The sequence below is a fragment of the Molossus molossus genome, unplaced genomic scaffold, assembly GCF_014108415.1.
Source record: "Molossus molossus isolate mMolMol1 unplaced genomic scaffold, mMolMol1.p scaffold_m16_p_13, whole genome shotgun sequence".
In the NCBI taxonomy this organism is placed as follows: domain Eukaryota; kingdom Metazoa; phylum Chordata; class Mammalia; order Chiroptera; family Molossidae; genus Molossus; species Molossus molossus.
In genome coordinates, this window is record NW_023425348.1 from 64531418 (window position 1) to 64819775 (window position 288358).

The following is a 288358-nucleotide window of genomic DNA, read 5'->3' on the forward strand; positions in this document are numbered from 1 at the left end:
TGACCAATGTTAATAGAAGTATGAAAAGCATGTATGCCAGGGATTCTTAATTCCTTTTTGGGCCATGGACCTTTGGAAAACATGATGGGCTATATTGGTTACCTGATACTATATAACAAATATTTTCCTGAATGCTTAGCAGCTTAAAACAGCATTTATTATCTCATACTATTATTAAAGACTAAGAATCTAAAACTAGCTTAGCTTCATGATTTTAGCTTAGGTTCTCTCATGAGATTGCAACATAGCAACCTGTCATTGGGACTGCTGTCAGCTGAAAACTTGACCTGGGTGGAGGATATGCTACCGATATGGCTGACTCCACATGGCTGTTGGAGGGAGACCTCCAGGAGTTCTCTATAGGCTGTGTCAGAACAACTCAGCTCCCTGCCATATGGGCCTCTTCATAAAACTGATCATAACATGGCATTGGGCTCTCATCAATGCAAGTGATTCAGGAAAGAGACAGAAGAGAAAACCATGATACTTTCCATGGCCAGCATCTGAAGTGACGTACCACAAGGGCATGAGCACCTGGAGGCAGGGATCCTTGGGGGCCATCTTTAGGGTTGACTACCATGGTCTTCATGGGCCTCTTCCCAGAAAAAGGCACCATAGACCCTGGGATAACAAACGCTGCACTAATAGAGAGCAGAATATATAACTGTGCCTAGAAAAACCAGAAAGATTTTGCAAAAGAGGTAAGTTTAATCATGGCCTTGCAGAATGAGTGATAATTTCATCAGTGGGTGTGGTAGACAGGTAGGTGGACATTCCAGGCAGGTTAAATAAGAAAAGCACACCTATGTGAAAAGAAAAAAGTCACCCTGTATTTGCGAAGTAACAAGAGGCCTCATAGGGCTAAAGGAGGAGGGAGAGATCACAGAGGATCATGAAAGCCATGCCAAGGAGGCTGACGTTCATTGTTCACCGTGGAGAACCTATGAAGTCACGCCAGAACCTGATTTACAAAACCCAATTTATATCTTAGAAAGATTGTTACGGCCATTACGTGGAGATGGAAAGCAGAGAGATCGGCCGGGAAGCTATTATACTGGAACAGAGACAAGATACAGTAATGACATGAGCTGGGACATGAACAAGGAGAATGGAAAGGAGAGATCATTTCAGAGGGTTTGTTTGCGAGGTGAAATGTCTAGAAATGGGCCATCCATTGATGTGGGGGAGGAAAGAAAATAAGACATGAAACATTTCATGAGATCTTTCTCTGGACAACAAGGGTAGTGAGAGAGGCAGCACTAACTGGGTAGGTGATACGGCATAAACATGAGTTGGATCTCCCTGATCAGTATTTCACGATGCATGTTCCCTGGAAAACAACTCGTGAAAACTTCCAAGACTAAGTTACTGTGAACAGGTGGGTTTAGCAAATACTGTGAATCTTAACCCTTTGGAGATTTACAATGCACATCAATATATTAACGATCAAAGGTTTTCTGTCTTGTTTTCAAAAAAGACCCATATGTTTGCAAGGTAATGTTTCCCAAACACACTTGACAATGGAATCTTCCTTTTGTTCAACATACAGCAAATCTAGCATCCTGAGTGATAATTTACATTTTATAACAATTTACAGTTTTTCCAACTCACCACGAAATGACAAAAAAATGCCAAAGGACACTGAACAAGGTAGTTAACAATGTTTTTAGGTTCGCATTAATCATAGTGAAGTCTTCAGGAACGAATAGCAAAGACAATTAAATTGATTTTCATTCTTTTAGCTCTTTCGGTATTTACAGTTAACTCTATCAGGACTAATACACAATAAGGCTTTTAAGACCACACCTGCGCGTGCATGTGTGCACACACACACCACACACACACACACACACACACACACACACACGTTTTCTTAAGCTAAAAAATTTACCAAGCGTTTAGGCTGATACAATAGTTATCCATTGCTATATGACAAATGTTTGTCCCCAGAGCAGTGCCCCATGTTGAGGTTTTGAAATAAAAAAGACATCACGGCCCTGGTGATAAGTGGTGTTTCAGCCAGTGTTTTCCCGGTGACTGCTGCAGGTGAGAGGCTCACAACAGGCTGACACACCAGGTCTTCACTGGGTTCTGAGTCCCTTTCTGCAGCCGAAGAGAGTGTTTAGCAACGCTTACTGCAAAGCTGGAACTCCACAATGCTCCTGAAGCTAAACAGAGGCGTTTCTTCAATCGCAAATAAATGCAGACTCTGAAAATTACCCAAGGGAAAATAATTTGCTTCCACCATATAATGATTTGTAAGCTGCACTTTTCAGATTATAACGCCGAAGAGCCCCGCATGTTACCTGGAGAAGCAATAGCATAGAGGTCAAAAGTACAGCTCTGAGGAAGGTTGAACTGGATAAATCCTAATTCTGCTCTTTATTGCTATGGAACTGAGCAAGCTCTATAAACGTTTTCTCATCTATAAAGTGCCTAGCTCTAGGGTTTTGTGAAAAAAAAAAAATTAAAGGGATAAGTCATAAAAGCCTTCAATTAATTTAAACTATTAGCCAAAAAGGCAGTTTCCACATATAAGCTATATCACCCTAACACAAAAGATAAATTATACAGGTTTCGCAGTGGTAATAAAATAATGACACTACCTTAGATTCGAACAGTGTTTTAGTGAGAGCATGTGCGTGCTCCCGCATCTCTAAGCTCATTTGATAGCAAAGCGTATTTCTCAGTAGAATTGTGTTAGCGAAGCTGTGTCCAGCCGCTGGTGGGAAATGGATAAGCACAGTGAGCCAGACAAGCTCAGGACCGACAGCCATTAGTGAGAAATAACAGATGGTGTCTCATTTTTTGCTATAGGCAAAGAGCCAAATGACATGACTAAATAGAAAGACAGCCCCATAGGACTGCATTTGGGCTCCTACCGAGCATGGAGCCTGAAAGGCAGGGACATTTTTAATAACCTTTCTTTGACAAGCTTAAAGCCATTTAATGTCTAAACCTGTCATACACATCCAGCCAGGAGAATAGACCTCCAGAGAAAACCCTACAGTAGATGGTCTCACCTCCCAGTGAAAAAATAAAAATTGCACACACACACACACATAAAAAAAATTATACAGCAAGGTCACCAAATACGAACTTTGCATTTAAATAAAAACAGTCATTGCCCCTCTCAAAGGCAACCTTCTAGACCTGCTCCCCATTTTGCATTGGATGAAAAGTTGGGTTTCTGTCCAGACATTATTTAAATAAAACAATAGAGGACTCAGGCAGGCTGCTTTAGCGGAAATTTTAGTTCAGTCTAATTAGAAGGAAATGCATTCTAAATTATTATGTGTTGAAAGACTATGCCAAAAAGAAAAAGAAAAGAAAATGAACTCATAATTCTTTATATATTGGGTTTCACTTTTTCATCAATCCGGGTGAAACAGCAAGTAATTGCTTCTTTCGTTTAACAACTTTGGAAGTAATTGGGGATAGAAAGAAAAAAAAAACTAGCAATCAACATGATTAAAACTCTTTATTATTTTGTCTATTGTTATAATATTCAGCAGCAGTGTGCCAGTGATTCTGCAAAAAACATTCACTACAGCAAATTTATCTAATAAATTGTATTTGTTTTCCAACAAGTCAGCTAGTACAAGCATTAGTGTGGACATGATTTGCTTTTCCCCGGAGTCCATGGCTTCATCTTGCCCCAGCTGTTTCATTTTCTTCTCATCACCAAATCATTTTATTACAATAACTCTCCATGCCTTGCTTTCCTAGAGCCTTATATGAATACAAGCACATCAAAAGTACCTCCACGCTGAGTAGAAAGTGTAAGGTTTACGTTTAAATTCCACCTGAAATGTATATTTCTCAGGAAGAGGAAGGCCAATAGAAAAAAATAGTTTGAAAAATATCATTTAACATTACTTTATTATATGAAAACTAATTTACAAGGGCTGCAGTGGGTGGAAATATGTTAGTAAAAAGTCTGTTTAGCTGTACAAATGAATGGAATTAATCTCAAATAAAATAATTGTACTCATTGATGTTTCTAGAAAGACCCCGCATGACATATTTTTTCCTTTTAAATCTCTCATGCTAGAAACATTATTTCAAATGTTAAATATATGCTATTTGCATATTCAGTAACACTCTAAATTCTATGAAAGTGGCACTTTTTCTTGTTTACCAGTGTTTTCTCTATGCCCATGTATGGTAGATGTTCACTGACTATTTGTTTAATATGTTATGTATTTAGCAACACAAGTTAACAGCAAAAGGAACATAAGTAGAGTAAAACTATTGGAGCTAGTAGGAAAACACATTATCTTGGCCATCAGAATAAGTTTGTAGTTGAAAAATGTGGGCCCCAATGATAGAAAAGAAAAATATTCAAGTTCATTCCCTCATCAGCAATAGTCAGCCTTCTTTCCTCCTATTCCTCTCTTACGAACGAGGCCAAGGTGTCTCCTCCACACTCCTGCATAAGCCGGCACATCCACGCTTGTCCTGATACCCCGCCTCATTATGTCCTCTTACCTCATTTTGATAAACCAGATACTCATTCTGTTTAGGTCCCTCCTTTCTGCTGTAGGCACACCTGAAGTCGTGTTCACGTTGTTGCTTCTGGTGGAGGCAACATAGCAAATCCTCAGAATACGAGTAATAACCAAATGCATGTACAGAGTTTGGAGTCAGAAATACAAATACAAATGTTATTTAAAAAAAAAAAAAAACAACAACTTTCATTCAGCTTGGGAATCTTGAAAAGGCAATTGGTAAAAGGTTTGCAACCAAATTGGGATACATATACCTGACTAATTTTTCTGCACACAAAAATAAATATTGCAACATTAGCTTAACACAAGCTGTTCCAGTAAGATACAGTGACACCTCCTATTCCAGGGGTTTGGAGACCTACATGGCTTCTCAATGCCGAAAGCCTGGAAGGCTGTCCTCTCAGTATCAGCTTACTAAGTAAACTTCAGCACTGAGTAAGGATTGCTTTATTTAAAATAACATACCAAACTATAAACATATAAATAAATGCTCCTTCCCTGTCCCTTTTCTAACATTCAAAATCCTAGTTATTTTCTAGGCTTCCTTTATGTCAAAACACGCCTTTCCTCATGGGCCCCCTAGTGTTTAAATATATTGCTTATCGTGGGCTAACATGAATTACAGTAATGCTTTCTCTCCCACTAAGTTTAGAGCCCCCCCCCCAGGGCAGGCAGGACCTACAAGTATTCATCTTTGTATCTCTGGGTTTAGCACAATGCCCAATCATACTGCTTAATAAAGATGGTCTAACTAAGAGTCAAATAATCATCAAAATGGAAAGGCAACCCACTGTATGGGACAACATAATTGCCAATGATATATCAGATAAAGGGTTAATTTCCAAAATATATAGAGTGCTCATACAACTCAACAAAAGGAAAACAAAGAACCCAATTAAAAAATGGGCAGAGGAACTAAACAGACACCTCTCCGAACAGGACATACAAATGGCTAAGAGACATATGAAGAAATGCTCAACATCACTAATCATCAGAGAGATGCATATTAAAACAACAATGAGGTATCACCTCACACCTGTCAGAATGGTCACCATCAACAAATCATCAAACAAGTGTTGGCGAGGGTGTGGAGAAAAGGGGACTCTAGTACACTGCTGGTGGGAATGCAGACTGGTGCAGCCACTATGGAAAACAATATGGTGTTACCTCAGAAAATTAAAAATTGAACTGCCATTTGACCCAGTGATCCCACTTCTAGGAATATACCCTAAGAAGCCTGAAACACCAATCAGAAAGAATATATGTACCCCCCATGTTCGTAGCAGCACTGTTTACAATAGCTAAGATCTGGAAACAGCCCAAATATCCATCAGTAGACAAATGGATAAAAAAGCAGTGGTACATATACACAATGGAGTACTATGCAGCTGTAAGAAAGAAAGATCTCTTATCCTTTGAGACGACATGGAGGGAACTGGAAAGTATTATCCTAAGTGAAACAAGCCAAACAGAGAAACACAAGTATCATATGGTCTCACTTATTTGTGGAATATAATGAACATAACAGTCTGAGGAACAGGGTAGTCCCAGAGACATGGAAGTGGGGTACAGACTGACAATCCCCAGAAGAGGGGGTTGGGGGGGAGAGATAAACCACAGAACTTATATGCATGTGTGCATGAACAATGGACATGGACAACAAAGCTGGGTACAAGGCAGGAAGGGAGGGGGAGGGGGGAATCAGTGGGGGAAAAGGGAGAAACATCTGTAACAAAAATTAATTAATTAATTAATTTTAAAAAGAGTCAAATAAGAACCTGTCCATTGTTTTTTCTAGCCTACGGAGGAACTCAATGACTAGGATATGTACAGCATGCTCCTCCAGTTTCTGCTTAAAATATATCAGGCTTATAGATCAATTTTCTGCACCGATCATATTGATGACAATTTCTCCACTGATCATGATATTGCTGTAATTGATAATTAACTTATATACATTAATCAAATCATCAGAATGTACACTTTAAATATATTATAATTGTATTTGTCAATTATATCTCAATAAATCTGGAAAAATTTAAAAGTAAAAATAATGCTAGTTATCAAAATAAAAAATATTTTACTTTTTTGTGAGAATAGTATTTATCTTCTGACTCTTGCCTAATGTTCCTCTGGAGAAGGAACCTTATAAGCCTAGATTAAAGCTAAAGTGATATGTGAATAATAATGCAAAATAATAATTATAATAAAAATTCAGGTATAGGTGTGTTGTTTTACAATTTCAAACATAATTCATCTCTGTTCTCAGCATAACCCTTTAAACCTCTTTTATTTAAATAATAAGTACTTGAGGCCTCATTCTGCTAGATGCTGTACCAAGTGTTGGATATAACAAGAATGAAGCAGAAAGAAAAATGTCGAGCTTCTCAGTTGAGGGGATAGAAGGGATGCAGAGTGATTGACAAATATTCATGAAACAGCAAATTAAGTGCTAGCATTTTGGAATTACAAAATACAAAAGAAATGCATTTAAGAGTCTTAAACCCCAAAAGAATATTTTTACTCATTTTATGGAGAAGAGTTATTCTCTATGAACATTTATCTATTTATTTAAATTTCTAAGTTTTATTCTTTTTTCATTTCCAAATTTTTTATTTTTACCAATTTTAGTTTTTAAAAATTTATCTATATTGCTGAAAGTAGAACGTATTTTAAATGTCCCTCCTTTATTCCTTTATTGACTCCCTCCTGCCCAACCCCCCAGCCCCCCACCCACTTCACAGCACTATTGTCTGTGTCCATTGGTTATGCATATATTCATGTAAGGTCTTTGGTCTATTGCCATTTAGATGAATTAAGTTCAGTTTTAAATTGTTCTGGCATAATAGGCACCTATCCTTATATTCCTCAGGATCTTATGTTATAAAGTGGAGAATCCAAGCTTGTATTAGTGATAAAATAATGTGTATGAAGCATTTAGCATAAATTCTGTTCTTCTCTTCTATATTCCAAGCATTCTCTTAGTTGCATTGATAATGGCATTTTCCTTCATCCAGACAACTACCAATAAGGTGGATATGATCCTCTTTCCTATTTTAAAGATTAGAGCACTAAGACCTAAAACGTTCAATCAACCTGTGTAAGATCAGCAAGAGCCTAGAACCTTGGTCAGCCTAAATCCCAAGTACATGCCTGCTTTTCCTACTACATCCTGCTACCGTCACTATATCCAGCCCAGACACTTTTTTTCTGTCTGGATGATCATCACACTTATGCTTTTCTTTTCAACATATCTCCCTTGTTGATACCCTCCAACCTTGCTGTACTCTCTAGCTCCATTTCGTTTCTTCCAATCCTCCTTGTATACTTCAGTCTCTCTTTTTATTGCTTATGACTAGTGACTATCCCTCTTCTGATGTTAACTATGTAACCCCTTTCCTATGGCCAATGTTAGAACACAAAGTTTAGAGCCAGAGTACTATAGGAACCTAGAAGAATAGCATGGAGGTTAATACGATAATTTTTTGATTCAGATCAATCTAAGTTGAAATCTCAGCTCCAGTGCCTTGTATGTTTTTGTTAATTCTCTTGCCTCAGTCTCTTTACCTGAAAAATGAGGATGATATAGTTATTGTGAGAAATAAATTAGATAATGCTTACTAGTGCTTGGCATATGACTGGTACATAGTTAAGGGCTCAACAAATTGTACTTCTGGTAAATATCATTGTTCAGATATTTTTAATGAAATAGCATGATGAGCTCCTTAATAATGAAAAAGTATTAGATAAAATAACATTATAGTCACAATGTGGATACAATAAAGACAATATTTGCTGCGTATTTAAATAAGACATATGCACCCAATTTCAGATCTCATGCCACATTGTTACAATTGAACTTGGCTTAGACCTCCAAACTCTTCTCACATTGGTAGTCAGAATGGTCCTCAAGACATTTTTTCAAGGCTGTAGGGAAAAGGTTGGAAAATACAGTAGCTAGTCTCCTATGGCCTCTCATGGTCTTCACTTCCTTATATTTACATCCAAGCTGGTATGTGTGATCAACAGCAGACAACAGATATCATGGCAAGTAACTTTCAAGGCTAGGTCATAAACTATGCCTTGGTCTCTTGGAATTCTCACTCTGCAGCTATGCTATGAGGACACTTGGCCAGTCCTGTGGAGATGCCAGCAAAGATAGAAAGAGAGGCCTCCTGCCAACAGCCAGCACTAATTTCCCGAGTATTGAATAATTCACGTTGGGAGCTGATTTTCCTGAATCACACCCTCAGATGGACCCTGCAGCCCCAGCAGATATCTGACTGTAATCTCATGACACACCCTTAGTCAGAACTGAGCAACAGAGTTGCTCCTGAATACACCACCCACAGAAACTGCAAGATAAATAATTGTTATTTTTGCTTTAAGACACTCACTGTGATGAGGTGTTACTCCATCGTAGATAACCAGCACAGCCACAGGGGACTTATTCTAGCCATAGTCTCTTTGTGTTTCTTAAAGCTTTCTACTGGAAGAACCTCCATTTCTTGAAGGATCTTTGACCCCCTTAGTCAAAAATATTCAGATATTTTAGCATCTTTCTCTGAAAGTAGAATATTTCCAATTAATATTATCACCAGGAATTGTTGGATCTTGCCTACTTCTAAGTCACTTTGATTCTTAGCTCTGTTCTTTTTTTGTATAATGATTTAGGTGGATTAAGCTTTTAACATTATACCTTACCTAAATCCTTTTCACTCCTTAGCCTGTCCTGGGCCTTTTTTTTTTTTTTTTGCAGGGAATATACAGGGGTGGGCAAAAGTAGGTTTACATTTGTTTGTATGGAAAAAGACATGCAGGTTATGATTATTACAATATCTTTATTAATTCAACAGAATGTCACAATGAAATTGTAGACTTACCTTTGCCAACCCCCCACCAGCCATCATTTTGGTCACAGTGGCCCTATGAGCATAATAAAGTAGATGAAGGAAGGGAATGTAGCACTCCAGTACTTTCGTGTGTCTGATTTGTGGTTATTCTTCCATTCCTTAGGGTCCCGAGTTCTCCAACATGGGTCAGGAAGGCTCTGTGCTTATTTATTGGTGTCAATTGTATCCTGTTCGTTTGTTTGTTTGTTTGTTTTGGATCATATCAATAATTCTCTTAGGATAGAATATGTAGCAATTTTCCCCATATTCCTGGCTAGGATATTCAAAGGCTGAAGTTTTCTGACAAGACCAATTCAGATGCCCTAGGAGTTCTTGAATCTCTAAATGTTACCTGATTGATTATAAGTAGTCAGGGTGGTACAAAGTAAAACAAAAACTACAGGAAGCAAATTATCAGAGTCCTATGTGACTCTTTGCAAGTTGTCTAGCCTCTCTCAGCTTCAATTCCTCATCAGTAAAATACTACCTGCCATGCAAGTTTGTCATGAGGACAGGATTTAAAGTTAGTCCCAGATACGTGACTAATGGCAGCAATTTTTAAAGGGTGCTCTTTTGGTGACTCAAAATAGTGTACATTTGCCCCTTAACTGCCCCTCCACATGCAAGGGTTTTACCTTCTATACTTTTTAGAGTGCTCAAAGTCTTTTAGAAAATATGAATGTGATTTTTTTCAGTTAAAAGTTTAGGAATCCCAGGTAAGGTACATGGAGTGGTTCTAATTTGAACTCTACATATATATCTAAAGATTATTTACAGGTTATTAGATACCTCAAAGAGTCCACAAAACTATATAATATATCATTCAGCTAAATGCTCTACATTTGTTAAAATCATTACAGTTTCTGATTAAGAGAATGTGTTATGGAGTTTGACTTCTTGGTTTCAAATCTCAGCTTGGCCACTCGCAAGCTTTATGATAAATTGCTCAGCCTCTCTGAGCCTCAACTGCATGTGTGTGTAATGAAGATAATAATAGTACCTGATTCACAGTGTTTTAAGGGGATTAAACATGATAATACATATTGAATACCCAGTACATTTCTTGACAAAAGAAAACTCAATAAATCTTAACTGTTAAAGTCCCAAGAGACACATTGCTGTGAGAGCAATGAGAACTTGTATCACCTTAACAAGTTCTGGCTCACTTTTCCATTAGTAAAAAGCCTGAGTGTCCCTTTATCCCTTCTCATTAGATGGAACCTCCCAAATAGATTCCTGTGTAGCCTAGGGGTTTGAAATATATTTAAGGTACAGTTTAAGAAATTGAGTCTATTTATAGCCCATATTAAAGTGTACCTCAAACCAAAGAAATCTATTACGCCATCAGACTATTCTCTTAAAAAATGCTAAAGCCAGATAACTCATTAGATATAATTCAAGTTTCTTCCATTTTTTCCCCCCTATCACAAATCTGTTCTTGTCAAATGTCTTAAAATGATATGTGTCTTCACCTTTGATGACACTGCTCTCTGGAAATTTGTTCCAGATGGTCTCTGGAGTTGATTTATTATAATTTATAGATTTGCAAATCTATTTCAAAGCATTTCCATTCATAGCTCCTGTGTTAGGTAAGTGAGAACTGGGTCACATCTCTAGATATTTTCTTAAGGGTCAGCCACCATTACCCAGCCAAATCCCATCAAAGAAACCCTGGCACAATCAATCAGTGCAGCACATAGCTTCCAAGGTTAAGTATGTGTCTTATGTGGAATGCTGTTTGTAACACTCAGAAAACCTCTCTTGTGCAAAACTGTAACTAAACTGATATCCTCAAATCCATGGCAAATGAACAATTCTCTATGGCTATCATGAGCAAACATGCGACTATATCGTTAGCATTGCTTATCTCCAATTTCATAAGCAGTACTTTGTTAAATCGCTGGAAGAGTTGAGATAATATAAAACAAACGATTTCATACTTTTCATTCCATAATTTGTGACTAGGCTTTATATTTGGTATCAGAAAAAGGAAAAAGAAGAAATAGGAAGACAGGCAAGACTTTAATCAAATAAGTCTCTAAAACGTTTCTATTTGTAAACTTCTTTTATTATCTTAGAAAATTTAAAACAACACAAGAGTCACATAACTCATTGACATTTAAAAAAATAAAAATAACACATACATACATATATATAAAAATGTATATATATAACTTAGATTTTCTGAATATACTCTTATGTATATGAGTATATATGTATGTATATATACATATTTTTAATTGATATGTAGTTATTCTAGAAACATATATTATTGTGCTCTTAATTTAATGTATTATATGTTATTTTGTATACCTGAGATCAAAGCTTACGTGCCTATAAAGGACTGGAAGGTAACACAGTGAGTGACTCAGGATCAGTATAAGATAAAATAAATTTGTGGGGACATGGAACTTAGAGGTTACTAATCTGTACCAACTGATACAGCTTAAACTGCTAAAGTTAGCCCAAGGTTCAAATATTTAGTGCTTCATCCAAATATCTTACAATGTATCACAAGAGATTTTTATTATTGAACTTTTATAAGGGAGAATAGTTTAGGAACTACTTTTCCTGGTTACAAGGAATTATAAAACCAACAGCAATAATAGCTAATATTAGAGATAATTTACTGTTTCAGATACTGTGTTAATAGTTTCTTGCATAATCTTTACATCTACATTATGGATTAGATATTATAGTTTTTCTCATTGTATAAAATGAGAAAACTCAGAGATAAACAATGTGCCCAAAATCTGATTAGCAGGACTGGGTTTGAAGCCAGGTTGATCCAACTAAAAAATTTAAGCTGTTAAAAATATTGTTATAATAGCTGAACTCTTAAGGCCTAGCAGATACCTCTCTCACTTTTTTATTCTGAGCCTGCACGGGCAATATGTACTTTTAGATAGAGTAATGAAATAGACACTTCATGATTCTCATATGTTTCAGAATATGAGGGGAATGATGGTCTGACGTATAAATGAATTTTAAAGATATTGATGGATTATATAATATGAATGTTTTTGAATAAGTGTTAATACAATTTTCCTTCAAAATTTAATCCAGATCTTTAAGATAATTTGGTTTTATAAAAAGCATCAATAGTTTAGATTACAAAGTCACAGCACTTTTACTGGTAAGATTTTTTTCTACTCTCTATTTTTCTAAGAAATTAACTATTCAACCTATCAGTTGCTCTTTTTCTGAGGTATGATAAAAAATTGCTTTTATGGAAGTCTACAAATCATTTCCTTCTGCATCTCAGGTACTTTACACAGGAGTCAATATTCAGATTGATAACTTTCAGCACTATAAAATTGCCATTACCAAAGATTCAACGATACCCTCACACTTACGAAGGCAACCCTCAATCAAAAAGGAAATCTACCCAATAAAAACACCTCATAACCTGAAAAGTGTAACTGTTCTATTGGAAATTTAATAAAGGATGAGTAATAATAAGGACAAACTGTGGAGATGGATGGGCAGAGAAAGTCATGGATGTGGAACCCAAACTCAACAGTAGAGAATCATTACCGGGTAAGATGGAATGTTCATGGCCTGGGCCAGAAACATTGTGCAGGAAAAATAATCATTGTTATGAGAAAAGTATAGCCCTGGGAGGGAATTTTCCAGGGGCCTATGCCAAGGTCTATAATGTTACTGTTATTTTCTATATAAATATATGTTCTATAAAATGGACCTAGTGTGATTTGATACGAAGACCTGATTCATTAGCAATATGCAATAAATAACAGCTGTGACACAGTCCGTCACAGAACATCTAATCACGAGGCACATTTCACTTGCAACGTTGGCTCTAACCAGAAGTGTCAAGTTATTAGGTTTGAGATTTTATAGACTGGCTTTAGTAGATTCAATATAGCCAAGGGATATCAGTTGGTATTAGAACACCCTTATGGAATTTTCCACTGAAGCCTAACTGAGGATAATCCCGGAAACTACATATTATAATTCACGTGTATGAGGGCGTATGCATAAAGCTTTCACAGAGAAAATGAGAGTACCTGGCTAAGGATGTGTTTATTCATTCATTCAAGGAATGTGTATTGAGCGACATGTGCCAGACCTCGTTCTAAGCCCCAGAAAGACGAATGGTGAACAAGAGAGACAATGCATCTGTGACTGTAGAGATAATATTTTACCGGAAGGCCTTGGGTAATATACAACCAAAGCGATGTATGAATAAGATCATTTTTGCCAGTGGTAAAATATATGAAAAAATAAATAAAACAGAATGATGCAATAGAAAGTAACTGGTCAGTATACAGTTAACTAAATTCTGGAAGAGCCAACTGAAGCGCTGAGATCTAAGTGTCAACAACCAGATATGCAAAAAGTTGGGTGCGTAAGTTATGCTTACTTCCTTTTCACCCACCTCTGGTTTTGTGTTGACCTTTTACCATTTATAAAAATTTTTTTTTTCCTTTATTGACTTTAGAGAGAGCAGAAGGGAGAGGGAGAGAGAGATGGAAACATCGATGAGAGACAACATGAATTGGCCGCCTCCTGCATGTCCCCTACTGGGGATCTGGCCCACAACCTGGGTATGTACCCTGATCAGGAATTGAACCGGTGACCTTTTGGTGCATGGATCAATGCTCAACCACTGAGCCGCACCAGCCGGGCAACCTTTTACCATTTTTTTTTTTTTTTCATGTAACCAAGTATGATTCTCGACCTGCATCTTAAAACCGCACAATGCTTGGATATGGTCATTCTTTCTAATTCTCCCTCTTAATACTTAGATATACCTCAGTAGCAAAGTTCCATATCTCGTGAGCCACCTCAAAGAATTGAGGGCTGCTAGAATCTTCTGGGCAGTATATGGCTCAGAGTGTGCATACTTGATTCTGTGAGTTGATACTGTTTAAATTATATCCTTTTGGGAGTATGATGTGTTTGCCTTAGCACTACACTAAGCTTATGGTGAATATAAAATTGTAATTGTAGAAAATATGGCACAGGTTTTCAATGGAATGGCAGATTGACTTGTATAGCTAGGAGAGACTTTAATTTTTCAAATAGTGGAACATTAATGCCATTTTCCCCAAGGGGAACTAAATGGATAGTAAATCCATTGTTTTACTTCCTTAGTCTGCATGGTCTGCAGATGGTACAAAGAGTTTTTAATCAAAGGCAAACTCAAAACTTAATGGAAAAAATTAGGACAATAGGAGAACACTGATTGGCTGCCTCCTGCATGCCCCCCCACTGGGGATCAGACCCACAACCTGGGCATGTGTCCTGACCGGGAATCGAACCGGCAACCTCTTGGTGCATGGGTTGACACTCAACCACTGAATCACCCCGGCCAGACAGGACATAAATACTTTTATTATTGGATTCGGTTTAGGTATTCACAGCTACACCAAATATTTCAGAATTGTGGAGTAGTGTTGTTAGCTAAACAATCTAATATTGTGTCTTCTTATGTGAGAAAACATTCATGGCTCAGACTTGCATTTTAAAATATTACTCTGATTTATCCAATTGTGCCCGCCATTAACAGAGTTGAAATTCCTGCTCAAATAGTTATTAGAGAAATCATTAAATCATGAAAAATTAAAAGATGTTCCCAAATGCCCAGAACTCATCATAAAAAGTATAATGAATACAAGATATTTTCATCAATCATTCATACGCTTTTCTAAAATGATGGAAGAAGTATACTTAGAAATTGAAACATATTTCCTATTTCTGGTTTCCTCACTGGCATTTCTTGTAGTTTTCATTTTGGTAAGTTTCCTATGTTACATATTTTTGCCAGGTATCTGAACTTAAACTTAATGATTTGACATCTTAATTTCCCTTACAGTAAATGAATTAAGGAAACAATATATGTGTAAATACCATTTTTAAATCATCGAAGCATTTTTGGTTTTGTGTCAGGGTTCTCTAAGATGAGAATGGACCATGTCCTATTCTCTAGATTGACTGAACATTTTTCCTAGACTTCTCTTACAGTCCTTTCCTGTGCACAGAATCTGTAAAGGTGAAAATGAAATTTCCCAGACTTGAAGCTGCAGCTCCAGGCATGATATCGGTCCTGTCGAGGAGGCGAATTCTGAGGAAAGAATAAAGACCTGAGGCATATATTTTATAGGTGCACATCAGCAGGTAGGGCATGGAGCTAAAGCTACCCTTCCCTGTCGGTTCCTTCTGACCTCCGTCTCTCTGCTAAGACCTGATTTCTTGGATTGGATTTGGATGAGGTGGTGGCACCAGAGCCAGTAGTTGGAATAGTGATTTTCTGATTCCCCAGCTTCCTTACTGTGGAAGAGATGAAGTTCCCACAGTAAGCTAGACTTGCAGTTTCTTCTGGGAGTCTTCCCCAGGGGGTCAAGGCTAGAGCTCACTTCTACAGCCATTCTAGTGATTTTATGAACATGTATCAACTGTCTTTCTACTCAGAGACAAGACAGAGGTAAGATTTTTATTTGGACTGAGATAAAAGATGAAGGCTCTCTTTAGATCACATATCTAAGCTGATTCGCCAACAGTTATCAGAATGCTACACTGAATAGCTTGACAAGCTCATGAAAAAGCAATACTTATTCTGTTATTGTTTGAAGGTGGATCTTTCTGTAGGACTTCTTGGGTCATGGACATACCATGGTCAATTATTCATGAGTTCTTGGTGATCATATCATCAAAAACATCACATTGCATCCTAGACTGAAGAGTTTTTTTTCATGACTCTTCTGTTAATCCAGTAGCTTTTTGGACACAGGGCAACCCAAGCCTTAAATTATAAAATGGAAAGAAATTGTCTACCTGTGTCCGAATTAAATATTCACACTTAATATACCTTGCATGAAATCTTGACCTACTTAGGTAAAAATAGTTTTAGAGCTGTCAGATATCCTACTTAAACTACAAGGGAGTTAGTAAAAGCAAGTATAGAAATAACTACAACTCCATCATTTTTTGAAAAAAGTAATGTTTTATTGAGTTATTATTTTTAATGTGATTGTCTCTCTAAAAGTGATATTAGCCCTGGCCGGTTTGGCTCAGCGGTTAAAGCGTTGGCCTGTGGTCCAGAGAGACTGGGGTTCGGTTCCCGCTAAGGGCACGTAACTCGGTTTGTCCCCGGCCCCTGGTTGGGTGGTGCAGGTGGCAACCACTCAATGTGTCCCTTTCACATCGATGTTTCTCTCTCTCTCTCCCTCTCCCTCCCACTCTATCTGAACAGAAAAATGGAAAAATGCCCTCGGGTGAGGATAAAAAAATTTTAAAAAAACAACAACATAAAAGTGATATTAAATTTCCATTTTAAATGGATATATCAGGTCAAGACAACATCCTCCCTGTTTAACTTTGGTACATGTGATCAATCAAGTACATTTTATCAATCGTAAACAAATGCTAAAATGCTAAAGTCCTTTATAAAATGAGTAATTTTGGTCTAAGAACCAAGGTCATATTTATCACTCATTAGCTGTTTTAAAATATTTTATAGACAAGTAGATAGGTGGGTGTGTAGGTAAATAGATAGACGAACAAACAGAGGCTAAGTGAAGTTAAACCTCAAGCTTAATGTTGGCAAGTTAGATTCATTCAAACCCCTGCAGAAAATTTTATTTATTTATTTCTATCCTCACCCAAGGACATTTTTCCATTGTTGTTCAGATAGAGTGGGAGGGAGGGAGAGAGAAAAACATCAACGTGAAAGGGACACATCGAGTGGCTGCCAGACAGCTGAGAATATTTGATCTCTTTCATTGGTTGACTCATTTGAATCCCAACTCAGCTATAAACACCTTAAAGGCAGGGATCAATTTTACCACTTACCAAATATACAGCTTGCCCACAGTAACATTTCTATGCAAGTTTGTGGAATAAATGAACTAGATGTCAGTTTGATTTCCATCTGGGTTGATGACATCGAGAGTTCTAGCAAAGAGCTTCTCAAACAAATGAGAATGTGACTGCCTGAGGATTTTTAAAAAAATCAGATTCTGATTAAAGAGATCTGGGGGTGGGGGGGAGGGGCGGGCAAGACTTTGCACTTCAAATAAACTCACAGGTGATTAAGATGCTGTTGCTCCTAAGATCATCCTTTCAGAAACAAGGGTTTGGCTCACTCCTAAGAGTCTTATTTCTCTGAGGCAATGCTGTATAGTGGTTGAAACTATGAATTGGACTCAGCCATGAGCTCAAATTCTACTGCGGTACTTACAAATTGAGTAAATGCAGGACAATTATATTAATATCTCTTTGCCTGAATTTCCTCATATGCAAAAATTTGATCACAGTATCAATACTGTATGCGGGCAGCATGACATGTAAGTGAAATAATGTATGAAAATATTTAGCAAAGTACCTGACTGATGGCAAGCACTCAATAAACAGTAGCTCCGCATTCTCATGATTTCCTCCCAGCCTATGCCTGATTCTATGTTCCAAAAACAACTCTTTGTCGGCTAAGTGAGGTTAAACTGAAGCCCAATCTTGCCAAGTTTGATTTCCCCAACCCCCTGCAGGAATTAATAGCAAATGCAAGAGGCCCAAGGTTGTGAGGTAGGTCTGAGTAAGAAGGCAAGACTGATGAAAAAGAGACTTAGAGGCACCTGGTAGTAATATGGGGTTAATTACCGAAAAAGGCAGAGTTTTTATAGCAAAATAAAGAAGAAAGAGGCTAAGTAAGAACAGCTAGAGAGTCCATCTGTTTTATGGGGAAAATGAAAAGTGTACACAAAATACAAAAACGGCATTGAAAATGCTTCTATTTGTCATATCTTAGGTCATGTTACCCACAGGAAGGATTCTGAGACAAGGATTCATGGTAAGTGGTTTGGGAAGGAGGTGTTCTAGGAAAACCAGAAAAACCGGTGCTGGGAAGCTAAGAATAAGGAGAAAGACCAACAAAGGTAGGCTGCTTCCCAAGCAACATCTCACAGAGGGAAACTCAGCCTGACCTCCAGGGACTTCCTGGGGTGTAAATTTGCCTTGGAGATGTCCTGATTTTAGGAGAGAGAGCTGGAGTTTTATTCATTGCTTTCAGGCTCCCCCAGAGAATGGGAGAGACATAAATTTAAATCCCTGCACGGTTCTAATTCCCCACAGCGCAGACGAAGCAGGTCTCTGTGCCTGAGAGCAATCTTCCTCTTAGGAGCCCCAGGTCTTAGAGGTCCGAAACCAAACCATGCAGAAAGAAGGGAGGGACACGAAAATGCGAGATGCCAGACTACTAAATAGTAAATTACAAGGGTAACATTGTTGCATCTTCCCAGGACAACTGCTAACAATGAATGTAGTTATTTATCTATGGGATTTTTTTTTTCAATGCCTACGGCTTCTTCTTGTGTGACATCAAAGAGAAACAGCAATGATTCTGAAAATCATGGTGACTTTGCAACATGAGTTTTTGTTTTATGTTTTAAAAAAATTCCTCTTCAGCCCGGCTGGTGTTGCTCAGTGGGTGAGCATTGACCCATGCACCAAGAGGTCGCTGGTTTGATTCCCAGTCAGGGCACATGTCCAGGTTGTGGGCCCGATCCCCAGTGGGGGGCATGCAGGAGTCGGCCAATCGATGTTCTCTCTCATTGATGTTTCTATCTCTCTTTCCCTCTCCCTTCCTCTCTCTCTAAAATCAATAAAGAAAAAAAATTTTTTTAATAAAAATTAAAAATTCCCCTTCAATAGTAGAACCAGTGAAAATAAGCTGAGGGAAGTGGTAAAAAGTACTAACGTATATAGAAATTAAAATGAAAAATATATACAGGGGTAGGCAAAAGTAGGTTTACAGGTGTTTGTATGGCAAATAATATAACAATTAATAACTAATAATGCAAGAATAACCTCTATTTTTTGCATACTCTCAACTGTAAACCTACCTTTGCCAAAAACTGTCTATCACGTATAGAAATTAGGATAAAAATTAGTTATAGCTAAGTTGCTTAAAAACTATGGGTGTAGTCCTGAGAGAAGAATGTCTGAAAATGACACGCTGCAATGAAACAAAGTATTGTACCAAAAATATGATCAGTCTATGACTTTAACAATTGTTTGCCAGTTTGCATTACCACTTTCTGAACTGCATATACTATCAGGAAGAATATAGAGGTGAATCAGTGTTATAATAAATGCTGTCCAAAATAGCTATGTGAATTTGAATTTCATGACTTGACTGGCGGAAACTTAGAGGCTGAACATAGAAGTGTCGAGGGATAAAAATAAACTTAAATGTTCTATTAATTCAAGTTCTCAAATTTAGTCCCATATTTTACACTGCACACAAACTGAATCTGAGGTGAAAAACTAAAAATACTTGAATATATATTTTTGTACTTAAAAAAAAATGAAATTGGAAGAAATGAGGGAATTGCCTTTTCCCAAGGACGAGAAATATAGAACATTTTGCCCTGAAATTGTATGAGTTCAGTTAGATAAGCAAGATTTAGATTAACCCTCAAATAGCTGAAGCTTAAACTAGCAAACACAGTATGTGTGTAATGTGTGTGCATTTATATAATATATATGTGGTACACATACACTTATATAATCATATTTCTCAAATAAAATATTTTATATAAAGATTAAAATATTGATTATAAGAAATGAGTGGCAGAAGTAATTGCCACTTATTTAGGGTACTTTCAAATACTTTAGAAACAAGAAGTATTTCAAAAGAGCAACAAAAGCTCTAAAATACTGAGGAAAAAAATCTTAAATAGAAATGTTCAAGACCTATGAAGAATAAATTAAATAACAAAATATATGTGACAAAAAACAAAACAAAACACAAAAGGCATAAAAATTCCTGAATAAAAGGAGAGGCACATTTTTCCCAGATAGAGATATCATCCCCAAATTAAGTTAATGAAATATAAATTCAATAGCCCTGGCCAGTTTGGCTCAGCGGTTAGAGCATCAGCCTGCAGACCAGAGAGTCCCGGGTTCGGTTCCCACTAAGGGCACGTACCTTGGTTGCAGTTTGTCCTCGGCCCCTGTTGGGGTCATGAGGGTGGCAGCCACTCGATGTGTCTCTCTCACATCGATGTTTCTCTCTCTCTCTTCCTGCTTCTGTTCTTCTTGGTCTATCTGAAGATGAATGCAAAAATGTCCTCGGGTGAGGATAAAAAAAATGATAGATAGATAGATAGATAGATAGATGATAGCTAGCTATGAATTCAATGGACTCCAACAAGAAAGCCTTTATATTTTTGGATGGAATTCGGTGTGGTGATTCTAAAGTTCACCTGAAGTTGAAAATATAATAGAATAACTAAGAAATTCTTGGGAAAAAATAATACAAAAAAAAACTTACCTTACAAAAATTAAAACAGAATGGTTTTAGTGAAAAAATAGATTATTCAAGCAGAATAGAGAGTCTAGAAAGAAGCATTTGTATGAAAATTTTAGTATTTAAAAGTTAACATTGCAGCCCTGGCCAGTTTGGCTCAGCGGTTAGAGCGTCGGCCTGCGGTCCTGAGAGACCCGGGTTCGGTTCCCGCTAAGGGCACGTACCTCGGTTGCAGTTTGTCCCCAGCCGTGGTCGGTCGTGCGGGTGGCAGCCACTCGATGTGTTCCTTTCACATCGATGTTTCTCTCTCTTTCTCTGTTCCTCTCTCTCCCTCCCACTCTACCTGAACAAAAAATGGAAAAATGTCCTCGGGTGAGGATGATAAAAAAAAATAAAAAATAAATAAAATAAAATAAAAGTTAACATTGCAAATCAGTGGGGAAAATATAAACTGTTTAATAAGTGGTATTGATATCATGGAATCTCCATTTGTATTCACTAAAGGCAAAAATAAATTTCAGATGGAATAAAGGTCAACTTTAAATTAATTAAAGATGAATATATATATATCAAAAACTATAAAATTTTAAAAGAAAATAGAGAGGGATAATTTTGATAATATTAAGGTAGGGGAAACGTTTCTAAGTAAGCAAAATTAGAAACTAAAGAAAAAGCAGAATTGGCTTTTAAATACATAAAACATCATTGTGATTAAAGTTGCTGTTAAAACAGTTAAAATATAAGGATCAATTTAGAGGGAAAGTATTTGGAATATTTTTAATACATGTAATATTAACATCTCAAATAAATAAGGAGGCTAGAAACCTGTAAGATTAAAAAAAAAAATAGGGGTAAAAGTTGAAACTTTTCACTAAAGAAGAAAATAGCCAATTACCATATAAAATTTCTCAATGGCACTGATAATCAGGAAAATATATTTTAAAACGAGAAGTTAGCATGTAAGATAAGAGCATATTTATATATAATTTGGTAGGGCAAATTGTATATTTTTACTTAATATTTGAATAGGCAATATATTCACATGGGTCAAAACACACAGGTACAAAATGCTATATAATAAAGTCTTCCCACCCGGTTCCCTGCCAATGGTTTACCTCTTACAGGCAATTGATTTTATTTATATTCTATGTAGTTTTGCAAAATTATTTTATGCATTTACAGCCAAATGCACAACGATTTACACTTTAATTTTTACACAAATACACAGACAGCCTTCTCATTCTCTTTTATAGCTTTATAATGTTCTATGGTATAGACATGACATAATTGATGGACATACAGTTTGATGACAATGCTGTAATCAAAAACACTATATATAGGTTGCATCACGTAGATGTGAACATACACACAGGATAAATTCCTGGAGTAGAATTGCTGAGTAAGATTATATTTGTTCTTTTACAAATGAGTATAGTCTTTTGAAGAGGAAATATGGAGATAGCCTTAAAATTTTAAATTGTTGTGCCTTGGAACAAAGAACCTCTCCTGCAAAGTACTTTCAACATTGAAAAATGATGTCTTTGAAAGGATACATATTGTAGTGTTTTAATAGCAATAAACTGGAACTCTAAATGTCTTTTCTTTTGGAATGATATTATATATATATATATATATATATATATATATATATATATCCATATTACCAGATATTATACAGCTATTAGAAGGGATGAGTTAGGTCCATATAAATAAAAATCTCCAAGATATATATAATTAAGTGAAAACAGCAAGTGACTGAACATTATGCATTATACGATTTCTAAAAAAATCTCTCTCCAGTCTCAAAGGATAAACACCAAATTGTTAAAAGTGATTATCTGTGAGAAATGGAGAGATGGCTGTAAGTGATAGGGGCATTGTGAAGGAAGATTTCACTATTTTTGCTGTATGTCTGGATTAATATTATTTTTAAAATTAAAAAAAAAAGAAAATATTAAGAATACCATGTGAGTTGGGAGAGACAGGGATATAGGTGAACTCACTATGCAAGTCAGCCTCTAAAACCCCTTGCATGGACGCACTCTAAGATTCAAAGGTGGAGACCGCAGATTGCAACAGATAAAAATGTGTGTCAACAGCGATGACAACCAAGGACAGCACAAGCAGAAATGTGAAGTACCTTTGTTGGTACATATGGTATTCCCATTTAAAACGTGCCTTTTCAGCTAAAAGCAATAAATCTCATTTTAAACCAAAAAACAAAGAAAGTGTAGCCACAATCTTTGCAAGATTTAAGTGATAAAATGTGATAACTTTGGCGAATATGTATAAAATGCATTTTATTCAAAAAGGAAAATGTGGAACTAATATAAATAAATCATGTTTTATAAGTTATTTGCAACTGACTGCTTTATATGGATCTACCATATGAGCCTATAATTACACCTTATAAACATGAAAAATAACTAAACCAGCAGGAGGGATTTCCTTCCCTCAATAAAAGAACCATATGTCAGGTAGAAGGAAAATGATCACATCCACTAATGTTGCTTTTGAACCTCTGTTCCTGCTTAGTAACAGTTCATAGCTGAACCATACCATCCGTTTTGCATAATGATTTAGAGTCATCTTTACTTATGTGAATCAGTAGGACAGCTAAGTAGAGAGACATTCCATTACTGATTCAATAGTATGACCATCTACATACAGAAATATTCTTAGTGAAAAGTTAGATGTAGCCCATGATAAATAAATAACTGGTGCACATGTCCCTACTTCCTCATCCCAGTTAATCAGCGAATACTGAACCCCAAGTTGGTCTCAGAATCCTCAATTTTGCCCTTCAGGCATCAGTCATTATAAAGCTAACAGAATTATCACCAATCTAGTTAAAAATCAAACAATTCAGTTTTCCATTTGAATCTTTCTATTAAGATACTTGTTGTAGGTAAAGATATTTGGTCCTGCTATTGATTTTGAAAGTCTAGTACTTTTGATCATTTTGATATTTTATGAGAATAGGAGAATCAGAGTCAATAGAGAAATACTTTCATTGTAATTCTCACATGATTTTGTTGTCCTTACATCTACTGTACTACACGATTAATAGAATGGTAAGAATTTAATGAACGACCCAGTAATTTTTAGTATGTGGCAATGAAAAAACAAACAAACAAACAACTTGTTAATTTTTTTCTTTTAAAAATATTTTTGACTTATACTTTCAAAGCCAGGAAGATGTCTTTTTCTCATTATATTGAATGAAACTAGTCATTAGCAAATAGTTCTCATGTAAGATCATCTGCTTTCCAAGGCTTTTAACAGTGAAACATCACTTGCAAATACCTCACTACAAAAAGCAAAGTTTAATATGAGGTTTCAGATTCTTCTGGCTTTTATTTCAGAGCCAGCCCAAAAGTCCCTTTTTTTCTTTTTCTTTTTCCATTTGCTCTTATCATAGTATTTGTGCTAGCTTTTTCTTTGTTATCAATAGTTCTACATAGAAAAAAGTTGATAAATATTTTAATGCATTCAATTTATTCTTTACTTATACAATAACAAATATGTTAATAAGTAGAACTTTAAGAAAAGGAATAAATTTAAAAAGTAAAACCTTACTTGATATAAAACTAAACACTTAGATGACACTATGTAACCTAGGGTCTTCATTACATTTCCACTATTATAACTAATTATTTATGAAATTCTGTTAACCATCTTAGTTTTAAGCTTCATAGTTGTGAGTGAATAAAATTGTTTTATATAACTTTTTGTAACAGGCAACCCTAAATTTCATAACTTTCTATTCCATTGTTGGAATTTAGGGTAAATTAATATAGCTTTTCTGAGTGAACAAGTTTCAAACTATCCAATAAAAGTGTTTATCTTATACATTGGCTGATTTCTTATTATGACCAGAGCTTACCTAGTAGGAGTTATTTTAAGGTGCTAACTGAATGAATGAAGAACTAAATGCATGAATAACAAAATAATAAGGAAGACTTGGTCCTTTAAATAGATGTCATGTGTTGCATAGACACGCACCATCAATTAATTTAAAGGTTGATTAAGTATATTATATTATGCCCTGGTTTGTGATATGTATTGTGTGTACTTAATATCTGTATTTATAATGAAGTCATACCTCTCATTCTGTGTTGCCAATACAGAAACTCAGCATTTTAGAAAATCTTAACTGTTTTATTAGTGAAATAATTACTACTTGTAAAGTTCACTATAAATAATTGTAGGAAGTGCTAACTGTATATCCTTGATTTGGATTCACACATTTGCCATGTTTAACAAGGTGGTGAACCTTTAAATAAATGGCTTTATGTAGTTCAGGAAATAGAGAAGTAGAACCTGCCTCTCACCTACATACTTCACATGCACTTCTTCCGCTACCTCTTTATTCTTGGGGCATAGAGAAGTAGCCAGAACTATGTGTATACAACCCTCATACCCAACATTGAATCAGAGTGATGGACGGTCTGCATGGCTCCACCAAAGAGCTGTTTCAGCGGTTAAAATCTGAAGAGAATTGACAAGCGGCATACATCACTGGAAATTTGGTACCAAAACGTTTTCTCAAATTGTACACTCTGTATTATCAATATAGACTCAGTAGAAATAACTCTCTCACATTGTTGTTCTTTCCTAGGGACCAAACAAACAAACAAAAACATCAACCAGAAATATGACTCAAAAGCAAAATAAGTGTAGAATAAAAAAAAGAAGTGCTAGTAATTGTACCCTTAAAAATTGGAACATGTAGTCCAAATAGTGTGTTAAATATATTTTAATATCACTCGTTTCATTTTGTGTTATGTATATTGCTAAAATGGCTTGGTAATCTTTTCCATATTGATAGCTACATTAGGAGCACAATTAAACCAATGCAGTAGAAATTTACTGCCATTGGTTTAAATAAAAATGTTATGAAAGGTAAAATTTAAAAGAATATATCGGTCTACAAAAATGTATTTCAGATGTAATCTAGGATATTTACCATGTTAAAATAAAATCATAGCAACTTAATTTTAATTATTAAATTTATATATTCACGAAGGGACTAGAGAATCAGTCATTATGTCTCCTGCGAATGGCTGAGGGAAATATGATTTGAGTAAATTATTATTGAGTTAATACATATATTACACTATATATGTGTTAAAATTACCTTTGTCATTGTAAAACCTCTCATTATCACAAAAGTTCTGCTCAGCTCTGGTCTAGAAAATTGAGATAAAATCAGCTGTAAGAACTAGAAGATATTTTTTCTAAAGTTATAGTCTTGCATGTAAATAATTCAAGATTTTCCTTTTATTCTCCTCAATATTTCACTGACAGAGGCAGCAAGTAAATAATGTCTCCTGTAACCTTCTGACATGTAGATGGATGTGATTATTTTTGTTTCTTTAGGGCACGTCATGCTTTCTGTTCACTTGGTACTATGTCACTGATTCCCAAGATTTAATCACTCTTTTACACTCAAATATTTTACTCTGACTGAATATCTAATTTTTCAACTGTATTGAAGTAAAGTAATTACTTTTCATCATTACATGCTGACAGGAACCTGCGTTAGATAAGTCTTACTGATATTGGATGGTTCTACCATGAGAAAAAAAAATATATATATATAATATGTATATGATTTTATTTATATATATGTATATATATAGTTTTATATATAGTCAGTGCTCATTCCCCAGTAATTAATATAAAGTTTCCCTGCCGAGGTTTTATGAGTCCTTGTCTTTCCAAATGACTCCTCCATATGGTTATTTGATGCCTTTTTTCTTCTAAAAGTCCTACTTTCTTCCTTCCATCCTCACTTCCATCCTCAATGAATCACTGTGCAATGTTCTTCTTTACATCTACCTGTGCTGCCACATACAAGTTCTCTAACACCGTGTGTCCTCACATCCTTGTCCGTGACTGTTCCCTCCCCTCCCTGACACTGCCATCCTAGATGGAAGAGAGCTTCCTCCTGCTCCTAAGTAACTTTTCCATCCAGTGTCTTTAAATCCTATCCACTCTTACTCTTTCCCTAATGTCTTAAATCTCTAAGTCCTTCCCAGTACCTCTTTATATCAGATAGGATTATGATTGTCCCTGGCCAAGTAAAATTTATTGGAAGCATCTGGATTTCTCACATTAAAGAACTAGTTGGGGGATGGGGGGAGCGCCACCGGGAAGGGGCTGAAACCTGGGAAGCTGAAAAGATCCACCCAAAGAGCTCGGGTCTGTCAGGACACTGTGATTAGGGTGAACTGCCTCCAATCATTTTTGCCACTTTGGCCTAGCGGAGAGCAGAGCACTTTAGCAAAAGCCCCACTGAAAGTGTAGTTTTCCTAAAGCAAAAGCAGGCACTTGAAGAGGCACTGCAAGCTAGAAGCATAAACTACAAATCTCCTTTATGCTCCTCCCCATTTAAAGGGGTATTGTATTTATACACAATACCAGTTTAAACATGCACAAACGCACACCCTAAAATACGATCAATACTTGCCTCTTACAACTATCATTCCATACATCATTCTTTGAGCATTAGCACCATATTATTTATCCTCACAAGTTCTGTCTCAGTAGGTACTGCTACAATCCTCATATTTTTCAGAGGAAGAAACCAAGTCTGTTGCTCAGAAGGGCTCCAACCTGCGTCTGCCTGGTTCCAAATCCTGGCCTCTGCGCAAAGACACTGTAATATTTCTACTGGCAGTGAGTTTTTCAAGTCAGGCAGCGTTTTCTTCCCCGCTAGGCTGTTTTCTTCTATGTTTTTGTCGCATTAATACCTTCTCTTCATTCTCTTTAGTCTTCTGAAAACTGTCTTCTGTTCCTCACAAGCCCTAAGAAACTGATTCTCAGTTTATCAAATCCTTCTTTCAGTCAAATATAAGGCAGTTTCTGTTTCTCTCAAACTTCTGTTTCCAAATGACACCATGGACCATGTTCTTCTTGAAATACTCTTTTCAGTATTTGTGACGTCATGCATGCCCTTTTTGTCATCCACCCATCTTCCTGTATGTCCACTCCTGAGATTGTTCTTCCTCCTTTGGCATCATAACTCTAAGTGACTCTCAGCAAAAGAGATACAGACAACGAGCCCAAAGCCAAGGACAGAAATGGTATGCCAACTTTCTTAGAGAGCTAATCAAGTCTCATGGCTGTCATTTCTCAGTGCTATGTATGTCAAATGCTATATACTTATTTCTAACTCGTTAAATTCCAATTTCATATTTACAGCTGTCTGCAGAACATTAATCTTTCAAACTTCTGTGTAAAAGTTATCTTAATTGGCTGTCTTTTGGAATACTCTGTTTTGTATTAGCACCATTAGGTTGCTAAATCCTATCAGCCATATAACTTGTTTCAGGAATTTTGCCTAGATTGTTGAAATCGCCTTATAAATAATGAAATAATGATTGCTTAATTAATATTAGCCCTAGATTTTTTATAGTCACTCCGACCTCTAATACTGAATAAATCAAACAGCATACTCCACTCTGCTCACTTGCCCAGCAAGTCTTTCCCATGGAGTGAGGCAGAGACTGTAGCAGTCATCAACCTAGTATCTGGTATGCCTCTCTGAGTCACGAACATGCACTCCTGTGTCCATAAACTCTCATCATCTTCAGTCCCCGCTAAGGAAGGTGGTACCATATGGTAGTCATAGATGTATAACTTTGACTAAGTTATTTAACTTTCTATTCCTGTTTCTTTATCTGTAAAATGAGGAGGGTAATGGTACCTTTCTTACAATGCTGTGTAGAAATACATTAAATGAATGATCAAATAAGTGAACAAGTAATCCCAAATAGTGATGTGATATGAAGAAAATAAGACAAACTAATGTAATAGAGTCTATCTAATATGTAGAGGGTGAGTGGAGAGAGAGAGAGACCTATTTCATATAATCAATGGATCCATCCAGCAATCACCCAGCTCACATTCCCCCAGCTGGCATACAAAGATACCAGGAAACAGTTTGTCAAGTATTGTCCCCAAATCATAAGTTTGTCAATAGCATAACCATGAATATTAGCCTAGTAAACTTTACGTGAATGAAATGATTTTGTTTTCCAGGCTTTTTCTTATTGACTCTTTGCTGGCTGCCTCTGGTTACTTTGTGCTTTTGCAAGTGCACACCAAAATCACCTGCTCAGTGATTGGTTATGAACTTCAAAGTAGAAAGCATAATACTGGTTTCCACGTTCTCCTACCTAATGCTCAGATTATATGGAAAACTACTTCTTTAAGTTTTACTTACCTTGCTATTGTGACTCTGTTACTTGTTTAAATGGTAAGGAATATTTTACTCATGACTTTTGTAATAGGGGTATTGCAATAGAGGAGAGAGATTGGGCTCAACTCTGAGTACAACAAAGACCACGGGGGATTTATAGCCAAGTAGCAGTGAGGGAGTAGATGAAAAATTACCTAGAGGAGACATCTAAAACAGGGGCATTCTTGCTAAACTGGCCTTACAAGATTCTTGCTAAAGGCAGACCAAGGATTTAGGCATCAAAACTAGGGGATGAAGAACCTGATCAAATATCATGGGTGATCAAATATCAAGGGTGGGAAGATGACTCAGCAAGACTATTTGCTAAAACTGGGCTAAGCAGTCCAAGGACAAGACAGGACAGGGGCTGAGACTGTGGTTTGGTTGAAAAGAGGTTTCAGAGGTGGTTAACTAAAGTTTAGCTGAGGAGAGTCTTTGTCAACTTGACATCACCCATTTTAGTTAAGTTCTCTCTGATATGATATGGGTTCAAAATCACAAACAAGAAGAAACCAAAAAGAATGATGACTTGCAACAAACTGAATGAATGACAGTGTTATAGTTATTTTTTTTTTTTTAATTTCCCTTAGCAATTTCTGGACTTGGTTAAAACTTAGCAATATTCCTCTCTCCTTTGGAATAGGTGGAAGAAATGGTTATGGGACAAACACTCAAGTAATATTCTGTCTTCAGAATGTTATGAGCCCTGGCCAGGTTGGAGCATTGTCCTGTATACCAAAAGGTGGTGGGTTTGATTCCTAGTCAGGGTAGATTTCTAGGGCTGGGTTCTATCCCTGGTCAGAGTGTGTAGAGGAGGGAGGCAACCAATCGAGGTTTCTCTCTTACATTGATGTTTCTCTCTTTCTCTCAAAATCAATAAAAACATATCCTTGGGTGAGGATTAAAAAATGTTATGTATGCCCACTTTTTGAAAGTTATTCTATGACTGTTATTGTTTAAATTATTCACAATGCATAATTATATCACCAAGAAGCCATTCTAAAGCAGATATTTTTCCTCACACCAGAGTTTCAGAATAGAATATATAAAGTATAACAAATTTCTATTTATTCAATTTAATGTAAAACAAAACATTTAAGTATTTATTACACTCTTATTTCTTCTAACCTTAGCAGTGTGTAACTTTATGCATTTATTCCTAATTAGGACATCAAAAATGGTAGAGATCTATTTGATAACTAATGGATAATGTTAACCAATATATTATCTTCTAAGACATGTGAAAGTTTGTAACTTCCAGGTAGAGAAAGGACACAAGTATTTCTACCATTTTATCAATCTTGACTCAAAAGAATGTTTGAAATAGGCCTGGCCGGTTTGGCTCAGTGGTTAGAGCGTCGGCCTGCGGTCCGGAGAGACCCGGGTTCGGTTCCCGCTAAGGGCACGTACTTCGGTCGCAGTGTGTCCCTGGCCCTGGTTGGTCGTGTGGTGGCAGCCACTCGATGTGTCCCTTTCACATCGATGTTTCTCTCTCTATATCTCTTCCTCTCTCTCCCTCCCACTCTATCTGTACAAAAAATGGAAAAATGTCCTCGGGTGAGGATAAAAAAAAAAAAAAGAATGTTTGAAATAAACTTGTTTTGGTAGCTCCACCTCAGAGTTACAAACTATTTCAATGAACAGATCTAATTATAAACAAAGTATGTCATTCTTTTTAACCTTTTAAAAAAGAAAACAACTTCTAACAAAATAAATAATGAATAAACAAATGGTAAAAATGTTTGGTTGTCAATTGTATATAATTGTTTTAAGAAACATACATACACACGTTTTATCATTTAACCAATTATCTCTTTCTCTGGATTCTCTCACCTTTGTTACCTCTCCCGTTATGATATATATTAGTAACCTAGCGAGAAGATGCTTCTGATTGTTCTCAAAGTTCCACAGGGTCTCTAGATCCACATTTAGAAGTCATCAAATCAATGTCCTGCTAACGAGCGTAGAATTAATGTGTCATCACCTTGGCAGTGGTTACCAAATTAGTTAGATGGTGGTTATATGGACATATTTCCTCAGCTGCATTTATAAAGATTATATATTTTTTAAAATGTTTGCCACTTTTATTGTATACAAAAAGTTGTACATGCTTACTTCTTTAATTCAAGAAAAGTACAAATAAGAAAATGAAAATAAGACCTTATCTTAGTGTTTAGAAATAATGATCATTAAATTTAGAAAAACTGCTAGATACTTTTCTATGCATAGGTCCATGTTTATATTTATGTCTATGTTGATAACTTGATCCATATCCACATCTATATAAATAGATAGGTAGATAGAAAGTAAGCAAATAAATAGACAAAAATAACATGACAAAAGTTGAATTTAACAGAAAAAGTCTTCAAAGTATAACAATAAATTGTGAATTAATCTCTCTTTAAGATATCTTAATGACTTAAAGATGCCTCTATAGAAAATATTTAACTGTCAAGGTCTAATCAAGAAAACAGAGCCCATTAGGTGCTCCATCAGAAAGTCTATTAGAGAAAATTTACTTCGAAGAATTAGTTAAAATATTTACAAAGAATGAGGCGATCATTACTATAGAGAGCAAGAAGCCACCACCATCCAGGAACAAGGAAGGAAGTGGTTTATCAGAGTGCAGGAGCCTGGGCTGCTTGGAGGGAGGTGAGACTCTAGCCCTACAGTCGTCCCTCCTTCATCACAGTTAATCTGCTCCAGACTCTAGCGGTTGCACCTCGCATTGAAGGATTCCTCGGGTTCTCGGATACATAGGCCTACAGTACAGTGGTTTTAATTTTAATTGTAATACAGGGGTGTATAATTGACTCAGACAACCGAGCACGCGCTGTATCATTTTCACTGTCTCGATCAACTTTTTAATGAATATATTTGAAAAAACCGCGATAGAGTGAAGCTGCAGAAGTCGAAGCGTGAAGTGGCGAGGGATGGCTGTAGTTCTTTAGGAGCTAGAATCACATAGTTACTGCTAGAGATGTTACACAAAGCAGAGAGACAGGAAGACATAAATTGGCTTCTACTCATCCATCAATCTCCTGCCAGATATTCTCATTGACTTAAACCTAAATGGAACTCTATGGGTCAAAAGGCCTAGGAATAAAACAATGTGTTTAACATCATGTCACTGGACTCTAGGAAAGAGAGGAGAAAGTAGCTGAAAAATACTCTAAGAAATAATGGCTGAAATTTTTCCAAATTTGGCCAAAGACATAAGCCTATAAATTCAAGAAGCTGGTCAAATCCAAAACCGGATAAACCTAAAGAAATCTACACCAAGATACATAATAATCAAACTTTTGAAAACTGTAGACAAAGGGGAAAAAAACTTAAAGCAAAGAGAAAAATTACATTTTACTTAACTACTCAAATCACAGATTTGTCATTATAAACCATGGATGCCAGAAGGAAATGGCACATTTTTAAATGCTGAATAAACAGACCTATCAGCCCTAAATTCTTGTTATTTTTATTTTTATTTTGTTTTTGTAACAGATGTTTCTCCTTTTTTTCCCCATTGACACCCTCCTCCCCATCCCCCCCCCCACCCCATCCCTGGCTTTGTTGTCTATGTCCATCAGTTATGCGTACATGCATATAAATTCTGTGGTTTATCTCTTCCCTCCCCCCAACATCGCCTCTTCTGAGGGTCGTCAGCCCTAAATTCTTTATCTAGCTATATTAATCTTCAGGAATGAAGGGAAAATCAAGGCATTCTCTGTTGAAGGAAAATTAGGAGAATGTGACACCAGTAGATTATCCTAAAGAATGACTAAAAGTTCTTGAATATTCCTGATCTTAATCGTTTTACTAAAGGGATATAGTTGTTATTCTTATCCCAATTGTCTAACATAGAAGCTTAGAACAATGACATAATTTATCAAAGGTTGTCCAGAGATGTATTATAGGATAAAAATCAGTCTTAAAAGATAGCCGTTTAACAAGGTTTTTAATTTATTCCCCCTCTTTGTCTCCTCAGTTACACTTTAGTAACCCCACCATAAAAACTAAAAATTAAAAAAATCAGTTTAAACCTTAACTCTTAAATAGAATTATAAATGCCTTTTTACTGTAATAGTGTAAGTGTAATATTCCATTCACAGAACTAGACTATAAAAATGGGTATAATGCCTTTAACAAATTGCAGAAACCCTATTCTTCAAATATCCTGCCTTTGCTAATGTCTATAATGACAAACAGTGAAATCATTTTGAATCTACTGGGGCCAATTTACTGGTGCAATGGGCAAGGTCCAGTGCTCCCAGCTGTAATTAGAAAATGGCGCCTGTTCTCCGTTCGTTTTGGTTAAGATAGTCATTCCATATGCAACCCGTACCTGCTGACTAGTGAACTAGATCATGTATCTTCTGTAATTGCTCTTGTTAGTCACTTGTAATTTATTTTATGTTTCCAACAACAATTTCAACCCAGCAGTGTCAGGAACACATGTTTTTACACTTATTGAAAAAACAGACCAGAGAATGTGTGCCTCAACCTCATCCTCACTCTTACCTATTAAAGTTTATGTAAAAATAATGAATATTTTTAAAAATTATCAAAGATTATGAAAGCGACTTTTAAAAAAAAACACAAGATAGAAAACATGCTCCCTTTCTGCCAAGAATATTTATTACAAAATTATGAGATCTCTTCTCTAGAAAACACTATAAAATAATTTATCATCTGCATTGTTTTTCCTATTATGCATTTTCATAGTCAATTTATTAGTGATATATTATTTGAAATTGGATATTAACACTCATTGTGAATTTAAATTCAGTTAATATTTTTAAGGTATATAGTATGTCTTAGATTAGCAAAGAACTTTTAGCCATTTTGTCCATGGGTGGTGCATCTATATTCAGTGAAAGCTAACAATGTGCTAATTTCTTATTCTATTTTGGCATATTATCAATGCTCATAAATATATGCATAGCCTCAAACTGAGTATCTTACCAAATGAGTATTGATAATGTGTCAGATGCATGGTATAACAATGAATATTTCAACAGCTATCCCATAGAGCTTTGAACAATTATGGAGGGTAAAATATCCAATATTGAGCTACACATATATCTGTGCCTCACATATCGCTTTCCAGACATAGTTTAAGAAATGAGAAATCTGGTTCCTAACGTAAAAATATATAAGCTAAATAAATTGGTTTGTAAACTTTTTAGAGCATTAAATTAGTCTGACATATAAGTAGGTGATCAATGCTTATTAAATAAATGAGTAAAAATTTGCCACAGAAATGTAAAACTAAAAGGTTGCATATAAAATGAGGAGGCTTTGTTTGTAGAGATAATAATTTTTTTTAGGATTTTTAGAATAAATGTATTTTAAATAGTACTGCATGAAACCCAAATTTGAAATATATCCCTAATATTGAGATTATTATAGACTTCATTCAGTGATAATACCATTTGTATAATATGTATAAATATAAACTATAAACTGAGTATTCACATTTTATATCCCTATGCTTATACTTCTAACTGCATATAAAAATTTTTAAGATTTAAATCCTGATCATTTGAGATAAAAGGATAACACAATAAACTATAAAACACTGAAGCTCTTTTGAACTCAAACCTTTATCCCAATATTAAGAGTAATGAAGTTTCAAGAGACAGTTGTATACACATTAATTACTGTAATTATTCAAGCTGTTTTCCCTTAGGGTCATCTTATTTCTAAGCCAAAAGGGCATTCTTAGCCCACTGTTACAATTAGTATCTGATGAATGATGCTACTGCCACACTTTTAATATAGTGATTGATCATTTCCAATTAATTCCCAAGAGAAATCAATGATTTCTTCCTGAAGCATTTACATTAACTAATTTATGTTAATATAAATCCACAATTTGCTAGAGAAGATGGCCCATTCTATTTATAATTGATTACTACTTTAGAGCTTCGGTATACTGTTTCAGAGCTCAAAAAATGTATAAAAGCTATAAAGATCAAGTAAAACTGGGCAATTGAAACACAGCAACTAAGTCTTGACATTGGTAAATGTAGATCAAACTCAAATTCAAGAAAGAAGAGTTGGAGGATTTTTTTTCAGATTGGTTATAGCTGAGAAATGTTGCCATATATTGGGGACCCCACTATTGGTTTGGATTTATACTTCTTTTATCTACTACTAAAATGACTTAAATTTCTTAAAGATATGACCCAAAGGGTGATGTTCCAATCAAATGTTTCCTCCATTCCTATTCCTTTTGTTTACTCCATTACTATACATTCATAATAATCACTACTTAAGGTATGTCCGTATAGTTTGATGATTAAGCAACAGAGGTAGTCTTGTCCTCACTGAGTTTATACAGTCTAGTAGAAAAGACACACACACATCAACAACAAGATGCAATTCATAGGAAAATGGGTGGTCTGAAAGAAAATACAGGGTGAGATGTATTTAGATGGAGCATTATGGTGGGAAAATGAAATTAAAGTGAGAAGTGAAGGTCCTGGGTGATAACATTCGTGGCTGAAGGAATAAAGTAAAGGATCTAAGACAGCAAAAAGCTCAGCCTATTCCAAGAACTGAAGGAAGTCCTGTATTTTGCAGTCTATAGAATTGGCTTAGTATGGAATAACTTATCACTGAAAGCACACAGATGAATTATGTGTGTATAGATGTTAGTGTACATAGATGTGGTAAACATCTGCATAAGTTCTCTTCCAATTACTTCAAATTTCTCAGTATGAGTCCATTACTTGAGCCCTTAGGTGAAGTATGGATTGTAGAAATGCAATCAAGAAAGAGAAACCAACTCATGGGAGTGATCTTGCAGAGATATTATGGACGGGTGACCATATAAATTATCAGCCAAACCAGGAAACATTAGAGCATAGAAAGGGATATTGGTCCTGAAGCTCAGATGAGAGTTCCAGGTGGCAGATATAAATTGTGCATATAGGTAGTATTTAAATGGATGAGATCATGAGATGAGTGTACACAAAAGAGGAACCAGACTATTAAACTCTGAGAAATCCCAAGAAAGGTTTAGGAGAGAAGTTAGCCAGAAAATCAGACTGAGAAAAAGTATGTAGAAATATAAGAGATAACCAGGATAAAGCAATGTCACGTAAGTTATGAGAACAAGCCTTGTTTCAAAAAGAGGGGTCAAAACATCTAAAGTTGCAGAAAAGTCAAATAGTTTGGTACCAGAAAAGTGTCCTTTGAATTTGGCATCATGAAGATAATTGATGACTTTGACAGGACTTATTTCAGAGGAGTACTGGGGGTAGAAATTAGATAGACGATTGACGGAAGTTTGTTTTTCAAATGATTTCTGACAACACATGTTGTTGGTTAATGAAAACTCTTCACCACTGGGGAGTTAAGAAAAATAAACTACCAAAGTAAACCATACTGATAGAAAATGGTGTTTTTGTCACCTTAAAACTTTTTTGTTTGAAAAGTTTTTTATTGGATTTTTTTTTTTTTTTTTAAGAGGAAGGGGGAAAGTGAGAAACATCATTGGCTGCTTTCCACACACTTGGACCGGGATTGAACCTGCAACCTAGGTATGTGCCCTGACCAAAATCAAACCCACAACCTTTTGGTGTATGGGACTACGGTCCAACCAACTGAGCCACTTGGCCAGGGCAAAAAGTACATTTCCTTTCAGCATTAGAAATGGTCCTTCTAAAAAGCAAACTATTTTTAATTACATGGCTTTAAGTAGGATACTTCCAATGTCATCTCTATCCAGAAAAATCAATGGCGCCACAAGCCAATTACTTTACATATTATAATTACACCTGTTATAAATCAGGGCCTAAAATGATACTTTGGACACATGAAGTACAGATTTGGTGGGAACACTGAAATTTCAATTTTGTAAGCCATATATTCAAGTAATCAATAGCAGAGCGTTGCCCATAGAGAACTGGGGCCTGGGCTGAGACCTAAAACTTGTCTTTTCCCAAATGCAACATCATGCACCGCTCTCAATAGCTAACAACAGGTCTGTCCAGATGCTGACACCAGGGACTTCAAAATCTCCATCCTGTGCCTTGCAGGCCTCCAGGGCACTTAGAACTTCATCTTTCAGAGGTGAAGGGGCCTGACAGAGGCTTCGAAACCTGCCGCACAATTCCTCCCAGGGCACACCTCCGGCCTCAGCTCCAACCCAAATGCCCTTCTGAAGATCGTAGTGCAGATGTCGACCCCAGTCTGTTAGCAGACCCAGATAGACCTGGAAAAGCTCTGGATGGCGGCCCGCCACGGAAGTTAAGAGCCCGGCTGGGAGGCTGCGGCAAAAAGTTGCCATGATGTCCGACTTCCCCAGAAGCCAGTGAACCAGTTCATCACGCCCCTCTCCCGGTGTTCTGGGGCTGCCCAGTTCCAACTCCTCTCTGGGGGGGCGGGGAGTTGACGACGGCAGCAACAGCGCAGCCGCTATCACCTCCAGGAAGCTGTTCTGAGGCCAGCGCTCCCCCAGGCTGCCGAGCAACCTGCCGGGGCCCTCTGCGTCGGCCTCGCCCGCCTCCTGCAGACGCTCCAGCAGCAGCGCCGCCTGGGTCTTCACCAGGGAGTCGTCCCGGAGGGCCGAGTTCTCTCCAAACCCGTGGACGTGCAGCAGGTGGACGGCGGCCCGGCGGCGGGAGAGGAGGGCCAGGCTGTCTTGCAGCCTCAGGCTGTCTCGGAGCGTCTCCTCTTCGGCGTCCCGGACGCCAGGGCCGGGAAAGAGTTGCTGCAGCAGGCAGCGAAAGGCGGCGTCCCCGAGGGCCCGGTTCTCCAGCAGGCGCTGAGACAGCAGGAGGTCGCAGTGCCCCAAGTCCCGGAAGTTCGTCAGCCCGGGGATTGCGGCAGGCCCAGCGCCGTCCTCCTGCTGCCACTGGTTTTGCAGCCGCCTCTCCAGTGCCGTGCGAATGCGGACATGGCGGCCAAAGCGCCTGTGGACGTGGCGCATGTAGCGAGCCCACTGCAAGGCCCTGCGCACGGTCGCGGGGTCCCAGCTGCTGACGTGCGTGGTGCGGGAGACCGCCAGAACCTCAGAGAAGCGCTGCAGCTGCTCCAAGAGCGACTCCATGGCGGCGCGCAGGGCCCTTACTTCCGCCTTCACCCTGGAGACGGAGACTCCGAGCGCACCGATTGGAGTGTCCGTGAAATGATACGCCTCCCTTCAACGCTATTGGGCGAAGTCGCCGTCGATCTGACAACTCCGCGTTAATCCGGGTACTTGTACTCCTGAGCGCTTAAAAGTGGGGAAACTGCGGGGCTGTTTTTGGCCTTTGCTGTTAGCGGAGGGAGAGCAAGTGCCGCGCGTCCTAGAGAAAATTCCCAGAGCCACGTGAGAGGTGCCTCAGTCACGGAGGCCTCCAGGCTTCCTTCTGCGTTGGCAACAATCCCTAGTAGAAATTTCTTGAATTTTGCCTGAGAGGATCTGTGTTCAGGTTTATCATAGTCGGGTAACCAGAGACATGCTGTTACAGATAAAAATATTATTAAATGAAAATCTTAGTTCAATTCAGCTTAGTAAATAAATATACCAATTTAATTTAATGAATGCCGGGCACTATGAAAAGTCTGGACCTTGACATTGTTCTTACATTATTAGAACTGAAGCCCAGGTTACTTGAAACAAAAAGTAAACTTAAAGATTAATACTTTTTAGAATTTTTACTTAAAATTTTTTTAAACTTAAAGATTAATACTTTATTTAAAATGTAAAGGAAATTAAAATTTAATTGCAAAATTGCACTATTTTTTGTTTTGTTTGGTTTTCAGGATTTCCAAGGCAGAATAACTCAGTGTGTGACTCTCATTTCACACACACACACACACACACACACACGAATTGAGAGAAATAGCGTTTAAAAGCAAGTAACAAAAACAAATGCATGGCTAATGTTTGTGGGAAGAGAGGAGAGAGGAGGAAGGACCCATTTCTGGACTGTCATCTGGATTATTCACTTATTGAAGTATTCAACAAATATTTGCCAATGCCAAGGAATTTCATTGTCCAAAAGCCCACGACAGTTTCTTTCTGTCTGACAGCAGAGTTCTAGGAAGGCTTTACAAAGGACCCATACTTTGTTTAGGCCTTAAACTGAACAATCAAGGAATAAAGGAAAATTCAAGTGAGAGAAATAACGTAAGGTAAAACATAGAGTAGTTCCCACTGTTTTTGTGGTCTTGCCTTCCTTGATTTCAGTTACTTGCAGTGAAATGCGGTCTGAAAATAAAAGTGGGAAATTTCATAAATAAACATTTCACATACTTTAAATTGAATGCCATTCTGAGTAGTATGATGAAATCTCATGCATCCTGTCTGACATGGCTGGGATGTGAACCCTCTCCTTGTCTTTGCTGTATATACTGCCCCCCCCCCCCCCACACACACACACCCATGAGTCACTTAGTAGCCTTGATTATCAGAGCCACTGTCCAGGTATTACAGTGCTTGTGCTCAAATCACCCTATTTTGCTTACAAATGGTTCCAAAACACCAGAGTAGTGATGCTGGCAATTCAGATATGCCAAAGAGAAGCTGTAAAGTACTTCCTGTAAGTGAAAGGGTCCAAGTTTTCAATAAGGAAATTTAAAAAGTCATATGCTACATCATTCACCTCACTTCATCTTATTGTATAGGCATTGCATCATCTCACATCATCACAAGAAGGTGACTGCAGTAAAATAAGATATTTTGAGAGACCACATTCACATAACTTTTAGTATAGTATATCGTTATAATTGTTCTATTATTGGTTATTGTTAATCTCTTACTGTGCCTAATTTATAAATTAAACTTTATTATAGGTTTGTATGTATAGGAAAAATAGATATATACATTGTACAATTTGTGTTTTCAGGCATCCACTGGGGGTCTTGGACGCATCCCAGTCAGATAAGGGGACTACTATACAAGGAAGTGAATGTGTATACTGTGTGCTATGAATACCAGTACCAACTTCCCACTTCTTGGCTATGATTTCTAAATTCCTTGGATACAATAAATTAGGAGAGAAAATGGAAAAGCAAATTTCAGAAGATTTTGTTAAAACATGACATCAATTCAACCATGGGAGTTACACATCATGCATAACTAAGGATCAGAAAAAGGGGCATTTCACAAAGTGCCAACCTCACAGAGTTCTGGTGAAGATTAAATGAGATAATAAATGTAAACTGTCACTTTTTTTTAAATGTCATTCTTGATATTATGATTTTTCTTTTCATGTCCGTTCTACCATCCCCCCCAACTCTTTGCATAATAACAATAAAATGCGGAATATTGACTCTAGCTCAGTTTAAGGAGTAAGGCCTGATCATTTTGAGCCAAACATTTTAATCCATTCTTCTCTTAGTTCAATAATTAATTTAGGAACCCAGTCTTAAGCCTATCTAATGTAGCATTTTTCCATAACAGAAATTTCTTCAGACATGGCCAGGTGAATAAGTTCCAGTCAATTAGCCCTAGGTGATTCAGAGAACACTTTACCTCCTCTTCAAAGTTTGTAGAGCATGGACACTGACCAGTATGAAGAGAGAGTTGTAATAGACTGTGTGGGTGTATGTAAGAGACAATTCCTTCCTCTTGATATTGTTATATATTTATATGAAGCCCAAACCTGCTACAACTATTTCTTTTCCAGAGCCAACAGAAGCTCAGAATCACAAAGAACACATTAGATTAAAACAACACTCAAATTACCCCCGTTTATGATGATAACCTTATATGTTCTCAACTATCAGAGCTTTTTTGAGTTGGGGGTATTTTTTATTTTTTGGCCAATTTCAGTTTTATTTTCTGTTGCTTTCAGCTAAATGCACCCAACTAATACAGGTCCTTTAGAAACCTGTGTGGTACATATAAACACTGATAAACATTGGCTATCATTGCTGCTAATATATATAAGTCTCTGAAGTACACATTTTCTCATGTCTTCTCCATATTCCACTGCTCCCAAATATAAAAAAGCAACCACTGACATCATTATGGACAGCGGTGGAGAAAATTTGATCAATGAAAGATGCAGTTTGCTGCTCAATATTAACTCTTGGTGCTGAGAGGTTTCTAATACAACCCTATTCAGTGGACTATTAGAACTTTAAAAATAAGTGGATTCCACACTGTAAGTTAGATCTAAATGGTTGGTTATTTTAAGATATGCAGTGAGCTGGAAATTATAGGGTGCTACAGCCGAGAGCCCAATGAAAACAAAGTGCTCTGGTGTCCTTTGGTTATACTCTGAACAATATTGTAGTCACATTAATTTCAGCCCTCTGCTTAATGAAATAGTATTTTCCTATATAAACAAGCAGGCCTGGACTCCACGTCTTCAGACAAGGCAGACAGAGGGTTTTCCCCTCATTCCATAATCTCCATGAGAGGACCTTTTAAGAATTATTCTGAGGGCAAACATTATAGGCAATGATTATACGTGATCCAGATTCCATTACCTCATTCAAGACAGGGGTTAGGGTAGGTCTTTCTATGTTCTTTAGTAGCAACAATAAATAGCAAGTTAGCATAACTTTTGAAGCTCTCTTTTCTCACAGAAACTTTGCAAACAAACATATTTCCCTTTTATTTATTTACTTTTACAACAATGCAACCAATATTTTTGAGGAAGGGGAATATAATCGTAGTGATATTTACTTCAGTTAAATCAACATTTCTTCATTTTACTTTGTTTTCCCTTCCAAAAGGAAGAAAATCATCAAATGAATGATAATAAACACAGGACTTTAGGCATGTTTCGGGAAATCTGACAATTAAGTTTCCAGGAACAAATGGTCTTATCTTGCATCTTAGGTATTTTAACTAGTTCCCGATGAGACTGTAGAACGCCATACTAAATTTGCAAAAACATTAAGTTTATATACAGATAGGAAAAAGACACAATGTTTACCTCTCCTACCTTTAGAATTATTTTAAGAAAGCTAACTGACTGTAACTAAGCAAATATCTCCCTGGGTCCTGAGCTGCCCAAGCAGCGTGCCCCAGAGGGGTTACAGTTGTATGGTTGTACGCCTGAGATCTTCATTGCCTTTGGCCTTTGGGCACTGAGTGAGGCCTGGGAGGCTGCAGGCATCACAGAGATGAGAGGTCCGACAGCACGTCCCTCGCTCCTTCTTTGGACATGCTGTACAACCTGGACATCTATTCAGTGTCGAGAGTGAGTGTATGTCACAATTTATCATGGACAGGAAGCCCAAGAAGCTAATGGAAGAGTTCCAGATGTCCAAGACTGACAGGCCGTAACCCTAGGGTATTGGGAGGAAGGCACTGGAGGAGAGATTCAAGCATGGGATCCTCTTGTGGGAGCGGGTCTAGTGATGGCTCCAAACGTCTGTTTTCACAAGTCTGAGATACTCTTTTTTACTTGCGGTGGATGTGACTGTGGCAGAAAGACTGCTCTAACAATGCATGTACATTCTGAAAATTAGAACTTCACGAAACCTTTTTAATACTTGATATAAAGATTTTCTTTGAATTTGAAATTCATTGACATCATTATAGTCATGTTTAACATTATATTGCTTTTGTAAGGAAAGAAAAGAACTTTGTTTTAAATATGATCTTACATTTTATTCATTTTCAATGACGATAAAAATGGTTTTAAATATGTCGTCAACAACATTTCCAGTCAATGGTGATTCCCAAGAGAACTTTGTTAAAAACTTACTGAGAAATTGTGACTGAACATTTCAAACATTCAAAAAAAACAAACAGTATTTTTAAAAATTCATGGAAATAAGCTTTTCTCTCTGAAAAACTTCACAGTTTCATATGTTTTGAAGTTTCATATAAATTTAATATATAGAATGATCTCTATTCATATTATCATACATAGAGAGTAAAAACATTTTTTCACCAAGTCTTTCTATTCTATTTAAACTTTATTTTTTAATTACACTTTACACTCAATATTATTTTGTTTTAGTTTCAGGTGTACAGCATAGTGATTAGATAATCATATACCTTAAAAAGTTTTCCTCCCAATATCTCCAGCACCAACCTGGCATCATACGTAATTATTATAATATTATTAGATGAGTGATAAAGTTGTGGTACATATGTACGATGGAATATTACTTGGCTATAAAAAATAAAATAAAATCTGACCATTTGTGACAGCATGGATAGACCTAGAGAGTATTATGCTAAGTGAAATAAGTCAGTCAGAGGAAGACAAATACCACATGATTTCACTTATATGTGAAATCTAAAGACCAAAATAAACTAACAAACAAAAGAGAAACAGACTCATGAATGCAGAGAACAGACTGTTGGTTGAAAGAGAGGAGAGGGGTTGGGGGACTGGGTGAAAAAGGTGAAGGGATTAAGAAGTAAATACAAATTAGCAGTCACCAAGTCTTTTATACATACCTCTCAACTCCTCTTTGTTTGACTGGCATGTGTCTTCATGTGAAAAAGGTTGGAAAGCACTGCTCTAATGTAGACATTCTAACACAATTAACTAAGAAAAAGAGGCAAAAGAAAGGGCAATGCAATTCAAGGGATTAGCCAGAGAACATATATGCACAACACATGACACAGTCAACAGTGTGGCAAGGGCCAGAGGGAAGGAGGTGCTGGGGGCTGGGTGGAGGTGGGCAAAGGTGGGGGAGGGAAGGTGGGATGGGGACATCTGTTAATAGTGTAAACAATAAAAATCAAGTTATAAAAAGTAGGACAGGGAGAAAGTTAGTTGGCTAATTATTCTCCATTTGTCCTTTCCATATCACCCCATCCATTTGGTTCCTTCTTTTCCCTGGCCTATGCAGAGGACTGGGCTGATTCTCGTTGAGTATGTCAGCCTTTCCTCCTTGCTCTTTTGCTTATTGCTGAATTGACCAGTGAGAGGCATCTGTAAGCATTCAAAAGGAGAAGAGAGCGCTGACTGGTTTGGCTCAGTGGTTAAAGTGTCAGCCCACAGACCAGTGAGTCCCAAGTTCAATTCTGGTCAAGGGCATGTACCTTGGTTGCAGTTTGTCCTCAGTTGTGTGAACAACCAGTCGATGTGTCTCTCACATCGATGTTTCGCTCTCTCACTGTCTCTCCCCACCCCTGCCCTCCCACTCTATCTGAAGATAAATAGAAAAATATCCTTGGGTGAGAATTTAAAAAAGAAAAAGAAGAGAGATTTAGGGTTTTTCTTTCTATGCTCTCTGCTAAGACATTGTTACTCCAGTTTCTTCCTCTAAAAGTTTTAAGAGGCCTTCCTTGGCTTCTGATAGCACATACTACTCCCTGCAGCCCTAGAGAGGTCTTGCTGCTAATCCCTGGATGCCCTGACATACTTTGTAGATTCCCTTAACTCTGGCCACACTCATGAACATTGCTCTGTTAAATTTTTTAAATCCCTGCTGACTGGGCCGGTTTCCTGCCATGGCCTTGACTGAAACAGTTAGTTGTCTGAGTTTTCAGCCATCTTATAATTAATATAAGACTGTGAGTCATAGTATTATCAATCACCATGTGCTTAGGGAATGTTGAGTAATCGAGGGCAGCGATTACCCAATACTATCATTGTCATACACTCCTGCCAATCGGAGACAAAGTCATCACTGTTACTGATACATAAAAAACAATATGACAGAACAATGTGAAATGTTTTCATAAATGTAATTAAGTAAAGGGGAAAATATTTGTAAAGTATTGCTGATAGTAAGTGGTCATTTTGTGTTTTCTTAAATTGAAAAAATTAAAAAGTTTGCAAGTATTTTAGACACCTACTTTAGAATATGTATGTGTGTAGAAATCTGTATGTATATATCTATAGATAGATAATAAGTCAGTGAAATTCGTAATTTTGAAAATCTCCTGCTCAGTGTGGAAACGGTAGAAGTGTCTGTAGATGGACCCAGATTGTGAAGACGTTGGAATACCACACTAAGGAACAGGGTCTGCATTGACTTGGCACTCAGATGCTAATGACGATTATGGAGCACAAGATTGACATGATCATATCTGCTTTGAGCAATGTAGAGAATTGGTTGTGGCCAGCTGGGAAAAATAGGTAGAGATGGAGGTCCACCAAAAAAATATTGCGATGGTCCTAGTGCACAAAATGACAGTTGCATTAAGGAAGTGGCAGAGGAAATATTAAGGAAGGGTGGGTGAGAATGGTGCTCAGATTTGAAAATTCCTTCCAAAGAAGAATCTATAGATCTTAATGGAGAGGAGGCTCAAAATAACTACAAATTCTCATTTCACTGACTGGGAAAAGTCTCTTTCCTTTTGGAATGGAGCAGGAGATTGGTATTCATTTGTACTGATGCCAGTAATTGGGAAAGAGAACAAAACACTCATAGTAAAACATGGCTCTGCAGAAATTCTTATAAATTAGATTTTTTTAAGTCCCAGACTATTGTCATTCCTCATGCTCTTTAAGATCCCCTGCATTAGCATATTACATAATAGAACACATAATTAGTGAATACTGTGATAACTACAGAAGACATATTGATTGTATGAGAGTTGAGTTATTAAAAACATGGATTGACTTCTGTAAAAGGAATAATTTAAACAAGAGTTTCTCCCCTTCTTTAAATAATATCAAATTCAGTTCTCAGAACATGAGTATATAATTGGCTATCTCTTAAATTGCTGATATTCAGAAACTACTTAAATGCTTGAATTTATCCTACTGGAAGAAGTTCCTCTAAGTTTTATGATTTATATATTTTCCATTGCTTGGACACCTGTTTTGAAAAAAAGAAATCTCTATATAAGGGATAATGAGGAAATTCATACTCATACAAGCTGAATAAGTAATATACAATTTTGAGACTACATGTCAATATACAGATTATACACCCTCCTCTATGTATATGTGTATATTTTCCTAGAAGTTAATGGGATGACATTCATAAGAAGATACTTGAACTAAATAATTGAACTATATTCATGTTTAAGATTTCATTTTTCTTTTGCAATGGTGGGTTGTTGTTGTTGTTGTTTTTACCTAATGTTTAAACCAGAAAGAAAAAAATATGAATCGCAGTCTTTCTTTTTCTTTTGAATTAGAAGGTTGATTTCACGGAGAAGGAAAGCTCGGAGCTCTGTAATGTCTGGATGCCTTTATTTTTATCCCACAGTTATCAGTATATTGCTATATAAATACCTGCCAGCTAAGGCTTTTATTTTCTGGTTCAATAATGTTTTAAGTGTCTGTTGTTCCCATTTTCAAGTCTCCAAAACTTTTATGTGAATTCTTTCAGCACATTTTTTTCATTATTTCCTGACCTTTTTTTCTGGATGGCTGAAGTTTCCAGACATATAACCAGAAATGTCCTAAGAGAATTAATATATAAAAAACTAAAGCTAAGGAAATGGAAAGCAAAGAAAAATATCCTGTAAAATACATATATAGAGACATGTAAATTCATTTTAAGTTGTTCTTAAAAATGTAATACACAAATCTAATTTTCCTTATTAATATTTTCTTACTGAGTAGCAGATATGGTGGAAAAGTTGTCAGGAAGCTTGTTTTTAATAACTTCCAGACCTAATCTTAGTTCTTAGATTGGGCTAGTCTGTTAATATCATTAATGTCAAGGACTGTTATTCCCAAAGATTCCTAGCATTTCAAAACAAGCTGGCTGAAATAAGCCAAATAAGTGATTAAAACAAAATTCACAATATCACAGAGACATTTTATTTGAATGTAAAGATTATCCCTGGCAATGTTTTTTTTAAATTATCATTTAGTTACCAAATTTAAGTATAAAGAAAGGCTTTAAAGGGAATATTGCATCAAATTTGAGGGAAACATGTAATCAATCAAAGGGGAGAGAGATATTAGAAGCAAAAGTGCCATAATCTAATATTTTTTTTCACTTTATTGTTTTGAGTGTATGAATGACTTTTTTTTCTAACAGTTTGCATAATCTTACTTCGATAGATCCAAGTGGAGAAAACCCCTACTTGTTATTTTAGAATGTGTCTTGATCTTTTCCTTAGTTTGTATAATTTTGGTATTCATCTGTTTTATTGATTCTGTACATGGAAGAGGAGCTGTATATGAGCAACATCTGTTACCAGGATGTTGGTGGCACCTGGATCCATTTGAAGACTTTTCAGTAGCCCGTGGCCATGTCAGCATGTTAGACAATGCCAAGAGTTCAGAATAAGACAAAATTACTGAGGGAACTGTAGTGTAGAAGGAGGGAAATAGTGGTAAAAATAAAGGCAAGAATTTAAAAATATATATGTAGCCCAGCCAGTGTGGCTCAGTGGATTGAGCACCGTCCCATGGACTGAGAGGTCCAGGTTCAATTCCCAGTCAGGGCACATGCCCAGGTTGTGGGCTCGGTCCCCAGAAGGGGTGTGCAGAAGGCAGCCAATTGATGTTGCTCTCTCACATCTATGTTTCTATCTCTCTCTCCCTCTCTCTCTAAAAAACAAATAAATAAATGTAGCACATTAAATTTGACTGTATAGTGGAAAAATATTGAAAAAATTTTCAGAGAAATATTTTTCTGAATAATAATGTTATTGAAATATTACAAAATGAATTGAAATCAACAATATAATTTTAAGCAAATAATGTCAAATTTCATAGTAAGTATTTTTGTTTGTAAAAATTATAATTTTTAAAATGTAACATCCTTAACTTTTTCTTGTGCAAACAAAATTTCTGTTCTGGTGTTCTTGGTTGTAAAAAACAACATCCATTTGATTATATTCATTTAGTAGGGGAAAAAAATTGGTGTTCTTATCCTCTGCCCAACCATGAGAATATTGGTTAATAACTACAGTTCTGTGAAACAAGAAATGATTAAGGCAAACGCTGTGATTATTTTAATTAGTTTGTTTACAGATTTTAGTAAAAAGAAAAAAATGGCTTAATTTTAATAGGATGACTAATTATCTCTACAGTGTAGTTTAAGATCAATTTACCTTTTATTGTCTATACCAGCAGCAACATTTTCTCTTATTCTTCTCTGCTTTGAGAGCCTAGGGTACACCAAATATAGTTCTCATGTCCTAGCAGTCTAAGTATTTTCAACTTTAAGTCTATCTATGTGTTTTTGAGTTTTGTAGTCTCACTATATATATGGTTGAGGAACATAAACTATGAATATTAATCTGATACGCCGATGATAAGAAATTGGAAGGACTTCCAGCATAGCATTAAAGGAAACAGGCAATTGAAACCGCCAGAAGAAAAATCTACTTTGAGAAAGAGGGTGGCATTTTGGAAACAGTCATAAGACATTTGACTAACTATTTTAAATTGTATGTATATGATATCTCTTTTAGAAGGTAATCCAGAAATCAAACACCTACTTCATACACCATCCATGGTAGGTGGCTTAGTTAGGTAGTTATTTGCATACTGCCAAGTTTGCTTTCTAATTCTAAAATTTCTTTCCTTCTTCCCTTTCTCCCTTTCTCCCTCCCTCCCTTGCTCCGTCCCATCCCTCCCCTCCTTCCCCTCCCTCCCCTCCCTCCCTCCCTCCCTCCTTCCCTCCCTTTCTTTCTTTCCTTCCTTCCTTCCTTCCTTCCTTCCTTCCTTCCTTCCTTCCTTCCTTCCTTCCTTCCTTCCTTCCTTCTTCGTGTGTTTTTATTTTCTTTCTGTTCACTCACTTGTTTCTATATATGGTCAGAATCCCAAATCCAATCCTACCTCTTTTATGAGTCCTGGGAACTCAGCAGAAGGTAATCTGTTTCACTTCCAGATTGCTATGACACTTGTGGTTGCATTGTTAATTTGTCATTTACTATATACTACCCTTATGACAAGCTAGGTTCTTTTATGACCCAAATGTCTAATGACATGAACTTACTGAATTCATCCCCACACCAGGCATATTGCTACCACAAGAATTCAGTATATCAGGTTCACTGTGCAGGGTCTGTTCCCCACAAAGAGGGCAGGCACACACAGCTCAATTACATATTCAAGTGGATATGTTGATCTTAGCTCCAACTTAACGTTTTTGAATGGGATGACTGTGTCTTAATGGTATTTCTTAATGTCGACAATATTTTCTACAGTACCTGACAAGATGTAGGAATGCAAGATGACGGAGTGGAAAGAATATGTTCTTTCGTAGATGGTGAGACTTCTCTTCATGAAACCTTGAGCTTCTAAAGGAGAGGGGCTAAGTCTTCATATCCGGTTCCTAGCATAATCCCTGATACATGATTGGTATTCACCAAATATTGAGCTCAACAAAATTTTGGAATCAATCAGACCTGGGATTAATACCTGTGTTACTTTTCATTTTACCTCAGGCAAGTTACTTAAATTTTTGAATCTCTTCATCCACAAAGCAGAGATAATATTTGTCATAAAGATGTGTCCCTTTCACGTCGATGTTTCTCTCTCTCTCTCCCTTCCTCTCTTTCCCTTTCACTCTACCTGAACAAAAAATGGAAAAATGACCGCAGGTGAGGATTAAAAAACAAACAAACACTTATTTGATTATATTCATTTAGTAGGGAAAAAAATTGGTGGACTCGATGAAATGATGTTTGCATGGCACTTGGCACAGTTACTAGTACATTTATATACAGTTGACATAAGAGGGTTATTTTCCTCTTTATCATTAAAGTGTATGTGTGTGTGCCTGTATGTGCTTGTGTGTGAACTGGTAGGTCGAAGAATGGAAAGGATATTCTAGCTTTGAGGACTGGAAAGATGGAAAAAATGAAGTGAGCAAGATGCATTTGGAAAAATAGTTTATTTACTTTTCCAACTAATACTTTTTGAGCCCATATTATGTTCTAGGGATATAGTAAGGAATAAAATTTGAGTCTGTATCAGCAAGACACAGTCTAAGAGAGAAGAAAACTCCAAATAGTCCATAGGTATAGGACAATACTGGGTATGGCCATTTAAACATGGCCTTTGAAATGCTTGACACTCCGCCCACTGAAAAGATGGATTTGTGTCAGACTTCATCAATAATGCACACCAGCCCTGGTCGGTTTTGCTCAGCGGTTAGAGCGTCGGCCTGCGGTCCGGAGAGACCTGGGTTCGGTTCCCGCTAAGGGCATGTACCTTGGTTGCAGTTTGTCCCCAGCCCTGGTTGGTCGTGCGGGTGGCAGCCACCCTCTCTCTCTCTTCCTCTCTCTTCCTCCCACTCTGTCTGTACAAAGAATGGAAAAATGTCCTCGGGTGAGAATTAAAAAAAAAAAAAAGCACACTAGAAGGGATGCTGTTGCCTCCTGAGGCTAGATCCTAAATGGCCTTCCGCCCAGTGCTTTCGGACAGCTCGCTGTTGGAACATTACTCTAGCAACACCTCCTCTAGGAATCTGGTCACCATGCTGTGAGGAGGCCAGTTCACATGGAGAAGCCTTCAGTCATCCAAGCCCAGGCACCAGATACGTGAGCAACAAAGCCTGCAGATCATCACAATCTCTAACTGTTTTAGTTCCTGTCCCCACCTCCCGCCCCCAGAGACCCCAGGCATTGTGGGACAGAGATAAGCCATTCCTCCAGTACTCTGTCAGATATTTTCCATAGAGCTCATTAGCAAAATTATATGGTAGTCGTTTCCCATCACTGAATCTGGGGTGGTTGGTTATATTGCAGTAGTGACTGGAGCATTAGGTGATACCTGGGTGAAGGTGCTTAGTTCAAAACAGGGCTAAAGACTATGGGGTCATTATCACCTAATGGTCCAATAATATTTTTAAACCTCTCTTGTTGAAGTTATTTAAATAATTTTCTTTCAGAGAAAGTATAAAATAACTTATAAGAACTAGTAGGTCCAAGTGATGATAAATAATTAATAAATAAAATAAAAGTTACCTACTTCTTCTGATAAAGGTGACATTTCTTTCCAATATGAAGTCTCCCCAAATCTTTATTATGATACTAAAATACAGAGCATACAGAGTTACAGTTAACATAGAGCAGTCTAACTATTCCTCATGGTTAGAAAATGAAAATTTTCATCACAGGAAATAATATATAATTATGTAATGCTTATACCTAAATTAAAACCAAATGTGTTGAAAATTAATTAAATTGAATCTTGAGTTATACTCTTCAGAGTCCAAACTTTTAAATATGGTACCTGAGGCCATCTAAAATCCCCACTAGGACGCTCTGTCATCTGAACCCCAGTCTCCAGACTGCCTCTCATTCCCTGAAGGCTGAGCACCTCCAGGCCTGCATTCAACTCCCCTACCTTATCTTGTAAGGGTCACCGCACCATGCCACCTACCCTGCTTCCCAGAGACATGCTGGTTTTGAACGTCTCTGTGGTTTGTATCTGTATTTAGCACTTATTTCATTCTGTGTTAGAATTCCATTTCTTCACCAATGGACAATTCTTCAAGGGAAGTAGTGTGTCTAATTTATCTTTGTATTCCCACATTACCCATCTTAGGTACTTAATAAAAACTTTCTAAATGTAAAAAAAAAAAATTTTTTTTTGAGGTAAATTTGTGATATAGCAAGAAGCATACTAAAAGCACTATCAGAGTCTCCATCCACTCTTTAATTCCAAAATTAAAACAAAAAAAAAAATACTGCTGGAATCATAAATTCTAAATTGTGAAAATCACAAATTTGGTTTGGGAAAAAATTAGCATCTCTGTTCACGAAGACATCTATATGATCCCCATACACAATTTGTTTCCATTTATAAACTCTGCCTCAGTGAAAAAAATTAATGTATGATTTGGCAGGCCTAATAAATGCTTTCTCTGCTCGCTCAGCAAAGAAATGAAACCAAACCATAAGATGTAAATCATATACTTTCTTGGTACAGAGCCTAGCTTTACTTCCTTACCTTCTGTGTGTCTAGCACACACATTTAAGGCTATATGTTAAAATTTAATGAGCAAAATTAGTGCAATCTTTAAGGCTGACTATATGAGATTTTATAAATTATTTAATAATTCTGAGGAAGAGTGTCAAGTAAACATTCTATTTGATAGTATATTTTTGTACTTGCTTTGCCTCTTGGATCGTACTTTCATCATTTATTAAACAATAAAAAGATCTCTATGTGATGTTATATTGTCTGGATAAAACTTCAGACCAAATGTAGTTATGAACAAAAAGCTAAACATGTTTTAAAATACAGTGGGAACTTCTTTCAGTCATATCTATGATTTCTACAAACGGTAAAATAATAGCATACACTAGTATTGAAGTGTCTTCTCATTCTTCTCTTACATTTTGGGGTCTGAAACTTGGCTCTATTTTCTGAAACTTGAAGCTTTCATAGTCTCTTTATGAGTTGCAGCAACATATGTCATTAATGGAGGGAGCTGGGTAACCTCCTCGCTCATCCCAGCCCAGCACATGGCAGACGCCAGCGCCAATTAGGGAGATCTGCCTAAGGCAGAGGACGTTGAAAATAGATATCTGTTGAAGCAAAGAGGATCAAGTGAGAAAAGGAAAAAACAGAACAGAATTCTGTAAAGGAGCAATGGAATGAATGTTAAGAGAATGTTCACATGTTAGGGGAAAAAGGACAATGTATAATCCAGGCAACTTATAAAGAATTACTGGAATAGCAAACCACTTAAAAGGCATCTAGAAGTAAACCTTATGCTTTGAAAAATCCACAAGCCAGTGGTAAAGCAATACTAACGATTGAAAATCATCATCAGGTGTATGAGTTAGAGAAAACTGGCTGATGGTGGAAATTGTCAAAGGCAGTTCAAGTTACATGGATAGCACACAGAGGTTTGCTCATCACTCTCCCGTTAGAAGTATGGGTCATGATGTATGTGGGTGTGTGTGTTAGTTAGCACCCATGTACTTTTATAGGTATGCTGGACATTTTCATTATTACTCTATTCTATTAAAGTTTTAATATTTTTTACTCATATCTTTTCTTTAGTGCTTACTTTTACTAAGTTATCTTGAGATTACTTACTAGAACTCCATTGTCGTCACTCTCATCTCAGTCACTATCACCTCTCAGCTGGAGTATTATAATAGGCACCAATCTGTTCTTCTTGCGCTCACCCATGCCCTCCTACAGGCCATTCTCTACCCAGGAGTCAGAGGGACAACTTTCAACTATAAATCTGGACCTGTCACCCCTCTGTTCAAACTCTTAAAGCAAAGTCCTTGCAAAGACTTACCAGGTCCTATGGGATATGAACCCCTTCTTCTGGAGCCCCAATCTCCCTGACATTATCTCCTACTCCCCCTTTACTTATCTCTGCCATAGGAGCCTCCTTGGTTTCCTGGCACATTTGATTTGGAGAATTCCCCTGGGACTTTGCACTAGCTATTTCTTTGTCTGAAATGGTCTTGAGGAATCTTTGCAGTACTCTTACTTCCTTTGGATCTCTGCTCAGATGTCACGTTGTTGGTAAGGTCTTCCATGACCTTGTATAACCTCTCAGCACTTCCTAACACCTTTACCTTTATGTTAACTTTCTGTGATAACACACATTATCACCTGGCATATTATGCATCAATGTTTATTGATTTATTTGCTTAATTTCTGTTTCACTTCAGTGAAATATAAGTTCTATTAAGTTGAGGACTGTCTCCCTTGGAAAGAACAAAGTATGACTCATTTTAATATTTATTGTTAGCAGGATAAGTGGTACTTTTAGTAAATAAAGTAATAGAATAAATAATACTTTAAAGGGAAAGATGGGTTTAGGGAAAATATTCTAATTGGTTTTCTATTCAAATATATGTAGAGATTTAGGAACAGAAACAGTTACTGGCTACATTTGTTTTATAAGATTAGTTGGACAGATATATTTGTGTATTTATAGGTTAAGCAGTTTTTGATCCAGAAATGTTACTGGCTGGTACTGAAGACGAATGTCAGAACCTCAGTTATTATGTTTTATTTCAAATAGAATACATGCAAACCATTTCTATTTTTGTTTTCTTCTTCTTCTTTTCAAGCTATGCATGCTTATTTTCATGCTAACATATTTATTTGCATAGAAAACAAGGGCATTTAGATTGCTCAGAGTCATAAGGATTATGAGTGTTTAACTCAGCAGCAGAGATTCCTGTTACCTATTTCTCCAGTAATGGTTAATTTTATGTCACTTTGCCCGGGCCCCGATAATTCGTCAAACATTATTTTGAATGTTTCTATGAGGATGCTTTTGGATGATACAGTAAATTGGTAACCAAATAAGTCAGATTGATCTCCCTAATGTGGGTGGACCTTGTTCAATCAGTTGAAATCAAATAAGAGAGAATTCCTCCTGCCTGATTGCCTTTGAATTGGAATATCACCTTTTCCCTACCTTTAGACTCAAACTGAAATACTGGTCCTTCCTGGGTCTTGAGCCTTCTAGCTTTTAGACTAGAAGTACAGCATTGGTTCCTTTGAGTCTGCAGCCTGCCAATTCACCTGCAGATTTTGAATCTTATCAGTGTTTATAAATCTGAGGCAATTCCTGACTCCTACCTATCTTCTGCAGCTAAAGTCAAAAGAAAAGAGATTATTTTTGTGTAAGATTTGAAATCTGCTCTTGACTTTTCCTGGTCCGAAGCTTTCTCTCAATGTCTTCTCCTGTGTTCTTCTTGCGAGTTCTTTCTTGTACTGCTCTAAGGCAATGACTTAATTCTAGTGGAGGTGGAACTCTCGGCACCAAAGGCAGCTTTGTTATATTGTCACATGTAAACATGTGAATATAAATTCATTTTACTTTTACCTCAGAGATATAGGCTCAGTTGGTTAGAGCATCGTCCCGATACCCCAAGGTTGTGGGTTTGATCCCAGTTGGGGCACATACAGTAAATACAACAATCAACCAGTGAATCCATAAATAAGTGTGACAACAAATCGATGTTTCTCTCTCTCTCTCTCTGTCTCTCTCTCTCTCCCCCCCCCCCACCTTTCTCCCTCTGTAAGGTCAGTCAATGAAAACTTATTTTAAAAATAAATCAACAATGGAAAGGAGGGAGGAGGAAGGAAGGAAGATAGGAAGGGAAGACGGGAAAGAAGCAGGCAGGGAGGGAAATCAGCATAGCCTTTCTAGTCACCTAGAATCAGGCATGAGTCTGACTCCCTGTGCTGTTTAAGACCATTTTTTTCTGTTAACCTGTGAGTTCCTGGAGAATCAGGCCTGCAACTTCATCTTCATACAGCAGGTGCACAGAGGAGATTGAAGAATGAATGAATGAATGAATGAATGAATGAATGAATGAATGAGCCAGGAAGCCACTGGATGTCTAAAAGGGCATAGTGTGGGATGCCATAAACTGGAGAGGAAAGAAAGATTCAAAGAAAGGATGCATAACATTCTCTGATCTATATTTTTAATGATGTCCTTATCCAAGGGGATTGTTATAATGAGTCAATAAGATGATTTAGGTGCTTAATTCATAATAAAATACCTAATATATATTTCATACTTGCTATGCATCTGACAGTAAACTGAATATTTTACATGTATTATATGATGCTCAAGACAGGCCTATGAGAGAGGGGTTATTTATTAACCCACTTTACAGATGTGGAAATGGATAGCCAGGGTAACTAATTTGCCCATAATTTTTAGCACATAAGTGAAGAAGTTAGAACTTGATCCTAATTTTGTCTGTTTCCAAATCTGCACTCTTAATTATTATTTGAACTACAGTGACTATTATTATCCCAAGTTAAGGTGTCTATTCCTTGACAGCTTTGGTGGGAATAATGGCTGGTGAAATATTTTGGCAAAAGACACTGGAGTCCAAGTGGCGACTGTGACAGCAGCATGATGGCATTTCCTTCTGCTGAGAGAAGCCCACCAACCCTGACCCCACCCCTGCAGCCCTGTCACCTGGGCGAGGTGTGCTGCTCTCGGAGTTGCCTGATTAGGTACCAGAAAACCCTTCCACATATCATTGTCAGGGCCATTTCTCCAAATGCTTTGTGTAAATCAGCAGTTGTCAAAGATTCCACGTTTGTAAAATATGTGATAGTTTCAATTATGGAAATCTCAGCAAGATTTTTCATCCTTCAGCAAAGTAATCCAAAATTTGTCATTATCAGTGTTCCTAAAAATAAATGGATAGTTGAAACAAGGTCTGCCTGCAAGAGAGTCCCAAGAAGGGCAACAGCAAAATTTCACTTAAGTGCAAATTGTTCTATCAACAAAGATGCAAAATCAACGATGGGTGCCATCTTCACAGAGGGGTTTCCATTCAGTTCCCCTGTGATGGGTACAGTCCTTCCTTCCTGTGTCTGTGCCATAATCCAATGACATGACACCTGCTTTTTCTCCTCCAGATAGTCAGTGGTTTTATGGTTCATTTATTCATTCAAGCATTCAGTGGCCTGAGGTTTGGTACTGTCCGGAGGACTTGCTATGCAAAGATGGATAACCTGGACCCTCCTCACTAGGAACTCAGAGTTTTAGTAGGAAGATGCATGTGTAAGAAAATAACTGTGATGCTACATTATAAATACTATATAAAAGAAGTGAAAACATTCTCAGAGCAAGACAGACACAGCAATATTTCTGCCAAGTAGATGAAGAGAGCCACAGAGAAGATAACTATTAAGCTAGTCCTGGAAGAATGAATCTGCTTTATTCAGAGAGAGAAAGTAAAAAGTAAAAAGTCATTCTGGTCAGCGTGAGCAAAGACTTGGAGGTGTGAAGGTGTGCAATGTTTGGGATAGGGTGATATTACATCATGTCAGGTCTACTGCCGACAATATATATATACACATCTGTTTTGTACTTTATAATGAAACCATCTGTTCATTGATACCCTACCTCAATGTTGATTGATTTTCTCCTTGGTTTAGTTTTGAAGTCAGATTTTTTTTTTTTCAAACTGTGTGTTTAAAATAGATTTAGTAGTTCTCCAACAGCATTTCTTCTCAGCTGAATGGCATAGGAAAGACTAGAATAAAGCCAACTAGAAAAATATTAGTGTGCATTAACTTCGGTAGATAAATACTAGTTTCTGAAACATGCTTTGGTTGTGTGTATCTGAATGTGTTTCTATGTGTCTGTTCCATAAGGTATTTCATATTGTGAGTCACAATAAAAAAAAGTTTGAAAGCCACTGAAGTAGTAATATTTTCTATTGCTTTTCATTGCACTCTTATTATATTGGTTATGATTAAACCTTCAGTCCACATCAACCTTGGTTTTTAATGAAGTGACAAGTGACACAGACTGACCTCATTTATAAGCCTGGTACACAGGCAAGCATCTGTTTCACTGAACTCCAGTTACATTTTACCAGATGAAATGATTCGAGCCTGGAAATTAAACCATTATTTATAATGTTATTTTAACATTATTTTCCTATTCTGAGTTCCAAACTACTAAATTAAAAACAATATATAAATATATAACCAATTAGTAGTAAGCTTCACAAGAGACTGGATTCTTCTGTAATATTCATTCATTCAACAATTATTTATTGAGTGCCCCTAGATGGCCAGTGGTATTCTAGATGCTGGAGAAAACAGTGGTTCAAAAGAAAGACGGGGTTATTGAAATAAAAATATTTTATATTAAACATTCATATTAAATTTGACCTTCTTCCAATTATAATGCATAGATATTTATAAGGACTTTAGAAACAAACCACAAAAGTATTTAATGAAAACCCAGCTTCACTTAGACAAGGAAAAGCACACAACAGTGTATATTACATAGGATATTTGAACTAGATGAGATAAATGGCATATTTTGTGAAATGCTTTTAATCTATCCTCTGTGTAAAAATTACAAAACATGTGCTCATATATAACACACATTTTGCACAAAAATATGCGTCTCGCACAATAGGGAATGGATATCTGTACTAGTGTTATGTTGTACTAATAAACTTTAAAGTTTCCCTTTGAGAGTAAAAATAAAGTTTTTAAGTTGCATATCAAAATGAGAGTAAATCTTGAACTTTCACATGAAATTTCTCTCATTTAATTTATTCTTTGTAGTGTTATAGATGAACGGTGATGAAAAGTACTAACATTTACTTTTTGCCCTTAACATTATTTGTAACTACCATACTAGGACTTATAAAATCTTTTTTGTTTGACATTAAAAACATATTTCAATATATGTCAATTCAAGGCCTATACTATGGTCCAAGATGGTAGGTAGGAAAAGATAATCATACTTTTCATTACTGATAAAATATTTCAATAAAAGGGAAATACGTGTTTTCACTTATTACATTGCTTCATATATTTCTCCAGCATCAGTGCAGGTTTTTATACTGCTTTCCATAACATTATTCTCACTTGATCTAAGGCCATCACGTGCCATAGTTAACAGCCCTTTTGATGCTACTTAGGAACATGAGAATGCCTCAGTCACCTTTGGAAATTTATTTGACTTTAACCCAGTGTATATTTCCATGTTTTTAAACTTATTGCAAAGTGCCTTCTAATCTTTATCACCTATTGAGGTTTTGCCCAACTTTCCAGAACAAGTAAGTATGTATATATTATTGCATGAAGGAGGGAGAGAAGAGAGAAGGAGAAGAAGAGGGAGAGAGGGGAGACTAACCTATAGATGAGGGGGAAAAAATAAAGAATTTTATTTTCCATTGTAAACCTATATAAAGATACATGTATTTTTGAGAGAAAAGACAAAGTTCATATTTGAGACAAGATGTAGAATGCCCAAAAGAGGAACCGAGAAACTTTCAATATTAAGTCCTCTAAACTCTAATACTTAAGTGATAAAAAGAAAAACTAAACTATGTTTTCTTTAAGTCTGGCCTGGCTTTTGTTTTTTTGTGCTGCAAATTTCAAAAATGTATTTAGACATTTTTCACCCCAATAGGCGAGGCATTTGCTCCCATTACCTTCACGTCAATTCAGGAAATCCAAGCTGGACCTTGGTTTCCTGAGATGAATATGGTTAGGTTGAGAGAGACCAAAGCAAGGACATTCTTGGGCGAAAAGATTATCTGACAAATGTATCAGTGGATGATTGGAATACTTAAACAGAAATTTGCTTCTGAAAAGTGCAAAATCAAAACCAAATGGGATTTGTTACAAATTCTGACAAAAATTAAATGGAAACACTATTTTGATGCCTCTTCAGAAATCTTTTGTATTACTTTTCTTTTGCCACCAAAAGATACTCAGCACAACTCTCAGATGCTGAGGGAGAAAATGCACACTTCTGCTGGCATTTTCCTCCTGCTAGGAGGGCACAGGGTCTGACAGGAGGCGCAATTCAAAACTAAAAATTCCTGAAAGGAAGGGGCATTGTAGGGAGTGATGTGAATGATGACTCTTTCCCAGTGCTTCTGAAAGCCTCCTCATTTTCCCAAAATGGGTTTAGCATTGTTCCTGAATCAATAAAAACATGGATTTACACTTTGCTTCTTATAGCATTAATATTGAACAATGTGACAAGAATATTTACATCTGGAGAGGTATAGGATACAAGATTTTCAAAATCCAAGGTGTTAGATTTTTTAAAATTCTTATTCTGTACCCTGAGGATACTTAAAGTTTATTGGTGATGTTTGATCATGAAAAATTATCAAGGATGTTAGATTTTTTTTACTTAAATTGTACATGTTCAGCAATTCAAAATACGTTGTTAGGGCTCTAGGAAAACTCAGATTTGGTTACTTTTGAAACATTTTATTACTTCGAATCATTTCCTCAAATCCATCTGTAACCCATTGTGTATGATTCGCTGATGTTTATGTATATGCAAGCAGGATTATAGGCCTTTTTATAATGCTGTTCTCCTTAAAAAGAGGTGGCTCGTCCCCCTTTTTGTCCTTCTGAGAAGCCAAGGAGGAATGTGGAAACTGACAACAGCAACACCAAAATGAATTAAGGCAAAAAGCTGGGGGGGTCAGTGCCGCCAAACTTCTCAGTCTGTTTCGTCCCCCTTCTTCATCATTTGTAATGCTACAAGCAAATAACCCATGCAGTATCTAGATGTTTCAGAGCAAATAACCACTTCCAGATGAAAGCAACAATAATTGCAACATGCATGCTTTAATTATACCTAAAATTACCTAGGTCATTTCTCCCATTGTGTATCTATAGGTAGTTTCTATTTGGGGGTATGGGGTGGGCACGTTAATCACTACTTAGAAAATGGTATCCCTGCGAGGATCAGAATACCTGTGCCCCTGCCATCACATAGAGGGAATGGAGTTGCACGTGAAACGGATGGACATGAGAACCACCACCACCAGTGAAATGCTGTTCATCTACACTCCACAGAAGGGGGTAACCCGAGGCGATTAGGACACTCAGCAAAGGTCACCTAGATATTAGTGGCACAGCAGACACTTGAACATCTGTCCAGTTCGTGGCAAGGCAGGACTTTCCATCTCAGACTACATGTACTAATAAACAGCAGTTGCCGAAAATTGTCTGTGACATTCAACATAATGCTGAGCTGAGGCTGAGGGAAGGGAGGGTGGAATTGTATTTCCTTTTGCAAAGCGAAAACAGCCCTCGGTGCAGCCTCTTCTAAAATCTGATATTTAAAGAGAAGTGTAAGAAATCACATTGCTCAGTTTGGAACGAAGCATGGCCGGAGTTATTGGAAAGCTCGTGCTTCTGAGTCTGCAAAATCACTGGCCAGGAAAGCAAAACTTTTCCAACACCCCATTTTAATATTGTGCTAAAGCCATTGACTCTGTTAAAACCCTGGAGTTAAATATGATCCCCTCCCCACCCCCGGTCCTTTCTCTTAGGTTAGTGTTTGGGGGTCAAGGAGGGGGCTGGAGCCTGGCCCCAACCTCCGAATTGCTGCCAAGGGCTTGTAATACAATCTCTCCCCGTTTGAAGGGTAAATCAGTGTCAATTGCGTTTGCTGTCCACCAGAAAAAGTAAGCATTTTACTTCCGCTCGGTCTATGTGGACTGATGAAATGTAGGAAATCTGTTTCTGGCAGGGGGAAAATCGTTTTCCCAAACTGCACCAAGAGGAGCCATCAGAGAAGTATGAAGAGGGGCAGCGCGGCTGGAGCTGCTGCCTCTGCCGCCGGGCTGGTGGGGCGCGGAGAGCGGCTGCTGCAGGACGTGCTCCGGGCGGGGCGCGGGCCCGAGACGCTGCGGGAGCCCTGCCGGGAGCCCCGGCGCCGCTGAGAGCCGCAGCCGCCAGCTCGGGACGCGGGGTGAGCGGGGCGGGCGTGCGCGCTCTGCAGCGCGGGGTCGCGGGAGGCCCTGTCTGCGGGGGGACCGGGGGCGGCGGGGCCGCGGGAGGTCTCTGCAGACGACCGCGGGGACCTGGCTGGGCCGGGCGAAGCGGCCGGCGGCTGCGCGGGCTTTTGGCGCTGGGTGGGTGGTCACTGCAGTGGGTGCCTCTCTGAGTCCCTGGACACAACCATGTGTCCTCATCTCTATTGTGGAACAGCCCAAGTGACCGCGCGCGAAAAGCCCGCTGGGGCGGCTCAGCCAACCAGGGACAGAAGTGAGGATTTCGAATTAGCACATCGATTATAAATGCACACCCGCAGTCTTGCAGGAGGGTCGCTGTCATGCACGCAGCTATTGAGCGGGGAGCGGACTGGGGATGGCTGAATGGATTGATCCTGAATGTTTTCCTGGAGGCAGAAGGCCAGGATGGGAGGAAGGAGGGTGACACGTGTGGTTTGGGGTGATACTCTTGTTTTCGTTGATGAGTTTGACAGAACTGAGCTTTTTCAAGTGAATAAACAAACGCTCGCCTGTGACTCAACCCCCCTTTGGGAATAATTTGCGTGGTATTGTTCTTTTTTTAGTCCAAAGAGCAGGGGTTGGGAGTCTGAAATTGTTTGGAGAGCAGAGGAGAAAACTTTGTCTTGAAGGCATTTATTATTTTGGCAAAAGTCAATGTTATCAGCCCAGTAAGGTAAATTGCCATTAACCTAGCCCAGCCACCCGAAATTTTTACTGTCTTTAGGGGGAGGGAGCAAACCCAGGCTTAACAATTGTTTTCAACACTCCAGTACAGTTGGGGGTGGGGGTGGGGGTGGGTTACTCAGTACTTTCCTCCAGTTAACCTTTTTGGAAATCAGACCCTTTACCCTCCCCACCTTCTTCATCTTCCTCCTCTCACCACCTTCATCTTCATCCTCTTATAGTCAAGATTTGCAAAACTTTTCCCGTCCCTCTTGTAAACTCCGCCCTCTCCCCAAGAACCCTCTCCAACAAGGCCAGATCAATTGTGTATGGGAGATCTTATGCAGAGGAAATAAGATCTGGTTGTGCACAGGAACACCCATTTGGCCTCCCAGTGTTAAAATAAAGGCTCAGGCAGGTCGGATGTGCCAGCCAGGCAGGGGAAGTCCACCTTTCCTCCCCACCTATCCCCTGAGATTCACAGAGGCAAGGCTGAGAACAAGCCCTGTGCTCATTGCTTCTTTCCTCCAACCTCTTAGCAGTGTGGACACTGATTAACTACAGCTGGGATCTAGTGTGCCCAGCCTGTCTTTGAAATCGATCAATGCGTTCCTTCTCAAGGAATGCTCCCCCCTAACTGCGGAGGGGGAGGTGGTGGCTGTGGTGGTCCTCTCCAACATGGGCGTCCTGGTTCTGACTGCCTAAGAGAAGGTAAGGGACCGAGGTCTGAGGCATGGGACATTGTCACCTTCACACATGGTTCTCTGAGTGGGCTCTGAAACGGAAAAGTAGCTTGGATTTCAGCCTGGATGCTACTAAACTTTGAGCTTCTTTCTTTACTTTGTGGCTAAACACCAAACTTTTGTGATGTGGACTATGCTTCATTGGGAAAGAAGTTCACAAGGCTAAATTTATTTCACTTGGTGCAAAAGGTCCATGGGGTTGCTACTGAGTTTCCTAGTATATTGCTGAGGAATCTTTGTTAAAGCTTAAATTTGCGGGGATGGTGAAATGGCAGGTCTTCTACTAATCCTAAGTATGTGAGGCGTGATTTTAGAATTTTGCTTCAAGGGTGCAAGTCTGCCCTGTAGGCTGTTGGAGCCTTTGGAAGGCCAGAGTTACCTTAGTTGAAACCAGATTAGGAGGCTCTAACAATTTGTGTGCAGAGGGAGTTTGTTAAAACTGCAGGGGATGTGAAAGCTATTTTGGTATCTTTGTGGCTTTGATATGGAGGCACAAATAGGATCCCACTGTGTCTTTCCATTTCTCCTGAGCGATCAAGGTTTTCTGCTCAATGTTTTCTGACTAGAGAAAATAACTGGGGTGAAGGTACAACCTCTCTCTTGTCCAAATGAGTAAGATGCTGTGCAGTTTTTGCCTTAAACGTTTTCAGTGTCAGTTCAGTTGAGTTTTTGCTAATGCTCCCTCTTACATGAGACATGATAGATAGATAGATAGATAGATAGATAGATAGATAGAAGAAATCTGATAGCTCTCAACTACATTACAGTTAAGTAAAACAGAAATCTTTGCATTACAAAAAAACATATAAAACAAGCAAAATCTCTTGAGGTAAGGTTTACCTAATCAACTTACATGAAATTTCGATGGCAGTCTTTAAATATTCTAATTGACTTATGAATTTCAGGTGGTTTTCTATTCAAATTGTTTCAAGTTAATTTGGTATGGGTCCAAAAACCTGTACTAAATTGTTTGGAAGAGTGGTCTAGGAGAACTTTTTTTTTTTTTTTTTTTAAAGAAGAAAAAGAAAAAAATCGCTAATGCCATAAAAATATAAGAAATCAGTTCCTCTCAGTCTTAATATTTTGGTCATGATTTAAGGAGGAATTATTATTGCAGGTATATCATTATTTATTCATGACAAAGCATCATGGGGCTCCAGGATCAGAAAGATTCTTGCAAGAGAGTTAGCTTTACTTGAGATTGGGCACCAGGAAGGCTGGGTAGGATACTCTGTGGCTACACAGCCTTGGGCAAAACATTTTAGGCCTCCAATCATTTATTAAGAACTAGGATTTTGGCTAAGTAGATCTCCTAATGCCCAGTTGAGTTTAAAGATGTTATTGCATGACTAGGAAAACTAGCAATGAGTGTAGTTTTGACTTTGGGTCTGGTGCTTCGTTCACTTGAGGACAGGCTGTTTCCCTCAGCCAGAGGTGGAAGTCGTTACAGGATCTGGAATTACTTTTATGATTAAAATCTGAACTTTAATTTTCTGATCAGACCCTTATGTTAAGATTCTGCATCCATGACGTTGGTCAAGAATACATAGCACTGCAGAGATATTGGCCAGTCGCATAAGAGGAAAGAACTCAGAAAAAGCCATCCTTGGTTGGTAATTCTTCAAGTCTAGCTTGAAAGATACCGTTTTCTCCTTCCAGATTTTGGGAGGATGTTTGGCTAGGGGTATTTTTTGTTTATTTGTTTTAAGTGTTAAAAGTTAATGTTATTGGCCTATCAACTGTGTTCCTCCACTGTTTCACACTCAAAACTGACTAGACAGAGGTGAGGTCAATGCTACAGATGAGAACAAGAGTGACCTTGATAGGGTGGAGACCCTTCACTGTGAGTTCATTAGCACTCTTTGTTTTAAATGGATGAAGTTAAGGAGTCTATGTGTGTATGGTTGGGGGGGGGGGGTGTGGGCAGGGGTGTAGTGACATGTTCTCATTTTATTTTGGGAGGTGTAGCATTCCCCTATCTTAATAGCGTATGATCTTCAACTGGTGTCAAAAATGAAGTATGATTTGTTAACAAACTTTGTTTTGAAAACCACATGTAAACTCTTCACTTTAGAGCTAGCTCCACAATCATTATCTTAAGGGCTTCATCTCATTATGAAGAAAACTTAGAGTTTTGAAATATTTATGATATTTATCAGTACTTTGTTTTCATTTCTTTTCTTTACCTTTTGTCTTCTCTTAGTGATTTAGAGGTCTACAAAATAGTCCTACTTTGTTACAGAAGTGTTTTCTTTTTAAAACAAATCAATGAAGTTTTATTTGGGTATATTTCCTCTGGTGATAATTTAGATTTAGCTAGTATTTATTAAATATAAAATATATGCCAACACTGGCGCATATATTTAATTTTCAAGATTATATTTGAAGTATTTGCCTGTATTGTACATATTGATGAACTCAGGTACAAAAATAAAAGTCATATAACTAGAATAGTACAGCTATTAACTGGGTAGGTAGTAGAGCTAGTATTTGACCCCAGGACTTCTTACTTCAATTCTGAAATTCCAATTAATAGTCATTAATCAGGCTTTTTAGTGGAATCTCATAGCAGACAGTAGTGATATAATGTTTATTATTTCATTTTTCTTTCTTTGCAATTTACTTCCTATGCAATATTGCACTGCGAATTTTTTTTTTTTTTTAATAACATGTCAACAAAGTCTAGAGAGAGACCAGAAACCACCTTGGTCATAATCAAAGCACACCTCTAGGTGGTGTGAAAGAATGTTTTATCTTCAGAGTCAAACTCTGAGTTCTTCAACTGGGATTCTGGAGCAACAGACTAAACAGAGTCTTTAAACATATGATATTTTACTTGCATAGTCATTAATTTTTTCTTCTTCCCCTGGGCTAGTTCACGTCTCATCACATTCATAATAGTTATTCCAGAATCACTTCTATGGAAAGAAAGAAAAAAAAAATACACACATTCTTTGAAGAATTCTGTATTAAGTTTCTGCATGTTTTTTGCTTTAAGTTTTATTTTTCTGAATTCCAAACCCTGAGGGTTGGGTTATCCATTTTTAGAAAGACCCATAGCCCTTACAGAAGCCATAGTTTAGAGGACTCAAAGCAGCATTTGAGTCCCCACTCTTCTCAAAGTGATTGTCTTTAGTCCTTACCAAAGTTACTTATCAAGCTTTGTAAATATTTACATTATATGAATTGTAACAGTAACATCTTTCAGTGTCTTGATACAGTATACAAAAAAAGTTTTTTATTCTCCCACACTTTTAAGTTTTTTCTTCAACTCCAGAGAATCATTAATCATTTCCCTTCCCATCTTTAAAAGCTACCCCTTGGCACCTCTTGTGGTTTTTGAAAACTTTTGAATGAATTCAAAAGATCAGAAATGATCTTTTTGTTACAGTTTGTTCTTTGGGATTTAATTCAATGCATCCACACTGATTAAACATTTTTAAAAACTTATAAAAAGGTTACGATCCTGTAATGATCTTTTTATCTTGGTAATGTAAATGTGTTAGACTTTTGCTCACCCCAGTTTAACCATTTCATTGGGAAACGACTTCACCATGGAATAATTCTTCCACACTCCTGATCGTTGGGTTCACTCCCATGTTTCTTATTCATGTCTCTGCCATAACTACATCCAAGGCCTCCATGTAGTGACTGACTTTCAGCTAAACCACAGATGGCGATTTAAGATATTAAAAAAAGGATCCATTTGGGTTGAGATCCTAATTTTTTTTTTTTCACGAGGGACTTAAACAGAGTTCCTATCCATGAGAGCGACGTGGGGAGCCTCCGCAGTTGGTATATGTTTAACTGCTGATCCTTCTATCGCATGTTCATTACACACTAAGTCTTCTTTCTCCCACTTTTACCTTCTGGTAAAATATAACTCTCCTTGATTGTGTTTTGTTTCTGCTTTGTATGTAAGTTTCATTATACACAAAGCAGCATCGCAAAAATGGCTTAATTACTCTTACTGTTTTTACTTAATGATCATCTATCAATCTCAGAAGATCGTTTGAATTACATTTCTGGCAAAATACAGGATAGACTACATGAGAAATAAATGTGCCACTGTCAAGGAAATAAAACCTTCACTGTTTAGAAGTATTGAGGGGAAGGATTGTGTCCCTCTGACTCATTGAAACTGTTACATGCCATTAGGCTTACTGTAAACTATCCCTTGATGAATTCTGTGCTGGACAATGAGCTTAAGAATCTGAGGTGTCTTCTTGCTTTGAAAGAGCAGAATAGGACTCTGATGCTTCAATGGACATTGCAGAGCACATAATGGGAAGTAGCTAAAGTTACTGACCTACCGCATCTCACTTTCAGGAAAGTAGTGGGAGAGATTGTGTCTTGAGAAGAAAGGCATTTTAGAGGTAACCCTTTTAAGATTTCAATTAGTTATTTAAATGTATGAATCATGTGCTTAAATGTAATATTACTTAAATGTTTTTTTTCTGAGGCTGGCTAGCCTATGAGAATCCTAACCAGCTGCAGGGAGATGTTTTGTTTCCCTGGGACTAGACCTGGTTTTTAAATAACTAGGGCAAAAATGTTTTAGATTTCTAATATTGAATGACTGGATGTGGAGGAAAGTTTAGGAGCTTCGTATGAATAATGTGATGCTCAACTACCAAAGAATAGGCTATGGCACTGCGCTGCTTCCTATAATGATGTTCGTACCCTATGTTTCACAGTTGCACTGGTTTACTATGGATAATTAGATAATAGAGAGATTTATGAAAAATGTTTTCAAAGGAAATTGATGGTATTTTTTTTTTTTTTGCAAAAATTACTCGAAAGCATAATTGTTTAGAGATGCAGTTGTTGGTGCTTTTAAATTACATAGTTATGGTGCCTTTTCGGTGTTCACGCTCCAGCTGTCTTTTTAATACTACAGCACAATGTTTGGGAGATGGTCATCGTTTGCATTTTTCTAAACACCAATATCTTATTATGTTTTCAAAAGCAGTCTTTAAGAGGCAAATATTATCCTATGCTAAGACAATTAGACTTTGAGATTAGCTAGAAAGGAATACTATGTAAAGTTTCAAAGAATAGAACTGACAAGAGTATATATATACTTATATTGGTAACTTAAAAATACCATCATTATGGTAATATAGCTGAAAACCCCATGATATCATACAGCTCACCTCTTTCCAGCTGTAGTTTCATTGTTGTTCAGCTGTAATGCATTTAATTATTTCATGTGCACATTTGTGGACATGATAGAGCCCTATACATTGTGAAAGTTATGAGTTTTTTACCTTAGCTGCTTAAATTTTACCTCTAAAGTTTTAGGTCCTATAAATAATGCACATGAAAGTGCAATGTTAAAGCCAAGTATATATTCAAACAACTTTTCCACAACCCACCTAGGGGATTATGATACGCATAAGGTTGACCGGGTTCATGAAATCAACTTATATTTTGGAGATGTGAGGTATTTAATCACTTCTACTTAAAAGATGATTGCAAACAAAACCTAGGATGCAACACACAGAAAGTGAGAAGATGCAAAGTAAGACAAAAGAAAAACTTGCAGCAGTATTTGTTGGAATGGTGGTGTTATTCTTGGGTTATAATACGGTTTCTTGATGAATCTGCTTTGTAAGATGTGTCATTCTGGAAAGAGTATCAAGACCCAGGGGTAAGCCTGACTGTGCCATAATCTAGCTATACAATCTTGGTTAAATCACTGATCCTCCTTGGGTTTTGTTTTCATTAACTGTAAAATGAGAAAATATACTAGGGATGCTTTGAAAGCACATCTTACCCTGTCTCCCACCCAGTTCTCTGAATCGTGAATCTATTATTGCTCAACCATCTGCAAAAAACCAAGTACTGGGCTTAATCCTATAGGTAACAGTTTTAAGGGTAGTGAGCATATGGCATACCATAAATTGTGCAAACACTGTCACCACTAGCACTCATTCCTAAAGTCCTATAGAAATTTACACTTTCAAAAATTAACCCAAAGAACGGGGTTTCACCATTTGGAGACTCCAATTTTAACCAACAACTTTGATGGGGATTTCTAGTATTAGAAACCGACTCTTTCTAAATATGATGCTTTACACAAGCTTAGCACTGCCTGTTTGATATATCTATTTGACCTTTGATTGCTGCTATTTTCTACCAAGTGGCTGGTCAACAGTGATAGCACCAGTCAAGAAAAAGCAAACAGTGTTTCCTGGGGTTTAATAATTAATAACCTGACCTTTCATCAACATTTCCATGGATCTAGTTCCTTACTTTGTCATTGGCGCCAAGATTTTAACAAGAGAAGTCTGTATAAAAAGCCATTGCTCTTTTGTTTCCAAAACAGGTATTACAAGTGGATAAATAATGTGCACTGCTCTGAGCCCAAAGGTACGCAGCGGACCTGGCCTCTCTGATATGCATCAGTATAGCCAATGGCTGGCCAGCAGACATGAAGCTAATTTGCTACCGATGAAAGAAGATCTGGCCTTGTGGTTAACCAATCTATTAGGTAAGGTTATAAGATCTCATTTTGTGAGCAAAGATAACAGTTTTTGTTTTTGTTTTTTCCCCTCATATAGTGTCCTTCCCCTAAGCATGTGACAGCACCTTGGAAAGAAAGATTTCATTATTTGGGTTTTACATCTGGGAAATCTGAAGCATGTGGAAAATTTAAATGCATTTCCCAGGGTCTCTCACATGAACTGTGCTTAGTAATTCCAATATCATGCATTGAAATGTGAAAATACGTGGTCAGATTGCTTATTTCATCTATATGCTGATCTGATTTATTCCTTAACGTTTCTTTTGTGCAGCTGACCAATCTGACCTATTCTTTGGACATTGCACACAGGCCACGGTCTGTGAAATCTGACTTCTAAAGCTAGATTGCTTTGCCCTACTTTATAGCACACCTTCTGAAACTGCTGAATACCCAAACTCCGGAACAAACACATCCATCCTTTGTCCAAAGGAGCTGACTAGAGTCACCCAACCTTGAGCTAAAATTTTTCCTTTCATTTCCCTTTTGTTTTTAGGTGCTCTTCCAAAAGTACTGTCTCTGGGAAAAACGCTACCTCATGCTAAGGCTGTCTCTTTTTAAATTCCTATTGTGCAGGCAGAGTCCCGGGATAAAATACCAACCTTGTGCATTTTTCCAAACCATGTGCATTTAAAGGGTCATTATATATAGAAACACTATTTTCACCAATAGTTCTTCACAGAGAATAAAATTGATTTATGCCCCAAGGGAAGGACCCTTATATACATATAAGATATTAGATGTGCATATCGAGTAAACGTATCATCTGTATGGTACTTTATCATTTGCAGAAGGGATTTCACCAACATTATTTTATCACTTAAAGAGAAATGAGAGAGCTTAGTGAGAAGCACCCTGTAAGCCTGAAATCTTAGTGAGGTTTGGAAAGATTTCAGCACATTTTAACAAGATTTTCTTTTTGCTCACCATGGTTCTGGCTTTTTGACTTTTTTTTTTTTTTTTTGCCTTTATCTTAGGGTTAAGATGTTTTCTTTTTCCCACTGTGTACACACTAATTTGACAATTTTATGTAGTCTAACCAGGACTACTGCATATGAGAATGCACGTTGTACCATTCACAAAGGCACCAGCCAAAGGGTAAGGGCAGAGAGGCGGAAGGCATTCCAGGAAGACCCTGCACCATGCTGTGTCCCCTAGAAGGAAGAGGCAACCCCCTTTTGTAACTCATCCATGCAAAAGAGGAACTTTCCTCTTGATCACTTAGAGGGAGTCAAGTTAACCTAAGCAGTTGGATTTCCTTTCTTTATTTTCGTCCTTCCAAGGTTGGCTAATGACTGTTGCACTAGTACTTTATTATTAACTCTGAACTGTCTTCAGCTATGGGCTATCACCCGTATGGCAGTATAGAACAGAAGAGAGCAGGCTCCTGTGGCCTGCCTGTGTTTGAACCCCAGTGCTGCCCCAGTATGATATTGGGAAGGAGCTTCACCTCTCCGTGCCTCAGTTTCCTCTGTAACAGGGCGGTGGTAGTAGTGCCTACTTTGTAGGGTTGCAGTGGGATTAGATTACTGAAATATGTTTACTACTTAGAAATGCCTGACATAGTATAAACACTATAGGTATTGGGATTATTCTAGTCCTACAGTTCAATGACACTGTTAATTTTATTTGGTGGATAAGTTTATTTATTTACTGAACAAATATTTCAGTAGCATAAAGTGTCAGTTTAAAAACATGGACCCTGGGCCCTGGCCAGTTTGGTCCAGCGGTTAGAGCGTCGGCCTGCGGTCCGGAGAGACCTGGGTTCGGTTCCCGCTAAGGGCATGTACTTCGGTTGCAGTTTGTCCCCGGCCCTGGTTGGTCGTGCGGGTGGCAGCCACTCGATGTGTCCCTTCACGTCGATGTTTCTCTCTCTCTCTCCCTCCCACTCTATCTGTACAAAAAATGGAAAAATGTCCTCGGGTGAGGATAAAAAAAAATAATAATAATAAAAACATGGACCCTGGAATCAGAATGCTTGAATTCAAACCTCAGTTCCATCACTTACTAGCTCTGTGATACTGAGCAAGGGTTTGATGCCTCTGTTTTGTCCTCTATAACATAATATAATACTAGTACCAACTCATTGGATTATTGACAGTGTGAATGAGATGATCACATTTAAAACAAGCTCTGTGCATCATAATCAACTAGCTATAGTAAATACGAGCGATTGTGATTTTTGTGTTCCAGACATAGTCTGCCAAGTATTGGAGGGTAGAGTGGTGATTAAGAATAGACATAGTGCCCTGGCCGATTTGGCTCAGCGGTTAGAGCGTCGGCCTGCGGTCCTGAGAGACCCGGGTTCGGTTCCCGCTAAGGGCGCGTACCTCGGTTGCAGTTTGTCCCCGGCCCTGGTCAGTTGTGCGGGTGGCAGCCACTCGATGTGTTCCTCTCACATCGATGTTTCTCTCTCTCTCTCTCTGTTCCTCTCTCTCCCTCCCACTCTACCTGAACAAAAAAATGGAAAAATGTCCTCGGGTGAGGATTAAAAAACAAAAAACAAAAGAATAGACATAGTGCCTGTTCTTAGAGATGTTGGAGTGGGTTGAAAAGGAAACATTAAGTGAGTGATTGAAGAAATAATTCATTAATTGGACTTTTTATAAACACTAAAATATCTAGGTTGAAATAAGAGTGTAAAAACAAGAAGATGGGAGTCAGGCAAAGGATTGCAGTACTGGGGAAATCTTTAGGGGAAATCTTCTATATATTTTTTAAATATGTTTTTATTGAATTTTTAGGGAGAGAGATAGAAACATCGACTTGAGAGAGAAACATGGATCGGCTGCCTCCTGCACGCCCCCTACTGGGGATGGAGCCTGCAACCCAGTCTTGTGCTCTGACCAGGAATCGAACCAGGACCTCTCAATCCATGGGACAATGCTAAATTCACTGAGCCACACCAGCCAGGCAAGGGGGTCTTATATTTAAACTGAGGACAAAAGAATGATTAATAACTAGTCAGACAAAGCATGGGAGAGGAGCCTGGTCAGGGAGTGGCTGGTGCTGAGGGAGGAAGGTATTTGGTACATTGGAAGAACGGAATGGAGGCTGGTGTCTCCAGCACGGATCAAGAGGAGGATAATTCCACGGCACTTTTAGGTGCCAGAGCCTACTGTTTTGAAGACCATGTGAAAAGCATTATAATTTATTATATGATCAGTGAGGAACCATTGAGGGGAGATGGTGATTAATTGGAGTATAGCCTGATTTTTAAAAAAAATCCTCACCCAAGGATATTTTTCCATTTATCCTCAGATAGAGAGGGATGGGGGGGGGGGGGGGAGAGAGAAACATTGATGTGAGAGAGACACATCAATTGGTTGCCTCCTGCACCACTCCAACCAGGGGCCGGGGACCAAACCACAACCGAGGTGAATGCCCTTGACCAGAATCAAATCTGTGACCCTTTGGTCCATGGGCCAATGCTCTAACCAGTGAGCCAAATTGGCCAGGACCAGTATAGCCTGATTATGCAGGTACATTCCAAGGTCCCATGACATGTCATCAAAAGCATTTTATTTGGTGAATGTGGCCATTTAGAAAGCAGCTTGATCAGTGTGAGCAGAGCCCAAGACAACCTCAAAGAATAGAGAGTCAGTGTGTAATGGAAAATCCTTGGAATAAAAATCAAGAGACCTGGCTCCTAAAAGAAAGTCAGGAGACCTGGCTCCTAACAGGACATCAGGAGACCTGGCTTCTGGTTCTGGCTCTGCCACTGGGTAGGAAACTTGCCCAGAGTCACTCAGCTATCTTTTCTGGGCTCCGTGTCCTCAACCATAAAATGAAGGCGTTAGAGTAGACGATCTCTAATGTCCTTTCCAGTTCCAAAAGTGTAAGTTTCCAAGAAATCCATCTCTTGAGACCCAGTTTCAGATCATCAATATGCATAAACAGGGAGAACATAATTTACATAAATGAATAACCTTTCTTTTAAAGAATAAGACTTTTTTTTTTAATGCTAATAACTGGTAAGACTGATGGCTTAGGAGGTTTTCTTAGAAAAGGAATCTTAAAAGAATCTCAAGATATAGCAAAATGCTACCTTGCATTGACTTAAATTCATAAAAGTAGATCGACTTCAAGTGAATATCCTTATGGTTACTTAAAAAGTAGAACAATAACTTGACATTGCTTGAAAGTGGTAAAACAGTTGAAGGTAAGAAAATATGCTATGTGCTAGAATGGTGATGATATGGAAGGGAGAAAAAATGTATGGCTATGTTAGAAGATATTTTTATTACATATATTAGGTACATTTAGAATTCACATATTTTAGGAATGAAGTCAGTAAAGTACACTTTTAAATTATTTATTACTGGCCATTTTATCACCTCAGAAATATTTTCAAATTTATATTCTGTAGCTCTTTCCAGTCTTGCTTTGTACGTACTTGGAAGTTAGAGGTATCTTGAAAGTCAGTTCCAAAGTGATGCTGTCTTTATATAAAGTATCTGATTTTTTTTAGTGAGGTAGAAATTCACATTTCACATTAAACCTTTACATTAGATTTTACCATTGTGATGTGGACCTTCCTTATGTAAAGGCTTTCTACATCTTTTTAGTAATACTTGATTAAAATATCTTTTTTTTTTATGTCCTTCAAAAGGAGTATTAATGATGATCTAAATTCAGATATTTCTGGTCCTTCATATAAAATATCAATGGAAAGATGTAGTTTCTTTTTTAAAAAAAGTATGTTTTTATTGACTTTTTAGAGACAGAGGAATGGAGAGAGACATAGGAACATTGACATGAGAGAAACACATTGATCGCCCCCTTCCCCCCGCCCCGCCATGTCTCCCACTGGGGACTGAGCCCGTAACCGGGCATGTGCCCTGACTGGGAAACAAACTGGGACTTCTCAGCCCTTGGGGCAACTCTCAATCCACTGAGCCACACTGGCTGGGCAAAAGATGTAGTCTCTTAAAGAATACTCAATTTGGATTTAGATATTTTGAGTAGATAAAAACTATCTGATAGAAAAGTATTTCCTTGGTTCATAGACCAATATTCACATTCATATCACGTATGGAGGTTTAATATGGTAATTTTCAGGTATATGACACTTAATCAGTAACACTTATACATACCACCTTAGATTCTTGGGCGTAGAATTAAGGCAGGAATAGCAAATTTTAAGATGAAATAATATTTATGTATGAGTATAAAATGTCAGCTAGCTTATAAAAAGTTTACTAAGATGAATAAATGGTAGTTGGGATTTGTTTATGGAGCACACCAATGCAATTCATAAGCAGATCATCGTGTAATATTTACTGGCTACTCACATATCTTTGGAAATATCAACTGATCTTATTGAAAATAAATGGTGTGGCTCAGTGGTTGAGTGATGACTCATGCACCAAGAGGTCGCTGGTTCGATTCCCGGTCAGGGCACATGCCCAGGTTGTGGGCTTGATCCCCAGGGCGGGGCGTGCAGGAAGCGGCCAATCGATGTTCTCTCTCACTGATGTTTCTATTTCTCTCCTGCTCCCTTCCTCTCTCTAAAAGCAATAAAGGAAAAAAAAATTTTTTTAAAAGAAAATAGATTTTTTAGTCCAAGTATGTTTTTTAACAGCTGGCACCACGTAGCAGTTTTATGACCAATATTTAGAAAAGGCGGCAACAGAATCCTGAATATCCCTTACTTCTTCAGTATAAAGCATTTCTTTGGCCATCGCCCCCTATTATATGTTAAATATACACATTTCATCTTTATTTTAGACCTTCTGTTTTGTTATTTTTGTTCACGAACTAGCTATTTCCCATTTGTTATTGATCTGTGTCCTTAGGACATATTTGAACATCAAATGATTATACAAATACATTTTTGGGGAAAACTTAATTGTCACTTTGAGTAAACAACATATTATTAAATTAACGATCACAGATTATAGCAAAAACCCACCATTCAAATAGAGGAGGCACATTAAAAAAATATAATGATTATTGATGGACTATTGAAAATTGATGTTGACTTAGCTTTGAAATGAATGCATTAACATAAATGTTCTTGAGTTGTTATTTTACTTGTGGTTTTTTAATCATTTGAAATAGATGGTCTACCTTTATCTTTAATTAGTATTTGTTTAATAACACAAGCACATGGGACTATGTATTTGTGAAAAGATTGTGGGTGAGTAGCAAAGAAATTGACATTATTCTTAAAGATTGTAGATCTTTAGATGTAGGTATATATGTTTTAATTATATGCAGGGACTTGGAGTAAATCATAAGATACGTTACAAACAAAGTTTTGCTAAATTGATTTTACTTTCATTTAGAAAAGCATTGTGACGAATTTTCTTTCCATAAAAGAAAATTCAGTTGTTATATGCTTGATATGACCAATATGTAATTTTATCAGTTATTTTACCAGTTATTTATAAAAATAACCTATTTACAGCATTAAAAAGTTAAGCATCTACTTATTGGAGTTGCTGTTGTCAAATACAACTGTTGTCTAATAAGTCTTCAACAGATTTCTTTACTTTTCATTTTTCTTAAAGCCATTTTACCAGATCCTTATCCTGCAGAGTCCTTATATTCTTGATATAGTCAATAAAAATTCCTTAGGAAAGGTAGTATCTTTTGCTAGTTCAAAAGTTTAAAGAATCAAGTTTATGTTCACAAGTTGACACCTTTCAGAGAAGTTACTGCCCAATTTTTTTTTTACAGCTTTCCCAACAGAACCAGCTCTGTCTTGTCTTGATATAAATACAGGGCAGAGAGTTGGAATCACTGTGGTACAAATGCTGATCTAGGGATTCTGGATAGAATGAATCATTTTCTACCTCACAACCTTCAAATTTCAGTCTCAAAACACCAAATAATTCTAGTCAAGATAGCAGATGAGTTCCTTTGAGTTCTCCAATTAGGGAGACATACTTGGATTGAGAAGTACAGTGGCGTTTCAAGGAGAATTTGATCCTGTCCAGATCACCTGTAGAGATAAAATATGCCCGTTTTCTTCTGCAGTAAATAAGGTCTCGTAGCAGAACATGCCTGATGGACATTCTCAGTCCTTCTCCAGTTTACAAGGTGCACTGCTATTCATTTGTCAGCATGGTTCGCACTCTCCTTAGCCTTAGGCTGTTTCTGTTTGTTTTTTCCTTAAGGGCTTTCTATGGAGTTTCCACAGAGAAAAAGACCACTGAATTAGGGAGCGTGTATTGTAATAGGAACGAGTCATTTATATACTCGGCAAATATTTATTTAAGGAGTCAGGCATGGTGACTGAGAGCATAGGCCCAAACCTAGACATCATGGGTCAAAGAGCCAGCTTCACTGTGTGGCCTTAAGCAAGTGACTTAATCTGAGTGCCTCAGTGTCATCAACTGAAAAGTGGATTTAATGGCAGTACCCGCATCACAGTTTTGTGAGCTATTAAAAAACATGAATTCATGTAAAATGCCTGGCATACAGTAAGAACTCAAATGTAAAATATCATTATTAAATGCTAGTATGTCTTTAGGAACCTGAGTTTAGTACTACTAATTTCCTGGGGAGAAAACATTCTTTCTCAGTGAAGTACATGATAAAGGGGCTTTATTCCCCCCTCAGGGTGGCTCCATTTTAAAACATCGTAGGTTGATACTTAATTTTCATAGGGATTGTGGAAAGTATATATTTCCGTGGGGAATACACTCAGGCGTACAAGGATGCAAGTTGATTTTAGTTGTCTGACAGATGTTTATTTCATATCATTGTGCCCTAATATTTTAATAGGAAGGGACCAACCACAATTTTTAACCAAACTCCTTGATCTTTGTCTACTGGCAAGCTGTCAATCATGACTGAATTTGTGGCGTGAAGATGAAAGTCTACAATTATAAACTCAGGAAGTAAAGACATTACCTCTAAACTAGGCTGTTTAGATTAACCTTCGGGTCAATAGTCTGTACAACCCAGTGTGGGTCAGTATGCTGAGAAGATTTAAATTAGCTGCTCATTGCCCTATCATTTCCCAAACATACCAACAACATGGAAAGATGGAGCTGGGGAAGAAATGATTCTGTGGTACAAGACTCCTCCTGCTTCTAGGGTTTATAACCTAATGTCTCAGACCAGCTACACGAGTTAAATATCTGCTTCTGCCTAACAAAGATCTTTAACTTTGTATAATGTTTACTTGAGAAATTGTAATTAGTTCATCACAACATGTTCTAATGCAGCGGTTCTCAACCTGTGGGTCACGACCCCTTTGGGGGGAGGGGGTCAAACGACCCTTTCACAGGGATCGCCTAAGACATAACAGTAGCAAAATTACAGTTATGAAGTAGCAATGAAAATGATTTTATGGTTGGGGGTCACCACAACATGAGGAACTGTATTAAAGGGTCACGACATTAGGAAGGTTGAGAACCACTGTTCTAATGGATTTGTCATAGTTGAGTTAGCTTTATATTGTTTTTTTAAATATTTTTGGTAATATTAGTGCAATAATATATTATGCTATACAAGCATTATAACTGATTTCTTACAATTACATAGTACATTTAAAAAGTATATTTTATGATTCCTAAATTTGGGATGGAAAATACATTACATGTGAAGGTTTTTAAAAATACTCTCCATCTTGCATTTTTCCTTCATTTGAGGCAGCACATTTCAACTATAAAGTATGTAACGGTGTCTGTTTTAGCCAAAAAAAAAAAAAAGAAAGAAAAAAGAAATCTCACCTTTTGGAGCTATAAAATATACAGAATTGAAAGCTGACACCTAATATATTTTTCATTAGATACAGATGTTCAATGTAAATTCTTTCTTCAAGTATTCATGAAAATCAGGATAGCTAAAAATTTTCAGGTATAATGGATAAAAGTGAAAATCATACCATTTGGTAAATTGATAATAACTTTTTAATGAAACATATTTTCTTTTTATAATTTATAAATTCCTTTAAACATTATAATTATGTTGTCATTTCACATTATGAATAGAATATTTAAATTGCCATGGATCTTAATGAAAGAACATTACCTAAAGACCTCATTTAAATGCAGACAATCTCACAACTCATATATATTCAACAATTGCAGTTTCTCTTTTTTTTAACCTTAAAATTTAATTTCTAATTTTGAAGATATTTCTAATATTTATTTTTTATACTTGTGTGCAAAATAGCTTTCTTTTTTTTTTTTTTTTTATCCTCACCCAAGGATATTTTTCCATTTTTTTTTTTTTTTTTTGTACAGATAGAGTGGGAGGGGAGAGAGAGGAAGGAGAGAGAGAGAGAAACATCAACGTGAAGGGACACATCGAGTGGCTGCCACCCGCACGACCAACCAGGGCCGGGGACAAACTGCAACCGAGGTACGTGCCCTTAGCGGGAACCGAACCCGGGTCTCTCCGGACCGCAGGCGGACGCTCCAACCGCTGAGCCAAACCGGCCAGGGCCAAAATAGCTTTCTTATTGTTAGAAAATGCGGGCCACTGTGGTGGTGAATGCATGATACAAGTCCAGTTGTGCTGGCTTTTTGTATGTTGAGGCAGTTACTTTCACTCCTGAATTGAGTCGGGCTGCACCCAATTTTGAAATAATAATAGTTCTGAATAGGCTATGTCTGTGGTGAGTACTTACAGCTACTGATGTTTTGCCACCTGCACAAGTCATTATTCTAACTGGGGGAATGAAATGTGAACTATCCAGTCTGGGAAAAAAGGACATTAAAAAAAAAAAAGTAATTCTCTTTTCTTTTTTACCTGCCCTTCCCCCAAAACTGAAAAAAAAAAAATCATTTCAAACAGATGTTTCTTGAAATCCAAATATATTAGGTATTGTGAGTTGAACTTTAAGCCAGTAGTTTATCTATTGTTCCATTTGGGTTATATTTAAATGTTTGTGGATTTGAGCTGCATGCATTTTTCTTAAGATAAAAGTTAACTGTGAGAGTCTCACTGTAAAACTTTAAAATATCTCCTTTTATTTTGCCTTAACTACTTTTCACAAAAATAGTACCCAACATTTTCTCAAAGTTTTCCAGTAGTTTATTTCTTCATTTGTTAATTCACATGCTCACTGAACACATTTACTAGGAGCCTACTATGTGAATAACATGTTTACCTTAGTAGGCATGCAAACACACACACACACACACACACACACACACTCTCTCACACGCGCGCACACACACACACACACACACACACACACTCTCTCACAATGATCCACCTCATGAGGTTTACAGTGTATTGAGGAAGACAACTTTATACAAAATATGTTACTAGCTGTAGAAGTTTGATACTTTCAATAAGGGTGATACCCACGAGTAAAACCATACAGAAGAGAGATCAGTGTGCACTGGGAAAATCTTTGTCTGGATTTCTGATCAAAGGACAGCTGCGCTTGGCCCGGCAGATAGAAGGTAGGGCATGGTAGGCAGGGGCCATGCCAGGAACGAAGGCATGACAGTCAGAACTGGAAGGTCTGCTGACGGAACTATGAAGGTCGGGTACAGACCAAGGAATAGGGCATCAGGATGTTAGATTATAAAGGTAGATTAGAGGATTTGGGGAGACCTTTGGATATTGGGTTAGTATAGATATATTTCATCTTGGTAGAGAAGAAGATTATGGACTATTCATAAAGATGAAGAATGACCCAGTGAGGTTGGTGGTTAGCAATAGTAATTTTAGCAGCGAGTGTGATATGTATTGGACAGAGGAGTTGAGGGTACAAAGAATAGTTATTGTTGTTAGAGGTTTAGGAATCAGATCAGGAAATTTTAAATTAAATTATAGTATAAGAAACAGAAGGAAACATGAATCTGCAGGGTTTGTCGTTAATAAGTTATTGGAAATTAAGGCAGGCAAATAAAATATTCTGACATTTAGAGAATTACAGAACCAGGAACAAGAGGAAGCTTTGGGGGAGATGAGTTTGGGGGAGCATATAAGAAAAAATTTAGTGGTTTTATTGGGGCTGAAAGAATGACTGGAGCAATCAGGAGTGACAATTAAAAGGTAAAGGGTTTTCCCTGGCCAGTTTGGCTCAGCAGTTAGAGTACCGGCCCTCAGAGCAAAGGGTTATGGGTTCAATTCCTGGTCAAGGGCACGTACCTGGGTTGCAGGTTCAATCCTCGGCCCTGGTCGGGGTCATGTGAGAGACAACTAATCGATGTGTCTCTCTCACATCAATGTTTCTCTTTCTTTAAAATGGGGGGCGGGGGGGAGGTAAAGGGTTTCTCTAGCATGTTATAAAAATGTCCTAAAGTTGTTTGTGGTGATGATTGCACAACTCTATAAATGCAGTGTACTAAAAATCATTGAATTTTACACTTTAAGTGAGTGAATTGTAAGGAGGTATGTGAATTATATCACAATAAGACTGTTATAAAAGAGAAAAAGAAGAAAAATATGCTTTGGGAGATTATGAAAAAGAAGAAAAAAATGGTTAACAGTTAAATGCAGGGACGAACAATTGTGAATCGCGTTCATCAGAGCAGTAGAGGAAGCTGTGTGTGGTTGGGGGGGGGATAGCCGAGGTCTGAATCCAGTCATTTTACAGCTCACCGACTCCTCAGGAAGGGGAATGGTTAGAGAGAGTGTTTTCTTACAGAGAGTTTATCATCGGCATTGATTTTACCTGGATTATCTCAATCAGGAAGACAGATTCAGTGGAATTTAGAGATGTGGCTTTTTATGCATTATCCATGTTAATAAATTCGCCAATGATGGTTGTTTGTTGATATACTACGGCTCTAATTCAAATTAAAGAAGGGAGCTATGGCATTCTTATTATCAAAAACATGTACATAATACAAAATACCGGTTCTGCTATATTCCCTTGCCTTGCAGGCCAAAGAATTGAATGGACCACTGAGGATGAGAACCGAACAAATCTCAGACACTAAATTGTACAATCGCTGGTGAAGCTGGTTCTTTCATTGATCGCTTGATTGCTAAGTGGTGGGACTCTTTCACCCAGAATATCATTTTTTCACTTTTCGTGTGAAATAAAACATCTTTGCAGTTGAAACTATAATATCAAAATGTAAAATATTCTCACTACCAAAGGAAAACATCACATTCCAAACAAACAGTTCTTTCCAGTGAGTGCCTATTCCACACATGTAACTCAGCTGGAGTAGAAATTTTGATGATAAAAACTATGTCAAATATGCTGACATGAGTGTTGCATTTGTGTTGGGGAATGACTATGCTTTTTTAATGCTTCTTTTCATTATTTCAGGGAAGGAGATAACAGCAGAAACGTTTATGGAGAGACTGGACAATGGTGCCTTGCTCTGTCAACTTGCAGAAACAGTTCAGGAGAAATTCAAAGAGAGCCTGGATGCTACTAAGCCCATAAAGGTAAAAGACCCCAAGGCCAAATAACTATTAGGAGGTGGATTACACTTGTCGTTGCTTATAAACTGAGTTTAATTTGAGGATTTCATTGAGAATGGATGCATTACTGTCTCTATTAACAGCAAAGCACAGAGGGTGCTTTTTAATTAGGTGACATGTTATTTTCCCCTAATTATATAAATTACATAATCCTTTTGGTAAGTCTAATTAAAGAAAAGCTTCTAGAAATTGATGGTTTTAATACAAAACAAGTACTGTGGTATATAAACTGGCTGGATCTGATGTAGCGATTAAAATTTTAGCAGAGAAATAATTTATGTCATCAGTACATGAACACATTCTAGCCAAGAGAGATTTACTGAATAGGTCTTTGTTTCCAAATAGATCATTATGGTAGAATACTATATTAAAATATCTGGAGTGTGTAATTTTTGGTTTGTTTTAAATAGGTAGTAGCATTGAATTAAGTGACTTTGGACAAATTATTTTTGTTTGTTTTAAATAGGTAGTAGTGTTGAATTAAGTAACTTTGGACAAATTATTTTCTTTCTGACTCCTCAGATTTCTTTTCTGCACATTAGTTCTAATATTCTTTTCTGTTTATTGTAAACACATAATAAAAATGTGATGTTTTTTATCTTTTGAAGAGAGAAGATACTTTTCTTAATTTTTAAGAGAGCTGGGAAAGATGTAATAAAAAAGTAAGGTTAAAGTAATGTTGAAGTCAGCTAAAAATAAAAATAAAAAAACAACTGTTAAACTTTCTGCAGCTCTGGCAAAAATGAATAAAACTGCCTGGCCGGTGTGGCTTAGTGGTTGAGCATTGATTCCCGGTCAGGCCACCTGCCCAGTTTGTGGCCAAGTTCCACCTGGGGGGCATGCAGGAGCTGGCCAGTCAATGTTCTTTCTCATCTATGTTTCTATCTCTCCCTCTCCCTTCTTTTCTTTCTAAAATCAATAAAGAAAAACAAACAAATTTTTAATGAATAAAACATTATTTATGTATAGTTTCTTTATGACTACTGAACTAAAATCTAACCAGAGGATTAAGCTTCCTAAAAAAGCATTATTTTCTTTTTTTTTTTTATCCTCACCCGAGGGTATTTTTCCATTTTTTGTACAGATAGAGTGGGAGGGAGAGAGAGGAAGGGAGAGAGAGAGAGAAACATCGACGTGAAGGGACACATCGAGTGGCTGCCACCCGCACGACCAACCAGGGCCGGGGACAAAGTGCAACCGAAGTACGTGCCCTTAGCGGGAACCGAACCCGGGTCTCTCCAGACCGCAGGCCGACGCTCTAACCGCTGAGCCAAACTGGCCAGGGCAGCATTATTTTCTTTATAGTGCTGTACTTAGTTTGGAGATAGCACTTTACAGCACTTTGTGATGTACTATGTAATATAAAAGCCCCTCCATTTTTTTAATCTTAAAAGTGGTTCTGTGAAAGTACTAACTACCTTAGTAGCTCCCAAATTTGCTGCACAGTAGAATTACCTGAGTAGCTTTAAACATTTCTGAGACCTGGCCCTCACGACTGAACACTCTGATTTATCCCCGACAGGGAGCGATCTGGGGATGGCTAAAAAAAACTCCCCAGGTGATTCTAATGTTGAGCAAAGTTTGGGACCCACTATATTTATTTTTTCCCTCCATTGGTTAGATGCATAGGGATTTGTGCAAGATCCGGAATAGATTCAATAAAATCCAGGTAGCTGGGTTTACCCTGAATATTTCCTATAGGGGAAAAAAAAGGAGATTTTCAAATTGGGTATCAATAACCTGGAGGTTATAATATTAAGTGTGTGAGTGTGTGCGTGTAATGATTTTCCTCCTTGGCATTTTAAAGTTTAGGGACAGAGGTGGCAGAGGTCGATGAGCTGGTCAATACCTTCTCTGAATTCGTGAAACTATGTTGTGCGTGAGATGTTAAACAGAATTTTTAAAAAATCAGCAACAAACCTGATCCCATCTGAATTCATGTCACAGGAAACCCTTAGTGATTTTCTTCCAGCAGCTTAAATCTCACGTTCTCCTTCTCAGAGCAGTGGTTTTAGTTTTCCTGATTGATAATTAATGTGTGGATTTTACAGCTGTGTAAACACATTTGCGTAAGTTATGCTTGGTATGTGTGAAGCATGTCTGTGTTAAGAATTTTTTAAGCACTCTAATATTTGAAAGAAAGTTTAATAAATATGTGACAGTTTACATATTTAATATTTTAGTTATACATTCATGACTATTATATTCTTTTTGGCTTGATAAAATACCCTGAATGAAAATAAATTATATTCTATGATTTCTTTTTTCTTTCCAGGCATCAGCAGAGCAATAGGAAAAAATATAGCCTTTGTTTGTTAGCTATAAGCATTAATCTTAGCCTTCGCATTTTCTCACTTTGCCCGGAAGCATTGCAGAGACTCCACAGACCTAAGCAGTAGATGGGTAGATGCATTAAGATGAATGTGCAGCAATTTTATTTTAATTAATTTTAATTTATGTATTATACTATGATTAATTCATTATAATGATACATGTTAATATTCCTGGGGTTGAGGGTCATGAAAGGCAAAGAAATCTAAACAAAACTAATCTTTCTAATATTCTGTCGAGAAAACCAAAACAAGTGATAAGCGCAAGGTTAGGTTTGATGTCTTTTTGACTCTTAATAACCCGACTCAAAGTTGCCATGTCCCATCAGGACAGAGTAATTGTTATATTGATGTCTGGACTCTCACTTCCTGGTCCAGACAGAGGTCACATGTGTGAACACCTCGGTATTGCATATTTCCTCTGTTCTTTTTGTACCAGTCACGACTTGTTGATTTTTGTGCACGATTCTCTCGGCCACTAAGGCAGCAACATGGCGCGAGATCCCCCAAATGTTCAGCCTCTGTTCTCTCCGGGCATTCCTTTCTGTTTGTCTCATTTATCTTGAGAGTCTCTGCCCCGGACATCAGAGTTCCCCTGGCTTCAGAGCTTCCTTTGACTTCAAAGAGAGCCCTGGATAGTTAGATCAGGTTCGAAGCACACGAAGGGGAAAGGAAAGAAAAGGAAGTTCTGTTACCTAGTAGAATGCCACATTATGCTCCAAGGAAGGAACTGAACATTCACCATCTGAAGGTAGAATCTAGTCCTTGTTTGGCAGAAAGAACATCCTAGTCAGATAGAATGCCCATAGTACTGTTTTCCATCAAGAATACCTAGTTCTCTGAGCTGTAAGATAAGAATACCTCAGGATGTTGTACCATCCAGGAATTAAATTAAAGACATAAAGATTAGAGTTTTGCCCTTCAAAAATCAATAGCACACGTTATTTAGAAAACATCTTGTCAAGATTGAATTCAGAGAGATCTAGAAATCTGTGTTTATTGCTGGTAACTGACAGAATAAGAAAGTATGGTAGAAGTGATAAAAAGGTTTTTCTTGTAAAGATCTCAGCTGCAGTTAATTTAGAGTTATTCATATCTGGCTATATAACTAAAATAATTGTATATTCCTTAAGAAATTCATGGTTTTGCCCTGGCCGGTGTGGCTCAGCGGTTAGAGCGTCGGCCTGCGGTCCAGAGAGACCCGGGTTCGGTTCCCGCTAAGGGCACGTGCCTCAGTTGCAGTTTGTCCCCGGCCCTGGTTGGTCGTGCGGGTGGCAGCCACTCGATGTGTCCCTTCACATCGATGTTTCTCTCTCTCTCTCTCTCCCTCTCTCTCCCTCCCGCACCATCTGAACAAAAAATGGAAAAATGTCCTCGGGTGAGGAAAAAAAAAAAAAAGAGAGAAATTTATGGTTTTGAGATGCAAATATGATGCTAGGTGTAAACCAATGGAATGAATCAGGATAAGATGGAGGGAATATAGTTGTAATGATGTGGAAATAAATGACTTTTCTGATGGGTTCCCTTCACAAGGAAGGCAGTGTTCTGGAACTTAGGGGGAAAGCAAGAGAGAGAGAGAGAAATTAGTGATAAAGTTCAATTCCTCAGAGTTTAAAATAAGTCTAAATATCTTCAAGTTTTAACTATAAATTATTTTTCAGTATACAATTAAATCCCCTTCTCACCATTTTTCCCAATCCCTGACCACCTGGAAAAACTTTAATCTCTAGATCAGAGAAAATGAAATGTCTTGCTTAATGTTTTTTCCTTATCAGGAGTGTTTATATTTTATACCATCTTAAAGGGATATGCCTAACTAGAATGTTAGTACCATAGTAATAAATCTTAGTGTACCATGTAGAATGATATGAAAAGAAGGTTAACTTTTTTTCTACCCATAGTTAGCTAGTCATACGGAATTTGATATGAGCTAAATGGACAGGCTGAGATAAGAAAAGAACAGTGTGAAAAAGTAGGTATAATAGGGAGCGTACGATGTACTTATTGAATTGACCTGGACCTTCAGGCCTGATTAAATTAACCCCCTATGTAACACTTCTGCTCCATGACAAGAGTATTGCTGGGTACAATGAAAACCTTGGGTAAATTGATTATCCAACACTAAGTTCATGATAAACAGCTCAAGTGTCATGGTCACTGGTCTCCCAAGATGAGGAACCGACCTCCGTTAAACAAGAGCAAGCTAGGAAGATTTTCATGATATCCTTCACAAAGAAGGCAGTGTTCCTGCAGAGCTCCTACTGCTGGGCCCAGAAATGTCATTTAGTTGCCAAAGTCCCCATCCTGGATTCTCATGGCATTCATCGTCTGCTCTCTGGGATGCGTGTATTTCGTGAAACCATCTAGTTTGTCTACTGTCCTTCAATATCAAGTCAGCAAAATATTATGACATAGAAGAGTTTAATGTCTTGTGTAATATTGAAATGTCCCTTGTCTCTATGGGTGATGTCATAGAGCCGGAGCTAATACAGAGCGAAAGAGCTCTGTTATTTGTGCGACGTGCAAGCAAACTGCTCCTGGAGTTTTCTATCAATCAGAATGAAGCAAATTGCATTTTTTCAGACTGATAGGTGCATGTCAAGTACCAGTATGTTTGCTAATATACTTCAGTGAAAAGGATGTTAGTAAACGGACTTAGTAAATAGTCCTCACCTGGAATAGCAACTCGGATTGAGGCTCTCACTTCATTTTAATGTTTCTGTTGTTCTCCACATCCCATCCATCTATTCTATTGGCTCCAATGGAGTGAGGATGCGGTAGAAATCATCTTCCTTACAATGTTTAGGTCACTGATAGCAGTATGAGTCTATAATTTTTTTTTCAAATTCTAGCATTTTATTTGGTCCTTCTATGAAGTAAAACAGTACTCCATGTGTCAGGAAATAAAAATTCTAACAATTGCTGTTTTCACATCCATAACAATTACTTATTGAGGAAAAAATATGAAAATGACCTTTGATGTGTCCAAAGACACAGTAATCATAGTGTGAGGTGGACTTAGGGGAAAATCCGCCTATCCGCTCATCCCTGTGAGGCATCTCTCCCTCTCTAATGCATAGCGTCTAGTTTAGGTCCCTTTGAAGATCAGCAGGAAGCTGTGCAGTCAAGACTTGAGATCATGACTCCTTTCATTAACTGGGTTCTGGGTCTATAAATTAGCTCTAGTCTGGGAATGCAGTCATCAGAAAGATTCTCTCACTTTGTCGTCGTTGCTGTTTTTGTTATACAAGTCAGGCACTTAGGGAGTTGGCTTTCGATTTACACCCAAAGGCCCCCTGATGAATAACTCACAGTCGGATCGCCCGTGGGACAGATGGTTCTAGGAGATTTGATTAGCCTGCTTTGTGTTCTGGCAGCGTATCCATCTTGCCTGTGGAAGTTAAGTGCCCCCCCATCTCCCCTTGTTCCCGCCACCCTGAGAATCTCAGTTCTCATTGACAGGAGAGCTCCTATTACCAGCATTCTCAACCTGGAGAAATAAGTCACATTAAAAAGTTTTGGAACTTTCCTCACCAACCTGTTCTGCACATCTCAGTGCAAAATAGAGCTTCTTTGGGCCCCACTGAGTGACCCAGTCAAACATATGCGTAGGTGAGGTGTACATTATAAATTGCATGCACTATTTCTTCTCCAAGAGTTGAAGTCCTTTCTCTATAGTATACCAAATGATTTCTGGCCTCTTGGTGTCATTTCGTGTGGGCTCGCATTGCACATACGTTGGTGTTAGCAAATCTACTAGACTGTGTGGGATCGTGTGCTCACACACTGACTTTTAGTTAGTGTAATTTAGAGTGAATCAAATCTAAAACTACATTCTGTTCTCCTTAGGCTAACACCCTCAACTTCTATTATATAAATAGAAAAAAAAAAAAAAAAACACCTCCATAATATTCTGAGTAGAACTCAAGTATTTAAGTATATGTTGAGGCTCTGTAACTGGTTGACCAGGAATTCCTGTGTTGGACAGGAGTCTTGCTATAGATGGATCTAAATTCATCCTGATCCGGGCTGCAGTATTTTGATACTGTTGCTGGTAGAAATGGGGCCCTTTCACAGAGTCACCAGGAAAACATTCAAGGGACGCATATATGGGGGAGATAAGATGAAGTGGTAAGATTTATTACAGAAACAAAATCAAAGGACTGTCCCAAGTTCAGCCCTGTCCGGCTGTGAAAGAAGTCCAACCTTGTCTTTATCAGGCCCAGAACAAAGTCCAGTGTCCGTAAATGCTGTGCCATTGGTTCAGTCCAGCTCAGCCCCTGTCCCCATCCAGCTAGTGTAGTCTGTGCTCCCAGCGGCATTCTGGCTGGTGCTGCGTCGCCTATCCAGGCCCTCACTTGGAGCCTCAAGGCAGCTGCTAGGGCCACGTGGCTGCTGTGGAGAGGAACACACAGATGAATGAGGAGAGAGAGAGAGAGAGAGAGAGAGAGAGAGAGAGAGAGAGAGAGAGAGGAAGTGAGTGCACACTTTGTTAAGGTTGGATTATATTATCTTGGGCTTGGTAAGGACCAGGCTCAGGCACCCTTTCAAACTAACCAGTTAACTTCCCAATCCTTCCGGGACTTGTGTTTGGACCTTCCCCCTAACCAATACATTTTCTAGATCTTATGGGATTTTGTGTCCCTTATCCAATCCGATCATTTTCCCAGGCTAGGCTCCACCCCTTATGGTCACTATCTTGTTCCTAATTCACCTGCCTCACAGTAGAAGCACCTCCCCCTGCACCATCCTGGCTTATACTGGGCATGTGCCAGGAAGAGGAGTTTCTCCTGCTGTTCTTCTTCCTCTCCCTGGTAATGACCACTGGTGAAGATCCTTTCTATCTGCTTTGAGGATTAGGTCCCAAGAGTTGAGGGTGCAGTGGTCCCCTGGGGAGCCTATGAATGCTGCACCTCCCTGGTGAAGCAGCTTTATTATCTGATTCAGCTTCCTAGTGTGTTCTGCTTAATAATGTCTGATTCCCTTTGCTCCCTTTCTTTATCAATATCTAGCTACCTACAGTAACAATAACTGCTACGGGTTGTCAGCTGTGGCTGTGACCAGCTGCCATTTTAAAGGACAGAGCAGTGGTTCCAAGAATGTCCAGGGTAATGGATACCGCTTTCTTAGCCTGGTCTGGGAGAATACCAGGGGTGGGGGAACCCACCATGTCCCTTCCCTGCTTCCTGAGGGAGTGTTTGCTCCTTCATCTCCAGTTCACCCATCTCCTTCATGTCTCTGCTCCTCTTCCAAGATAAGAATTTCAGCTCTTTCCTATTTGAAAATAGGAACTGGCCAGGGGACAGCAGTTAAGCAAAGGACAGGTACAAACACCAAATGCAAATTACATTATTTGAATTCCTTATCTCACAATTATTCTGTGGAAAATTCTTCCATATTTAAAAACTCACATATGAAAGAAACAGATTTCTCCAAATTTGACAACAGAAATTTTATAAATTGCAAAATGTATATTTACCAAATATACATTTTGAAGCTATAAGAGATTTTTAAAAAACATTGAAGTCATTTGCTTTGGTTAATCAAGATAAAAGAAAAATTGGGTAGTCTATCTATTTTCCCTATGAAAATATTTCTAAATAATTGTTTAGGAAGGCACAATCAAAAAGTATTAGGAAAAAATCTATGAGGAAAAATAAAATAGGGTTCTGTCAGGCAGTTAATTAATAAAAGGGTTGTGTTCTTTTTTTGTACTTTACAATGGTTCCAGTGTTCACTGTCTTTTAAAAGTTACTAATTTGTTGTGCCTTCTTTTATTATCCCAAATAAATCTCTGAATTTTTATTCATAATCCTGTATTCTTTTTCAGACAAGGGCATCCAAATAGTATAAGCTTAAAACCCCACAAAAATAGTTAATTATTCAACCCCAGCACAATACATGGGCTGCTACGTTCAATTCCACAGTTTTTCCCCCCAGTATCAGCCTCAATACCAATTCTAAATAGCTCATATTTTTCTGAGGTTTGATGCCTGAACTTTATGATACTAAAATAAAAAATAAAGGCTTTGGAGGGCCTAGGATTTATACCATTTCTAAAGGTTATAAAGCATAAGTACATGGTCAGTCACTTCAGAGTACTACTGTCAGAAACAAGTATTTTAAACATTTTTTAGAAAGTGCAGCTGAACAGGAGTGATTAGTAGTGTGGACTCAGCATCCAGCCTGTGTGGCACAGTAGTTGATCATCGACCCATGCACCAAGAGGTCACAGGTTCGATTCCCGGTCAGGTGCGCATGCCCAGGTTGTGGGCCTGATCCCCAGTGGAGGGCATGCAGGAGGCGGCCAATTGATGTTCTCTCTCATCATGTTTCTATCTCCCTCTCCCTTCCTCTCTCTTTAAAATCAATGAAGAAAAAAATTATTTTTAATATTTAAAAAATAGAGTGGACTCAGCAACCAGATTTCCTGATTTAAATCATGACTCTATTTATTAGCTTGTGAAAATTATTTAACTTTTCTGTGTCTTAATTTCTTCATTTGTAATATATAGATAATAATGGTACCTACATTATCAAGTCATTATAAAGACTAAATAAATTAACATACATAAGCACTGAGTCGTACCTACAACATATGGGTGCTCATTAACATTAAGCTATTAAGACTAGTTGATCATTCCTCTCAAGATTCAAATTTTAGCAAGTGAGAATCTGCTTAGTATGGCTAATAGCCAACTCTCCGACCAGATCACAACCTCACCTTGATTAACATTTGCTTAGACTGAAAAAAATAAGAGAGGGATTATTTCCCAAAAGAAGGGAAAAGGGATCCAGGACGAAGAGAGATGTCTTTTATGTTCACCTCCATATTTATCGTTTCCTCATCTGTCAGAGCACTGTAATATTGGAAGACTTAGTTGATTGCTTATCTTTATCTCTTTACTAGACTGTAAGATACTTGAGGACATGGTTTATGCTTCATTCATATATAGTTCTGTCATAAGATCTAGCATATAGATTCTCGATAGTCATCTAGATGTCTTTGGGATGAGTAAGTGAATAAATGGCCTAATGTAGATAGATACTTTGTAGATCCAAAATGTTATCAGTGGGTTTTAGCAATCCTTAGTTTTTAATTCTGAAGACTTTTATTTTCACTGAGTTTGGAATTCCTCCCTCTGCTGGTTTTGCTTAACTCAAAAACATAAGGAACAAAGTTGACTTTCAAGTAATAGAGAAGACAGAAGACTGGAGAATTTTAGGGTGGTTCGGGGGAAGAAAAAGGATCTGAGGCCGTCAAAAGTGCTGATAAGAGACTGACTAATATAGCAAACCTTGGAGGGCTACACTAGGTAGTAAGAGAATTCTGGAGGAATTAATTGTGGATGTTTTTATGTAGTCATATGATGTGTTATATTATTTGAGTTTGGAGCATTATTTGAAGATAAAAATAATGGCAAAATGATCATATTACTATCCAAATGTTTTATTCAATTGAAGGATTATTTTTCAAGGATTATTTTTCACACCTGTTTATAGTGTTTGCCATGGTTTCAATAAAATAAGGAGCAGATGAGTGATAACTGTGGTTTTAAGAATTTGCTCACCAAGTTAGGGAAAAATCATTGTAGGGCCTTTCATGTAATAGAGTCTCATGAGATATTTTTGACCTGAAATGAGGTATTGTTAAAGTAATTAAGAGTTGTATCTTTCAATTACTGAAGAGGTCATAAAGATGAATCACCATGTGATTTTGCATCTTTTTTCTCAATCACTGCCTCTTTTGTCCAATAAAAATAGTTGGTGAGTGGAATGGGAATATAAGCACCATTGTTTCTTCTCGGAACCCCTAATTAGCCATCTGCCTAAACACTACTTAACAACCAAGGTAAAAATACACGGTAAAAGTGCAGGAGGCGATCGGAGGATTCTAGTGCTTAGGAACAATAAGCAATAAATGCTGATATTGGCTTTCCGAAAATGTGTTATTTGATTACCAATGGATAGCTCAGAAAGGAGATAAAAATGATCATCAAGTATAGTAAGTCCATCATTTTATTAACCTTAAAAATATAAAATATTATGAATAATTGAATATTATGAATAAAAATATAAAATATTTTATGATAATGGAGTCCTACTTATACATGTTATTTAAAAATTTGATGGATGACTGATGATATACATTAGAAAAAAATAAGAGATGACATTTAGTGTGATGTTAATGTACATATGAGTTGGTGTTGAGAAAGAGTGTGACAAAGATATACAGAGTCTACTCAAGAAATGTACTCTCCATTAGGGAGAAATGCGTTGTATATAGTAATATGTAGAGTTTGAAATCAAGCTTATAAAATGATTTAAAAAGGAATTTCCAGCAGTCACAGATTAAATAAGAAAAAGGCAATATTTTATTGTGTGGCTGACTTTAGATCTTAAAACATGTAATATACACTGCAATGCTTTTATACACATAGTTTTATTAAAATTTTATTTTAAAGTGTGTCATCTACTTAATCGAAGATTATATCAATTAAAAATAATAGCTGCTTTATGGAATGTAATATAGACAACAGTGCCAGTATGTTCATATTTTTTATATATGGATCTATATTGCAATGATTTCGAGTGGATTTCAGTACATTAATTTGACCATTCCTACTAGTTCATCAATTACATCCTTTAATCTTTTTATTATTATAAAGTCCCAGTATAAATTATTCTCATCTGGTTGTCCTCAATGAACTGTAGAGGGATCGCCACTCTCCCTCTCGTCATTTAACTGTGAGTGGCAGAGAAAGCCAGTATCTAAGAAGGTGGACTGAGGTTCTTTGGGAAAATTACTTAAAACAGTATAAAGTTTGTTGAGTTATCTGTAGATGACATTAGAGGTTGAACTACATTATGACTTTACACACTTAATAGTATTTGGACCAGTGTATAGGTCTTAACCAAATGCAAAATAACCACGTGCAAAGCTCGGAATGAACCTTCGTGGCAAGCACTCATGCCTGAGGCAGCTCTCTGTGTATGTACTTGAAGCAAATGAAGGCCATCGGAATTATGTCTGAATTCCCCTCCCGTTATAGGAGAGTAAGTATAAACTACCGTTCTCGTGTTTGTCTCCTTTTTTAAAAAAATCTGTTGTCAATAAGCATTTGCCAACCTTTTGAAAGGAACCAGAGCAGGTAGTTCTTTTCCCCAGTTCTCGCGTTGTCACCTGGGGGTGTGCTTCTGGTGAGCTCTTTGAGCTGAGAAGCCACGAAGGGTATCTCTAGCCCTATTCAGTGCTCAGCTGAGAATCCCCACATTCCAGAGCCGGGAGAGACAGGCCAGGTGACCACACTGAGAAACTGGCCAACTTCCAGAGGCTACCAGTGTATGTGAATCTGCCATTAACTGACCCTCCTCCAACAGTATCCAGAAGTTCTTTGCTTTCGAAAGTACAAACTCTAAGTTGGTGTCTGGGACAGTAAGTAACAGTTCCATTAAAGGCACATCCAGTATAAGATTAAAAATAAAACATGTTGAAATGAAGTTTCAGAAAGCAAGAAAAAAAATTAAGAAACATTCTGGATTAGAAGGGGGAGGTCCACACACATTTTTCATCTACATAATTTCACAGAACCAGCACAATGGTCCCCCTGAGCATACACGTTAACCTGATCACATTTTTCCATGACGACATCATCTCTTCCACTCACAGGCTCACATCCTGCATTTAACCGCATGCAGACACAGGCAAGACAAGATTGTAAAAGGAGTGTAGCTGGGGAACTGTTTTCGTGAAATGTGAGAGCCCTAATTGTGGTCACTGCTGTTTCAAAGCACTGAGGATATAGAGTACTATGTCACGAGAAGTTACTCTCACCATATGGAAAATAGAAAATTAATTACTTTAAAATGAGCTGTTACTAAATGCTTTGGAGAAATTCAGGTCGCTTGGACAAATCAATAATGAATATGCATGTCATTTCCTAAGGAGAGCATTCCCAGATTTTATAGCAAGAGCTTTTGTTAAGGGACTGAAAAGTAGGGGAAAAGAGTTCTTTTGAATTTAAAAATGTCTGAGGATTGCTAGTGATGTAAAATATAAGTACTGGCCATATTTATGTGTGTGTGGTCCAAGGTGTGTGGCACTGGTACATTACAGGGTGGTGGTATAATGTTTTTTAGATGAGGTAATTCAGCTTACAGTCTGTAGAATTCTTCAACTGTATCTTAAGCTTTTAGAGCTAACTACATGAATAGCTTCTATTGTTTCACTTAGCAGTTTGGAAATGCATGACATATCATGCATGAAGCCATCCAGTATGTATTTTGTGTTTATAGTACTTTGCTAGTCATGTCTAATTTCACACTGGCTTAGGCTGCTTGTCTAATGATACTTGCTGGCGTCACTGCTACATCGAAGAAATAAACAGTGTAGCAATTTGTATCTTGAAGCCAAACAACAACAAAAAACTTATCTCAATCAAAAATTGTTAAAAATATTTAAACCTTTAAAGTAAAAAAAAGATAGGAATCTTAAAATGGGGATGAATCAACTAAATTCTGAATACATTCAGAAAAATCTCTTGAGAGTTCATTTTGTTCTGGATGTTATGAAAGCTAGACTCTTCCTTGTAGATCAGGAATACTTGTTTTTGATCATGCCTTCTTTAGCAATTGGGTGAAGCCCGTGGATCATTTCTCATAATGATGTTTTTTATTTATTTTTAATCCTCTCTGGAGGAGATTTTTCCATTTTTTGTTCAGACATAGTGGGAGGGAGAGAGAGGTAGAGAGAGAGAGAGAGAAACATCGAAGTGAAAAGGACACATCAAGTGGCTGCCTCCCGCACGACCAACCAGGGCCGGGGACAAACTGCAAGTGAGGTACATGCCCTTAGTGGGAACCGAACCCGGGCCTCTCTGGACCACAGGCCGATGCTCTAACCGCTGAGTCAAACTGGCCAGGACTCATAATGATGTTTTTTAAATATGTGAACTAAAACATATGAGACTACAAATACAAAATAAAGGGAATCAATTATATTGAATGACAGATATTACAATATTAAGACTATTAAAAATATTAAAGAGTAAATGTATTAAATATTAAATACAATATTAAAGCACAGACTAAAAACTAAGCAATATATCTATATTTTATTAATCTGGCATGTATTCCAGAATACTGTCATTTTAAAATACAGGAGAAAGTAAATGTAATATTTCCATATATCTGCAACATTTATAAATAAAACATCTACAATTTCTATTGAGAGAGCTATTGTATTTTATTATATTCATAAGAAAGGAATATTAAAATTCAGTGAAAAGAGAGTAAAAATAAAGATATCTTTTTGCTCATCTCAAGTTCCTGGTCTTCTCAGACAAAGAACTCTTATTCTGGATGATTACAACCTAGTGAGGAATATTTTCATAAACATACAAAACTCAAAATATACAGAATAAAAAAATGTTTAAATATGTTTTTATTGATTTTTCAGAGAGAGAAGAAGGGAGAGAGAGAGAGAAACATCAATGCGAGAGAGAAACATTGATTGGCTGTCTTCTGCATGGCCCCCACCAGGGATCAAGCCTGCAACCTGGGCATGTGCCCTGACCAGGAATCAAACCAGGACCCCTCAGCCCCTAGGATGATTCTCAATCTACTGAGCTACACCAGCTGAGCAGCATATACAGATTTTAAATAAAGTATAGTGGGAGGATTAAAAGGGGAGGTTTTTATATTTTAACTTGTATAATAAATGTGTATGCCTATATATACATACACACACACATATATATAAATGTGTCAGTTATATATTTGTAAATTATAAATAAGGAACCAAAAGCACATTTTGATCCATGTTGTCATATTTGCTATATTTAAACGTTCTTTAAAGATCAAAAAGTAGATATCTGATCTTTTTTCTCAGACTTAATGAGTGCCATATGATGTGATGATAAAGCAATTTATTAAGTATATTTAAACATTTACTGAGTACTTATCCTGTGCCAGTCAGAGTAAGCTTTTAAAATAAATTACATCATCAAATAATTTAAAACTTAAATCAGATCATGTCACTTCTTAGCTCAGAATTCTCTAACAGCACCTTGACTGACTTTGAGTAAAAGCCAAAATCTTTATGACTGCCTACAAGACCCTACATTCTCTGTTCCCCAGCTACCTATCTAATCTCATTTCCTATGACTTTCTCTTCACCCCACTTTGATGCAGCCAGACTGGCCTCCTTTGAACCCCACAAGCAGGCACCACCCACCACAGGACATTGGCAATTGCTTTTCTATTTTCTTTGAGCATTCTTTCCTCAGACATGTGTTTGGCTGGTTCCTTCTTCCCTTGAGGCCTCTGTTCAAACGTTGTCTTTTGACCGATGCCTCCCCTGACCACCTTATATAAAGTACCTCACAAAGATGCTCTTCTAGAATGTTCAACTGATGTACATTGATTGAGTGCTATGTTTAAGATGCTGATAAATAAAAAGAAGAGCAAAACATTGCTGTCTTCACTCAAAGGCCTTATAGTCTAGTTAAGTAAGTAAAATAGGAACATATAAAATACAGAAGTCTATGATAAGTGGTCAATTAATAATATATAGTAGTGCTTCTCAAAATTTGCATCACCATAACATACATTATATTGATGACATTCAACCAATTATTCAGCAGATGTTTATTAAACACCTAAACTATTATGAAATGCTGGGTCCCTGACAGAGTAGCAGGGAGGGGAGAATAACATTAAGCTAACACATAAGCAGACGGTGAATTACAGCTGTGTTATGTGTAGGTATGGGAGAGTCCAGTCTCATGAGTGGCTGACCTAGCATACTCTTTTAGGATTTTTCCATCGCTCTAAAGCAGGAGTGGGAATTAGCCAGACAGAGAGGGAGTTCACGGAGTTCCAAATCCAGAGAATAGCGCGTCTGAAGTTCCCTCAGACGTGGAGGTGCGTGATGACTTTGAGGAAGTAAAGGGCAGTGAGTCTCTGGATACTGGTACAGAATACCAGAGCATCAGCAGGTGAGATCACAGCTAAATCTTGCTGGACGTTGGCATCTATTTTAAGAACAACATTATGTCATTGAAGTTTAAAACAGGAACATGATACAATCTTTTGAAAGATGACATTAGTGCCCTGGCCGGTTTGGCTCAGCGGTTAGAGCGTCGGCCCTTGGACCAAAGAGTCACTGGTTTGATTCCGGTCAAGGGCATGTACCTGGTTGCAGTTCAGTCCTCGGCTCTGGTTGGGGTTGTGCAGGAGGCAACCAACTGGTATCTCTCTTTCATACTGATGTTTCTCTCCCCCCCTTCCATTTCCTTTTCTTTCTCTCTCTCTCCCATTGTATCTGAAGATAAATGGGGAAAAAGTGTCCTCAGGTGAGGACTGAAAAAAAAGATGACATTAGCAATGTGGTGAATGGATTGGAGGGGACAGGTGAAGATGGAGCTGAGGACTCCTCTTGGGGAACTATTGCCCAGGTCAGGTGAGAGATAATGGCACTTAACAGTGGTGCTGGGAAGAAGTAGATGTTTGAGATACAGCGAGACTTGGCAGTGTAGCGGAGGACCACTTTCCTCCCTCCTGGGTTCTTTGGCTGGTCTAACCATTAAAATGACATAAGACCCAGTAACAGGAGAAAACAAATGTCACACATACGGAAGCCCCATAAAAACAGAAGACTCAAAGCCCCATAAAAACATAAGACTCAAATAAGTGTTCAGAGCAGGAAGCTTTTATACCTTTTAAACGAGGAAGTAATACATTTGTGAAGACTGGAGAAGACAGAGGGATCTGGGTTTCAGATAGTAAACTGGAGAGGAAGTAACAAGATTTTTATACAGCGTCCTTGGCCCTAAATCCCCTTCTCTGGTGATGAGAACACCCTCTCCCCTCCCGGTACAGGAGGGTACCTTCCATGTGGGAGATTTATCTCCTGCTCCAGGCAGTCCAGCTCCAGAATTTGTGTTGCTCCTCGCTGGAGGTAATATATGCCTTAGCTCCAGTCAGATTTGTTTTTATTCAGGAAATATTCCACGAATACTAGATGCTGGGGATAAAATGGTGAACAAAACCAGACACTGCTTCATTCCTTATGGAACGAAACAGTCTGGAGGGAGAGAGTTGCTCATCAATTAATCATGTGTGTGCGAGAACACAGACAGCAGTAGAGCATTTGACCAACATGGATTTTAACCAATTATAAGGAAGTTGGGGGTGGTGTTTTGGGGGAAGCGATCCTTCATCGGGGATTAGAAGTTAATGGAGCAGAGAGGTATGGGAAGGGCAGAGAGAACAGCGGTGTGTAAGGGCCGTGGTGGGGGGAGGGAGCATGGGGTGTATGTCGGTGGTTGGGGCAGAGTGAAGGCCATGGTGCTGGGGCCTCGGGGCGGAGCCAGGCTCATTGACACCATGGACGCTCTGCTAGGTGGAGCTTTTGTTTGTCTTCAAAGCCCTGGGAAACTAAATTTGCCTTTTGAAAAGTCTGCTCTGATTAGAGTGTGGAGAACAGATGCAAATGCTCAGCATAATGAAAACGAGAAGACAGGTGAAAACAAACTAATTAAATCACCATGCAAATGTAAAACACCTGTTTTAACCTTGTTTTCCTACATACATGAGGGCTTGTAAAGGTAATACATATGTGATGATGTAGCTGGTTTTCCATCCTCATCAGGGAAGTTTTGGGAACTAGAACTTAAAATAGACATGTATTAGGGGAAAAAAATAGCATTAAGCAAAGAGAGCCCATCATCTAGAATCAGTATTAAGCACTTTTGGGGCTTCCTGGAATCCACCTATAAAACAACTTTAGACTTCTGAAAATGTTTTTCTTGGTTGGATATGTTACAGATGGGTACCAAAAAAGTAGATTGAAATATTAGAGTCAGTGACTGTTTGAACTCAAAATTTGCTGCCAATAGTTCTAACTTATTATATCTTTAGATATACAAAATGTCTGTTGGAAAGAAAAAATTCAAGATACATTTCAAAATAGTTTTTCTGCCTATTTCCTTAAGGTAGTTCCTTGGTTATGGAGTGGACACAGAAAACAGACGTACATTCTCAAAAAATATTTTAAACATTATCAGTTTGATTTAGCTCCTATAATTAATTAACAATGAGCAATTACTATTTATTTTGTTGAGAATCTGAGGGAATGTCACTCCTAGTATCCAATATTCCTTTCTCTGAGAAGTTTTTCTGATTCAAAGAATCAGTTTCTTTTCCCATTCAAACCTCCTCCTTTCAATCTCGCTATTATGCCTGTGATTTAGAGGTGTTCCAAAATGGAAGTGGCCAAAAAAAACCAAAAACAAACAAAAAAAGAAATAGATATTTTTTGCATCTGTAGAATTATCTATTTTTTCCCCTTTATTCCTTAAATCCATTTTGACAACAAATGACATTATTTTTCCAAAGCACACACACCACTTGGTTATTTTGTAGTTTAACATGTTAAAATCATTTTACTACCCCCCATCCCATATGAACACTGAGATCATAGACTGTCAATGACATGCATCTGCCTCTAGATCCAGTGGTTGAAAATCAGGGGATTTTCACATGAAAATATCTGGATTTCCAAATCCCTCTGGAAATTTGGAAGATCAAACTACATTGGGACTGCATCTCTTTATGGTAACAATGAGTTAGAGCTAAATAAATAAGGCTGCTCCTCCATTTTCCACAGTCTCCACCGTTCCATATAGTCCCCTGGAGTTTACTCCTTCAATCTGTTATTTAGTCTGCCTCTTCCGGGCCTTTGAGATGACAATATTAGTAATTCTTGCTAGGCATAAAATATCTTTTGTGATCCTGGCCCAGTCGACTTTTCTGGACCGATGTTTCTCCTCCACGTGAGGGCTGTCCTCCTCCGTAGCACTCATGCTTGCTCAGCCTCTGCCAGAGGTCCCACTGTGTGCAGTACACTGTCGCTCTGTTTTTATGCCTGGTGAGCACTTGACATCCTTCCATTTGGTAAATTGCTTCTCCTTTGTCAGGCTTTCCCATAGTGATGTCCAGTCAACCTCTCTCCAGAGTTAAATGCGCACTCTTCAAGTTCTCAAAGAACTAAATGTAAGCTTCTATTTAAATACTTAAATTTCTATTGTAATTCTTACCATATGATGTCATGATTCTTAAGTCCGTTCTCAAAGATGTGGAGGGTCCTCAGAAATATACCTTGGCCTTATCTCTCTTGTATTTACGCCTCTGCTGTCTAGTGTTAAAACTGGTAGAGAGTTGTGCTTTACTAACGATTGATAGAGTGGAATCAGATTAAACTTCTAAATGTTTAGAAAGCCCCAACCTTTAACTGAATTTTAAAGTGTAGGGCTTGACTTTTGGAAATTTTAAGAAGCCAATCTCTGTCTAGCCATATGTAAACAATTAGTTGGGAGAACAGAAGCCGTTCATAGTAGCAGAGCATTTAGATAATGATTCTCAGGTGGATGTATATGTACAATTAGGCACGAAGCACATGCAGATGGAAAGAATGTATTTGTTGTTAAACTTCTTATATTTTTTTCTTGGTGAAGCTTTGGTGCTTCTTAAACAACTCATGGACATAAGTACGTTTTTTAAACTTTAATTTTTAGAGCTGTTTTAGGGTCATATCAAAATTGATCAGAAAGTACACGAATGCTACATTTGTTTCAATCAATCAACTACACTGACACATCGTTGTTACCCAAATTCCAAAGTTACATGAGGATTCGCTCTTGTGTATTCTCTGGATTTATGACATGTACCCACCATTATAGTATCATTCAGAATAGTCTCACTGCTCAAAGAATGAATCTCATGGTGAATCGCCTATTTATACCCCCTACTCCCAAACCCCTAAATCATGTTCCTGTCTCTCTAATTTTACCTTTTCCAGAATGTCATATTGTTGGAATCATACAATATTTAGCCTTTCAGATGGACTTCTTTCACTTAGTAACATACATTTCAGATTCCACCATGTCTCTTATGACTTAATAGCTCATTTCTTTTTGCCGCTGTACAATATTCCATAGCCTGGATGTACCACAGTTTATATATCCATTCATCAACTGAAGGAGATCTCGGTTGCTTTGAAGTTTTGACAATTATGAATAAAGCTGCTATAAATATATATATGTGCAAGTTTTTATAGGGACATAAGTTTTCAACCCCTTTTCACCTTAACTTTTTATTGTCCACTTGATCTTATAAGCCTGAAATTTGAGTACTAGGTTTGACTGTCATTACCAACATCATTTATATTATGCCAGAGATAATTTCAGATAATTCAAAATCCTTAAAATATTTCCTATCTTTATTATATAAATGGTTTTCCTTCATTTTATAGGGTATACCAGAACTCTGCTATGCGAAGCCGTTTTTTGTTTTTTTTTTTATTATTTATTTCTCTATTCATGTGAATACTTTTATGGCATCATAGCATAAAGATTGCACCAAATTTTGCTGTAAGACCTGTTCTCCATCAAGTGAAATATATTGTGGGGGAGGAAATATAATTTCTCTTCTCTTCTTATAAGTTCTTCTGGCTGGTCTAATAATTCAGTTGACATGAGGCAAATCAACAGGAGAAAAGAACCAAATTTGTTATATATTTACATCCAGGGTTTTTGTAAGAATACCAGAGCCAAGGACAAATTGGGCAGTTGAGGCTTATATGTCATCTTGAGTTAAAGAGAAGAAGGTAGTGGTTTGGGACTTGAAAAGGCAGGAAGGCGCCCTGTCCGGTTTGGCTCAGCGATTAGAGCTTCGGCCTGCAGTCCAGAGAGACCCGGGTTCGGTTCCCGCTAAGGGCACGTACCTCGGACGCAGTTTGTCCTCGACCCTGGTTGGTCGTGCAGGTGGCAGCCACTCTCGATGTGTCCCTTTCACGTTGATGTTTTTCTCTCTCTCCTCCTCTTTCTCCCTCCCACTCTATCTAAACAAAAAAAATGGAAAAATGTCCTCCGGTGAGGATAAAAAAAAAAACAAAAAAAAACCTGCGGGAAGGCAATTCACATGGAGATGAAAACGCAAATGTTTGCTAAACAAATGTTTACTGAGCCATGCAGAACAATGGGGCACAGAGAGGACTTTGATCCTAGGGGCCTTGCTGGGTTCCTCCTTGTCTGTCACACGTAGTTCATACTAAACTAGAGTGATCTCTGATGATAGCTCCTTCCTGGAGCAGGCCCTCTGTCTGAAGTATTTTAGGCTGTAGGAGGAAGGTCGAAGGTTTTTCCTGAGTCTTTTGTTTCTTAACAGTAGCCAGCTTAAAATGGTTAATATCCCAACAGGCATATGTTGGGTGAGCAAATTCTGTTTCTTCTCAATATATCGGGGAGGGAATGGAGTGGACAGTGCCTTTGAATTCAGGTCTAGTGAGATGAGTTTCTACTGTACTAATTCACAGCGCAATTTGTCTAAGGCATGAAGTCCTGCTGCCCAGTCCCCAGGAGAAATCGATGGTGCTAGAAAAGACTTCCCCCTATTTTTAATTTTAATAATTTTGATCTTGAAGAATCTATTTCCACCCTTTCTGAAGCCACTTAGTAGTTATATTTAGATATCTTGATGCTGTGAATGTTCAGTGAAATAATTTTATTGAATTTTTTTCAATAAAATATATAGCAAAACTAAAAGTAGCAAGGGGATAGAAACATTTATTCCATCATGGAAAATGTGACTGTATTAACTGCGTATTTGAACAGTACATTCTGTATGCCCTTTGGAAAAGGAAATATATTAGTTCTTAGCATTTTCCATCTCTTCTTTTATATATCTCTTCTGTTTTATATCTCAAATAATTACAAATCAAGGGGAGTCATTTGCTTCAAGCTTTTATGAAGAATGAATTATTTTAAACTACTAGTATTAAATTTTCAGTTCACTGCATATATAGAAGTAAATATGCCGTTCTCTTAATATTTTTCCAGTTTGGATAGATGGAATAGAATATATAATTCTTTATTTTAATGTTACCTGGGCCAAAAATAAATAAATCAAATGCTGAAATATATTAAATTTAAGGCATTGGTTAGCTGTCACGGAACAATTGTAAGTGCATGAGTATAAGAGACTGAATGATTTTATTTTAACTGTGCATGAGCTCATTATTTTTCTGGGAAAAATGGGGATACTATTGGAAAATGGAGATACTATACCTAGTTAACTCATGGTAGGTGGTTCATGACACCTATTTTTTTTTTTTTTTTTGAGAATTAAATACGATAATCTATATGAAAGTAAGTTTTGTGTGCCTAGAGCATAGTTATATCCCTTTTCCCCCACCTGCGATTCAGAAAGCTGTCAGTACTGCTAATGTGTAAGCACTATATTCAGCACTGTGACAGTATCACAGGAAACAAGGTCCTGGTTTTCTAGGAGTAGATTATTATGAGTATTATAAATTGAATTGGTCACTATTGTCCTTTTGAAGCTATAATACCCTTGACACCATAACTAAGAAACACACATGTTGAACTCTGCAGCATATAAGTAAACTCTTTGTAAATGCTGGACATAGTTGTATATCTCAGTAACTATATAAAGAGGAACTGTTGGGTTTGAGGGGAATTGATGTTAATTAGAGGGATGCTAGTCAAGTGGTCAACTATTGGACTCTCTTAACCTTCAAATAATGGCTTTACAGTCCCTATTATGAATGTGCTATCTAATACAATGGCCACAAACTACATGTATCTATTGAAATTTAGATGGAAAAAAGTGAAATAAAATGGAAAAATTCACATTCACACCACAGTTCAAGTGCTAAATTGCCATATGTCAGTATAATGGGTAGTATAGCTATAGAACATTTCCGTTATTACAGAAAGTTCTATTGGAAAACTGTTGTAAAGGTGAAATTCAAGTTTAGTGTGAATATAGAAGTAAATTATTTGCCAGTCTTTTTCTGAGTTCTTGCACCCATAAGAAAAAAATGAAATGTTTGCAAGAAAAGATGAGAAAAGGAAATTATAGGCAATTTAGTTTATTTTTACTTGCATTGATGACAGCCATCATAAAGAACCTTTATTGAATACTTCTACACCTGATTTATATTATTTAATTCCCACTCATATATGCATAGTCAATGAAATACATCATTTTCTATATTCATTGAATAGGAGACTGAAGCACAGAAACATTAACTAATGTGCCCAAATATATCATTGCAAGAAGATGACATAGCTGAGTTTGAACTCAGGTAATGGACTCCAAAGCCCTAGCAAGTGCCTACATGGTAATGGTTTGAATCAAAAGCCTTTAGAAGTAAATATAAATGTTTCTTTTTATTGCATCCTAACTTGGTTGTTTCCTGAGGGCACGGGGAAGACATTTTTGGAATTCAAACCATTTCCTTGTTAATCATCAAATCTGTAAGTATTTTAGGGGCCAAGAGTATATATCTTAGGTAATTCCTGTAGAGAGAGGAAAGGATAAACTTAAGACGCTTGGTATTAGGAAAGTTAATATACCTCCTATTGACTACTTGCACATGATCCCAGTGGTTTACTGGTAGTCATTTCTCATTTTGCTGACACAAATACTGAATTCCACACTGGAGGCTGGAGTTTGGTAGCATGATCCTTGCTGGTGAGTAAATGAGCCTAAATTTCCACCCAATCTCAATTCAGCTCCACAGTTGTTCTCCACTCATCATTCTGTATTCAGTAACTTTCAAAAGTAGATGTTATTTTATTTTTCAGTTATGCATTTCTTAATACATGGGAAGCATTTTATGTATAATAATACTATGAATTTAGTGAAGTTTGAAGGCCCTAGAAGCATATCCCTGGAGAATGTAAAATCCTTCATACCATCTTTGCTCCTGTTATCACGTTGAGTACGATCTAGTTTGAGGGGTCCAGTCTAATTGTTCATTCACGCATTCATCAGTCAGGTGTTGAGGACATAATATATAACAGCATTGCCTAAAAAAGCTAATATGAGTAAATAATTAAAGATGGTATATAATTTAAATAATGTAGATGTTCTTTGGAGAGTTGAGCAAAAAAGGGAAAACTAATATGGAAGATATATCAGATGAGCTGTGTGTGGCGTTTCTCTTTTGAATCCCTAGTTCTTTAGATCTGAAGTGTCCCTCTCCATGTCTTGACCAGTTTTCAGCTGTTCAAGTGTATACACCATAATTACTCAGGACAGTTCTCTATTCTAAACCTCTTCTTCAAAATGCCCTCGGCAAAGTAAAATTTGATTTTATTCAACATTTCACTTTGTATTTATTTTATTGACTGATATGAAAGAAGAGATTTAGACAGAGCTGGCTTTTTTCAGGATTTTCATGAGAACCTAGAGAAATTAACAGTTTAAAAAAATCATAGAACTGGAAAAGATGTAATTGCTAAGGTTTTCAGAACTTTATAATATTTTTGTGTAAAATATGTCAAAATGCTTTTAAGTTTCTGTTATTGAATTATTTGATCTTTTTTCAAGTGAAATCAGACTTCTGCTTTAAGACTCTTAATTATAAATGGCACGTCAACCCTAGGCAGACCCTTGACCCTTTGCTCTTTGGTTGGTGTGCAATCAGGAAGAATATTGGATCCTACAAGCTATGCGCTACTGCTCTCGGCCAATGAGCAGAAATCCTTCCTCCTGGTGTATGAGATGGCCTTTATAGGTGCTGTGTGTAAGGATTCATTAGTCACTTAGACTAATGAGGATGACTTTTAAAACATTTTACTAAAAAAAAAAAAATTTCATCTGGATGAAGATTGAAAGCTTCCGTTCACACTGTTTACAGTTTCTAGTCTCCAGCTGATGTGGAAGCACTAAATCTAACAGCTCCAGAACAGAAACAAATACTCCATAAATCACTGAAATGCCAAGTTGTTAGATCAGTTACTGATGAATTCCTCTGCACTGAGAATTCACACGTTATAAAGTATCGGTAGCCAGCTTTAATTGTATTTGCCCTAAAATAACTATCATGCCTTTCAATATGAACACATTTTAAATAAATACTTAGAGCTTAGTATATGATATGTAGATGTCTTTGTAAGGACCACGGGCTTGTAAGTAGGAAAAACAAAACAAAACACTTTTTTTATTTATATACTCAGTGCTTGCCCTTGGAAGTTCTTAAAAAGGAGGATGAACAACTTGGGGGACTTGCTGCTTCTCCGTATTCTCTCAAAATGTGTCCCTTGGTGGATAAGAGTCAAATCAATCTCTAGCTTCTTTCAGGCAATATGGATATTGTATTTCTTTGTGCCATGCGTCACACTCCTCATGTCCTTTTGCCTGCCCTTAGCTATGTCAAATATTTTATAGGTCCTATTCAAATGCGTTTATCCCTTTGAAGTGGTTTCACAGGTTATTTTTTCCCCACCCAGGGAAAGAGTGATAGATATTAAAATGGCTCAGTGTTTGGATCTATTTCTATTCTTAAAGATGATCTTTGCTGTAATCACCATATAAAAAGTAGTTAGTTACCTTGGAGATTTTGTTTTAGCTAACACATTTTTTTAAAAAAATGTTCTGGGTGACATAATTTACTTATTTTGATTATTTAATCTGAAAATATTGAGAATTCACTCAAAATCCTATGACTTATTTTGGAATTATGTAAAATATGAAGTAAATGATCCTTTATGCATCAATCACCTTCCTCAAATATAATTGCTATTGTTTTGATGCATGTCTTTCTTGAGTTTTTCCTAAAATAACGTAGTATAAAGAAATACAATATTTATACTTATAATGCAACATATTTATATGCAATTTAACTTCATCTATTTTGTGTGTATATTGACACACACATCATAAAAATGAAATAGTTATATATATATCTCCATTTTCAAATTATTATTTCTGCTTAAGAGTATATAATTAATAACTTTATGGTTCAATGCATATATATTCATCTTATTCTTTTTAAATGACTTCATAAAGTTACATTGTATTTGTATACTACATTTTATTTCACCAGCCCTCTTGACATATTATTTCAGTTTTTTTTGTTCAGTCATTGTTGCAACAAATATACTTAGACATACACTTTAAAGCAGTAATGCTATTATATCTGTAGGATTTTTTTTTTAATCCTTATCTGAGGATATTTTTCTATTTATCTTCAGATAGAATAGGAGGAAGGGGAGGAGAGAGAAACATCGACATGAGAGAGACTCATCGACTGGTTGCCTCCCACATGACCTCCACCAGGGCCAGGGACCGAACAGCAACCAAGGAATGTGCCCTTGATTGGAATCAAACCCATGACTCATTGGTCCCCAGCCTAGTGTTCTAATCTCTGAACCAAACTTGCCAGGCATTGTAGGATATATTTTTAAAAGTGAATTGCTAGATTTAAGGATATATGTATTTTAATTTTAATAAATACTGACTAATCATGTTTGTGAATATTTTACAAAGTATTTATTATACTCTATTTCTGATTGTGCTTATAATTCATATACAAAAGTATTTCTCTGAAAACTATTACTTAACCAAAATGGTTAAAGGGGTATTGCTATATAGGTTACCCCATTTTAAAATTTATATACTTATGTGTAATACCTAGAGTATATATCTGTATAACTATTTGTGTATTCATGCAAAGATTTTAATTGTGTTTACCCTAAATCAAATTCAGTCAGCAACAAAGAGATGGATTAACAAAGCCTTGAATTGATACAGTAACTGAGTATTCTAGTTGTCTAGCCCTACAATACCTTCCCATGAAGAAGTCTCGTAGTAGTTTGATGTTAGCAGGATTTCACCAGTTCACTAATGGGACACTATATCATTTTTCATAACCATCCTCGTATGTGGGCTCAACAGTTAACAACATTTTTGTTATATTTGCTGATTCACAATGAATAGAGGAAGCATCACAAAGTGCTTCTCTTTGATCTTTTGTCTCTCGGAGGCAAAGCTCTATGTAGCCCAAGTCACCCAAATTCATGGCTCAGCCTTTCCCAGAGTCTCATTGTATGACTTTGTGCAATGCCATGGAGACTGGTTATATCCTGGCCGGTTTGGCTCAGCAGTTAGAGTGTCAGGCCTGCGGTCCAGAGAGACCCGGGTTCGCTTCCCACCAAGGGCACGTACCTCGGTTGCAGTTTGTCCCCGGCCCTGGTTGGTCATGCGGGTGGCAGCCACTCGATGTGTCCCTTTCACGTCGATGTTTTTTTCTCTCTCTCTCTTCCTCTCTCTCCCTCCCACTCTGTCTGAGCAAAAAATGGAAAAAAAGTGTCCTCGGGTGAGGATATTACCCCACACAACTCATTGTAACATTTGGTATAGTGCCAAGGGAGATTTCCTGCCTAAAATTATGAGAAACTGTTAATAGAAAAGTCTGTAGATGTTCACACACTCCCATATCTTAAGCAATATGTTTTAAGATCAGGTAGCAGAAATCCAACCAGATTGATTTTTATACCATATAATATCACAATACCCTGTGGTTTAAAAGGGAATAATCTAGAAGGAAGATGGTAGAATATAGTTTTTAAAATACTTTTCTTATTTTTTTCTTGGTATTGGTGCTGAAAACCTGTGATGTTAATGCCGCTACTCTCTTTTTGAGTTCATAGTTCTGTGTAACTTTTATAGTGTGTGTACATATGTGCATAAGAATGCAGATGTGTGCTATATATAAATTTACATATTCATATCCTATATTAGTGTTTTATTCTTCTTTCACAAATGAGAAATACATTTATAAATACTTTGTGAGAAATACTGCTGGAATACTTAGATAGAAGAGAAGGGCAAAAAATAATGGAAGAGAAAGGAAAGAGGCCATCTGAGCCAGGGTAGGGATTTATGTATGTTTACCTTTAAATACTAAAAAGCATGTGTACGGGCACAGATTTTTATAGTCACCTAATGCCAGCTAAGATTCTTTTACATTTCACTTCCTTTTCTATAGTTTTTTACTAACCTCTTTATTGACATGAGGTCATCCCAAAGCATTCTGTTGAAAACGTAAATGTGTATTTAATGTGTCTCTGTAATGACTTTGCCAGAATTTCTCCAGAGTGAGATGTCTTTGTTTTTCAGAATCTGCCCTTGAAGAAGATTCCATGCAAAGCCAGTGCACCCTCAGGCTCCTTTTTCGCACGAGACAACACAGCAAATTTCTTATCCTGGTGCCGAGATTTAGGGGTAGATGAAACATGTCTATTTGAATCAGAAGGTTTGGGTATGTATTTTTTTTCAGAATTTTAACTAATAAAATAGTAAAATTATTGTATTTGTCAGTATAACGATCAAAAGTAACTTTCTGTGTGATGTCATTTTACAGATCACCTTTAAAAAATGTGTAGTTTGTTGTAAACAAGTTTTTGAAGGTAATAAAATGCACATCCTTTTGCTATTGGTTATCTCTTGTGCATAAAAATAGGAATGTAAATAGCACAACTGTTTCCAATATAAAATCAAGTAAATACAGTGCAGAATAGGGGGATATTTGGAAAATGTAGGGTTCAATTTTACCACCAGGCTCTAACCTGCACTACAAAGGTAGCAGCTATATGTATTTCAGTCATGAGTGATTATTGCCTTTTCACAGATACAGAGGTAGGAAAACATCATTTCCCATAAGTTCTCATGGTGAAATTGAAGTTTGTTAAGTAATGTATTTATTTTAGTGAGTTAATCAGTCAAGCAGTAGGAGATTGGAGTAATTAAAGATGATGAAATGAAAGACAGATATCTCAGTGTCCAGACCTACCTAGATGATTATGGGGTTTTTTGTGTGTGTGTGTGTCTTGTTTTGTTTTATGATTGAATTTTGCCGAATCCACTTCCAGGACCATAGAATGAGCTTTTGCATTTCCTTGGGACAGAACATAGAGTTTTCAGTGTTTCCACATTACTCAAATAGAACTGAGTGAAGAAAGGAGACAGACATCTAGGGAGGAGAAAGCTTTCGTTCTCTGGCCTGAGGCTTTAAAACATCAGTTCACAAGATCACATAATACCAAATATTAACATCAAAGTAAGCGGAGCATCCTTGAGAGAGAACAAGTATACACATTGCCTTCCAAACAGTCAAAATACCCTATGTCCCTGGGCTCACAAAGCAATATTCCCGTGTTGAACCTGGGAAATTGATGGTAACAGCCAAAATCTTCCTCATTTTTTTGTGCTTAAGGATATTTGTATTTGTACTAAGAGGAACTGCTGTGATATGGAAAAGATGTCATCAAGTTTCTGAGAATTATCTCAGCAGAGAAGAAAAATATATGAATTTAAACTAGGAGAACATTTTGTACCTGAAAGAAAAGAATAAATAAGAATAATTGCACAATAGCATTCTATGTTGAATAGTGTGCTCCTTAAGTGTTCATTATATGAATGGGCTTTGTTCTTACCATTTCCTCACATTTAAGTAAAACATACTTGGTGGAAGATGTGTGTGTGTGTATAGACCTCTTTTTAAGTCCAATATTAATTTTATAGATAAATTTTAACTTTTAGGTTAATAGGACAGTCTGTGAGTGGAGGATTATAAGAAGGGAATGTGGAGAAATTATTTATGAAAAAAATGTTATTTTTTGGGGGGGGGCGGTACGTGCCCCTAGTGGGAACTGAACCCCGGGACTCTCTGGTCTGTAGGCCAATGCTCCAATCACTGAGCCAAACCAGCCAGGGTGAAAACATGTTCTTGAAAGAACTAGTAAATAGTTACTAATATACAGGGTGAGGCAAAAGTAGGTTTACAATTATTCATATGGGAAATAATACAGTAATTAATATATAATGATACAAGAATAAACTGTGTTTTGTGTACTCACAGCTATAAACCTACTTTTGCCCCACCCTGTACATAGCTATACTATTGTGTGTGGATAGATAACATCATGATTTAAAATTCTGGATTGCCCTGCATTACCAAAATCTGACACATGGGGAAACTGCTTTATTGTTTATTAATTTCTTCATTGTACAGATTTTTATGAAAGAAGCATTTTTCAAGTGATGACTGTAGGCCAGGTGGATTACCATGAACGTAAATGTGATCTTGTCTCAATTTTTTCATCGTTCATGAGTTTTTCTGTTACTTGAACTAATAAAACTTTAGTTGGAAACCAAGAAGAGTCAATCTAGTAATAACATTTTCTCTGGAGTAAATATCACCCCAGCCCAAGTTCCTGATGAGAACTGAATTTATATTATTTACCTGGATGGCTTGTTAAAAGCCTATCTAGACAATAAGTAATACGTTTATCTTGAAACAACAAAGCCTAACGCAATGTATGTCATAATGGTTGTGGTATATAAGTAGGTATTCTACAGCATACAAAATATGTCAAGAAGAATTTTGAGATGGCCTAGTTCTTCACCCTGTTTGAAAAAAAAAATGACTTTATAACAGGAAAGTCTATGAGAATTTAAATATAATCACTATTGAGTATTTTGTTCAAATACCTTTGATTTTGATGATCTTTTATAATAACGTTGTTTATACCTTACAATTAAAATGCATTTACATATCCGTGAAAGTTTAATAAGACCAAGTTTTCAGGGCTAAAACATTTTTAAAATAATTTTTAATCTTCTAAGTACCAAATTAAAGCAAATAGATGTTCTGGTTTGCTGCTTAATGAAAAGATAAATTTGAAATTTCTGCTGCTCAGAATAGGACACGAGGTGATGTCTAATAGGCCCTGGGGAGCTGGGAGAAGGGAGCCAATATTATAGCATTGACTTTAGGATTATTCCGAGAAAGGAAACAGCTGTGCCCATAGATGTTCATGATAATCAAGAGGAAGGACAATGAGAAATTCCATTTCCCCAAGTGGAAGCCTTTCTCCTTGGATTTTTCTTAATATTCGCTGTAGGTGAGGAAGTGATTGAGCCGCGGCTGATGGCCTTGGACTCTGTACTTGCAGAATTGACTTTCCTGCAACAATAACACTGTGTACTCTGCTTGATGTCTTTTCACACTTCACTTTTGAAAGGGAATTTAGGGCAAGGATTTTTTTCCTTTTTTCTACCTCAAGATTTCATTTCAGTTGCACACAAGATGAAGAGCATCCTTTGTGTCCTGGTGTTTTGAATGGCAAGTAAAATGAAAAGATGCCCTGATGAAGAGAAAAAATCTGTTTGAATGAATGATAAAGTAGATCACTGTACTGAGTGTGTATCAAGAGGCTTCTGTCTTTAGCTGTTCAAAGGTCTTTGCCTGCATAAAGCATTCTTATCTTTGTGGCAACTGATATGCTACCCTCTGTTGCAGGGCTTTTTGTACAATTATTTGTGAGAGGATCTTAATTCACAACTCATTCAATCTGTTCTCTTTCCACAACAGCTAATGACAAGAAATCTCAGTGGGTGGGGTAGGTATGCGAGGGATGAACTGGGAATATGGACAGCACCTTATTCCATATGCTTCTCTCGTGCTTCTTGTCTTTTTGATTCTTGGCAGATAACTTTCTGTGCCGCACGATACAATCACAAACAGAGTGTAACCTGCAATTTATCTTCTGTGACATTCTTGATCATTTTTCCTCTGTGAAATGTCAGTTCTTAAATCATAAATTCGTTACTATACTGAAATATTTCCAAAACAAGCCAATAGAAAAGCAGACAAAGGCTATAAACAGACTATTCCTAAAAGACTGATAAAAATCCAATAAAGATAGAAAAGTGTTTGACAAATTAGTAGTAAGGTAAATGCAATTAAAAATTATGAAAACTTAGCAAAGATTAGGAAAATTGTATGTTTAGTGTTAGATATGTGGGAGAATAGGATATTGTATAGATTACTGGACAAAATTGGAAATTAGTATGTCTCCTTTGGGGGGCAATTTGACATTATCAGACCTCAGACGTGTTTATATCCTCTTATCAAAATGTTCTACTTCTAAAAGTTTATCCAAAGAAAATAAGTAGAGATTGGTATCAGAATGTCTACTGGAACGTTTTTATAATAGTAAAAAAATATGAAAATAAACTGAATTTATGACATTTGGTGATAGCTTAAACAAATTATAGTTATCCAGAGATAGCAACCAAAGATAATATCTTTGAGACTTTAAGGGTATGAGAAACTTATACTCTGAAACATGAAGTCACACATTTATACCTAGTAAAAAATAAGAAAACATATTTAGAATTTGAAGAAAATAAACAGTAGTTGGGTTAAAGAGGATGTCATGTTCTTCCTTCGTTATCTATGAACAAACTCTAGAAAGTAAACAGGTATGGCATATAATCTGAAACATGAACAATTAATTTTATGTTGAGATCCAGTTTGCAGAGATAAGTATTTATGGACATAACAATTTAAACATCAGTGTATTATAAGGGCTGTTTTGCATTATTGAGGTTTCAAGTGATTATAGAATTTTACATTGCTTTGGGAACAGATGGCATAAATCTGTGTTCCATGGAGCATACATTAACCTTAAGATTTTACACGTAAAGCTCACCTACAACCCCAGTTGTTCAAACCGTGCTGACATATAAGTGACTGAAGGAGATTTTTATGTTTCATGTCTCAGATTTATTAATAAATTGGTGTCACTGGATTCCTGAAAAATATTTAGGAACGTGCTAAAGATGAACAAGAATGTTTTCTTGAATTTAAAAAGATGTAGTCTAAAAATAAAATATTCCCCAAACAATTATTTTAAGAGAAATGAACTTTGCTTTTCATCATAAAGATGAAAAATGGTGTTCAGAAGGTGCTCGGAGTGAACGCATTTCCTGTTTTCAGTTTGGAAGAGATGTCAAGTTCCTGAATGTATTAATCATTATTCTTCCTAACAGTTCATGTAATCCTTTTTCAAAGGTTAAATACTTCACTGTTTCTAAAATAATGATGAATATTTTGATATGGCTCATTTATATTATTTAAATTAAAACCAGAAATGTATGATTTATCAACAGTTTTAAAAAGTTGTGTTTTAAATCCTAAAATTGATGGCATATAAATTTTTTTTTCTATGATATTTTAAGTAACTAGTTAAATTTGTCATATTCTTGTGCGGAGGATTTATTTTCTTATACTTTCCCTTAGCACACTAATTAGAAATTGTCACGTTTGTTAATTTTTCCCCAGAGACTTGTTATTTTTCATTATGTGTATACATTCTGGTGAGCTGGGAGATGGGAGGAGAAAATAATGGGAGGAAAGTCTTTAAAAATGCAGAGTTTTTTGCTTTCTGTAATTGTGTCAATATCATTATGTTATTGGATGATTATAGGATTTGGAGGCCAGTGACTATTCTTCATCTATTTCTCTGAGAAAGAATCTACCCAGCAAGAAAAGGGTTTGCTCTCTGCTCTGCTAGCATGCAAAGTGTGTGTGATGTGCGTTTCCCTTTTATTTGCTGTGTTTGTGTTTGCTCTGTGGCACTGTCTTCTTTTGATGCATGACTCTGGTGTGCAGTTACACAAAGTCCCTTGTCCTCCTGAGCACTGCTCAAGAACTGATCTGCCTGCATATTGGTGTGATGTTGCTTCACGAAACCAAAAAGGATCGTGTATAGATATGTAAACACTGTTTTCCATCTTATGCTTTAATGTCACCTGTTGCATCAGAAAAAGAATTCGTGCCTGCGTTCCAGTGTTTGATAAATCAGCTGTTCTTGTTGTTGTCGATATTGAGGACTATAAGAGTATTGCTATAGAAAAAGTTACATTAATTTTATTACTATTAATGTGGATAACTGTTCAGCTCATTTATACTCACGTTATTTCTTTCCCAAGAACAATTTATTTTAGATTTTTGGGTTTTTTTTTTATACCTGTTTTTATAAAGTACTTACTTTGTTAACATCTCAATTCACGTTTTTACTTTTGAACTCAGAAACTCTTCCCAAATTTAGCCATTTGCTCTATGCCAGATGTGAAAAAACACGAGCAAGAGCAGTATGGAATCTGACTGAGGGAACTAAATGTCTCCTTGGACTCGTAGGTGTATCAGGACTTGATGGAGACAGGATCGAATTAGGGACGTAGAGAGCGTTCTAATTTTTCGAGGTAAAAAGTTTCGATGTTCAATATTTAATAATAAAAGCTACATTCTCAATAATGAGAGCTAATCAGTGTACATGTGCTACCATACCGACTCTCCCCCAAACCATCATTTTATAAATGAAAATGCTGGGACCTAAAGAATTAAATAAGTTGCCCACTGTCACCCAGCTTCTCAATGGCCATGCTAGGATTTTAATTCAGCGCCATTACCCCCAAAGATCGTGCCCCTGTGCTACAGAAAGTTATACTTTGAGTTCATTTTAGAAGTTCATATGATTATTTCAAGTAAAAGGAAAAATTATTTTAAAATATACCCCAAATTAGAAAAGACTCTTGCCTCTTACTGCTATTCTGAATGATACTGACTTGACCGATTAAATTAACATAAAATCTGGGTGCTGGAGAACAAAAGGGCACTGCTTGTAGCCAGACATTCTCGATTTAATGGCAAAGGCAATTAACTACATTTTATTCTATACATCTTCCATTGCTGATGAGACCATGAATGAACTCTACACAGGATGTACTTTACATGAATGTCACATTCTGTTTTCAGTGCGAATAGTGATTCTGAGAAGTTTGGATACACACACACTCAGCATTAATGAGCTTGCAAGATTCTTTCTTGTTGGCCTTTTCTTCTGCTCTGTAGCCTCCCCCAGGTCCATTTTTAAAGCACCTAAACTGCTGTGCCTTGCCTAATTGTCTCCTACCTTTAAACTCAAAGATTCCTGTATCATCTTCCTGGGAGCCACATGATGGCTGAGAGCAGTTTGTTACTATCCCTTCGCTTTGTAGGGTGGCATCTTTTGTACCTTACAGATCCTGGCAGGAGAAAAATGCCCATAATGCCCATTCAAGGCTAATTGAATGCACACAGTTTTCCCCTTTATCCATCATCCTCACCACTGTTACCCTAAACATTTTTAGAGCATACTTCATATATCAAAACACTTTCGAATAGTTTCAACAAAGTATAGGGGTGGGCAAAAGTCAGTTTACAGTCGTTTGTATGGAAAAACAGATAATATAAGAATAAATAATAAACAAGAATAAATGCATGTGTTTCATGTACTCACAACTGTAAACTGACTTTTGCCCACCCTGTAGCTATAGGCGTTATAACTGACATGTATCATATAATTATAGTATTGTTTAATACAGTGCTTCTTAAACTTTAATGTGCATATTCAGCACCTGGAGAGCTTGTTTAAATGTAGCTGTTGATCAGTAAGTCTGGGGTGGGACCCAAAACTTTTTGTTTCTGTCAAGCTCCCCACTGATGGCAAGGCTGTTGATCTGTGGACCACACTTTAGTAGCAAGAGAGTAACATTTATTGAGCCCATCTGGCAAGGGCTCTTAACCATACAATTACCTCATAAGGAAGACAAGACACCTGTTGAGAAAATTAGAGAGAGATGAGAGATGAGAAAATTATACATCCTGCGCTAGAGCCCACTCCTGACTTCTGGTTTATTTCTCTTCAACCAAACCAGTTTTCCTAAATATTAAAACCTGTTCTCTACTCGGGAAATGTGAGCAGCCACTAGCTTATGATATCTTTTACAATTAAACAATATTCAGCCAAAAATATAATTTCCATTTTTTTCCTAAATATAAATCTTAAAACCAGTTTCCTTCAAGACCAACGTGAATGGTGCAGCCTCTAATGTATGGGAACTAAGTGGACAAGACAGTTTTTCATGCTTTCATTTCTTTGCTCATCTGTTAAAACTTAATATAGTTAGCTAAACTATACATTTATGGTCCAATGCATTTTGTCCTTGCAGACACTGTGACATTGAAACTCTACCCCCTGCTTTAGTGGAAGGCCTCATTTTCTATTCCTGGAGCCAGCAGCCTTCTATTTGACATTTGATGCCCATGAGATTTTTATAGAATCTAGGTTATAAGATTGAGTCTCTTGCCACATATTTTTGAATAGGGATCTGTGTTACTTTTCCCAGAGGTGTTCTGCATTATACTTTTCTTTGAAATAGTTTTGATTATTTATAAAGAAGCCTCCGGTGATAAAACCTTTTGCAAAATAATCACCATTGACTAGAGAGCTTTTTATTTGTTTTTAAAGAGAATTTTTTTCAGAGAAAAGAAAGCAGCGGTGATCACCTCTGCTACCCTTAACTCAAAGTGCAAGGCCATGTTCATGTTATACTGACGAAGTGAAAAAATGTTTCCTACTGTCAACTTCAGTAAAAGAGAAGATTCTGACATGTTTTTGAAAAGATTAATCAGTAAATGAGTTTAAAATGAGTAGGACATATGACTCAATACAAAGGCTTTCGTTGAAATGCAGTATATTAAACGTTGCCTTTCTACTCATTCTGACAGAGACATGCATTTAGTTATTTAATCTTCTAAAATATATAGTATATAATCATTATGATAATTTATTGAAAATAGACTCATCTAAATTATTTTGTTCTCAGGGACAGAGCAAATTAATAGTAAGATGTTTGGTCTTTCATAAAATGACATATCCTAATGTAACTGTTACTTAATTAAACCTTATACTTAGCCCAAAATCATAATAGCTATAGGATATGTGCTTTATGTCTGTCTATATATACTGGCCAAATTGACTTATTTAACTTGAAATTTGATTTAACTTAGAATTTACTGTTTCTGATTAATGATAAAATATTCAGATATAATAGAACCACTCTAAATTATACAAATATACCAATAGTAATGTGTTTTTTTTAATTATAAAGTTTCTTTCATTGCTTAGTATAGTGACTAAGACAAGATAGGTGCACAAAAGAATGCTTGGAGGAAAAAAAAGTGAATTAATTTTGACTAAGTCAATTGAAGATAATCTTCAAGGAAATAGTTTATAAAAATGAAAATAAAAATAAAACTAACCTTGAACAGATCTTTCCTATGTGCTACACACTGTGCAAAGAATAATAATAAATATTATTTTGTGTGATCTTCACACAATTATTGGGTGATATATAGTATTATCCCCCTCAGCCATTACATTCTCCATCTATGAACTTGAGGTTAGAACTTGCCTTGTACAAAACCAGTCACCTCTTAGGTATAATGTAGATACTATTTAAAATTCTTAAATTTGATTTTATAGCAATAAGGTAAGAGTTGTTCTTATTAAATAAATGTTTACATAATTTATATCTTGCCTTTTCTAAAAATGCTAGGTAAGAGTTTAATCTTTAACAGTTAATTCATTGTCACGATCACTGTCATCACCACATAATTTACATCATCCTCGATAGTATGAGATATCATACATACTGTATAGTTTATTACTCTGTACTAGGCACTATGCTAAGTTATGCAACTCTATAGATTTATCTTATTTATTGCTTACTAGTCATCAATTTTTTTTTTTTTTGGCTATTATAGACCAGGTATAATATGCCTAATATTTAAAAAGTCATTAACATGTGAGATAATATTATAGGTGTGTTTTGAAGTGATTTTATTGCTTCATAAAAAATATTTCTAAAAATACTGGGAAGTAAAATGTTATCTTTCTATTAGCATTTTCCCAAGAAATGACGCTTAGGAAAGGGTTTATTTGTCTTAAATTTTATAGGCTGATTCTGTTAAGGATATAAATGAAGAATCATTCAATTACTTTTCATTTTGCCAAATTAAATTTCTAATGCATCCATGGTAGATTTGACATTTGAGTTTGGGAATACAAAAGTTGTTTTAAATGGATAGGTCTATTGAGGAAACAAAGAAAAACACACTAGTGATGCCTCCTACATATCACATTGTCTTTCATGAGTCAGGTATTACTTTTTATAGCTGGTCAATGATTGCACATTGACACAATTTAGTTGGACCACCAAAATTTTTCACATTTTGACACTGTTTTCATCAAGAAATGCATGAGATTGTATCTCAAGCTCCTGGTACTTTAACCACTGCTTCACACAGCTTCCCTTCACTGGAGATGAGGGTATTAGGCAGGACCTTAACCTTCTTCTTCTCCTCAGTTTTCATGTATTCTTTTTTCCCAATAAAAACTCCTCTTTGTTATTTAGTACTAAGAACAGAATTAAAAAAAATTTTTTTTTTTCAAATAAAAAGAAATTGATTATCTAAACAGGAAGATTGATTTCTATTTGTTTGCTTCTGTTTTGTGATGTTTGTTATTGTTCCCTGTTTGAAATGGATGACTATGTGATATGACAGTCCACGGTTTACATTGCACTGAAGCTGATTTAATATAGTGGAGATTGTGAAGTTTGTATCATTCTAGCCAGAAACAATGAATGATGCATTTGACATTGGAGGTATTAAGGATCTTTATTTTAAGTCCCTTTAATTAAAAGTAGTCTTAGGCTTCCCCAATTAGGGTTTTGTGACAATTTACTAAAGCCAGCTGAAACTTAAATTTGTATTACCAAGAAAGAAATATTCTATAATTCAAAAATCCCATAATCAACTCTGTTTTAATGAACATTGTGAATGGGATTAGAATTTATTTTAAAAGCTTTAAAAATGACATTTTCTACCTAGATAAAAATTTGTCTCTGTTTGAACTTAAGTGAAACAATATACTTACAACAAGTAAGAGTACTTTTCTAATCACCACACACTTCCAACAAATTCCAGTGTGGTGTCCATGGACTGAATATTGACACCACCTTAATCTGTGTCAAGAAGGAATTTGATGTTTAAATCAAAGGAATGGAATAATGCTGGGATATTGAGTTATAAAATTTTATGTTTAAGAATTGAATAAATATGTTTCTTAATGTTTATCAATAAGCTAATATATTTTTTAATCGGGATATTAACTATGTCTATATCAAGACCATTCTAATGCAATATTTTCCCAGTATCTGTTGTCCTTATCAGGCATTGTATAAAATAACACTTAAAAATTCTCTAATCATGTTTCTAAAAGAGAATAGTATAAGCAGTGTGTACTCTTCTGGTAGGCTCAACAAATGCAGGTATGATTTGTCAACTTTACTGAATGTGTCCAAACAACTGGTCAAGATTTATTAAGTAATCAGATTATATCAGAATAAAAATATCAGTACAAATAATAGTCTTATAATTTGCTCATTTTATGAGTAGAGCTGGCTGATGGCATATATTGGTGTATATTTACAAAATCCAGTCCGTTGAAAGTATTTCTTCCTAAATTATTACTTGGCCAGATTTGGTTAGGAGAGGACATTAAGTTTCAGGCTCTCATTTGACATCTTTGCTTAAACGATAACAAAGAATGGTGATGTGTAATTTCTATTCTTATTCATTGCATTATTTCTGCCAAAATCACTAGTGAAGGTAAACCAAGAATTTTAAAAGAGCAGTCTTTGCTCCATAGTCTTGTGTGCTATATTTTAAAAAATATCTATCAACTATTTATATCATCATTATAGTCACATGTTTTCAATATTTACTTACTAAAATTAACTAATTAAATAAAATAATATCAGGGTGAGGTTTACATAGGTTGAGATTTCCTAAATTAATGGCTTTGGGGAGGTGGATGGGCCAAAGAGTTTTGTAAACTACTTTGACTCTTTAGTAAAGCAGAGTCTTCTGTTAGGTAGGCTGTTTTTTTTTTTGTGAATGTTAAAATGAAGACTAGCTATTTCCTGGGAGCAGGAGAGATGAGGGGGTCATTGGCAAGCCTGTTCACCATTAAGTAGCTGCTTTACAATCCTTTCTATTGTAAATGTGTTCACCTCTGTCCTGTCTTTCAGTTCTTCACAAGCAACCCAGAGAAGTGTGTCTCTGTTTGCTAGAGCTGGGCCGGATTGCAGCCAGGTAGGTCACACTACTGCTACTATGTCTAGACATGGACCATGTCAGTATCCAAGCATCTAAGAAGCGTGATGACTTTTTATTGCTGATGTTGAACATATTGAGAAGCTGTTCCTTCAAATGTGATCAGTACCAGCATCCCAAGAGCAGTCGTTCAAACTAAAAGCATGCCACCGATGTTCTTCACATTATACTCATTGTCAAAGCCACTCTCTTTGGGGGATTTGGGGAACGTCTTGTACATAAGCCTTTATGTGACAATTACTCTTTCCTTATTTGAAAGTCTATCTCCATTACTTTCTTTTCTTAATCCTTCATCCCCTCTCTTCCTCTTTACCCTTTACTAATGTTCGGTTTTCCCCTTTTGTTCGTTATTCCTCATTTTGCCCCATTCAACATCACATCTCTCAGCTTCACCTCCCCCCAATTCTTAGTGCAGGAATAATTTTTAAATCATTCTCCATATTTTGATGATAGAACAACATAGAATATTATTATTCTTATGTAGAGATCTTTTTTGAAATCTTTGTCTCCTGGCAAAAATAAACAAGAAGCAATTATAGAAATTGTAAGTATATTTCAATAAGCAGAGGAAGGGACTTTATTAGTTAAGATGACTTTATTTCATCTTTTCTTTAGTATCTTGCAAACCTCCAAGCAGGACAGTTCTATGAAGCCTCAAAAATTAGAAATGAAGACTTAAATCTTTGAAGAAGTCTTAATGCAAAATTAAAATTCAGAATAAATTAAAAGATGTTTTTTCATCCAGATCTAGGTAGACTTTCAGAGTTGAGATCAGATGAACCAATAAGATAAAGTGAGAGCTAGTTCTGGGTGTAAATTCACAAAGAGAAATTTATAAAGAAAATCAAGGAAAAGAAAATACACAGTGTGCACATTTGCAAATTACAGCAATGGGTAGAAAAATTTCTGCCAATTAATAGGCTTTCATTTGATCCAATAAATAATTAGCCTGTCCTAGCTGGTGTGGCTTAGTGGATTGAATGTCGTACTATGCACCATGAGGTCACTGGTTCAGTCCCTGGTCAGGTACATGCCTGGTTTGCAGGCTCGATCCCCAATAGGAGACATGCAGGAGACAGCTGATATATGTTTCTCTCTTATCAATGTTTCTCTCTCCCCCCCTTCCTCTCTCTCTGAAATCAATTTAAAAAATTTTTTAAAATGAACCTGTAATCAAAAGAAGTAGCCCCAAGTTCTTTAAAATATCACAGTCAACATTATCTTTAAAATTGTTTTATCAGGTATGCATTATACCACAATAATTGGGTGTGAGAAAGATTGCATTAATTAAATTTTTTTTCTCAAATTAAATATGACTTATGCTCCACTCAAAGGAGTGAAAAGGTCAGTTGGAGACATTTGGAGGTTGCTCTGTGCCCTCCCACATCAGTCCCAGATATTGTGTGAAGGCCTTTAGAGAGGGTCCCCAAGTCTTCAGTCCACTCAGGTCTCGAATACGTAGGCACAGTTCAAGCTTGTAGAGCCCGGCAGTTACTTAGGACTCCATCCCTTTGTGTGCTGCCACCTTCTTGTGTTCCGTGAGCGAGTAAGACAAAGGTAGCTGTTGCTTCTAGAACTCTGCCAGGCCACCCTTCCACCAGACATGGAGCTTCTGGCCTACAGGACACAGAGCTGTGAGTCAAAGGAATACCAAGGACTCAGCAGATATCCCCTAAAGGGGGAAGTTAAAAATACAGAGGGGAGGAAAACACAAAACAGTAAAATCTCAATTAATGACTGCAGCCATTGAGAGGTAGAGTAAAAGAAACATGGGTGGTCTAGAGACCCTACTGAACAGATTAGGCAAAACACTTTTTGTTTAGTTGTTTGTTTTGATTATACTGTCAGGATATTCTAAAATGCCAGCTTATATATCATTGCTTTAATATTTTAACTATATGAAACAAGCATCATGAATCTGAAAGTTGAGATACAGAGGTAGAGAGAAGGAGTTGCACTCTCTGGAGAATTAGTTGAGGATTTTCCTTTTCTTCGTATTTAGTTTATATTATTTGCCTGTTTCCTGGATTTATTTATTTTTTTGTAATTATACTTTTTGTTACCTGAACACTTTGATCAGGAAACCCGCTGAACTGAACATTTAAACTATGATCACGTCATCAAAGGAAAAGACATAATGCCCAATGACAAAATCCCTATAGAAATTGCCTTTCCCCCAGCTCAACATCTGGCATAAATTGCCCCTTGCCATAGTATATAAAGCAAATTAAAATCTTGGTTAATGAAAGGGAATCACAGTGGGTCTGGTCATTTTAAAGGTAAAACATTATATGAAGAGTTTTACATTTTTTCTCCCAAATATTTTGAGATACTGGTTTGCTCTTTTTTTTTTTAACCACTCTATTGAGGTATGATTGACCTACCAAAATCTGTATGTATTTAATGTATACAACTTGATGAATTTGGAGATAAGTATAAATCTGTGAAACCAGCCCCACAATCTGTGCCATAAACATATCCATCACCTGCAAAAGTTTCCTCCTGCCATTGATTATTATTATTATTATTGTTACTATTTGTGATGAGAATGGTTTGCTCCATTTCTCTCTATTCTTTTGACAATGCAAGCTGATGAAAGCAGTATTTATTCATGTTACAAAGAAAATATTACTAATTGCATAAAGGAGTTATCTAAGGAGCAAGATAACACAGTACTCAATTTGTAAATTTTGCTTTCTATTTTCTTGACCTACTTGAGTGGTGTGAAGTATTGCACCCTTAAACTGAAAAGGAGAACATATGCTAAGAAATCATTCAGGGTGTTACTTTTGTTGTGTGGGCATAAGGTTAGACAGTTGAATATGAATTAGACAGGTTGAACATTTAAGTATCAGTCTCTATTGAAGTTTTTCTCTGTACATTTGAAGATTTATTTTAATGGAAGTTCAGTTGTGCTTTATAAATGGCAAACCAATAAACCCAAATCTCACTATTTTAGCCCTATGTTGAAGCATTTTAAGGGAATGAAAGGAAAATTTATCCCCAGTCTCATTTTACTCCTACATTATTTGTACGTATAATAAACCTATATTTAGATCCTTTTTTGTGCTTCTTTCTCCCCTAACTCCTCCAGGGGGGATTACATAAGTTATTAAGAGAGTTTTAGCCAAAACTAAAAGTGATTTTGGGAGAGCTCTCAAGAATCACAACATTCATTTTTTCATGCAACAGATGTGTTTTGAGCATGGCAAAGTCCCCAATACAACCTTGTGTTTATTTTATCACTGGTACATGATGCTTTTTCATATTTGATTCTGAACATTTCCTTCTCAAATTACACAAATGTCATCTTAAAAGCCTCCGCATCACTTTGGATAGGATTTTCAAAATGTTTCTGATTCTCTGCCATATTCTCCTGCGTGGGAACACTCAGGGAAGCCCCTTTGAGAGCTGTGGGCTCCTTCGAGTTCTGAGATGGGAGAACGAGACCACTTCTTTTTGTTCTCACGAGTAAAACTTTCTTTTATTTTCAACGAAATAGAGCTATCACTAGAGAGTGAAATCCCTCCATTAATACTGCAGAAACCATGTCGGTTTCTGGGTGTAAAATATGCATGTTTGCCCTCTGAAAAGTAAAACAGTAAAAGCAGGTCAATAAAACCTCAAAGATCTTTTTAATGACAGTGTTTTGATAATCATTCTTTTAAAAGAAGTTATTATGAATTCAACCTTTTTTACAGACTGAAGAATTAAGATTAGTTTTACAATAAAAGTAAAACACTTGATATTTTGGTTTGGGGCCATAATCAATATTCAGCATCATAGTGGAGCTTTTTATATTTTTATATTTGAGAACTTCCATGATTTTGAACAAAATTTATGACCATTCAAAAGAAATATACTTTACAAATAATTTTGTTAGTCTCCTATGTTAAGCTATGACCCAATGAAATGTTACTTAAAAGAAAAATATTCGTATACAAGGCTTATTAATTAATTCATCCTATTTAAAGCACTTGACTCTGATTACTAAGAATATCACAGGTTTTCACATAAATAAAATTTCCTTCTAAATCTAAATCTATCTTTAAATGTTTTTAAGACAGAATAAAAATTGAGCCCTGGCCGGTTTGGCTCAGCGGTTAGAGCATCGGCCTGCGGTCCCGAGAGACACGGGTTCGGTTCCCGCTAAGGGCATGTACCTCGGTTGCAGTTTGTCCCAGGCTCTGGTCAGTCGTGCGGGTGGCAGCCACTCGATGTGTCCCTTCACGTCGATGTTTCTCTCTCTCTCTGTTCCTCTCTCCCCCTCCTACTCTACCTGAACAAAAAATGGAAAAATGTCCTTGGGTGAGGATAAAAAATAAAAAAAAAAAAAAAATTGAGCAAACACTATCTAGCAATAATCTCTAAATTATCTGTTACATGCTTTTAAAGGGGTGAGTTTCTAACTAGTAGAGTTTGTCCCTCTAATTAGTAAAATTGGCCCCAGATGTCTTTTGTTTGAAAAGTGTAGTTTACTAAATAGTTTGAGTAAATTTTCTCATTCAGGGCTCAGTTTGGGGCTCAATTATTTCATCTAGAGCAATCTCAACAATTGTGTCCCATGCCAGAAGAAATGAACAGTCCATTTCTGGAATTTCATCATGAAGTCATGAAACACAGGATCCTTTCCTAGCACTTTGCACTATTTTAGTGGGACCCCCCCCCAAAAAAGGTACTGCCCTTTCAGTAGTCACCCTCCTTCTCATCACAGGGATATACAGATGTGAGGGTTTGGTTTCAGTGGACTCAACCCTCTTGCTTCAGTGCGACACTTGCTCAGTTTATAGCTCCAGCAGCTGCTTCTCCCCCAAAGCTCCAAAACCTTGTCGTTGGAAAGCAGTAGAAACAGGATAAATTTGTGAAATGCTCACAGACAAAGGAGAAATGTGAAGTGTACAGAGTTAATCATGGAAACCATAATGAAGCAGCCTTTTGGAGAGCAGGAAAATAGACCTCTTTGGTGACTGAGTTGGCTTGCAGGTGCGGGCCCCCAACCCGAGGGGAACGTCGTGATTTACAGCCTGTTGACATCTCCGGACAGACAGGAAGCCAATGAGTCGTACTTAAGTGTGCATTTCTGGACTGGCTGGCTGTACTTGAGCAGTCTGGAGTATTCAAAAGCCAATATAAGCAGAGATTTGGGGCTTAGTTCTGATTTTCTATGTTCAGTGGCATAGCTAATTTGTAGCATTCCCAGATACAGAAAAACCTCCAGGTTCATGTGTGACTTTGTGACCAACTTCGTTCAAACTTAGTCTACTTCCTATCAGACATTGCGTGGAACCTGTTGTCACTCTAAGAACATAATTCTTATTGTACTTGGTAAAAAAGAGAAAAAAATAAAAAAATTTTTTAAATCTGTTCCCAAAAGGTGGCATGAATCCACCTACAATTACAAATGAAACCATATTTTCCAATGAACCTATTTTATACATTCAAATACGAGGTTTTCACTTAGGACTGACTTTTAATTGGCTGTGACTTCTTGTGTTTTAAATTCTTCTACCTTCACTGCCCAGTTTATGTTATTCTCTTAAGAACATTAAACATAACACATTTTTATACCTTGATAGAACTGAGAATTCAGAGAAGTCGAGGGAGATTAAGGAAGAGTTGCCTGCTGAAGTTCATCCAGCGAGTTAGTAGCCAAGTTGAATTTAGAACTTGGTCTGCTCCATTCCAGCCTTGAGACATTTCTGCTATTCCACAATTCCAGCAAAATGCATTTAAAGAAAGCCTATAGTATGTTTTGTTTTACTTTATTTTCTTTATTAATTTTAGAGAGAGGGAGACATAGAAACATCGATGAGAAAGAACAGTGATTGGCCGCCTCCCGCATGCCCCCCACTGGGGATTTGGCCCACAACCTGGGCATGCGCCCTGACTGGGAATCGAACCGGCGACCTCTTGGTGCGTGGGTCCATGCTCAACCACTGAGCCACACCAGCCGGGCTGTTGCTGTGTTTTGAAAAGATACAGACGATAGTAATATAAACAATATTAATAATACTACTTTACATCCTAATTATGATGCTACTATATCATTTAACTTGGTGGTGTAATATACTTTAAAAACTTTGGCAAAAGTATCTTAGTGCTGCCGTTTTCTGGTTGTGCAATGTTTGAAACATCAATTAACAGCAATCTCAGAGGCTGTGACATGTGTCAGATACTGTGCCAGGTGTGCAATGGATACTATTTTAATTCCTTCTAACACTATTAAAATACAAGAATTAGAATTTCCATTTTACGTTGAAATAAAACCAAAGCTCCGAAATAATGTGTGTGAAGATGCCTCAACATGCCCAGTACACGCCGGTGTTCAGTATGGGTTGCTTTTCCTTTATTTTATCCTCACCTGAGGACATTTTTTTCGTTTTTTGTTCAGATAGAATGGGAGGGGGAGAGAGAGAGAGAGAGAAACATCAACGTGAAAGGGACACATCAAGTGGTTGCCACATGCATGACCCAACCAGGGCTGGGGACAAACTGCAACCGAGGTACGTGCCCTTGGCAGGAACTGAACCCGGGTGTCTCTGGACTGCAGGCTGACGCTCTAACCACTGAGCAAACCGGCCAGGGCTTGGTTGCTTTTCTAATGTTCTCCCTCCTCCCCCCCTCCACTGCTACTTCAGATGTCCAGGGCAGGCCATTGTCATCTCTGCTTCCCTGATGGAAAGCAGACGCCTAGAGGTTAAGTGATTTGCTAAATTTAAAGAGTAGGTTAATGACACAGTTAGCTCAAGTCTACCTCAGGGAAGTCTACTCCATGTGAGTATTGCTGGTACTTATCAATGGTAATGAAATGCTGCGTTGAGTTCAGTGTAATGAAAAAGTATTAGAAAGTTTTTTAAAATTTTTATTTTAATTTTGGATAGAGTTTAAAGTCATCTAGAACATTTTTTTGGCGAAGCATTTATGTACATTTAATATTGGCACATTTTATTAATGTGATATGCATTTAAAGATCCTAAACAGTGACACCAAATACATATTTGGAACCCCAAATGATTGTTATATTCAGAGTACAGGAATTTTTTTCATTTGAACAGTGTAAGTACCCGGATCTGTGCTGGCTCTCAGCATGCTGTGAATCAGAGAGGGGCCTGTCCGGCTAGAGCATCTACAGTCTAGCCCCTGTAGGCTGACTCCTGTCCCATTATGTGGCTACTATGCATAAGGGATTAAAATACGATCAGTGGTGCCTGGGTCTTTCAGCCAATGAAAGTTTTTGTTCTTTATTGATTTTAGAGGCAGAGGAAGGGAAAGGAGGAGAGAGAGAGAAATGTCAATGAGAGAGAACATCGACTGGCTGCCTCCTGCACGCGCCCCACTAGGGATTTGGCCCACAACCTGGGCATGTGCCCTGACCGAGAATCGAACTGGCGACCTCTTGGTGCATGGGTCAGTAGTCAACCACTGAGCCACACTAGCTGGGCTAAGCCAATGACTTTTGTAACTAAAAATTACTCCATTCAGTAGAGGCAGTTCTCAAAATAGCACTTGTTGAGTTGAGTTGTGCCGGTTTAACCTCTTTATACTGGATTCTAACATGTTTGCCAGCACTCAGAAGGCACCTGATACATAATACCTGTCCTTGCCAGCTAAATTCTGAAAATCATAGACAATAAATGAGTGACAGACGGAACATCAAATATCATCTTTGTTACTAATGAGGTCTGAGTTGACGGACATGCTTATTGTCTTTAATGGAATTGCAGAATTAGGCTAATTAACCACCTAATTACAAGCAAAGATGAGTCAGGCTGGGGGTTCCCATAGAGACTGTCCTGTGGACAGTTTCGTCCCTAGAAGAAGCTAAACTGAGTCAAGCATGCTCGGTTTATTCTTAGACTTACCTATTTGATAAATCCTTTGGTCTTCTTGGAAAGGAGTGAGTAATGAAGGAGAGAGGCCAGGAATTAAACTAATTGAGTGCCTTCTACAAGAAGAAAACAACAAGAGTGAGGAAATTGCTTCCCCCTAAAAAAGTCTACTAAGCACACGTAATGATGTCAGTTAAAATAACCAGCCATTAGAACAAGAGAGTAATCTACGCTTTTACATTTAATACTGATTTAATATACTACTCACTCTAAGATACTAGACATATTGTCAACATATTTATTCTCTATCTATAGATCATTTACTTGGCAGATTAGCCATAACCTGTGACTTTTTCTTCTCCTTTCTAACACATGATCACCTGATTAAAATGTGAGAGAAAATTAGCCTCCCGAAGTCAGAGAACCGAGGTTTACTTCTTTGTCCAGCTGCTGCTTAGTTCTGCACCTTCACTGGATCTGGTTCTTAGCTGTACAGATGGAAGTATGTAGCTAGACCCCCAAGGTCCTTTCAGCCCTTACGTTCTGCAGTTACCTTTCGCCTCCTCCACCTGGGTACAGTTGGTGTACATCTAAGAAATCAAATCAATTTTAAGTTTAGCCTAAGAAAAATATGATTATGGGAGACAAGAATGCTGGTAACTACTACCTGTCTGTCTGTCTGTCTGTCTGTCTGTTTCTCTCTCTCTCTCGCTTTGAACTTCTATGGCATTTATAATTTACAAGATACAATTTTTAACATATTGTTATTCTGAATTGTTTCTCTTTCTTCTCTGTTCATTTTCTTCCCTAGTAACATTAGACATGCTTTCATTGTATTGTTCTTAAGAGAATAACCTGTATCCCATGGTCCGTTGCTCCTGGACGCATAGGAGGTATAAAATTAACAGTGAATTTCTTCTCTGCTAAATCATTTAAGAATGTTTATTTTGGGATTGCTGTTTTCAAACTTGGCTCTGCCTGATTTTATTCCCAGCTCTAACAAGCCTGTGTCCAAAATAGAAGTTCAATTATAACACTCATATCATGCGCTAGTAAATATGAGAGCTGAAGATTAAATTTTATGATAATTTATATTATTAACTTATTAATATATTACATGCCTACTATCAATATACGTATTAGATTTTATTTAATCTTAGTGTGTTATTTGTTGTGTGTCTGTTTATATATGTGCACACACACACACAGCAGATATGTTTTTCCCCTGCTTACAAGGATGTCATTTTAAAACTTTCCATTTCATGCCAGGAAAAGTTAATGTATTTTTTTAATCCTCACCTAAGAATTTATTTATTGATTATAGAGAGGGGGGGGACATAAATGTGAGAGAGAAATATTGATCAATTGCCTTCCATATGCACCCCAACTGGGGATTAAACCCGTAACCTAGGTATGTGCCCTGGCTGGGAATCAAACCCACAGCCTGGGATGTGCATGGGATGATGCTCCAAGCAACTGAGCCACACCAGCCAGGGCAAAAGTTAATATTGTTTTTAAAACTGATCAGTTTGTTGCTGTAGTGTGTCTAATCAGATGTAACATACGGTAAGTGTATCATTATAAGTTATGTATATGTATTGATCTGATATCTTTTAAAAGGTATGGTGTGGAACCTCCTGGTTTGATAAAATTGGAAAAAGAGATTGAACAAGAAGAAACACTTTCTGCCCCTTCTCCTTCACCGTCTCCTTCATCAAAGTCTTCTGGAAAAAAGAGTACAGGAAACTTACTGGATGATGCAGTAAGTAAAAGTGGTCAGACGTCTTACTACCACTGAGTCCTTTTTGAATTTCAGAACTCATTCTGTACAACCTCTTATCAGTCTAACCTTTACCTAGTTCAATTTTATTGAAATTCATTTTAAACTTTTATGAAAAAGTTTATAGTTCTCTACTTCATTTTGAGATTCAGGACTGAGTCCCTCATTTCAAATAGTGTGGTCACTTAATCCTGCTGAGTAGTATCTCAACTTTTAAGATAATAAATCAACTTCCTGGAAGTTGGCTCTGAAAACACTTAAACCTATTGTCGTTGGCTGTGGCTCCCCGTGCACAGAGAAGAAGGCTGATGCATGAGATCTGGAGGATTGTTAAAGGGGAAAGCAAACATCCCGGAGCAGACGCCCTTACCAGCTGCCAGGGTCTAGCGCTGTTTTTCAAGAAATCTCTGCCTCTGAAAGGCAGGCTTCTTATCGAGAACACACACACTTAGAAGTCGCATTGCCTGCTGAGGAAAGGTGAGGAGGCTTAGATTCCAACACAAATGTGTCCAACTCTGAGGTCCCCATTCCTCTATGCAGCAGAGGCCCGAGTCACAGTCGTTGGCAGATCAGGAACTATCTTCATGATACCCTCCAAATCCCAGCAAACATTCTGGGTGCAACAGCAAACAGGATGAATTAAGCTCGCTGGCTACCTCTATTGCTTGTTAAGCAGTTCCTGATTATAAGTTGTGTGTGTGATTCTGTGTGTGCCTTTACCTCCCAGAACATATATTTTTGAGTGCAGATGGAAAAAATGCTTATTTGTGTCATAGAAAATAGTCACCTCGTTCCGTCTAATGTCAGAAATGTTAGAGTGAAGTATGTCTCATGTACATGGGGAGAGTCCTTAGAAACTAGCAGCAACCAGCATGCCCATCATAGGAGTAGACAGGACTAGAAAGGACCGCAGTCCCGTCACTGAGGGTTTCTTTCTCCAGGGTCGAAGCTGCACAGAGCTGGGACGGTGGCTGACCGGCACGACACCATACAGAGAGAGAGATTTCCCCATCTTTTGCTTTCTGCCATTTGATACTCTAATTTATAATACAGATTTAGATGAGCAGAAATAGAACTATTTTTCTGACAGATTGAGAATTCCCGTTTTTGCTAAGGGCAGCAAACTTAAACTTCACCTATTTAGGTGTTTTAGCCAATAAGAGTTTAATTTAGTTTTCTTTTGTTCAGTCCATTCAGGAATCAAAGAATAGGCTGGGACTTTTGTTTGTTTGTTTTCTCCTCACCTGAGGATATTTACTGTTTTCTATTGATTTTAGGAAGAGAGAGAGAGAGAAATACTGATTGGAGAGAGAAACATCAATCAGTTGCCTCCCTTATGCACCCCCACCACGGATCAAACCTGCAACCTGGGTATGTGCCCTGATGAGGGATCAAACCCACACCCTTAGGTGCACAGGACAATGCTATAACCAACTAAGCCACACTGGCCAGGGCTAGGCAAGGACATTTTAATACCATTTGAAAAAATTTTAAGCCTGGCCAGTGTGGCTTGTGGATTGAGCATTGTCCCATGGACTGAGAGGTCCTGGTTCAGTTCCCAGTCAGGGCACATGCCTAGGTTTCGAACTTGATCCCCAGTGGGGGGGCGTGCAAGAGGCAGCCGATTGATGTTTCTCTCTCACATCGATGTTTCTATTTTTCTCTCCCTTCCCCTCTCTCTAAAAAAATCAATAAAAACATATTTTAAAAATATTTTAAAATCACAGGACTGTTTTTAAGGATCAGTGACATGCCTAGATTTTTATAGTATTTCATATTTATTTAATGAGCTAATTGAATAAAATATAGTTGAAGTATTGTATCACTAGTAGATAATAGTGCGTTATTTATATATCGATGAGAACAATTTTTTTTCCCTCTCAATTATACTTTTTTTATTAGACTTATTTTGGAGTAAGATGTTCCTTTAGTCTTTTATAAATGTGTATCTCTGGGGCAGCTACAGTAGATTTTTTTTTTCTTTTTTTTTTTTTTGTATATGCCCCTAGCAGGAACCGAACCTGGGACTCTCTGGTCCGCAGGCCGACACTCCAACCGCTGAGCCAAACTGGCCAGGGCACTACAGTAGATTTTAGCCCTTTTCCTCCAGCTGTCACCTCCACTCATTTTCTTTAACACATTCTAGTCAGAGCTCTGGCCAGCATCACCCTTAACCTCCTAATGAATGAATTTCTCAATCAAATGCATTTATTAGTCCTCAAATTCTGAGGCTAATTTCTGATGTTTGACACTGTTGAACAGTACATTCTTGACATTATTCTTCATAACTGTTATTGTTACCTACATACAACTTAGGTGTGATGAAAATTCTACAGGGTCCCCTTTAGCATCCTGGGTAAATCCCAAGTCGTTTATGCCACGTAAGCTTCCAGGTGCTGGCCTACTCTGTCTCTCTCAGCTGTACTGTCCTTTCGACTCATCCTGGCACTCTGAGGTATCCCCTGTAGAGATGCCGCTAACCCCAAATTCCTAAGGACACTTTATGCCCTGTGTTCTTCCTCCTTTGCTTTCCTCACCGTACATACACCTATTCACCTTTGAAATCTACTTTTGAACACCTTGTCATCTTGTAAAATTCAGGTTGTGTGGCCTTCGATATAAAGCTTTCCTCAGCATCTCCCAAAACAGGTAAAATTGACAAATTGGTCCTCGATGCCCAAGTGTTTTTATATATTTCATGAAATATTTACCTTATTGGGCATACAGACCCATTATTCTCTATGTGCAGTCCTTGTTCTTAAAGACACGGACCGTAGTTTATCAATCCATGTCCGTTGGCGCCGTTTTTGTTGAATAGATTATCACGGTGGGTAATGAAGGTTGAGAAAAGCTTCTTCCTTGTTCTGTTTACCCGGAACGGTCATGTGCTGTGAAAATGCAGGGGGAGGAGCCGTTGTCCCTTGAAGCCATTTCCATGAACCTGGGAGAAGTAGCCGGGACGGGTCCCTTCCTTCACCAGCGTGTCCCATGTATATCCATCCGTCGTCCTCAAGAAGGGGAGGAAAGGGACACGAGGGAGGAAGTGGAGAAACAGCTATGAAAGGGATTTTGGAAAAGTCTGGGGCAAAGACTGTCACTCCATGGTTTTCTCCCTTCTCCAAGTTCTAGTCTCTCGACTAGAAACAATGAAGGGATCACACAAGAGCTTTGAACCCCCTTTAAAGTTGACCAGCATTTGGGAACATAACCATCTGTTTAGTTAAGGGGTTTTAATCGGATGTTCAAAATGTGCAGACTGGATATTTCTGTCCCATTGCCAGCTAGAATACTGTGTTCTGGAAGTCTGTAAACCAGCATCTCTCCCAGAATGTTTAATCAAATACTGACACCCCCAGATGCCCCGCAGGGAAAAGAATTCCATGGTTAGGTTAGTGTGAGAAATAGCTCGGTGTGTCCCCAGCGCAGGGTTGGTGGCGCCCCGCGGTCTATCAAAGGCACTCGTGGGTCCCACACAAGATCTTGTTTGACCTGGAATTTTCCAAATTATTTGGCCACAGAAGTCTCTTATAAGTCTCCTTCCTACTATGTTGGGGAATTGCACTGACATATTTGCATTCTGTTCAAGGGACCGTTTTTCACCGAAGTGTTTTATTTTAGGGACAGAGTGGAACAGAGAGAAACTAATTGGAGCTTCAGTAGTGATTGAAATCAGAGCTTCTGTGTCAAACCTAAAAAGGAAATAGTTGCCTTGGCAGTTGATTCCCTGCGCATGAAGCATGTAGGGGAAGTCGAAATTCACCTGCCCAATTTGTTTCAGAATCGGGGATGCAAAATGGAGCCGGCTTGCACAGTCCCTGGTTCAGCTACAAGTGCTGGCTGTTTCTGCTCTGGCAAAGTTGTTATTTGTATCAAAAAGAAAGAAAGAAAAGATGAAGGAGCATAGGGGGAATTAAAGAATACCGAGGGTAAAAAAGAAGAAAGAAGAAAGAGAAAAGATAAAGAAAAAGGGCCCTGGCCGGTTTGGTTCAGCGGTTGGAGCGTCGGCCTGTGGTCCAGAGAGACCCGGGTTCGGTTCCCGCTAAGGGCACGTACCTCGGTTGCAGTTTGTCCCCGGCCCTGGATGGTCGTGCGGGTGGCAGCCACTCGATGTGTCTCTTTCATGTCGATGTTTCTCTCTCTGTCTCTCTCTTCCTCTCTCTCCCTCTCACTCTATCTGAACAAAAAATGGAAAAAAAAAGAAAAATGTCCTCGGGTGAGGGTAAAAAGTAAAAGAAAAGAAAAAGAAAAAGGGAGAGTAAGAAAAGCAGAACTCTGTTAAGACACCATATTCCAGTGAACAGTTTCAGCAGTAACTGCCAGTTTTGAAACTGCAAGCTTCCTCACATTTCTTCATCTGCTACGCAAGGGAAATGTGGAAAATTGAAAAAAAAAAAAAAAAAAAAATAGGTGACCCTTTATGTGGATAATACATCCCACCTTCTTTAATCAAGATATCATTAGAGAACACACAGTGCAGTCCATTCAGATTAGTTCATCCCCCCACTGTCCTTGCAGAGTGATTCAGCCATGATAAGATGTGGGGTCGGGTTTAGTTCTCTCTGCAAACCCTCCTGCTGAGCTGGTTCCCACACAATGAGCTGAATACAGCTCTAAGAAACCATTCTCACTGTCTTCCTCTTCTCCGTCGACTTCCTCAGTCTGGGGATGAGAGATAGTGTAATTCTAAGTAATCAGGCTCCTCTTGAAATCCCATTTCAGCAGAAAACTGGCTGGGTTCCTGGCCCAAAACGGAACACCTGCCAGACTGACTTATCCCAAGTAATGTAAGAAGCACAGATGTCATCAGTCACTGTTTACTTAACAATATATTTCCACTACCCACAGTCTGGCCTCGTCTCTTCCGTTTCTGCCTCCACCTCTCACGCTACTAAAAAGCCCTTGATTTCAAAACAAAACCAAACCAAAACAAGTCCATTTTCAAAGCTGGGGAGGCCTTGCAGAGGAGCAGGCCACTTGAGAAAATGTATTTTGTATTTCACTCGTTCCAGCAGTTTCTGTGTTTTGTCCAAGAACACTTCAGATGGAAACACTTTGCATACACACTTGTGATTGTCATTTCTTAGCAGAGGAACAACTTGAACACCAATTTACCCTTTTCTCACTTACTATGTGGCAGTAAAGCTGTGCCAAACAGAGCTCTGCTAAAGTGTGGGCCTTGTGCTGTTATGATGCTGACATATTGTTCTGTTATCACCATCTTGGTCAAGATTATCCATTCAGAAAGGTCCCTAGGGACAGAATTCTGTTACTATTGGGGGAGTGGGTGGATGCATCTGTGGGCCAAGTATAATATGGTAGAAAAAATGTAGAACTCAAATCCATGGGCCTCATCACTAACTTAATGATGCTAAGCAGTTATTTTCATTTTTCAATGAAAGTCATCTGTAAGATTCTTTGAATCCATTCTTAATCTGTTGCACTAATTTCCCCCTGTGTTCTGTATAGGCTTGTTTTTATTTATCCATTCATTTATTTACTCAATATGCATTTATTGAATACATACTATATGCCATTAAGGCATTATGTTTTATTTCAAGGGTTTAAAACTGTAATGAAATACTTAAATACTTAACTCTTAAGTAACTCACAATCTAGCAAAGACAAATTAAGGTTAACTGATATACAATTTGATATAAGAATAAGTTTTAAGAAGTACAGGTGTACATGTTGGCAGAATTTGGGATTCTAGAAGGGACTGATGAAAATATGTATCCCAAAGTCGGGTCTCTTTCCCCCAGTTGGTTTTTCTTCATAAGTCTTCCCTGAGGCATAATTGTTTAATTCTTAAGATAAGTTTTATTAAGGATTTCTCCACTTCTTCTATATTTTTCTCTAGTTTTATGCTTCCATACTCTCTGGAATCTCTCAGTCTAGGGAAACCAAGCTATTTAAGTCATTTATACCAACACACAGTTGAGTTCATATGTTGCTTTTTCCACAGTTTTTGTTTAATAGTAGGTTGATGGAAGTCAGATGTTGCATTATTTGAGGGAATGATTGAATATCATTGATGACAAAACTCTAGGAACTGTGTCTTTGTGGAAGAAAGAATTTGAGTGGGAGAACCCAAGCCAATCCTTTCAGAAACTAAATTTGTTCTGTGTAGCTTCTCAAATACAGGCTGTGCATTGTTTAGATCTTTGATTCAAAACACAGGAACTTGTTGTTTTGGGTTGGTTGGTTGGTTAGTGGGTTACTTAGTTGAAGGGAGGAAAGTTATGAGACACAGCATGACAGATTCCCAATCAAGAAAAACATAAATAAAATTGATTACTAAATTCATGGACTATACACTGTCTTCTAATAGTTGCAACTATTTATAAGCATTGTGCACATATCATTTAGGTAAGGTATTTTTTACGAATAGGGGGACAGATAAAAGATAAATTCTGATATTTGCACATGGGTTCTATGAAATGCAAAGGGAGTGGGGTGGGAAGAGACTAACCAAAGAACGTATATGCATATATGCATAACCCATGGACACAGACAATAGTGTGGGGAAGGCTGGGGTGGGAGGAGCCTGGTAGAGAAGGCCAATGGGAGGAGAAAGGGGGGACATCTGTAATACTTTCAACAATAATAACAAATTAAAAAAAATAAATTTCATGGGCAAAACCAATTTTACCAAAAAAAAAAAGAAAGAAAGAGAGAGAGAAAGAAATGCATGTACATTGTAAGAAACTGCCACAGAAGTAAGGTTTGGTAGGTGGCACTTGCTGAGATAGAATGAATTGCGGGGTGAGCCTGGGTGAATTGGGGATGAATTCTTCAAGACAAAAATTAAGATGAAATAGTAGTCTCATTTAAAAATTGTTTGATTCTCATTTATTTTGAAATGGGTAACGTTGATATTGTTAAATTATTCTCCATCTTAAAATAATAAAATGTTATATTGTGTGACCTTAAAAAATTATGAGGAAATATATGCTATGTCAACATACATTCTATTCTAGTTTTCAGTATATTTATCTTGGCAACCCAATGTACATGATCTCTTTACTCCTCCCAAAATGAGAACCCGGATCATCATTCTTACGCTACCAGTTGATTTGCTCCTCATTGTCCTCCAGGATGCTTATTGTCGTCACCATCCTGCTTGTGCCTTAGTGCAGGTATTGGCCTTCAGAAGTGCCTTCTGGGCCCGACCATCACACAGTTAGAACTTAATGTGCTGTTTCTGTGCTCATGTCATATTCATTGTCTGATATAGAACAAATTTAAAAGTAGTAATGTTCCAGGGTCCCTTGAACCCACAGAGCGGATGAGTCGAAAGGGGACTTGGTTAAGGAGAATGAACTTGCGCTTCTGTTTTAGGTGAAAAGGATTTCTGAGGATCCTCCTTGCAAATGCCCAACCAAATTCTGTGTGGAGAGGCTCTCTCAAGGAAGATACCGAGTGGGAGAAAAGATCCTCTTCATTAGGGTAAAGTTTTACTTTTCGCTTGATATCTTGTCCTTTATGAAACTTTCAGGACTTCAGTTGGGGGTTACAGGAAAATATGACCAATAACTAAGCAGGGACTTCCCCTGTGATGGTTACAGTTGGACTTGAAGACATGAGGTATGAACATTTTTAAATGTATCATACATAATTATTGCTGAGGGATAAATAGATAGAACTATCTCTTTTTACATATATACAAGCATGCACACCAAATAGATCATAGAGAGAAAATAGAATGAGGAAAAGGAAAAACAACTTCTTTTTGGTTTATACATGTAGTTTCAGGAACTACCCCCACCCCCTACCCCCTGTACACACACACACACACACACACACACACACACACACCCATTGGGAAATAGAAATCAGTATTTTACCCTGGTCTTTTATCAGGAAGATCATCCTGTTGGTCCTGATAACTTTCAAATTACTTGAACATGATTTTTAAGAAATTTGGATTATGAACCAGGGTAATGGGAATGAAAGGTCATTACAATAGCATGGTTAAAATGGTGACAATCATTTCTTACTTAGTTTTCTGCGGTGAATAAAGAAAGGTGGACCTATGCCAATGAATGATGGTTGGGTGGTCTCTCCATTTTACAATGGTCCTAATTAGAAATCTAACCAGATGTCATGAGCAGTGTTAGATTATAATTAGTGGCTCAATAAAGTCACATTCCAGGCCATTTACTTGTGATCTGTTTTTGTAATAATCAAGAAAACTTAATTTCTCAGAGTAAGTTTGTGACTTTTTATTAGACCAAGAATTCTTCTTCTCAGAAATGAGAAAATGAAATATATAGCACTGATACATTCCCAGAAACCTGAAATTGATAAGTATTTATCTACTTTATTTTTTAGTCATTTTCTAAATAGTAGAGGTTTTGATTCAAAGGAGCCTTTAGTCTCTTTTCTTTTGAATATGTTACAAATATCTTGCTTGTTTTATTTTGTAGAGCAGAATGATTTGAATGTGTATATCTAGTATAATCAATGACCATTCTAACCAGTACTCAAATCAGTGTTGGCCCAGTGAAATTTTATCTGTGTAATGTTTCCTTAATTTCAATGTTTGACTGAACATCATTTGTGACAAATTTTTTTTTAAGGTTCTACAACATGTTAGTTGAAGAAAAGTTTCATCATAATTAGCCTTCAAAAAAATGTCAATCATTTTTTAATTTTAATCTAATGGAGGTCAATGTTTATTGATTGGGGGGAAATTTTGGGCAATAGCTGACATTTTGGAACACAAAGGGATCTAGCGATAGGGTATCATTAGGGTTGGTGTACAGACCCGGGAGAACAGCCTCACCTGGATAAGCAGGTGCCCCTCGGTGCTTCCTGTTCTCTCATTCCTCCTATGAGGATAACACACAGGTTTATTTTAGCCAAGCCGTCTGCTTTCCCTCTAGTACATTAAAAATATTGATTTAGTAATTCCAAAGATGTGTTTAAATTTTACTATGTTGACCTTTCTCAGTTGAGACTCAGGCTCCCTGACAATATTAGGCCCCTGAGCCTGAAGCAAAACAGGGTTTTATTCATATAAACAATGATCCTTTTTATGTTAGAAGCATTGACAAAACACATAATTAATAAATCAGATACATTTCCTTCTAATGTAACCTGATGTCTGCAGGCAAAAAAAAAAATATATATATATATGTATGTATGTATATACGTATATATACATATATATATAACATATTTATTTCTGTCTGATCTTCCATATTTAGTCTATTTTCAAAGAATTTACCTGTATTTATTAATAACATAAATATACATTCTAGTCAACATTTAAGAAATTTTTTGGTGTTCCATTTCTTTTCAAAAAATGGTTTCCTTTTGGTAAAGTCTGTGCATGTACTGTTTATAGAGGAATTGGGATTTACTTTCCTGAAAAATATTGCATCAACTTCCCTAGTGGTAGCGTTTGAATTAAATACCAGTGTGTAACGCACAACCTAGTGTGCACACTCCGTGTCATGCTGCTCGTGTTCCAGGGCAGCTGTGACAAGGGACTTCACTGCAGCGTGGTTGTGCACTGAATGGCGTCATACTGCTGTGACACAAGTTTTAACCAACGCGAGTCATTCACTTTTTCTCATTTTACACTGTCCACGTATAATGGAAACTATTTTTTTTTTTTACAACAGATTCCCTTTAAAATTAACCTGTTTTTTCATGTCTTAATTTTTTAAAAGGAATTTTTTTATGACTGCCTAAATCAGAAAGTAAAACAATTTGTCAAGAAAGGGAGACATCTATTAACATATAACTATTGAAATGGTTATCCTTTGGCGTGTCAGGGGTCCATTCCCACCCTGATGAGGGTAGCGGTGCTAAAAGGACTCCTCTGTTGTTTCTGGTTATCCCTGGAGGCTTTTGACCTCCCGTTCCCTTGCGTTTAGGAATTGAAATTTCACAGGCTAACCATATGCACCATTTATTGCACATTTTCTCCCAATTTGTTTCCCTTCACTGAATGCACAAATTAATGTCGTCTCACTGAGGAGTGTACACTTTGGCTAGTGCTTTTAATTTGTGTCAGGGACTATATTTAATTGATTGTCATTCTGCACTAACTCACTAAAAGGAACGGGAACTTATTAGTTTAAAAAAGAAAGCCCTCAGAGGTATTGATTTTCAAATGATCGTATGGTTGTTGCTGCCAATGAACTTTACAGTCCTCTGAACACCTGGATTAAGTAGTAAGTGCCTTTAATCAAATTCCCACGCACACTATGGTAATGATCACCTCGGTGTCTGCAAGTTCTGCATTTCTTACTTTTACATTGGCATATTTTAAACTTTGCCATATCTTTTTTGAGGCTGCTAAATATGGTCATATTTACTATATAATACACAATAAGCAGATGCATTTATGCCTATTATCCTATAAAACATACATACAATGAAATAGGCGGTGTCTTAACTTTTATCCCCTGGTTTTCTGTCAATCCTGAGAACAGCAGTGTCTTCTTATGGCCATAATGAACTTGGCCATGAAAAGAACAATTGTCTTTTAAGGCTGTTGGTAAGACTGTTGACTTAGCTTGAACCTAAAGACAACGCATTTGTCAAAACTGACTCAGAAAACAACTCTCTCTTAGAAATTGATAAATACAAGATTCTCTTAAGTCTGCATGTAACACGTTTACCCTGAATTTAACAAGTTCATTGCTAACCAAATTCCAAGGTTTGTTGACAGCACCTAATCACTTTACTTACATATGGTTTTATGATTATTATGTATATGAACACATCTTCTCTTTATAGATTAAAACAGACCAGTAACAGCAAATAAGAGTGAAAAATATAGTAATGTGAAAAGATTACAGAAAAAGAGCCCAGAAGACATTTTCTGCAGATGATATCTTTGCTAAGCATATGTCTTATCTGTGGGTTTCTAGAAATCAGTGTGTGAATGGATACTTCACACACATGACTACCTAGCGTGTATTTGTTTAATGCTTCTATATGCTTATGAAGGCATGTTTGCTTATGTACATATGTCTCCATTTCAAGGTGAGGGAATTAATCTTTACCCAAATATAAAGAATCCAATAGTACAAGGGAAAACCTTTGAGGTTTTTGACTGTGGCTTTTAGATAATCATGCTAATAATCCCTGGCCAAAGTGGGACTTCTCTTGTTTCTAAGTTATCAAAAATAATTTTCAAAGCCATATTTTTGCTCTACATCTTTTAATAGCAACATTGTTGTTAACCAGTCTGGTGGGCAGACAAGATAAATGCAGCTAACTTATACCTGTGTGGTGCAAGTACAAATTTATTTTCCTCGAAGGTATAAATATTTCAGTTATTTTTCAGTGACTTTTGAATTTGGACAGTGATAATAAAACCTCCTTTTGATTTCTGAAGTAACAGAGATTTGGATATTACCATTTAGCCATGCTATATATCTTTAAAATGTGAATAGATGGATCTCAGGCCTACTGTTATTTGGGGAGAAGAGAAGTAAGAATTTTCCTTTGTTCATTTGTTCATTCAGTTAGTTCGTTTCTACCCAGGCTCTCAAGAAGACAGATGACAATATTAATGTGTATGAGCTTGTGGGAAAGGTTTCCAGATGCCATAAAAGATCTATATTATTTTATGTGAGCCCTGGCCGGTTTGGCTCAGCGGTTAGAGCGTCGGCCTGCGGTCCTGAGAGACCCGGGTTCGGTTCCCGCTAAGGGCATGTACCTTGGTTGCAGTTTGTCCCCAGCCCTGGTCGGTCGTGCGGGTGGCAGCCACTCGATGTGTTCCTTTCACATCGATGTTTCTCTCTCTCTCTCCATTCCTCTCTCTCCCTCCCACTCTATCTGAGCAAGGAATGGAAAAATGTCCTCGGGTGAGGATAAAAAAAAAAAACAAAACTATTTTATTTGACAACCTCAATTCAATGGTGACAATATTCTATGTAAATATCTGGCAGTAATTTTTAAAAGTGATCCCCCGATAAGCAGCATCAGTAACATCTGGGATTGTTGGAATCGCCTCATCCTGACATTAAATCAGACACTTGTGTTTCAACAAGCCCTTCAGGTTACTCTGAAGTGTGCTGAAGTTTGAAACAAACAATCTAAAAAAAAAAAAAAGAAGGAAAGAAAGAACTATATAAAGAAAAAAATTTGTTGTATAACACCACAATTAGAAATCATTGCATGTATGATCATAGAAGAATATAACCATTCAGATTTCTATGTATCCTTGTGAGAAAATACAGAGGATATAATATTAAGTAGAACAGATTTTGAAATTCTATTTACATATAACAATACCACTGTGTAGATATGATGTATAATTAATGACTCAGACTTGAAGGGAATAGGAATAATTGAAAATGGTTTTTAATTGTTGAGCCATTTTTTGTTTTGCATTTACTTCTGATGATGACATTAACAACATGAATTCTTCAGAGGAAGAGAAGTCAGCAAATTTGACAATAAATAAAAGGACTTCTATAAGACATCTTATGAATTGGCCGACTGCTCATTTTTCTGGTCCTTTCGCTAAGCTTCTGATCTTCTGGAAAAAGTAGAGAGGTTTATTGGAGCCATGGTGTTGTAGACAAGGGAGGACTTTGAATTTCTGTTGTGAAATCATAGCATATTTTTTCTTGGCTGAAGCTTTTACCTTTTCTTATCTTTCTTTACTATTTTATCTCTCCATTTTCATAACTCACTCAAATTGTTTTGGGTTAGTACTAGAAAACATGCGAACACCTGTATGATGTTCCTTTGCTTTGCAGACTCCATAACTGAGTCATGTACTCATAAAATCCCTTCCTTTTAAAGCTTAATTTTTAGTGACATGCAAATAATCTAATATGCTAAACTGATCTGTGCTAATATGATAAATTGATTTGTAAATGGCTCTAATGAGTAGAATGTCCACGGGCTGAGATCTGTACACTTAACATCGTTGCTCTAATGTTCTGGTAGTAAGACTGTCTGGCACAATAGCAAATGAGCCAGTGGGGTCATGTCTTGTGAGGTAGCTGACTTTTCGTGCTAATATGATGAATACCTTTTACAATTTATCACTTAATTACAATTTATCACTATCCTAACATTGTGCTCTAATGTGATTCAAAATGTGTTCCAAGGAATAATAGTTCCAGAAGATGTCCAAAGGTATTATTTATAAAGAACATTTATCATATTACAGAGTTTAAACAGGCTTCTTTAATAACTCTGGTGATTAATAATGGACTCTATTAGCCTCTGTCTGAGCATGTGATATATTTCATTTTACTTCTCATTCCAGTATGGTATAAACTGTTGCCATTCCCATTTTATAGATGAGGCAGCTGAAACAAGGAGGTTGAATAACTTCCCAAAGATATAAGCTAATTAGTGGTAAAAGTAGTCTTCAAAGGCCCAACTCCTGAACTGACTTTCTCTACCACTAAGTAATATTGATGTGTTTAACTGGCATTACCTGGGATTTTTTGGAGGGATGAATATACTGATATGATCTATCCCATAGTAAATAATGAGATGTACTATGTAGCCTTTTTCAAATGTATCTGATCATAGAAATTGTCCCTCCTGCAGCTCCCCCCTCCCCCCCAGAGTATCATCCTTGGCTAGGAGGTCATGAAAATATACTTTGGGAAAGGAATTAATCAATTGAAGCAAATTAAAAAATTAATTTTTGACAAAACTGTACTGAATTGAAAGTTTTCATTTGCCAGAGTTAAAACCCATATATATTAAATTACTGCTAAAAAATATTCAACTTATACTAATTTTTACCTTAAAGTTTCATTTGGAAATTATGTGTTAAGGCAATGACTAGAAAACCTGTAGAGGAAAGACAGCAAAAATTAAAAAGTGTCATGTGTGTGGGGCATTTTAGCAAATGCTTTATATACATTATCTCACTGAACCCCCTTTATTTATTTATTTATTTATTTATTTATTTATTTATTTATTTTTCCTCACCCGAGGACATTTTTCCATTTTTTTGTTCAGGTAGAGTGGAAGGGAGAGAGAGGAAGGGAGAGAGAGAGAGAAACATCGACGTGAAGGGACACATCGAGTGGCTGCCACCCGCACAACCGACCAGGGCCGGGGACAAACTGCAACCGAGGTACGTGCCCTTAGCGGGAACCGAACCCGGGTCTCTCTGGACCGCAGGCCGACGCTCTAACCGCTGAGCCAAACCGGCCAGGGCATGAACCCCCTTTAAAACACAGCTGGGAAACTGTTCTCATGCTTTTGTTACAGGTGAAAAGATAAAAGTCTTTTTCTTTTTTTTTTTTTTTTCAGACCTAGCGAGGCTAGGTCTGAAGGTAAGTAGTGTGATCAACAAAATTGAAGTTTTGACTCCCAAACCCATAATACACTCCACTCCAGGTTGCTACCCTGTGGCATGTCAATTAAATGCAAATATTTTATTCACAAGTTTAGTACTTTAAAAAAAGAGATGTACCTTTTTACAATATATTTAAGGCTCAACGATATAGTAGTGTTTTCCTTATACCATTTTCCCCCCAAATATTCAGAGTGCGAAAGGCATTACAATTGCATAATCAGTAGTGCCTACCATACTATAATAGTAACATTATATAATAATAGTAAAATTATAACAATATTCACTAGGTGTTTACTTGTATGCCAGACACTGTTCAAAAGGCTTTATATGGCCTGTCTAGTTTAATGCTCAAAACCAGTCAGACCTCTATCTGTCATGTTATCTGTCCTAATATATTTTTAATAGAAGTGAGACGATAAATCTTCTATATTGTCAGTTGAGTATTACTGAGTCTACTTGCTAATTGTAGATATTTTTTAAGTGGTTTAATATTATTTCGAAACATGTTTAAAGCAGACTTTCACAGTTAGGTAAAACCAAATGACCTAATATAGCGTCCAGATGATGTACTATAGAATTGTACACTTGAACCCTATATAGTCTCATTAACCAATGTCACCCCAATAAATTTAACAGAAAATAAAAGAAATTAAAAAATGGAATCTTGCAAAGAAACAAAAACAATACCATGTGAGGTTGCACGCTAACATCCTAATGATTCAGGGTATTATTTTTTCCCATTTTAAGACGTGTGACAAGGGCCTGAAGAAAAGACAATGAATAATTTAATTGGAAGTCAGCAAAGGGATCTGAAATGTTATGGAGTCACCTTCTCGATACTACTTTTAAATGAAATCATCTCAGATCAATGGAAAGGTCACAGACATTGTTATTGATTCATTATAATTTCTTCTTTACTATAAAATTTCTTCAGGATTATTCCCGTGTGGTGAAAATCAACGCACTGTAACAAACCAAGCAAAAAAGGCACCCGAGCTCTGTTTCTATAGCAACCCAACCTGGCAATGTCTTCTGGGACTCACTCGAAGGGAGGGTCCAATGATAGCGAGGGATATTACTTCCTTTTCTGCTCTTATGACACATATTGATTTACTGTGAGTAAAAAAAGGAGCACGGTTCAAATTGCATACCTTTCCTGCTAATGAAAAATGGGCTGTTACGTAAAAATGCAAAGGAGTTTTAAACAAATAGCAAGCACAGTAAGACTTCTCTGTATCTTAATGGAAAATTACACCAACAGTCATTACTCAGCAGCTGAATGTCAAAAATTCATTTTTAAAACACGATTAATATAAACCTTTCCCCTAATTTAATAATTTATGGGAATCATGATTAGGATTTTAAAACTACGTAATAGCTTACATTCATTTCTAGAAACAAATATGACCATGTTTGCCTCTGATGTATATAAAATCTCAGACAGCATTCATAATCCATGGTGAGAGAAAAAACATGGCTGTTAATTAGCACATGAATATTGCCAAACTGGCTCCCTTTCTTTGCCCAACTACCTCAAAAGAACATGATGTCAGGAACATCAGGCAGCAACATTTAAAATGTATTCAAACATTTTAATTTCAGATTTGAAATAATTTTTAATAGCAATTTACTCCATTAAAGAAACTCGTTGGTTTGTAATTTTCTCATGTTCAAAGAGGCTGGGATAATAACAGGGTTATAGTTTACACTTTGGTAACACATCTTTCAAGGGACTTGGCAAATGTGAGTTAAGGCCTCTTAAACTCTTCTTCCTGAGAAAAGGCACAAGTCCCACGTGAATGTAAACTAAACAAAGAACGATGAACTGTTGCTGTAAAAAGAAATCAGCTGTTAGGGTGTCATTCTTCGGAAATGTATCCCTTGAGGTTGAAAACCTTTAAGCACAGAAAAATTTAAACTAGACTTTGTGGAAAATTGCACCCACCATGCTTCAAAATAGGCACAATTATTTATTTCCATTTTAACAATAAGGAAACCGAACATTAGGGAATTAATTATTTGTCAAGGGCCACACAGTTATGAGTCAAAACCTTTCTTTGAATTCAACATGTCTGACTTCAGAGCCCATGGTTTTAACCACAGTGTATGCTTTCATTCTCTTTCAGACTGTCTAGTCTTTGGGAATGTCATGTTGTGAGTATTGATCCTCAGCCTTTCAACATCCATTCATAATTGACCTGTACTTAATGTGCAGCTCCTAATTTGCTTATCCTTTGCTGCTGTGCTTTGGAAAAATATGAAATTTGATAGTCAATCCCTGTTGGAGAGTCAGAAGAAAGTACCCAGGAAACAGAGTATTAAAAAAAAAAAAACAGTAACAACTACCCTCGCAAAAAATATTTTTTTTCTGTAAAACCAACCAAAATGATTTTCACATTGTACAACATACTTATTGATTTTTTAAAAATATGTATTGGCCAGACTTGAAACGTCTTTGAGAAGCAAAAACTTATTCTGGAAATGAAGAAACTAAGCAGTATTCTTAAGTATATTTTCATCTTCAGTTTGCTTTATGCAGTTCGGATCAAAATCTTTAATTGGATTATGTAGAAGAGGAGATTCTGAACATGCTACAGTGGGGTAAAGAGGTGAAATTGTGTTGTGTACCTTTTCATACTTTTATGAAAGGGTCTAAATTGGACTTAGGACAAAGCTCAAGCTGAAAACTTTTGGCATAGCAACTAATGCTTTTAAAAGCAAGTTCCTTAAAAATGGATGGTGACTAATTTTTAAACAACAGTTTTTCTTAACTGTTTTTATCCTGGTACTTGATGGTAATAGAGCATATCTTACTTTCTATGGTTTATAAAGTACATTCACTTATACATCATCTTGTTTTATTTTCATTATTTTACTACTCTTTGAGAAAAATCAGTGTAATTGTAATTTACATATCTTATTGAATTAGGGAGACTGCAGATAATAGAGATTTAATAACTTTCCCAAGGTAATCCAGCTAGTAATTGGTTGATACAAGGTTAAATCATATTATCAATTTTTATATATTAAATTCCATATCTCTTCAACCAATAATGATTAACTGTTAATGATTTACACAATAAAATTTCCCTCTGAAGTTTTTTTTTTTTTTTTTTTAACTGTCTTAACAAAAATGAAAACACTTAGCTCTTCCTTATGTTTTTGATTTAAGGATTGTTTGCCTTGCATTACAAAGTGGACATTACATAGTAATGTGAAATTGTAAAGTTTGTAAGATTTTTCTCTTCCTTTTGTAGTCTTCCTAACAAGAACATTTCTTCGTTACATGCTCTCTGCTGATATACATGTGAAGGATTTTAATATTAAAATATGAATGATTTTCTGCAAAAGGGAAAGAAGTGAAACAATTATACATAATGTGTCATGGTCTTGAATTATTGATGAGTCTTACTAGCAGCCAGAGACAAAACCTGTGAAATATCTGTCGTTATAAATTATATATAATTCTCCCATGGGCTTAAGTTGCATAAACAGGATGCAGCCAGAGTCATTAAGAAATGCATTTTGCAAATGTGGCCATCTCGAGTTTATATTGAATGTAGTCAAGCGTGGTGGAAATTTTTTCATTACAACAGGGACTATTTAGTGGTATCTTTTTCATAAAATCAATGAGTTAAGCTCCTGCATGACTTGGTCATTTTAAACCTTGCATTGCATTTCTCCCCTAATAGTTGACATTTTGAATTTCAATTCCTCAGTAAAAACATGGAATCCCTGTCCTGGACCAACAGGCACCCCCTTTTCCTAAATGCCAAGCCTTTCATTGCAGGAGCCTTACTCACTCACACCAACTATTGGTTCACTGCAACGGCATGTTTCAATTTTATTAACGTTTTGATCTGAAGCTGGGTAGTGTGTTGTTTCGGGATACATTGTGCCACTTCCTGCCATCTTGTTAGGAGCAAATTAAGATCTTGAGGAAAGCTTTGTGTAGCCTTTTGGGAGGAACAAAGTATAAAGGATTTGAGTTTCACATTGGCCTTAGGAGAGAGTCTTGGTTTGTTTTACAATGAAAATCCCGATGTTAGTAAAAAGAGAGAAAAAATCCCAGTGAGTTCTTTAGAGAGTTCTTTGCTGTTTCCCTAAAGGAACCCCAGCAGGAGCTCACTGCGTTACATGACTCTTCTCTGGATTGCAGCTTTCTTTACACCACATTTCTGTTACACCGCAACTGCTCTTGCCAACCGCGAATCCTCCGCACGCACACACCCCGTCCTTGTCACATTCCGCTGTTGTGGGGCAGTGCTCTCTCTAGCTCAGGTTTTATAATCTAGTCTGTGTTATAGACACATTTTAAGGGGCTATAAACTCCATGGAAATTTTTATAATTGTTTGAGAAATGACCATGTAAAGAGCGGTCTTATTCCTCCTGCCTTTTTTTTTTTTTTTAACCAATCCATCTAATGTGTTATTTGTTCATTTTCCCAGAAACTGACACCTTGCCTAACAGTCTCTAACTTTCACTCTGAACACAGTCATTGGTCTTATTTTTTTTAAAATCCAGCCTTATATAAAATGTGGGGCGGAGATAATTGGATAGTGTCTCAGAGGCATCATTTGAAAGCTGGTAAAGGCCAGGCCTGACTTAAATCCTGTCTGCTAACGTTGGCATCAGGCATAACGTTTCTGAGAATCCCCTTTCAAAACTGTAACACCTTTTTAAAACTGTAACAGACAGTAGTAACACATTAATGTGTCATCACCCAGCAGTGTGTTATTTATAAACATTTTACTCTGTCCAGGACTTATTTATATATATATATATATTCATGGTCTTTTGACATCATGGATTAATAGAAAAATTATGGAAAATCCTGTGGCCCACGGAACACTAGGAGTTTTATTAATGTTGCACTGCCGACCCTCCTGAAAATAGTGAGGCTAAAGTGGGCTTCAGCCTTGCACAAGGAGGCACTTGGGACCACAGTGTGGATATCACAGAATTCCTCCATGTGATATTTGCAAAAGACCTTTCTGCCACCTTCCATTTCCCTAGCAACCTACAGTCAATAAGACAAGGAACTCGAAATGTTCTCAGAAGCAAGGTAAGGAGTACCCAGCCTTGGAGGTCTCATCCTTTCTTTTTTTTTTACTCAACATCTTATAACAAAAAGAAACCCTCCAATGTGCACTGAAAGAATTCCAGAGAGTCCTGAATTTTATTGACATCTTGGCATCAAGGATTGAACGGGCTCTTCCTGCAGGTGCAGTGCCCATAGATCTCACGGGCAACACGTTCCTCCATGTCAACTAGAGGAAAGAGGAAGATGAACTATTCCAAGCATAAAGGGAAGATAGCCTGAACTAACAGATAAAGAAATTATAGCCGTAATAGTATCTCATCATATTAAGGGGGAAACATGTTTCCCAAAGACGACTTGACTTTAGAACCACGATGCTTAGGCAGAGAAACTGGGGCATGCCCTTCAATTCTGACCGAAGGCCTTTCAACACGTGGCCCTTCAGATAAAGCCGGGGTCTCTTTGTGAGTGTGTGACAACTGGGAGATTAGAATGCTGCATAAATACAGTTTCAACGACAACAGAAGGGTGTGGTAGAGTGAGTGCCTCATGGGTCACACAGTTTTCAGAGAGTAAACAGAATGGGAGGGCCTTGAACAGAGCAGTGTGCCAACATCAGTGGGTGCCAGGGAAGTCAGAACAAGATGGCAGGATATCTCCCAATGGAGAAAGTTTCACACGGAAAATAACGGCTTTATTTGCTTAACAATTTTTTTTCTAGGACTCCATCAGACCTTCTCTATAGTCTGCTTTGTTTCTCTTGTGGAAATGAGGCCCAGACTTGATGTCTCCTTCCCCGTGAAAAATTATCTCCTTACGTGTATCTCTTATTTTTATAGTAAGAGTTCTGAGCAACGAACAGGATACCAAAGGACACCAGGAAACAGATCGTTCTAACATGTGTGCTTTGTAATGCCAGTGCCCAGCACGGTCTACAAGTCTCAGGCTGTGTATGCTTCAGTTTGCACTTCGTGCAGAGTATTAGGCCCTACAACTTCCCTTCACTGTAGGATATGGAAAAAATATACAAATAGTCATTCTCATTGTCACTTAAAAAACAAAAAGGTGTCTTTAATCTTGTCACAAAAAGATCACAGTTTGCATTTTCAGGTACTGTTCGTGTGCCATTCTGCCATGGAGATGGAGAGCATTTTATGAACTTCGTATCTTCTTGTTTCAGTAGGGTCTTCATGGTTGTTACTATGTCTCCACAGCCAAAGCAAAGCAGACATTTAAGGTAATTACTTAGATAATTAAGGGGAAACCTCTCCACTTTGCGTTCACTGTGGAGCTTTGACTTCTAGACAAATGAGGGAAGTTGGGCAACAAAAAGTAAATCATTTACCTTTGTGTTTCTTTCTTAATTTCTTTTTTTGAAAGAAGGTATTCAAATGATGGTTCTCCTTCGGCTTTTCCCATCAGATTTTGTTACCATGGCGATCTGGGGCTGATTGTGAGGGGGTGACACCTAGCGTTTTGGTCTCCGAGTACAATTCCCGTGCTCCAAAGCATTCCTGCGTTGAGTTTATCGTTAAAATTGTTCAAAAGTATAAATCTCGGTTTAGCTTCTATATGCAAGTCTTTGCTTTAAAATGTTGAACAAAATACGCTTTGGGAATAAAAATGAAGCACCATGTAACTTCAGAATGTTTCCTTTCTCTTCCCACTGCGCGAATTGCCCTGTGTGGTTTCTCCCATGCGAGACCTCACGGACCAATGCCACAGCTCCGATCCTGGCTCCATACCACCGGATGCATCAGCAGGGCTCGGCTTGACACCTGGGCTTTATTACCTTGGTACAAAAAGGGTTAAAGAGGTTAGGAACGGAATACGACTTGAATTTATAGCCCTGAGGTTGCCAGTGTACATGGAAGGGTTGGCCCATTTTTTGTTTTTAAATATTGATCATTCTGATCTAGAAAAGAGCAGCTTACTTGAATAAGTATTACCTGTTTCACATAAATACAAAATAATCATTAGAAAAACTCCATTTTGTAAATTATTTAAATAGGATAAATATATCTTAAAACTACATTATGAGAATTAGTTTAGATTTCATTTTTAAAAAAGTACGTTAAATGCATTTCTTTATGCATAATTTATTCTTTATTCATCACATACATGAGTAATGTGCAAAGAACTATTAAAATTCTTGAGGATACTGTTTCTATATAATGTCTGTTTGTTTGTAAAGATCACACTTAATGTAAATAATTGGTCATATACTACTAATGATTCTGACAATGAAATATAATTTAATTGGTTATAGACATTAATAACTAACAAGTAGGAGAAAGAGGTTAGTTTCTGAAAAGTCACTTCTGAAATCTGAAAATATGGTATAAAACATCAGCGTGTCTGATCAACTCGGGGGCAGAAACACCAGACATAACTTCCCTGGGACCTCCTGTAGACATTGCATAAAGACTTAGGAAGGTGTCGCCTGTCTGTTGTGCCAATCTGGCTATGACAGGCTTGACCCCTGTTTATCACCAAGGTTGATTGAAAGCTCTAGCTGGCTGGGTGTGAAGTTTCCTTTCACTGTTCAGATGTCACTTGGTTAAAAGGGAAGATATTGCCTGCCGGGTTTTAGTTGTTCAAAGAATATGAGTGTCTCTATTAAATTGCCACACCTCCCATTGCTTCTTTTAAAAGTACATTTTTTTCTTTTTCATAAGTGCCTTTTTTGAGGGCACAAATTGAATGAGAAAGTCAGGAATGTAGTTATCAGATACCCCTAGTCTCAGTTCTTTGTACTTTAGGGTGAGTCTCTAAAGGAGATCTTTGAAGTTCAGATGATCTCAGTAGGCATCATGGATTTTATAGGGAAGATTTAGGGGGGGAGGGGTTAAATTGATTTTTAGAGAGGAAGGGAGAGGGGGAGAGAGAGAAACATTGACGAGAGAGAACATCGATTGGCCGCCTCCTGCATGGTCCCCACTGGGGTTCAGGCCCACAACCTGGGCATGTGCCCTGACCGGGAATCGAACTGGAAACCTCCTGGTACGTGGGCCGATGCTCAGCCACTGAGCCACTGGCCAGGCTATAAGGAAGATTTATAATGGAGCCAGCGTGCTAGTTTATTTTGGGAGGGGCAGTCCAAACGCCCTTTGTGGAGCCTTGTCTCTCCTCTTCTCTTCCTCCCCTCTTTTCCCAGAGAAGATGAATTCGAGACAGAGAGGTACTTTGCCAAGTTTCCTGGTTCCTTGTTCTTCTATCTAAATGCAGACATAGAATGACACGGGCATTGTCCTCATCGAAGTGAAATACACCAAAGTCAAGGTCAAGACTTGCTTCCTGGAGACATTTCTCAGAGACCCTGTAATGCGCAAAGGACAGCTTGGAGCCGAGCATGGCCCCTGGGCTCGTTTCTGGTCCTGGAGCAATCAGAGGCCTTCAGTGGGGGCAGCCCCCCGGGGTCCTCTGTCCTTTCAGCTTCGAACCCAGTAGGGCCTGGGAGAATGTCACGAGCTTCGTAGACATTGGCAAGCAGACTGAGAAGGCTTTATCACGTCTTGGACCCACGGGATGAAATACCTGGAGATCAGCAGAGGCCAGCCCCCCAATTCCTCTGGGGGCCGCAGCCCACTGCTGTGGTTCCACTCTGCTCTCCCACCACCCCCTGAAGGAAGCCGTGCCCTCTGGCCCCTGGGACGCTTACTGAGGGGCTTGCCAAGCTGTTTGCAACCCTGAGTCTCATTCCCCTGGGCGGTACCTGGTTTTCCGTTTTCCCCTGCCTCCGAGGGGACTCAGGTCCCAGGCACCTTCACTCCTGTGTCCAGTGCCACCCCTCAGACTTAGTCCCTCAGCTTTTGACCGCCTTCGGATCTCGCCAGGTCTGTGCGGGGCTGGAGTTGGCCCTTTCTGGGACTCGTTTGGTGTGAACTGTGGCCCTCTGCAGCAAGGTTACCCTTCCGCCTGCTCTTGTCGCACTTCCAGATCACTGGGTTCCCTCCTAAGAGGCCAGTTTGACTCCCCGCCCACAGCAGGCTGTGGGAAAGGTGGCGAGCACTTTAACCACGTAGGTCACAGTGGTTTCCACATGCGTACCCGGGGGCTCCCGGGGGACTTGCCGAGGGACTTCAAATGCCCCCTCCCAGGATTTGCCGCTCAGACATCCCGGTCAAATACGACAGGTTCTGTTCTGTTTTGCTTTTTTATTTTGCATGTAATTTCATACGCAGTGATCTCCAAACCTATTTATTCTGTTGCAAGTATTTCTGCAGAGTAGCCCGGTGCCTTGTCACAGTTCCACGTGCTGGAGCTACGCTGAGTGGCTCGTCTGCAGCCAGGTCCCCTCCCTGCTCTCCTTAAAGTGAGCAGCTTTCAAAACAAAACATAGCTTTGAGTAGAATTTAAAGAGTGTGCTATTTAAACAAAGAACTTCAACTATATTTTAAAAGAACAGTCCTGGATTTTTTTTTTTCCCCCCATTAGCAAAGCATTTGAAGATTTATTGAAGGGAAGCATGGTTGAGTTACTTGGGAGAGAACTGAGAACAGTACTTGATACGTTGACTTGAAGGATTTAGATCATGTGGGGGAAGACATCAAAGTTTAATTTAGAGTTCTACATCCACCCACGGACCAGAGAGTCCGGGGTTCGGTGTCCGCTAAGGGCATGTACCTCGGTTGCAGTTTGTCCCCGGCCCCAGTCGGGGTCATGTGGGTGGCAGCCACTTGAGGTGTCTCTCTCACATCGATGTTTCTCTCTTCCTCCCTCTCTCCTTCCCACTCTATCTGAAGATAAATGCAAAAATGTCCTCAGTGAGGATAAAAAAATAAAAATAATTTAGAGTTCTACCTTTCACTAATCTTTCGTGTGATACGTTTCTTAGATTTGGAGTTGGAATTCCCAATATCATTACCTATCAAGGGATTTTTCTGTTAAACTAGACTTGTGGAATCAAGAAAGGCTATCAGGAGAGAGAGGAGAGAGACGTCTAAGATGACATTGTAGGATGTTCAGGAGACAGCAGAGTTTCAAGCAGCATCAGGGAAACAGCATGCACACAGGCTGGGAAGCTCTGGAGAAAAGGGAAAGGTAGAAAGAGTTAGAAAGGGATGAAAGGAGACAGAGGTAGAATGCAGCACTATCAGAACTCTTAGACAGACAGTCTTCAGAGCAGAGAGCGGGAGTAGAAGAGGGTGATGGTGAGACTTGAGCGCAGGGGAGACATGAGGGTGTCAGGCGGAGAGTCAAGTCCTAAAGAACCACCTGTGTCATGCGAGCTTTGGCTTTCTCCGTAAGGCAACATATAGATGCTAAAGATTTTCTAGAAGAGCAGATATGTGAGTAAATTATATTTTAAATTACTTAGGCTGTAGTATAGAGAATGAGTAGAAAAAGTGTGAATACCATCCAACCATATTGGCTTGGACAGTGGGTAGGTCATGAGATTGGCAATTCAGCCTGGAGACCTATCTGATAAAAGTCCAGATGTGATACATATCATGACCTTCCGGGGGAGGCTCCCTATCTTGGTGTGTAGGTTACTTAAAACTGAAACTGTTAAGTTCATCTTTTCCCCTTACACAGAATATCTGAAAAGCAACATGTTGGTTTTGGCTTGTTCTGACACAGCTTCCTCGCTGGAGGAATTGACTGGGTTTCAACAGGTCAGAATTTCCACTTCTTCATGAGGACTTCTTTGGGTGGGAATTTTACCATAGGATAAAATCGTAAGCTACTTGTGTACACTAAAAGAAAATGACAGGACATTGTGTCTTTATATTTTACACTGTGGTGGGTTAAAAAAAAAAACACCACAAAAAACAACCTCTGGATAATATCATTTGACAAGAAGAAAAAGGAATAGGCTGGTACTACTATTAACAAGTTTCTAGAAATGTGTTATTCTAAGCTCTTATTTTCCAGATGTTACCCAGATTCTCAGCTCCAAACCTGCCCGATGATTTAGGACATGTTTCTTTTACCATAGCAGGGTTATAAAAAATACAGTGCTCGACCCCCAGTAGGCCAAGCAGTGAGACTAAGGCATTTTCTATGAAAACTACTCCTTGGTCCAAGGATCCTCCCCAGAGTATTCTTGGGCCATTTACAAATTCTTTACACCAGTCCATTACACATAGACCTAGAAAACAGTGATTCCAGACGTATGTCTGAGCTCAGAGCTTTAGGTACATGTCAGTGAATTTACCTATCTCCTATTCAATATGAGAATGGTCAGCATCAGATATTAAGCTCCTACTGTGTTCCAGGCACTAGTATCATGGTTAGAGCAGTAAACAGAACAGTCTCTCTTCATATCATGGGAGTGAGGAGACATACAATAAACACATAGATCAAGAGTCAGATACTACAAGTCAGATAGAAATAGTTTAGGCTTTGCGGCCATCCACTTCCTGTCACGATGCCTCAACGCACTGTTTAGCACAAGTGCAGCCATAGGCAATGTGTAATGAATGACCGTGTTCCAATACAACTTTTCACAAAAATAAGATAGAGCAGGATTTGTCCTATGAGCCATGTTTTCCTGATTCCTGACATAGATCAATAAATCCATAAGCTCTTTTCATGTACTAATAAGGAGGACAGAACAGGATAAAGTGGAAGGGAGGTACCAGATATGATTGTGTTGGCTGGAATGGTTGGGGAAGACCTCTTTGTGAGTGGATTAAATCAATGTCCAAGCGATGAAGGAGCAAGTCAGTTTCACCAGTGCATCTTTCTTTTATCTTTGTTTTAAAAATAGGTGTAAAGCTCTTGAAGTTAAGATGTAGATTGTAAATATATAGAAAGTCAGGATTATACAGGACAGTCTGAGGTGTAATTTTACACTGTGGTTGAAGGCAGTTTCAGATCTCTTCACATAATGCCCCAGCCTTTGTTAATTCATACTTCTGCATTTCCATAGCACTTACTAAATGATGATACTTAGCACTGAGAAAATGTAACACTGGTTAATGTCTTTTGTATGTATTTCCCTGACACGTATGGGATGTGTTTTGTATTAGTTTCTATCCTGGTGCCTAGTTTGGTATTTTTCAATCGTTGACACCCCACAAGTATTGGGCTATCATTTCATGAGGATCACAAAAGTTAAAAAGGAATGCAGCCAGGGAGCCAACAGGAAGTGGCTTAGTTGGCTTATTTGATTCACAGTATATCAGTGATGGTGAAAACATTAACTGAAGAAAAAGAAGGGACATATTTTTGAATCTCAAGTGGTCTCTCTGATTAGATCTGTAGGGTCAATCATTGTTAAATCCTGAGCCATATAACAAATTAGAAAGGACACACGTGTAATACAATATGACATTTGGCTCACTTGTCAGATAATAAGTGTATTATCTCCTGTGTATAAGGAGCTGGATGGGAGTCAGGGACTCAGACCTCAAAGATCCAGTTGGAAAGGAACCCAAGAGTAATAGCCCAAGTACAATGAAATAGGATGAAGTAAAAGGTGCCATAAGACAGAGCATAGTTTCAACTACAGATGCACTGATTCATCTGACAAGAATTTACTGAGTACCTACAATGAGCTAGCACAGTTCTAGGTCCTGTTGAATTTAGATACAAGTGGATCAATGTGAGTTGGATCTATTTGTAAAGCTTTCAAAGAGAAGGTGGAAGTTGACCAGTGCTTTGAGAAATCAGTGAGATTTGAATGTGGGAGAGCGTTTTTGGAGGGTTTTAGCATGAGCACAGTAGAGGAATAGGAAGAACTCAAGAGTGGGCCAGCTTCTCTGGAGATCATGTAGAGAGTTTAAGTAGGAAATGATGTAAGAAAGGTAGGTTGGGGGCAATAATGGCAGGCCTTAAATATAAAGCCAAAAAAATTGTGCAGTTTAAGCTGAAAGAATTAGATAGCAATGGGAGGTGTTGAGCAGTAGCCTGAGAAAATTGAAGGTTAAAGCAATTAATCTGTGAGAGGTTTGTGTATATAATTATAGGTTGGTGCAGGATGAAAGTAAAGGCAATGAAATTAATCAGGAGGCATTCCAGTTGTTCATAGGATATGAGCATTGATTAGAATGTCAGCAGACAGAATGAAAAGAAAAAATAAACAGGCCCTGGCCAGTTTGGCTCAGCGGATGAGAGTCGGCCTGCGGACAAGAGAGTCCCGGGTTCGGTTCCCGCTAGGGGCACATACTACAAAAAAATTTTTAAAAATAAATAAACAGTATGAGCAGTAGTTTGAACATAGACTTGATTGGACATTAATAAAATAGAAGAGGCAAAGAACAAACTAGAATTTAGAAAATGATGATCTTCAGAGAAATTACCCCCCCCCCCAAATAAATTAGTTAAGAGAAGAAACTTATAGCTTAAGAGATTGTCTGAGGTCAAGTAATTCTGCCATCGACTTGCTGCATAACCTTGATCAAGTTATTTGAAATCTTAGTGAGTCACCTGTAGTGTGGATAATGATAACACTCATTTTGAAGGACTGACCATTCATTGATTCAGGTAGTCCACGGTTCTTTTCTAGGCCCTGAGAATAGACTGGTGAATACATAAAACAAGGTCACTGCCTTTAAAGAGTATACTTTTTAGCAAAGACAGGTTACTTTTAAGTTAGCAAATATATAAGGTAACTTTTGGTCCTGGCATGTGTCAGAGGGAGATATTTGGTGCAGTACAGAGTGATGGGTTACTTTAGGTAAAGCTTGGTGTGTGTGGTGGTGGGGGGGGGGCAGGGGTTCTCCAAGGAAATGATATTTGAAGGGACACCTAAATGATGAGAAGAAGCAAGACTTGAGCAGAGCACAGGAAGAAGTTCCGAGGGGACAGGAGGAGCAAGTCCACAGCCTGGCTCATCTGAGGATCAGTGTAGCTGACTGTTCACCTTATATGTGAACAATTCTTAGAAAAGGGACCCGATTCAGGCATGCATACCCGCTAGGCAGTGCTCCCTTGTCAGTCTGTGGGTGGAAATCAGAGCAGATTTAAAAGGGACACCTGCCCTCTAGTGTCCCCTGTGAATTGTTTAATTTTTTTAATGAGCTTTTTCCAACTCTTCCCGGTACTGTGGAAGATGTTAAAAGTCCGCATGCGCAGATTTGCTCAGTGAGATGCATCAATATTTCTTTATGTAGGAAACAAAGGAAATAAACTCTGAGAAGCCAGCTTCTGCCAGAGAGGAGAGTTACATGTATTCATTTAGTTCTGTAAATGAGGAGGATTGAGAACAGAGGGGAACAGGAAGAGTTCTGTGGAGGGGAATGACTTGCATATTTTAGATTGGTCTATTCATTCTTACATAAACTAGGGCAAAACAATGATCCCATTAAATGTCATCCTTTCTCATTTCAGTGTTTTTTTTTCCTTTTGGGGGAGAAGAAAAACAAACCCCTTGATTCAGGGAACACTTGGATTCTGTGGTGTGGGTTTAAATTCTGTCTGCTCACCCACAAGAAAATTCTAAAAAGACGGGCCCTGGAATGTTCTTGTTCGTGAACTCTTGTCATCTTCTCCATCGCCCTGAATTAGTTGATGGCCATGCAACACAGCGCAGAGTGAGAAGTTTGGACCGTGCCCACCTCCCTCCACTCTGGCGTCTCTCTTGCCCTGCCCTGGCCACGTTGGACTTCTCATCTTTCAACATGTGCGCCGTCTCCTGCTCAGAGGCCTTAGGAAGTACTGTTCCTCTCTAGACTGTGTATCCTTGCCCCGCCCATTGCCTAACAGCTGCTCTTGTAGTTGTCACTTGTAGTGTTCTTCCTCCAACACACGTTCCTTCCTCCCCACGTGTGTTGAGGTTCTGCTCCCTAGCTCCTCACACATCACCTTCTTCATGGTGAAGGACCTTCGGGGAATGGCCGGTGTTGGAGTGGCTCACAGGTTTCTCTTGGTGCAACATCGTCTCTGGTGCTCGGTCTGGCCTGTGCGAGTTGTAGAATAAGTAAGGGGTGGGGCAAAAATAGGTTTACAGTGGTTCATGTGCCAAATAATACAATAATCGATCAATAATAATACAAGAATGAACTCTGTGTTTCACATGCTCATGGCTGTAAACCTGCTTTGCCCCGCCCTGCATTTGACAAATGTATTGCACTCAGATTAACAGCTATTGTTGAGACAGTGCACGGTTCTGGGAAGCTGAGGGATTCGGAAAACACAGATGTTGAAAACTGATTCCATGAGTTGGCTGTGAGTTACAGAAACAAATAAGCCATCAGTGACTTAAAGAAGATAGAAGTTAAATTCTCTATGGTAACGTCCAGGGTTGGTTTGATGACTGCCCCTCAGAGTCCTTAGGGACTCAAGGTTTCTCCGTCTCTTCCTGCTATTGCTAGTGCCGGATCCCAGGGTTGCTCTGGACCCCAGGCAGAAGCATGGAGGACGGGACAAAGAAGACACACATGCCTCTGCCACGTGCGGCAAGTCCCTGGCTTACGTGACTCCTCTGCTTACAGCCATTGCCTGTAACTGAGACGTGTGGGCGCATCTACCTGCAGGGGAGACTGGGAAAGTAGCTTTTATTCTAGGCAGCTCTGGGCCCAGCTAAACTGTCTGCTCTCTGGAGAAGGAGAGAAGGGACTTGGGATCGACCATGTCTTTCCCAGGAAGTCAGGGCGAACATCACGGAGATCACACTGAAGCTGGACGGCCACTTGGCAGCCCATCAAGTGTTCACTGTGGCCTCGAATTTAAGACTCTGATTCTGTGATTTGTAATAGAAGTAAGAGGCACGCGCATTGCTGATACTAAAACGATATATTCTTTTGAATAGTGGCTTTGGTTTTGGTTTGGCTGTTTTGGTGCAGTTCAAATCGGAGACAACGTGTCAAGGATGGTTCCAATAAAAAAGAACATACTTTTCTCATGAAATGTATTGGACTTGCAAGAAGTTTAATTCTAACTGGATTCAAGATTAAACTCAAGCCATATATGTCTTTAACTTTGAAAATGTACAGTAAAGGAGAGTAAGTGTGATTTAGAAATCAAGAAAAAAATAGCCACAGGCCATGTTTATTTCATGCTTGAGTGTTTACACAGCACTTTGAAGTACGGACATTTGGCCCTATGACAGCCTCCAAAGATAGACAGATTTACAGAGGAGAACCTGGGAAATTAAGACCAGACCAGAATCAGACAACTTATAAGTGATGAAGTCAAGACTGAACCATGCTTCTGTCTTATTTTTAAGTTTTTCCTCCTGTCTTCGACCGCGTGTCAAAACCTGAGGAGGGCACATGTGGAAACATGGATGAGAAGAGAGGCATCTGCTAAATGTCTGTCTGGGCAACAGGCAGAGGGAGCAGTGATGAGGTTTATGTGGATACCTGGTATTCTTGAGTCCTAATTCGTAGGGAAACCGCATGTGGGATTTTCCATGGTCGGGACTTCTCATGACTTAATGATGCACCAAAGGCAGCAAGGCAGAGCGGCAGGGACCACTGTCCTCGGACAAACAAGGGACACCGCTCACACGCGGAAGCCGCGCTGTGGTCTACACGCGGTGTCACTAAGCAACCAAGAGCAGATCGCTTTGTGTTCTGAGTTATTTCCTGAGCTAGGGGAGTCTCCTAGAAGGCCCTTCAGAGCCAGGCTTTATGAAGAGCTAGATGAAGTGGAATTCAAGGATTATGTGGCTGCTCCCCCAGGAGAGCTCTTTCCTGACACATGTCCTGCCCCTGCTATTTCAGCAGCTCACCTCTCCGTGCAGCTGCCACTTGGCCTGATTCAGAATTTTTCACTCTCAGGTTTAATTAAAATTCCTGGCAAGCACCATCTATCATTTCTCTTTTGTAATTTTTCTCTCCCGGAGAGAAGCGTGCGGTGCTCATTACCACGTGCCTGTTTCTAGTGCCTTTGTTTCTACAGGAAAAGGGGAGCCACCCCTTGAACAACTCGAAGATTTTCACTGGGAACCTTAATGCAAAGCGAATCCCAGCTGAGGATCTGTGCTTCCCTCTGCAAATATGTGGGTGAGCTCCCTGAGGTTTATTATTTAGGTCGGCGAAATATAAAGACCAAGAACGTAAAATCAGCAGGAATTATTTTTTTCTCGTAATGTAACGAAGTAGTTTCCACCTTGAGATGGCTAGTATCTCGGAAAGCAAAAGGAAATTGTAACTTTACCAGTGGCAAGGGTGTGCGAGCATACCAGAACATCAGGCGGGAGGTCAAATTAGTATAATAATTGTTTCGTTATACTAATCAATTGATAGTTTACATAGCATATAAATGTTTTTGATTATTTAACATGGGGACTTAGTTATTTGTTAACGAATAGATTCTGCAGGCAGATTCTCTCGGTATAATATGTAAGAACAATGCAGAGTTTAGAATAAAATATAAAATGGAGCCTTGGCACTGTTTTGTCACCCTGTAAGTTATGCAACAACTGTGAAAATTAATTCTCTCATCTATCCAAAGGGGATTAATGATATCTACAACATATTTGTTATGAGAACTAGAAAGGATACCTTGTCCAGTAATGAGCACACGGTAGCCTATAAAGGCTACTATTCTATAAAGGATGATCATCATCGTCATCATCAGCATCATTAGCATCATCGTTATCTTCATTCCGTCAAAACATGGAGTTTAAAAGAAAAATCATGTAAAGGGGTTCCTTAGTTGTGAACCAATTGGGAAGCATCATTTGAAGTCTCAACAAAGTGAAGACTCAGCTGATCTGGGCAAAGCCCCCCTGAGCAAGTGATATCAGTTAAGGGCTCCTTGTCATCATCTGTGAAAAGGAAAAGCGCTGGGTTGTTGCTCTGGAAGGTGTTTTCCCCCTTAGGTAGTTCATAGTTCTCACTACCCTGCACCAAGACCCCCCCTCCCCAGCTCTGCCATGGCCGGCGGTATTGTCCGGTGGGTCACAGCTCTTCCGTGAGCCTGTTCTTATCTGTAAAATAGAAACGTCTGCCTTCCAGATTGTTGTGCATTGAGTGTGTGGCCCAGAGCAGGAATTGCTCAAACTGTAAGTTGCAGCTGGTCACTCTGAGGAGTTCACTGGGCCCTTCCCGTCGTCAGGGTCTGCAGGGTTCTTCTGGGCCACGCTCTCTGGGTGTGCTCCACGTTGCCGTCCTTTCTCCATGGGCCTGGAACTCCAACCAGGTCCTGCACGGGGGTTCTCAGCAGTGGTCTAGGTCCTCTGCCTATCTTCAACCTGCACTCTCAGGTGAAGCACTGGGCCTTCATTCCTAAGACATCCCCCTTGGTATTCTTTCTACCTGGTTTTCTCTGCTAGGTGCTCCCTCTGACTGGAAGGTCTGAGGTCATCGGTCAGACGAGCAGACCACTTCGCACCTTCTGGGCAGGCTCCAGGGAACCTGATGCAAGTCAAAGCCTACGGATACAGGGCATAGATCAACAGGGGGCTGGAGAAGTAGGGGACATGGAGAAAACTCCAAGGTTCCTGTGCCACACCCTCAATGCTCAATCTTCAGGGATTCTCAACATCAAGGACAGCTTGTTTGACCTGTGTGAGCTGGAGCTGTTTTATCAACCCAGCCCAACCTACTCTATGTATCACAGCCCAGACTTCGCAGCATTACTGCTGAGGCGGGGAAAAACCACTACCACCAACCCGCAGCACTCAGAAAGGACATCCTTATAGACTGCGTGGACAAACAAGGTCAATGAGACCAGCTCTGGGGCCCACCACCCCCTCTCCTATTCATCCTGATTGGGTGGTATTCTGTCCCCTCTCTCTGTCACCTCGCTGCTCTGATTCATTCTGGCACATTGTCCTCATTGGAAACTATATTTCCTTACTCCTGACACATTCGTACTATATCAGAGCTGTGCTTAACCAGGAGGTGCCAGATGGCACTGAATCACCAGCTGCTTAATATTCAAGAACAATATTTTATACAGAACAGAACGATGTATGTGCTGATTAAAGGACTTGGCTGATGTCTTGGGAATCAAGGAATGCCCCGGTCACCTCCACAGCTGTGCCTTGACAATGTGTGTGGATCACAGGCGTCTTGGGGGCCCTTCGCTAAGTATGTCTCCACCTTTACCTTTGCTGCTGGGGCCCTTGGATGTGCTCTGAGCTCGCTGCCACTCGAAGTCCTGGGTGATGGCCACCATCCCTGCAAGGGTGGTGAGAAAGCCTCCCGAGTGCCCCCCATAGGATGGCGATTCTATAGGAAGATAAATGAAAAAACAAAACCAAAAACCTGCGACATAGATGGTTTTACTTGTATAAGAGAATTGGCATTATAATCTGAGAACCTGCCGGCATATTATTAGCATGTCCAGGAATTGCTTTCATGTCGATACAGACTGAGTTCTATGTAGTGATCTGAATTGATTCTGAACGCAAAGGTGTACACACAAGGCAGTCTTCTTGGCTAAATCCTGCAAAAGGACTCAGTTTTCCATGGGGAGCTTTGATTAAAAACCAAAATAAATGAACAAAAACAACAACAACAACAAAAAACCAACAAACAAGAAGAAAGAAACAGTACAAAATGCGTAATTGTTACTGTATCTTTCCAAATGCAAGCCACCTTTGTTGAGACTACCTCAGAATAGCTTAAACTGTTCCTAATTATATCTCATAGTCATGGTAAAATAACCCCAACGTTTGCCAGTTCTTCATTATTTGAAAATAGATCTGTGTTTACATCAGTTGATTAAAAAAAAAAATTGTGAAAAGGAGAACTTAACCTGAGATGTTACCATCAATCTTTTTTTATTTTGTAAACAGTAGGCTGGATAGAAATACTGGTAGAGATTCCTGAGAATGCCTTTAAGTGGATTTTTGAAGATCAATAAGACCAGCCTTGAATTTCAACACCTAACACTGTGTTGTTCATGTATCCACATACCCACACGTAAAAAGTTATCGTGTTCCCATTATGTGCAAAGATCTGTGTTCAATAATAGTAATTTATAGTCACCATGAATAATAAATCACATCTCAAGGTATATCCTGCACATTTTGCTGAGGCCCTAAAAGATAATCAGTAAGGTAGGACGGAGATGAGTCTGTCTACCTCTAACCCTATGAATGTTGGCCGTATGGGAAATGCTGTTTATTTAAGTAGACAAAAAATAGATTCCTGCCTCTGTCATTGAAGTCACACAATTGATCATGAAAGGAATGGAACACAAAGGGGTGGGACATGCTTCGTGTAGTGAGCTGCAAATCTCTTCCAGTGCCAAACGTCACATCCACAACCTTCTTCGTAACTGCTTGGTATGTTCAGTTCTTTGAGAATTTATCAAAAAGAAGTGAGAAAAAGCTTCTAAAACTATTTTAAACTTACTCATAATCACCACCCTTCTCAACAATAACTGTAGATTAGAATTACCCAGAGCACTTGAGGAGAATGACTCTCCACAAGAAATTCTGATTCCATTAGTCTGGGTAAGGTCTGATGATCCACATTTTAACATGCATTCTAGCAACTGTCTTTATTTCCCCACATGAATTACTTTTCCTTAACACTATGGAATGGGAACAAGCTGTTCTTACAACATTTGGTAAGGAAGAATAGAAATTAAGACAAAATCCCTGATGTCGAATAGCTCAAGACTTCAAGTTTTCTGAAATATGTAACAAATCCCACTGTGTGGCTCACTACACTGTGTGACCCTGGCCAAGGTGTTCAATCTCTCTGATCCGTGGCAACTAAATTGCAAAGGGAGAGAGCTAATACCTTCCACATAAGGTTGTCAAATGTATTAAATGAGATAAATTTCTCAATAGGAAGTCACTATTATTATTTATTATTATTGTATCATGTTCACCATCATTATGTTTTTACATGTAATAATTTATACAACTACATGAAATATTTGTAGTCTATGTACATAATCACATGTCTATAATTAGTTTATGTGTATATATGTGTATGTACATTCACGCATGCATACTTAATGTTACTCTCACAAATATTCTAGAGTAAAATGTAGACTTATTTAGAAAACAAGAAATGTCATGGCTTTTAAGCCCAGTAAAATAAATACAAGGCAGTGGTGAGAAATGTTGGGGAAAAACATGTTACTGCTTTTGTTTCAATAGAATTATAACAATGCAGCACTCAGTTTTTATTCAAGGATGAACCCACGCACTTGTGTGATACTGCCACCCAGTGTCTATATATAAGAACTGCAACTTAGCGACATGTTTCAGTGACCCGGTATTACAGGTTGGAAAATAACATGGAACTAGTTAGTCATTTTCAAACAGATGTTAAATAACGTTGAGCCGTGTCTGTGGGAATGTATTTGTTTCCTTTATCTTTGTAATAGTGAATAGCTGGCTGACCCAAGTGGAATGGTTTACTGGCTTCTTGCTGGCCACATGGCTTGTCTGTCTGAAAGGTATCAGGTGGGTTTGCAACATGAAACAGTGTGCAGTCCCTCCTCCAGTCTGCATTTCAGCGACGCACTGCTGCCCGATGTGGCCACCACAGCCCCTTTGTTATTCCTAGAGCAAAATATTGTGAGTCTTGCATGTTAACTGATCTCATGGGAGTAAAAATGACACTCAAAGGAGAGCCCAAGTAACAGGAAAAACAAGAAATTACCATTGAGATGGGGGGGGGGGGATTACAATGTTGTTTACAGGAATGGTTTCAGTATAAATTGAGTTTGTGGGAACAGTCATATGGTATAGAACAGGGTTCTTCAAATTCGGCGCTGTTGACATATGGCACCAGACGATTCCTTACAGTGGGGACTGTCCTGTGAATTGTAGGTTTAGTAGCATCTGTGGCCTCTGCCCTCTGGATTCCAGTGCAACAACCCCTCCCCTTGTGAGGACCAAAAATGCCTCCAGCAACTGCCAAATTTCCCCTGGGCTGAGAACCACTCATGTAAAAGCACACTATGGCAATTACATATAAACAAGTGATTTTAATCATTTTTAATTTATCTAGAGTATACTAATTGGAGACAAAGATGATGTGATGCCTAGTAAATTGTAAGGAAATCCAATCAATCTATTAATTCATTTATTCACTCATTCATATATTTGAGAGTAGTAGCCTTATATAATAATAATAAGTGATGTGAGTTTGTCGCTAAACTTCGTGATTAAATAAATTAACATCTCTAAGTTTCATTTTCTTCAACTGTAACCTAGAGATTAGTAATTATATCTATTTCTTAATATTAGTGTGAAAATTACAAGAGATTTTGCATTTAAAGTCCTTAACTCAGTGTCTACTAATTAGTAATTACTCAATAATTATTGGTTATTTTTTAATAGATACTTTTAATGACTGCTGTGGGCCAAGGATTGTGCTAGCCCTAGAAAGATAGTGCTGGTAAACCCATGATTTTTCCCAAGTAGATTAGAGTTGTGTTGGAAAAAGAAGTTAAAGTATACATAATTAATTGATTACTATTGTAGTAGGTGATGGGGATTATAGGGTGCTGTTAGGTGTCATTTTTATTGGGATTGATACTAAGATGACAGAGACGGGTATAGAGAATCAACTGTAGTCAGTAGTTCATCAGTTGATGGACACAAAAATCCAACTTCCTGGAGCAGTTGGATGGTCCTTAGATTATACATAATTTTATATACTCTGAAACCAATGAGCAGAAAAGAAACATGCTTGCCTCTGAAATGTGTTTTACCTGTTTATAACTCAGTTTTATGCTGAGTGATAAAATCAGAGGCTCTTTAGAGTGATGGCTGATTATAACGCATACGTGACGGTGTTTTTCTAACTTGGCAGCACGAACGTCAGAGCCTGTTCTGCAGTTGTTCTGACGTGATGACGTGGTGGGTGAGCCCATTTGTCCTGGGTGTCCCACTCTTCTCCCTGGTGAGTGGGCAATATACCCCCGCCCCGCTCAATCTTTGTCACTCATGTCATGCCTGTGAGGCAGTGGTGCATTCTGGGAAGAAGATACCATCAATCCCGGCAGGCAGGAATCAGATGACACGAGGTAATTGGGACACAATGAAAACTATTCCACCAGGCCCGCCACCCCCCGGCTCACCGACCACCTGGACACCTGGACCCTGCGGTCACCTCCAGACTGGCCTGCTGTATCTGCTCTTGTTTTCTTTTCTAGTTCGCCACCCCCAGTGCATCTAGAATGGGCTTTTAAAAATGTGAACCTGTTATTTTCCTCCTCAGAGTCCTTAGAAGGCTTTGGTTGAATTTAGAGACCAGGGTCCTTAGATGGCTGGCGCTACAGGGCTCCTGCCTGGCGCTTCACGCGGGCATGTGGGCACTAAGCACCATCATCACCACCTACACTTCTGTAGCATCTTCAGGGAGCAGAGAATGCCCCACACCAGCTTGGCTCCCCTGGCTGGAAGGCTCTTCTCTGCCTACTGCTGCCCCCAACGTCCTCTGACAGGCGAGCGTACACACCCTTCAAGGCTCTGCATGAAAGGTCGTCTCTAGGGTCCTGGGACTTCCCGACCCGGCCCGTTTCCTTCGGATCCGTGCGGATCGCCTTTCATTGCACGCAGCAGAACACTGTGTCGATAGTGGCTCAAACTTCACGTAGCGTGAGGCTCAGAGATGGTCACTGCTGCTGGTCGCTCGTCCACACAGTGATCCCATTAAGGACGCTGGCTTTTTCCATCTTCCAGTCAGTGGCTGCACTTGGTGTGTCGGCTTTCATGTTTATTCCCCCCGTGGTTCAAGGGGCTGCTGCAAGCTGGGGACCTTGGGTCTGAGTCTGGGACAGGAAGGGGGAATTCCCGTCATGCCTTGCTCCTTGCTGCAGAGATCGTACTGCTTGTTGCCAGTGGACTCGGATGGCCACCCCCACTGCAAGGAGAGCTGAACACCTGAGCATTTAGATTCCCAGTCTGGAGAGTAGACACCGAAAGGGAGGAGCGGGTTGAGAAATGACTTTCGAAACACGTTTTCTTGATCCCTTGACCCCCTGGAATTGTCTTTGATGGGGCGCATGGCATTTGTTTCTTCGTCCAGTGTCTGTTTCCTCAATATGCTCCAAGCTCCTCGAGGGTAGGGAGGTGTTGGGTTTACTCTATATGATATCCCTAATGGCTAATATATTACCCACCATATAGAAGTTGCTTAGTAAATATCTTTGGAAAGAAAGGATAAAGAATACAAACAACCCAGTGTTGGCACCGTGGAGGGTGAAATATCGGGTAATAGTTCGTGCTGACAATAAGCATTTGCTTTTTTCTGCTTTTCATTTTACAAGAGATAAGGGAAAAAAAAAAGTAATTGCAGTGTAGACTTCTTTGAAAGTCCAAGACAGTGATTCAAAGGAGGAATAAATGGCATCTAATTTGGAGCTAGGAGGCATGAAGGCCTTGAAACTATCCATGAAAGATAAAGGTTGGGATGGCTTTGTCTGCACCACCACGGAGAACATACTCTACTCAGAGAAAAGGACAGCATCTGGCAAGCAGGGAGAAACACGGTTTGGCCGACGCCTGCATATGGGGAAGAAAGCTGGAGTTGAGTTCAGGTTATATTTTAAAGGTCCTAGAATGTACGTGTCAAAGATGTTTTTCAGTAAAGGGTAAGTTTAGTCTTGCAGCAACGTGCCCAGTGGCCCTGAATAGAAAGACAACACAACTGGAAGAATATCTGCTTGTTCGAGAAAGGGAGCGATTATCCGCTAATGGTTCGTGGCACTAAGAAAGTATGGAACTGCCTGGCCCATGTGGCTCAGTGGCCTGGGCATTGTCCCAAGGACTGAGAGGTCCAGGTTCGATTCCTGGTCAGGGCACATGCCCGGTTGCGGGCTCGGTCTCCAGTAGGGGGCGTGCAGGAGGCGGCCAATCAATGTCTCTCTCTCACATCGATATTCCTATCTCTCCTTTCCTCTCTTTCTAAAAATTCAATAAAACATTTAAAAAAAAAAAAAAAAGAAGAAAGTATGGAACTGATTTGGAGATATCAGAAATTAAAGTCTCTTGGGCTTGGCAACTGCTTTTCAGCTTATCTATCTTGTTTTGTGTCCATTCTGCTTGTCTCCGATCCAAAGCCGTATGTGCTGAGACATTCCTCAAACCTTCCTTTATTCCTGACCGAGGTTTCTTTCAGCTTATGCCTCCGAACAAGCCCCTTTCAACCCTGGGATTCCATCACTATGTGATATTTTACCCTGGACTAGAAGAGATTTCGAGATAAGGAGTTGAAACATAATGCTCATAATTTTATTTTGTCTTTTTAAAAATGTGTTGACTTGAGAGAGAGGAAGCGGGAGAGAGAGAGACTAGTTGTTCCGCTTATTTATGCATGCGTTGGTTAATTCTTATATGTGCCTTGACCTGGGATCAAACCTGCAACCTTGGCTTATCAGGACGACACTCTAGCCAACTGAGCATCCCATCCAGGGCCTTCGTTGTCCCTTATAAAGCAGAATAAAGGTCAAGGATGTCACAGAGAACCTACAAAGTTATTTGGAGGTGAGAATGCAGCAGAAAGATCACTTCAGAGTGTTCTTTTCTCTCCATCTCAGTCCAAGCCAGTCATTTGGACTCTCCCGAAATACTGGAAGCGCCTCTCCTCTAGTCTTTCTTGCTACAGCTCTTGACTTCTCCATGGGTCTGCTGGAAGAACTTCTGTGTAATGGAGATTTTGCCGTGCCATTCCGACTGTCCCTATTCCGTGTGCGTAGAAGGCATTCAAGGCCATCTTACATGTGGTCACTGTTTACCTCACTGGATGCATCTGTTCACAGTCCATCCTCATCCCTCCACATTAGCTGTGGTAACAGTGAGCTGCTCAGTGTTACGTACAGACCACGCTGCTTACACTCTGTTCCTTCACACGTGCTTTTCCCTCAGCCTGTGCCCTTCCTTATCCAGCAAAACCCTGCTTTCCTCTGAGACTCAACTCATTTCCTCCAAGAAACATTCACAGGAACACTTGCCCCTCCAAGACGAGGCTGAAGATGTCTCCAGGACGCTCTGAGAGCATCCTGGGCAAACCTGTACCAGAACACACTTGGCAGAGGTATGTGGGAGATGATTGAAGTTATGTTAGAATAAAAAGAAATGTAAAAATATGATACATGCATAGAAGACCTGTTTCTGCTCCAGAGTGTTAAAGAAAATTGGCAATAAAACAGCCTGTAAAGATGTACCTCAGGGGAGTTGAGTAAAATAACATGGAGAACAGAGATAACAGGGAGACTTTGACAGAGAGAAGACATTCTAGCAGAATTAGCTGCCATCAAAGATCAAACAGGCTCGAAATGGGGGTGAGGAGAGGAGAGATCAGGCAGGATGAAATCCCTTTCCCAAAAACCTCTTAGGATACAGAGAAACAGAGGAGAAAGGATGGTGGGTTTGAGAGTTAAGAATGAATCGATGGTGAAAGCACGGAGACTAGATAGTGGAGGTTTGTGAAACTATGTAGAGAGCCAGGAGAGGTATAGAGGGGGGAACATTCACTAAACGGAGATGCTTAGGGAAGTGGGGAGAGGTGAGGGTTTAGGTATGGGTGTCGCCCTCCAAAGACCACGGCCAGGTTGGCGTGGATGGATAATAGTGTAGCCCGACTTGGAAGCCTCCGTGCTGAGGTCTTGAAGACCTTAGACAGTCATGCTTTTAACAGGTACTTTTAGAAGCGAATGGGCAAACTACGGAATATCCATTTCCATTAAACACTATGTATTCATCATAGTATGTACGAAAGGAGAGAGGAGGGAATCTTTGCATCCGGAGGCCAGCAATACAACTTTAACATTCATTACAGAATTTTGTTTTGATCTTATGACATGCGCCCGTCAGATGTGAAGGGGCATGGATCACAAGGTAACAGAAACGAGCTTTGGCCTTAGAAGGTATTAGAACAAACAAAAGAGGACATGGAGGACTAACCAGGAAGGAGCAGAATCAGAGGGAGTCACACCACCGCCAGCTTGGCCCCCCTGGGTCCTACAGGTAAGGGTGTGGCTTCGTGCTGTCAACATGGTGACGTTTCTGGGAGCAGGTTAGGAGCGGAGTCTGCCTATGAGGCCCTCGTAGAGACGCGGCCATTACTGGTGGTCCAGCCGAATTTGAAACAGTGTTAGGAAATGGAGGTGAGACCGGTCAGTGAGGAGTGGGTACTGTTGCCCCTTCCACATCACTGTTTAACTGAGAATGAAGAGGGCACAGGATGGTGTTTTATCAGAAAGACTATGGTTTGTAATCGCCCTGCAGAGATAGTGTTATGCATGGAAGTTCCTGAAATATGGGAAGTGATTTGTATGAACAGGAACATAGCCCGTGCAGTGGGCCATCGAGGACAGAAAAGGAAGTGGCCAAGGGACCCACCTGGCTGAGGGTCTGTTCTGTGGGTTTTGTCATTGCAGAGAGGGGGACTATACAGATGAACAATTAGAAAGCAACCCCAGCGTTCCAGCCAGGCCCTAGTCAGCCAAACAGCATCTCTCTCCCTGCAGTTGAAGGAAGGAAAGACAAAGGGATGAGAATGGGTGTATATATATTTATATCAGGGATAAATGTATGCAAGTGATTCCTCTAACTATGTGTACGTACCTGTATATACACACATGAAACACTTTAGAAAATCACGAACAGAATTATAGAAATAAGAGACTAGAGATAGAAATGTAAGGAAATACAAAAACAGAAGGAGGGCTGGTGAACATTGTAGCGTAAACTGGCAAGAAAAGAGATACAGGAATTCTTGGAGGTGAGAGTCCATTTGAGCGCAGAGATCAGCGTGGGAGCTTTGTGGGTCACGTCTGAAATCGGTGAATCTGAGCGATTTCTGGTGAAAACTTCCAAGGGCATTAGTTAGGTGGGTCACCCTCCTTTCAGGGACCTCTGGGTGGCCCCATGGAACAACAGTCTCATTTATAAGTGAGCATGTGAGCAGTCCTTGAAGCAAGGATGGATAGACACAGGCCGTTAGGAACTATTTCATTCTTCCAGACTTCATCTTTAAGAAGACTGGACAAGTTGGAAGTTCTAAACTGCATCTACTCGTATTGGAAAATGAATGATGGAAATAGAATATTCAGTAAAGAAAACGTTTTGAATTCAGAACAGGGTGATCTAGTTACAGGGTGTAGCAAAGAGCATAGCTGCGTGGGAGATAAAGACAAAATATTTTTTTTAAACCCCATATACAAAAAGTAATATTTTTACATATATACTCATAGGTATAAGCTCTTGACCTGTTTACAAAGCCTGAGAAACTGAGGAAGAGGAAGCCTCTGGTGCCCCAGCGAAGGCTTCGGAGCCAATGAAGATGCCAGGGAACACAGCAGCCGGGCTTGGAGAGGGCATGGCATTTTATTAGCGTGTCGGGAGAAATAAGAACAAGGGATCGTGACCTTGGAAAGAACGTTTCTAGAAGAGAAATCTGAGACGTATAATTAGTCAAGAGTCAGGGACACTTTATAGAAAAAGGGAAGATAAACTAAAGGGAACCAACACAAAAAGCAAAGTTAACGTCATGCTCTTAACTGAGGATATTGTGGTGGTTTTGTTTGGTGTTGGAAAACATCCAAATATGTGCAATATGAAAATAACTTAAAAAGTAACATCAGAGGATACAATGAAATGGTCTTAGAAAGAATTTGGTAAACCATTAGGTACTATTAAAATGTTAGAAAACCCATTTGAGATTTAGGAAGCCCAGAAGTACCTAAGGTCTGAATATTTGTTCATTATATACTACTCCCGATGTATATCAAGGGAGCAGAAAACCATCATTAATTTTGCAGTGATGTCAGATAAAAATGCGCCCTTACATAGTGAAGCATATGAGAACTTGGCAGCTAGTTTGCAGAAGAATAATACGGTTTTTATAGCAATAAAACTACTTTCTGGATGAAGAGATATATATACTTCCTAGGTTAATGTTAAAATTAATATTTTTCTCATTTTTCTTGTTTTCTTAAATAGAAGAACTGAGTATTTTAACTTTAGTTTTTTATAAAGAAATACATGTAGCCCTGGCCAGTTTGGCTCAGCAGTTGGAGCGTTGGCCTGTGGACCAGAGTCCCAGGTATGGTTCCCGCTAGGGGCATGTACCAAAAAAAAGAAAGAAAGAAAAGAAATATATGTATATAGTTAATAAAAATGGTGCTATAAGATATCTGACCAAAAAGAGCAAACTTGCCTATCCCATTTCTTCCCTTTCTACTCCTTTCTCCTGAGTTCTCCCCAGAAGCCACTAGTCTTACCTCTTATAGCTGTTTCTTCTTTTATTTGTCTTCAAGTTTCCAAAACACATAATCATGCTGCTGGATCTTAGTTTTTGAATGTGAGACACTTATATGGTGTGTCATAAGCCCCAAGGCAGCTGGAGCAGGAAGATGAGGACTGAGCAATGTCACCCCCAAACACACAGACTTCGCTTCCTCTAATTTGTCCAGCATCATGGGTGATCCCACAATGCTGGTCAAGTCAGTGCTCAGCATTAACTTTATAATGATCATCTAAACATTGTGGTGCCACAATTCCCTCTCCTTTCATAACAATTTCTATTTTTCTGAAGGTCAATAATATCTCAGTTTATGTTCGTAAGTATGCCTAAGAAGCCCTTACCAAGCCGCCTTGGAGAACTGTGCAACCTGTCACAGTGATGTCACAGGAAGATACCCCAGTTCTCTCAGTTTCATTTATGGTCCTTCTCCATCCCCCAATCCCCCGGGTTGGCTTCACTGTGTCACTGAGTCTTCTGTAACTTGTTCTTCCATTGGATCCTCTAGTTCCCGGATCACACGTCTTCTGCCGTGGTTTTCACAGAGGTCATCCTGAGAAAATGTCTAATCAGTCATTCATCCAAGACTTATTTATTGAATGTATATTATGAAAAAGCAGTATTCTAGTAGCTAAGATACCTCAGAGAACAGAATGATAGTTCTCTGACTCCCTTGAGGAATGTGTGTGTGTGTGTGTGTGTGTAGGGTTGCCAGAGAAAATAACACACAGGGTGCTTGGTTACACTTGAATATTAGATAAACAACAAATACTTTTTAGAAGGAGTATGTTCCAAATATTGTAGGGGACATACTTACTCTAAGGAAGTTCTTCATTATTTATCTGAAATGTAAATTCAACTGGGTATCCTGTATTTTTATATGATAGATCCCGGCAATTTTAAAGGAGTGATCCGAGATTAGCAAGAGAATGAAGGAGATAAGGAGTTAGCTCTGCAGTTATCTGCAGGGAAATGTCTTCTAGACAGAAGGGACACCAAGTCAGCAGCATGCCTGGAGTGACCCTGGGGTCATGAGAAATAGCAGGGGGGCCAATGTGGCTGTCTCAGAGCGAATGCGGGCCCAGTGGTAAGACGTGAAGTCAGGCAGGTAACAGGGGTCCAGACCACACAGGAACTTGGATAGGGGGAGCCTGCAGGGTTTTGGGTCAAGCTGTGACATGAGTTGACTTGTGTTTTAACGAGATCCCTCTAGTTTCTCTGTTGAGAATACCGAGGGTCAAGGAAGGGCCGAAGCAGGAAGAGCAGGTGGAAGGTCACTGCAGTCACCAGGTGCTACGAAAGAACCTTGGACAGGAGACAGCAGTGGAGAGGGGAGGGCAGATTGGATCTGGGATGTTTTCCTCTTCCATTTCATTGTGAAAATTTTCAAACATTCACAGAAGATGATACCACAGAACTAGCATCTGGGTTCTACAGTGGACACTCCGCTGTGTGTGCTTTATCACATATCCATCCATCCTGTGTCTGTTGTCCCCTCGCCTAGAGCACCTCAGATTCAACTTCCACAGAAACGAATCCTCAGCCTCCTTCTGTGATGAGGTATTTTCTCTCTGTGACAGTCACGGGCACAGCAGATCTGGAGCGGAGTGCACCACGCTGGGGGCTCACTGGTCCCCAGCGACTTTCCCTGGAGTCCCCTCTATATCAGCTGCACTGCTCTCCTCACGGATGGAAGTGCCCGGCGACTCTAAATCCTGCGTGTCCTGTGATTTCCAGGCGTGGCTGGACTCGCTTCGCTTTTGGCAGGCATCACCCCAGGCTTCTGTTCAGCTCTCTCCACCCTTGCGACTCATCTGTTTTCCACATTCTAGAAATGTGTGGACCTTTCTGGTCTCCTTTCACATCCTCTCAATTTCTCGCTGTCCTGTGGCTTTTTAACGCTTTAGTTCCTTGCCTTGCATTTGATTGAGGCTTTAAGAGAAAGGAAACGTATGTTTTCAAATATTTTGTCAGTGTAGAAGATCTGAATCTATTTTAGTAATACTGTGTTTTCCATTTTAATGGGTCTACCGATAGGTACATAAAAAACAGCAGTAAACTAATAGTTTTCCCAGTGTCTGGATTACAGACACTACTGTTACTTCCCAGGACCCAGGAAGACCCCAGGTTGGACATCACTGGTGTGGATCATGGTCACAAAATAACTTGTGACTCTCCGAGGACTGATTCCAGTCTGCTGTGTTTTGACATCACTGTTTAAAAGAGAGACTGGGAGTTCAGATTGAGTCAGACAGACGCTTGATTATTGGAAGGAATGGGTTCCGTCGCCCATTGGATCCCAGCTTTCCTTCCTGAGTAGTTACTGCATTTGGGGTGGGGTGGGTGGATGAATTCCAGTTTCGATCGGGCATATCCCATCTACAAATCCTTCCAGACAGCTCTTCTCGCCCGCACTAGCATTTTCTACCTCCTAGCTTTCACGACACTGAGTGTTCTATAAAATATTTATCGTAGCTTGGCCTTCCCTGTCTGAAATGTTGCCCTAGGTGGTAATTACATCGTGGCTAAGGCGTCTTCATTGTATCCGGGGCAGAGCTGGGGACGTGGGGACCTTATACAATAGATGAGAACTGACAGGCAGCTGGCATCAAGTGCCCCTCCACACATTGCCAAGCAGATGCAAATGGAACTTGTGCCAGGCCATCATCACATTCATCTGCTAGCTACTCTTCCTGGGCTTGCTTCCAGGAAGAAGTTACCAAGACTCGTTTGTCTACAATGAGACTGGGAAGTGAACGTCCTCAGAAGGAAACAACAAAAGCAGTCCAGAAATGTTTTCCTGACCAGCCTCAGCAATACCCTGAAGACTTCTAACTCCCAGCCCCGGTCCTGTTGGGGGATTGGCTAGTACCATTTACGGCACCACAGTCCTTCACCCTCCAGAGGAGAGTCTGAGGATGACCTTTCCCCTCGTGGATGCCTTATTCCTGAAGACAACAAATTACAAAACTGGGAATCAGAAGATTGAATCTGTGTTCTTTCTGTGTGTTTGTAAGCCACCCGCTTTAACCCTTTAAGCCTCTATCTCTCCCTATGAGCACTGGGAATAGTGCTGAGCAGGTGTGACCACAGATGAAACGATACAAGAGGACGTACTTTGCAGACTGTCGGGGATCTCTCTCCTGTGTGGTTTCCTTCTGGAGTATGGGGCCCGGGGCAAAGCACTGTGGATGAACCTCATTGTCAACGTCTTTTTTGTATGGCTGAATCAGTCAGGTTCGAATTCAGATAAATTCTTCTAAGCATGTAATTCACCATCTTCTTTGATCTGTGGCTGGGGTATGTGCAGAACTGGGCAGTATGATCAGCAACAGAGACATCATAAAATGTCAACATGTATTCCCAAAGAAAGTAAGTGTTGTCCAGGAAGGCGTCCAGATGAGAGCTCAGACACGATCCCCTGGCAAAGCTCCTTTAGTGGGTATAGTTAAGTGGTAATGAGCATTGTCTTTGAGGTCAGAGAGAATCAGGTTCAAATCTAAACGTTGTCACTTCCTAGGTAGGGGATCTTGGGCAATTAATTTTTCAGAGCTACCGTTTTCTCATCTGTTAATGTAGATAATAATGCAAAACACTTGAAGTTGCTCCAAGAAGTAAATTAAATAAAATATAAGAAGCCTATGATGCCCTGGCCGGTTTGGTTCAGCGGTTAGAGCATCCGCCTGTGGTCCGGAGAGACCCAGGTTCGGTTCCCGCTAAGGGCATGTACCTCGGTTGCAGTTTGTCCCCGGCCCTGGTTGGTCGTGCGGGTCGCAGCCACTCGATGTGTCCCTTTCACGTCGATGTTTCTCTCTCTCTCTCTCTTCCTCTCTCTCCCTCCCACTCTATCTGTGCAAAAAATGGAAAAATGTCCTCGGGTGAGGATTAAAAAAAAAAAGAAGCCTATGATGATCATCACAACAATAATATTGTTTTAATAATAATCTCAACAATGGCAGGCTACTGTTGAGTACCATATGCCAGGAATGTGTGCTACATGCTTACACGTATTGATATCTTTGTCCAGACAACTCTAGGAAGAAGGGATTGTTACAATCACTTTACAGAAGAGAAACTGAGGCACAGAGAGTGAAATAAATGTCTCAGAGTTGTGCACCTCATTAGTAGGAACCATATTTAGGCAGAAATTGTTACTGTTAGGCCATCTCTCTAAAGCTTTATCTGAGAAAATGGCATAACCGATAAAGGACTGGTAGGAAAAGAAAAATGAGACCGTAAGCATGAAACATGCATTGTAAACAATAAAGCAATAATTCCAAAACCTTACTTATTTTGGTAATCTTTCACCATTTATAATTTCAACTAGCTAGAGAGACTGAGAGACAAGTCTCCACATGTCAGCTGGGGTAACAGAGCCTCGGCTGCCCTATGAATGGGGACCTGGTCACTCACCTGGGAAATGCAGGTGTCAGGCTGTCCACGTGGCAAACGCGCAATCGGACACCTGCACCTCTCTCCTCCAGGTGTCGGGGTACCTGAGGCAGAGAGCTGAATTCCCAGTCGCCCAGTTTTGAACATATGCCATTTCAGTATAATATTAGATGGTGACAGAGTCTGTTGTCCTATAAATTAATTTAACACTCTCTCTCTGGAGAGCAGATGCCGGCATTCTAAAAACAATATTTTCACTCGAGTTATGATGGCTTGTAAAAACACAGTGAACAGGGCTGACAAGGAGGTACCAGGAAGCATATGATACCCCAGGAGGCTGAGCTGCTCTAACTTTAGGGAGGTTGTCTCTTCTCGGCGATGTGTCAGAGATGGTTGTCTCCGAAGGTGGCTCAGGTGGAGAGTGGTTAACAGGCCGAAATAGGAGCCGAGTGGTCAGTTAGGTGGGGGCGGCTTAATGAGAGCTGGAGTGGTCCGAGTGACCCAAACACCTAGGCATTAGAAGACGAAAAGGAGGGCTGGGCGTTTTATTAACTAATTTGTCACTATACTGAACAGTATATTTTTTTGTTAATTTTGATCCAAGGATATTTTTTCCATTGATTTTTAGAGAGAGTGGAAGGGAGGGTAGGTGGGAGGGGGAGAGGCAGTGGGGGGGAGAGAGAGAGAGAGAGAGAAAGAGAGGGAAACATTGATGTGAGAGAGAGACACATCGATTGCCTCCCACATGTACCCCAACCTGGGTGGGTTTTGAACCTGCAACCCAGTATGTGCCTTTGCCTGGGAATCGAACCTGAGACCCTTGGATGCATGGGCTGATGTGCTAACTACTGAACAACACTGGCCAGGGAAACAATATATTTTTTAAATGCGTTCCAAGTATAATGAGGACTTGGAAGATCACCCAGAGAATGATATAAAGAATTAATTCTGGATTCATTCAGGGTATTTTCTTCTTCTCTCCTCCTTTTCCCCTTTCCCCTTTTCTCTTTCCTACCCATTTTTTAAAATTTATTTTCTTTTTTCCATCACCATTTATCCCCTCTATGCCCTCTTCCCCCCCCAAATCCCCTCTCTGCTGCCATCACCACTGTTGTCCATGTCCATGAGTTCTCTCTTTTTCTGTTTTGCTCAATCCCTCCACCCCCCTACCAAACCTCCCCCCACCCACCAGAGCTGTCTGCCTGCTCTCTGTGAGTCTGCCTCTATTTCGCTTGGTAGTTCAGTTTGTTCATTAGATTCCACATATGAGTCAAACCATATGGTGCTTGTCTTTCTCTGACTGGCTTATTTCCCTTAACATAAAATTCTGCAGGTCCCTCCATGCAGTCACAAAGGGTAATATCTTCTTCCTTTTTACAGCAGAGTAGTATTCCATTGTGTAAATGTACCACAGCTTTTTTTTTTTTTTTTTTATCTACTCATCTACTGATGGATACTTGGGCTGCTTCCAAATGTTGGCTGTTGTAAATAATGCTGCCATGAACATAGGGGTATTCATATTCTTTCAAATTAGTATTTCGGGTTTCTTTGGATAGATCCTCAGAAGTGAAATCACTGGATCATAAGATAGTTCCATTTTTAATTTTTTGAGGTAATTCCCTTACTGTTTTCTACAGTGGTTATACTAATCTGCATTCCCACCAACAGTGCACATTATAAAAATTTTTGATTGATTCATGAGAGAGAGAGAGAGAAACATCAATTTGTTGTTCTGGATTCATTGGTTGATTCTTGTAATGTGCCCTGATAGGGGATCGAACACCACAACCTTGGCATATGGGGACAATGCTCTAACCAACTGAGCTACCTGTCCAAGGCTCCTGTCCATTCTTAAAAATTATCAATAGACTCTTGTTCTTCTTTATTTTTTAAATCATTTTTTAATTTTTGATCAGTTGACATACAATATTATATCAGTTTCAGATGTACACCCCAGTGATTAGACATGATAAAACTTAAGTGATCATCCCCCAAATCTCATACCCATCTGACACTATACATGGTTATTAGACTGTTATTGGCTATATTCCATATGCTGTACTTTATACCAATGACTGCACTATAGCTACTAATTTGTAGTTCTAAATCCCTTCACATTTTTCACCCATCCTCCCATACCCCCTCCCATCTTGCTACTGTCAGAATGTTCTATCTATGAGTCTGTTTCTATTCTGCTTGTGTATTTTGATTTTTAGATTCAATTATTGATAGATATGTATTTATTACCATTTTATTATTCATATTTTTAAATCCTCCTCCTACCCCCACCCCCCTCCTTCTCCCTTTACCATTTCATGTAATATTGGCTTGGTGGTGATGAACTCCTTTAGCTTTTCCTTGTCTGGGAAGTTCTGTATCTACCCTTCAATTTATACGATTCCTGTCACAACTTCATTCTTTGACCCACAATATATCTTTTTTTCAAGCAATTATTATTATTTTTTTAATTTTATTTTTGTTACAGGGAAAAATCAAACAATTCTTTAAGCAACAGTTGATGTGCAGTGTCTTTCACATCCTGGTTTTTTTCACTCTCTCTTCTAAAGATGAGTCATTTCATCTCTTCCTTTCTCCTATCTTTCTAGAAATAAGTAATGTCTTCTACTTATCCCATATTGTCATTGTTGCCAGGTATACAAAGGATGTGACCTTTTGGGAAGTCACAGGGAGTTAGAGAAAGATGAGCAAGTAAATAAGGCAACAGAGTATTAAAGGTACTTTGTAGGAAATTCGCAAGGTACAGAAAAAGGTAATCTAAAGGGTAGGGAGTGCAGAAACATTCCGTAAAGGCAGTGGGTGCCTGGGTGCAGCATTCGTAGGCGTTGACTTTGTTCATTCATTCATTTAGCAAACATTGACTGAGTGCCCATTGTACACTTGGCACTGTGCTGGGCCCTCTGGGTATGACATTTAGCAAGGAATAACCTTGCCTGGCACTAACAAAAGAAATATTTGTTGAATGACTGAAGGAAGGGACTTCCTTTTAATTCACCTGGTGAAGGAGGGACATTTTTCTGCCTGTAGAAAAGCAGGAAACTTTGAGGGGATTCTAAGGAGTGCAGAACAATTGTGAGGTAGGTACTGTGGAGGGTGGTATGGGCACCGACAAGAAGGGCCACAGCACAGCTGCCCGGGCGTGGGGAGGGAGCTGGGGAAGGGATTGTAGCTGGGCCATAAGGTGACCTGTGCCTCAGCTAGTTGTTCTCATGGGAGTTGGTGGGACACAGGTAGGAGAGGGGATATCAGAATTGCTTGTGAATTGTTGCTTCAAGTTATGTATGCTTTTGTCCACCCTGGAGATGCAGATTCTGCCCAGTCCCTACACGCAGATACATACTCCTCTCCCAGAATCTCTGCCACAGGCTTCTGGTGCTGAGAGGGAGCCGGATCCCTCAGGTGGGCTGGAGCTAAAAATGGCTAAGAAACTGCAGAGAACTACTCGTAGGTTTTTAAGCAAGACAGTGGTATAATCAGATTTCCTTTTAGAACGATCACTGGCACTGGACTAGAGTGGATAGTGAAGTGTGAGAGGTGACGAGGGTGCCTGATGGACAGCATTTCCATCCTCAGGGTCTAATGACATTGTAGTCAGAGCACTTGACAGATACTCCTGCTTGTCTCTGTTTTCAAGGTCACTGGCATGAGATTCGAATCAGAATGAAACAGATTTGCCAGTGTTGTCCTGAGAAGGAGGTGACAGGTGAAGCATTTCACAGGAATTATGATTTAGGCCAGCTCTGAACATTCAAGCAGATCCATGCTGGGGAATTAATAAAACAGCTGCCAGATAGGAACAAGAAGCATGTAGCTTGAAATTCTCATCTGCAAGACACTTCCTGTTAGTCACTGTTTATTTTTGTTGATGGTGTTTTTACTTGTTTTGCTGTTTGCATAATATAGCTATATACAGCTTGGTCACTTTAAAAAAGCAAATGCATTTCCAATAAATCCATAACTTTCTGGCTCTCATATATAACTTTTTTTTTATTCTGTTGTGTAAAACCTATGATTTTCTGTGATCTACATAAATGTCAGCAGTGCCTTATCAACAAAAAATGAGTTGATATATGAATGTCCCCAAGAGAAGAAAGAGACCTACTTTTTCTTGCTTTAAGCTCTTAATATCTAGTACATAATGTGATTTTAGTCTGCCGCTCTCAGCTCCATAATTAAGGGAGGTAAAATCTCTCTTCTGAAATCCTGTTATCACATATCTTAAGAGCCAGAGTACTGGCCCCCCGATATCACAATGATATCGGGGCTTACAGGGAGCCATTGATTAACCATTTCTACAATTTTTAAATTTCCCATTATGTTCTAAGTTGATCTGGGAGAATTAACTTTCTTTCAACCATTTTTGGGTTTTTTTCTTTGAATTATGTATCTGGAGGAGCTACAGAACTTTGTGGTTGTGAGATAGTTTTTACCTTATCATGTCAGGAAGATACGATCCAACGGTGGTGCTGGAAAGCAGGCTTTAGGTAAATACATTGCAGCCTAACAAAATGTGCGTTAGATCCAGTAAGACAAAGTTCGGACTTATCTGCAGTTACAAACCACTTCTGGGTCAGTATAGTAAGCGACCCAGCCACCTGTAAGTATTGGATTCATTTTTAAGTAATAATTTTTGGGTTAGTACAGCTCAATTGTCTAGATTGGAAATGAAGCAGAAGTGATGTCCAGCCCGGCTCTGGGGAACCCCTCCTGTGACCCCCTCTCTGTCTGTCTATTCATCCGTGAAAGAGCATTGCGAGCGACCTCAGTGGTTTTTTATTTTTTAATGCTCTATATCTCAAGGCCTATTTGTGGATTACCTGGCACACAGTCTGCCCTCTAGTATTATGACTCTGTCATCTGAGGGGAAAAGGCACGTGGGAAGAGGCCTTCTATGAAAACCACACATAATCAAGCATCATTACAGGTCAGAGTCATAAAACAGAATGCCTTTGATGGAAATGGGATTGGTCTTCCCATTAGTGAAAGAAACAACTGAAAAGCAGAAACCTGACTTTGCGGCAGGCAGACCGATTCTTTTCTCTGGGGCGAGAAATGCATGTCACTCACAGACATCAAAAAAGAATATGTTTGCATGTTTATAAAACAACCCAGGTCTGCTTGCAGAACATCATTAAGGCTGTTGGGAGAAATACTGGGACAGAATTTGTGTTTGTGTTTTTTGCTGTCTGTAAGAATCTCTTTCCCTTTGTTGGGATCAGGGGCACAGAGAGGAAAGAGGCTCACTACAGACAACAGTTAACAGTCAGAATAGACCTAATATGCAAAAACCACTGCAGCATACACTGGGGAAGATTTGTAGCAACTCTAACTTATTTTTGCTTTATTGAAGAAGAAATGCAACAAAAAGCAGAATAGAAAATCAATATTACACACCCACTGCCATGTGCATTGATGCTACCAGTCAAGAGGAGTTATCTTCTGGAAGGGAGAACACAAAATTGTTCAACACCATGAAGCATCAAAAATAAAAGAGCTAAAAGATGTGCCCTAAACAGAGAATCGAAGCCCTGTCCTGCGTCTGCCAACAGACACCTGGCAAAAATATATTCTATCTTATGACTTGGCACATGCTTATTTCTGAAACAATTAGAGCCCTTAGAGGATAATCTTCTGAAATTAAATTCACATTTTGTCAGGGTTTATTAGAACATAAACACTATACATCATTTTACATGAGCATTTAATCTGCTGAAGCTACTTATTACTGTTGCTGACATTGATGATCTCCTGCCTGTGCTAAATCATCACTAGTAATTAAGCAGACATGAAAACCCAAATCTAGGAGTTTTACAGAGTAAGTGGGTGAGGTAATAATGGACCCAAGGACCCTTGTTCCGGGTCTGCCACTGATTTGTTGAGTAAACTTGCACATGCTGTTTAAGAGCATCAGTTCTCCTAAGAGCAGCTGTTTTTCTGTCTATAAAACGGGAGGTTTTTTATATAGATTAGGCAAAGTAAGTAGAGCCCGTGGAGGTATACACAAAGGGAGCGCTACATGCTTACAGTGTTGACATTGCACTGAGCTCCCACATGTGAGATTCCAAAACTGAGAAATACACCACCACCCTCGTCGGAGGCCCCATGCATCATTAAAGGGGGCATACGGGTAAATCATCGATTAGAGTACAGTAGGAGGAGTGAACAATGGAATCATGTGTAAACTAAACAATACAGTGAGGGGCGCTTACCCAACGAGCGGTGTGATGGTGGAAGATTTTTCAGGTCGAGGCGTTTGAATCGGGGAAGGTGTGTGGTCCAGGTAAATAGGGGGGGCAAAGCAGAAAGTCCACCGTTAGGGGCACATGGGAAAATGTGCAAAAAGAAAGAGTATGTTTTCTGCGAATAGAAAACGGAAATAATCCATGGGTCCCAGAGCTCAGGGAAGGGCAGTTGAGGTTTTCAGGGCTGGTCGTGGAGAATAGCGTATGCAGATACAGGGAACTGAATCTCAGCGGAGAGAGAGGGAGCTAGTGAAGGTGTTTAGGCAGGAGACAAATTTGCATTCTAAGGAACTCTTTTTGGTAGTCCTTTAATACATGGATCAAGAGAGGGCAAGGCTGGGGAGGTCGGGTATTTACAGTAGCCCAGGGAAACGATGAGGTTCTGAAGGAAACAGCAGCCATGGTAACAAGTACCCTGAGATGCGTTTAGGAGGGAAATGAATGTTTGGTGTCTGACTAGTTACAGAGATGCCCATGCCTTTGACCTTATTTGAAAGGCTTGAGGGCTCTTCCAGTGGAAGGTAATGGACCGGGTGCCCTCGCATCTGGAATCTCGGGGAAGAGGCAAAGGCTAGAGGTATAACTTGGAAACAAAAGCAGATGGGTCGTGACAACCATAAGGTTGCGCCTAGAGAGTGGTTAGCATGGGAAACGCAGGGAAGAACGGAGAGAACCCTTCAGGATCCTTTAGAACAGCAAAACCTAAAGCCAGAAGAAGTGGAACCTATGGAAGAGGCAGAGGAAGAACAATCAGATGGGCAGGTAGCAGGAGAGTCCTGTCTGAGAGATTCAAGGAGCAGGGAGTTGCAAGGAGGGAATGGTCGATACTATCAGAGAGCTTACTTGAACGATAAAAAATGGTAAGGATCAAGGACTAGCCATTGGAGTTGATAATTCTAGCGGCCATACGGTTCCCTTTCCCAGTGCCATCAGTGAAGAGGTGGGGGCAGGAGCCAAGCCTACTGTGGGTCGGACAGTGAATAGCAAGTTGGAAGCGGAGACACCAAGCGGAAACTGAGCTATCAGGCATGTCCGATGTAAGGAGAAGGCATGAGAACCGAGTCGACTGGAGCGGAAGCAGGAGAGTCTGGCTCTGTCCAGGGGCGGGAGAGGCTTCGGTGTGTGTATTTGCTGAAGGTTACGGACCGACCACCATACAATCAACCGGACAGCGCAGAGAGCGGGGCTGTTCCATGCAGCCAGGTTCTGCGTGGGTGGTACCGGGAATTGGGGTGTAGCGGGAGGAATGGACCTTGGACAGAGAGATTTTTTCTGTGGTGAGACAGGTTGGGAAAAGGATAAATGTAGATTGAGTCAAGTAGCCAGAGGAGGTGCCAAGAGAGGAAGCCAGTCAGTAGACTGGTGACAGTGGAGACAGGGTGTGTGTTTGAGAAGAATAAGAGAATAGGGAACGAAGCCAACTGAACAAAAAGGAAACGCGTTCATGAGCTGCATGCAGTTGGCCTGACGTCACTAGTCCTGTAGTTAGCAGCTTCGTGCCGGTGCAGAACAGTTTATACACTCGACCCAAGATCGGGGTTTTGTAGGCAGGCACTGGGGAGGGAGGGAGAAAAAGCGGGCAGTGATTTGTTCTATAGCATGTCGATTTGCTTTTAGGTAACACAGTGGGGGTTTTGTTTACGGAGATGAAGGTGAGTGTTAATTTTTTTTTTTCTTGAGGCTGAGCACATACTAAGAAAAGGCAGGGAATGTCTAGTCAGGGCTGTGAACCCCAATAGCCCTTAATTCCATGCTTGAAACTGTGGCCCGGTTTCTCCACTGACTTTCTTAGCAAATTGCAGGTTGCTGATTAGCTACAGGAAGGATGTGGAAGAGGAGGGGCCAGGGATGTCATTCCCGTGTTACTGCGCACATTCGGCAGGACTGTCCCACGTTGGATCCACTCTGCATGGGCCTGTGGATGCATGAAAGTCTGCAAGGACAGCCTGTACTCAAACAATTGTCTGCTCCACGTGGGGGAAAAAAGTCCTGTACTGTTTTCCAGAGTTCACGTATTGTTTAAAAACTGTTCTGACTGGGGGTTCCTTCTGGTTGAAACAGCCTCGCACTGAAGTGAACCTGACCGTTCTGCCAGGGGCACTCATACCAGGGCTGTTTGCAGGCAATTCCCAACTGTGGTTTGCAGGGCTGCCGGGCACCAGCACTCCAACAAGAGGCAAAGCGCTCTCCTGGAACAGTGGGAGGGAGGGAGGGACAAGGTATAATTTTGACACTGGCCTTCCTGTAACTCCAGCTTTGAAGCAGGCAGTCTGGGCCCACGGGGATTTGGGGGGAAGGGAATAGGCCAGTCGTTATACAAGCCCCGACGAATTTCATATTATAAGGAGGAACAGTAGATTGGGAGTCAGAAAACCTGGGTCCTGTGCTAAGCAAACCCCATGAAAGTTCTGGGCCTGGGTGTCTTCATCTGGGGGGGGAAAAAAAAAAAGACTCCAACAAAAGTGGTACCATGGACAGGACCAAGGGAGGCAAGATACTTAAAAGCTATGTCCTGACTCCTTTTATCTGCTTTACATTTCAGGGGCTCCCGTTGAGGTTTTCTTCAATGAGCAGAATCTGGTGCTAAAATAGGTTTAAAGACTTCTAGCTGAAACGTGTTTCCTAAGATGTTTCTATTCTAAAATTCTAACACTCTAAATGGGAAGAGCCAGTAGTTACATTTAATGTCATTCCCATCCTACTAGTTTAATTACGCGTATTCAGCACATTTGTTGTTTGATTTTGAGTACAGCTTCGTGTCAACCATGACTGGGGATTTCTTAGCTTGAGTCCATGGGTGGCTTTCAGGGAGGCGGTAAAAGCCCTAAACTCACATGCAATGTTTTGTGGATATGGGCAAACAGGGAGGTTTCAAAACTTTTGTCAGAGTCTCAACAAGTAAATGAAAGCAGTAGATGCACAGTATCCCCTGCTCCATGGGGGTCAGAACCGTCCAGATCTCAAGCTGACGCAGACATTTAAATAGACTGTATTGTCTCTACAGTGACAACTTCCCAAATCCCCTCGCACAGCCACACCCCCTCCCGAAGATGACTTAGTCAGTATGTGTTCATAACAGTGTGGGCAGGGGAGAGGGTCTGCAGGGAGCGACACCCCCCCCACCCCCGTAATCGGACATCTGATATTTGAAAGGTGCCAAGATCACATTCTTTGCCTCTCCATGCCAAACATCCTCAACGCTGATGTTTTTACTAGATAGAAAGAACCCTATTCTTCAGTTTTTCAATCTGTAGCCTTGTTAACCTGGAGCTCTAAATGGCTCATGGGCCCGAAGGTAAGTTTTCTTAAAAAGACGTATTCTAAAGTAATCAGGACAAATAAGAGTAAAGGAAAACAAAAACGCTTGGCCATTCAATAACATCTTGCCTTGGAAGACTTCAGATTTTTCTAGTGCGTTTTCAATTCTATTTGGTATCCGATATTTGTGTCATTATTAGCATTATACTCAGCAGCAGACATTTCCATGGTCTTTTAGGTCCCAATTCAAGGGGGAATACCGTGGTAGGGAGAAGGAAGCATTGATCTGAGGCGATGGCAGGAAATGGGGGCAGAGATGAGCCTGTAATGGAATATCAGGTGTCAGAAAGAAGCCTCCAGACACGTTAAACCAATCAAGGGATGGTACACAGACCGCTCCCAGACAGAGCAGAGCTGGATGCTGGGGTGTGTCCCCATGCACCACTTGCAGGGCCGGAACAAAGCTGCTTTCATAAAGGGTATGCTAACTCAGACACCGTGTGGCCAAGCAGATAAACAGCGGGGCATGGAAAACCAGACAGACAAAAAACCAGTGACACTTAGAACGGAATGCTGACTTGAGATGCTGCAAGAATTCTCAGAATTTAACACTCCCGCTCTCCTTTCATTGCAGATGCTGCACAACAAACACGTCATGGTTCGTGTGGGAGGCGGATGGGAAACTTTTGCAGGGTATTTGTTGAAACACGACCCCTGCCGGATGCTGCAGATCTCCCGTGTGGATGGCAAAACCTCCCCCATCCAGAGCAAATCTCCAACCCTTAAGGACATGAATCCAGATAATTACCTGGTGGTCTCTGCCAATTATAAGGCTAAGAAGGAGATTAAGTGAAACTAGTTGGTCACGCCAAGGGGACTCTCATAATGGCCTGTATCCACTTCTCCAGTGTAGTCAGTTTAGTTCACATGCTCTGAAATTTACTTTGGAAAAAGGAGTAACACACAGAAAAATGTCATCACGTTGAAACACGTTCAAAGAGTAGCACTATTTATTTTAATGCTTTTGTAGAAAATGACCTATGAAAAGAAATTCTAAACTCAGATTTAGATCAGACAAACTGTAGGCGAATTATTACTTCTGAATAGGTGAACACAGTATTTAGAATTCAGTATTAGGAATACAATTCTGACTAGAGATAAAAACTGTCACTAGAAGGAAATTTTTAGGATTTACAGATAAGTAAACAGAAAGTGCCTGTGTTAAGTCTACAGAGTAAAAGCACCCCAGACATTTTATAATTGCAGGATTTTTAAGCTCATTTTTTAAAAAGTGACAATTAGTATGCTAATGTGCTACTAAAAATATCCAACAGCACTATGAGTAAGTGCGGAGTATACACAATGACGATACTCTCTTGGAAAGGCCACTTCAGAAAAGTTTACATTCACTTGGAAGATTGCCTTAACATTTATCCCTTATCTATGACCAAACATCCAAACATCTGGGGTACTTTTGGAAGTTTTCAGTACACCCCTTAGAAAATCGCTTATGAATCGCCCCACACATTCCTAAGAAACATGGCTGTGTTGAGTCACCCACATAAGCTGACATACATTTATATTTTGAGAGTAAATTGTACAGTCAAATGTTGACTTCATGTTATTTTAAAGCATTCTTATTAAAATATACCTTTAGTTAATCCTACTTTGCTATGCTGTCTAGTCAAGTCAATTCACTGTAGCTAATAATGTTACAGACTTATGTATACCCTTGTACACCTAGGACAGAGCTGTTTTGTACCTATAAACAGCAAAATATTGTCCTTGATGATTCAAAAATTAAAGAGATAAAATGAAAAAAATCGTCCCTGTCTCAAAATCAATGCTTCTTTCTGAAATAAAGATAATCTTCAAGGGGCATCTTTCCCTGAGAGTTACAGGAAGAGACAAATTATAGTTCCCCAGTACTTCTACACTGAGGCCGCTGAGGTTGGTGGTGTGTGCTATTCCAAGTTGGGAATCTAGATTTTATCATAAGTGGCCCTTAAGTGCTACCTTGAGTATAAAAAGTATAGGCAGAGTCAATTTGTCATTTCCTCCTTTTTCAGCATCCATCCTTTTTGCTCCAAGAAGTCGGGGAGGACATATCTATTGCATGTAGGTTTTAGTCAAAGAACACACAACCTGTTAATTGGGAAGTTTTTGAACAACAGGCATAGTGTAACGTGGTAGTGCTGGAAGTGGTAATAATCATTTGGGGGGAGGGGATTAAAGTTTTGTAGGAAATGAAATCACCTTGGAACAGTGAATATTTTAATATCTTAAAACACAGATATAGAGCCCTGGCCGGTTTGGCTCAGCGGTTGGAGTGTCGGCCTGCGGACCAGAGAGTCCCAGTTTCGGTTCCCGCTAGGGGCACGTACCATTAAAACAAACAAACAAAAACCACAAATATTGAGTAATTTGATTTTTATGTTACTAAAGTAATATTAACAGTGAATTTCTCTGTACAGTAGTAATTGGCAGCAATATTTCCACTGAAACTTTCCCGTGTTGAAAAATTTCCCGTAAACATAGTTGTATCTTTTATAATTACAATTAACTTTGTTAATTTAGTTTTATAAAGGCCTAGGTTAACAAAAATATTAACCTCTTCGTGTATTTTGTCTTCTCTTCTGATGTTAACACCACACATTTATTATGCCGCAGTACCATAGTTCAGAAGTAAGGGATGTCTCACCAGGGTAATGCAAGACAGCAGGGCTGCGTTCCTCTCTGAGGACAGAATCCATTTCTTTGCCTTTTCCACCTTCCACAGGAGGCCTGATTTCCCTGGCTCATGCCCCCTTCCTCCATCTTCAAAGCCAGCAACAGAATCTCTCAACGATGCTTCTTTCTTTACATCTCTTTGACCACAGGTTGGCAAGTTCTCTGCCTTTAAGGACCCAGGTGATTAGACCGGGTCTACCTAGATAATACAGTATATTCTCTCCAATTTCTGATCATTAACTGAATCACATCTTCAAAATACCTTTCGCCAAGGAGTGTAACATACTCCCGTTCCAGGGATCAGGGTGTGAACATGTTTTGGGGAGAGTGGCATTATTCTTTCTGCCTATACCACATGTATGATGGTCACTGACGTATCACCGAGAACATGGTGACAACGGACGTTAGGGTCAGGCTGCCAGCTGGACGGCCCTACCCCAGGGATGTGGAAAATGACATTCGGAAGCAATCGAACACATGTAAATGGCTCTTACTGACTCCTTAGTGAAAATGACTGTTCTTTTTCAAAATTTTTTTGGCTGTTATGTTACATTTTCCATATAAAATGTAGGGTCTTGTGAATTTCTCTGCTGGGTTTTGCACTGAATTTATTGATCAACTTGAGAACTGCCATGTTGTCGATATTGTCTCCCAGGCGGTGAACATGCAATGTCTCACCATTTCTCTTTTAAAAAAAAAGGTCAACAATGTTTTATAGTTTTCAGTTCAGATTTTTTACTTTTTTTCTAAGTATTTTATCCTAGTTAATATTATGATTGGAATAATCTTAATTTTCAGATTACCTTAACTTTCACAAATAAAATTGACCTTCATAGATTTAGTAGTTTGCAAACTTGCTTAACTCATTTTGTGTAGATGCGTAGAAACTTCCTACATTATACACTTGATATTCTTTTTCAAACCTATGTTAAATAGGTCTAATCTCTGACTAAGAAATGTAGAATGAGAAAATGGTAATTTAGGAGTTAGGCAGATTGAGGAGGATGGGGTAACTCCTTGACTTCTGACCTATGTGACGAAATAGAATTTGAGCAATAGCCTAGTATAGAACTAATTAGTCCCATTTGAGATAAGTCTGAAGTGCTTGAATAGATGACTGGAAGTCATTAACTCAAAACTCTACACCAGTCATAGAGTGTGGTGCTATAAAAACAGACAATGCAATTCAGGATATAATGAAAGTCATATCCAGGTCAAGTCATTTATGAATATTCAGTTCTTAAATGGCAATGACAGTATTTACACGTGATATTTCTAAGATGCTGCCTATCTAAAAGAGGGAAAACAGGATAATAAAAAGCCATGTCATATGAAGAATTTAAAGGGTTTGAGATGTTGGGACAAAAACTCTTTTCAAATCAGATTTTTTTCAAAGTCTGCTGTGTACACAAATGCCTTAAGTCAGTTGGCCTTTGAGAAAATTAAAGAAAATGAACGTGACAGCGCATCTGAATCAACCTAAAGCACGCGTGTAGTCATGGGAACCTGAGATGCTTACTTGGAGATGTTGAAGGAATACACCTTAAATCTCAAGATAGGCACGCATGTCTACTGACCTCTTACTCATATATTTATGCAAAAGTTATTATTCAAATCTAAAATTGGCAAGTTACTTTTTCTTCTAAGGGTGTAGCATAATTCTTCAGAAAATAAGTTGAACTGTTGGAGGAGAAAAGGAAAATTCAAGGTTTATGTCAAATTCTCCTGGGGTACTAAGGATGATAGCTGGAACCTATTATAGTATTATTTCTCTAAAAAAACAGGAGACTAATAATATCATTTCTTCTTTAGAGTATTGGAAAAGAAACAAGCCTACCCATAAATTCAGGGATTGTATAAACACGCCAAACATCTTTTAGCTCTGTTCTCATCAATCCCAAAGAGATGAAAGTGTTGCTGAGGTTTCCCTAACCACTGCCAAAGTTTCAATTATTATTAACAAAATTCTCTTTTCTTCATTGACTTTAGAGAGAGAGGGAGAGAGAGAAACATCAACGAGAGAACATCGATTGGCCGCTTCCTGCATGCCCCACTGGAGATCGGGCCCACAACCTGGGCATGTGCCCTGACGGGGAATCAAACTGGTGACCTCTTGGTGCATGGGCCAATGCTCACCCAACTGAGCCACATTGGCTGGGCCAAGTTTTAATTATTTAAGATGTACTGAAGATAAAATTTTGTTAAACAGAGACAGCCAAAGCCAAATTTTATATAGGAAAAATGTATATTTATATCCCTATATAGCAATACAGAATTTATAACAAAACCATGTGTGGGAAAACTAGTATTACGTTCCAAACATAATTAGCAGAACAAGTGTCACTCACGTACAGAAGCTTGAAAAAACATGCACTGTGTCAACAAAGAGGCCGTATGATAATATACAACTTTTTGTCACCAGCCATATTAATATCAATAGTTTGGCAACTAGAATTAAAAAGCAGTGATTGAGACATTTTACATTCTAACACAGTAATAGTTACATAAATGCATTTTACTGTTTCATTTCCATTCTACTAATTTGGGTAGGGAGTTTGGGTACCATTATTAAGCATTATGTTTTCCTATTTACACTAGGACTTACAGTAAATTGGCTCCAAATTAAAATTTACATCAGGAAGTGATTCATAACTTTATGAGGAAGATGCCTGGATGTATTTATGTGTATACAAATTTTTTTTTTTAGTAGTAATAGGAATTTACTGGTTTCCTATCAGGCATTTAGTCTCCCCCTTTCCCTTCCTCTTCCTAACACTGTTCCTAACAGTGTTAAGTATCATCACCCCTTAGCCCCCATAACCCAGGTGGTTCTGGGGAAGCAGAGCATACCCATGGAGGCAGGTCATAGTTGGCTGGAGTGGGACATCCCACTGCTCCCAGAAAGCAATATACCAGCCTATCATTCATGGTCCAACAGGAAGCAAGCATGGAATTTGGATATAGTGCTATTAGAAAAAGGGCATCATCCCCTAGATGTAAACCTTTTGTTTACACTAACCCAAGTCGTAATTCTTTAGAATGGAGCACAGATAAAATTGCTCTTCCTATATTAAAACAGAAAGATTTGCACAGTTCAAGGATTTGCTCATCTGGTTCTCTGTCCATTCAACTGTAGACGACCCCTTTTCCTTTCTGCTTTGAAGAATTCATCATGTTCATAAACCCAAAATTTCATTTCTAAAGTACAACTCAATAATTTCATTATCCTTCATGAACAAAAAATACCACTAATACTCTAAGAGATGAAGAAAACTGAGCCTAACTATATGTTGTGCATTAATATCATAAAATATTTCATACGATAATAGAAAAGGTAATTTTTCAAATGAAGAGTTAAGAGACCTATACTATAGTTCAAACTCATTAAAATGAATGTGTACAATATACTGCAACACAACACAAGTCTTAGGATAAGAATGAGTGAGACGGGATGAGGGGCTCAGTTTCCTTTCTGTAAATCAAATGAGCTGGTGTAATTAATGTAGTCCCTACTGACACTTAGTATCTGCAAATTTTAGTTTAGGGCTCAGGTTTTAGCCTTGCCATCCAAAAAAGTTAGTAAACATAAGAGCTAATTAAAAGATACACCAATTCCATTTCAGCTTATTATATATCAAAAAAAATTTTCAAAAAAACCCCACCAAAAATGCTATAAAACTCATGTTACTAATAAACAAAAATCTAGTTTATGATCATGCATAATATAGAATTACTTCATAATAGTTTTGTTTAATGTAGTCCTTTTAAAATATAATACTTACATGTTTTTCTTTCATACATTCATATTTGCCTTGGTACTTTCATATCTGTATAAATCTTATGACCATTCTTTAATAAATATAAAAGAATAACAATATCTATAAAATTTGGACAAATACATTACCACTCGGTATAGCCCATTCAGATTCTTAATTTAACTCAGTCAATTACTGTAAAGACCTCCAAAGAGTGGAATCTGATATTGTACAATAGTACATCACTGCCCTCTGATGGTACCACTAATATATAATTTTAAATTCAAGCAAAAAAAAAAATTATTGTGATGTAAAACAGTATGTTAAATTTGTAAGCTACATAAGTAAAAAATAAATGAGAAATTCAGTATTTTCTACAAATATTCATTACTTAATGAGTTATAAAAATTTACAGTGTTCCTTCATATATCCCCTTCAAATAATTTTTCAGGATTTTCCCTGATGATCAGTTTAAAGGCACTAAGTCTATAAGTTTAAGCAAATGTCTTCATATATAACGGAGCAAAAGGAAGGGTAAGGTTAAGCAGCACAGCTATAAGTAGCCAGACCACTTTATAGAGGAGAAAACAGGAAATAGCAAATTTTAATACTTTGGATGTATGCAGCATCTTATGTATACATGCGATTCACTATTTAGATTTAACTACTAAAAATGGCAAATTACCCACCATTTGCCAAGAAAGTGAATGCAGGACAGTAAGTGTACAATGAAAGGTCTGGCCATTTTCTAAGTCTGAAAATCAAAAGCATTTTCAATATTTCAATACTGAAAAAGCACTGCATTTAATGGCACTAAAATTACAAAGTCTAAATCTTCATGTAGTCAAAGAGAATAAACTGAGGATGTCCACTTGATTGCAGATATTACTTATTGGCAGTAGACTCTCATATTATCCATTATGAAACTGTCCACTAGAAAATAAAAACATACAGAGAAACGTAAATTTTATTTAAGGTTACACGACAATATTCCAAGTGAACACACTGGCAAAGAGAGGACTATGGGATACGCCAGCAATTTGCAACCAGTGTGTTGCGGTTGAATTTTCAAAACAGACAACATCTGACAGTGTAGTCAGGGGCACTGGCCTCTCTTCCCCTACACTGTCAAATAACAAAGTGACAGCAGCTAACACAATAGCCATCTGGTGTGAATGATTTTTTTTTTCCAGATTGGCAAAAGATACAATGTGTTTTTTGGTGTGCTGAACTTTATTAACTGGTGTACGTGTGCCCCGAGATGAAAAGGCTGAACGTCACTGGGGTATGCGAACGCAAACTAATTTTTGTGAATAGCAGTGATTAGTAAAATTTTACATTACAGTCAAAAGTCTGAGAGAAGAGATATGATTGTTTACAAACACAAAGTAATCAAACAAAATATCTGGTCAAATTAATGGGTAACTGAAAAAGAAAAGATAAGAAAAAAGAAACAAACACCACCAAACAAAATCAACAATGAAACTACAGAACAAAAATGAAGGAATTCTTGTTTGAGGCACGGACCCAAGAAATAGTAGAAATTTTTAAATAAGGGTTTGGCAGTCTTTTCCTTGCTTGAATTGAGAAACTATTCCATTTGTTGTTCTGTTTAATCAAGTCTATTAAGTATGAAAAAGTTCTGAAAGACCCACTGGGATTCGACCAGAGATATTTTAAATCTACTGAGGGGTGTTTTGCAAGTACATCCAAGAAATATTATTGGCTACGTGTGTGTGTATATTAAAATTAAGGTTTATTCCAAGTAAACTTGCTTTTCCTCATTGCAGAACCTCTTAGAGACTTGACTACTGTACCCTTTTTAAGCCTCAAGAACGGGATGTAGTATACAATACAGAATTTGGAATTTTAAAACATTTTTAGCATGGGACTCTATTTTCCACCAGGTCTCTCTTAGGACTAGAGTTAAAAACACTAGAGCAGCGACTCTCAATCTGGTTTGATATGAGATTACCTTGGGGAGCTTAACACAGTACTGATGGCGACACCCTGCTCTCAGGGGTTCTGACTGTATGAGTGGGGCCAGGTCCAGCCTTTTCTGCAAGCTCCTGCTGGGACTCGGACGTGCAGCCAGGGCGGAAAGCCACCGCACCAGGTGTACCCCGAGCTGATGCTAGTGTGCATCCCGATGCCATCACCACCTTGACTTCTTAAGATAAGGCTGCCTTTCTAAAGGACACTGCTTCATACCAATGCCAGTTATCCTGGGAAGAGGCAGAGCTAGTCACCAGGGGATATGAGGAGGGTATGAAGACAGGAAAACGATGTTCTCCTCCTACCATGGAGTCTGGTCAGATGAAGAAGGCACTACCTACACTACAGGACATTCCAGGCCAGCCTGGAGAACAGGCCAGATGGTAGCCCTTCAAGAACCCTAGGCCAAAGGGGTTGAGAACTAAGGTTACTCTCTGCATTGTATGTTCCCTTCTGTTAGCCCTGAGCCCCCCACTTTTTATTATGCACTTAATTGAACACTCTTGGTGAGCCAAGCATGTGGTCAAGGGGAAAGCAGTGTGTCCCTTACAGCCAGTGTGTTGATGGCAAAAGTGATTAGGAATATTCCAAGAAAACACGGCAGTGGTAACAGCAGTTGGTTTATAAGAATGAGCCACTCGTATTGGGAAAATCTTCCACCACTGCCCAGTCTGATGGCCTCGAGGGTCATTTTTATTAAGGAAGCCAGAGAGATCTCCTATATGAACAATATACAAAGAAATAAAAATACTAAATTTACATTGGGATGTTTTTCATTTTGAGTGCATCTGAGGGGACCAGAAGCAATATTAGGCCTAACTTATTTTTAATCTATTGGCTTCAGGGCATGGATATTTTAGGATTAATTAAGAAAGCCCTTTCTTTCTTAGAACTGAAAAGCTGATGTTGAATATGTTAGCTGAGAAGTTGTAAAATAAGTATCTTCTTAATTCTGACTAAAGTACCCTTTCCTTGTAGCATTCTATGTGACTTTAAGTCATTCAGTACCCTCCTTTTCTTCTACCACGCAATGGATCTCAGCATCACTCCCAGTCCTATAATTTAATGTCCACAAATTTTTTTTGAGGACCCTCTATGAAGTAAACCCGACGACACAGATCTTTACCTGAACAGAATACTGAAAGTAAGCATCTATACTTTTGATAAAATATTTTACCCTATATCTCCCAACTGTTTACTTTATACTAAACTTATTCTATTATTGGGGGATATAAAAAAGAATAAGCAAAATGGTCGTGACTATTTACCTTCATATTGAAGGCAATTATTTTACACATTAAAAGTTATCAGTAAAAAAGTGTTTTACTTTCCTTTTTTAAGTGAAATGAGATAAAGTAACATACAATTATAAAACACACAGATAAATCCTATCTCTACCTGATATTTCTGAGCCAGAATCACATCCGTACAGAATACTCCTAAAGTGCCTGCCCCCCAAATTAGGAACACACACACGCACGCGCACATGCACACACCTATTTTTATATAGTTTTGAGAGCAAAAACCAAACTGAATTGAGAAGACAGTGAATTGGCTAAATAAGAGCTCATAAATCATTGAAAAGTTAAATATAACTGACTGAAAGTCAGAACACTGTCCTTTTCACAAATACACTTACTCGAGAAATGCATTTCCTTTAAAAATGGACCCAAGAATAAAATCTTAGTATCTGAACCATTATTTTTCAGTGTTAACATGTAAAATAAAACCTGTATACTCGTACTAGACTGGCAAGACCCCCAAGTCCAAGGGCCTTGTTAACTTGCCCACCATTGTATTTCCAGCGTCAGGAGCTGCAATTGCTACACTGGGAGGTGCACATGTCACTCACTCCTGTACTCTCTACTGGCCAAATCCACAGCTATGGTGTGCGTGACAATGAAAAGAGCAAAAATGTCAAATCATTGAGTAAAACGACTGTAGGCTATAAAAACAGATTTATAGTGTAAACCAATTTAGTAGGGTTGATGTGTAAGTGGAAATGAGAAACGATGTTTTAATATGACATTGAATTTGGGTGCTTTTGACCTCTTTATATTCTTCCATATTGTTTCAGTTTTCTACCCATTTAAGATTAGAATCAATTATATAAAGTATTTAGTCAGGAAAAAGAATTTATTTTAATTTTGAAAAAAAGAAAGTGAACCCATTCCAAATAAATGTCAGAATGCCCAAATGAATTGACAATTATTCCAATCTATATTATTCATGCTCATAAATTAATTCAAAATTTTATGACAATCCATCTCAACAGGAAATTATTGAATGGATTGCTACTCAAGTTTCTAAAAATTCCAGGTAAATTTAAACCTTAAATACATTTTAATACTTACTCTAAGTCCACCTTCTGGTGGGGGCCCAGATGTAGCCATTTGTTTTTCTATTTTTTCCTTTCTCTTTCTCTTCTCTTCCACAGACTGAACATCCAAAATGCCCCGAGATGCAGCCTTTAAGAAACGTAAGGGGTACAAAACAACAATAAAATTCAGTATCTAAGCATGTGTTTTGTTGTTGTTTTGGGCTTTGGAGGTGGGATACTGGTCTACTTTGGTAACAAAGAATTAGACTATTTCTATACCAGCTTTATATAAAACATATTTATCATTTTTTCATTGGTATTTTGAAACCATACAAATTTTTCCCCAAACTTATTTGATATCTGTCAGTGTTTTATAAGGCATGGCCATTTTATCTCAGGGAATGCTGTTATTAAAGGGGCATCTCACATTACAGAAGACATCTGTATAGTAATTTTCATACATTAAATGATACAAATGCATTCATGTAATTTATAGAAACACAGATTATTTTGAAAAATATTTACCTTTAAAAATAAATTTAGTGGATATCATATAACATTTTCATTTAAAAAATACTACTAGCCATAGACATTTATCAAGAACAAAGTACAAACTTCTCTAAATAGGAAAAATTTCATTTTTACTCCCACCTCCTTCTGTCTTCTTTCCGCAGCCTCTGCAAGCTTTGCTCTTTTCTCTTCCTAAGGAAAATATGTAAAAAATAGGTTTTAAAATAAAATCAAACACTGTCATGGATAATCTGCACACCTATTCATATCTTATAAGTAACATAACAATTTATAAAAATATTTAGTACTGGCCCAAAATGTTCCACTATAACTGCCAGTACTTACATTTATAAAATAATCAACTTTCTGAATTTCATTCTCACAATTAATCAACATATCTTCAAATAAGAACATGCTAAGACATATATGTGATACATATTGTATATCATATATACACATATATGGAACACGGGTTGGTCTATAAAATAATTATTTGCTTTTGTTTTTTAAAAAAATAGACTTACAATCAAGTCAGGGCTATAAAACAAATGACATTTAATTTAATAATACAAACTTTAGTACTGCCAGTTAGGAGTCTGAAGTAGGTTTGTTTTTAGGACAGGTTCATGAATGAAGAGGGTGAATCTCATTGTGTACAATAGGGAAAACTGTAGGGAATTTATGAAAGGTACTGTTGGGAAAGTGATAATTTTCTATATCATGTAGTAATTATAAAAATCTTTAAATAATTAAGACAGTAAGTAGCCTTCTCTTGAGAGCTATGCCAATAATTCTCGTTTTCCATAACACAGTACATATATTCATTCATTCATTGTACATAGTATTAACTGAGTACCTATCATGTCTAAGGAACCTGTCTCACTGCTGAGGATACAGCAGTGAAAAAAAATAAAATACATGTTTCCACCCAAATGAAACTTAAAATTCCAATGAGGGCTCACTGTCAAATATAATCAAGTAAATAGTATCTGTCAGATAATAGTAAGGGCCTGGGAAATATAAAGGATAAGAAATACAAGGATGGGTGAGTGGTATAGTCGAGGATCTATTTTATTTAGTGTGATCAAGAAAAACCTCAACAATAAAGTAACATTCAAGCAGTGAGCCACGTGGTAGTCTATGGGGATGGGTGGAGGGTTTAACAAATACTGACAGATTAGAATTTTATCAACAGCCAGACAGACAAAATTAACATTTAAAAGCAACAGTAGCAAGAAAGACAAGGTGAACTTCCTGATACCAATGTCCAGGTCATTTTCAGTACCTATATTCAAATGACTGAAGAGTTAATGCATTTCCTTAAATAAAAATTTGAATTTCAGACAAACAATAAATAACCTCTAGTGTAAGTTTGTTCCATTATTGTAACCGACAAATCTACTTTTAAAATGTATTCCTTGTTTATCTGAAAATTCAAATTTAACTGGGCGTCCTGTATTCTTACTTGCTAAATATGGCACTGTTACAACCTATACACTCTGTACTACATAAAATAATCTTTTTTTTTTTTAAAGGAAGAACTTAAAAAAATAAATACTAAAGGGAAATTACAAATACAATACCCAATAAAGCTCAGGAGTGTAAGGGACATTTTGTTCACCTACTTTAAACAGCTCATACAGACACTGGAAAATGCACATCTCCTACTAGGATATTCAACACCAGTTCAGAAAAAGAGGAATTTCTTCTTGCACCCAGGCTACCGCGTCTCCAAGAATGGCCCCTACACCGCACCGTCGGCGCACGCCTACGTCCCACCAACTTCCAATTTTGCCAAAGTCGGCGAAAGGGAGAGACCCCGGAGCCGCCTTTGGGCAATTTTATGTAACGAAAGTGGGGAGACCGCCACAGACGCGACCACACGCCGACGTCAACAGGGTGCCCACCCGCGGGCTTGCGGCGCGCTCCGCCGCGCCCAACCGGCCGGCCAGGTGCCCGAGCTCCGGGCCTCCCGCAGCGTCTGCCCCGGGAACAGGTGCGCGCGGCGCGGGCCGGCAGACGCGGCCTTACTCACCAGGTTCGGCGAGGGAGGTGCGGACTCCCCGGGACAGGGAAAGCACAGCCCCATCGGGAGAGCGGCGGCAGCTTCCCCCCGCCCCGGTAAGTGCGATCTGCGTGGTGATACGTGCGTCCCGGAGCGGCCGCGCTCGCCGGGTCCCCACCCGGGCCGGTGGCTTCGCGGCTCGGCTCCGCCCCCTGCTGCAACGCTCCCTCCGCTCGCGACTCCGCCCCAGCCCTGCCTCTCGCTTCCGCCCCCCTGAGGCGACTCCCCACCCCCACCCCCACCTCCAGGGGCCCCGCCCGGCCGGTGCTGGCGAGCGGACCGGGCCTGGGAGCGTGGAAACGCCGCCCGCGGCAGCGCGCAGGGTGGGATGGAGCCACTGGATTCGGGCCTCCCTTTGCCTGGCCAATTGTAAATGGGCGACACGACACTGGATAGTTTGTGCTACTTCTTTTGTGCGATGGGACTGTGACCTCCGAGAATTTGAAGTCTAATTCAACTAAGTTGCAAATTGATGTCAGTACCATTTTCTACCTTCTAAATGACTCGGTGTTATTCCAATTGAGAGCAGAGTAGGAAAGCCATCGCTATGTTTTAGAAGCCAGTCTCATGAATGTGGCATTCGTTGAGTTGCCCATTGGTTTCTGGTGTTTTGGATTCTCTTATCCCTACAAGGGTAATGATGGAGGTTGATCTATTCAGAAATGTTTTGTTTCTCAAATTTCAATAGGCATAAAAATCATCTGGGCATCTAGTTAAGTGTAGTTCATAATTTAATAAGTTTAGGGTGAAACCTGAGATTTATTTCTAGTAAGCTCCGTGGGTAATGCTGAAGTTACTGATCTCTTCACACAACTGCTTTTGATTTTTTTCTTGCAATCGTATAGTTTTTTGTTTGTTTTGCTTGTTGTAATATCTTAAGATATTGCCAAAAGGTAGGATGTGAAGCAACAGTTAACTCCTCAGAAACCACTGTGATACGGTTTCAGGTCTTACGTTTAAGTCTTTAGTCCATTCTAGGTTAATTTTTATGAGCTGTTTAAGACTGGAGTCTAATTTCATTCTTCTGCATATTGTTACCCAGTTTTCCCAGCACCATTTATGGAAGAGACTGTCCTTTCCCCACTGCATGTTTTCAGCACCCTTGTCAAATAGTAATGGGCTCTAAATGAGGGTTTATTTCTGGGCTCTTGATTCTGTTTCATTGGTCTGTGTGTCTTATTTTTATACTAGTACTATACTTTTTGATACTATAACTTTCAAAAAGTATAGTACTGGCATAAATCCAGTTTGAAGTCAGGAAGTGTGATGCCTCCTGCTTTGTTCTTCATTCTCAAGATTGCTTTTGCTGTTTGGGATATTTTTTGGTTCCATAGGAATTTTAGGATTGTTTGTTCTATTTCTGTGAAAAAATGCCATTGGAATTTTAATAGGAATTGCATTGGATCTGCAGATTGCTTTTGACAGAATGGACATTTTAACAATATTAATTCTTCTGATTGATAAACATGACATATCTTCCTATTTATTTGTGCCCTAAGAAAACACTGATTTGTTTTTGTGGCTATAGATTAACTATATTTTATAGTTTCAGATAAACGGGATCATGTGTACTTCAACATAAAATTTTAAAATTGTTATTGTGTGTGTGTTTTCAATAATATTCCATTTTTATAGATGTACCACATTTTTAAAATGAATTTACCTAACCATTGGCATATGGACTGTTTGCATTTTGAGGCTATTAAGAACAAAACTTCATAAATACTTGTGTAAAGTTCTTTGGGTGAACATGTATATTTCTCTTTAGTGATTCTCAAGATTGGAATAAGTGGGTCATATTTCACATGTATGAAAAACTGTTAGGAATTTTTTTTAAGGTAAAGTACTTAAACCATTCCATTCATGTAAGCAATGTAAAAAAGTACCAGTTATTTTCCATACTTGCCAACAGTTGGTATGATCAGTGCTTTTAATTTTACCAATTCAAATGGACATATAATAGTATTGATTTGCATTTCCCATTTTTTCATGTACTACTTGGTTATTTGTATATTATTTTAGAATGTCGGTTCAAATATTATGTTGCTGTTATTGGATAGTTTTCATTCTAATTTTTTAAATTATATTTTGTGGTCAAAGGACATATTCTGTAACACTTCAGTCCTATGAAATTCACTGGGATTTACCTTATGACCCAGCAGATGGTCAGTTTTCCATCTGTGTTCCAGTGTACACTTGAAAGAATAGGTATTCTGTTGATGTTGGTGGAATATTTTTATAAATATCAGTAAAATTGTTGAATGGTAGTGTTATCTCCTATATCTTTAATGACTTTCTATTTCTTGTGTCAATTTTCAAGAGAGGAACGTTGTATTTCAGTTATAATTGTGGATTTGTCTATTCGTTCTTTGAATTCTAGTTTTTGCTTAATATCTTGATGCTTTGTATTTGGGTGCATATGTTTATGATTATGTCTTTGTGATGGATTGAAACTTTCATTATTTTCATATGTATACCCAATAATGTGATTTATTCTGAAGACTGGTCTGTGTTAGTAATATAGCTATTGTAGATTTAAGATTTGTGTTTTATGGAAGTAGGGAAAAGACTGACAAACCTCAGAGGAATGGAAAGTGGGGGGGGGATAAACTAAAGAACTTATATGCACATATGTACAACCAATGGATACAGACATTAGTTTGAGGAAAGCAGGAGGGGGTGGGAACAGGAAGGAGGAGGGGTAATGGGGAAAATATCTGTAATACTTGCAACAATAAAAAGAAAATAAAAATGTATCAGTGTTTATATACAAAATTTGTTTCTAGTAGACATTTAGTAGTTGGTCTTGCTTTTTTAAAAATCCAGTTCAATAATCTCTGCCTGGTTGGGGGAAATCTCTCCATTGCTCTTACATGTTTCTGTATGTTTTCTGAGCAAACGTTTTAATAATTTTTGCTCTAGACTATCTTTTCAAGGCTGTTGTATAGTAAGTAAACTCCGAAGACAGAGACTCTAGAGTAGATTTCTTTACTGTCCAGTATAGTGGAGATACCTCTCTCCAGAGCAAGGTTGGGCTGATTTACTTAGCAGCCCTTTATGTAAGATTGGGGCTTCCTTAGTTGTAACACAAACTAACAGTGTACACAGTGTCCGCCTGGGCACACCTCTGCATCACCCACGTGGGGCTTGGCGAGTCCCGGAAAACCAAAGCAAGCACACACGGTGCTGCCTGCTGTGCTAGACCTAATCAAATTATGTGTCCCCAGTAAGTCTCTGTTTTCTGCCAGCATCTGTGAAACTGTGACAGTCTAACTTGTTTCTTATAGGTAGAAAACAATCTCTAATCCTTCACAGTTCTTGATGCTGCTTTTTAATTGGAGTGTTTAGACCATTTAGATAGAATGTCGCTGTTGGTTAATTTGGGATGTAATCTATTATCTTGCTATTTGTTTTCTTTATATCAAATCCATTCATTTCTTTTTCTATCTTCATGTGAATGGATTTTAAGCATTCCATTTTATCCCCATGAGCTACACTTCTTTGTGTGTGGGTGGTTTCTCTAGAATTTACAATATGTCTTTAACATATCCAAGTCTACCTTCAAACAATATATCTCTTCACATAAAATATAAGAAACTTTCCGTGACTGTATTCTCCTACCCTTTGTAACATATATGTAGAATCTAATGAATAAAATAAACTGATGAACAATATAGAAACAGAGGCATGGACACATGGAACAGACTGACAGCTGTCAGAGCGGACGGGTGAAGGGAGGGACTGGATAAAAGATGAAGGGATTAGCCAAAGAATGTGTATGAATAACTCATAGACACAGACAACAACGTGGTGATAGCCAGGGAGGGATGGTAAGGGCTGGGTGGAGGTGGGCAAAGAGAGGAAAATGAGGACATCTGTAATGTCAACAATAAAAATAAAGTTTAAAGAAGCAATACATTTTGCTTAAAATAGTCCATTAATTTTTAAATAAAATATTAGAATACAGTAACTTTATATTTACCTTTATGTGTGTGTATCATTTCCAGACTTTTTCATTGTTCTGTGTAGATATAAGAATCTATCAGAAATAATTTTTCTTCCACCTAAAGAACTTCCTCCTACAAGTCTGCTGTTGAGACATATATTTTGGCACTCCTGAAAAATCTGCATTTTTGCCCCCCAGTTTTGAAGGATACTTTTGCTCTGTATAAAACTTCAGTTTGACAGGTTTTTCTTTGATTCTTTAAAGGTGTCATTATGGCTTAGATAGTTTCTAATGAGGTTTGCAGTTTTTTTATGCTTGTTTCTCAGTATTTAATGACCCTCTCCCCCTGCTATTTTTCTTTCTCTTTTCAATGGTTTTCAAACATTCTCACTTGATATGGTGTGACAGGTCAGCGAGGTACTAATCATTTTTCTGGTCTTTTACTCTTTGCCCCAGTTTGGAATATTCCTCTTGCTCTATCTGCTGTATCTTCAATTTCATAACTTCTTTTTTATATGTCTAATATACTGTCAATCTCATTTAGTGACATTTTAAATTTTAGATACTTTTTTCAGTTCCACAAGTTCTATTTTTTTTTAGTATCTTTTATTACTCTTCTTGTTGTGTTCATGTTTTTCTTTAAATTATCGAGCATAGTTGACATATATAATATTTAAATTAATTCTTCTAATTATATAATCCCTTCATTTTCTGTGTCTGTTGACTCGATTTCCCGATTATGTGTTACATTTTTCTGCTTCTTGCCATGCCTAGTAATTTTGATTGGATACTAGACATTGGACATTGATAGTTGATAAAGACCAAAAGGTTCTATCTAACTTTGTTGAATTTTACACTGTGAACGTGTAGTGTAGTATTCAGCAAAGAGTCCGTGTGAGCCATACAAGATCTTCCAGCTGCCCCAGACTTCCTGAATTTTCATCCGTTCCTCTCAACTCATCCTCAACTCAAGATAACTGCTGTGCTCTGCTTTTGACCCTTTTCTCTGCATCAAGGTCTGGAATGCTCCTCCAGGCAGTAAATGGGGTAGTCATAGGGTTCACTTATTTCTCTTTTGTTAGGGATCACAGTCCTTTTTTTTTTTTTTTTTTTTTTTTTTACTTTTTCATTGTTTTAAATAGTTTGTCTGTTTTGTGATTGTTTACTGTGCAAGTTAATTCTGGTCCTTCTATCATGTCCAGAAGCAGAATCCCCTATACTTCAAATTGTGTTTTGGATGCTGCAAATCAGTTACTGAATATAATGTTCATGTTAATCTAATAGTTGGCAATTCTTTAGTTTAGAAAATAATTTTGTGATCATTCCATTTTCATGTTAAGAATAACTTATGTAATTAAACCAGCATTTTAGAGAGACATAAGATTATCATACATTTTATACATAACAGAAAAATTTAATTCCATATTCAAATTTTACCTTAAATGAAAATTCTGATTGCACTGGAGCGTATTTGCAATATCAACCATTAACGTACGTTTTAGTTATATTAAAACTCTCTCCCAGGACTCTTTAAATATTTTAAATAATTTGTTTAAACACAAGTCATTATGAAATACAGCAGAAATATAATACATAATTCTGAATCTCTACATATGTCATGTCCAACTGCAGAATTTAAACATAAGTATATTACTTTCCAAAGCCTGTATGTATTCATTATTATTTGGTGAAAAGAAGCAAATCTCAGTTTCCAAAAAGTAAGTGGTAGAGGGATGTGCTGCGCGTTAACATTCCAGAGTCCGTGGCTTGGATGTGGAATGGTTGCATTGTGTTTATTTTGCAGAAAGGGCACATTATTGCCTTTGTTGTTCAAAGGAAGTAAAATCTGGAAACACCACTTGATGTCAGAAATATGCAAATTTCGGTCTGGCACATGATTTCCTCCAAATAGGCTCCAGCTTTATGTCCACTAGATGAGATTAAAATACACAAGAGAGAGAGTCAATTAAAATTTATATAAGGAAATGTTTATGCAAACTATAAATTATCTGGTAAAGGTATCACAGAGAGAAACCTTTCTTTATACTAAAAGAATTATGTAAAAAGTTAGAAATGCTATTCCCAATTAAGGTAAAGTTACATTCAGATACAATTCAGATATGAAAATCGCTAATATTAAATAAATCATATCTGAGGAAAATTTGATAGAAACATTTGATTTTTTTTTGTGAGTCAGGCAACAAATACTACAAACAGGAAGAATCTGTAGACTGTGAAGATAACAGGCATTTCTAAACGTAGAGAAGCGACAGAAAAGTTAGACAGGGATTATCTTTTCTAAGATTTATGATTTGTGATTGACTGAGAAAGCATATTATAAACATCTGTTGAGAGTGTTTTAAGTCTTAAAATGCCTCAAAATGAAGTAATCAACAGGGAAAAATAAGTGAAAATGGCAAGATTATATCCATCAGTATTAATAGGAATTTAACCTTAAAATAACATTTCAGAATAATTTAACTATCCATGAGTATGTGAGTGTGTGTATGTGTGTGTGTATTTAATGATATAATTTGGAGATATCTTTAGTTATAGAGATTTTAAACACAAAAATCAAAACAAAAATACTTTTGCAAAAATTTCTTTCAACAACTGGGTGCTTGAGTCTCATCATGCACCCTCTGTTCTACAGGGCACAACCCATGTGTCAATAAAGTACTTCTATGTGTAGACTTAGGTCTTCATTTTTATCCCAAATCATTTACATTGTACAAATCAGTTATACTTCTTTCCTGAAGCCAAAGATCAATTTAAGAAGAAGGAAAAAGCCTGGCTGGTGTGGCTCAGTGGTTGAGTGTCGACCCATGCACTAAGAGGTCGCAGGTTCGATTCCCAGTCAGGGCACAATCCCCAGTGGGGAGCATGCAGGAGGCGGCCAGTCGATATTCTTTCTCATCAATGTTTCTATCTCTCTCTCTCTCTCCTTTCCCCTCTTTCTAAAAATCAATAAAGAAAAACATTTAAAAAAAAATAAAAGAAATAGAGAAGAGGATAATTGTAGAGGTGCTGCTTACAACACAACAATTTGCAAAAAGATAAGAGAAGAAAAAGTGAAAGAAGAGTCAGTACAATTAAAGAAGTGTTATTCTGTGTGGTCTGGTTTGAGTGCCAGTCTTACATTTATTGTTCTTTTGCAACAAGATTAGCAGAGAATTGAGAGCAGACATTTATGCTCATTTATAACAATTTGATGTTGCTATGATATTTTGATGGTATATTACAAAATGATCAGTCCACAATGGTTTGGAAATTAAATCAAAGAAAACTTAAACAAAATGAGTCTTTGATCATGCTTGAGAAACATTGAGAGCTTGAGCTTAAATAGGAGGTATTGTACATTTTGGTCAATATACAGAGATATGTAAATGAGGATTTCCAGTCTGACATATAAAGAGCTTGGAAATCATCACTACCATCCACACAACAAGAAAAAAGCAGAACATATTGCAACAGTATTTACAGTAGCCAAGATCTGGACACAACCCAAGTGACCACTGATGGGTGAATGGACAAAGGAAATGTGATATATGTACATACACACACACACACACACACACACACCACACTGGAATAATATTTAGCCATTAAAAGAAGGAAATCTGGCCATCATCGATGACATGGATAGACCTTGAGGACATTAGGCTAAGTGAAGTTAAGTCATACAGAAAAAGACAAATACCATATGATTTCACCTATATATGGAATCTAAAACAAAACTGAGCTCGTAGAGATAGAAAACAGATTGGTGATTGCCAGATAAAATGGACAAGATGCAAGAGCAGATGGCAAATGTGAAGGGAAATGGGAACTCTTAAGAAAGAATCAAAAGCAAATGCTAGAAATCGAAAGCATTGTAGCCTAAGTTAAGAATGTCACAGATGGATGGGCTCATCAGTAGACTGGACACCATGGTACAAAGAATCGAACAGGTTGACGGTGTGTCAAAAGAAACTGTCCAAACTAAAAATCAAGGAGAAAAATGGATGAAAAAATAGAATAGAATATGCAAGAACTGTGGGATAATTGAAAACTTTTTAAGTATAAGCATTCGCTATTTTATCAATAATGAATAACCTTTTAAAACAGAGGGTACCAGTCCTGGACGGGCTCACTGGTCAATTCTACCAAACATTATAAAGGGAAATTACACCAATTTCACCAATTCTCTGCAGTCTTTTGCAGACTAGAAACAGAGGGAAAACTTCCTAACTTATTCTGAGGTCAGCATGACCCTAACACTCAAATGAAAGACAGTATGAGAAAGGAAATGACAGACTAATATCTCTCAGAGCATAGATATAAAAATCCTCAAGAAAATATTAGCAAATTGAATCCAATAATGTATATAAAGTCTCATATTCCATGACCAAATGGGATTTTCCAACATATGCAAGGCCAGTTTAATATCTGAAAAGAAATTAATGTAATCTATCACACCAACAGACTGAAGAAGAAAAATCATAAAATCATATCGATAGATATAGAAAAATCATTTTACAAAATGATTTTACAAAATACAACACTCATTTATGATAAACATTCTCAGCAAACTAGGAATAGAGGGAAACTGTTTCAACTTGATAAAGAACCTCTACAAAAAGCCTGCAGCTATCATCGTCTTTAATGCTGAGTAACCAGTTAAGATCATGAACAAGGCAAGGATGTCGCTTTTCACCACTTCAATTCAATGTCATATTGTAAGTCCTAGTTAATGCAATATAAAAAAGAAAAGGAAACGAAAATATGTAGATTGGGAAGGAAGAAGTAAAGCTGTCATTCACATATGACCTGATTGTCTATGTAGAAAATCCCAATCAATAAACAGCAAAGACACAAAAATTCCTAGAACTATGAAATAATTAAGCAAAGTTGCAGGATATAAGTTTAATATAGAAAAGTCACTTAATTTCATACTGGTAATGAACAATTTAAATTTAAAAGTAAAAACACCATTTATATTAGCACATGTTACAAAAAGAAAGAAATACTTAAGTATATATCTAATAAAATATGTACAGGATCTGAATGAGCAAAACTACAAAGCGCTGATAAAAATATCAACGATTATCTAAATGGGAGAAACTCATTGTTCATTTATTGGAAGATTCAGTATTGTTAAGATACCAGTTCTCTCCAAATTGATCTGTAGATCCAACGCAATCCCAATCAAAATTTCATCAAGTGACTTTGTGGATTTCAACAAGCTGACTTTAAAGTTTATATCGAAAGGCAAAAGATCCAGAATTGCCAACATGACATTGGAGGAGAAGAACAAAGTTAGATGACCAACACTAACCTACTTCAAAACTCATTATAAGTCTACCATGATCGAGACAGTGTGGTATTGGTGGAAGAACAGATGCATATTTTATTTCAAGGACCGGAATAGAGAGCTCAGAAACAGATCTTTAACAAAGGAGCCAAGGCAGTACAATAGAGAAGAATATCTTTTCAACAAATGATGCTGGAACAACATCCACATGCAAGTGTGTGTGTGTGTGTGTGTGTGTATGCATACATCTTACAGCTTTCATTAAAATTAAGTCAACATTTATCATAGACCCAAATATCAAATGAAAAACTGTGAAACTCCTAGAAGATAACACAGGAGAAAATCCATGTGATCTTGGGTATGACAATGGGTTTTTAGATATAACACCAGAAGCATGATCCATGAAAGAAATAATTGCTAAGTTGGGCTTTATTAAAATTTAAAACTCCTGCTCTGGGAGAGGCACTGTTAGAATAATGGAAGGACAAGTCACAGGCTGGGAGAAAGTATTTGCAAAACACATAAAGAACTTGTATCCAGTATGTACAAATGACTCTTAAAACTCAACAACAAGAAAATAAACTGTTCAATTGAAAGTGGGCAAGAGTTCTGAGCAGGCACCTCACCAAATAAGTGATATAGATGGCAGATAAGCATGTGAAAAGCTTGTTACTAGTATACATCATCAGGGAATTGCAAATTAAAACAACAACAATACATCACTATACAACTGTCAGAATGGCTGAAATCCAAAACACTGAGAACATTCAGTGTTGTCAAGAATGTGGAGTAACAAGAACTCTAATTTATTGCTGGTGGGAATGCAACATGATACAGCTACTTTGGAAGACAGTTTGCAAGTTTCTTACATAGCTAAACATAGTTTTACCATATGATCCAGCCATTGTACTCCTAGATATTTTTCTGAATGAGTTGAAAACTTATGTCCACTCAGAAACCTGAAACAGCAGTAGTTATAGCAGCTTTACTCATGATCGCCAAAAATTGGAAGCAAGCATGATGTTTTGCAATAGGTGAATGAATAAACTGTGGTATATAAATACCACACAATATTATTTAAAGATAAAAAGAAATGGGTTATAAAGGCATGAAAAAACATGGAAGAACATTAAATGCACATTGCTAAGGGAAAGAAACCACTTTGAAAGGCTACATACTGTATAATTCTAACTATATGACATTCTGGTAAAGGCAAAACTGTAGACAGTGAAAAGATCAATGATTGTCAGGGGAGGAGTGGAGGGGGAGAAGAGAAAGGATGAACAGGCGGAGCACTGGGAATTTCTAGGGCCGTGAAATTATTCTTTATGTTACTGTAATGATGGATACAAGACATTGTGCATTTGTTGAACTTGGAATTCTACAACACAAAGAATGAATCCTAATGTAAACTATGTACTTTAATCCTAATGTAAACTATGTACTTTAATTAATAATAATGTACTGGCATTGGTTCATCAATTGTAACAAGTTTTACGCCAATGCAAGGTGTCAGTGGGAGAAACTGTTGGGTGAGAAGGAAAGGGAGTATGTGGAAACTTGCCATTTTCTATTTAATTTTTTTGTAAACCTAAATTGCTCTAGAAAATAAAGGCTATTGATTTAAATAAAAGGGGGAACAAAAATTTTAGGGGTGATGGATAGGTTGATTATCTTGATTATGGTGATGGTTTCATTGGTGTACATGTGTCAAAACATTAAAACATGTACACCTTAAATATGTGCAGTTTATTTTATGTTAACTGTACTTCAATAAAGCTGATAAACCACAATACCAAAATGCACACACACTTCATTTGGAGGCTGTTTTCTTATGAAAAGGGAACTGACTCGGCTGGCGTGGTTTTCCCTTGTCCTATACCGTTTTCTCTTGGAATGTAGACACATTGTTTACTGACACAGAATCCTTTTTGAGACCATGAGAATAATGGTCATGAGAAAAGTCTGAAGGATCAGAAAGACAGAAGGAACCTGGGACCTCTTGGGTGATTTTTGGAGTCACCATATTAGCCCTAGACTGCCTCAGTCTAGGAGGGGGAGAAAGAGAAAGAGAGATAGAGAAACACATCCATGTGAGAGAGACACATCGATTGGTTGCCTCCCGCATGACCCCAATCAGGGCTGGGGACCGAACTGCAACCAAACTATAAACAAGGTACATGCCCTTGACTGAAATTGAACTGAGTCTCTTTGATCCTGGGCTCACTCTCTAACCCCTGAGCCAACCCCACCAGGGCAGGAGCTCTTGTTTGGAGGAATTTACTCCTATTTGGTTAACCCACTGCAGTTGAGTTTCTTTTATAAGTAACTAAAGTTAGCAATTCCTAACTGACATAGTTATTCATTCATTGTGTTTATAAAATATTTTTTTCAAAAAGAAACAAAAGTCTTAATTATTGGAAATACAACATTTTGCAAATCTTTCCATAATGAAATATAATCCTGTTCTTTCTTCTTCCTTCCTTCCTTCCTTCCTTCCTTCCTTCCTTCCTTCCTTCCCTCCCTCCCTCCCTCCCTCCCTCCCTCCCTCCCTCCCTCCCTCCCTCCCTCCCTCCCTCCCTCCCTCCCTCCCTCCCTTCCTTCCTTCCTTCCTTCCTTCCTCATCTGAGGATGTTTTTCTGTTTATCCTCAGATAGAGTGGGAGGGAGGGAGGGAGAGAGAAAAATTGACGTAAGAGGGACACATCAACTGGTCACCTCCTGCACTACCCCGACCAGGGCCTGGGATGAACCCCAACGATTCCCTGACAGGAATCAAACCTGCAACTCATTGGTCTGCAGGCCAACGCTCTACCATTGAGCCAAACTGGCTAGGGCTCTTTTTTTTTTTTTTAATCCTCACCTGAGGATATTTTTCTATTTATCTTCAGATAGAGTGGGAGGGAGGGAGACAGAGAGAAACATTGAGGTAAGAGAGACACATGAACTGGTTGCCTCCCGCACGACCTTGACCAGGGCCAGGGATGAACCGCAACCGAAGTACATGCCCTTGGCTGGAATCGAACCCATGACTCTTTGGTCTGCGGGCCAACATTCTGCCGCTGAGCCAACCAGCCAGGGCTATAATCCTCTTCTTATAGATTGCTTTGATAAGGCCAGGGATCACTACTAAGTTGAAAGAGGAATGGATGAGGAAAGTGGAGATTTTTACCCTAAAGAAAAGCCTGAATATTAAGGAAAGACTTTTAAATAGAAGTGTTATTGGATTTATGTCTGGCTACATGAAATATACCACATATAAAGAGCTCGTTATATGGAAGAACTTTTAAATCCATGTTAAAGATATGCAAAGATGGAATAAGCTGTGAAGGGTATAGAGTTTTCTGATGTGTTCAAGCCTAGTCTGAATAACTATTTGACAGGAGATTTTATTATTACTTTCCAAATAATATAATCCAAAGTATATAAGTGAATAATTTTGTCAGATAATGTATGGCAAAGCAAAAACTGGAATCCAGAACACCATGGTTTCAAAGATCATACTCTTTTCATTAAACCACACCATCTCCAGGAGATGATTACAAAGGACATTTAAATAATAGATGAGAATTTGATTAGATGAGCTTTAAGGTGCCTTCCCAGACTGAAATTACACATTTCTCAAAGGAAAGGGGAAAACAAAATTTAGGGTATTACATAAATTAAAAATGAGGATGTCTGTTGCATTTAAGGATCTGTTCATTTTAGTGAAGTCTTCATACTTACTAGGAGCCCTGGTTCAGGAATTGGAGAAGGCTTTGCAAACCGCTTATCAAGTTTTCTCTTCTCTTTCCTTAGGTTTTGCATAGCCTGAATACGTTTATATATGGACTTCAGAAAATCAAAAGAAAAAAAAAATCATACTTTTTATAACAACAAGGTAACATGCTGATTATATTTTTGGTTTATGTCAATAAAAAAGATAAGCACAATCAGTGCATATGTTTTACATGGCTTCATAGAAGTAGGAAACAATTTTTTTTTAATTGTGTGATTTATAGGTGAAAATACACATTAGACTATTAGAATATTCAAAAGAGACTATTTACTCTTACTATCCCCACTTTACCAACTGTGTACATTTAGATAGATCCAAGATTCATGAGTGTGTGTGTGTGTGTGTGTGTATAAATATATATATGAAACAATGTTGAGAAGAATAAATTATATACCAAATTTTATGTGCTTATATGTTTATAAATTTCAAAACCAAGCAACTCAAACAATATACTTTAGAGGCACATATGTGACAAACTACTTTAAAAAAATGAGATTGATAAAAGTAAAATCCAAGATAGTGGCTACCTCAGAGAGGGCTAGGGAGGTAGAATTGGGAAACAGCTGCTAAATGAGTTCGAGGATACCTGTAATGTTTTCTTAAATTGGAGGTATATTTTATTATTCTGCTTTACAAATTATATATTTTACATATATTCTTTTGTATGTATCACGTGTTACATTTAGAAAATGATAATATAAGCCATTTAGGTTATCCTAGTTAAAACTCATTTTAATGGTAAGTCACAAATCCCAGAGTCTCCGGAAAGATTTCACAGAAGTGTCTGTCTAATAAAAGCTCTGTCATATTAGGGATCACCACACATGAAGAACAAGATAAAATCATGATTTTGAAATACCCAGGATGATTTATTTAAACATACCTGCTTTTCATCGACTTCTGAAGGATGATGCCGTCTTGGGCCTTCCTACAAAATATGTAAAATAGTTAAAAGAAAGAAAAACCCATGAAGTCATGAGCAAACAAAAAGATTAGTTATTATAATAGGGAAGCCTACATTACTGTTTTTTTTTTTTCATTAAAAAGATTAGTTATTATAATAGGGAAGCCTACATTACTGTTTTTTTCATTAATATATGCATATTATCTCAACGGCAAGAGGCAGGATCAGAAGTATATCAAGGTATAAAACCAAGGTAGAGATTGGCCGTGGTATTATGAGAGAACCAGCTACAAACCACATTACAGATATGAAAATTGATAAAAGGAAACCTCATTTAAAATGGAGTCAGGAGGCCAGAAGAGGGTGCCCTCAGGCACCACCACCGGGCATCAGTTACCACCCTATCAGGAAGAGTTGTCAGCCGTGGACCTCAGTCAGCCGTGGACCTCAACCAGGAGAGACTTACTCCAGCAGGAGGAAGGAAGTTTTTCTTCCTTGCAACTTAGCCAAGGAGAAACTACCACTACCCTGAACTCTCATTTCTTTTTCCAATGGATTTCTCTTCAAAACAGTCCCTCCCAAATTCTTATTTTTTCTCTATAAAGTTCCTCTCCTTGGCTTGCTGCATTAGCCTATAGTTTTTGCTATTGCATGCTTGTCTAGAATAGCAATTCTCTGCTATTCCCAAACATACCCATCATGTTGCTAAAATAGTTGGTTGTTTTATTTTTTAGGATAACACAGGAAACCTGTTTACTACTGTGATTTATTCTGGAAGAAAAAGATGTAGAGCCTGGCCAGTGTGGCTCAGTGGATTGACCATCTTCCTGGGGACGGAGAGGTCCCGGTTGGATTCCTTGTCAGGGGACATGCCCGGGTTGCAGGCTCGATCCCCAATAGGGGGCGTGCAGGAGGAAACTCGTCGGTATCTCTCTCATATAGAAGTTTCTATTCTCTCCCTTCCTTTCTCTCTCTAAAAGATAGGGGGGGGGGAGAGAGAGAGAGAGAGAGAGAGAGAGAGAGAGAGAGAGAGAGAGAAGGATGTAGAATACATTTTAAAAATTTATGTTTCTGTTGGTAGAAGACTTCAGTGGTGCCACATTGATCTTTGCTTAAGGAACTGGTTTTCAGTCTGGCTTCCACAGCCTGGTAAAGCTGGGGTGATTGAGAAACTCCACCAGATGGTTTGGTTTTCTGAGGCACACGGAGTTTGGCTGGTAGTTTATGGGGTTTCAACACCTGCCTCCAATTTCTAAATTATACCGCCAGTAGTTTTCCCCCATCCTCGTTTTGATCCAATTGTTTAACCCAAAGCCCTAAAAGCAATCTCCTCTCCACCTGAATATTGGGAAGTTCTGTAACCCCCACCTCTGTAACCCTTACCCCACCTTCAGGGGCAGCTCAGTGGGTCAGTCAACAACAGTGATTAGACCGTGGCTGGCCCTTCGAAGGCACAGGGTGGCGCTTTTCCTTGTTCTAGCAGGTCTTGCAGCCCAGGATCTAGTCTACTGCACCAGGGATTTCCCAATCCCCAGCACCAAACCGCGTGTGCGGTAGCCTGGTGCTGGAGTGGCTGCTCTGGCCTCCAAGCTCATAGCCTGGGCAGAAGGGACAGAGGCGAGCTTAAGGGCAGGAGACTCACGGGGCTAACTTGGGTGCTTTCGTCCCCTAAACAGTGCAGGCACATGCTTCAGAGCCGCAGAGCGCCCCTGGCGCCCACTGCCTGGTCTCCGCGGAGTAATTGCAGGCACACCGCCCACCACGCTGGGCCCCGCCCCGTCCCATCACAATTCTCTTTATCCTCCCAAGAGCCCCGCCCTTTCCCTTAGGTCTTCCAGCCCACGCAGGAAAGGTGAAATCTCGAGCTATCCCAAGCACCAGCAGAATTAGGAGTGCCAGGTTAACGGCAGTTCCCTATCCTTTCAGCTCTTTTGTTCAGATAACCACAGAATACAAATTTTTCATCTTTTCTGTCCTCCTCTCTCTCCTCTGCATCAAGCCCTCTTCACTTAGTAACACCTCTAGTTTAGATTCTATGGCCCCTTAAGTCAGCCTGTCGTCAGTGTTCTCAATTCCTTGATCTCCGTGTTCTTCTACCACCGCCTTCAGTTGGATCCATCCAGCTGCCAGCCGTCTCCCTGGGCTGAAACAGGGAGACGCTGGAAGATTGTGGCGATACATATCCACAATGTCCAGCTTACCTTGTGTCCCCACCAGGGCCTGCCACTTCCTTTATGTTGCCTCCCTTTCTTTTTTTGTATTCTGCAACATTCCCTTCAAACTGCCTCCCTGCTGTTTAAATCTCTGAACCCACCATCTCCCAGGTGCTTTCAGCAGAAGCAGGAAAGGGCTTGTTCCACACCCTGACCGTGGCTAACACATGTAGACCTTACGCTCAGCATTCTTACATGAATTTATACGTGTTAGCGCATCAGCTCCTTACGACAACCCAAGAGTGTAAGTGCATGAGATTATTATCTGGGAAACAAGGCCCTGGTATGTTAAATAACTTGTCCAAGGTTATACAATTAGAGGGTGAGCTGGGATATAAATCTGCAAAGTTGGCCTCAGAGCCTGTGCTCTTAATCACTGTGCTATGCCACCGGCTGCTTTTCAAAGCCCAGACAAGCTATCTTAATTCCTTGTTTGTGTCCACATTGCCCTCTTCCCTGTAATCCTGTTGGAATTGAAAACACTGTTGCCCCTCCTCTTGTCTGAAATAACTCTCTCTACTTCTGTTCTCTAGCCATCTCCCTTCTAGAAGCCTCTTGAGAGTTCTTACTCCACAGATTGCTTCCTCTTCTTCCTAACCTCTCTGTATTTCCTTTCCTTCGGATATTTAAATACCGTATGCTCAAATCTTCCTCTCTTCAAACTAATAAATCAAAGCCCTTGAACAACAACTAATTATCATTATTGTCCATCCCCTCTATTTACAAGTACACTTCTGTAAGAGTTGTCTGCAATGCCCACTTCCTCCTCTTTTCATTCAGTAGAATATTTGACTCACTGCAACCTGCTTCAGCCCTTACTAACTTATTGGTACTTGTTTCAAAATGGCCACTACGATCCTCTGAACACGTTGTACCACGTGACTTTTGCCGTGTTTGAAACTGCAGAGAGATATTTTGAAAGAGTTAGGCTGAGAAAAATTACTCTTGCCTCTTGTAGTGTTCAAAACCAATGACCACTCCCACAGTCAGTTATGTGTCTCATTTCCCATCTGAGCAAAATTGGATGATTTTTTTGTTTGTTTGTTTCATAATGCAAGTAAGATGAGTTTGTTAAGGTGTTTCCATACTGCAGCTGGTGTTTTCTTACCTTTCTCTACATATTTGTTAAATATACAATGATGAGATCAATTAAAATGGCATTGCACTAATAAATGTTGTATCTATACATTCTGTAGTTGCTCTGCTCTTGGTGTTTTAAAATATTTAATTTTTTTTTCAGTCCTCACTTGAAGACATTTTTGTATTTATCTTGAGAGAGAGGGAGAGAGAGAAACATTGATGTGAGAGGGACACATCGAATGGTTGCCTCCCGCCCGACCCTGCCTAGGGCCGGGGACAAACCACAACTGAGGTACGTGCCATTGACTGGAATCAAACCTGTGACTCACTGGTCTGAGGGCTGATGCACTAACCACTGAGCAAACCAGCCAGGGTTAAAATGCTTAATTTTTAAGCAGCTGGCTTCGCATTTTCATTTGGTGCTAGAACCTGCACATTGTGTATGTGATCTTTAACTGTCCTACAGAGTGTGTGAGAACTTTGTCTGTCTGTCTCCCTATCAATCGCTCTATCGATCTATGTCATCTATCTTCCATCTATGGAATACCTGGTAAACAGTAGTATTTAATGGGATTTTTTAATATTATTGTCATTTGCTGAGTTTTCAGCAGCTTCCCCTGTTCTGTACCTGTGTGGTGAAATCTAGGTTATAAACTTCTTAATTTGTCCATATTAAGTTTTATTTTTTTTTAGATTCAACTTATTTCAACCTATCAAGAGCGTTTCCCCCTTCTCTGTAGCACAGTGCCTTCCTGTCACATGCCGACTGGATCAGCGTGTCATTGGTGATGCAAACATTGCACAGAACAGAGTGGTCACGGCAGGTGCATCAGCGATCGTTCACCAGTACTTTCTGCTTGAGCTGTGTGTCCCCGCACAGACTCACCCAGGTCTGGTATCAGCGAGCTCGGATTCTGTCCGTCTCACCCACAATAATACACTGTTTGCAAATCTATTGCTGGAATCGAGACATGCTTCCAGCTACTACTCCACATAGAAAATTGTTCAGTAAACTTCTCCCTAACTTAAAAATTAACTTAGATAAAATTCTAGAATTAGTATTGAACAAAGAAATCAACGGAGTTAAACTAGGGAGAAAAAAAATCATTTTTTTGTTGGACTGTTTTATATTTATATCATGGGTCAGTGTATGCGTCTCCTATTGCTGCTATAACAGATGACCAGAAACTTGGTGGCTTAGAACAACAGAGTTTATCCCTTCCAGTTCTGGAGTCCAGGAGTGGACAGCTGAGGTGCTGCAGGGCCTTGCTGTTCCCGGGCTCGGGTAGAGCCCGTTCCTTGACTTCCGCTTGCCCCCTGCATTCATCGGCGTGAAGGCGCATCCCTCCAACCTCTGTCTCCATCCTTACTTGTCTTTCTCCTGTGTGTCTAATCTCTCTTTTTACCTCTTTCTTATAAAGACACTTGTGATGGTATTTAGGGCCCACCTGGAGAACCCAGGATAAGCTCATCTCAGAATCCTTAATTTAATCACATCTGCAAAGACCTTTTTTTAAATAGTGAAACTTCAATAGGTTCCAAGCATTAGGATGTAGACTTTTCTTTGAGAACAGTTCTTAACCGACCACAGGTAATTAAACCCTTTAATTTTGAATCATAACCCTGGCCGGTTTGACTCAGCAGTTAGAGCATCCGCCTGCGGACCGGAGAGTCCCAGGTTCGGTTCTGGCTAAGGGCATGTACCTCGGTTGCAGTTTGTCCGCGGCCCCGGTTGGGGGTCGTGTGGTTGGCAGCCAGTCGATGTGTCTCTCGCACATCGATGTTTCTCTCTCTCTCTTCCCCCCCTCTCCCTCCTGCTCTATCTGAAGATAAATGCAAAAATGCCCTCGGGTGAGGATAAATTAAAAAAAAAATTTATTTTTTGAATCATAGGTAGGAAGGGCATTATACATTTCCATCTTTAGGGCTGCTACATATCTTAACCTGGCACTGGATAGGAGTTCATTTCATAAGGACCGGCTTGTTCTCTCCCCCACCTGGAGCTGTAACCTCTCACCTCTGGGTTGCAGCGCTAGCAGGGGCCACACTGAACACGCCTCTGTCCACTGAGCCTGCAGGGAAAGCAGAGGACCAGCTGCTGCACTTAGAATGCTGGAAGTAACAAGTAACATGTTTTGCCACTATTACCAATAGAAATTGTCTTTGATAATAGCTTTATGGTGCTTCTAATCATATACCCTGATTGGTATAAAATAAATCATATGTCATGATTTCTGGTTTTTAAAATTCCTGCTGGACCAGCAGATAAGTCAGGGCTCTGGTCGAGGCTGGTATGGGAACGAGCCGTCAGAGGTGGTGAGCTGCTAGCTGGTGATGGTGCCACATAATCTTGGTCCTGGCACAGACTCCCAGCCTACGGATCAAGGCAGAACAAACCCAGGAGTGGAGGTCAGGGGCCCAGACTAGAGAAATTCCACAGGGCACAGGATGTCATAGGCTGGCCGGGACCTTCTCCTAAATTACCTTTTTATTAATGTGCAGGCAGTGAGTGAGAGAAGAGGAAAGAGGGAAATCCGAGAGTTCGCAGGCCTGGCTCTACAGCAGAAGAGACCAGTCAGGGGGTTACCTTTACATTAGCCTGGGGTGGTGAGAAAACTGTCGGTGGAATCTGGCGATTTAAAAAGGTGAGGTTAGCCCTGGCCAGTTTGGCTCAGCGGTTAGAGCGTCGGCCTGCGGTCCTGAGAGACCCGGGTTCGGTTCCCGCTAAGGGCACGTACTTCGGTTGCAGTTTGTCCCCGGCCCTGGTTGGTCGTGCGGGTGGCAGCCACTCGATGTGTCCCTTCACGTTGATGTTTCTCTCTCTCTCTCCCTTCCTCTCTCTCCCTCCCCACTCTATCTGTACAAAAAATGGAAAAGTATCCTCGGGTGAGGATAAAAAAATAAATAAATAAATAAAAAGGTGAGGTTAAATGGGAAGAGATGGCATTGGGCACTGAGGTTAAAAAGGGGAAATAAATTGACCGAAGACACACAAACCAGTAGTGTTGGCAGCTACTCTCATGGTTTCTCTCCTCTCTTCTCTCTACTCAGCCCTCCAACATCTATCTTTAGGGAGGTGACCGGCCATGAACCCTGCCTGCTTCCACTCAGTTCAACTTTGCCCTAAGCTGTTTTTGACCCGATCTGCCTTCCAGCTTCCAGTAAAGGGTCAGGTCTTTCCTCAAAACTATTCCTCGGAAAAGAGTGAGTCGTTTTATAAAAGAACCCTTATGAAGTCTGTTTCAGATCTCCTCAATCACTCTGCTTTGAAAAACAAAGCTTTTCAGGACAATGTATTGGTTGGAAATTGGCCCCAAGAATGCCATCTTTGGGTACTTACGGAGATCCCCTACATGAACGAGTAAAAATGTAGGGTAAAGAAATTCAGGAATGACATTTTGGGGCACAGTTTCATATTGGGAAGTTCTGAAAGCCTTGTAAATAAGCCTTTTTAAAGATCACTTTAAGAACAATTAGATCACTTGAAAAACTAATATAAATGGCTGTATTTCGGAGATCCTTGATACACTCCTGAAGGACAAACGGAAAGAACAAACAATTGTTCTAATGTTACATGAAAGAGAATTTAGAGCTTTGACTAAATCTTCAGTAACATGTAACGGCATCAAATTGGAATTTAAAAAGGCTGTATTTTGAGGCACTGAGGTGGGAGTGAAAATGAAGGTCTTTTAAAACAGCTCAAAAATGGGCTCTGGTGCAAGTTAAGACAGTGATGTTGAAAATACATGTGCAGAGGTGACTAAAACTCCTTCGGAAAATGTGGGTATGGAAATAAGCAATGTTCCTAAGCTAGTATATTAATATAAATGTGCTGTTAAAATGGATGAGCAAGAGAATTAAATCTTATAAGTAGACATTTGGCTTTTAGAACTACATCTCTGAAAGTTTAGTCAAGCTGACAAAAAACAAAAAAACCTTGGAGATATTTGCCCTCTCTTTTTCCCTTAGTTAGAATGTTATAACTTTTTCTCAATTCTATATTACAATTCAAAATATTTGGAAAGGATGCAAACAAAATTTCTTTACCAGTGAGCACCCATTCTTACTCTTAGATCAGCAGACAAACCTCACACACTCCAACATATGGTGTTGTTAAAAGATAAACTGAGGCATATTAACATTTTTTTAAGAGTTTATTTGAGCAAAAGTCTATTGGAATCGGATGGTACCAAACTGGAAGTGTTAGAAGCCTTTTCCCCTCTGACAGGAGCCTGGGGAAGACTTACATAGAAATTATTTGTTGGCTGCAGCTTAAAGCCTAGTTGGCTGTTAGTGATCAGTTACCTAGTGTCCCGATTCCATAACCGAGAGGCACTTACAGGCTTGGATTTTGGGTTTTGCATACTTAGGCCACCAAGGCCTCAGAACCACATCAGCCGAATGGTCTCCTTGTTTAATTAACTTACAATGTAAAACATTTTCTCTTCAAGTCTCTGCTTTGCATCGCATACAGTCAGCCTAGAGGAACATATAGAAGCCTGCTCTTACCATCTCTCATTTGTGCTCGGATTTATGAAGGTGTGGTTATAGGATCCTTGGTTTTTGCTTCCTCCTGAAAGGCACATCTTCACACTGGACTTGCAGTTATCTGAACAGAGCTCCAATAACGCAAAAACGGTTTGTCATGCTAATGGTGATCAAAACCGTCACAGCAGAACTTAACCGATATGCTCTGCTCCTCATCGGTGACCTTCAGAGTGATGGGAAAACCCTTGTTGCCTAATTTCTATCTGGAGGAATCTTTCAAAAGTGATGATACCTTTATAGTTTCGCTTGAAAATGACATGAATCTAAAGATAAACTACTAGTGGATTATTTAGCTGGAATGACAGTGAACTCCCTATTTGGGAAAACAATTCTGAACTTCAGGCCGTAACACTAATTTTTAGACAGTCATTAAAGAAAAGGAGAAATGAATGGTTTATAGCCACGCTTTACCATTGTTGAGTACTTAACTTTTAATTTGGCCTTGGCATGCCTTCCATGGCTCAATCTTGGATGCGTCTTTATTGGATAGCATGTGTTTCTAGGACTTCCATACTGAACCTATGTGTCGTTAGGGTCAGTGATGCTAAAGACTTATGGTCTGTTACGGTAAGTCATAGCTCCCTGTTACTCTTCATTTTACTATATGTTTATACTATTTTATGTGAACTTATACGGATGGAAGAAAAGACTCATTTGAAGACTTCTTCAATTATTTTTTTCAGTCTTCATTTAGGTAGGTTACACTTACTGGAAAAAGGCACATAATAATTTAACTTTGTTAATGGTGGAGTTAGACCTCGATCCTTGAGTTTGGCTAAGAAAGAATTCAGAGTCAAGAACTCTAGGGCAAGAAATTTATTTAGGAAGTCACAGAGGTAGAAAAAGTGAGCCTGCTGGGCCGCATGAACTCAGGAAACAAGTTACAAAGGCAAAAGAAGGGCCCTTGGAGCTTAGGAGAAAGAAAGTAAAGATAATGTGCCTGGGAGAAGAAGAGGGGACAAGGTGCGGGTGTGCTCAAGAGAGAGGGGGTGGCGGGGAGAGGGAGGGAGGGAGAGGGAGGGAGGGAGGGAGGGAGAGGGAGGGAGGGAGGGAGGGAGGGAGAGGGAGGGAGGGAGGGAGGGAGAGAGAGGGAGGGAAGGAGAGAGAGAGAGGGAGGGAGGGAGAGAGAGCAAGCCCACACACTGGGTTCTTGATCTTAAGCGCTTTTATCTATTTTCTAAAGGCGGGGATTTTAGGGGAGGTCTCATCGGAGGATCTCAGTAGAATATCCCTCAGCTTTCCAGGTGTGTCCTTTCAGGGTCCTGGTCTCTACTGATTGATTGGCGCTGAGGGAGGAGTCATTAGTCATTGCATCTGGTCCCGATGTCAGCATCTAGTTTTGCTGCTTTTCTGGGCCTGGAGCTGAAATGCAAATGAGGCCTAAATGTTATCTCTTGTTTGACCGGGACTCTGTCTCTGTGGTCAACAGACCTGGGGCTTTGTTCCTAAGATTATTATTATTTTTTAATTATTTATTTTTGTTACAGATGCTTCTCCTTTTCCCCCCACTGATTCCCCCCTGTTCCTAAGATTATTTAATGCAGGCCAGAACCTCAGTGTCCTGGGAGCTTAATGCTTGAGGGAGTGGCCTGCAAGGGCTTGTATGGGAATCATGAGGCTCTTCTCCAGTACCCTGTTCCTCCTTTAAGTGTGTGTGTGTGTGTGTGGGGGGGGGGTGTCTAAACCACATGACTAGTGACATGCAAGGGAGGAAAGGTCACCCTGGGGTCAGGTCCTAGCCTAGAATACTAGTTTTCCAGTTTTGCCCATTGCTAGGCACCCGGGACTTGGCCCTGGTGACATTTCGTACCTGGCCTATCGTTCCTACTCTGCTCATACCTGTCTAACTGCTTGTCAGTTCCACAAAAATTCCAAAGACAGTGAGGCAACATTGGGTGTATAAGACAGTTGTAGAAAAGGTGGGGGATGGGTATTAGATTTCAGAAGTGAGAATGGGCTGTTTACAGGCAGTCGAGGGAGAGAGGAACACACATGGCAGGGAAGTCCTTGCCGGGTGACTCGGAAATAGTGGCACACAAGGGCGTCTCTTGTTTGCACACTGAATTCAAATTAGGCTCCAGGGAACCTCCTGAGATCTCCTTCCTAAAGCAGGTTTCTCAGTCCTTACCTCTTGGACAGAACAGGGGGGGAGCCAGGTCAAAGTTGCCTTCTGAGTCTTTTGTTTCCTAACAAGCAGCTTAAAATCAATATCCCAAAAGCAGCTTCAGGTGGGAGAATTTTGATCCCTCCAACAGAAACACAGGAAAGTAACAAGCTGAAGGGATTATTCTTTTGGCTTATATGACTGGGAAATACAAGAGGAAATTTGGTTTAGTCCAATAATAATCACTCATCTCTATTAGCTGGCTCTCCTCTGTAGGGGCCTTGCTTTGTCCTGCTGAGATGGGTTTTGCTGCAGACAGTGAGGGCCTCTAGCACCCACCTGCGTCCTGCTGGCCTGTTCTTTACTGTTTGACCCACCACCTGAGGCACAGTCCTCACACCCAGCTTTTTTTGGGGAAAGGGGGGGGATTCTGATTGACACATATTGCCAGTTAAGAGAACATAATTTAAAAGCTTGGGTTAAATACCATTAAGTATGTAAGTATTAGTAAATTAACGGAGCATCTGTTTTTTAACTCAGAAGTTATAGCATTCTTATTGTTAGGTTGAATCTAATCAACACTCTAGAAAAAGTGACAAATTATTATTCATTTTATTTTGACCTTTTTTGTCCAAATATTAGTAAGAAAGATTTAAATGTCATGGTTGATATTTAGAGATACACAGAAGGAAATCCAAGGTGACAAACAAAGTGTGGTGTTTAGCCTGTGGAAAAATGAACAGAGGAAATAAAGTCATCTTGACTAAGAGCGATAAAGTTCCAACGAGGAAACAAATAGAGATTAGAAATCTTTTAGTAGGCTTTAAGATAAATGTATATAAAATACACATTTACCCAAACCCCATTAAATAGCAATGAAGACAGAGGGCAGGAAAAGTAGGGGCTTCAGTCTAAACAATGCCTTGTTTCAGAATTCTCTGTGTTCTATTTGACATAAGCTACTTTAGATACAGCTAAATACATCTGTTTTCCTGTCAGTAAAATGGGGCCAATCCTGTCTATTAGAGTTGTAAGACATAAGGAATAATGTATTCAAGTGTGCTCATGTAATATTTTACTTTTTAAAAATTTGGGGATTGGCTAGAGTTTATATAGGGACAGCAAGAGAGAAAATAGAGAATGAATTACCAAAGAGATATAAACTCTTTCTCCATGTGAACACATAATAACTCTTTAGCATAGCATATATGAATAATTTAGAATAATTCTTAGGATCAGGAGGTTCATCTACTTAGCAAATATCATTTTTTTCTGGAGTGACTAAGAGTTATGCCCCTGAAGTATAATCATCTCATTTCCCAGTAACAACTCTTCGGGGTACATCTTTGTTTTTAGACAAAGGTCCAGCAGGTGGCGCTACAATCATAATATTTACACTAACAATTTGTAATGAGGAGAAAACAAAAATTATCATATAGCCAGAAGATGGTGGTAGGTGACCAACTTTAAAAACAAATGTCTGCATTGAAATAGGCAACTTCACTTTTACTGAATACCAGGATGTATAATCGGTATTGTTGACATCATTTAAAAAAAAATTCTTCAGTGTCTTCAGTAGCTTCAAAGTTAAACTTTAGATTTATTACTTTTACAATAAAAGAACTCTAACCAGCTCATAAAAGTAAGAAGTACTTTCCTACTTTACTTTTACCACTCCCCAATCCTTGCGAAGAAAAATATATTTAAAATATTTTATTTTATTGTTTCTCTGTCTTCATATGTTTCAAGATTATACTTTAAAAAATATATAAACCCTCATCCTCCTCCCTTAAATTCCTTGGTCTTCTTCTTCTGTTTGCCACGAGGATTCCCTTAGGACGATGAAACACTGAATTAGAATATCAAGAAACCTGAGGAAACACTTTCTGACATGTCCGAATTAGAAAGAAAACAAGTCGAAGTATTTTTTTACTGTATCTTGTGGACTTTTTAAAAACACTGTTTCATTTGTATTCTTTTGTGTATTCTGTTGTCAATGTTCAAGGCTTTTATCACTTAAAATAATGGGGAATACAAATTTAACAGCTTCATAACTTAGTTTTAAGCTTTCATGTAATCAAGTACTACGTTCTAAAAATTGGTGATGATTCACTGGAAATCCTGAACACTTGCCAATTAAATATCTCTTAAATGCATCCATTTCTCACAAGCCACCCCTCCCCTTCATCTTCTAGCCTCAGCCCCTGGACCATCCAACAGCCTCTTAGTAATTGACTTACATTCCCTCCTGCCCCCTCCAATCTGTGTTCTCTCAGGAGAGCAAAGCAATATGTTATAAATGTAAATTTGATCATTTCATTCCTGTTCTTAAGACCCTGCAGTAACTTTCCATTGCTCATCAACCTCAAACCTCCAACATGCCCCCCAAAAGGCACTTGTCCATTCTTCCCAAATATTTTCGGTGCCCGTGCCACATGACATTTCTCAGGCTGTGTTTCCTCCTCTGGATCTTCTGCACGTCTTCTCCAGTGACATCTCCACCTAGATGTCTCATACACATTCCTTCGATCAGCACTCAAGCATCCCATTCTTGGAAAGTCTACCCTACCCTGAGGTCCTGTGTAGCAACCGGGTAACTCTCCTTCCTGACACTCGCCTCTGTAATTGGGCTGGTTTATGGGGGTACATTGATCAGTGTCTTTTGTTGTTGCTGTTTTTAAAAAACTGTAGGTGATTTTAATAAAATCACTTGTCGAATATAATTTAGTTATACATGAAAACCAATACAATATACTCTAAAATAAATTTTCCATTGAGTTAAATAAATTTATCTGTAAATCCTATAACAACATGTTCATATTCACAAAATCTGAACAAAAAGCCAACACAATTTTCCATTTCTAACACAGGGTAATTCAAAAGTTCCCTTTGAAGGGGACTGAACTTTAGTTCTAATTTTACTTTCAATACCAAGCGTAATGATATAGTTAATCAGAATTTGAAGTGCTTGTCTATAACAGTAATACATGGCCCTAGCTGGTTTGGCTTAGTGGTTAGAGTGTTGACCCATGGACCGAAGAGTCATGAGTTTGATTCCAGTCAAGGGCATGTACCTCGGTTGCAGTTTGGTCCCCAGCCCTGGTTGGGGTTGTGCGGGAGGCAACCAATTGATGTGTGTGTCTCTCTCTCTCGCCCTCTGTTTCTCCCCCCCCCCCCACCCACTGTATGTGAAGATAAATGGAAAAATATCCTCGAGTGAGGATAAAAACAATAATACTAATAAATAAATAAAAACAGTAATGTATGTAAATATATCCAAACATGCCGGAAAGACATGTTTGGGTCAGACAAAGGGGTCTGTGCTTCTCTCTGTGCAGGGGACTGCGTTCTGGTCTAGCTTCACGGAAGAGGATCGGAAACTCCCCACACGTGATACACTTCATCGTGGGCCAAATTGTTCCCTTAAAAAATAAACCCAAGAACGACAGAATAATACAATCCAATGTTAACTTTCTCCTATAAGAAAAAAGAGGAGGAAATGAATCATAGCTAAACAGAGACTCAGATTACTTTCATTTCCTGTGTGCACTGCCAACATTCAGAGTTCTGTTGGGAAGAATAACAATGAAATCATACACAGAGATCAGAATACATAAACATACATTACCAAATGATCCTTGCCCTTGTTCTTACCAGCTCGAGGAGAAACTATATTTCCGAAGTCTCTATCTGCCTAAAATTTTCTTTGGGCCCAGGGGACTTCTCCCAGCTCCATCTCGCTGTGTTCGTCCTGCTGCGTTCGACGCCACAGGTCCCCGCAGCCTCTGCCCCCCTGGGCACAGTGGACACGCAGGACAGTGAGAGCGCTCCGCCGTTGCCCTGTGTGCCGTGCTGTCTGTCAGGCTTGGGTGGGCAGATGGAAACGCAGGCCGTGCAAATACTATCACGTTTCTGGGACTGGGAGAGACCAGTCTAACTGAAACAGCGGATTTGAGTGGGGGAGGAATGTCCTGGGATTTGAAAGAAGTATTTTTGTATACAAGATATATATATTGTTACAATAGCAATATAAGGAAATATAGGTGAGTCAGTAGGGTTGAATGCAGAAAACAGAAATTACCATAAGTATTTTAAGCAGAAAGAAATTCAAGGCAAGATATTAGATACTATGCTATCGTCATAATTAGCTAGTTAATAATGGGAAGAGAACAAAGGGAGGGCCAGGCATTATAAGCATGGTCACCTGGGCAGCTTCACCTGGAAGCTACACCTTCGAGCTCCCAGGCGAGGCACCGTCCAGCCCTGCAGACCCCTGGGGGAAGGGGGCGCTGAGAGGTAGATGGGTGCCTGCCCAGTGAGGTCCTGGTGCCGTGCGGACCATGCTTGCCTGTCCGTCTGAGAAAACGATCACTGGTTAAGAGGGTGAAGCCAACACCAGCATGCAAAATCTTGAAAAGTTAATTGGTTAAGCTCCTGGTTAAAACCCCAGACAAAGGAGCTTTCTCTCCTCTTGCTCTCTCTTGCTCAATGACCCTCACTCGCCCTTGAACTCGCCTGTTCTGTCTCTGTAGCCATGTGGCCTTAAGCAGCGGCATGGCCCATGGCTGTGCAGACCCCACACACAGTGGGCTGCAGCTGGGAACACAAGCCAAGCTAGCCAGATGCTGGGCTGGACTTTAATACGAACAGAAATTCAGGACAGTGGCCTTTATTCTGGTCCAGCTGAAGACAAGATTGGACTTCTTCCCTGGGGAGAGGGATGGGGAGGGGACCTTGGAGAGGAACCCCTGAATTTTACATCATCAATAAAGCCTTCTACAAAACCCCATCCCCCATGGAGACCTCGGGAAATTCATTTTCCTGTGGCACCCCAAGAACTCCACTTCCACCGATGACACTTACGGAGTTGTTGGAAAGGCCGAAAGAACAGGTCCTGGGCCAGGTGTTCTGAGCTGGTTCCCAGGAGGACACAGCGCTGACCCGAAGGTGGAGCTGCTGTTTAGGAGGCGGCCACTACCACTGGCTGTGACGTCCGCCTCTCGCCCTGAAGGGCAGTGAACACTGCGACCCAGGAGTCAGGAAGTTAGGCCGAGAGGTCGCAGTGTTTTCGTGCGCACAGAAGCAGGCACGGGTGCGAGGTGCAGGTTCGGGAAAGTCTTCCATTTCTGCGTTGCCAGCGAAAGCCGTTAGTGGGGGGGAGTGGGCCTTTCTTCCTTGGGCCTTCCCGATCTCTCCCAAATACTGGCAGAAGCAATTTGCATCCAGAATGGTAGCTGCAGGCGTATTGGAGGGATTGAGGTGCTGGCTTCCCAAACCCTCCAAAGAGGAGTGGACAGGAGGTGGAGAACGCAGGTATTCCCCACATAGAAGGAAGCTCCAAGTGGAACAAGAATCACTGATACATGATCGTCCGATAAAATAGCTACTAACGTTCCGTCATGTGTCTATTACTATCCATTTCATGCTGCGTGAATAAAACACTAAAGGGAAATTTTCCTGTACATCCTCACCACTGCCGTTTCGTCTGGCTTCAGAAAGCAATGCGGTGGGCAGCCCTGCGCTTGTCTTTCACCTACAGACTCATATAACATGTACTTATTGGAGATGGAATAATGCTGGTGGCTCAGACTCAAGACTGTTTTCTGGAGCACATAATGCCGAGAAAGTAAAACTGCACTAAGAAGTTCCCCTTGCTTGGGGATTATTGCAGACCAACCTCTTCCATCCACAGGGGTGATTTTGCAAAGTCTGTTCCATGAGCATTGATTGAGGACTTTCTGAGCCCTGGTGAATCCTGTTTCCCATGTCTACCCCAGAGCCTCTGATTTAGCGGTGACCCCAATACGTCAGCTGCATTTTCTGTGGCAAAGTCATAGTAGTTTTCAGCCGAATCCCTCTTCCTCCTTTACCATTTATCACTGTGGGCTGCTCGGCATTGCACGGCCCGTACAAAACAAGGTTTACGCCTGCTCTTGGCTCTTTCTTCTCCACGTGGGGTGCTCACCCCGGAGCTGGCTGTGCTGTGTCCCGGGCTGGCAGAGAGCGTGGGGGCCATGCATCTCCTGCAGGTGCGGGTCGCAGCTCCGCTGCTCCTGGTGCAGCACAGACGGGGTGAGGAGAGACAGGCAGAGGTGTGGGTTGTTCTAGCGAAAGACGACCCTCACGGGATGGTCACCAAAGGGTCCTCCTACAGTCAGTTCTAACTGTAGACTGCGTGCTACAGCTTACTCAGGTCGTGATGCCGAATATGTCTCCAAACATCTGGCTTTTCTCTGGTGTGCTTTGAGTGAACAGGGAAAACAAGGATGGCACACCCAGCTCCTGCCTTGCTTCCCTCCGGCTCGGAGCAGGGGCAGGCACCGGGGCCGCACATTCCAGTGCACCCCTTCCTTTCCTGCTAACAGGATCCCCAGGGTTTGGGTGGAGGGTGCCCAGCCCCATGGTGGTATCATTCTGGGCGCTGGAGGGCAGTGAGGTAGAAGCACGTCTAAGGGGGATGTCCCGGGAATCGTTTCCCTTCCAGGGAAGAGCCAGGTGTGCAGAACCCACCTTGCCCAGGCCCTTCCCTGCTTCAGGTGCGGTGGTGCCCCAGCAGCCGTGGGGTGGGGGGCGGGGGGGGTAGTGCCCAGAGGGGTGGGAGGAGCCGGGTCTCTGCTGAGCGCTGACGTGCTGCAGTGCTGGCTTCCCCCCTAGACCTCTGATTTGCCAAGACGGTAGAGGCCCGTGTTGTTAAAAAGGTTTTATTTAATTTTTTCCATCACCATGTATCCCCGCTATGCCCACTCCCCGCCCCACAATCATCTCACTGTCGTCCGTGTCCATTAATCAGTTCTCTCTCTCTCTCTCTTTTTTTTCTTTACGCCCCGCCCCTCCACCCCCTCCGCTCCCCACCGCACCGGCGCTGTCTGCCTGCTCCGTCTGTGAGTCTGTTTCTGTGTGGCTTGGTAGTGCCATATGATTTCACTCACGTGTGGAAGGGAAAACTGGTTTTAATTAGAGATTTTGTTCTCTCAGATACAGGCCTTCTCACTGATCAACATGGTATTTTGATACCTTAAAAATTTTTTTTCCTTTTTTTTGGAGTGGGCTGGAGCATCATCGCGGTGACTTGCGCCCGGATGCCGTGCTAGAACTGGGTCGAGAGGGACATCTGACCCAGAGGGGCATCTGAAGCATCCAGATGAGGAAGAAGGTTCTGCACTCATGCAAGTTAATTGCCAGGAAGCTTAGAGATTCAAAGCCCAATCACCCATAGCATCCAAGTGCACCCGAGGCTGAGAAGGAGAGATCAAACACAAAAGATCCGAAGTCCCCGGGTGGGTGAGCAGAAGCAGAGTGGGGGTCAAGTGAGGGACTTACGGGCATTTCCATGAAAAGCACAGGGAGCCCCTGGCTGGTGGGGGTTGGATGCTTTCCCGCCCCGAGGAGTGTGTGATCCTGGCTTAAAAGCAACCTTCAGAGAGAGAAATGAGCCCTTTTCCTAACATCCCTGCATCGTTTCAATCCCCTTTCCCTGAGCTCTGGAGCACAGAGGGCATCTTATGTTAAGAAGAGGATTTGTAGGTGTCTGAATGGAACGTTCTGCTATGTGATTATCCGTAGAATAGTTCCTATTCCGAAATCACCAGCCAAAGTAACCTTCTGTTCAGAAAGTGGTAAAAATACGATCAGGGGACTTTCATATAGTGTGCTTTGTATAGTTGGGTTAAGAAGCCTTTCCTGGGAGCCTTTACGAGCTGGGCACGGGGCCAGTTACCCTCTTTCAGGAATAACGTGCCCTATTGTACAGGAACCTTGGAGAGTCCGCGCAAAGTACCGCGAAGGGCACACTTTCTTTTTCCGTCAAGCTCGCTTCGCTCTTTCAAAGCAGTCTTGATCTATCAGAAGGAGTAGACTGTTTGTCTAATACATCATGAAACACCTACCTGTGATGCTTCTTTAGACATCAGTAAGGGGTTGGCCCGCCTCTAAAGGAAAGAACAAGAACATTCACTCGGGAGCAGATTTCGGATATTTCATAATCACCGGTCAAAGCTTCCTGAAGCATCTGGATGTATGCCTTACAGCGACTGCACCCGTCAGAACTGCTAAGTGCCAGCAAAGAGAGCAGATCTCAGCTCTCAGGTGCACAATCAAGGTTAGAAACCATGTAGCCAAGAACAATACCCCAAGTGACGCGGATAAACTGGTCTGGTCTAGACACCACAGTCTCCACTGCAGCACCACTGACCCGGGGCCAGGGCACTGATGCAGCCCTCCCACAGCGGGCCCTCTGCTGCGCTGGTCCTTGTGTTACCGTCATTGCGTTACCAGCGTATGGCTTAGATGAGACTGGGCTACATCCGGGAGCTCATTGCAAGAAAGGCCAGGAAAGGGAGAATTTGAAAGTTTCACCTCTTTAGTAGAAAATGAGGTTTGTCTTATATGGTAGGGATTTCCTAAACCTGTAGCTGAGGAAGCATTTGGTGATGTCTGTGGATGTTTTTATTGTTCCATCTTGGCTAGGGAAGGGAGGAAGCGGGGCATGGTTTGCTTCTGACCTCTAGTGGGTGGAGGCCAGGAAGGTTGCTAAGCATCCTAAAAAGCACAGGACAGCTCACATTAGCATAGAATTATCTGCTCTAAAAATATCAGCAGTTTTGTTGAGAAGCCCTGCCCTTAATAGAAAAGGATTTCAGATACATGTGGCCAGAGGATTGACACATATTCATGGAGTGGCCAATGATTTCTCCGTCTTTATTGGCTTGTTTTTGCAGTTTATTTTCTTTGTTTCATTATACTTTTCTTTCTTTTGTGAGAAAAAGATAGATATGAAGAAGATGTAGTGAGTTCACTGTCAAGAAGGAAAGATGTTATGAGAAGTCAGTAACTTGCCCAAGATAACGAAGATAGTAAGTGACAGAAGCAACAGATTTCAAAGCTCGCGCTCTCTTCACTCCGCCATGGTTTTCTGCAGTCCTCGGAGACCCAGAATGTGTGAGTGTGTTTAGGACATTATTATGATTTTATAGAAAGTCTGCATATAGGCCACAACTTACAAGGGATGAGTCCATGATCTCAATTTCACTGACATCATCCTGTAACCAGCTGAGATGATAAGTGTACTCAACCTGCATCTCACTCTTCCAGGTCACTCGAGGAGGATCATCCAGCTGCTTCCAGAAGAACTCACGCCGCATGGAACTGACAGTGATGTATGTTGACCTGGACAAATACCTTCTTACTGTCCCCTTAGGCCAGGGCCGGAAGGGAAGGATGCTAAAGCAGCAGAGGCACCCTTAAGTGGGGGTGGAGGGATCTTATTCCCTCTCCTCCCGCTCTGCCCACTGTTACCCTGCACCCAGTCTCCTGGGCTCCAGGGCAGGACTATTTTCTGCTGAGCATAGCCCTGCGGGTAGGAGATGTTCTCCCTCCTTGCTCCCGAGGAATCCACTGCAGCCCAGGGCAAGCACTTGCATCAGCCCCAGTAGCAGGGTCAGGGTAGGGGATTCAGATCTAGCCGCACACTTCAGACACGCCTGCAGCAGCCAGCAGGAGATCCCTTTGCAGTAGCTCAGTGTCATCTGTGTCCGCCAGCCTTTGGCTTTGGCACCAGCCAGGATGATCACATAGCATAGTGTATTGCGTTGGAGCAACCAACTTCGTTTGGGTGGCACCAGGCATTTTAGAATCCCAGCCTCCAGCGTATCCGAACTCTGACCCCAGAGACAAGGACAGAGAATGTACTCTTTGGACAAGAGGAAGCACTTGGGTTTCTGGTCAGATCTGGGGAGGGCTTTAGTGGTTAGACACTGGACTCTGATAAGCCAAACATGTGTGAATGTGAAGTTTGTGTTTTAGGAAAGTTATCGCAGACTGTTGTTTACATCCTAAATTATACAGCAGATTATTTCATGTCTCACACATTAATGTACTTAATTATAAAAATAAATTCATGAAAAATATATTGTGCCATTCTGATCTCTAGTTTACAAAAGATGTGGCTGAGGACTGGAGGTGTTACACAGTATGGCATTATTACACAGGAAGTAATGGATTGTGCTCAGATCCATATGCTTTCAAGTCCTCGGCATTTAAATGCCACATACATGCTGTCAATCAGCCCTTGTTTTACTTCTTATGGGTGAGACTATCACCGAGTTGTTGGTTGTCTTTCCACCCTTTGCGTTCCACTCACGCCTTTTGGAAATGAATGCCCGGGCCGCGCAGCCTCTGCACTGGACAACCACTAGAGGGCAGCCTTAAAACGCTGAGGGAGACCTAGTGCCCTTCACAGAGGGAGAAAGCCCGTTTCCCTGTCCCCACCCTCTCTACTCCCACCAAAACTTGTTTGTTTGTTTTTCAAGTGAGGATCATGATGTTTTAAAGTGAGTTGATGTAAACTATAATTGAGAAATGAAATTAAAAAATCCAATTTAGTGATCCATACCTGACTCTTTTTTTAAGGAATTGGCTAAAACACAAGATGTGAGAGCACGTCCCATTCAGTAAAGGTGCTATTATGGGGACATTTATTCCACTTTAGTGATATATAATGAGGGTGAGTGTAAATATAAGACGCATTTGTCTCTGTGGACCACATGGTCAAAAGCCACTGGATGGCTTGTAAGCTATTGTGGGGCCCCCTCTGGAACAGCAGAAAGCACCGTGACGTTACCTGAGACGAGGAGGGTGGGATGGATAGAGGGGGAGTGGTCACCTTAGGAAAACACAGTGCAGAGGAGCAGCGTTGTCATGGAGTCCAGACTTCAAAAGTACAGTGGACGGGAAAATAAATCACACACACACACACACATACACTCTCCTCCTCAGCTAGCTCTTCTGGTCCTTTGTGGGCAGCTTCCCTGTCCTTGAAGGACCATATGACTTGGGGAACCTAATATCTCTTCAGCATCCACAATGCGTCAGTTGCTTCACATCTGTTACTTAACTTATCATTATTATGAACCCAAGAGAACACTAGACTTGCCTGACTTTTCAGATAAAAGCCAGAGTCCCTGTGGTAAGTATGGTTTTCGTCTGCTCCATAAATTCTCATTTTCCCCATGTCCTGGTGACAGGCCCCCTGTGTGGAAACAGGAGTGTCCCCCATGGGCATAGGGACCGGTGACTGGATGGGCAGGGAAGGGAGGGGTTGGAGTCATTCCTGGGTTTAGGGCCGGAGCTGGCAGTGGAAGGAACCCCTTCACCTCCGACCACGAGTATCTGGGTGTCCGTCAGGGCCGAGCACAGCTCCGGGGAGCCCAGGCAAAGGTGCAAGGGCGAGAGGAAAGGGAGGAGTTGTGCCGGGACCGAGCCCCTGATCCAGTCCTTGAGGTCTCCTGGCTGGCCGTGTTCCACATTTTGTACATAATTGTACCTGTCATAGAGTTTGCTGTAATGATTAAATTAATTAATGCACAGAAGGCACTCAGAATAGTGCCTAGCATGTGACAAATACTCCAAAGAATGTTACTCTTTTCTTGAAGTATTGATTTCATCTTTTTTCTATTTATTTATTTATTTATTTATTTATTTATTTATTTATTTATTTTTATCCTCACCTGAGGACATTTTTCCATTTTTTGTTCAGATAGAGTGTGAGGGAGAGAGAGGAAGAGAAAGAGAGAAAAACATTGACGTTAAAGGGACACGTCGAGTGGCTGCCACCCGCACAACCCAACCAGGGCCGGGGACAAACTGCAACCGAGGCACATGCCCTTAGCGGGAACCGAACCGGGGTCTCTCTGGACCACAGGCCGATGCTCTAACCGCTGAGCCAAACTGGGCAGAGCTCATCTTTTTTCTTTAACGCAGTGAAAATCTCTCTTCCAGTAAAATCTCTTCTGAATTGGAAACCGGGATAATAGCAGAGTTGCTTTGGGAGGTAGGATGGAGGGTCCTGGATTTCACCCACGTGCCTCAGCTCTTCTTTTACGGCATCTCCATTGGATGGTAGTAGGCAGAATTTACTGAACTTTTACTCTGCACCAGGTGCTGTGCTCAGTTTGCCTGCACTTTTTCACGGAATCAATATAATGACACTGTGGGGTAGGCAGTATTATCTTCACATAATGGTTTGCTTGTTTACAGGTGAGGGAACTGAAGCTTTTTGAGGGTCAGTGCCTTGCTAAGGGTCACACAGCCAGTGACTGTCAGAGTCCAGAGTGGAGCCAGGTCTGCCTGATGGCCGTCCCCCTGTGTTCTTAATCATCCTATCACAACCCCTCAGGGCTCCGGTGCCTGGTTTTAAAATCACTATTGTAATAATTTTTTTTTTTCCTCACCCGAGGACATTTTCCCATTTTTTTGTTCAGGTAGAGTGGGAGGGAGAGAGAGGAACAGAGAGTGAGAGAGAGAAACATCGATGTGAAAGGAACACATCAAGTGGCTGCCACCCGCATGACCAACCAGGGCCGGGGACCGGCCAGGGCAAAACCACTATTGTAGATGGATTGGGTCGTTCTTGCTTTTGAGATGATGAAGCATTGGTTGTATTCCTGGATTTTACCTGGGAATCAGTCTGTAGGACACTCATTTTCTACGTGAGGTAAGGTAAGATGTGAATGCAAAGAAGCTGGCTCCTCGGGTGAGTACAAACATTAGGCCATTGACGCCAAGCAAACAAAATGCATGACAGTAGAAGAGATTTAATTAACGAAGGAGCTGCAAAGCATTCAGATTAGTTTAGAAGAGTAAAATTTTACTGAATGCTTATTTTCTTCGGGTTAATGTTCACCAGCATAAAAATCACAGGAAACTACTGGAAACTCTTTTGTAGGAAAACTTCTAATTTCCCTGAGAGTCATAACCTCTGTAATAGTCGATGCTGGGAACCCCCTGCTCAGAGTAGATGTTTCCATGGTGGTTGTGTTGATAATCACCTCTCCTCTCTGTAATGAATCCGTCAGCTCCCTCATTCCCGGCGCTGCCATCTTATATTCTCTGTCCCACTGACATCTAGAAACTCCTCAGAGGGAAGGCACTGTTGTTTGTGTTTTGTTTTGTTTCGCTTTTTATGCCTCCTTTCCACTGCTACTTAGGTGGCAGGAAAGAAACTGATGAACTTGGTGTATTTTAATGATCACAAACTCTATGACTGCCTCCCATCTCCCCAACTCAGCCCTAAGCGGGTAATTGGAAGAAATTGTTACAGACCACGAACAGCCATAGAAGATGTTCATCTTGACAGGAGCGAAGATTTTTGGTCAAGAGACACAGGTTACTTGAAAGGAGTCCGCAAGTGAAATCAATACCATGATTTTACTCTTCTGCTCCTTATAAGCAACTGTTGGGGCTGCCCATTGGGTGAATGCAAGTGGAAGCCAGGGGGTGCTAAACGCTGCTGAGGTAGCCCGTGCAAGTCAGCCCCTGGAGCAGAGATCAACAAGGAGATGGGTAGAGAGGAGAATGGTTGAAAAAATGGGCAAAATCTAGTGTGGATGTCAGTGCATGCACACACACAGACACTCACACACACACACAATGAAAATCCACTCGATGCCAGCAACTAGTGCAAAATTCACTCCTTGGCTGCAATAAAGAAATTGTTTATTATCAGTGGAGCTGGCCCGGGTGAAAAGTTTCTTCAACTAAAATTTCAGACTCATTGCAATTAGTGATAGCTCTAAATCATCCAGGTGGAAAAATTGAAGAGTAACCTAATTTACTTCTAGAGTTTTGCAAATAATTGCATCAGATGAGGCTGCAGAACAAAAATCCTAGTAGTCTCCCAGGAGACCATTTTTGCAGTGACATAATTAGAGCTGGCAATCACAGGGACTGAGGTAATGGAGCAAATGATGAGAAATAGTCCTCTTGTCCTTCAGCATAGATGCTGTTCAGAAAACAACAACAACATACATGCACCTTTTACATAATTTGGACGGTTTTCTCTTCCACATATTAACTTTAGTGATCTACAGTGGTTCTTACTGTACAGTGAACCATTGAAGTCTTATTAGGAGGAGTAGTCCAGCTAATTTAAATGCAGTTCGAGGGAATTCAGAAACAAAATCCCTCAGGCTAGGATGGATATTTTCCTCTCCCGGTATCTTGCATACAGAGCTGCAGGTCTGCACTGGAGTACACTTTCAAAACTTTTGCTACAGGAGCCTACGATGCAGAAGCTATGTAATGACTGTGGGTTGGACTTCCCTGTCCCTGAAGCTTTCTGACATTTTCAGGTTTTGAAAATGGTTGTTAACAGATGTGCAAGTAACTTGTTAAGTGGATTATGAGACAAGTGAAACAGATAACATTGTCCCTGTGTTAAAGGGTGTCAGGGACAACTGGCAGCTGGTTTGTTTGAGGTGGCTATAAATTAGGGTGTCAGAGTCCAGGAAACCACGCCCTGGGCAGCTCTCGGAGGGAGATGGCATCAAGGAGAAGAAGGACTCCCACGCTGGTCCCAGCTCCCATAAGGGCATCTCTCCTGCTGCCAGTCTCTGAAAGACGTAACCCTGCTCGCTGACCAACGGCACGACACCTGGTCAGAGGGAGGAAAGGTACTTTGACCCCAGAGGTCCTGATCTGTCAGAGGAGTTCAAACAGGAGGAAGCAACTGTTTGTTTCAATAGCATCCTAGCTTCTCAGTACCACTTTTCTTAGTCCGTTGAGGCTCTTAAAACAAAACACTGCAGACGGATGAGCTTAGACACACAGAAATTTATATCTCACAGTTCTGGAGGCCTGAGATCAAATACCTGTTTTGTTGTCATTATTTGCTGGGGTTTCAGTGGTTTATAGCTAAATAAAGTCTTAAGTTTGATTCTGTCTCTTAAGAGAGTGAGATCATTCTTCGAGTATGTGATTTAAGAAAATTACGTATGGTTGAGCATGCACCCATATTGGTCATTTCTACTAAATGTAAGAAATATTTAATTGATAAATATCAATGTAATTGACAGTTCCTACTAACAAAAGATTGTGTGTGTGTGTGTGTATTAAGAAGGCTGTTTCAACCTGTCCCAATTAATAAAATATTACAATAATAAAGTCTTTGTGCAGGCATATTTTGGAAATTTGATGTATGTACCCTTTTATGAATTGAGATGGTAATATATTTATTACTGTAGAAGTTCTCAAAACATGATTATAAATATACAAGAAACCAGTTGGATCCTTGATGAGGAAATGAGTAGAAAAATATTCCTAGGTTTATGGGGATTGAGAGAGAATATCTAAAAAATACCCCACATCTAATATTAGTTATGGATTTAGGGGTTGCTCTTTGGGGTACCCACATATCATGTACATGGCATGGAATAAAGTGAGGGCCTTAAACTGATCAGACTGGAGTCATTTGCATGTTCTGATTTTAATGAACCTAAGGCAAAAGTGCGTGATTTAAGTATGCCCTGTCATCGACCTGTGCCAATAACAAAAGCACCATTTGCCAAACAATATGAATAAAATAAACGAAGAGAATATTTTAATCATCAGTGTATTTCAGATGATTTCTCCGACCTTATTTGCATTTGTGTGTAGTCATTAGTAAGGACCAGCATACCTTGTGGCACCTGCCGGGGCAGCTCAGACGTGTGCTGCCAGCGTGTGCTGCTCACTCAGCTCCCTGCAGCTGCAGGAGTACCGGGATTATGGGGAGAGAAATGAGCCTCTTTGACTTTAAGTACAGTTTATGCCTTTCATTTTGCTTTCTATCTCCAAACACGAGTACGTTCCGCAGCTGGATAAGCTGTTTCTCCAGAATGAGGATGCTGCCGCCTGCAGCCCACAGTTCACAGTGTCTTTCCTCTACCAGTCACCGCAGCTGCAGTGAACGCTGCCTTTGTCGTTTTTCCCGGGAGACATTCAGGCAGAGCGTTCGGCTGTTGTTTGGTATTCTAGTAACAGGTGCCTGATGGAAAGCGAATGCTTACATGATAGTATCACTCTGCCCCATTAAATGGTTTTAGTTCATCTCTTCAGTGTTTTACTGTAAAGCAGGAGGAAAACAACAACTAAATAATAAGGAGAGAAAGGGAATGAAAATAATGAGGAGGGAGAGGGCCAGTTTTATTGCCTCGTGAGTAAGTGAACTTGGTAAATGGGAAACATAAGATCCTCAGCCTCAGTCTCCTCATCTGAGAAGTGGAGAATATGATACCTTTACGCAGAGAACGGTTGTGTAGAACAGTTGACACTGTGTCGCCGGGGAAAGCTCACAGTGGGTGCTCAGTACTGCCCTCTCTCTCTTCTGAGGGGCCAGAGCTAACACAGGTGGGTATTACTTAACCTCCTTGGTTTCAGCTTCCTCAACTGCATGGGGGGGTACAGTTTAAGAGGCCTAAAGTGAGCCAATGTCAGAGTCTCACCAGGCAGTGGTGTTTATCTTTAATTTTTAGAGCATTTTATAAAAGCTACTTTAGCCCTGGCTGGTTTGGCTCAGCGGTAAGAGCGTTGGCCTATGGTCTGGAGAGACCCGGGTTCGGTTCCTGCTAAGGGCATGTACCTTGGTTGCAGTTTGTCCCTGGCCCTGGTTGAGTCATGTGGAGAGCAACCACTCAATGTTGTTTCTCTCTCTCTCTCCCTCCCACTCTATCTGAACAGAATATATATATTAAAAGAACTACTTTAAAGTCTTTTTCTGATACTTTTTGTATTGACGTCTTCTGGACTTTGGTGTCTATTGTGTGTGTGTTTTTTTTTGTTTGTTTGTTTTTTATGTGAGGTGTGGTTTTCCTGTCTGTTGGTATATCAGATGATTTTGAGTTGTATCTTGGACATTTTAAATACGATATGGAACTCGAGTTTTGCATTATATCCTATGAAAAATATGGGTATTTTTGTCTTAGGAATTGATGCAGTTGGATTCAGATTGCAAGTTTTAACCAGCTTTCTGTGAGTTTTCGTGTCAATATCAGATATATTTCAAAGCTTCAGTGGTGCTGTTCTGATCTGTCTGGGGTTTGCACCAGCAGTGGGCTGTTAAGACCTTAGCAGAGCTAATTGTTCTACAGCCCAATGCCTGACATTTGGGTATGGTATTTAGTGTCCATACCTAACTTTATGAAGCTGCTTTCCTGAGCTCTTCCTTCTCAGCGACCTCTCCTGTCTCTTCAGATTTTCTGTCTTCTGGCCAGAAATCGGGGTTTTATTTATCTTCCTCAACCAGTATACTCCCCATGCCTGTACTAGTAGTCAGGGCCAAACAATAGGAAGAGAGAGAGAAAGAAGCAAGTAGTGGGGGTGTGTCCCATCCTGTTGGGATCTCTGATCAGAGGAAGGTTCCATTTCCTCAAAGATTAGTCCTGGGGGCCCCATTTTACCACTGTTGCTCTAGGGTTGTCTGCGGCTTGTGACACTGGAGGATGAGAAAAGTAAAAAAACAAACAGACACATGAGGGATTCTCTCCCCTACCCCTGAGCATCACGAAACCCCCTCGAGCTCTGGAGTCAGAGCCTGATGGTTTCCGGGTGCCCTCACTGTCCGCATCACTACCCACTTCCACTCTCCGGGGTGTGTTGAGTCCAGATTTGGGATCTACCAAATCGAAAAAAGTCAGATAAAGGTAAACTCACTCATGGTTTGGTGGGATCCAAATCATGACCTTCTTCCTCCGTCTGCCTGCTGCTGCTCCTTGGGAGTCGTCGGCCCGTGTCCCCTGCACTGCGTGTATTTACAGCTGCCGTCAGCGCGAGAGGTCGGAGGGGCGGGTTTTCTCCATCTGAGTGGAGCCAGCGCATACGTTTCTCGGGAACTTGGGTGTAAGCAGCCTCTCCGAAAGGGGTTTTAGGAGTAAACGGGCTACCTGAATGCACACCTGTTGGGTAAATCGCAGTCTGCTTCCGCCGGCGAGCAAAGCCCTTGGTGCAGTTGTTCTTCATTCTCATTGCAGGGTTTCCAGAAAGCCTAGCCCTACAGCAGCATTTCTCGTGGAGAGGTTTCAAGTTTAACCAATGAACTGACAGTCCCCTTTGTTTATAGTAGAGCCTCCTTACTGCTTATTTCTTTTCATCCACGTGGAGGATGGCAAACAAATGTCATCTCACGTTCCACGTATCTTACCTGGCGGTGGCTCCTTGGACTGCGGGTCTGTGAGGGCCGGAGAACCCACATGCTCAGCAGGTGGGGATGCTGGGGGGGGAGAGGCTGTCAGGTCTCCCTGGGCAGAGACACGGCGCATGCGTTTCACGTCCCGGCCTCCTGGACCTACATGAGTTCCCGGTAGTAACAGTACGTAAGTTGGTTAATAATGACTCGGTATCAGTAGTGAGTCGTTGGTACTTTGCAGTCCCACTGAGGAGGAAGCCCTGCTCGGTCAGGGGGAGCAGCACTGATCCCGAGGAGCCCCTTTGCTGCGTGAAAGTATTGATAACTGCCCCTGCCGTTCTTAGAACTATGACTCAAACATGCCATATCTCATAGCTCAATTTTAAATGAAGCCACATTAGCATTCGTGTTTACATTTTAATAATCCTCAGCTCTAACTGGATTCCCTCCAGGGCAGTAGTTTTCTTTACTTTTTTTTTTTTTTTTTTTGATCCTCACCCGAGGACATTTTTCCATTTTTTGCTCAGGTAGAGTGGGAGGGAGAGAGAGGAACAGAGAGAGAGAGAGAAACATCGATGTGAAAGGGACACATCGAGTGGCTGCCACCCGCACAACCGACCAGGGCCGGGGACAAACTGCAACCGAGGTATGTGTCCTTAGCGGGAACCGAACCCGGGTCTCTCAGGACCGCAGGCCGACGCTCTAACCGCTGAGCCAAACCAGGCAGGGCAGTAGTTTTCCATAGGCACTGCAGAAGCCAGTGTTAGTGTTTAGGAAGCCTGTGGTCGTCTGTGTGGCTGCCCACATGACTGGAGGTGCCGGTAGCACTGGGTCGGTATGGCTTAGGAGTTCGAGAAGGCCAGCACTATTCTGGACAAAAAAAGAATATTCTGTGATTATGTCCAGCAGGACTCCACTATCCAGTGAAAGAACATTTACAGATACCTGTAGAATCGGGCACGAGGATCCGTGTGCCAGCCGCCTGTGAATAACCCTGTTCGGGCAGCGTCTGTGTCATTTCTGTGCGGTGCAGATACGTCGCTTGGGCCACTGTGCGCATTAAGGACGCGTTGTTTCGGAGGGTGAGGATGATTGCAGAGGCGGAAATGCTTGCCCGGGAGAAAAGGCGGATTAATTAATCTGTCACATTATTTTCTCTAAAAGCCTGAGTACAAACGATTCTTGCATAGTAAGTATGCTGTCACCGTGGTGCCAGTGCCCCTTTGTTTGCTTCTCATTCTGTTCAAACTTATGATTACTCACAACCCAGCACAGTATTTACAACCACTTTGCATAGGAGCTAGGGGATCCTATACAATATTGAACCATTCCTATCACCCGTAAATGTGCATATATACAGACATAAAAACAGTGCCTCTGCGGTGACCTGATCTGCGTTGGCGACATGGCAATGGGTGCTAGAATTGTGAATAGTTTTATTTTTAAAGCAGTCTTTACCAAGACTTTAAATTAAAAAAATAAAAAATTCACCTTTACTTGGGTAATTGTTTCAAAGGCTGGTATTGTGGAGCATAATTGGTGTATTGTTCCAATTTTAAAAGTTTAAATACTTTAGGAAAAAGAGTTTTACTCTATGTAAGCTTCCTTCATAATGATTTTCTTTTAAATTACTGTCTTTTTAAGTAAATTCTTATTTTATAAAACTCTTTATTATTGTTATATACTGAAGTGCTAGACATTTATTTTCCAGAGAAACAGCAGAACAGTGTGCTTGCTGATTATGCAGCTTCAGGCTTTTCCCCTAGTTCTTCTTGGGTCTAGATTGCCACCCAAAGCCGCTCTGACAAGGAAATCCTGGGGCCACCAGCAGACCCTCAACTATCTCAGGCCGTTGTAGGTGCGTCCCAAAGTGGAGTAGTATTAGAAACATCCTGATTTGAAAAGACCAGTAAGAAAGGAAATAATTTACACTCAAGATCTCTATGTGAGCATTTGTTCCGTGAAAAGTTTGAAAATGGACATATATGTTTTGGGGACCTGAGGTATTTAAATAGAGAGAAGTGAATAGAAGTTCACTGTAATAAGCGCTCATTTGAACTCAGACATTACTTTGGTCCTGAGAGCACAGAGAAATCAGAGTCCTTGTCCTTGAAGATCATATGGTTGAGCGTCACACATCTTAAAATTTTCTACCTACATTTTTTTTTTTTTTTTTTTTCTGCAGAGCAAAATAAATGTGTGATCCTAGGAGTTCTGGGAACAAGGGCTTCTCCAGAATATCTGTATATGGGGAGCTTTGAGAAACAATGTAGCTTGCTTTTACTTCAATTGTATGTTAAAGACAATAAAAATAGCAACTTCCCATTTACCCTTAATCTGCAATTTTTAATAAAGAGTAACATTAATCATTTTTATTTTCGCTTGCTGAGGGTGGTAGGAGGGACATTATGGCATAATGGAAAGATCTCTGGTTCTCTGAGTCATTCCCCAAGGCTGCCCCCTTCTAGGGATGTGACCAAGTTCCCTGTCAATGGCACAGACATCCTTTGAAGTCCAGAATCATGCTGATTTTACTTTAAAAGATCATGCTGATTTTTCTACTTTAAAATATATCTTGTTTTCACCCAGCCAGTGTGACTCAGTGGTTGAGCATGGACCCATGCATCACAAGGTCGCTGGTTCGATTCCCGGTCAGAGCACATGGCCAGGTTATGGGCCAGATCCCCACTGGGGGGCATGCAGGAGGCAGCCAGTTAATGTTCTCTGTCATCAATATTTTTATCTCTCCCTCTCACTGCCTCGCTCTCTAAAATCAATAAAGAAAAAAATTAAAAAATACATATACATATCTTATTTTCATGTGAAAATAACTGTTCTGAAATCTTACAGAAAAATTCATACTCCAGGTGTATACCGTGGTTGTCCTGTTGCTTCTGTAGCGTGTGTCTTGTGGACTTTTGCGCACTCACTTGAGAGCCTCAGGCAGTGAGCATGGACCTCCGAATGCTACTCAGTGATGTAAGTAAATCAGAACTTACGTCTTTTCTTCATGGTACATCCTGAAAAATACTTTCATTGAAATTATTTTGCCATGAACGAACCATGGAAAGTACTTTTTCAGTGCTTTCTATTATTTACAAAATTTTATAACCACTCATAAAGCACTTTGCCAAAGGAGCATAGAAATGGCCTTATCTTAGAGAATTTTCTTGACTGCAGTAAAATTTTAACCCATTAACCTTATTATTTTTTTTATTTAGACTAGTGATCTCAACTCTCTGCATCTCAGATTTATTTTTCAAAAGCCTGACTTCCAAAGTTTTTTGGCAAGATAGAGACAGAATAGGACTTCTTAAAATCGACATAGGCCTCTCCGAACGTGTTATATCTGGGTGCAGTGCTCATAGATATTTCACAGGAAGAGGCAAAACCCTATGTCAAAAATAACTTTATATGCAAACAATTCATAATATTGGTTATGAAATAAGGGGAATTTCCTAATTCTATCATTTGATCAGACTTTATCTCACTGAAAACACATAGTTAGATCCATCATTTTTATCATGATTACTTGGAAGCTTATGGTTAAATTTTTATCTTTTCTTAGAGAATGATTAATATAGTTTTCCTCCCCATTGTCCCACTACCAGTTTTATGTTTTTGTCATTTGTTTTTAGGGTCCGTTGTTTAGGTCTATCTAACTTTCATCTTGAGCATCAATCTTCCTTGAAATTGTGCAGGATAAAAATTACCCTGTTGTTAATTAATTATCTAACTCCACTTATTACTTTGTACCCTATGTGATGAAGAGGAGGAAATCTGTCAGGACAGCAGACCTCATTCACTATGGAGTTACTCCCACCAATCTATCTGCTATGGCATTAGAGGTTTAGCTGCAGAATTGAGACAAATTCTTCATGATCCAAATAAAAATAAATTCTTCATTATCCAAATTTTTTAACTCAGGCATTTGTAATGCTTGGCTCAGCTCCCACTCAAGATTGAGGACACTGTGCTGGTTACTGAAGAGTTAACTTTAAAATATTCATGCATTCAAAACTGTAACATGTAGCACATGTTATGATTTTAATTTCCATTCGATAATTGAAGAAATCCATTTACAAAAGTGGTTAAGAAAATTATATCTGCTTCACTTTCGTAGATTTGGTTTATTGTCTAGTGTGTGTCCCTCGCTCTTTTATTCGTAGGAGTTTCTGCGCGTGGTTTACAATTGCCTGGAAGAGAAACAGTCTGGTTCAGTTTCATCAGTCAGTAGGTTTTCATTCCTGCCAATGTGCAGGTAGCTACTGATCACAGGAGAATGACTTCCTTTTCTGTTGACAGGCTTCGAGGTTTTGTGTTTCTCTTAACCTAAGTGTTCTGTGCTTTACGGTCAGTTGGCTAAGTATTCCATCTCAAGGCGGTATGAGTTCACAACCCTATAAACATAGCTTTAGAATCGAAAGTCTCGTAAGATTAAAAGATTTCATATCATTTCATGGCAAAACCAGAAGTAACCTGATCTGAATCTATTAATGGCCTTTATTTGTCCCATTTCTTGTGAATAGTCACATTTCACTGCAGCAATATGAATGTGTTTGATGGGAGGATACTGACGCCTCAGAACCCTCTGGGGAATAATGCAACACCCAGATTATGCACTTTGCTACTTTTCTAAAACCGTGAAAGTTCTGAACTCCAAAAGAGTCTGCTCTCAAGGAATTCACTGACGAGGTTATGATCTATACAAGCAAGAACTCTGTTTTTCAGATCAGATTATGCTTCCTGTTTAGAAGCAATAAGACTATTAAACATCTTAATGGCTTTAGTTTTACTATTTATTTCAGTGTCACTGTTAGGTGACTTAAGATTGCTTTAGAAAGCATAAACTACCCTTCACTAGAAACTATTTGGATAATCTTAACAAAATTTTAATAAGAGGAAAACAATTACTCATATCTTCTCCTCCTCTGTGATTCTCATATACACATGCTTTTTGCTTTATAAATTTTACATTCAATTGTTTTCAATTACTTTGGATATATATTTTTTAATTATACTGGGTACAAAAAAAGAAGGGGGGGTGTCTAAAACCCAGTACTGATATTTAAAGGATACCTTCTGAAAAAAATATGTTTCTAATCGCTTGAATAATCCAACAACGTCAGAAATTGTTTTGAAAGAAATGTCTGTCTTCATATTGTGTGGATTTGATGTCAGATTCTTATGAAACAATATATTAGAAAGGAATTCTTGGCTCAGTTTTAGATATTCACAGGAGACAAAAGTGTGAGACCGCACACATTCTCTGTACCCATAGACACTTGACACACTGTTCTGCAACGCATGAATCCCTCCATTCAGTTCTACGATTGACAGAGATCAAGAGAGGAGAGCTTATTGGGGAAGAGGTTTCTCTGGAGAGCTGTGGTGATGGGTAAGGTGGGCATTTTCTGACCCCACATTTGATCAGAAGCTCGTCTTGCAGAACTTTAAATGTGTTTTCTATAGTGGGAGTCCTGGAGGATGGATGCCTGACTCACCCTTCAGAAAGCCAGACTGATCTGACTCCAGTCCTGCAAAAGTAAGAGAGCAAGCAAGATAGGGGGTTCCTGAGAGCTTGTGGGGGCTCATGGGAGAGACTTCTGTGTGCAGATTAACCTGAGGTGCCTGAATGTGTGGAGCAAGGTCTTTCTGATTACAGAGCTCCTAATGTTACTTGTCTTGCAGGAAAAAATAAGTGTCCTGTATGGATTATGTAAAATAAATGTGAATTATTATACAAAGTAATATGTTTTGCCTGTGTAACATGGACATATCTACATCTGCCGTTGGTAACAAGAGGCAGTTAGGAAAAAAATACATTTATTCAAACTAGAGCCAAGTAGATCCTAAGAAGCTAGTAGCTTGGAGGAGAGAATTTACTCTCAATGAGAATCTCCAGATGAGTGCTTAGGAAGACCTTGTGCAGTTCCCAACTCAGAAATGATTGCAAAGCTTTCTACCTTTTCCCAGAATGCATTTCTGTCCCTCATTCCATCTCTCTTCTCTCTATCATTCTCTCTCTTCAAAATTTGTATTTCCAGGGTGTATACTCACTAAATCAATAATCTTAACTTTTATTATGCTTTTTATAAACTCATAAGATATATTTTTAATCTCACAGTGAAATTTATAATCGACTGGATTAGTATGGACAGAAATAAGGTCTTTGAGGTATGGCTGCTGGGCAGTAAGCTGGGCTCTCCTGCTACCTAAGTAATCCCATCTCCAACCCTAACCCTACCTTGTCCCTAACCCTCTCCCCCACCCCCATCCTGCCACCCCTCACTTCTTGATTAAAAGGGTCATCTCATCAAAATTACGTTTTGCCACAGGTCCAAAATTTTCTTACAAATAATCAAAACCATTGTTACCCGTATTATTTCCTCTGCCTGGAATGTCATCTGCAACACATGTGCGTGTGGGCACATACACACACACACACACACACACACACACACTGTTCCTCACACAGACATTTTTTCCCCAACTCATCCTTGGTCCTTCTAAATTCAGCATAAGTATTTTCTGTACAATAGTCTCCAAGCCCTTCCTGACCTGAAATCTGGTCCTCTGTGATCATCAGATACTCTCTGTGTGGATTTACTGGGACTTATCCTGTGCCTGTCTCACCCACTTGATTATACTCTGTAAAGAAAGAGGATGTGTATATTCGCTGTTTCTTCAGTGTCATACACAAAGCAGGGGCTCAAGTATTTACTGAATAAATATGTAATTGAATTAAATGTGGAAGAACTGATAATTGCACCAAAGAACAAAAGGCTCATCTGTAAAAGTGAATAATACCACCCATCTCATAGGGTTCTTACAATACTTAAATGAGTTGGGATGCTTAAGTGGTGCCTGGCACATTGTAAGATTTATATAAGTGTTAGCTATTACTATTAGTAAACTTAGTGATTCGGGATATTATGAAACATCATGGCACCCAAATTTGGATCCAATAACCAGAGAATTAGAGTTGAAGATGTTGTTGGTTGCAGGAACTGAATTGAGAAAATAGAGGAATGACCATAATCTGCTTTCTGCTTCTGATATTTGTGTTAAGCTTAGTCCAACGTAGCTTTGGAATACATCAGTGGAGTACAAATATTGGATAGCATGAGGAAGCTGTTCACTTTAATAAATGTGATTATAAAAGCAAACTTGAAATCAGTAGGCACATGGCCAAGGATCACCTTCCATCTCGGTAACTTGGATGTTTCCCCATAGAATAGGGATGCCTGAGCTTTAGGAAGGCAGGTGTTTAACATCATTGCCACTCCCAGTGTCTGGAACTAGGCAGTTGACCTGGACCATGAAATAGCTGCATGCCCAGAAAGTAGACCATAAGCAGGTTAAAAAGCTGACATCTCATTTTACATTCTAGTTTGCCCTCCTGTCAAATTTGAGACAGGTTTTAAAGAACTAGATATGACCACTTCCATTTCACATTCATAAAATAAAAAAATCTTCCAATAGAAAACCTATTAAAAATGATCAGATAGAGAGCATTCAAATGAATTCTAAAAGTTCCTGAACTTTTTCAGTAACTGCTCTTTCTTTTCCCAGAGCATGTGGCTTTAATCTAGGGGGTTGGCTCTGAGCATCCTTTTCACTCAGGTGAGACCGGGCCTTTGAAGACCCAGTTTTCAAAATGGAGGTATAGTCACTTGAAATGAGAAGATTATTATTTTCTATTGCAAACTCTCTCTCCAATAAGAAGGTTTGACCTTGTGTACTTGTCCTTCCTTCTGTATCCTACGTGGCCAGCCTTAGTACATTTGACTCCTTCATATATTCTTGCTAAACTGGGAGCTAATGTAATATTGATTTTTCTCTGAAGGTACATTTTGTTGCAAACTGGAGCATTTTTTCAGATCAAATGATACTCCGTTGCTTTACTATTACTAAAATTTTTTTGAAAAAGATGGATTTTTAACACAGTGGAACTTCTAGGAACAGTCCACAATATATAGTATCACGTAAATTTGTAGGAAGAGCATTTTATTGCCAAATAAGTCACAAATAATGTTTTGTGAAACAGTGTGGAAAAGAGGCACTTAGCATGAGGGTTATAAATGAGTGCTTATCGGAATTAGACAGACAGTCCTCTCCACGTTTGTAGGGCGCAGGCAAGAGTTCAAATGGAGGCCACCTAGCAAAACAGATGAATGTAACAAAATTAAGAAACTGGAAAAATATACTGTATCTTCTTAGGTTCATAAATATTCTTCATAATGACCTGGAAGGCCCTATTTACATGTGACTGCTCCAGATCTTTGGAGTTTTCATCCAAACAAGGCAGCACAGAGAGAGGAGGCTGCTGGCCTCTGGGCCGTGGCTCCCTCTTCTTTATTCTCGCCCCCGGATGTGTCCTGAATCATGAGGTGTCTCTTGTACACACGTGTGGAAGTCCTGTGGTTGCAGGTCACGGCTCTGTCCGGATTCCTCTGAGACTCCCTCGCAGCGAAAGCAGGAGCGGGCACGGGCGGCCTGGAAGTGGCAGTTCTTGGTACTGGTTGCTGGCAGTATGGTTCCGAAAGGCGTAGGGTCCACGCGCATGGAATGGGGCTTGGTGAGAGGAAGACCAGAGAGGGACCCTCCGCAGGACAGGACCCAGCACATAGGCCCCTCTTCCTTGAGTCTAATAGTGATACTGCAGTGGCACCTTGGTTTAAGTATTATTGTTCATAGATTATTAGCTCTGCGTGCTCGGGCAAGTTACTGAACTACTGTTCGGTGTCGGTCTGGTCCCAGAAGCCTCATTAAATCCCTGCTCCACCAGTAACTAGCATTACCATCTGTGTGAAGTAGTTCACCCTGCCCCTCAGTTTCCTCACCTGAAAATTGTGGATAATCCTGGTTCCGATCTCAGAGGGCCATTGCGAGGGATACGTGCTGAGTCGGCTCTCTACATTAATTAGACTGTCTATTTGTTTAAAAAGTAAAATAAATAGCTTCCTCATTTGTAGAGATGGGGATAATAATAGTGTCTACCATATAGAATTATTGACATAAATAAGTTAAGGACTACAAAGTACTTATTTAATATCTGATGCCCGGTAATAGTAAGTACCAAAGTATTAAATAATAAGAAAAAGTGATGAGAATCAAACAACTGACATCCATGTGCAAAAAAAAAATGAATCCAGGCATAGACCTTACACTCTTCACAAATATTAACTCAAAATAGATTCAAGTCCTAGATGTAAAATGCAAAACTATAAAACTCCTAGAGGATAACACAGGAGAAAACCTAGAGGACCTTGAGTCCGGCAATGACTTTTTAGGGACAACACAGAAGTCGTGGTAAATAAAAGCGAGGCTTGATAAGCTTGACTTCATGAAAATGAAACACTTCTGCTTTGTGAACGACAGTGTCAAGTGGAGAAGACAGTGGAGAAAATAGACAAGGATCTCTTCCCTTTGGAAATCAGAGGTGGTGTGGCTCCCCAGCCCCCGGTGACTCTGGCAGTACGCTTGTCTCCATGATAGCAACACTTCTTGCTTGCTCACAGGATACAATAGGAGCCCTGTTGATAGATACACAATACAGACGTGTGTATCCGAAGGTCATAAGAGTGGGTGTTTTCAACTTCACTGTCTTGCTATTGAATGCCTTGATACTCAGTGGGTATTTCACAATAGAGACCAATAAGCTATGTAGTAGTAACATTTCCTTTGCATCAAAGTGGAAACTGTACTCAGAGATATCCATTAGCCCTCGTTCATTTTGCCTCTTCCATCGTATTGGGCATGTAGACCCAGCTCTTCTAACTCAGCAATCACTAGTCTTTGTTCTCAGAGTCCTTTGCAAACAATTATGTTCGGAGCTATTCATTTTTTGATGTATCTATCTAGTTTTATCTTTCTAAATGTATTATAAACCTGGCAACAGTAAGGATCATGTCTCATTTCTTCTACATTATTCATAGACACCTTCCTGAGGGATGAGAATGTAGTAGCTGCTCATGAATACATATGATTACCCTTTCTCAGTTTTTAAAACAGAAAATGCTTTTAGGGTCTAGAAATTATGCTTAGGTGGCAGTGGGAGCTGGTGCATTGTATATTAAGTGTCAAAGGTAAATCTTCAAAAGACATGCTATCATTGCTGGGCTATCTTACTTTCCATTAACTAGCACATTTGGATCTGCCAGCAGGTGTTCACTGAACAAAACAGCTACTTATGTGTACAGTTACCAGCTCTGTATGCACCTGTGAATGCTCCAACTTCAGAAAGAGTTGGCTAAATGTGATTGATTTCACAGAACTGTATTTTCCCTAAGGGACTGGAAGTCCTGATCTCGCTCGCATGTATTAAATTGACAAAGTGCTTCTACTTTGTCTCTTGGATTCTCCTGCAACTGTAACCTATTTGCTGAAATGGGTGATAGATTCACCTTTAAACTGTAAAGTTCTATGAATTTTGATAAATACATAATGTCATTCAACGACCATTATAGCATCATACGGAATAATTTCACCCTTCTAAAAAAATATCCCCTGTGTTTCACCTGACAGTCCCTGACAGTCACTATACTGTTTAGTATGGGGGTCCAGAATGAGTCACTCAAGATGCGCCTCTGTGGTATGCAGATTGTTTTGAGCTAAAGGCAACTTTGGCAGAAGGCTCCGGAGCACCTTCCGCCCCTCCCTCCCTTTACCTAGAAGAACTCGAATTAGGGGCATTGCCTATAGTAACAGGTTATCAGTGATAAGTTTCTGACCCATCTATATGGCAGGGAAAACTTGTATTTACTAAACCTCTGTCCTTTATCATCATGCAGTGACCCTTTGAAGCCCCCAAGGTGCACTACATCATCTTTAGCAAAGAATGTCTTATACACCTCAATCTTCCTTTCTTTTTCTGAACCTCTCCTGCATGTGGGCTCTCTGAGCCAGTCATGTATGCAGGGTTCCCATACACATGTCTGTACTAAATGGGATTATTTTCTCTTTCTTATCTGTTTCATGTCTATTTTATTATTAGACAAGGAGGAACCTCCCCTACATTATCTATAGTTTTTTTTTTGCATAAAAATGAATACAAATGGAATCATACAATATGTAGCCTTTTCAAACTGGCTCTTTTCTTTTAGAAATATAGAGTGAAGGTTACTCCTTGTTTTTGTATGGTCTAACAGCTCATTTATTATCATTGAAAATATTCTAAGTTATGAATATTAACACATTTTGTTTATGTACTCATATTTTTTTTATCCTCACTCAAGGACATTTTTGCATTTATCTTCAGACAGAGTGGGAGGGAGAGAGGGAGGAAGAGAGAGAGAGAGAAACATCGACCTGAGAGAGATACATCGAGTGGTTACCACTCACACGACCCCAACCAGGGCTGAGGACAAACTGTAGCCGAGGTACGTGCCCTTAGTAGGAACCGAACCCGGGACTCTCTGGTCCATGGGCTGATGCTCTAACCGCTGAGCCAAACCAGCCAGGGCCGTACTCATATATTGAAGGTCACTTCGTTGTTTCTAGTTTTGGGCGACTGTAAATTTGGTGATCAGCTGTAAATTTGCTGTAAATATTCATGTGCTGATTTTTGTGTGGACATAAATTTTCTTATCAATTGAATGAGTATCTAGGAGCCAATTGCTGGGTCATATTGTAAGACTGTGTTTCGCATTGTGAAAAACTGCTGAACTGTCTTTCATGGTGACTTTTTGCATTTCTACCAACAATGAGTCATGGTCCTTGCTGCCCGGCATTATTCCTAGTGGTGTCTCATTGTTTTCGTCTGGATTTTCCTAACGACAAATGATGCTGAACACCTTTTAAGATACTTATTTGTCATCTGTATATCTTCTTTGTTTGCTCAAATCTTTCGCCCATTTATTATTTGGGTTGTTTAATTTCAAATGTTGGGCTTTCGGTGGTCTTTTTATTTGTTCGTTTTGGATACAAGTTCTTTATATTATGTATTTTGTAATTATCCCCCTTCCCCCCAGTCCATTAAGAGTCTTACTCTCCTAATAGTTCCCCCCCCCCAACGTAGAAGTCTTAAATTTTAATGATTCCAATTTATAAATTTTTTTCTTTTATGGATCATGCCAAAACTAAATGTATATAGATATTCTCCTATATTTTCTTCCAAAAATTTTACAGTTTTATATTGTATATTTAGATCTTTAATCCTGTTTGAATTTTGTGTTTGTTTGTTTTTTTTGTCAGTGGTGTAAGGTGGGTGTCTAGGTTCATATTTTTACATTTGGAAGTCCGTAGTTATACCACCATTTCTTTAAGAAAGACTACACTTCTGAGATTAAATTAACTAAGCTTTGTCAAAAATCAGTGTCCTTCTGGGCTGTATTCTGTTTCATTTATCTATGTGTCTGTTCTTTTGCTAATACCACTCTATTTTGATTATTGAAACTTGACATACATCTAGAAATGCAAATCGTCCACATTTGTTCTTCAGATACTGTGTTGCGTATTCTAGGACATTTTCTTTTCCATGTACGTTTTAGAATACGTTTGTTGATATCTACAAAATAGCTTACTGGGATTTTTTTTTTTTTTTTTGTAGATTTTGTTGAATGTATAGATTAGGTTAGGAAAACTTGACTTTTTATTTTGGTTAATCCTCACCTGGGGATATGTTTCCATTAATTTGTTTGTTTGTTTGTTTTTAGATTGAATGGAAGGGAGGGAGGGAGGGAGAGAGAGAGAGAGAAACATTGATATAAGAGAAACACAGATTGGTTCCCTCCAGCATGACCCAGACGAGGGTAGGGATCAAACCTGCAACCTAGGTACGTGCCCTTGATAGTGAGTCAAACCCTCAACCTTTCAGTCCATGGGCCAACACTCTAACTACTGAGTCAAACTGGCTAGGGCAAAAATTGACATCTTAATATTGATGTCAACCCAACAATATGATATAAGTCACCATTTATTTATTATTTTGATTGATTGATTTAATCAGTGTTTTTAAATGCCTCTGTATGGAACCCATACATGTTTTGTTAAATTTACACATAAGTATTTTTTTTTTTTTGTATTTTGTGCTATTTACATGGTATTAGAAATTTATTTATTTATTTTTTATCCTCAACCAAGGACATTTTTGCATTCATCTTCAGATAGAGAGGGAGGGAGAGAGGGAGGAATATGAAGAGAGAAACATTAATGTGAGAGAGACATCGAGTGGTTGCCACAGACACAACCCCTGCCGTGGCCACGGACAAACTGCAACCGAGGTACATGCTCTTAGTGGGAACCAAACCCGGGTCTCTCTGGTCCGTGGGCTGATGCTCTAACTGCTGAGCCAAACTGGCCAGGGCATATAATTACAAAATTTTTAATTTCAATTGTTCATTGCTGTTTATAGGAAAACAACTGACTTTTGTATATTGACATTGAATCCTGAGACCTTGATATATTTACTTATTATTTCCCAAAGCATTTTATAGTTTCTTTTTCTAGATTGCTATTAATAAAGCCGTTTTAATCTGCAAATAAAGACAGTTTTATTGCTTCCTTTTTAATCTTTATACCTTTCTATTGATTTTCTTGTCTTCTTTACTCTGTGAGACTAAATGAATAGGAAGGAGTGTAATGAAGGTCATCCTTGCCTTGTTCCTGATCTTAGAGGACACGTTTCCAGTCTCTCACCATGAAGCATGTTAGCTATCGGGTTTTTATAGATGTTTTTTTTTTATCCAGGTGAGGAAGTTTTTCTCTTTCCTAGTTTGCTAAGAGTTTTTATCTTGAACAGATGTTGAATTTTGTCAGATACTTTTCTGCATTAATCGATATGATCACATGCTGTTTCACCGACAGCATAAAGCTTCGGCAAGGTCTTTTCCTCCCTGGGACATAATTCCTTTTAAATGCAGCACCTTTTGGTCCTATTTTATAGAGGTTACTCTTCCCCTCCCTTTCCAGAACCCAAAGATATTCTTTTTCTTGAATCTTCATGATGAGAACTTGGATTCCTGGAGGTAAAGCACATGAAGTGTGTGGGTCCCCCTAATGCTGTGGTCCCCGGGAGCTACTCACTCTCACGCCAGGCTCATTTAACCTCTAGCAGTTTATTAAACTATCACGTAAGCGTTCTTACCACTTCATGCCTCTCGTACCTTCTGCTTCACTTAAGCAAATTTTGGTTGTTTCTGTGGGGGAACTTGTCTCTCCATATTTTGGGTCACACTTTGCCCTGTAATTCAGTTTTCTGATATAAATAAGGAAAAAAATTCAGTGTGTTCAGATTTTGTTTGTTACAAAGGACAAATGATGACTTTCCAACTCTGTATGAGGGAAATGGAACGGGATGTACAAGGACTGTTTCCCCTCTGCGGAAACTTTCAGGTTTTTCAATAATCACAGAACAATAAATTATGTTTTCATATTTGTTGATTTTTTTAAAGAAACTACATGGTTTGCAGAAGTCGAAAATGAATATCTTTTTAAGTGCAAATACAAAAGTTGTTGTATTTTTAAAATAGATATCTATGCCTGAAGTGGAAAGTAAAAATGTTATTGAATGTCTTTGTTAATACAGCATCTCAATAAAAATTAACAGCAAACAAGTTCAAGAATGTAAATCCCATAACCAGGCAAAACAAAACAAATAATAATGCTTTGTGGTGTTATCAGACAAAACAGACTTTACGGCAAAAAATATATATATATATTTTTTAGGGATAAAGAGGGATGCTACATAATTATAAAATGAAAGAGTAGCCATTTTGAACCTGCATTTCCATAAACATATATGCGATCTTACAGGGGAAGGACTGATGAGACTGCGCCCTCAGGATCAGAGCCAGCCTCCAGTCTGTGCGCTCTCACCGACCGGCGTTCTGCAGGGCTGTGTGCTTGGTTGACACTCAGCTGTTACCATTTTCAAATCCTTTGTACTTTCCGAACAAGGGACCTCCTATGTTTCTTCAGCCTGAGTCCCACACATTGTGTGGCCAGTCCTGTTTAGAGTAGCGAGGCCAGGATCAAGGCTATCTTCTTCTCTGATGGGAAAGGCTGTGTTGAACTTAATTTCTCCTGGGTCCAGAGAATCAGGTTTTCCCAACGTCTCAAGTTCATTTTCTTGCAAAGTTGCTAGCTGCTCAATTTTCTGTTGTGCTTTATATTCTTTCAGCTAGGAAACATGGTTCTCTTTTTGTATCTCACATCCGAGGCTGTGTTCCCTCCATACTGTACAAAGGAAGAGAAGGGGAGGTGCGAGGTCCCTTCTCTAGAGCGCGCTGCCTCACATGTCCAGCGGTACACTGGGCCCCACATCTCATTCTCCAAGGGGAGATGAGAAATCTGGGCACCGGATGCTTCTTCATGCTGACTGTGGGCTTTTACAATTCCTCAGTGAAGCTGATCTCTACAATTATTCCATGAAATGTCATGATATTTGCTGTCAGTTACCTCCTAACATTCTCGGAAGTCTATAAATATTGACAAAATTGCAAGAAGAAATGTAGGAACCCTCATCATACTAGGAGATTTGTATGTGCCTCTCAGTAATTGATGGATATAGTAGATCAAACATTTGTTAACCGAACAACCTAATTAATGAACTTTACCTATCACACACTCACAGAACAGTATTTGGCTCAGCAGTTAGAGCATCGGCCTATGAACCAAAGTGTTGCAGGTTCTATTCTGGTCAAGGGCACGTACCTCGGTTGCAGTTCAATCCCTGGTCCTGGTTGGGGTTGTGCAGGAGGCAACCAATCGATGTGTCTCTCTCACATCAATGTTTCTCTCTCTCTCCCTCACCTTCCTTCTCTCCCTCCCACTCTAACTGAAAATCAATGGAAAAATATCCTCAGGTGAGGATGAAAAAAATAATAACAAAATACAGCCTTGTGTATTTATACTGTGTCTCCCTTCACCCCATTTTCTCTTCAACTTAATATGACTTCCCTAAAGTCCACTAAAATACTCTTTCGCTGTCAGAAATGGACATCTCTAATGTCAAATCTGACAGATACCCTTTCTGTCCTTATCGATGTGGACTTTAGAGCTTTTAGCACCTTCCTTCTTGATGTATTCTCGGCTCGTGGACTCAGGGGTAGAACTTGATCCTCGGTCTTCTCTCCTTCTCTATCCGTGCCCTCTACCAAAGAGAGCTCATTCATTCTTATGGCTTTAAAACTTGGCCATAGGGCATGTATATAATAGTTAGGTATAGGAGCTAAAAAGCAAATGTTCAGAGCTGATTGCCCAGATTGAAATTCCAGTTCCATCTCTTGAAGCTGGATTGAGCCTCGACAAGTTATGTAACTTCTCTTTGTCTCAGTTTTGTTGTCTATTAATTGGAATTATATTAGCCATCTCATTGTATTGTTAAAATGATTAAATCGGTTAATAAATGAAAAGTGCTTAAAACAGGCCCCAACACATAGTGAGGGCGCTTGTTAAGAGGTATTTTAAAATTATTAAATTATAACTCCGATACACTATAAAACGAACATGTGTTAAACATTTTTTTTCAATTCAGTCAATGAGGGAACTAATAAGATGTTACAATGATTCAAAGGAGAATTAAAAGAGAAGGAAAATATTTAAGCCAACTACTTAGTTGGCCAGGAAAAATATCTCTGAAACCTAAATTTTGAGAAGGATCAGCTGTTCGAAAACCCAGGAAAATCATGTCCTCTGGCAAGGAAATAGCAAGTGAAAGGACCTGAGCTGGAAATGAGTTCAGAAGGTTCAATAATTAGAAACAAGGGTAAAACAGTCAGAATGGAGAAAGTTATGAGAGAACGCAAAGGAAATAGTGTTGGTGATAGTCGGTAATAGGCCGCACAGAGCCTTGACTACCACAGTGAGGGAGTTTGTTCAGAAAACAATCACAGGAATGGAGAATTTTATGCAAGGGAATGACAGTTTGGAGAAAACAGACATTGTTATTTTAACTGCCTAGTGGTGAGATTTAAAAATCAAGTGGCCATTAACTCTGCTCACTGTTAATTACTAAGATGGTTTAAAGGAATTTTTATTCGGATAAATGGAATGTGAAGAGCTGGTTACCAGAAGCATAACACGTTAGTACCCAAGAGCAGTGGTGCATGGGAAATATTGTGACTGTGGGTTAGAAGAGCCCAGATTGACCTTACCTGGTGTGCTTTTCTGTGCTAGGGAGACAGTGTGCACAGTGATTAGAAGTTCCCGCTTTAACATTAGAAGACCTCGGTTCAAGTTTCCGCTTCATCCTTTAAGGACAAGTTACTTAACCCCTTTAGGTTTCACTTTCTAACCCCTTAAAATAGAGATAATAATACCCCTACCCTAGAATGTTTTGTGAGCATGAAATTGAAGGACAGATGACAGATATTCCATGCTTAACCCCGCAACCAACATGTTAAAATACCTCACGAAATGTAGGTGGTTATTCCTGAAACGCAGTCACCGCGGCGACTCGTGAACACCAGTCCCCATCATGTAGGAAGCCATCATCTGCCTACATCATTCTAAGGATGGTCGCAGTGGCTGGCATTTTTCCTTGTCACCTTGGTGGCCAAGGTACCAGTTTTACTGAGTTCAGTTTATGTGTGATTTTGCTGTCTCAAGTGTACTTTGACTATTCCACTTGCATTTTCTTCACTAGATAAGACCTTAATCTCACCATTCCCCAGTATTTATAGAGTTCATCAAGAAGGGCAGGTTATGCTGCATTAGCAGATAAATCCCGAAATCACAGTGGGTTAACCCAGCGAAGAATTAAGTTTTACTCAAGCTCATCTTCTCTTTCCTGCAGCAGCTGTCTGGACATGTGGCTTCCAATGTTGCTGCGTAATAGGCAAAGATAACTGAGGCTTGTAGGGCCCGTGTCAGAGAGTTAGTCCTCAAAGTTGTATCTCTGCAGTGTAAAACAGGATGTGGGGCGTGCGCGTTCTTAAGGTGGCCATCCTTGTTCCATAGTGAGATTCCCTGTACCTATCTCAGCCGTGGCCTCTGCCAGAATCCACGTCTCCTCTCTCGTCTCTCCATCCAGGGTTTCTAGTATCTCCAAACAATCAGACATCCATACATCGTTTTTGGTTTTTTTTTTGTTTTTTTCAATTTATTCCTCTGCCTGGCATGCCATGCCTTGAGATCTGCATATGTGTTTTGCTTAAAAAACAAACTATCTATACTTTCAAGACTATACACCACTTATTTCAGAGGTTGCTTTTCTCAGATAGATTGCTTTTTCCCTTTCTCCAAATGCATTAATATTTTAGAAATTCTATATTTCATTGATGAAGAAATAAAAATCTTAAATCAGTGATTACTTTGATAAATCAGATTTCAACTGTAATTTTTTTTTTTTCAGGAACAGTATGCAATTCAAGATATGCTAACTGAAGATTCCAAAAACAAAATATAACAACTGTTACAGTTGTGGTTACCTCTGGCTTGTTCAGTAGCAAAAATATTTAAATATTCATGTATTTCACCCATTTTAAGTTTAAGACTTCACAGATTTAACTTAGATTATTTTGAATGTGTTAAAATAAGTATAACTCAATGGAAATGAAGTAATTAAAGTGTCAAATAAAATTGAAGAAGCAATCCTGAAATCTAATTATGTTAATGTTTATATGTTATCCTCTGGTATCTGAAATCTACAACTTCACTTTCCCTCACACTCATGCTACTTTCTCAGGAAAATCTTAAGTAGCATTTTAAAAAAAAATAAGACTTTATTTTATAGAGCAGTTATGTATGCACAGCAAAACTACCAAGGATGGTACAAAGATTCTCCATCCACTTCCTACCCCGATCATGTATAGCTTACTCCATTATCAATGTCCCTCACCAGAGCAATTAGTCAACTTGTTCATTAGTTACAGTAGACAAACCTACGCTGACACATTGCAATCACCCAAAGTGCATGCTTGACACTGCATTATGGTAGTCACTGCCTTAGATCCCTGCGCCCTCCCTCTATTTATCCCTGCCCCTCTCCCTGCAACCCGCCCCCTGCCAACAACTGACTTTTTACTGTTTCCATAGTTTTGTCTTTTCCAGAATGCCACATAGGTGAATCATACAGTATGTATCCTTTGGCTTCTTACACTTAGTAATAACTATTTACATTTCCTCCATATATTTTTTGGCTCAATAGGTCATTTCTTCTTAGTGCTGAATAATATTTCAGTGTCTGGATGAGCCACAGTTTAGTTATCCATTAATCTACCGAGGACCTTTTGGTGGCTTCCACGTGTTGGCAATTATGAATAAAGCCGTTATAAACATATGTGTGAAGGTGTTTGCATGAACATAGTTTTCTACTCCTTTGAGTTGGTACTTCCAAGTAACACAAAGTAATTGCTAGATGATTAAGTGGGTCTGTTTTGTAGGAAACCACCACAGCGTTTTCTAGTGCATTCGCTTTAGTAAGGAATGAGCGTTTCTGTTGCTCCACATCCTTGTCAGCAACTGGCATTGTCACTGTTTGAGTCATTGGTCATTCTGATGGGTTTGAGGTGGTGCTCATCGTTGTTTTACATTGCATTTTTTTGATGACACATATGTGGGTTATCTTCTTGTGTGATTATTTGCCCTTCGTAGATCTTCTTTGGTGAGGTGTCTATTAAGGTATCTGGCCATTTTTAAATTGAGTTGTTTGTTTTCTTATTGTTGAGTTTTAAGAGTGCTTTGTATACTTTGAATAATAGTTCTGTATCAAATGTGTCTTTTGCAAATATTTTCTCCTACTCTGTGGTTTATCTTCTCATTCCTTTGACCTTGCCTTTCACAGACCAGACAAACAGGTAAACAACAGAAAAAAAAAAAAAAGATAACAAATGTTAATGAGGATGTAGAGACATTGGAACCCTCTACACTGTTAATGGGAATATAAAATGGTGTAGCCACTATCAAAAGAAATAAAAATTAACAATAGTACTACTGTATGATCTATTTTGGGTATATAGACAAAATAATTGAAACGAGGATATCCAAGAGGTATCTGTCCTCCTGTGTTCAATGCAGCACTAGTCACAAAAGCCAGGATATGGAAATAACCCAGATGTTCATCAACATATGAATGGGTAAAGAAATGCGGTATATACATACAATGGAATGTAATTACACTTTAAAAATAGAAGGAAATTCAGCCCTCCGAGACAACATGGATGAGAGAGGCTGCAGGACATTATGCTGAGGGAAATAAACTTACAGAAGGACAAATAGTGCTTGATTCTACTTACATAAGGTCCCTAAAATAGTCAAAATCGTAGAGGCAAAGAACAGAACAGGTTGGGGGAGGAGGAGTTGGGGAGTTGTTATGCAGGATGAATTAGTTCTAGAGATACACTGTATTGCATAGGGCCTCTGGTCAACAATATTTTGTGTATTTAAACATTTGTTAAGAGAGTAAGCCTCATGTTAAGTGTTCTTACCACAAAGCAAAACAAAACAAAAATGAAAGAGAAATGGATATAAGGAAATGTGAAGGTGAAGGTTATGTCTGTTATCTTCATTATGGTGATGGTATCGCAGGTGTTTGCATAAACCCAAACTCATCGAATTGTATGCATTAAGTATGTTGCAGCTTTTTGTATATCAATTGTATCTCAGTAAAGTTGTTTGAAAGAAAGAATCCAAACAAAAAGAAAGACATTTTCTTATTGTCTTTCTTAAACTAGGAATTCAGGTGTCCGGTATTGCACATAAGGATTTCTCCTCTGAGGTCATAGTTCTTATTGTCTGTAATATTCATTTTATTTTACAGTTACAGATGTTTTCTTCAGTATTGTGATTGATATTTAAATTTTTAATTCATTTCTATCTTAGGTTCTCTAAGTGAAATGTGTTCTTTAAATGTAGATGCCTGGTCTTTTATGTATTCCTTTTACAGAGTAAAAAGAAATAATTGGCATTTAGTTAAAGATATATTTTAGGATTTAGCCCTGGCCAGTTTTGCTCAGTGGTTAGAGTGTTGGCCTGCAGTCCAGAGAGACCTGGGTTCAGTTTCCGCTAAGGGCATGTACCTCAGTTGCAGTTTGTCCCTGGCCCCGGTTGGGGTTGTGCGGGAGGCGGCCACTCGATGTGTCTCTTTCATCGATGTTTCTCTCTCTCTCTCATCGAAGTTTCTCTCTCTTCCTCTCTCTCTCCCTCCCACTCTATTTGAACAAAAATGAAAATATGTCCTCGGGTAAGGATAAAAAAAAAACAACAACAAAAAAGCCCCCCAAAATTGGATTTAAATGTTATCCAATGTGTTCACTATTTTATTTTATTTTTGAAACTCATGTCTAGGTACATTTGTTTTACAATGAAAATCATTAGATTGTTTTATAGTAAGTAGGTGTTCATGAGCTCTGTCTCTTGATACAGAATAAATCCAAAACAGTGAATCAGACATCTTTAATTCTTTCATATGATCAAAATTAGAGAACAATTTTCTAAAGTAAAAATGCCAATAGAAAGCAACATTGCTAATGACATTCCACAGTCCTTTTTTATGTAGACATACTATCTTCCTAACATATTATTTATTTTAAAATAAATCATAATTATTTATGCTTTATTGTGTTTCTTTTAAATTATGTATTGAAGCATTGCAGATATAACCTCTATTCTATTCGTATTTATTTTGATACTTAAAGTATACAGATTTATTTGTTTAGTGTAAGTAGAGATTTATTGATTTGCAAAGCAGGATTTTATACTAATCTCTAAGGCTGATTAAAAAAACATATTTTTAGCAGCGGCTGTGTCTCTGTTTAGAAAAGCTTTCGTTCCATAAGAAATGCATCAAAATCCCTAAAGATTCTGGTATGAAAAATGAAATAGAAAACTTTACACAGATGGTTGACGAGTAAATGTCCAAGCCATACACACCGAACACTGTTTTCTTAGAAGGAGAGCATGGGGAGAGACTCCTTGTCTTTACAGTTGCTGGTACTTTGCACTGGAGAAATGTGTAAAGGCCCGGAGAACAGAACAAAGCAGCGTTCTCCTCGCTCACACACCAGTGAGGACAGATCTGGCTCAGAACGCGAGGGTGCACTTAAATCCACACCGTCAGTGGGAACGAAAGAATGGAGTAGATGAGCTGGGTCCAGGAGTAAGGGGAGGCTGGCAGTGATCCCCACACACACACATAGTGACAGATGTGTGTTTATAAAACCCGTGCTTATTGCCTCTTCAGAAACATGTTTTCCATAAATCCATCTGAATTCGTGCATTCAGTTATTTGAGGCCTCGGAGAGGCCATAAACAACACGTGGGGAATGTGACGCTGAGATATATGGCCTGCTTATTTCAGTAGCCGAACCGGAGACAGCAGTGGGTGTGAAGAATAATACACCTGTGGGCATACAATTACTGGGTTGGGAGGGCAGACAGGGGCCAATGTTAAATTCTCAAGTGGAGCTGTAAGTCTTCCTTTACTGTGCTTCAGGGTCAACAGAGAGCCTCAAAAATATTCTTTATATCCATTATCAAAGAGGCTGCACAGCGCGCAAAGCAGTGTAGAAAATCCCTTAACAAAACAAGACACACATTCCTTCTGTGGAAATAGAACTACTCTGCAAAATCTGAACTGTTTGCTTAATGATTTGCTCTAGAATACATGCTTATTAAAATGCTGTGATTAGCAATAAAGGCCTTAAATAGATGGAGGGTTGCAGATTACACAATAATGACTACACTGCCTATGAATGAAATACATAGACATAAAAAATGGAGGGGGGTCAGGAGGAGAGAGAGGGAGATCAGGAAAGGTCCTGATTCATAATGAAGAGAATAAATAATTTAACTCCTGTGTTGGGAAACTTGATAAAATAACACATGAAACTCAGGATTCTGAAGTTTTGCCACTCAATTAGGGTAATAGGGTAAGTATCACTAGCATCTTGAGTAGTACAAGTATCCATATCTTTGATGCATTAGTTAGATAATGTAAATAAGGACAAAAGGGTAGATACCTCCAGCATGATGAAGCCGTCTTCATTGGGGGAAACTCACGTGGACAGCATCGGTAGTGTGCGTGGGGGTCTGCATTACCATCTCATTTTAGGGCAGTACACATACAACAGGACCACATATCGAGGCCTAGGAATTGACCTTGAACCCTCGAGCACTGACTTTTAAACTGCATGACTAGGCAAGGTCCAGACTCTTTGCTGGTAGGATCACAGCCAGGATTAAGGAGCCACCTTTCCTGGTAGAACACCGACCCCGGCTCTGCCTCCCAGCTCCTCGCTTTGAGTGAGGGCAGGAAGGCTGAGGTTCAAGTCTTCCAAGAGCACTACTGCCTTCCTCACTGGTTTGCATGCATCTGTGAGGGAGGTGAATTCCTCCTCTATGGTCACATTAGAACATCACCATAATAATTTTTTGCAAAGCACACAGCAAAGAGATAGAAACTGAAAAAGTGTTTAGCTAAATCTAGGAACATGGGGAGCTACAGTTGGATTTCAAAGAAATAATGGAAAATTTTATCTCACGCTTAATCAGAACTGCCCAGCAAGTCTTCAACAAATAATAGTCTAACCTCAAGATATCTATGAAACCACAGTGCTAGAAATTATTTAAAAGAATTCATTTGTAACACGAATGTCAAATATATAAAAATAAAGGGAAATTTATTCTGATTTTTCCTAAAAATATTTATCTACACATATCAAGGTTTAAACTCTTCCAGTGCAGGGGCTGTGTCATACTCATCTTTGTCCCTGACTACGTATTTCTGGAAGACTATATGACTCCCTACTGGTGTCTTTTATGTTCAGAAATGACTAGAGATAGAAAGTAAATGGTCCCAGCCTCTATTCCTGGCATACTTGCAAATCATTATACCATGTCTATTCTTCAGTTTAAATGAAGCCGGGCCCCTGGAAACTGGAGTGATTTGGGAAATTATTCGATCTCTTTTGAATCTTTTTTAGACTGTTCATGCTCTCAATAAACTAAAGAGAACATCATTGGGAAAAAGTCAAGGAGGTTTAGATACATTTTTTGATCTGTGAATTTTAATCAGTAACATTTTATTGAGAAATAGTGTTTGCTATTGAGAAATATTACTCTTAAGTCTATTGTGATCCCTCAGTCATCTTCTTGCATAACTAATGTACACTGAGTCAGGAGTTAAAATTTCATTTTATCACTAGGTTTTCCTGATTGTACATTAAAGTAGAGCAACAGAACTTTCAGAAGAGACAGTATACGGTTTTGTTCCTAAGGTGTAGGGTGTCCTGATAGAATTATGCAGAAAATTAGCCATCGTTCCCTTTTATGGCAAAAGGCTTCATCTGAGAAATATTTTGGTCACTCCAACTGTGATAAAACCATATATGAAAATAACTGCCCGCAGAGATGGCACTAGGGTGAGGTCAGTGAAACATTGGTCTCAGACACAAGATTTAAGAGGTGCCTAAAAACAGTAATTGACATTTTTAATGCACCTTTTCTGAACTAGCAAATCCATGTGAGCCCTGGCTGAGTAGCTCATTTGGTTAGAGTGTCCATACACCAAGGTTGGTTTGATCACTGATCAGGACACATATAGGGATCAACCAATGAATGCATAAATAAGTGGAACAACAAATCGATGTTTCCCTCTCTCTTTTCCTCTCTCCCTTCCTCTCGCTCTTCCTCTCTCTCTAAAATCAATCAATACAATTTTTTTTTAAAAAAAGCACGTGAAAACTCATGATGAACATTAATATTTCTGATTTTCCTTTTGTCTCAAGCTCTAGTGTGGCACTGACTAATCATGTCTTTATTTCAACTTTTTATATTTTTGTTCCTTGTGGAGCTTTTGCATTCATTTTTATCTTTAAAAATGGTGCATTAAAATACAATGTGTCCTGAGTTTTTAGACACCTTCCTAACTTCTGTGCCGGAGGTGAGTGCCTCAGTTGCTCCACCTATTTACAATGTGCAGAAAAACTCTGCAGGTGTTACCAACACAATACAAATTGAGTGGAGCACAAAGGAAACACAGTTGGGTGCATAGAGCAGCACACACTTGTAAAGTAGCAGGAAATTGCCACATATCGAAACTAAACTCATTTAATTTGAAATAATACATGTAAATACACAGCCCAACACCAGGTGCATTCTAAGCTCTTTGTACTTTGTACATTGCAAGCTCTTGTTGGCTGTTATTTTATCAATATTATTAGTGGTTATATGACGGATTTATATATCTCTGTGCTTTATTATTCAATCTTCCCTCTGTCTAACATGTTTAATAGTCTTGAGCTGGGCCAAAATATAAAAGTTCAGTGTTTTTTTTGTTTTTTGTTTTTTTTATCCTCACCCGAGGGCATTTTTCCATTTTTTGTACAGATAGAGTGGGAGGGAGAGAGAAGAAGGGAGAGAGAGAGAGAAACATCGACGTGAAGGGTCACATCGAGTGGCTGCCACCCGCACGACCAACCAGGGCCGGGGACAAACTGCAACCGAAGTACGTGCCCTTAGTGGGAACCGAACCCGGGTCTCTCCAGACCGCAGGCCGACGCTCTAACCGCTGAGCCAAACTGGCCAGGGCAAAAAGTTCAGTGTTTTTAACCATTGCTTACATAATTAATTTTGTTATTGATTACTGAATGAGATTATTTAAAGAGAATTTTGTAAAAATTTTCCCATATGCAGTGTTCAATTCATCTTTTGGAGAATGCGGGTATCTGCATCTGAGTAAATTCTATAAAAATTAAGACTTTTCTAAACTAACAGAAATAATATCTTAAAGGCATATAATTTTATTTTTCTTCTGAATTCTTTTTAAAGAACAAAGTAAATACTTTAGAAAAAGAAACACACATGTTCATGCTTTTGACAATGTTGTTTTTTATTTAAACTAGAATATGAGCTAGGTTGAGTTTAAATCTAAGTATCCAACACTAAAAAAGATCAGAATTAATATTTAATAATAAGAGCCTACATTTCTGACTTCCAGAACTTTTTTCCTATTGGACAGAATACTAGTCCTTCTAGTACTATCACATTTTCTGAAATTCACCTTTAAACCTGTGTTACCTACAAAGTTGGACTCCTGGTGCAGAGAAAAGTGGTGGCAGACAGTCTATAAGAAAAAATAATTCATCCAACCTTGACAACCTTTGAGCATGTATTTCCTTAGATGATTCAATATCAGCCAGAAAAAGAAGTAGAAACTAAACAGTTTATTAACTTAAACTCAGATTGTAAACCTAGACTGCTTCTATACACCAACTTTTCTTCTTCTTCCAATACCATCTTCTTTTAATATTATATCCACGATTGAAGGCCCGGCACAATATTCAATTTACATGATGAAAGAAAAACAATAAATAAGATGTTGTTGATACTGGCCAATGTGGTGGGCACAGGTTGCCAGGCAAAGAGCTAAGTATTTTCATGTTGGAACACTGAAGTTGGTCGTATATCCTCAGATATGCTTTGATCAAAATTCTGGAGATGAAAAATACTGCTTCCTTCCCAAGTTACTAAATAATGGATGGAAATTTAAACCTATGTATGTGAAACTTATGCTGTCTTCCCATGGGTTCATGACCCAGCAGAAGCTAATTAATTCTAATTATATGTTCTCCAAATACTTCTTTATTTAAAACTGCGTTGTATGAAAGCTAATAATTTGCATATAATTTTACTTGACACAGGGCAGTGACTGTGCTCTGATAATATGTATTTCCACTTCGTATTTCACGGTGTGCTAAGTTCATAGTTAATCCATGTATTTTGACTAAATCCTTGAGGAGAGAATTTTATTGCATAGGTACCTTTAGAAATTTTTTTTCTGTTGGTAGTCAGCATTTTCATAGAGAATGGATTTGTTCTTGGGTCCGAAGATGGTCTCAACCTCTTTTCCCCTAGACAAAATTACATCAACTCAACCCATGACATAAGAAATAACAGCAGTTCGCCCTGGCCGGTTTGGCTCAGCGGTTAGAGCGTCGGCCTGCAGTCCTGAGAGACCCGGGTTCGGTTCCCCCTAAGGGCATGTACCTCGGTTGCAGTTTGTCCCCGGCCCTGGTTGGGTCGTGTGGGTGGCAGCCACTCGATGTGTCCCTTTCACGTCGATGTTTCTCTCTCTCTCTCTCTCTCTCTCCCTCCCACACTCTATCTGAACAAAAAATAAATAAATAAAATAACAGTAGTTCGTTCTTGAACCTTTTCATCAATTCCTCATATAAATATTAGCCCTTTCCTCACTGCAGTGCATAATCACTTCCCTGAACTTATGTTAACTTTCTGGGGGTGCCTTTCAAAAATACACACACCCACTGTGTCATCCTCAGCCTTTCCCTCCTTTCTTCCCAAACTGTAATTGCCTCTCTCCTGTCAGCTCATCCCCAGCTCACAGTAAACGTATGTCCTAAGGGGAAGATAAAGTCTGTTAAATAGTCTATTAAGTTGAAAAGTTCATCTCAAATACAAATAACAAAAGCCTTCATTAACTACTTTTTAAATTTGCCTTACTTTATGCTACACTAATATATGAAGAGAAAAGCTTTTGTTCCAACATTAAGATAAGCCAATTTTAATATATAGGGGGTGATCTATGCTGTTCTTTGAAGTAAATCACTTTTTTTTTTTTTTTTTTTCAGATTTATTCTTTAGTGAGAAAAGACTTTGGATAGTACTTAACTATAAACTCAGGTTTTAAAAGAAAGACATGAGCCCTGGCCGGTTTGGCTCAGCAGTCAGAGTGTCGGTCTGTGGTCCAGAGAAACCAGGGTTTGGTTCCTGCTAAGGAAGGGCATGTACCTCGGTTGCAGTTTGTCCCCAGCCCTGGTTGGGTCATGCGTGTGGCAACCCCTTGATGTGTCTCTTTCACGTCAATGTTTCTCTCTCTCTCTCTCCCTCCCACTCTATCTGAACAAAAACAATGGAAAAATGTCCTTGGGTGAGGATAAAAAAAAAAAAATTAAAAAAGAAAAAAAGACATGAGACTCATCATCTGCTATTGTAGTTTTATAATTAAAATTATAAAGAATCTGCATTATTAACCTATTACTTATATGAGTTTCCATGACTGATTTTTAAGCTCAAAAAACTTTTATGGTGTAATATATTTTATATCCTAATCATGAAAATCTAATTAAGTAAGTCATAACTCTCTTTTAATTGATTTATTTAAATTTATTTTAATATTGTGAAACTTTGTCTCTTCACATCCTTTTTTAAAAAGTGGAAGGTTGAGCCCTGGCTAGTTTGGCTCAGCGGTTAGAGCGTTGGCCTGCAGACCAGAGAGTCCTGGGTTCGATTCCCGCTAGGGGCACATGCTTCGGTTGCAGTTTGTCCCCATGTGGGTGGCGGCCAGTCACTGTGTCTCTCTCACATCAGTGTTTCTCTCTCTTTCTTCCCTTCTCTTTCCCTCCCACTCTATCTGAAGATAAATGGGAAAAAAAAAAAAAGGTCCCCAGGTAAGTATAAAAAAATAAAAATATAAAGAAGGTTGAAATTACAAAGACTAAACATATAACCACCTCTGAGTACGTGACTTCAAAGAAAAAACTTCCTTTGCTACTAAAGGAGTTGATCAAAGTTGTTCTCTGGATCTAAAAAATATCTTTGACAGGTACTTTGATTGGTAGAAGAGGAAAATTATATTATGGATACAAAGGTGAAAATCTAAAATTACTCTCAAACTAAATAAAATTCTTACAAGGAAATGTCATTTAAAAAATATCATTTATCTTAAGGCTTACACTTTTTTCACTGATAAGCATAGAGATATATGCTGACATGAAAATAATATCCTTGAAATCCCTTTTTATATCAAAGTATTAGATACTATGCTTCACTGATCTCATAAACAACCAAAAGATGATACCTATTAGGTGAAAGAAAAGAAATGTCTGATTTAAAACTATATTCACGTACAAAATACATTATTTGCTTGAATCTCTTTATTCATGTTACTAGAAAAAAATAATTATAAACTTAATTATAAACTCCGGTTTTAAACATGATTTCAAAAGAGCCATGAGACTCATCATCTATTATTGTAATCTTATAATAATCATAATTAAAATTATAAAGGATCTGTATTATTAACCTATTACTTATATGTTATCATGACTGATTTTTAAGCTCAAAAAACTTTTCTTTTTAAGCTGAAATGTCTTTTTAAGTGACTGAAAAATTTTATTTTATTCAATTAATTAATTTATTTCTGTTACAGCTGTTTCTCCTTTTTTCCCCATTGACATCTTCCTCCCACCCCCTCTCCCCCAGCATTGTTGTCTATGTCCATTGGTTATGCATATATGCATAAGTTCTTTGGTTTATCTCTTCCCTCCTCCTCACCCCCTCCTCTGAATTTTGCCAGTCTGAACCCTACTTCTATGTCTCGGGGACTATTTTGTTCATCACCTTATTTTGTTCATTATATTCCACAAATAAGTGAGATCATATGCTACTTGTCTTTCTCTGACTGGCTTATTTCGCTTAGCATAATACTCTCCAGGTGCCTCCATGTCATCTCAAAGGATAAGAAATCTTTCTTTCTTACAGCTGCATAGTGTTTCATTGTGTATATGTACCACAGCTTTTTTATCCACTCATCTATTGATGGACACTTGGACTGTTTCCAGATCTTAGCAATTGTAAATAGTGCTGCTATGAACACAGGGGTACATATATTCTTTCTGATTGGTGTTTCAGGCTTCTTAGGATATATTCCAGGCAAGAAGAAGAAATAAAAGGGATCCATATTAGAAAGGAAGAAGTGAAACTGTCATTATTTGCAGATGACATGATTTTATACATAGAAAACCCTAAAGGCTCCATCAGAAAACTACTAGATTTAATAAATGAATTCAGCAAAGTAGCAAGATACAAAAATCCAGAAATCATTGGCATTTTTATACACCAACAATAAACACACATGAAGAGTGACTGAAAAATTTTCATCGCTAGACTGTTTTGAGTTGTAGATGTCAATAAGAAATTATGAGTTAAACTAGAATGTCTTTCTTTTCTCTACATTTTTACATTGTTCACAAAAATGGACATTTAAAGCCTTGGCTAGTGTTACTCGGTTGGTTGGAATGTTGTCCCCAGGTTGCACGTTTGATCCCTAGTCTGGATAGTGCGGGAGGCAACTGGCAGATATTTCTTCCTCACATCGATGTTTCTCTCAACATCAATAAAATATCAATATCTCTCTCAATATCAATAAAAATAAGTAAATAAAAAAATTGAGCCTGGGCAGTCTGGCTCAGTGGTTGAGCAGCCACCTGTTCTCTCTCATCAATGTTTCTCTCTCTCTTTCTCTTTCTCTTTCTAACATCAATAAAGAAAAAAATTAAAATAAAAAATGATTAACATTTCTAAATATATAAAAGGAATGAGTTCCTTTTAAAATTTATACTTTGTGATTTTATGTAATTCTGGAACTACAATTAAATGACATGAGGATATGAGTATTTTATAAAGAAATATAAAATTTGTATATTTTATAAAAGCAGGAAAAATGAAGTGTTCTAAGGAAATGCTGAAACTATGCAGCAGCGTAGAGAAGGATGTCATTTCTTTTACTTGACTCTTTAGAGTTCTTTCAAAAGGCCACTTGTTTTCAAGTGTGCTGGATAATCTTCCAAGTGTCTTCTGAAAGATGATGAAAAAATAAAAAGCCTTGGAGATATATAGGTACAATATTACTTTTAAACATTGTTTCTTATTGTAAAGCAGGTAGAATAATGTTTAAGGGCAAGGACTTTCAATCAGATGGACCTTATTTCAAATAGAATCTCCACCGCTTACCTAAACTTATGATCTTGGGAAAGTAATTTAATTTTTCTGTGCTTCTGTTTCTTACCCATTTTAAATGGAGATCAAAAAACATGCCTGATAGTCCTAAAACCTGAGACTAAATATAAAACAGACAGTGGCCAGACCCTAAATATGATGGGAATCTGACCAATGACCCCTGTAGCAACCAGACCAGGACGACCAGGACTTGGTCCCTAATCACCAGCTTTCCTATTTTCTGTTCCTATTTCCAACTCAGGACCAACCATAGAAAGCCAGATACGCTCCCCGACCATTCAGTGCCTCCAGCTCCCCCATGCCATTGACCTCCACTCAGAGCACACCGAAACCTTCCTTTTCCTTTTTTCCCCCACTATAAAGCGTTCTCATTCCCCTGCCTACCTTTGAATCTCTGCCCAGTGCAAGCCACCACAGCTCACTGAATAGCAAGCTCTGTAGAAAGAGCCTCTGTTTTCATTCGGGTGGTCTTCAGTTAGTCCCACAGATTCAATGAGAGAAAGGACGTGAAATCCCACATTTGGTATGCGAGTGCTCAAATGCACAGAAACACTTGTTGCATGTTTGTGTCTATGTTCTTAATTTTGCTGAAGGTGATGTTTCCAACACATTTAATATTTTATATTCTGTCTGGAATAGTTTAACACACACGTTTTTGCTTTTTGCCAGCCTGCATTCATACTGGCTATCTGGAATGAGTAAAACAATACTTTTTATTAAAAATACATTCATTTGGAGAGTGGTGAGTCTCCTGTTATAAGAACCAAGTAAATGATGGCGAATGACTCTTCAAGACCCTGAGGAGGGGGGTGGGGAGTTGAGCTAAAAGAGGCAGGGCAGAATTACCCAGCGAGCCTTTAAAGAAGCAGACCACCAGCCCCAATTGCAACCTAGCGAATCTGAATGCACAGGGCGTGGGATCCAGGATTAGGAGTGTTAAAACCTCCCCCAGCGATTCCAGTGAGACTGGTTTATAAACAACATTGGCAGACATCTAAATTAGATATTTTCAATTTTTGAAATTGAGAAATAAAAATAATTCCATGATGCTCTGTTCAAAAACTAGAGGGAAAGGCAAATTTCGGTTTTATCAATTAGAGAATTCTGTATTAAGATTAACATTAAAATATGGTTTATCCATTCCGGTCTTACAACCTCTGAGCACAGGTGATCTGGATTGCAGCCTTCAGAGAATCCAAGACTTCTCATTTCAGTTCAGGCTGTATTTACGTTTTCTTTCCCACCTACAGTGAAAATTGTGGAGAACCGGATAAGAGCCAGGCGCTCCTCTGTTCAGTTCCCTCACACCCTGGAGGCATGCTCCATGCCCTCGCCCCCCCCAAACTCCTCCACTCATTCCTCTCCCTGGCGCTCAGCCTGGGGGAGAGTGATGACAGACGGCAGCCCTCTGTTCATGGTCCGCATCCGCGGATTCAGCTAGACCCCGTGGTTCAATCCACAGCAGCTGTGGATTTTGGTATCCTTGAGGGTCCAGAAACGAATGCCCCTCAGATACAGAGTTTTTTTTTGTTTTGTTTTGTTTTTTTATCCTCACCTGAGGATATTTTTCCATTCTTTGTACAGATAGAGTGGGAGGGAGAGAGAGGAAGGGAGAGAGAGAGAGAAACATCGACGTGAAAGGGACACATCGAGTGGCTGTCACCCGCACGACCAACCCTCACGACCAACCAGGGACGGGGACAAACTGCAACCGAAGTACGTGCCCTTAGCGGGAACCGAACCCGGGTCTCTCCGGACCGCAGGCCGACGCTCTAACCGCTGAGCCAAACCGGCCAGGGCGACTGTCCAGTATTTTAAAAAACTAATTAGTGTCGAAGGAGGCTGCCTTTAAAAAACAACAACAAAAAACCTCTCATGACTCGGCCTGGCAAGGTGGGTCAGTTGATCGGAGCGTCTTCCTGTATGTACACGAGAAGGTTGCAGGTTTGATTCTCTATCAGGGCACATACCTAGGTTGTGGGTTGGATCCCATGTCAGGGCGCGTGCAGGAAGCAACCCATTGATGTTTCTCACATCAGTGTTTCTCTCTCTCTTTCTTCCTCTCTGTAATCCTCAGGTAAGGATTAAAAAAAAAAAAAAAAAAACCCTCATGACTCAAAACTCTATTTCATATGACAGTGAAAAGGATGGGCGAGGCGGACAGGCTACCCGCGGCAGGACCTCTGCGCCTCTGGGGACACAGCTGGGCTTGCCGTGTGGCCTGAGCCCTGCCTGGGTCACTGCACGGCAGCGAGCAGATAGATAGACGCAGCGGGCTCTCAGCCCCGACTCAGTCTGGCTTCTGTCTTTCTTTAATGTATCTGTGAAAACACTCTGCAGATACTCCACTGTTAAGGGTAAATTCCGAATCTGCGTGCCAAACGCTCAGAGATGCTAAATGGAGTGGGAAGCATCGCCGATGGCTTGGTACAGCTTCTGAGAGAGTGTGTGTGTGTGTGTGGGGGGGGGGGGGGGTATGTAATATACAATAGCAGATGCTCCACTTAAACTATAGTAAGCAACTTATCATTTAGCCATCTGTGCTCCAACTTGGTTCGTAGGAAACTGGCATTAGTAAAAGGATTTACGTGTGTTTTTTTTTAAGGACTTTTCTAAGTTCTGGCCTCAAGGGTTTGCCTTTATGCTGCCTGGTGTGCCTTGGGGTTCTAGTTGTTCACTCACTAGCATGGTCAAGATGGCTTCGTTTGGAATACATTCCTTCAGTGAGGTCAGATACAGGGTCTGTTTTCCGACTCTCAGAACGGTTTTGAGGACAGTACACTGTCTTTTGTTTTGTATATTGTAGAAGTTGAAACTATATACATAATGCACAGTAGGTCTTCAGGAAATTTTTTTTAAATTAAGGCAAGATAGAGAAAGGGCTTAAAAATGAGTCTAAGGAAATTCAGGAAACAATTATTTGGCACTTACTGTTTTCCAGGAACTAGACACACATTCACTCAATTAACCTTCTGTTTTGTCAGAAAAGAAACGGACTTGCATGACATGCTGTAGCCTTGGAATCACAGAATTGCAGAGTAACAGAGCAGGGATACAAATTTACGTCTCTACAAATTGCTCTCCCATTCAGTGTTGCCTAAGGCACTTTAAAATCCTTTTAAAAAAATGGGGAGCCAGTAAAGATTTTTGAGCCAGGAAAAAAACTAAACCTGATTAATAGTTGTATTTTAGAAAACTTAATATGGAAACTGTGTGAATAGTTTTGAACAGAGACATTGAATTCAGGGAGCTAGAAAAATAATCCAAGGAAGAAGGAGATTGGCAGTAGTGTCCGGATTAGGGTAGAGCCAGTGGGAATGGACGGATTAACTTTTGCCATAAAACACATTGCAGCTCATGGCACAGTTCTAAGAAACTGCCGTTGGTTTTTGTTTTTTGTTTTTCCCACTGCAGAGAAATAGAATGTTTTTTTAAAGAAAAGAATCACCTTCTGGAAAACATAAGACAAGTGCAGAATTTAAGGATATTCCCCAAAATCCTAGGTGCTCTTCTTCTAGTTCAGGAAACGTGTTGCAGGGCCAAGCCGATGCCTGGCGGTGCGGCAGCTTCCCCTCTACGTGCTGGAGTAATTCTCAGAGCAACTGTAGGCAAAGGAACTTGGAGGTTTGGTGTTTCCAATTTCATTAGCTGACAGCATGCCGCACAGAAAACTGTGAGGAAATGCAAGTCGAAAACTTGGAAGGTGCAGCTCCTTGACAAGATGCTCAGTAGGTGTTTGTGAAGAACTACTGAAGAGGACACAGCTAGGGGGCAGATGTTGCCAGGCTCAAGAAACACGTCAAATAGAAGGTTCATACAACCGGGCCTGGCTCACGGGTCCACACCTCTGAACAGCTGTTTGTAGGCTAGTCATCTCTTGAGGTCAAGCACCTTTTAAAAGGCAGAGTGTGCTCGGCCGTGGATGGTCTCAGTAAGACTGGAAGACAATAAACTAAGAATGAGAGGATGCCATCTGACAACTGGCATGATAAAATAGGAACCAACATTCCAGAAAGAGGTGAGATAGTCATCAGTATAATCAAAGCACCTATGTAAAGAACAAGAAAAATCTTTCGTAATGTCACCTGGCCAGAGTAGAGTGAATGCTATAATTTACCACTTTTGGTATCTGAGAATTATTAAAATTCAATGAAGAAAATATGTCCCAATTTTACGTTACTAGAAATTCTTTTAAGATAAATGCTTAACTCTGTAAATATGCTAAAATCACTAAAATGCTGATTTTAAATGCATGAACTTTGTGGTATGTAACGTACATCATTTCTAATTCTTCGTTAACTTGTGTTAAATTCAGAAGCACAGGGAGACCAGCCTTGAAGCTTTCCTGAGTAGACAAAATCCGTTTAGTCATTATTTTATCTTAATTACCAATCACTGTGAAGATACTGCGTTCATACTATAGTGGAACCGTGGTTCTCAAATTTAATTTGTTCTGGAAGGCTGTTCCAGAGTGATTTGTTCGAAAGCAGAATCATTTTTTTTTTTTTCCATTAGAAATAATGTAAATTGAATTAATTCATTCTAGCACTCAAATGGTTCTCTGTTTTAACCTTTGTTATATACGGTACAAGTCTAATGTGCTGTTTAATCTATAAACAAACACCTATTTTCTTAAATTTATCGAACCACCCCCCACCAGTCTTAAAGAACCATTCAGCCCTCGTTCCAGGGGTGTTTTAGGTCAACAAGCAGCATCTTAGCTTTTTCACGTACTACTGCCTCCGGATGCTGTCACCGGCTTTTCATTTATCCAAATCAACAACAGTTTTTCTGCCTCTTCACTGCCTGTGATCTTCGTTTCACCCTTAGCTACACTGGCACTCTTGATGGCCTCTCTCTGTTTTAGAATTGTGCTAATGGACCAACAAAAGCAAACACAACAAAAATATGCACAGCACAACTTCCTGGATGTGAATAGGCTAGATGTAGCTGGCACCTTCTCATCTCTGTTTGTGGCCTGAGAGACATTTTTTGTCATGTTAATGTATCAGCAGGAAAGGTTTGTCAGGTCAAGAACCAAAGTTAGCACAGACATTTTTTCCCTGAACGTGGTGGAGAACCCAATTGTTTGAGATGGGAGATGTTCAAGAACCAAAGTTTGGCCCTGTATAAGCTGCTTATTCCTTGGTTTGAGAACGCCCAGTTTGCAAGCTGTCTTTTTGGTGTGTGCACAATAAACTTATAAACCAATTACTACTTCAGTGATTCATTGGTTTTATGTTGGCTGTTTCTGAACCTTTGACATTGTTGTTGCATATAAAGACAGAAAAATGCATAACATGTGCTTGAAAGGCACGAACAATAATCCTATAGCAAAGAAACAAGTATTCTGAGTCTAACGCAATGATGTGGTTTCCCTCCTGCCAGTTCATTGCATTGATTCATTATTTTGTATTAAAGTAGAGTTTTGTACTTACACACTGACCTTAAATAACTGCTAAATCAGTTTCATGCATGTATTAACAAGCACTTTTTGAGTATTTTATACATACAAGACAATTCAAACACACCAGACAGTATGCTAGATGCTACAAATAGAAATGCGATTAAGATACAGTCACAACTTCATGGTGCAAATAGATTAGTATTGGAACTGGCCATATCACAAATATAGTTTAATCACAAAAGTGTACCATAGCTTGAGTGATGGTAAAATGATCAATCATCAATTCTTTGCTTGCCCACCTCTGCAACCATATCTCTTTCATTCTGTTCCATCTTCTCTCCAGATCGCTCCTATTGTTACTGAACCTAATGGGGTTCACTGGTTGGGGTGTTCCATTAAAGAATGAGTCACTGGTTGTCATTAGGTAATTGTATTTACTTGCAGCAAGTAAAAGAGACAGGAGATTTATAGCCAAAGCTCTGTTTCCACAAAGGGAGGCTTAGCCATACCTTATCTACACGATTTGGTTCATGACATGATTTCATCTTTGCAATTGATTAACTTAACCTGTTGGGTTGTTGTAAAGCTCACCCAGTTACATCTGCAAAATACTGTGCTACATTTAACATTTAGCAGGAATAGCAGTTAGTAAGAACTGCCCAGACTGTGAGACCCTTGTCCTCTCTAACAACACAGACTAATCACAGTGACATTAATGAAGCGTGCTCTCATATCTCAGTACCTTTGCACAAGCTGCTCTTTCTTCCTGGAAGATCTCTCCTGTCCCTTCTTATCCTTTCTTCACCTGCTTTAACCCTTCTTTCTCCAGTAACTTGGCGTTGGTCCCATTTCTCAAGGAAGAGTGCTCTGGTAACCCACATTGCTCCAGCTGCAACTCGGATGTGCATCTAGCGTCTTTCATGCTTTCTTCTTCCCAGGTGATGCCAAACTTCTTTGTAATTGTTGATTTATGTTTCTCTCTCCTCAAGTTGAAAGAACCTTGACAGCAGGTTTTGATTCTGATTCAACAGCACGCATTCAGCAACTAGCCGAGTGCCTGGTGCCTTGTAGATGGTCCAAGTTTATTTATTTGGTGAGTGTACCAAAGCATGGATAAAATAAGGAATAAACCTTTGCAGGAAGTACAGGAAAAATTTCATTCAAGAGCCTAGAAAATAAAGTACTGGTTTTCTGTAGTGTACACAGAAAGTGTAAGGCCTGATTTTGTGTTGGAAGAGTTGACAATCTCATTCAGAAAATCTGGCGTATCCACTTGCGCATAAAATAGCCAGTTGTGATTTTGCCCAGGCAGTGATTCATAAACATTAGATAGATATTATAATCAATGCTGCAGAGAGGAAAGAGATATACTTTTAAATTTTATTGCACCCAGAAGGTTTTGTGGGAGAGAGGAAATTTTAAGAAATTTAGATCCAGAAATAGAATTTGTATAGATTTATGTAGAGAAAAAGAATTCCAAGTATAGGGAATAGTGTGAGCAAAGAAGTCAAGGTAGGAATCAGAGTAAGATGCATTTAATTTGAAGGTAATCTCTGGTAGTCATAAAGGCAACAACATAGAATAGTGACTTTGTGAATGTTGCCAATATTTATGAGACAGTAGTCTACTATCACAGTTATACAGGAAATAGAGGTCATTAAATTTTTGTCTTCAGGTCAAATAAAATCACAGAGAGAATGACTTTCTTTTCTAGATGGTCAATCTAAAAGGCTTAATTTATAGAAGCCGAAGAAAGAAATACAAAGCCGAGATCCCTTATAATAAATCCACCCTGACTATTTTGGTTGTGAAAAGTTATCACTGTGAGTGGTGGGGCAGGATTTATTGGTAGGTTTGATCCCGTAGGACATTCTGCAGAAGAAAAGCAATCTAGCATATCCCTTTTGGTGTCTGCATTGGTAATGAAGTAGAAAAAATAAATTTTTGCTTTCTGGCTGTCTAGCTAAATTGCAAAATAAACACCTGGAAATGCATTAACTCATATGCATTTTCAAGCAGTTCACAAATACTGTGCTGAATGGTGCAGATTTTCACATTCAGTACAATTATATTAAGAAAGGAATACCAGCTATTCAGATTTATAGTGATTATATTTTATTTTTCAATTACAGTTTACTTTCGGTATTATTTTATATTGGTGTCAGGTGTACAGTTTAGTGGTTAAACAATTATATACTTTACAAAATGTTCCCTCCAATATTTCCGGTACCCACTGGCACCATGCATAGTTATCGCAGTATTATTGAGTATATTCCCTGTGCTGTATCCTAACCTGAACCCATACCCTAACCCTGTGACTGTTTTGTAATGGTCAGTTTGTACTTCTCAACCTCTTCACCTCTTTCACCCAGTATCCCAACCCCTTCACCTCTGGCAACCACACTCTGTTCTCTGCATCTACGTGTCTGTTTCTGTTTTATTGTTTGTTCTTTAGATTTCACACATACATGAAATCATACGGTATTTGTCTTTCTCTGACTGACTTTTAATAATTTATAGTAATTATATTTTGTCAAAACATAATATTTCACTGGAAAACTAAAAAGTGGCACTGTGATTCTTTGCAGGGTGGAGGAGGAAGAAGAGTAGAGTGAGCATCAATATGAACTCTGTTCTTCTCACTCCCAAATTCTGGTTTTTGAATTCTCACATCAGTCACAACTTCAGCATCAAGACTCATTTTTCTTTCTCCATTCACCAAATTTAAGTCTGTGAACACTTAAGGAGAAAAGGGACCTATCGCAAAGAGAAAGAACCTGTGTGTCACCTACTTGAGTTCCTAAAATGTTCCTCCATGTGCTAAAACTTCAAACGTGGGATTGTTCCTCCAGCCGAATTTGATCTCACCCACCTATGTGACTCGAGCTACATCACTGTCTCCTCGACTCCACTCATTCTAATTGCCTAGCCTAAAAGAGATCTGTGTGTTTCTAATTTTTTTTTTTATTTAAACATTTATTTTTCAAATACCAGTATTAATATCAGTACTTGTTAACTTTTTCAGTAGTTGTTTTCTGCCAGATGACTCCTTCAGCAGCATCTCTTAAATATAAACTCTGCCCTTATAATTAGTACAATGAATCTTTCTTGGCATTTGCTTTGTGAAATGTTGACTAAAGATAGTACATGAATTACTTTGTTTAATAGTCACTATCTTTTTTACGTAAAAAACTGAAGCACAGAGGCGTATTTGAAACCCAGGCAATTTGGCTCAGAGTTTATGTTCTTACCTACTTTATCCCATTCCCCCGAGCACAGTGGTGTCTACAAGGAGAGCTCTTGCTAGAAGCACCGAGAACTGAAATTCAGGGGTAACCAAGGCCTCTTTTCTTTCAGAAACTCAATTCTTCATAGGAAGACAAGGAGAAACATACTTAGTCACTTTAATTACAGGCATCATTCATTTCTGCAAGGAAGACTAGGACTTATCCAGCCACTGTATACTGAGTACCTACCTGGTTCAAATCATACAGTGTTGGGGAATATTTAATTTTTATGATTATTGCAGAAAAGAGGCCCTGGAGTTTCAGAACTTTCCTAAATTTGCATGTAAAAATTTGAGTTTAAGGAGAGATATACTTTTCTGAGTAGGACGTTCAAAGCTGTCATCGGTCTCTAAGAATGAATGGTATTTTGAAAAGTAGTAATAACCACTGCCCTGGGGACAGCAGACCAAGGAAGACTGGCTGGGGACCAGCCACTTATTAGTAGGCCACTCATGCCTCAAGTCAGCTCATTAAGACTCAGGGTCCACATAGGGATGGGAGTTTCAGACTCGACTGTGTCGGGTGATTTTCGCCCAGAGCCCTTTTGCAGAAATGAGGATTCCAGAGACTGCGTCAGGCCACCTGTCTAACTCCTTCCACGGGACTGATCAAGCGACAGGAGAACTGCTGGCTTCAGCACAGTTAGCACTGATGATACCATTGTTTTCTTTTATATTTTTTACTTGTGACAGAAACTTGTTCAGCATGTTGAGGAAAGATTAAAAAACAACCTCTGAACCTAGAAAATCCTCCCTTCAAATACAGAAAAGAAGAAAACAGTTTACTACCGAATGAACATTTAATCAGACTGGGATGGGCATGCGTGGTAACCTGCTGATGATATTTATAAAGACGGGAAGGCATCCCATCCTTTGTATACCACCAAACAGACAGAATCCAACACATACGCGTTCTCAAGAGTAACAATAATTGGTCTTGGAAAAAGACTTGACCAAACTGCTTGCTCTACATTCTTTCAGTTAATCCCCAATTCACCTGGTGATTGGGGTAGCAGCTGAGCTAGCTGACCGCTTTTATCTAAAGAAATAATAAAACTTCTGTACTCTGTGTCAAGCTGCTGGTGACAGTTGGGGGCAATGCCTCAGGCTAAAATTCTCTTGACTAGGATGTAAGAACTCCAGCTTCCTTGATGTTTACATTTCAAAGAGATGGTTCTCCAGCTTTTAAGAAAACTTGCCGAGGTTGTAACACTAGTTTATTCATCTTTTTAAAAGATTTACAGCGGTCCTTCCTTACCCAAAGGGAATACATTCCAAGACCCCCCAGTAGATGCCTGAAACCAAGGCTAGTACCAAACCCTATATATACTACATTTTTTCCTATGCGTGCACAATTATGATGAAGTTTAACTTGTAAATTAGGCACAGTGAGAAATTATCAACAATAGCTAATAATAAAATAGAACTTTTATGACAATATATGGTAATAAGTGATGTGAATGGCTTTGGGGCCATTATTAAGTGCAGTAAGGTTTGGTTGAGCACCGGCACTGTTATACCATGGCAGTCGGGAAGATAACCTAGAAGATAACCTGATGGGAGGAAAGCTTTACAGAGAGGGTACGCCACCAGGATGATCACATCCTGGGTGGGAGGGAGCAGGACAGCTCGAGATTTCATCACCCTGCTCAGAACGTCGTGCAGTTAGAAACTTAGGAACTGTTTAATCCTGGAATTTTCCATTTCATATTTCCAGGTCACGACTGACTGCATGAAGTAGTGCAAAGTGAACTGTGGATGAGGTGGGGCTATTGTACATGCCTATCAAAGGACAGAGCATGGTTACAACCACTAGGCATTTCAAGAACATGTTCTAAGAAAGGAAGTGGAGAAAAGGTCTTTTGGATTTGGGGCATCAGGAAAAATTCTAAAAAAGTTATTTGCCCTTGCAAGGGTAAAATCGCTCCTTTCCAGAATTACTCGTTAAGGAGAAGATAGGGCATTGACTTCACATGTCATCTTTAAAGTGGATTTCCCCCCACCCCTCAAGGTAACAGTTTTAAGGGCTGCAGAGTTCAGCATGTTTCTGGTCCTGTCCTCCGGAGAGCAGGCTCTGATGTGGACATGCATGCTCAGGGCGATGATTGGGGGAATTCTTAGGATCCTCCCCTGAGGGGGAGGGATGGCAGCAGGGTGGGCAAGGAGAGGGTGAACTGGGAAGTAAGCAGCTCTGCTGCTGAGAAGACCCTCCATAGTTAGCATGCACTGAGGCAAGGATGTGGGAGCTTCATAAGGGAACCTTCATTGACGAACTGTATGTTGACCCCCCCACACCCCCTCGAGAAGGAGGTATAACCCTGGAAGAGACAGTTCTCTTCTGCAAAGGACAGTTTCCAGAGACCTAGCCCTGACCCTCTGGGGAGGTGGAGACTAGTGCTTCTGTTCCAGTGGGGCGGGGTCTGGGCAGCACCCCACAACATCCCCTGTGGCGTGTCTGACATTTCCCTTTCTGAGGTCTAAATTCTACTGTAGTTCTTATATTTATATATTGCATGAGTCATTGTGTGGGTGAACAATTTTAAAGCAAAAAGTTTGGCTTTGCTAGAGGATTTGTGCATAGTCTCCGTGTACTTAAAAGAACACGTGCAGAAGAATAGGGCTGGGCTGTCTAAAATCCAGGCGGCCTAGACTCAGTTCCCAAGTTCGCATCTGCTGAACTCCGTCTCTCTTCTTTCTCCTGTCCCTCCCATGGTGTCTAGGAGGTGCAGCCTCAACGTTGACAGGCCTTCTTGGTGCAAAGTCTATCATTCTCAGTGCTTGGACTGAACACTAGCAGGATTAAATCCACAGCTTGGCATGGTTATTCAGAGTTTTGTTTTTGTTTTTTCTATGAATTTTGTTTATTTTTTAATTAATTTTTGTTTCAGATGTTTCTCCTTTTCCCCCCACTGATTCCCCCCTCTCCCTCCCTCCCCGCCCTGTCCGCAGCTTTGTTGTCCCTGTCCACTGTTCATGCACACATGCATATAAGTTCTGTGGTTTATCTCTCCCCCACCACCCCGTCTTCTGGGGATTGTCAGTCTGTACCCCACTTCCACATCTCTGGGACTACCCTGTTCCTCAGAGTGTTATGTTCATTATATTCCACAAATAAATGAGATCATATAATACCTGTCGTTCTCTGTTTGGCTTGTTTTGCTTAGGATAATACTTTCCAGGTCTATGTCGTCTCAAAGGATAAGAGATCTTTCTCTCTTACACCTGCATAGTAGAGTTTTGTTTTTTTAAATAAAGCACTACATGTGATAAATAGAAATGTATGCTTTAATTATGTTATTTGCCAATTCTAACAATCTATTGTGCAGCACCTTAATAAATTAGTCCTTTCAAAGAAAATTATTTTATATATATATAATTGCTTTACTTTGAAAATAACATTTTCCTGTGTTCTTCATAATTTGTGGTTATGCAAACAAGAGAATATTTTCTCAGACTTTTACTGCTGCGAAGCCTTCCGTGGCTCTCCAGGCTGCACAAAGGCCCAGACGCTTATGCACAGCTTATGAGGCTGTCAGTCTTAGACCCCAGCAAGGGGCGCCCCTGCCTTCCCGCCGCCTCCCTGGCTGCGCCCTTCCCGCACGAAGGCGTCTCTGGGGCCAAGGAGATATGCCCAGTTGTAGTCCGGTCCCCGCATCCCTCACCTTTCAGATCCTACTTTACTATCTCTTGCTGAATGACCGCCTGTTTCCAGGGCCTCTGTCGCTGACCTGGGTCAGTTCTGGACGACAGGCATGCTCACATGTGTCTGCAAAGAGGACTGGTAGACCGCAGGCCAGGGCCAGGGCCAGGGGCCAGCTCACTCTCACGGTCACATTCTGCCACGAATTCCCAAGGAATCTTAGGAACAGGCCTTCCGCGGCATTTTGAGGTATTGTAAGTCACGGTAAAAATGATATAATTTATTGTATTTAAGCTTTTTTTTTAATTGACTTATAACTTCTAAAATTTTTCATATATGATAAGTAGACCTACATTTGTACACTTCCCTCATGATTCACAAACATTGAAGGAAAACATGCTCCATGACTGTACCCCTAATTTGATCATCTTTTTCCAGCCATGTCTTTTTCCTTGGAATGTGCACCTGGAACATACTAAACTTTCTTAACTATTGACCATTTCTTAAATCACTTTGTTTCTTGTCCTCTGTGTTTGCATTTGCCTCGTGTTTCAAATCCACTGGGCCTTGTCCACCAGACCAGTTTGCATTGAACAGGCAGCTTCAATATCGCCTGGTGACTCTTTCCCTGATCCACGTGTATTTACATACTCGTTCTCTCTGTTCTTGATGAAAAACGTTGGCACTGATGAAATTATATTCTAGTTGTTAGTTACTTGAGGAGAGAAAACATCTTTCTTTAAAAATTTTTTTTTTCTTTATTGATTTTAGAGAGAGAGGAAGGAAGAAGGAGCGAGAGATAGAGACATCAATGAGAGAGAACATTGATTGGCCGCCTCCTGCATGCCCCCCACTGGGGATTTGGCCCACAACCTGGGCATGTGTCCTGACCTGGAATTGGACCGGCGACCTCTTGGTGCATGGTACGACACTCAACCAGTGAGCCACACGGGCTGGGCGTATTTTATAAACATCTTTCTAACAACCGAGTTTTGCACGGTTTCTCATGAAGATTGAGCACTTCAAAAACACGTGCTCATTGAACAAATCTATAAACTATTCAGTAATAATGTTAGCATTTTTGGAATCAGGAAAAAAAAAAGGCCAAATAAGTATTGTCATGCAGATTTAAGTGATAAATACGGTGTCTCTCTTATTTCAGTTGTTCTAGGTTGATTAATATTTGGATTTTATGTATATAACTCATATGCTTAAATAGCTTTTGAGGCATAGAGAATTCAGTTACTAAATCAAGGGAAAGAAAATATATAGCAATAAATCAAGGAAAGGTTAAGTGTTTACTCTGTTCTGTGAATAGAGCCCAGTGAGTAACCACGAGTGTGCAGTTGCTACCCTATTGAACAGTACAGCCCTGTATCATATAATCCTCACTCTAATTGAGGGAGATCTTCTTTTTATTCTTCTTTGAAAACAAGAATGCTAAGGCTTAGAGAGGGAAAGTAACTCGGTTGAAGTCACATAACAAACATATGGCACCACCAGGATTTCAAATGAAGGGTGTTTGTGACTCGGAAGCCCGTGTTCCTGACCCAGTACACACAGTGCCGCTGAAGTTCTCCTGAGTTGGCATCGCCTACCTTTAGTGTCTTTGCTGCTGCTCTCGGGATGATGCGCTTCACAAGGAGAATGAAGAGTGTGGCCAGGCTGAGTTTGTAGCCCACTGAAGCAATCACAAACATTAACTCGGACATAATTCCATCCCCTTCCTCAGGAATCAACTTCAGATGTTTTTCCCAACATCACCCTAATAGCAAAAGAGTGAGGTGGTCTTGGTAGGGCCCCAAAGAGCAAAGCCACGCAGCCTGCCGCAAACAGGGCGTGGATTTGCTTTAGTCTTGTGGGTTTGCTCTCCTTTTGGGGAGTGGGCGGTGGGGGAATTAGGCTAAATGTGCCTACAACTTCATTATTGCCCTTTTCAGGAATATAAAAGTAATATTTAGAATGATTCGACATTGCCCTGGCCAGCGGGGCTCCACCTGGGCGCTGAAGGGCGGAGGGTTCCATTCCCAGTGAAGGGCGCGCACCTGGGTAGCGATTCCATCCCTGCTCAGTGGGGGCATGTGTCTATATATCCTCTCCCCCATCCTTCCCCACACCTTCCAATCCCTCTTAAAAAAAAAAATCAATGGAAAAATATGTTTAAATTATTTATTTATTTATTTCAACTTTTTTTTTCTTTCTTGATTTTAGAGAGAGAGGAAGGGGGAGGGAAAGAGAGACAGAAACATTGATGAGAGAAAATATCGACTGGCTGCCTCCCACATGCCCTCCACTGGGGATCGGGCCCACAACCTAGGCATGTGCCCCAACCGGGAATCGAACAGGTGACCTCTTGGTGCATGGGTTGACGCTCAACCACTGAACCATACCGGCTGGGCTGCTAAAAGTAATTTAAATGATTCAACATTGAGTCAAGTGAATACTCTTGCATACATCAACATACCTTCTGGTGTGTTCTTCACAAAATTAGAGAAGCATTCCTTCTAGACGGTCTAAGTTTTATTTAGGAAATAGTAAGACCACCAAAAAGCTGTACACTCAGACTGTACGGTTTGGGTTCTTCTTTAAATTGCATTAGTTGAATTGTTCTTTCATAAGAAATCTTTATGGGAACATCAATGATGTATTTATTATGTTGTATTCTACAAAATATGACACCTTCTTTTATAGAGACAAAGGACAATTTTTCTCAGGCCTCATTATGAAGAAAACTTCCTGATCTTATTTAATGCTGAGTTAATTGATATTAATTTCTTCTTTGCACTGTTAGAAGCCCCATTTTTGGCCCACTACTAGAAACCACATAAGATTTTATGGTATGTATTTGATGGGTATACTTGAAATTTTAGTTTTTTTCATCTATCTTTTTTTTTATTTGCAATTTTATTTATGTATTTATCCTCA

General features: G+C 39.1%; 4 protein-coding genes across 6 annotated transcripts; 1 reads left to right on the forward strand and 3 right to left on the reverse strand.

Annotated features, from left to right (window-relative positions):
- Positions 1-36486: 36486 nt before the first annotated feature.
- On the reverse strand, positions 36487-37975 carry FANCF (FA complementation group F). The gene has a single exon (XM_036259148.1). It carries the CDS (start codon positions 37973-37975, stop codon positions 36878-36880), a length of 1098 nt encoding a protein of 365 aa, XP_036115041.1. The 3' UTR covers positions 36487-36877.
- A 24116-nt stretch (positions 37976-62091) lies between these two features.
- On the forward strand, positions 62092-189036 carry GAS2 (growth arrest specific 2). 2 transcript variants are annotated; one of them, XM_036259879.1, is made up of 8 exons: positions 62092-62329; positions 68693-68857; positions 81087-81208; positions 108568-108709; positions 120217-120280; positions 129751-129892; positions 137249-137356; positions 187858-189036. In XM_036259879.1, the coding sequence occupies exons 2-8, from the start codon at positions 68713-68715 to the stop codon at positions 188074-188076; spliced, it is 942 nt and encodes a 313-aa protein (XP_036115772.1). In that variant the 5' UTR covers positions 62092-62329; positions 68693-68712; the 3' UTR covers positions 188077-189036. The 2 variants fall into 2 exon arrangements, with proteins under 2 accessions (XP_036115772.1, XP_036115771.1); XM_036259878.1 differs by lacking the exon at positions 62092-62329 and adding an exon at positions 150435-150488 and having other exon boundaries at positions 68713-68857; positions 187858-188105.
- Positions 189037-192223: 3187 nt separating this feature from the next.
- On the reverse strand, positions 192224-200722 carry LOC118628887 (small VCP interacting protein). Of its 2 annotated transcripts, XM_036259881.1 has the most exons (4): positions 200569-200722; positions 198675-198725; positions 198058-198171; positions 192224-194641 (listed from the first exon to the last, which is right to left on the reverse strand). In XM_036259881.1, the coding sequence occupies exons 1-4, from the start codon at positions 200620-200622 to the stop codon at positions 194627-194629; spliced, it is 234 nt and encodes a 77-aa protein (XP_036115774.1). In that variant the 5' UTR covers positions 200623-200722; the 3' UTR covers positions 192224-194626. The 2 variants fall into 2 exon arrangements, with proteins under 2 accessions (XP_036115774.1, XP_036115773.1); XM_036259880.1 differs by lacking the exon at positions 192224-194641 and having other exon boundaries at positions 197906-198171.
- Positions 200723-213535: 12813 nt separating this feature from the next.
- On the reverse strand, positions 213536-216205 carry CCDC179 (coiled-coil domain containing 179). The gene is made up of 3 exons (XM_036259593.1): positions 216161-216205; positions 214498-214542; positions 213536-213667 (listed from the first exon to the last, which is right to left on the reverse strand). The coding sequence occupies exons 1-3, from the start codon at positions 216203-216205 to the stop codon at positions 213536-213538; spliced, it is 222 nt and encodes a 73-aa protein (XP_036115486.1).
- Between the last annotated feature and the right edge of the window lie 72153 nt (positions 216206-288358).

Coding starts and splice junctions, on each gene's coding strand:
- FANCF (XM_036259148.1), bottom strand. CDS start 37,975: ATGGAGTCGCTCTTGGAGCAGCTGCAGCGCTTCTCTGAGGTTCTGGCG.
- LOC118628887 (XM_036259880.1), bottom strand. CDS start 200,622: ATGGGGCTGTGCTTTCCCTGTCCCGGGGAGTCCGCACCTCCCTCGCCG. Junction 198,726..200,568: donor CACCTCCCTCGCCGAACCTG/GTGAGTAAGGCC, acceptor TATTTTCCTTAG/GAAGAGAAAAGAGCAAAGCT. Junction 198,172..198,674: donor CGGAAAGAAGACAGAAGGAG/GTGGGAGTAAAA, acceptor CGTTTCTTAAAG/GCTGCATCTCGGGGCATTTT.
- GAS2 (XM_036259878.1), top strand. CDS start 68,713: ATGTGCACTGCTCTGAGCCCAAAGGTACGCAGCGGACCTGGCCTCTCT. Junction 81,209..108,567: donor ATGCTACTAAGCCCATAAAG/GTAAAAGACCCC, acceptor TTTGTTTTTCAG/AATCTGCCCTTGAAGAAGAT. Junction 150,489..187,857: donor AAGCAAAGCAGACATTTAAG/GTAATTACTTAG, acceptor CTTTCATTGCAG/ATGCTGCACAACAAACACGT.
- CCDC179 (XM_036259593.1), bottom strand. CDS start 216,205: ATGTGCCTGCACTGTTTAGGGGACGAAAGCACCCAAGTTAGCCCC. Junction 214,543..216,160: donor AAAGCACCCAAGTTAGCCCC/GTGAGTCTCCTG, acceptor CATATTTTGTAG/GAAGGCCCAAGACGGCATCA. Junction 213,668..214,497: donor CAGAAGTCGATGAAAAGCAG/GTATGTTTAAAT, acceptor GATTTTCTGAAG/TCCATATATAAACGTATTCA.